Source organism: Equus asinus, chromosome 6, assembly GCF_041296235.1.
Source record: "Equus asinus isolate D_3611 breed Donkey chromosome 6, EquAss-T2T_v2, whole genome shotgun sequence".
In the NCBI taxonomy this organism is placed as follows: Eukaryota; Metazoa; Chordata; class Mammalia; order Perissodactyla; family Equidae; genus Equus; species Equus asinus.
The window spans coordinates 42,930,445-43,175,442 of NC_091795.1; the positions used below are offsets into that span (position 1 = coordinate 42,930,445).

General features: G+C 44.9%; 3 protein-coding genes across 4 annotated transcripts; all 3 read left to right on the forward strand.

The window, feature by feature from the left end:
- Nucleotides 1-3,756: 3,756 nt before the first annotated feature.
- CLEC4F (C-type lectin domain family 4 member F) lies at nucleotides 3,757-15,134 on the forward strand. Its single transcript, XM_014836685.3, has 6 exons — nucleotides 3,757-3,976; nucleotides 4,886-5,002; nucleotides 7,425-8,531; nucleotides 12,967-13,118; nucleotides 13,999-14,117; nucleotides 14,722-15,134. The coding sequence occupies exons 1-6, from the start codon at nucleotides 3,916-3,918 to the stop codon at nucleotides 14,870-14,872; spliced, it is 1,707 nt and encodes a 568-aa protein (XP_014692171.3). The 5' UTR covers nucleotides 3,757-3,915; the 3' UTR covers nucleotides 14,873-15,134.
- A 9,510-nt stretch (nucleotides 15,135-24,644) lies between these two features.
- FIGLA (folliculogenesis specific bHLH transcription factor) lies at nucleotides 24,645-40,702 on the forward strand. Its single transcript, XM_044772642.2, has 5 exons — nucleotides 24,645-24,929; nucleotides 27,814-27,966; nucleotides 29,591-29,744; nucleotides 40,351-40,385; nucleotides 40,635-40,702. Exons 1-4 carry the CDS (start codon nucleotides 24,729-24,731, stop codon nucleotides 40,353-40,355), a joined length of 513 nt encoding a protein of 170 aa, XP_044628577.1. The 5' UTR covers nucleotides 24,645-24,728; the 3' UTR covers nucleotides 40,356-40,385; nucleotides 40,635-40,702.
- Nucleotides 40,703-46,993: 6,291 nt separating this feature from the next.
- On the forward strand, nucleotides 46,994-147,874 carry ADD2 (adducin 2). 2 transcript variants are annotated; one of them, XM_014836686.3, is made up of 16 exons: nucleotides 46,994-47,365; nucleotides 100,581-100,698; nucleotides 106,648-106,864; nucleotides 108,690-108,828; nucleotides 115,922-116,073; nucleotides 116,534-116,614; nucleotides 120,170-120,319; nucleotides 121,745-121,888; nucleotides 123,777-123,875; nucleotides 128,715-128,891; nucleotides 132,898-133,155; nucleotides 133,983-134,102; nucleotides 134,984-135,073; nucleotides 136,991-137,138; nucleotides 138,519-138,644; nucleotides 145,484-147,874. In XM_014836686.3, exons 3-16 carry the CDS (start codon nucleotides 106,682-106,684, stop codon nucleotides 145,789-145,791), a joined length of 2,175 nt encoding a protein of 724 aa, XP_014692172.1. In that variant the 5' UTR covers nucleotides 46,994-47,365; nucleotides 100,581-100,698; nucleotides 106,648-106,681; the 3' UTR covers nucleotides 145,792-147,874. The 2 variants fall into 2 exon arrangements, with proteins under 2 accessions (XP_014692172.1, XP_070368085.1); XM_070511984.1 differs by lacking the exon at nucleotides 46,994-47,365 and adding an exon at nucleotides 96,013-96,151.
- Nucleotides 147,875-244,998: the final 97,124 nt, after the last annotated feature.

A 244,998-nucleotide genomic window follows, 5' to 3' on the forward strand; every position in this document is an offset into this window, starting at 1 on the left:
TCCCCCACTTCTCCAGTCAGCAGCAGAAGCAGTTTGTGCGGTCTTCCTTGCAGAAAGGTGCAAGTGTGTGATCCAGACCCCACTGATCAGATGCACCCAGGAGAAACCTTTGATTTGGTCCTGGTGTTTGTTTGGTGCTTAGACAGGGTTTAGTGTTGCTGGTTCTAGAGGTATCTCACTGTTGTCAGAGCATTCTTCCTGTCAGTGTAGACTCCAAAGCCAGACTTTCTGGTCTTCTGAGATGCTGTAAAATAACAACATCTCTTTTTAAAAAAACAAATTTTTATTTTAGAATAGTTTTAGCTTTACAAAAAAAATTGTGAAGGTAGTAACAAGAGCTCCTGTATACTCCTACCCATTTCCTGTCTTATTGACATCTTACATTAATGTGGTACATCTGTCACAATAAATGGACCAATATCAACACATGATAACTAAGTCTAAAGTCTATTCTTTATTCACATTTCCTTAGCTTTTCCCTTGTGTCCTTTCTCTGTTCTGGGGTTCCATTTAGGATTCCACATTACTTTTAGTCATCACGTTTCCTTAGGCTCCTCTTGGCCGTGACAGTTTCTCAGACTTTCCTTGTTTTTGATGACCTTGACAGTTTTGAGGAGTACTGGTCAGGTATTTTGTAGAGTAGCCTTTAAAATGGGCTTGTCTAATGTTTTTCATCAGACTGGGGTAATGCATTTTTGGAGGAAAACTTCAGAGGTAAAATCCATGCTCATCATGGGTACATACAGTCAACATGACTCATCCCTGTTGATGTTGACCTTGATGTCCAGACTGAGGTAATGTTTGTCCATTTCGTTCACTGTAAAGTGACTCTACCTCTACCTTTCCATATTGTACTCTTTGGGAGGAAGTCCATCTTAGTCTGTTTGGGCCACTATAACAAAATGCGACGGCTTGAGTAGCTATAAACAACAGAAATTTATTTCTCACAGTCTGGAGGCTGGAAGTCCAAGATCAGGGTGCCAGCATGGTGGAGTGAGGGCTCTCTTCCAGGTCACAGACCTCTAGTTGTGTCCTCACATGGCAGAAGAGGCAAGCAAGTTCTCTGGGGCCTCTTTCAAGGGCACTAATCTCATTCACAGGACGCCACCCTCATGACCTAATCCCTTCCCAAAGGCCCCACCTCCTAATACCATCACATTGGGGGTTAGGATTTCAACATAGGAATTTTGAGGGGCACAAACATTCAGACCACAGCAGTCACTGTGTGCAGCCCACACTTAAGGAGTAGGAAGTTAAGCTCTACTTCCTTGAGAATGAAGTATCTACATAAATTATTTGGAGTTTTTCTGCATGGGAGATTTATCTATTTATTTATTTAAACATTTATTTATATGAATATGGCTTTGTGGATTTTATATTTTGGGTTATAATCCAATACTATTTTATGTATTTTCTTGCTCAAATTTTTCCAGCTTTGGCCACTGGGAGCTCTTTCGGTTGACTCTTGTGTCATTGTGAGATACCTGCATTATTTTTTTCAAGCATCTCCTTACTTTCTGATGATACAAGATACTCCAAGCTCATTTTGTTTATTTCCTGCCCCCATCCTAGAATCAGCCATTTCTCCAAAGAGCCCTGGTTTCTTTTTTTTGGAGAATGGTACTAGAAACCAAGATCTGGGTGCTGTGTGTCGTCACTGCTATTGGGGTGTCATTGGTTCTTTTTGGCTAAGAAGGTTAGTTCATGTATGTGTATACATCTAATTGTTTTTTGGAAAGACCATTATGCCTGCTATATGGTGACAGCCCTTGAGAGGGGGCAAGACGAGAGACAGGGAGAGCAGTGAGAAAACTAAATGAGTGAAAGCCAGGTGGGATGGTGGGCTGCACTGAGACCTGTGATGTGAGGGATTGTTGTTGCTGTTGTTGGGTTTGCTGTGGGATGTGAAGTTGGGACACCTTGTGCAGCTGGGTGCAGGAGCTCACGTCATGAAGCTGCCTCCCTCCAGCCCTGTCTCTGGTTTGGCGTTAGTGCCAGGCAGACTCCCCCCATTGGCGGTCTGGGTAACTCCAAGCCCACAACCTCATGGCTCTACTACTTCAGAGGAAAGAACTCCCTTTTCCAAAAGCTCCAACAAAAAACCAGCATTGGGTCACACGCTCTTCTCTCTGAAGCAATAATGGAGGTCAGGGAGATGGGGTATGTTGATCGAGCCACAGCTCATTCTTGGGGCTGGGAATTGAGTATGGGTTCAGCCTCGCCCTTTCCAGACAGACTGAGCGTGAGAGAAGGGTGGTTCTCAAGATAAATCCCAGGGGTGATGCTTGAAGAAGGGGGACTGCCGGCTCTCAGCTGCTCTGGGCCCCTGCTTACAGGCCGTAGGTATCTCCTTACCATCAAAGCTGTTGGATCTAGCCACCTCCTGGCAGACAGCTTACCACCTTGTGTTGTTAGGGGTTGATATGGATGACTGAAAAACTTCTGGGGTGTCTGAAGTGAGGGGTCTGCATCTCTAGCAGCATGGCACTGTATCCTTCAGTAGGGGCGGGAAGAACCACTGTGTGAGAGGTCCCAGCTGACGAGTGGCTCTGGTATTAATGTATAAAATGTCCATTTGATTTTTTTCTAGCCACAGAACATGGAACTCTCTTGGCAAGGATGCAGCAACCTCCTGGTGTTTCTTTCCTGTTGGCAGATGCTGTTCCTGTGGAGAAGTAAGAGCTGGGAGCCTGGGGTGGGGAGGGGCGTGGGGACAGGGAAGTGGGATGAGAGGAGAGGTGCTGCTGATCACGTCTCTGAGGCCACTGATATTGACCCTGATATCAGTTTCCCCATGTTAAACCCAGCATATGTGGGGTTAAAACCAAAACACTCATTCCCTGCTTACTCTCTGGCTTCCTGGTTCCAGAATCCACTATCCTCCATGGAGACAGACACCGTCAAGGACAAGCACCTGGATTATCTCCTCCCCGCAAAGAGATACAGGCTGGTGGGGAAGCTGCTGACCAGCAAGGTCATGGGTTCCCTCCTGTCTGCAAGTAGTCTGAAGGCCAAAGACAGGCTGGTGGGAAAGCTCCGACCAGCAAGGCCATATGCTCCCTCTCCCCTACATAAAACCCCAAACAAAAACCCTTCCTTTTAGCTTTTTGGGGAGTTTGGGATTTCAGCGTTAGCTGCCCTCTCTCCTTGCTCAGTGCTGTGCGAAAATAAAATTCCTACTTTCTTCCACCACACCCAGTGTCAGAGACTGGCTTGCTGTGCAATGGGTGAGCGAACTCACTGCAGGTTCGCTATCACCATGATGCCTGGAGGACTATACCTTTCTCCTGCCCAACCTCTGCCCTTCTAGCTGGGCAAGGGATCCACACAGTTCTGCTTTTGAGGCTCCCTCAACTTCTCAGGCCCTAGGAGAAATCAGCTCCTGAGTGGGCCTGGCCTGAGCCATTCCTGTGTTTGGGGAAATAGAAACCACGGCAGGCCCTTTCTTTTCTGCTGCCACTCTGGGCCTCTCCTGGGCCTCTGGGGATGTACTGTTAGCAGCTCCTCTCCCGCATGGAGGGGAAGGGGCTCCTCGGGTTTCAGGCAGAGCTGTTGACTGCTCCAGAAGTGGATGCCTTCACATTCCTCCAGTATCCTTCCTCTCAGGTCAACTTTCAACACACAAGAGGGAAAAGGCCAATGGATGGTGGAGGGGAGGGTGAGGGGCAGGTGCTGATGGGAAGAAGGAGAAGATGGGCCGGGACAGACTGGCGCCTGGGAGCCCCGAGGGGAGGGGCCCTGCTGGGGTGCTTCTGCAGAGTCAGCAGCGGATGGAGGCTGAGCTTCCAGGGTGGTCAGGACCTACTCGGGAGCATATAAGTCTGGGGTATCTAAACTTCACTTGCCACCACTGCTGGCCCACAGCACGACTCTTTAGGTGTCAGGGAACAGCATTTGAGGTTGAAGAAAGAAGAGATGAATGGTGACAAGGTCTACTTCCACACAGACAACCAGAGTGTCTCCCTGCAGCCTGGAGGTGAGGAAACTGGGGCCTCAGCCCATCCTCATTCAGGGACTGGCCTGCTTGTCCCTCAGCCCTCTGCCATTTTTCCCAGCCCCTCCTCAGCAGGCCAGAGCTCATCACTGTCTCAGCCTCTAGAACAAACAAGCAGGGGCAGAAGGTGGGTCAGGCAAGGACGAGGAGCCTGGGTCACACAGCTGGTCCCCACCTGAAATCTCTTCAGACCCCTTTCTTTGGGGATGACCACCTGGCAAGAGAAAGAGGGTGAACTTTGAACCCAGAGGGAACTGGTTTTGAATCCCATCTCCACAAGCTGGGCTGGCCCCATGAGGCCTCCAGGGCTCCAGGCTGGGGTTTCTCCACCTTTGAGTGGATTTCCCTGTACAGTCTTTATCCCTAGCCACAGCCCCCGCACTCCCAGGACCAGCCCTTCTTAGGACGTGCATGGGGGCTTTCTGACCCCAGTAGAGGCGGCCTCCAGGACTGACCCATATCAGTTTGTGCTGGCAGCAGCAGTCTGAAAGGGCTGTGAGGCATGCTTTGGTCAGGATTCATGAGCAAGACTGGCCCTGGGACTCTGAGGTCAGGGTTTCTGCTCTCTCCTTCCTTCCCTCCCTCCCTTCCTCGCTCCCTCCTTTCTTCTTTCAGTCAAACCACCCTTTTGTTGCCCTCCTGCTCTGTGCCAGGTTCTGTGCTCTGGGCACCTCCTTCCGGTTCTGGGCTGTGATCTTAGCCTTTGTGTTGCTACCACATCCCTGATGAGCTCTGGTGACTGTTTCAAATTGCTTCATTCCCCTTCCCCATGATAAGCATGGCAGGTGTTCTCATCCCCATGAGACGGGCCAGGAGACTGAGCCCGAGCGGCTGATCCGGTCCGGCCTCCACAGCACAGTCTTCTCCTGGACACTGGCTTCTCCCTTGCAGGAGTGGACTCCATGGAAGTGGCTCCCACAACGCCCAGGATGACAAGACTTATTCAGGCCACCCTGGCATGTATAGCTGTGACCATTGTCTTCTCTCTCGTGGTTCTCCTTGTTGTGGGTAAGTTCCTAGGTGACCCGAACCCCCAGACTCTCTCTCCTTCTTCTTGCACAAAGGCCCCAAAGGGACCAGATGCACACCCTCTGCTCCCAGAAGGGTCAGTTCACCTCTGGGCCCAGGCCCAAACCACAGCTTTCCTGGGACCTGACTGAGGCCACTGTCCAAGTAGGAGCCTCTCAAGAGCTGAGGCCTGCAAGGGAAACTCTGAGGGGCCCTTGGTGCCACCTGCCTCCTTCTGGAACTGTAACTGGGCGTGGGGGAGCCTGTTCCCTCAGGCTCAGTGCTGAGGGATTGTGTTGACCCAGGAATTGGGCACCTCAGTGCTACAGAACCCAAGACCTGCACCAGAGGCATATGCCTCCTTCCAAGAGTTTCAAGCTACAGTTCCAGGAGACAGCACCATGGGGCAATTCCCTGTGGAAGCTGACAGTGAGTAGTCACACTGGGGGATGGCGGTGGCAGGAAGCTGGGGCATTCGGATGCCCAGACCTTAGCATGAGCTTTTCCCCAGGCACCTCTAGGCCCCTGAATGGGTTTCACTCTCCTCACAGAAAGGCGTAATCTTTTTTCTTTTTTTAAAAAGACAGTTTTATTGAGGTATAATTGACACATCATAAAGTACGCATATTTAAAGCACAGAATCTGGTAAGTTTTGACCTATGTGTGTTCCTGTGAAACCATCATCACAATCAAGATAACGAATGATGTTCCTCCTCCCCCCGCCAAATCTTACTGCTGCCCTCCCTGCCTCTCCCCTCCTCCCGTCATCCCTAGGCAACCACTGTTCTACCTGCTGTCATTACTGATTACTTGGCTTTTTCTAGAGTTTGCTACAAAAGGGATCTTATAGTATATACTCTTTTTTTGTCCTTTATCAGTCTTGTGATTTGCAAATATTTTCTCTCAGTCTGTGGCTTGCCTCTTCATTCTTTAACAAGATGCAAATTTTGATAAAGTCTAATTTATCAATTTTTTTTTAATTTTATGGATCATACTTTTGGTCTCATATCTGAGAAACATTTGCCTATGCCAAGACCACAAAGATGTTCTCCTGCTTCCTTCTGGAAATTTTATAGTTTTTGGTTTTACATTTAGGTCGATGGTTCATTTTGAGTTAATTTTTGTATAATGGTGAAAGGTATGGATTGAAATTCATTTTTTATTTTGCATATGGATATCCAATGGTTGTAGCATCATTTGTTAAAAGGATTATCCTTTCTCCATGAATTGCCTTTGTATCTTTGCTGAAAATCAATTGTCCACATATGTGTGGGTCTATTTCCGGATTCTTTATTGTGTTCCATTGATCTGTCTATCTTTAAAAGGTGGAATATTTGAGTGGACTTCCCACACCTTCAAAGGCCACTGGGCTCCACCTGGCCTTACCTCAGCACAGTGGCTGAGGCCTGACAAACCTACCAATGCAGAGCAGGAGGCATAGGATAGGAATCCTCCAGAAAGGGTCTCTGCCTATTTGGGTTCTTTTCCCTATTCCTGAGGAAAGGCTGGAATCAGGAGCTTGAGACCATGAATGTCTGAGATTAGGTCCTAACTCATGCCGGGGGCAAAGGGTGCTAACAGGACCAGAGGCCGCTCCAGGTAAGGTTTTAATAATGCAGATTAAAGGTCTACAGAGTTTCCTTGCATGACCCCCTTTCACTCAGGTCTTCCATATCCTCAAACTGTTCTGTAGGGACCCTTGTAACATTGTATGTATGTCCCGTGTAAGATTGGGGGTGCCAGCCCTTTAAAAGACCATTTCAGCTTCAGGGTCCAGCATCGCCTGGAGGGCCTCCACGATAGCCCTGTGGATTGAACAGGATGTTTCCTCCATCTCCACCTGTTTTGTTTTGTTTCTGTTTTTTTTTCCCTATGGAATTTGTTTTCAGAAAATTTCTGTTTGTGGTCTACACGGTTTTTAGGAAGTAACCACGGTGAATCAAGAGGCTTCATGCTCGGTGTTGTACAAATAGAGCACAGGACTAAATGTGGGCTTTATTCATACCGATTTTCCTTTTCATAATGACTCATTTAATGGTGAAATTAAACTTTAACAGCTCTAAACGATATAATCGGGTCCTTTCAAGTTCAGTTACAATGGCAAGATAATCCAAGCCTTACCAGCATGACTTGTGGTGGTAGCTAGTCTTTAGTAGGTAAGTATTCCAATCCTTCTGCCACTCAGCTCATGTGGAATGGCTAAGTAGGCCTTTATTTATTTTGTTTTTGGGCCGCGTTCTCAGGTGGCCCATCCCCAGGGTCTGGGTGGTTGCAGCGAGCAGCAGGCTGCTTGAAGAGCACTCAGGGTTGTGCTGTAGACATTTCCTTTGTAAGTTTCAAGAACACTCTGGTTGGCCCACATCATGAATGCTTCCCTATGTAACGGGCCTCTTTGGCTGCCTTCTCCATTTCCTCCCTCCAGATCCCCACCACTATGGCAGGGTGGCAGAGTTGCAAGAGACTTTCCAGATGTTTAAAGGCCACGTGGAGAATTCCAGCACTTGCAGTGTGGAGGTCCAGATGCTGATGTGCAGAGTGGACAATGTCAGTTCTCAGATCCAGATGCTCGGCGGTCATCTGGAAAATGCAAATGCTGACATCCAGATGGTAAAAGATGTTCTAAAGGAGGCCAGTTCCTTGAGTTTGCAGACCCAGATGTTCAGGAGTTCCTTGGAGGGGGCCAATGCTGAGATCCAGAAGCTAAAAGGAGCTATGGAAAAGGCAAATGCTTTAAACTCCCAGACCCAGAGTTTCTTGAAAAGCAGTTTGGAAAGCACCACTGCTGATCTCTACATGTTAAACAGAGACTTAGAAAACGCCAACACTGAAATTCAGGTGTTGAAGGCAGGGCTGGAAATGGCAAACACCCAGGCCCGCTTGGCAAATAGTAGCTTAAAGAATGCTAATGCTCAGATCCTTATTTTGAGAGGCAGTCTGGAGAGTATCAATGATTTAAGGGCCCAGAATCAGGTTTTAAGAAGTAGTTTGGAAGGAGCCAATGCTGATATCCAGCAGCTAAAGGGAAGTCTGCAAAACGCAAACACTTTAAACTCTCAGACGCAGACCTTTATACAAGGAAGTTTAGACAACACCAGTGCTGAGATCCAGTTATTAAGAGGTCATCTGGAGAAGGCTGGTGATGAGATTCACTTGTTAAAAGGAGGTTTGGAGACTGTCACTGTCCAGACCCGAGAGGCAAATCGTTGCCTGGAGCAGACAGATGCTCAGATCCAAGTATTCAAAACAGAGCTGGAGAAGGCCAATGCCTTAAATTCCCAGATTCAGGTGTTAAATGGTGGCTTGAAAAATGCCAGCAGAGAGATACAGACCCTAAAACAAGGAATGAAGAATGCTGTGGCCTTATATTCAAAGACCCAGACGTTAGAGAACAGTCTGCAGAAAGCCAATGCTGAGATCCAGAGGCTAAAAGACAATTTACCAGGTGCCAGAACGCTGACTAACAAAATCCAGGAGGTGCAGAGTCACCTGAACACCCTCAAAGCAGCCTTTGCTTCGCTGGAGCCACAACGTAAGTGGGAGGGCCGGGGGCGGGGGGAGGGGATGGGCTGGGGAGGGTGCAGTCTCTTGGCGGGTAGAGTCTCCTGTCCCTTTAGCCTCTTTTTTTACTTCAACATGCATCCCCCTGGGAAGGAGCGTGGGTGCTGGAGAGGGGCCAAATCCAGTCAAATGGGCTCCATGTGCCTAGGCAGTAGTGGAGGCAGCTTTAGGCAGCATAGTCCTTGCTCTCAAGTTGCTTGTCATCTGGCCAGAGTGACAAAGCAAACACTTGGGAAACAAACTATGTATTGTGAAGGTGTGTAACAAGGACAGTGTGTGCTCATGGGGCCAGACAGCCTTAATCTGACTTCCTGCTCTCACAAGTGGTGTGCTTTTGATCGAGTTACTCACCTTCTCTGAGTTCCAGTTTTCTCACCTACAGCGTGGGGATGATAATATTTGCTTCACAGTGAGGATCAAATGAGTTAACACATATATAGCATTGAACGAAGTACCCAGCATTCATGCATTCATCTGACAAAATTTTTTTGAGGCCCTGTTATGTGTCAGGGGCATAAAGATGAATAAGATGCGATGCCTACCCTTGAGGCTTAGAGGCTAGTAGAGCAGCCATGCATGGAAGACATGGGAGAGCTGTTGAGAGGTTTTATATTAAGAGCAGGTCTAGGAACTGGGGGTGGGGAGGAGCAAAAATGAGGAAGAGAAAGGATCTTCCGGGGGCCAATGTCCTCTGGTGCAGAAAAGGATCTCCTGAGGAGGAAAGAAATCTCTTGGGGGAGAAAGGATCAAAAGATGCTTTGTTGAGAAGATAGCCCCTGAACTGAGTGCTGAAGGACCAGTAGGTGTTTGCCAAGCAAATAGGCTAAGAGAGGAGCAGGTTCACATGCTTGGAGACGTGAAACCATGAGGTTCAGGAAACTTCAGGCAGTTCTGTCCGACAGACTGCGGCCGAGAGGGCAGCTGATGAGGTGCAAGCTGAGAGGACAGCAGGCAGGGGCCGGAGCGATAGTTTTCAAACTGTTTGGAATATAACCACAGCATGAAATTCATTTTACATCGTGACCCAGGATAATTGTGTGTGTCACATACACAAAGTTTCAAAAAGTAAAACTTATCCCTGCATGAATGCACTCTGATATTTTACAATCTATTTTTTTAAAAGAAAAAACCCTCAACGCAACCCGCTAATGGGTTGATGATTGCCGTTTGAAAAACTCTAGGCTAGAAAGGTAGGCAGAACTGGAGAGACGCAATCTAGATGTGGAAGGTCTCTAAGCTTGGGTTTCATCCTTTAGGAAATGAGGATCTGTTGAAGGGCTTCAAGGGCACTGACTAGGCGGGTCATCCAACTGAGACAGGGAGCAAAGAAGAAGAGCAGCGAGATTGGGACATGCTGAGTCTGAGGTGCTTTGGGGGTATTCAAGTGGACGTCATCTGCAGGCCTCTGGAGAGCAGGGGAGAGGCCCTGGCTGCAGGCATAGATGTGGGAGCCCTGGGTGTGTTGGTTCTGGTTGTGGCAATGGGAGTGTGGTGGCTTGCATGAGATAAAGTGCTTTGCAAGAAGAAGGTTGAGGGTGGAAACAGGAAGTCAACCATTGAGTGGCAAGAAGGGAAAGAGGTGTTTGTACAGGAGACTGGAGGAGGCAGTCTGAGAGGCAGGAGGAGGACTAGGAGATATGTCTGGAACCAGGAGCTGGGGAAACCAAGGAAGAAGACAATTTCAAGGCAGTGGCTAGTTCTGGCAAATGCTTACGAGAGGCCAGGTAAGATAAACTAAGCACCCACTCGCTCTGGGCAACTAGAAAGTTAGTGGAATGAAGTTTCAGTGGAGAGCTGTATGCGGCCTGGAGGCCAGATCACAGTCAGAGGGATATGAATGAGAGATCAGGTGCTCAAGTCATTCAACGACCTTGGCTGAGAAGAGAAGGAGAGATGAGGCTGAGGAGAGGGGGATGGCAAGGTAAAAGGACGATTAAAAAATGTGTATCATTGATATTTCCATTACAAAACCTACATATTCCTTATAGACAATGTGGAAATCTTGAAAAAGAGAAAGATAAGAAAATAATCACTTGTATTTCCATGAATGTTTCCATATTTCCATATGAACCCACTGCTAACATTCTGGCGAACTTCCTTGAGAGGGTTTTTCTAGATTAGGATAGGCTTGATCTGAGAGTGAGAGAAATGAACCAGAGAGGGAGGAGGTTGAAGGAGAAAGAGAGACGGTGGGGGCAGAAAGCCCAGGGTTGGGGGAGACAGAGAGAGAGGAGAGAAGCAAATGCGAAGCCTTGAAGGGTTGGGACGGTACTTGAACCTCTGGGGCTGGGAGGGGAGGAGGTGTGGAAGCAGATGTTCATCAGATTATGAGATGTGAGATCACCAAACTGAGGAAGCTGATATTTAGGAGTGTCTCTAGGTAGAGTAGGAGGTTACGGATGACAGAGGATGCAGGGAGGTGGGGCAGGGCTGGAGCAGCTGCTGAAAGAGATGGGGCTGACAATTAAGGGGCTTGGCAGGCAGGACTGAGGACCCACTCTGCTGCTCTGCTCTGCACCCCACCTGTTGTCAGAAGCCGGGAACTCTTCCCATCTCAATGCGTCTCCTCTGCCCCCCTGCTGCTCTCCCGACTCCCTGCTCTGTCTTGCTCCTGCTTTAGTCCAGACCAGTGTTTCTCCACCTTCGGGGTGCGTCGGAATCAGCCAAGAAGCTTTAAAAATACTGATACCTGGGACCCACCTCCACAACTCTGACTTTTTCTTTTTTTTTTTTCTTTTTTGATGCAGCTTGGGCATCAGAATTTTTTAAAAAGCTCCCTAGGTGATTCTGATGGGCAGTCAGGGCTGAGAACCATTAAACTTTTTCTTAAAGGGCCAAATAGTAGATATTTTGGGCTTCTGACTGAAGAGTCTTTGTTGCAACATCTCTGCTATTGTAGCCGTAAGGCAGCCAAAGACCATATGTAAACTAAAGGACGTGGTTGTCTTCCAATAAAACTTTATTTACAAAGAGGCTGCTGGCAGGCTGTGGTTTGCCAATTCTCAGTTTAGACTACTGGTTCTCAGACCTTGGAGTGCATCAGAATCAACTGGAGTGTTTGTTAAATCACAGATTGTTAAAAAAGCGATTTCGGATTTAGCTGGTCTGGGGTGGGGTCGGAGAATTTGCATTTCTACCAAGTTCTCAGGTGATGCTGATTCTGATGCAGCTCTGGGACCACACTTTGAAAACCCCTGGTTTATACACTCACCATCCATTACTGAGACATTAGAAATTGTGTTCTAATTGGCGTCTCCGTCCCAATTAGGATTGCCTTCTTCTTGTTCAGTCTCCACACTGTCACTGGGTTAACATTTTTACAGTGCAAATCGGAGCATATTACCTTCCTTCTTAAACCCTTCAGCGCTTCCCATTCCTCACAGGGGAAAAAAAACCCCAAACACCTTCACAGGGGATGTACCATTTGGTGCTGGCGACACTGTCCAAGTTCATCTCCCACCTCTATGCGCCGACCATACCAAGTTCTTGAACAGATCGGGCGGGACCACACTGTTTCACGCCTTCATGCTTTTGCATCTACGGTTTCCCCTACCTAGAATGCTCTCCTTGGCACTGACCACCAGGCAAACTGTTCCTTAGTCTTTTAAGACTCGGCTCAAATGACATCTTACCTCGGATGTCCCTCTTGAGCCCCAGCTCCAGCCCAGGTGAAATAACCCATACCCTCTTTCATGCCTCATTTAACATGCAGATGGTTTTCAATCAATGCATCTTCAACACCTTTTTTTTTACATCTGTCTCATTTGCTAGACTGTAAGTTCCTTGAGGGCATAAATCATGTCTTCAGTGAGTCTGTTTTGGCACCATTTCAAACGGCTGTGGTATAGATGATGTTACAGAGCAGAGAATCATGGTGGAGGGGATGAAAGAGCTGAGGGAATCAGGGCTTGTGTGCACAGGATGAGCTATTAGAGTTTGAAATTGTGAGGTCAGGTTGACCAGGTCACAGATATGGCCCTGGGTATGGGCAGCTGAAGTGGATGGAGATGAAGTCAAGGAAACGAGTGATGCTATGGGATGGCTGTAAAATCTCCCAGGGAAATGGCAGGAATTGAGGCACAGAGGACTGGCAGGTGACAGCAATGAGTTGGGAAAGAGAGTAGGGGAGCCAGAGCAGGAGTCTGGAAAGAGTGTTGTCTGGGCAGCAAAACTGTCCAAGGATCCCTGGAGTGATGGAGCCGGGTATCCTGAGCTGCTGCTTCCTGGAATATTAGGTAGTGGGCTGAGGGTGCAACCTCTCAGGCCTTGCCCCTGGAGCACTGGGCGCCAAGCATTGCACGGGCTTGTGACCCTCAGTGGTCAGTCCCTGGAGAAGTCAGGAAAGCCAGTTCTCAGACATCCACAGCCAGCCCCTGGTTCTCTTTCCTCCCCTACCTTTGCTCCAGATCAACTTCTCCAGAAGATTCTGCAAGGCTGGAAGATCTACAGTGGGAGCTTGTATTACTTTTCTGACGTCAAGAAGTCTTGGCAGGAGGCTGAGAATTTCTGTGTGTCCCAGGGAGCCCACCTGGCCTCAGTGACATCGAAGGAGGAGCAGGTCAGAGCTGAGGACTGGGTGGTGCTGATGGGGTTGTTGTGGGATAAGGGATTTTGGTCCTTTGGTCTTCTCCCTCTCAGAGAGGGCATGGCAGAGACCTTCATGTCTCCTCTGTCAGTTAGGGAGCAAATATTTATTGAGTTTCAATGAGCATCTTCCACTGGGGGTAGAAGCACTGACAGCGAATCCCAAGGTCCTCAGTGAATGAGGGAGACACCCAGAGGCCCACAGATGTCAGCAGTGAGCAAGGGCAAAGGGAGGTGGCACCAGGTGACACCCTTAAAGTGTTGGGAGCATACTTTCCTCCCTATCCCCATATTTTCCCCTCAGCTTCCTGTCTAGTTGTCAATCTTGATTTTAATGTCAGCTCATCCAATGGTTGTGGAGGGACCATGAGCAGGAGATCCAGGCTTCTTGGGAAGGACAGACACACTCATAGGAGTTTGGGGACCGCCAATGGCAATATAGTCCCTTGGTAGCCCATCTGCCAAAGGTCCTTCTCAGAATTTATTAGTTATTGACAAAGGACCACAATAGGTTTGGTCCAGTTCAACTTACAGACCTGCCCATCCCTTGTGGTTCTCCTGAGACTGTTCTTGTATGTCTGTCAAAGAACATGGTATTTTGTAAAATACATCTTAGTAAACTGTGACCAGGTCTGTCTTTGTCCCAGTAAAGCCACACTCCTCATCGAGTCAACAGGAGAGAAGCTGGACTTCCCTTGAGGGGACATGGCTGCTGCCCTAGATCCTGGACACACCATGGAAGGCACAGGGAGGGGCCCAGGTCCTGTAGAGGAGACGACCTGGACTCCTCTTCCACACGGCCGGGAGAACCAGCTCCTCACACAGGGTCACACAACGCTGCCTTTTGTCCACAGAAATTTCTGACACAGACCACAAGTGATTCTTACTACTGGATTGGCCTCACTGACAGGGGCACAGAGGGCTCCTGGCGCTGGGTGGATGGGACACGATTCAATGATGCCCGGAGCAAAGAGTGAGTCCCAGGCGCTCTCTCAGGCAGGCCTGGCTAGAGACTCGTATATGTCTCTGTCCTGTGTGTGTATCCCTGTCCAGTAAGAGTTAGTGTTGTATGTGTGACATGTGTGTGACGTATGTATAGTGCACGTGTGTGAGTGTATGTGTGTGTGGTGTGATGTGTGTATGATATGTATGATGTGTGTGATGTGTGTGTTCACATGGACGAAGTTGTGATCCTTGCCTGGACCCCTCCACAGGGAGGCGTCAGAACAGGACAGGTCCTGGGGCTGGCAGGCAGCCTGTGAGTGGGTCTTCCTGTTTTTTGGGTTTTTCTTGCCTATCCTATACCCTATGTAGGCCTGGTCCCGAGGGGCCCTGTCCCTATCAGAAGGTATCTGGACGAGAATTCTGGTATGGAGGATTGCAGCCCCAGCACCCTTCCTGTCCCTCGATCCTCAGTAACCTCAGCAGACCCACCCTCAGGGCAGCCCTGGCCCCAGCTCTGTCCCCATCCTGGGGCCACCAGGGGATTAGGGGCCCCTGTCACTTCAGCTCCTTAAGCCACAGTAGGCAGGAGGGACACCTCCTTCATCTTCAGAATAAAGCCCTCTTGTTTCCAGGTTTTGGGATACGAATCAGCCAGACAACTGGCGGCACAGTAACGGGCAAGTTGAAGACTGTGTCCACACTCAGCAGAAGTGGAATGACATGATCTGTGATGCCCTCTATCCCTGGATCTGTGAGAAGACCATCGCCCAGGGTGTGGCCTGAGGCAGGCCGGAGCTGAGAGGTCACCACCGCTGCCAGCTCTGGACCCTCTCTACCATGATGCCTTCTGAGCCCATCATTGGCCTTTTGTGTTTCCTGCTCTGTCCGTTTACTTAACCCTTCAAACACGTTTACCTCACGTGACCCAGTAGGATTAATGGCTCTTCAAGGCAAGAGCCTTGCTGTGCCTCTCTATCCCCGTCGGCAACCAGCACAGGCCTGTCAGACAGCAGGTCCTCAATAAATACTCGTTGGATGAACGAAAGCTTGTACTTGTGTCTGTGACAGCCAGCACACTCGCTTCCCCCTGGATTAGTCCTCCTTCCTTTACTGTCTTTTCTGTCCTGAAATAAACATGTCTTTGCTTAAAGACTTTACAGCTAGGAATGTTTAGTTAGTTCACTGAAAAACAGCCGAGGTTTGGGCCAGCTCCAGTGGCCTAGTGGTTAAGTTCGGTGCGCTCAGCTTTGGTGACCCAGGTTCGGTTCCTGGGCACAGACCTACACCCCTCGTCTCTCAGTGGCCGTCTCTGGCAGCAGATGTTAGCTCAGGGTGAATCATTCTCAGGAAAAAAACCAAACAGCAGAGGTTTAACACAAACTACAGGGACATCGTACATAGGAGGTACAGACTCCCAGGACATCATAGCCATCCCAGGTGTTCCACACATTTCCTTTGTTGCAGATGGGGCCAAAGCTGGATTTTTCCAAGCCTTTAAACCACTCCCCAGAACTTATTTTTCTCTGTGGCTGGCCTCACCTTATCGTCAGACTGTTAATTCTCAGAGCCACATCTCTGGCTTCGGCCTCTTCTTGTGGCCCCAGTCACCCTTCAAAGTACTCAGCTTTCTGCCAGCTCAATTTAGAATGAGAATTTCTAGAGCAATTCTTTGCCCCACCTTGTAGCGTCCATTGCATGCATGCACAGGGAGCCCTATGCAGATCTCTGGAGCTCTTTCTCTGCATAACTCCCTCTCCTACATACTCCTCCTCAAATTCTATCACACTCCGTCTCCACAAATGCCCTTCTTTCTCTCTCTAGCTTAGTGAGACCGTCATGCCTTGTGTGGGACCCTTCTCCCTCCTGTGGTCTGGAAAGAGCCACCAGGAAGAAATCCGTGGGCTCCTCAAGTCTGCTTCCTTATGCAGGAACTTGGGTCACAGTTTTGCTCTGACTGTTGTCCAATGTCTGATAACAATTGTTTCAAGAGTTTTGCTTATAACAGAAGAGCTGGTCCAGCCAGTTACTCCATTATGACCAGAAATGAAAATCTTATATCTTTGACTTTAATCTGTGTTCATATTTTCCTTTTGGCTTTCCTTTGGCCTTTTCTTTTATGGCTTTTCTTTTTTATCAATCTTGGAAACTCCTCCTCTATCTCTGGGTTGAAATAACATTTTGCTATGTTTCTTCTAGTAATTTTATAGTTTTGTTTTTTAAATTTACATTACTAGGCCATCTGGAATTTATTTTTGAGAATATCATGAGATAGGCATTTACTTTTTCTCAAATATCATTAAATCATAACCTACTCTTTTTCACTCATTTGAAAAGCCAACTTTCTCAAATACTAAATTCACAAGTTATTTCTGGACTCTTGATTGCATTCCAATGAGCTCTCTTTTCCTTTACAGGAACCACATTGTTTTAATTATAGTTTTGTAATATATTTTGTTATCTAGTAGGGCAAGTCCCCCTTTAACTTTTTCAAAAACTTTGAGATCAGTGTTTTTGCACAGGCTTGTTGATTGGTGGATTTTACTGAAGGGCATAATGTTACTATCTGGATTTTTCATTGAAGTATCCCTATTTTTTTTTTTTTGAGGAAGATTAGCCCTGAGCTAACTGCTGTCAATCCTCCTCTTTTTGCTGAGGAAGACTGGCCCTAAGCTAACATCCGTGCTCATCTTCTTCTACTTTATATGTGGGATGTCTACCACAGCACGGCGTGCCAAGTGGTGCCATGTCCACACCCAGGATGGGAACTGGCAAACCCTGGGGCTGCAGAAGCGGAACGTGCGCACTTAACCACTGTGCCACTGGGCCGGCCTCTAAGTATCCTTGTATTTTTAATCTCAGTTAATCCAATGGCTGAGGAGGACTTCTCAGGAATTCTCCAAACTTTTGCGTAGGAAATAAAAGCTCAGCTTCCAGCAGCCTCCAGGCCCTTGAGGGGAAGGGGGGCGAGCGTCTCACTGTTTGGTATAGAGATGGCCCCTGAGGCCCTCTGCTTTCACTTTGGCTGTGCAGACCTCTCTGGTTATAAACCGCCCTTTGGCAGTGTGGACAGCTATGGGGTGTTGCCTGGTTACAGGAGGTGGAAGAGGGGATGGGTGAGTTCTAAATGGTCTTCAGAAAACTTTCAACCAGTTCCCCTGTTTTCAGTCTGCCCTACACCCCTGCCTGGAGAGGTAACGGGTACTTCTGAGTTGCGAGCTCACCCAGGTTGTCCTGATTTTTGTCATTCCTCCTCTACTACCAGCTAGAGTTCCATTTCTCAGTCCTGCTAAGTCAGTTACCACTCATCCACCCACTGCCAGCTTCCAAATTTTGTCAAAACTTCTTGTCTGCTGTTGCTTCTCCACCCATTCTCTTTGTCATTATGGGTTTTTCTTGTTTTCATTCCTTTACTGTCATTATAGTAGATTTTCGGAGGAAACAGACACAAATGCGTGCATTGTATCTCTCTCTTTTAACTGGAAATTCATTATATTCTCCAATAAGATATTATGACATTAAGGAAAGCTATCAACTTTTCATATTTATCATGTATTAACCACTTTATTGAATATATGCATAAGAACTCCAATTAGTTCTTATATATATATTTTTTAGTTAATTGCATTGGGTTTTCTGGTAAACAAAATTATTTGCAAGTAATAATAACTAATAGTTCTTTTCTGGAATTTATAACATTCCTTTTTCTTTTGTTATCGTATTGGTAAGGACTTTAGAAAATGTTGACTAGTAGCAGTGATGGCTGGCATGCTTGACTTGTTCCTGACATCAACGTGACTATTTCTAGTTTTACAGTATATCACTTGTTATCGGTTTGCCGATAATGACCTTTTATAAAGTGAAGGAAATTTCCTTCAATTCTAATTCACTGGAGGTTATTTTCTAAATTAGGAATGGATACTGAATTTTATCAAATGGGTTTTCAGCATCTACCAAAATATTAATAAAAATCTTTATCCTTTTATCTGTTAGCACGATAAATTACATTAATAATTTCCTGATGATCAATTATCTTTGCATTTCTTGAATAGAAACCTATATCGTCATGGTTTTCTTTTAATATGTTGCTGGATTTCATTTCCTGATAGTTTATTCCTTGACATTTTATATCTATAGCAATATACATACATAGAGATGTGTTTATTGTTTTCTTTATATGAATTTCTATTCTTTGTTTTAGAGTTTTCCTAGCTTATACAAAAAAAGTAGGAGCGAGTATTAGATAATATGTCCTGCTTTTTTGGAATTTACTGAGATTTTCTGTGGGGCCTATCATATGCTCACTTTTAATAAATGTTCCATACACATATTATGAGATTTGGCTTGTAACTTTCATTATTCAGATATTCCTATTTCCTCATTTATATTTTATCTACTCAACCCATCAGTTTCTCTAAGAGGATTCTTTAAATTCTCCCATATTTAACATTTATCTATGTTTATCATCTCATCACACTCTTGTGTTTCTAATAGCTTTTGATTTATGTATTTCAGTGATACATTGATGTCTAAGGATTCATAACCATTAAACCTACTTGAAGAATTTTACTTTTTATCAATATTCACTCAATCAAGGAATATTTATTGGGCCTCTACTATGTGTCAAGCGCTCTTCAAGGTGAACCAAACAGATAAAAATCCCAGCCCTCGGGAAGCCAGCATTCGAGGACACGCAGCCACTTCTCACAGCCACAGGAAGGAGTCCTGTTGAGCTCAAAACCTGGGGTGGTGACATTCAGGAGTAGCAAGCAGCTCTTCATCATCATCCAGCCAACCATGGCCTGTGATCTAAAGCTAACGGGACAAGGACAGGGGGAGAGGAAGGACTCTCCTGCTCACACTCCAGGGTCAATTCTCATGCCCGGGCTGTCTTTTCTCTCTGCCAGAGGAGGTTCTGAAAGCCGCAATTTCCCCAAGAGAGAGCCAAAAGGATGAGGAATTAAGTTCTCCTCAGACTGAGTGGAGCCATCGGGGGAGACAGAGGGAAGTCCTCATTGTCCTGGGGGGAAGTGGTCAGCTTGTCACTGCGGAGTGCCTGCCCCATCCTGCCTCTGCTGTGGGACCCCTGTACTCTTGTGACCGTGGACTGCGCTGGTGGCAATAGCAGGCTGTGATAGCCAATTGCCACCACATGGGGAGTGCTGTTAGCACCCTAGTGCCCGCAGTCTTTTCTCCCAGAGCCGTGGTTTCCAGTCTTTCTGGGTCTGAGGACCCGATTGTGGTTTGGGGGAGAGCCAGATTCTAGCACAGGGAGAAGAAGGCATAGACTTTTTGGTTGTCATGAAATGACCTCCCAGGCCTGGTTTTCTAGGGACAGGGGAGAATTTCTTAGTCAGGGGAGTGAACACACTCTGGAGGAAGAGGTCACATACAGCATTTTGAGGATGATGGAAGTCACTAGTTTAGAGGAAAATGTACACATGCCAACAGTCGGCAACTCTGAGTATCCTCTACCAACAAACATCCCAGCTGTCCATGCTCCAGAATTCTTACAACACTTGCTCCCATATACCCAGATTTGGGCCTGGGCCTTGGCCCAATCACCCGTGTATGCCTACATCATGCCTGCTGGAAAGACCCTCTCCCTTTGCATTGCTCTCACTTATAAGGGCGAGTTATAAGTAGCTCTACCTCTATCTGCGGTTAGCATTTCCTGCAGCTCAAAGCTAATCAACCCCAGGACCCCTACCACCGATGAAAGCCCTGGACCCCAGTGAGAGCCACAGAGGAGTGAGGAGGCCAGGGTTGCCCTTGGGACAGGTGAGTTAGGATAGAAGAGGGGCCTGCCACTGGGCCTCAAGAAAGCTTCCTCCTGCAGGACAAGGCCCCATGCAGCAGGGAGTCCAAGCACAGCTGTCCCTCTTTTTCCCCTGCCCTCCTCAAAGCAGCCTGCACCCCGCTTCCTCTTGAACCTCCCCAAAGCCCAGGTTTTGCTGCAATTTTACCGTTCTAGGCTCTGACAAGCCTTTCCCACTGCCTCCTAGAGGTATAGGTCCCAGGACCAGGATTTCAGGTCCTCTTCAAGGGGACCCCAACGGCCCTTTCATGACATGTCCCCTCAACCAACTCTGATCACAGCTTCTGCACTATTGCTCAAAACGTCCCTCTGCCTGAGTCACTTAGGATTTGTCTGTACAATAGCAAGTTTCTGGACATTCTGTCTGGTTCGTAAACCATCATTGCTACGGTAGCCAACACTTACAATATGGTGGGAGTTACATGAAGTGGGAGAGATTGGTGCTTATAGACTCAGGCTCTGTGGCCAGACTATCTGGGTCCAATTTCAGCTTTGCTCCTTTCTAGCTGGGAAAGCTGGTTACTTGACTTTTGTGTCTCAATTCCCTCTTCTGAGTACATCTCTCTTGAGGCTGTTGTGTGGATTAAGAAAGTTAATGCATATGACAAGCTTAGAGTAGCACATGGCCCACGGATCCCACTGTACAAGTGTTAGCTGTTATTGTTATGCCAATGGCCTGATTGACTCCTCGCTACAATTCCAAGGAAGCTTCTATCACAATGTTGGCTTTACAGGTGGCAAGATGAGGCCTAGAGAGTTTGAATGACTTGCCCAAATGTGTCACAGAAGCTCTTCCTCTCTGAGCCATGACTAACTCTTGGAGGCTGCTTAAGTCTCAGCTCCTCTATGAGGCCCCTTCAGCCCACAGGGCTCTAGGTCTGCATCAGCCCCTTCGCGAGGCTGCCAGGCATCTTTCTGCATCTTGTCAGAGCTCGAAGCTGCTGGCTGCCGCTGAAGCACAGCCGCACGAACCAGAAGGACTTGAGCTGAGGCCCCTGTGAGGAAACGACCTCTCACCAGTTTTCTAGGAACAAAGCCTGTGGGTCTATTCCTCTTCTTTATTTTTGGAGGAGAAGCACTTCTGACCCACTGTTAACTCTGCTCTGGTGTGGCCAAGATATTAACCCCAGCTCATGCCCATGGGGGTGGAGGAGGAGGAGCCTGAAAGAAAGCGAAAGTATGGGCTATGGTGAGCAGGGCCTCAAGAGAGGACCATGGCCTGTGTGTCGGGGGACCAGTCAGCCAGAAGCCTGGGGGTGGGCCCACGGACCTTGGGATGGAGGCCACTCAGACCTTGAGGAAAAAGAACTGCAGTGGAGGCAGCAAACCTGAGTTCTAGACTCAGCTCCGCCATTGACCAGCAACGTGACCTTGGCTAGTCACTCAACTTGTCTGACATTGATTTTCTCATCTGTACAATGGGAGTAAAGTGTAATTCTCAGGAATGTGGTGAGATAAAATAATACATACTATGTAATAAAAATAATATGAATTTATGTGAATATGAATAATAATCTGAAATTGCCAAATTGATTTGGATAGGAATTCTGGGCAACGTAGACTTGTCTCTTTATAGTTTTTGATCCCTTTTTAAAATTTCATTCTTTGCCTTCTCTCATTAAAGCTGTTTTTTAGCAGCTCTTTCATGTCTCGACTGAGTTAAGGAGATTAAGGGAGCTGTGTCTGAGCCAGGATCTGGTCGGTGTGATGAGGGGCTGCCGAGGGCCCAGGCAGACGTAGGAGGGGGTGATTCTCTAAGCTGATCCCAGGGTAACGAATGGGCAAAGATTGATGAGGTGAAACTAGCGGGCATGAGATGGAGCGAGGGGCAATTTCTCTGTGTCTTGCTCGGGATGGAAGATTCTGTGGATTTGCTCCCTCAATGCCCATCCTCGCTCCCTTTTTCCAGGGTGTCTGTCTGCATTGCAGAAGCAGGAAGGGCAGAGCCCCATTTTTCAGAACCCCTTGTACCCAGGATTCCGAATGCCAATTAAGATGATTTCATTAGGAACAGTTGTGTAAGATTGTGAGCATGGATGTGAGGCAGTGCTCGCCTTCCTGTCCTTTCGCCTACTTCCTGCAGGCAAGCCAGGGGGTTGGGACTTGGCGTTTCCCTGCAGCAGTGGTCCAGAGCCCTTTCTCTAGCTTTGAGTGGGTGACTGGCAGCTGCAGGAGCAGTGGCTTCCTGCTTCCCAGTCTGCAGCTTTGGTGGTGTATTCTCAAACTCAGAGCTCCTCCAGCTCCTCCAGCCCTCCCAATGAATGTGTAAGTGCCTACATCCTTGAATTAAATCCCTAGAAAAGTTTCTGATCCTGCTCTGAACCTGGGGCTCAATCCCTGCCAGGCACCAGCGATGTCAGAAGCATCTAATGGGACAGCTCCATTTTCAGAAACGACACCCAGGAGCAACGATGGAGGAGCAATGATTTGGAAGGAAGCTAAGACCCTGAGTGACCATGAGGAGCAGAGATGCACCACTGACCTACATCTTTCACACTGTTAGAGGAGAGAGAAATAGACCGTTTTGTTCATTAGGCCATTGCATCATTGGGTGATGGCAAGGTATTGGCACTAAGTCACTATTAGGTGTAACGCCTTAGCTCAAATTAGCTCACATGATTGCCCTCCCTCAGAACAGATGGCTCAGTGTAGGAATTTAACTGACAAGAGGCCAGGAAGTTATAGTTGGAGTTGACGGAGGGGAGTATGAAGGAATAAAGTCTGGAGTTCTCACACTGGGTTCCAATGCACACCAGCTTATCCTCTCAAGGGTTTGGCAATAAAATAGAATAACGCCAATAATGTCCTTGGAAAAATAAAGTTCTCAAGGAAAGTTAAGTAAATGGGTAAACTATCTCCATTTTAAGCTTCGTTCCCATATATTTGGCTCTTGTTGCTTTCTATCTGCCTCCCAGCAGAAAATACCAAACGAACTTGGAGCAAACAAAATTATTTTCCTTCTTAAAAAAAATTTTTTTTAATTCTAGAAGTGACCTATGCTTATTGCGAAAAAATGCAAGCAATATAAAAGATGGGATGCATGGATCATATCTCCCCACTCCCAGGCCCACTGCTCAGGGGAACCCCAGTTAAGCATTTGGTGTGTTCTTTTCTCTTCCCCTTGCCCTTCCCTTGGAAGCAGTGCTGTGGTGGGAGCTGAGCAGGGGATGGGTCTGAGGAGGTGGCTAGGAAATTGGTTATATATGAGAATTGTGCAAATAAGTCAATATACTGAGGATAACCAAAGTCAGGTTTCTGGCTGTTGGAGAAAGGAGTTATAAATAAGGAAAGGGGGAAACTAGAGAGAAACCTGAGGTGTTAGTTTGGAATTGGAGGTATTAGTGTGAACTCACGCTTTTTAAATATATCTATCCATCTCTATACACAGATAGACAGATACAGCTGTATGTGTATGTATGCTTGTGTACATCCCTACTATATTTCCTGTCTGCAAAGGGCTTAGAAGCAATGACATCTCAAAAGGAATGAACAATAAAGCATCCAATTTTGGTTTCTAAATCCCACCTTCCACGAAAAGGAGAATTGACTGATTCCAGGGCTGGGGCTAGGAAAATTCAAGATAAGCCTGGAAGACGTTGTGACTTTAGGCACAAGTAAGAGAGTGCTCAAAGAATGATGGGGTCACGTCCAAAGGGCAGAGGAGCCAGCTTGAAGGGGTTCCCACAGGCCAAATCTGGGAAATTTGAGCATTAAAATAAATAATGATATGAATGAATTACATCTTATTGAATAAAACAGACATTCATGAGCTCATGCTGACATAAATACAAAAGGAATAAGTAAATGGGGAGAAGGGAAAGTTCTTCCCCACAGTAGGCTGTCAACCTTTTGGCCATATTCAGGGAGGTGGTTAATTCAGGCACAAAGCAGCAATGCATGCTAAGGAATATCTGCTTACAAAATGTTTATCAATTAAAAGGAAAAATTAGTCAGTTTATGGTGAAGGAACCTGGACACCACCTTGACCAGGTGATCAAGGTGACGTGATCACTGGTGGGATAGGTCAACATCATTTATCTACTGACGTGATGCAGTTGAAAGGCCCAGCATCTTTTCTATGGGGTCCCTGCCCAGAGGGCATGACCTGGGTCTGGACATGAGGAAAGATTCCACAGATCCAGGTTAGACATCTTTCAGAAATGAAAGGATTCGACCCTTCGAAATTGTCAAGGTCATGAAGGCAGGACAAGACTGAGGAAACGCTTTAGAAAAAAACCAGTTCAAATAGTTCAGAAAAAGAATAAGGAAAGTGGAAATATTCGTGGAGAGAAAGAGGGTGATGGAGCAAATGTGAAAACAACTTGAGAATCTAGGAGAAGGAGATACAGGACCTCTTTGTTACTATTCTTGCAACTTGTTTTGCAACTTTTATTTATTTTGAAATGAATTTTTTAAAAGGTTTTGTGTATTCATCAAATTTTTCTGGTAAATGTGTATGTGCATATGTATATTTGCATGCATGGGTATACATATACCCAAAAGCTCAGGCCTCATTCCAGGCTCATTAAATCAGAATTTAGGGGATTTGTACCCAGGCATGTGGATTTTTTTTTTTTAAAACTCCCCAGGTGATTCCAGTGTGTAGCCAAATTTGAGAGCCAACGCTACAATGCAGCGTGCACGATAATCACCTGTGGAGCTTGTTAACCGCAGATTCCTAGCCGGACCTGCAAGAGCCGGACCCGGTTTGTAACAAGCCGGGCAGGAGGATGGGCGCAGGTGGTCCAGGCCCCCGGCGGCCTCGCACCGCCCCAGGTGCCCCCGACGAAGGGCCCGGCCGCCCGCCGGCCTCCGCGCGCCGCCATGGACGCCTTGCCCGGCCTCCTGGGCGTCCCGCAGGCCGAGGTGCTGGAGGACGTGCTGCGGGAGCAGTTCGGGCCGCTGCCCCAGCTGGCAGCCATCTGCCGGCTCAAGCGGCTGCCCTCGGGCGGCTACTCGTCGACCGAGGACCTCCAGTTGGTGCTGGAGCGGCGGCGCGTGGCCAACGCCAAGGAGCGCGAGCGGGTGAGCTCCACGCCCCGCGCGGGTCCCCGGGCCACCCGGGACTGGGCCGACTTCCTCTCCTCTCCCCGATCCCCGCTGCCCACCCCCGAACACCTGCTCAGGACCAGGGGCACCCACTCACCGCCCACTCGTGGGGCCCCAGGAGACTTCGACCTCCCGCGGGCCGGCTCGTGTCCTAGCTTGGGAGAATGACCGTGGCCTTGTCACTCTTCGCCCTCGTCCAGCTGCTCGTTCGCGGCTGCTGGGGTGGCCGCCCCACCTGCTAAGCCCCCGGACTTGTGCGGGAACCGGGTCTGGGGGGCCGAAGAGGCCCCTGACAAGTTGGAAAACGTCTCCCTTGGGCAGGTGCTTTTTCAAGGCTTAGAGCGCAGGAGGCGCGCTTTGGTCTCACAACCTTGTGCGCTTGGGTGCACGGCCCCCTCAGCTCTTTGCCCTGCTTTCTGCCTCGAAGCACAGATGGGGTGAGGGGACCTAATGGAGGTTACTCTTTTCCTTACTTTAAACAAAGAAACACAGTGCCCCAGGCTGCCCCCAGACTCCCACTCAATCCCCCGTCAAGAGAAAGTGTTACAAAGTCAGGCGCGGGCGGTAAACCACCGACCGGAACGGTCCTCCGGCCATGGGCCGAGCGGCATCTACTGGTAGCTTTTAGTATTTCTAACTAAACTGGGGCCCCAGACTTGTCAGGTCCGGTCGCCTTTCTGCCCTTTGCGGTCTGTGGGGTTGTTTGCAGCAGAGGAGATCCTAGAGAGGGAAGGGTGGGCGGTGGAGGACGGAGGGCGCACGGCGAGGCCTGGGACCTGAGGAAGTTCTGCCGGGGGCTGCTCCCACCCGCTGCGGGCCTGTTAGAGGTGCAGCTCTGGTGAAAGGACCATGTAAGAATAGAAGTCTTAGGGGAAGTCGGGAAAATTGCAAGAGTGGAGCAGCATGGTTTTACCAGGCACTATTTTCAGAAAGACCCAGCTGAAAATAACCCTGTGGTCTGATGTGATGACGTGGCCCTCAAACAAGATTCTGATCCAGTATTTTACGTTTTAAGTGGGCCTTCCCGCCAGAAAGGAATTGCTTTCTATGGGGAACTGGCCCTGGTGTTATCCACTATTTTGAAACTAATGACTTTTATTCTTTATAATGATAAAATTAATACACTTGGAAAATATAGAAATGACTAAATAGAGGATGGAAACTCCCATAACACAAATATAACTAGCATGAACTATCATGTACGTATATATCCTCACAATGTTTTTTCTAGTAATGTATGTGCATATATATAATTTTACAAAACTGTGATTATCTAGTGCATATCTTTGTATATTTTCACTTAACATTATCAAAAGCATTTCCTCATGTTCCTAAGCATTCTTTCAAAGAACAACTTTTGATTGCATAGTCTGACGTATAAATGGACCATAATTTATCCAGTCTCGTATTGTTGGGCATGTATGCTTTTTTTGCAGCTTTTTACTGGTACGTAAATCTATGTGCATATCTGATAATTCTTTAGAATAAAATGCTAGAAGTGGAATTACTGGGATAGGTACAATTTCATGACTTTTGATACAAATTGCCAATTGCTTTCTGGAAAAGTTTACTATTTTTTATCCCCTTTTACAAGATATAGGACTGTTCCTTTTTTCCATCCCCAGTGCTGGGTATGGTTACCAAAACAAAATGTTACCAGCTTGGTACATAAAAAATGGTATCTAGGGGCTGGCCCAGTGGCGCAGTGGTTAAACGTTCAAGTTCTGCTTCAGCGGCCCAGGGTTTGCCAGTTCGGATTCCGGGCGTGGGCATGGCACCACTTGGCAAGCCATGCTGTGGTAGGCGTCCCACATGTAAAGTGGAGGAGGATGGGCACGGGTGTTGGCTCAGGGCCAGCCTTCCTCAGCAAAAAGAGGAGGATTGGCAGCAGTTAGGGCTAATCTTCCTCAAAAAAAGAAAAATCTAATTTCTGTTTTAATTTGTAGTTCTTTGATGAGTAAAGCTGCATATTTTCATGTTTATTGGTCATTGTATTCTGCTGTGAATGGGCTATGTCAGTCGTCCACTTGGATGTGGGTGGGAGCGGGCTCTCGATATGAGTATATTGGCTTTGTGGTGGTGTGGGGGCCAGTTCTTCCAGGGCCTGTGTTCAGCAAGGGGGTGATCATCAGAGTTCCAGGCCTTCAGACCCTAGAGATTCAAAAAATAAAAATAAATAAATGAGGCGGCCCATTCTACGCTTCAAGTCTCACCAACATGCAGACTCTCTGGACTCTAACACTTCGTATCATCAACTCAGCTGGGAAAGAGGTTGAAGAGTTGATGGCACGGTGCTTGACTAGATAGTTCTTAGTACGTTTTATTTATTATCATCAGTACCACTTATTGAGGACTTTCTATGTGCCAGGTCAGGAAGAAGTGTTTTATGTGTAACTATGTCACTTAATCACCCCCAAAAAGCTACAAGGTGGGTATTTTCCACTTTGCAGGTAAACAAACCACAGCTTGGCAATATGAAGTATCCTACACACTCTTGTAAAGCTAAATGGTAGAGCTGGGTTTTAAATCCTGGTGTATTGACTCAGAGCTTTTAGCCCCTACCCCCGCTGCCTCTGCCTTGCACTGCAGTGGGTCTGCCCTTAGAGGAAGAGGAGGAGGTCACGTGGACATGGACACGCCTCCAGCCCATCCGCCCACAGAGCTGAGTTTAAGCCACTCCCCTTTCTCTGCCAAGGAATACACTGTATCGTCAGGGGAGCGGTGACTCTTTGGCATGTGCCTGCTTAGATTTGCACAAGACAGCTGTGGAAATGAACCCTCATGACCCCCTCCTGTGGTTTGGGGGGATATCTGTACCAATTAGCTTCTCTGTGTGTCAATGTCCCTTTTTGTTTTCCAGATAAAAAATCTCAACCGTGGTTTTGCCAAATTGAAGGCACTGGTGCCATTTCTTCCCCAAAGTAGGAAGCCTAGCAAAGTTGATATTCTTAAAGGTGCAATTGAATACATCCAAGTTCTCAATGATGTTTTGGAAGGAGCCAAAGACTGTGAGGTAAAGAGTTAAGAAGTTATATCCACCGTTTATTGAGCCCTTTCTATGTGCCAGGCAATGTTATGTATACATTCCAGTTAGTTTATAACACTCCTCTGAGCTGTTTATGATCCTTGTTTTACAGAGGAGGAAACCAAAATACAGGGAAAGGCCATGCAGTTAGGAAATGTCAGCACTGGGGTTTGAATCCAGGTCTGTGTGAGCTTTGGAGGCTAGTTCCTGACCATCTATATATTTAGCATCTGTCACTGTCCAGGGCACTCAGCTCCTAACTGCCGAATCTTTAATAGGACTGTGGCGGCTGGGGCACGAGAGGAGGCTTCCATAAACCCACTCTGTGGTGGTGGTTTCCCTTTAGCAGGACAGACAGCAGACAGGACACAGAAAGGAAGATGCATTTCTTTCCCCAAGGGGCCTCCCCTGGGAGCGGCCCTGCCTGAGGGACAGCACTGCTGGAGAGCTCAGCAATGGTCTGGTGATACCAATCTCGAGGGGTTTTGAGACCATTCAGAACAACATAAATGAACCTGCTTTGCAAACCGTAAGGCACCATAGTGTCACCACCGCTATCAGGGTCCTCAGCTCAGAAGTATCCATTAGGTAGTGGCAGGTGTGGGCTAATATTATGGGCTTGTTCCACGGAGAGGCAAATCTTCAAGGCCTGAAAATGGATTAGTTATCAGAAGAGGTAAGATAGGAAGAGACAAAGGCCTTAGAAATGAGCACTAAGTGACTCCATTGACAGGAAGGAGGAGCCAACAGAGGGAAGGTGGAGAAGCAAGATGGGGTCCTAAAGTCAGGGAGGGGACAATCTTGAGAATCCGAGGGTGGGAAGTAATGTGAGAAGCTACAGAGAGTCCAGGAAAGGCACCCAGGCCCAGCATCTGAGATGTGGAATAGGAGTGGCCTGGAAGTCAACTCAGAGGGGGCGGAGGGCGTGTTGTTGGTAAAGGTCTGGAGTCCGAGCCGAGGGAGGTGGCAGACTGCAAGTGCATTCAACCTGGAAATCTGAAGCTGGAAAGAAGGGTCAAAATAAAGGGAAGTAGAAAAGCCGTTAGAGCCAGCGAAGGTCTTTTCTAAGTTGCGGTGTGATCGTGTTTAAGGGGCAGAAGAGAAGGACAGATAGTAGAGAGAAGAGAAACTCATTCTAGAAACTTGGGGCAGAAATAGCCAGTATTTTTAGTTTTTTGCCTTGTCCACAAGTTCAACTTAGGTGCCTCCTGGGAGGCTTCATTCCACCATGATGGGAGCGGATTGTCCTGTTGACTAGACTGGACGGGTGGGTTGTGGCATGGGCATGGTGTTTGCACATGTGCTGGTGGCTGTCTTAGTTTTTCCTGGGATATTAATTGTGTAATAGAAGTGCTTTGTTCTGTGCTACATTCATTATAAAACATAGGATCTGTTCCATGCTATAATCTTCCTGTTGCGGTTGCCCATTGCACAACACTTTAAGGTTATAGAAGAACAAAATACAGTCTATTGAGCAGTGATTTTTCTCTCCATAATCACTTAAGCCCTGATCACTTAAGTGAAACTTCATCGGTTAAAACTTTGAAATACGTTGATTTAAAACTTCAAAATCTGACTGTCCTTCTGTTTGACAACTGAATATGATTTCTAGAAACAAGACCCAGATCATCAGAACTATAGCAACAATACTTCTGAACCACAGATATCCTTGGCTAGAGAGCTATCGAGAAACATCACCCAACATGCCGGCTGTGCTGTGGGCTTGAAGAATGAGGAGGAAGGGCCCTGGGCAGACGGTGGCCGTGGTGAGTTGGCATACGCTTGCCGCCAGCGTGTGGTGTCTACTACTGGAGTTACCTCCCCAACCAGGAGTCTGGTAAAGTGCTTCTTCTTAAATCACCATGTAGATGTTAAAAAAACTCAAAGTGCATCCCTTGAGGTGTGTGGTGTTTTCTGTGCTAAAACATGATGGAAACAAGGTCATTTTGCAAAAGCGCCTAGGTGGCGAGGTGGAGTCTGCCAGTTTGGCAGATCTGTTACTAAAATGAACTGGTAAGCAGCTCAAGGGGAAGGCAGCTCCTCCAGAATCACCCAACACAGACTGAAGCTTATTTTTTTATGACCCTAATTAGTACATCAAAAGGTTTTCTGGGTTCTGAGGTCTCCAGAGAAAGAAAGAAGTAGTTTGCCATACATAAAGCTGCATGGTGATACCAAATACAAACACACTCGCTCACATACACACTTTTTTTTTTAATTGGCCTTGTTGGAAGGCAGCATTTTCTACGTGATTACAAAGGAGTTTATTGTGACAGCTCTTAGTCCTTTGCTAAATCAACAAAGCCGCTGGACACAGCAGCCTGCTTCTCCAAGTGTGGAAGATGTGCTTCTTGCCCTGCTGTGTCTCCGTGTTACACAAATGAGACCCCTTGCTCCATCCTACAACACAGTTGCTGCTGAAATGAGAAAGGCTTCTGGAAATCTGGAACCAAGCGTATTGTAACAAGCAAGTGACGTAAGGGGCTGTGTGGGCTGTGAAGTCACAAATGATGGTTGGTGGTAGGAGAATGTTTAGAACAGCAGTTGAGTGCAGGCTCTGGAGACAAAATGCAGAGGTTGAAACCTTGGTTTTACCCTCACTAGCTGTGTGACCGGTGAGCTGCTGAATCTTGCCAATCCTCAGTTTCCCCATCTGTAGAGTAAGAATGATAATTGTACCTGCCTTGTACGTAAGGTAACTGTGAAGTTCAGATGACCATGTCAGCTAAGTGTGTAGTGTGGTACCTGGCGTGTCAATGTTCGCTTGGACATACATTATTAAGTCTGCTTGACTCACTGTGAGCCATCAGTATTGATTGGTGAGCAATCAACAGTGAGCCGTAAGCATCCTAGCTCTGTTTGTAACAAGGGTTCTGGGTTTTCTCACTTTGCTCTCTCCAATGCTCCACTCTGGTTTGAGATCTTACAGGCTTCCTGCAGACTGGCTGGCCTTGGCTCCCATTTCTGATTTGATTACTGCTTTCTAAGGATTCCACTTGTGCACATGTTCAGTCTAGATTTTCAAATTCTGGCCACTTGAGAGATAAATCTTCCCTTGCTGGTTAACCCATAGGAGACACAATTCCTGTTGGTACTACATGAGCTGACAGGGAGTGACAGAACAAGAGTGAAGATATGACCTCAACTGAACCTTGAAGCTAGTTATCTAAGTTAACAATAGTAATTCTTCTACAACTGTAAGTTTCAATATCTTCTAGATATTAAGGCAAGAATCTTACTTGCATTTAGTCCTCACCGATCCTTATCAGGTAGGCATCACCGTGTCATTCTCATGGTGAGCTACCTGGCTATTCCCTCCTGGCAGGCCTGTTGGACCTGGTGGCAGAGCAGGCCTATGCGTGGTAATACCAGCAGCAAGGATGTACGGGAGGTCCTTGTTTTCCAAGGATGATTGATCCCGGGGACAGGTCATTTATAGTAAATTGATTTAAAGTGGCTATTAACGTTTTCTTGTAGGAAATAGAAAAGTTCTGACTGGAAGTTTCTTTTAAAGAGAAAACAAGACACTTAAATTTTAGTCTATTAGCTAACCAAGTTTAAGTTATTAGTCCGAAGAGTGTGCTAATTCTTAGACTGAACAAAAAATTAATCATGTATTTGAGATTTTTATATATGCATGTAACTTCTGTCAAGTGTGACTTCCAAGGCCTGAATATAGAGAGCCATTTTTTGCAGAAGCATTTTAGGATTTCATGTTTTTGTCAAGGGTTTCTCATTCTTTGACATTCAAATTATTCATTTTTAAAATAAAAACATTTATTCTGAAACAATCGATTTATAGAAATGTTGCAAGTACAGTACAAAGAACTTTTTTCTTGAGCCATCCGAGAGTAAGTCACCAACCTGATGCCCATCACCCATTCCTTTACTAAAGTAATTACTTTAGTGTGCATTCCCTACCAATGGGGACATTCTCCACAGTGCAGCCATCAAAATCAGGAAACTAACATTGTGGCAGTACTGTCACGTAATCCTCGGGCTCCGTTCAAGTTTCATCAACAGCCTCAATAATGTCCTTTCCAGCAAAAGGACCAGCTGAGAATCATGAGGTGCATTTAGATGTCATGTCACTTTAGCCTTCCGTTTGGAACAATTCCTTGGTCTTTCCATGATTTTTATGACCTTGACACATTTGAAGATTACAGGCCAATTGTTTTGTAGACTGTGTCTTGATTCAAGCATGTCTATTTCCTCCTGACTAGATTCACATATGCATCTTTGGCAGGAATATCATGGAAGTGATGCGTTTTCTACTCATTGCACCCTGTTAGATGGGGGAGATTTTGATTTGTCCCATTATTAGGGATATTCACTTTGATCACTTGCTTAATGTGGTGACTGCCAGATCTCTCCACTTTAAAGTTAACCTTTTTCTTTTGTAATGTGTATTTTGTGGGGAGGTGCTGTGTGGGGAGGATATCTAGATATCCCGTTACTTATCAAAAATTCCATAAAACTTTTTATTTGGAAATAATTGTAGATTCACAGGGAGTTGCAAAGATAGTACAGAGAAGTTCTGTGTACCCGTAACTTGGCTTCCCCACATGGCTGCATCTTATGGAGCTATAGTACAGTATCAAAACCAGAAAATTGATATTGGTGCTATGTGTGTGTAGGTCCATGTAATTTCATCAAATGTGTAGATTTGTGGAACCACCACTGCAATCAGGATACAGAACTGTTCCATCACCATAAAGTGCTCCCACATGCTACCCTTTTAGAGTAGTACTCACTCACTGCCCCCACTCCTCCACTCTCCCTAACCCCTGGCAACCATTAATCTGATCACTATCTCTCTAATTTATCATTTTGAGAATGTTATATGCTATATGGAATCATGCAGTACGTAATCTTTAGAGACTGGCTTTTTTTGCTTAGCACGATGCCCTTGAAATCATCCCAGTTGTATCAATAGTCAGTAGTCTGTTCTTCCTTTTTTTTTTTCACTTGAGGAAGATTGTGTCTGAACTAACATCTGTGCCAATCTTCCTTTATTTTATGTGGGATGCCGCCACAGTGTGGCTTGATGAGTGGTGCTAGGTCTGTGCCCAGGATCCAAACCTGCGAACCCTGGGCCACCTCGAAGCAGAGTGCGTGAACTTAACCACTATACCACCAGGCCAGCCCCTGTTCTTCTTTTTTATTGCTGAGTATTAGTCCATGGTATGGAAGTGCCACAGTTTAACCGTTCACTTATTGTAGAACATTTTGGTTGTTTCCATATTCATTTCATTTTTATATTATAGACACATGGTTTTATATTTAATTCAGTGGATTATTATATCATCATATAATATCATATAGTATTTCATGATTTGTTATTCAAATTGTCCTCATTGTGGCCAGTGACAGCCCTTTCGAGTCAAGCCTTTCCATTCAACAAGTCACCATCATTCTTTGATCTCTTCCATTCCAGCAGGAGATGTTCCGAGCCGGTGCATCTTGTACACTCCCACTTCCAGCCCTGGAATGAGCCTTTCATCAAGGACAACCCGTGTGTAACTTGCCTCCCACCTCTGTGCCATCTCCTCCCTATGTGGCTCTTCTCCTCACCCCTTTTGGGCTTTAGCACCTGTATTCATTTGCGAGGGCTGCCATAAGGAAATACACAGGCTGAGTGGTTTAAACAGCAGAAATTTATTTCTCACAGTTCTGGAGGCTGGAAGTCTCAGATCGAGGTGTCGGCAAGCTCAGTTTCTTCTGAGGCCTCTCTCCTCGGCTTGCAGGTGGCCCTTCCTGTGTGTGTGCCCCTGGCGTCTGCGTGTGTGTCCAGATCTCCTCCTCTTATAGGACACCAGTCACACTGGATTGGTGCCCGCGCTAACAGCCTCATTTTAACTCAATCACCCCTTTTAAGGCTCTGTCTCCAAATACAGTCACAATTGGAGGTGCGGAGAGCCAGGGCTTCAACATATGAATTCGAGGGGGAACACAACGCAGCCCATAACAACACTCACAACAAGCCGCTCCTCCCCCCCCAAGAACCTCTCCCTCTCTCACATTCCACTCGGGACACTCCCTCCCCCAGGCGGGGATGCCCCCTCACTCTGCTCAGCCTCTGGCTCACTGTGTCAGGTTGCCTGCACACGTGGGTTCCTGCCTCGCTTGGCTTGGGCTTCTCCTCCCTGTGCTGCGCCGGCCCTCTGCCTGGACACCCTCCTTACCCAGTTTGGGCTCTTACAACTCATGCCAGGCCGCCCTTCCACAGCCCTTCTCACTCTGATTCGGCTTTACTGCTCTGCACTGGGTCACCCCTCTGGGTGGCCACTCCTCACATCCGCTTGGTCTCTGACATCCTGTGCCGGGCCACCTCCTTGTGTGGATGCTGACCTCACCCTGCTCAGGCTCCCATAGTTCACTCCAGGCCACCATGGCTCCCCCTACCTCACTGTGACCCAACTAACAGCCTTAGGACTGAATTGTTCAGGAGAGGGAGAGAGAAATCTTTTTTTCTTTGAAGTGACTATCTTTCTGGCTAGTTTTCTCTTTGTTACTAGATATAACTCTGAGATCCTTATTTGCATGTGGCTTGAGCATTTTGGACATCACTTTTACTAACTTTAAAAAAGCATCCATTTTACAATTAGTAACCAGTGTGGATCAAGACAAAGGGCCAAGGAAACAAAGCTGAGGCTGGCCTTTATTTGCCAGATGATCCTCATAAGGCTACAGCCCAGTTTACCTGAGGGGTTGACTACAGAGGGTTTCCGGATCCTGGCCAGGTACCCTAACTGGAGACCTGGTGACAGCTGGTATGGTTCATTGGACGGAAATGCATGTGTACAGAGGGGTTTAGGATTTGGGAGGCAGGCTGCCTCTTGCTTCTGTTTGCAGGAGTGGCCCCCTTCTTCCTACGCTTGGAGTGGATCTGAGGAGTGGCGTCCTGGTGCTGGCAGAGATGGGCATTTTGGGGGGTTTGGGGATGGGGTCAGAACAGGCTGTGCCAGATCAACAACATTCCTGAGAGGCAAAATCCCAAATGAAGTTCATAAGAATCTGCTGATGGCAGGGATGGAGATTAACCTCTCCAGCCAGAGCAGGTTCACTTGGGGACTGAATCAGCAAGTTTGTGTGTGGATGAAGAGAGCCGTGAGCCACGTAAAGCCACAGCATCTGGCCTTGATAGCAATAGGGATTAATGTCAAGGTCCAGGCAAGGCTCCTTTCAAATTGGACTTTCAAGGTGTGAGATTTGCTGTTTTGGGACTGGGCATGGCTGGGTGGCAAGATGTTCACTAGCCCACCCTTGTTTATTCCTTCTATTTGTCACCTGTGGCTATAGCTTGGGCATGTCACATCGTGCAGGGCTCTAATTTGTTCAATGTTGCCTGTGATCCCGTAGAGGCGGTGTCCCAGGACGAAGGCCACCCTTAGTGTTGGAGTGAGATGCCAATTGTCCTGGCGTCAGAGGGGCTCTGGAAAGAGCTACACAGATGAATGTAAGTGTCCGTTATGGGGCCTGGATGTGCCATCATCGTGTGCTTCTGAATTTTGGCCTGGGTTCTAATTTTGGGGAGTTTCTGAGAGAAGGAAGCCTATGTGGATGGTGGATTTCCAGTACCCCCTCTGCAGGTTGTGGTAATCTGTGTGTGAATTGATCACTGGGGACATTTCTTCTAATAGCGTGTTAAGCTCTGAAATGAGATGCTCTGGCTAGTTGGGATGAATCTATTAGCACCCTGGGAAAGCCCTGGAGCATCTATCTTCTGTCTTCCATCTCACATTTCCCCAGATAGTAGCTCTATGTGATAGCAAAAATTCTACCACAATAGTGTGGTGTGGCTCTAAGCTTTTCCCAGGGAAGCACATTTGTCTGCCCAATGTTCACTGGTGGCCTAGGGGGCATATTCTGATGAGTTTAGTCCATGGAGTATTTAAAAAAATTGAACTTCCTTTTTGATGGGATGGGTGCTCTCTGGTTTGTCAGTCCCCACCACCCCTTATTGCATCACCAGTTTAGGCATGTAACTTTGCAGCCCCAGACCAAGGGCACTGGGGCTCAGAGGAAAGGCTCCTCTGGTGGTTGCATTTGGCTCTGGGATGTTATCGTGTCTTCTAAACTCTGGCGGTTTGGGGGTTTATGCTGTGATGATATGGATGCTGGTTGTTCTCTCTGGAACTTTGGAAAGGTGAGATCTGGGGCATGCAGAACAGGATCCATCTAACTTTGGAGTGATGCCACCTCTGATGGTGGATTCCCCAGGCTGCAGCTACTCAGGAAGAGATTCAACAGCACCAGAGGAAGAGTCTTAAGGCCCAATCTGATGAAGATAAGAAGAAAATGTCAGAAGGAAGACAAATTTCTATTTCTTTGTGAAAATAAGAGAGGGAGATTTCTTTTGTTGGAACTCTAATTTTTTTATGGGGACAAAAGATTGAATCAATCATGGAATTGAGTTTATTGTGTGTGAGTGAGTGTGTGTGCCTGTGAAGTTTGGTGTGTTTGACAAGATCCCTACCTGGTATGGACTCCTAACCCTGTCACTGAGCTAAGGATGATTTGAGAAAGCCAGTAATTTCTTTTCCACTTCTCTGACATGTAATGGACCTGGTGGCCAAATTAATTGAAGTAAGACCTCATCTATTCTAGTGGACTTCTTGAGAGAATATTTATGAGTTTTACGAAAGGTCCATCTCATCGGTCCCACAGCTATACAGAGAAGAATGGCAAGAATTGGATGGAAGGGTCTCTGAAGGTGGAGGCAGGACTTCTCTGAGGTGCTGCTCGCCTCCCTTGAGACAGTCAGCTCTTTGGGTTAGAGAAAACCACCAAGTGCTCGGACCACATTAGCTTGTCCCTGAGGGAGGTCAGTGTGTCCTCCCACCCTCCACGCTCTCCCCTTATTCTAATCCCTGGGTTATCCACAACAGATCAGGGATGAAATGGACTCCAAAGACATAGTGTTAAAGGTAGCTCTTCTAGTGGGGGAGGGTAAAGGGATTTTAAATGCAACTTGATTATTTTTAGGAACTCTTCCGGTCCTCTTTGGAGCACTCTCCTCCTTTTTGGAAGACTTTTCCCTCCAGGAATGTGTCCTTCTAGGAACTCTAGTGTGGAAGATGGGCCTGGGGCACCTGCCTCATTGGGGTACTCTGAGGTGAAAGGAATCCAGGAGCAGAGTCCCCATGCATCTTGTGATTTGGACCAGGTCCCCAAGGGAAGAGACAGACCACATAGGGCTTGGTGGCCAAAGCCCTACTCATTATAAGGGACCTTCATTTGCTGGAAGGTCATCTGTATTGCTCTTCCTCTAGACATGAGACAGTGAGGCTGTGGCCACAATGCTGGGTTCTGATCTATGGGTCCTGGCTGGACTTTCACACACTGATGCAGGATTGACAATTATGAGCACAGTTTAGATGGGAAGAAATGTAACTTTGTACACTGTATTCCAGTTGTTCTGAGAACCCAGTAATACCCTTATGACTCAGATGGTGGGAGAATTCTTTATCTTGCCTCCTTAAGGTCTATCTAGTAAATACTGAATCAGCATCCCTATGGGGGCTCTTTGCCTCTTACGCGATCTCCTCACCCAAGAGGATCTCCCCACCCGCCTTCTCCTCTAGGTGCAGTGGGGAGTGGATGCACTACGGGGGCTGGAATGGGAGCACTCATGTATGTTTCCCCACCTTTGACCCCAGGTAGTCCTCTGGCCCTGATCGTGGGCATTGTTGAGCTAACATCTGCTCCTGACCCCCATGGCCCCATTGTGCCTTCTCTTTTCTTTAGGCCAGGCTTGCTGGGCCTTCTCCGTTCAGAACCCAGAGCTCTTCTGGTCTCCCTGGCTTTCCCACTCCCAGGCAGGCTCAGAGGCTGCTCTCAGGCTCATATACCTGATGCTGTCCCTCAGCTATGTGGCCGCTAAATTCCTGTCAGGCTACATCCTAAGAAATGGATACAAGTCCTTGCTTTCCTCAGAGTCCACTTTACCTTTCCTGAGTCTTATTATCATATGTAACTCTTCCCCATCCCTAGGTCGAGGCCCAGGATGGCCCGGTACAGGGGCCCTTCTCAGGGATCAGGCAGCTTCTACACACTAGTTCCGTCCTTTCTGAATAACTACCTCCTGCTGTTTTAACATTCCTCTCTGGTTTGGGTTGTAGGAGGTCGTCTTCTCATCATTTCTTGCCTCCTCCCTGCTCTGTGACTACCTGATGAGCAGCCATCTAAGCTCTGGTCCATCAGAACCTACATGTTCATTACTCTCCCTTTCAACAGAGTCAGCTTCTTTCAAATGAGAGCCTTGCTTTTCCAGACTATTGCTAAGCTGGGAACTGAGCTCTAAAGCTGAGTAAACAAGGAATTCTGGCCCGTATCTATCTAACCCTATCCCCACCACCAAGCCTTGGCTCAGTAGGTGGAGGGAAAAGTAAATTGGATAATGTGTCAAATTATCCAGCTACACAGCCAACAACAGGAGTGTACCCACCTTACTGAAGGAGTTGAGCAGCAAGCTGGGTTTCTATTCCTCAGACCACCCTCTTCTTGGACCTTCAACTCCTTGACTCAGATGAGACCAACAGGCACTTTTTTCATAACTGTGAGAATAAGACAACATTGATCAAATTCAAGTTTTCATATTCTGATACTTAAATATTACATTCCTGGGATTTTCCAGTTAACTCTTAAAAGCAAAGACAGCGATGTATAATACATGAGACTAAATCATTCTTTAACCCTTCAGGTAAACACAGCAATATCTGAATTTGTTTCTTAGCTTTAAAATGTTCTAGACATATAAAAAGTTAAAAAAGTATAAATAAAACTTCTAAAGCTAAATTTGAACTCAAAAAAAGAAAGCTTGATCCGATGTATAGTGGAAAGACTTGATCAAGATCAGAAAAAATAGTGATACTTATTTTGTGCTATTCCTGGCAATTTATACATAGTAACCTATTTAATTTTCACAACCACCCTGTGATGTACAAACAACGATATCCATTTTACATGTCAGGTGTCGAGGCAAATAACCAATAACCATTCTATATATAGGCGAGAGAAGGTGAGTTTTAATTGAGCCAGGCTGAGGACTATAACCTGGGAAGATAGCCTCCACAAAGGAAGACAGTGTTCCAGAGAAGCTTGATTTTCAGTACAGTGTTTTTTTTTTTGAGGACAATTAGCCCTGAGCTAACATCTGCTGTGAATCCTCCTCTTTTTGCAGAGGAAGACTGGCCCTTTGCTAACATCCGTGCCCATCCTCCTCCACTTTATATGTGGGACGCCTAGCACAGCATGGCTTGCCAAGCAGTGCCATGTCTGCACCCAGGATCCAAACCGGTGAACCCCGGGGTGACCAAGTGGAACGTGCGCACTTAACGGCTGAGCCACTGGGCCAGCCCCTCAGTACTGTTTTATCCCTTTTTAGAACAAAGAACACACATCAAACACACCCAGGATGCATATTCATCAAAGTTTCAAAGAGATATTCAGTTGCAGATTAGCAGGTCAACATGACCCTGATGGTGGGAAGGGAACTTATCTCAGCAGTACTGGTCCCAGTGTTGTGGAGGCGAAGCATGCATCCTTGTCTTTAAAGAGTGCATTCTTTTACTTTGCAATAATGTTTAATGCATTCTTCACTTTAATGGTTAAAGCAGATGTGCAATGTATGTTTGATAGGCATAAGTCCGGCTTCTTTAGTTCAGGCCAAATCAGGTTCAAACCAGAATAGCTACCCCCCATATACCTCAATATGTGACAATTTCTTATCACATGAAACTGAGGAACAGAAGTTAAGTAACTTGCCCAATATCCAGAGAGTCAGTGAGGGGGTGGAGTTGAGGGATGTGGGTAATAGTGTTAAACCCTCTAACCGCCTTTCATTCTAACAAAACTCACCCTTGAAATGTAAAGAAGAGCGAACTAGGAAATAGGTAAATGTGTTTTTTTAAGCTAAATTAAAGTATTTGATTGTAGTATTTTATTATCCATGGTGATATATGTCTAGTTTCCAATATCTGAACTGCCTGATCATGATTTGAGTGACTTTATTTTTCAGTCATGGATTTGTTTTTTCTTCAAGTTGAGATTTCAGAAAATTGAGAAGACTCAAATGATCTTACCATCTTAGTAAAACCACTGACGGAAATGTACTAAAATGCTTCCAAAATTTTCTCCTATACCATTGAATTTGCAAATTATACAGTACAAAACATTGTGTGTTCTGTTTTTTCTTATTCTACCATTGGCATGTTTAGAGGTTACTATACGGTCTTTATAACAAGTTTTAATGGGCCATTAAATGGGACAGTGTTCTAATTGTGGGACATTTAAGATGTTGTCAGTTTTTCTCATAAACATGGCAAATAACCTGATATGTTTAGCTCTTTCTGTATTTTATTTTTCTAGGATAAATCCCCAGAAGAGAGACTCCTGAGACACAAGTAGGTACAATCTATGATTTGGTGCATAGTCCCAATTTATAATACCATTAGCTGTGTAAGAGCGCCAATTTCATCATATCCTTGCCAAAATGAGATCTATTAAAATGATAGAATTTTAATAGTAAAAAATGGTGTGTTATTTACACATCTTTGATTACTAATGAAATGAATTTTTTTTACATATTTCTTTTGTGATCGGTCTGTTCTTATTCTTTAGCCATTTACAATGGACTCTTTTCTGTGTTTCAGGCTCCCTCAAGTGTGAAAAGTGAAAAGACCAGCCCAGGGCTACCTTCTTGAGACAAATAAATGCAGTCTTGAAAGTTTTGGAGTCTCTTTTTTAAAAAACTTGGTATTATCTCAATTTTTTTTTTAACAACTACCTTTCAAATGGTCCTGTCTCTCATAAATTTGCTTCCTCCTTAAATTCATGCTTTGAAGAAATAGGCTTCAGGGCCTTCAGCCTTCAGTCTGATTTCTTAACCTCATGAAGTTTCCATCCTCATCTTCTCAGGACCTATACCTAATGTCTTTCATTCCATCTATTTTCATCACTTGAGGAATAAGTGCCTGTTACCCTTCCTGGGGAAATTAACCTGTAATAGGAATACAAACTTAGCCCCAAAGAGTATATGGAGTCGTAAGCATTGGTCAGTGGGAGTGAGAGTTTTCAAGGCTATCTAAATACCCAGCTAAGGCCACGTGGCACCTTTGTGCAAGTTTGACCTTGAGCACAGAGGCAGTCTTCATCTTTACAACAATTGCTCACAAAGACATAGCACTTAATACATGCTGGGTCTTTTCCCCATACTTTACGGATGTTTTGTTCTCATAACAGTCCTATGAGATAGGCATGATTATTCTTGATTTACAGATGGGGAAACTGAGGCACAGAAAGTGTATAGTCTGCTCGGGTTGCCATAACGTAAACTATAGACTGGGTAGCTTAGATGACAGATATTTATTTCTTGCAGTTCTGGAGGCTGGGAAGTCCAAGATCAAGGTCTGAAGGGTTTGGTTTCTGGTGAGGTTGCTTCTCCTGGCTTGCAGACAGCTGCCTTCTCTCTGTGGCCTCACATTGCGGGGAGAGAGTGCTAGAGCATGCATGAGCCAGTGAGAGAGCAAACTCTGGTCTCCATTCCTCTTATGAGGACTCCAATTCTATTGGATTAAGGTCCTACCCTAACGACCTCATTTAACCTTAAGGACCTTCTAGAAGCCCTATCTCCAAATACAGTCACTTTGGGAGTTAGGGCTTCAATATATGAATGGGGGGGGGACGCAAATCAGTCCATAGCATTCTGCCTCTGGCTCCCCAAAATTCATGCCCTTATCACCGCATGCAAAATACATTCACTTCATTCCAACATCCCCCACAGTCTTAACTCATTCCAGCCTCAACCCTAACGTCTGCAGTCCGCAGTCTCATCTAAATATCTCAGTCGTGTACGGGTGAGACTGGAGATATGATTCAGCCTGAGGCGAAATTCCTCTCCAGCTGTGAACCTGTGAAAACAGGCAAGTTATGTGCTTCCAAAATACAGTGGTGAACAGGCCTAGGATAGACATTTCCATTCCAAAAGGGAGAAACTGGAAAGAAGAAAAGGACGATGGGTTCCAAGCAAGTCCCAAACCTAGCAAGGCAATTTCATTATATCTTAAGGCTCCAGAATAATCCTCTTTGGCTCAGCGTCCCACTTCTAGGCCCACTGGGGTGGCAGTGTCACCCCATACAACACTCTGCAGTGGCCCTACCCTCTGAAACTAGGAGGAAACAGACTTGCCGCCTGGGCCTGTGGTCTGAGTGGCAGTCCCGATGATCTCTGAATCACTTTTGGGGTCATTCTTCTTTTTCCTTGAAGAATAGTGCACATTGCAACTGAATAGCTCTATGGTCTCGTAGAATCCAAGAAGTCCAACGGCCTGCCTTCATTCTGTCCTGCGTTCTCTGTCCCCTTTAGTTCAATCTGGCAGTGTCTTTGCTGGTATAATCTCGTCTCTATTCCTGGCCTCTGCTGAGATGCTGATTAAGTCCATGGGTTGCACCCACGATCTCTTTATCAAATGGTTGTTCAGCTACACGCTTACTGCTCTCTTCAGAACAAGCTGTCTCACTGTTTGCAATATCGATAGGCTGAGAATTTTCCAAATCTCCAAGTTCTGGTTCCTTTTTGTTTAACAAGTCTTCTTTAATTGATCTCTCTCCTTTTGCATTTTACTGTAAGTGGTAAGGAGGACCCAAGTTGCACCTTCAACAGTTGGCTTAGAATTCTCCTCTGCTAAATATTCAATTTCGCCACTTGCAAGTTTTACCTTCTGTGAAACACTAGAACACAATTGAGCCAAGCTCTGCCAGTTTATAACAAGGATTGCCTTTCCCCTGGAGTCTTGGGCCTCTCCAACGACTGTGTGTGGTGCCTTGCTGCCCTGCGTGGTTCCTCTCATGTGGCTGGGATTAAAGGCGCAGGTTATCTCATTTTGATCAGTAATAATAAGACTGTAAGCACTTCTACCTGGTCTCCCCTTTTGTCTGCATGACAACGCTGGGTGGTAGCAGATGGCATTAGTTTTCTAGGGCTCCCACGACAGAGTACTGCAGACTGGTGGCTTGAAGAGCAGAAACTTATCTGAGATCAAGAGATGAAGGTGTCAGCGGGGTTGGTTTCTTCTGAGGCTCTCTCCTTCCTGTGTCTTCACCTGGTCTTCCTTCTGTGCTCGTTTGTGTCCACAGTTCCTCCTCTTATAAGGCCCTATTGGATTAGGGCCCACCCACATGACCTAATTTTTTCCTCTTAATTATCTCATGTACTTCATTAAGTATCTCTTGAAGACCCTATGTTCAAATACAGTCACATTCTGAGGTACTGGGGGGTTAGGACTTCAACATGGAAATTTAGGGGGCACATAATTCAACCCATATCAGAGAGTAAGCACTGTTACCCTCACTTTACAGCTGGGAAGTGAGACCCCAGGGTCAGAGTCTTTCCTGAGGCCACACAGTCACGGGGACCAAGGCTAGAGCCCCAGGCCCTGGACTCTCTTTCCACAGCAGGCTTCAGCCATGGGTTTGGCTGAACTTTTACTTGTTGAGAGAGTGATGTCTTCAGGAGATCTAGTCTTAGAATTTATCATTGGTCTTGCTTTGAAAGTGCTGTCTTTCCCCCCTCCTGTCTTAAACTTGATTCCCTTAAAAGTACGCCATGATTTGTAGTTTATTTGGAAGGCGAGCCCAGGAAACACCAATGGGGAGCAGGAAAGTAATATAGGGAAGAAAAGCCAGCCTCTACAAGATGCATGGCTGACAGGTTACTGCTGCGGGCAGCCAGGGCTCAGTCCTGCTGAGGCATTCTGGGAGACTATGTGCAACATGCCTCAGAGGTGTCCCCCCAACACGCCTGGCATGAGGGAGCCAGGCTGTTTATCCACTAACTCCTGATAGTCGTTGGTTGAGAGCTGATCTCCTAGGGTGCCGATTCCTCCAGCTCCTCTGGCATGCCCTGGGGAAAGTGGTTGATAAGATTGCCTGGACCTGGAGAGTGCTAAGGCACCGTATTAGTTATCTATTGCTGTGTATCAAATTACCACAACCTTAACAACCTAAAATAACATGTTTATTATCTCACAGTTTCTGTGGGTCAAGAGTTACACCTGGGCATGGCTTAGCTGGGTCCTCTGCTTCAATGTCTCTCTCAAGGCAGAAATCAAGGTGTCATTCTGGGCTGAGGTCTCAGCCGACGGCCTGGCTGGGGAAGGATCTGCTTCCAGGCTTACGTGGTTCTTAGCAGAATTCTTTTCCTCTAGGACTTTTGGACTGATGGGTTCAGTTTCTACCTGCCTGTTGGCCAAATGTAGCCCTCAGTTCTTTGCCACATAGATCTTCCCAACATGGCTGTTTGCTTAGTCAAAGCATGCAAGCCAAGAAGGCAATCAAGAGAATCAGCTAGCTAGATGAAGAATCTTATGTATCGTAATTCCAGAAGTGACATCCCATCCCCTTTGCTGTATTCTATTGGTTAGGAGCAAGTCATGGGTCCTGCCAGCACCTAAGGGAAGGTGGCTACACAAGGGCATGAGTACCAGGAGGTGGGGACACTGTGGATGTCTGTTACACTGCCATCTGATCTCTTTACAAGTTATTGCTGGCCAAAAACATTTTTGTCAAGAGACTTGGAGATTAGAAATAATTTTACTGCAGATAAGTCAGAAAATCTAATTTTAAACCCTCTGGCCATTGAGGGCTAGCCAAAGGTGATCTTTCTGGGTACAATGTGGAGTCTCCTATGCTTTCCTGTCCCTACTTAAGGGTCAGGCGTCTTGGGCTTTCTGCAGTGGGAACTCTGAATTCCAGTGATCGTCTCATGACAGCCTGTGGAGCTACCTAGTTATAGTTCCTTTTGTTGGATTTCAAAGTGAATTTGGAATTGAGTGAGTGAGAACTTCAACTATATTCCATATAAGCTATAATATGGAAATTAATATAATGAGGTCTTGTTTCCTTTCTGACATTGAACAATTCCTAAAGCCACAGGATGGCGCCACTCTTCCCGGCGTGCCTCATAGTCAGATGTTATATTTAGATGACATCTGGGAGAAGCTGGAGGGACATTTTTTTTTTTTAGAGTCTGTGATGGCTAGAAGAGCAGAATCGGTTTTTTGGGAAAAAGAGAGTATATCAGTCTTATCAACTCTATCAGTCTTGTACTAGTTCTTTTTAAAGTCAATTTTTTGCCCCCTCTGAGAGGCCATGTACAGGCTAGTGGTTAGGGCTCACAAGCTCTGGAGCCATAACGCTTGAGTTTGAATCCTGGCTTGGCCACCCACTAGCTGAGGGACCTTGGGCAAGTGTCATAACCTCTCTGTGCCTCAGTCACTGCATCTGTAAAATGGGATAGTAATAGTATCACCTTCATAGAGTTCTTGTGAGGATTAAATGAATAAAAATACATGTAAAGCCCTCAGAACAGTGGCAGGAGCCAATAAGAATTTTCTATTATTAGTTTGAGAAAACTAAATAATACACCAGGAAGAGAAATTTTTGAGTGATCCTAGAGATGACCAAGTCCCGGGATTTATGAAACGTGCTATTTCTGGACTAAACAAAAATTCTTGATTCCCTTTTGGGGTTCTAGTTCAGAAAAGGGCCCACCATACCTGTGATTTCAGGGCTCTGGAGAAGGCGTTCCTGACTTCCTAGATGTTGACACTGGGCACCAACAGAGCATGGCCACCTGGAGTGTCTCAACCAACACAGCACTTCCTGGTTCTGGCCAGACGGACTTCTGGTCCTGGTGGCTGAGATGCTTGTGGTTCCAGCAGATTTGACAGGAGAATGGGGAGAGGCTTGAGGACTCAGGGATTCTGAAGATGAAATGGGAAGGAATGAGAAGCTCTGAGTGGGGAAGGAGGGTGTCGAGACTGGGGGATGGAGGGGTTGGAGGAGCTAGGGCAGAAGGACAAACTTTCCTCTGGTGTCTGAGATTGAATGCCCGCCAGCTGTTCTGCGGTTGCGGTGGTGGGCATTTTCTTTTTTTCCACACAGGAGTAGCCTGCATCAAGTGGCATTTCTTAAATGTTAGCGTGCAAAGGAATCCCTGGGCATGTGTGTTAAAAATACGGATCCTAGGCCACTTCCAGAGAGTCTGATTTCTGCAGCAGCACTGTGGTGGGTCTGGTGATTTCTATGGGGGCGTCTAAGGCCGGTGGTGCCCTAGAACCTGGAAGGAGCAGAGGGGCCATGATCTGGTTGGGGGTAGTGACCAGGGGCTTCTATGGAAGCTGTACTTGTCCTGCAATCAACATTTTAAGAAACAGAGTGAATGTTGATTTAAAGGAGCTTTGAGGAGCTGGTGGGGATTATGGGGCTGGAAAGTCTCAAGCTACCACTTGATATCCCTACTCTCTGAGGGCCGTGTATTGAGAAACACTGTCAGAAAGTAGAAGTGGGATGTTCTTTAGGTGAACCACAATTTTACAGAGTTAAGATAAGGCCCAGAGAGGTTAAGTGACTTCATCAAAGTCACACAGATAGTTAATGGCAGGTCTGAGACTGTAACTGAGCATTCTGCTTCTCCATTCAGTTCCCCATTCACTAAACACCTGTTCCCGCTGGGGTGGGAGCCTGGGGAGGGGAGACGGTGAGAGCAGGAAGTAGTGAGAATTGGAGGGAGCTGGGCGCAGGGCCCAGAGGGTGTGGCAACAACAAAAATTTTGCCCTATTGAAAATGGAGTCAGAATTAGGATAGGGAAAATTTTGGCTGGAATTCAAATGGTCAAACGATTGCTATTAAAATACTGATAGAGCGAATCTTTTAAAGGCAACATGTCCCTCCCAGACAAAAAATATTCCAAGTGTAGGACTTTTTTTTTTTTTAATCCCAGGGAGGGTGCATCCCCTAATGGAGCTCACGTTTCAGATTTTCTTCCTAGTACCAGAATCCTCATATTGGCTCTTGGCTCTCGGGGGCAGTCGGTGGTGGTGGCGTGGCCGTGGGCCGAGGGCCTGGGCGGCGGGACTGCGGCAGCGCGGGCGGCGGGCAGCGCGGGCGGGGCACTGCAGCAGCGCGGCCCCCGGCGGCCGGCAGCGGCCCGCTCGAGGGGGCGCTGTGGGCACCGCCAAGCGTCCTTTTGTCAGCGCGCACCGCCGAGAGAGCTCTCATTTCCTCCCCGCCTCTTGCGGGAAATGGATTTAATTCTGACGGCAGGGCTGTAAGGCACGAGCGGGAACGAAAGCCTTTTGTCAAGGAGTCGCAGCCTCTGTTGTCTGGGATTATCACCGACGCGGAGAAGCTGCATTGCTGGTGGAATTCCAGGCAGCGCTGACAAGTGCGGTGCTGTTAGGATGGGTAGGAAACATTGCTCTGCAGATTAGCTGGGTGCATTTATTAAGCAGATCCAAAAAAAGAAAAAAACACCACCACAAAACAAAAAAACCCAACAGCCCACAGTGGAAGACCAGAGATGGATAAGATGCCGTGCAGGAGGTAAGCCCGTTTGGGGAATGGGCACTGTGGGCTTGCCTTGGTTTTTATTTTAATGGAATTTGAGACCCCTACATCATCCTTCCACCGTGCGGGAGCTGTTTGGTCCAGATGGGTGAGCATCTGTTAGTGAGTGCGTCTGCGATGCAGCCCTTCCCCGCGGCTGAGGGTTTATGCCTAAAGGTTTCTGTTGATGGAGAAACCCTTGGAGGTTCTTAGGAAAGCGGGGCAGCCGAGCGCTGGCCTCTGCTCGGGGACAGTGGGACCCACTCGCCCGGAGCGCAACGCCTGACAGGTGGGGCTTTCTTCTCGGTCCGGGCGGGCGGGTGGTAAGGCTCGCCTCGCGGGGCCGCGCCTCCCTTCCCTTCGCGCTCGGCCGCCGCCCTCCGGGGAGCCGTGCGGGCGCGTTCGGCGGGGCTGGGCACGTTCCTCGCGGCCTCGCCATGGCCGGGGGCGCCGCGCTCCGCCGCAGCTGCGGGGCGAGCAGGTGAGACGTCGGCTGCCGCCCGCATTTGGAGCAGGGGAGCTGGCACGTGAGCGCGCCCCGGTGGGTTTGGATCTTTATGCAGCTCCACCAATTTGGAGGGAAGAAAGGCCACTGTCCCCGAGGAGGTCTGGCCACTCAGTTCATCTCTTAGCTTCCATCTTCCCTCCTCTCTCTCCTCCGTCTCCCCTCCCCTCCTTCGCTCGGGAGGAGGCCACCCTCTGGCCGGGAGGCGGCGGCCAGCGTCTGCTTGTTTTGAAATCGCCACCACAGCCTACCTGGTGTTGGGGGGCAGGGTGGGAGGGGCAGACTGCTTTAGGATGCGGATCAGGCGCTCGGGGCTAGCCTATTGTCTTGCCTGTTCTCCCCTTCCTTTTCTTCTCTAATCTCCACCCCCTTGCCAAAAAAAAAAAAAAAAAAAAAAACCAACCCAAAACGAATGAGAGAAAGGGAAGGGAAAAAAAGCCCCAGCCCACATGCTATCAAATTCTTTTAAAAATTGTCATTTATCTGACACATGATTATTTTCCATCTGTTTCTTTACACCCCCTCTTGCCCCCTCTTGCAGTTGCCGTCTAAGATTCAACTGACTCAAACGAGCCTTATGGATAATAGAAATCAAATCTCAGTTTCCTAAATGGACGTTTTGTGCTTTCTGACTAACCCCAAAGGAGGCGTTGGTCTGGCATCCTGGCAGGAGCAGATGATCCGAGGGGGGGACTGCACTTCTTCCACATTTAGTGCGTGGGGCTAGGTGGGGTACATGAGATGTTTAATTGGCGCAGTGAGGGGGTCCTCAATAATGGGATTTGAAAATGATGTTTCATTTTAAGGAAAAATAGTGAAAGTTCTGTAAATGAGTAAGACCAGAGAAGATAACTGTGAAGTTTCATTCTTGCAAGTCACTCCTCCCAGTAGCATATGAATAGTATCTGTTAGAGATTTTAAAAAGGGGTTTCGGCCATTTACTATTTTTACTTTATAATGTTCTGCCTTCATTCTAGAAAGTGATCAGATTTCTCAATGCCTAGGAACCAGGATGTCACCCAGACCCCCTTACTCACCTCTGCTCCCCATCCCCCCATCCCCAATAGGGCACAGTAAAAGCAAACTTTTCATTATTACTTTGATGTCAATACATTTTAGAGAACCACTAAAGATAAATGTTTCTTTGATCCACAATCCATAACATTTTTGTAGCAAGCCCTATGTTCTCTCTTGTCCGCCCGATTGCATAGCCCTGTTAGAAATGTACTTGTCACATACAAAACACACCACACTGCCTAAAACAACACACCGGGAGTGGTTTCTAGGCTAGGGTGGGATTTGCTTTAAATATTGGTCTGGTGCTAGAATTAGCAAATCTCAGTTATTCTTAAGGGTTTACAGGTGATCAAATGTGTTTGTTGGCAGAGAGTTTAGTGTCAAGATTTTAAATATATATAAAAAAGACTTTAATAAATGTATGTATCACCTACCTTGTTCCACAAGGGAGCTAAGACAGTTTACGGGGATTCATAAAATATAGCAAGGTAGACTAACTTAGAAGTAAAGGAGAAAGAAAAAAGGAAACTAAGGGTAGAGACTAAAATGGTATTAAGAATGAGGCTATGGGGCTGGCCCGGTTGCACAGTGGTTAAGTGCACACATTCCGCTTCGGCGGCCCGGGGTTCCCCGGTTCGGATCCCGGGTGCAGACATGGCAATTACTTGGCAAGCCACGCTGTGGTAGGTGTCCCACATATAAAGTGGAGGAAGATGGGCACGGATGTTGGCTCAGGGCCAGTCTTCCTCAGCAAAAAAAGGAGGACTGGCAGCAGATGTTAGCTCAGGGCTAATCTTCCTCAAAAAAAAAGAATGAGGCTAGTACACAAATACGAGCATAAGACCCTCTACACCTGCTATGAGGGGGAAACAATCCAGGTCTAAACTTTCTAGCAGCTCATGAGAAAAGGGGAATTGACCAGCCCATGGCTCATATGTTTTATTTATTCGTTGACTCATTCACTCACTCGGTCACTCAACAACCGTTCAATGAGGACCCACTACGCACGAGGCTCTGTGAGAGGCGGTGGGAACAAGGGGTGAAGCAAACAGATGTGGTCTCTGCCCTCACGGCACTTACGGACAAATGCAGGAAACTGGTATTCATCAAGAAAGCTCTCAAATGAATGTCTAATTACAAATGGTGATAAGAGCTGTGCAGGAAAAGCATGAAGCAGGAACAGTCACATGTCCAGAATGTGAAAACACGTAATAAGACTTCTTAAGAGAAGCACAACCAGTCTTGATCTAAGAACAGAAAGGAACTTTCTTCAAATATGACGCAGTGTTTGGAAGGATGTCCTCAATCATGTCCTTGTCAATCACAAGGGTGGATTTCATTCGGCTGTTTCATATGCTGTCCCTCAGCGTGAGCTCATGATGTCACACTGCGGGTCTCTCAGACCCCTGGGCTTCTCGGGATATATGTATTTTGAGGGATCTGTGTCTTCTCTAAGATTATTGGTTTTATTTCAATGATAATCGTTAATAATGAGTAATAAAAATGTGTTCTGGATCATCTTGATGGCAACCCAAAAACCAGCGGTGGGGCCTGTGTTTGCCTCCGTATCCTGCCATGTGAGCAGGGGCAGGCCTGGTGGCTCCCCTCATAGCATGAAGGGTAGGGAGGGGAGTTTAACAGAGGCGTGTGGAGAGAAAGGGCAGTCCACACAGGGCACAGCTTGCCAAACTCGAAAGAACAGCTCCTGGGGTGGCCACTGCTATATTGGCAGCGAATGAAACTCTCATGTCAATTCACCTTCTACAGACTAAGTTACAGCAATTTAGTAGCAGCAGGTGTTGTAGTAAAAATGCAATGAAAAAGTTACTGTTGCTGGTTTCAGCAATAATTGGATTAGATCTCCATTTAAGACTGGTTTCGCAACCCCCCAATAAATACCTTATGTCCAAAACAATGAGACAGGTAGTTTGCTGTAATGGTTAAGTGGAGCCAGACTGTTGAAAGCAGTAATTTTTCTACTTATTAGCTGTGAGACTTTGGACAAGTTACTCAACCTCTCTGTTCTTTAGTTTCTTCTTATGATAATATGTGAATAAACATGTGGTACTGAGTTCATAATGATATTATGAGGATTAGAGGTATTACATGGGAAAGACTTGGAGCATATAGTAAGGTTCAACAAATGTTAGCGATTATTACTATTTTTATTAGTATAAAATGGCCCCTCATTTATGTACGCTTTCCAAGATGGTTTGATAGCTGAATTTTAGATTATGGTAACTTATTATCCTCAAGGAGCAAGTGTGTTTCTGAGGTTATTAACATTGTTTTGCACAACAAGCTTGATGCGTTGTCTGCCTTAGTATTGTTGAAGTCGAAATTCCGATAATGATGCCACAGACTAACTGGACCTGAAGCTACGTCTTTCTATTGCTAAACCCAAAATGATGTTTCAGTTTCAGCCAAGCAATATCTGTTGCAGTGAATTCATTTTATTAATTTGACATTATAAAGCTTGATAGTTGTATTTATTTGCACATTCGTTTTGACATCTAAGTTATATGATAGCTATAAAGTATAGGTGTTTAGAACCAGTCTTTATGAGAGTACATATTTAAGTTAGATTTTAATAAAAGTGACTTAGGTCAATGCCGGGTCCATGAGAAATTTTTTTCCTTCCAAAGGGATTTCTATATAGTTTAGCTATTTTGGACTGTGTACAAGGACACACCCAAGAGTCTTGGCTTGGAATTTTTGATCTCTAGAAGACAGATTGCAGCCAGTATCTGACTCCATATACCTGGACTGCTATAGTTGTAGCCTGAAAGAATTTTAAGGCAGTAATACAAAAAACCGCCTCTGTCCTCAAGAACAACAGCAAAATGCCCCAGACACAAAGAACACCTGCGGAATGGAAAGCTTCCAGCAAAGGTTCATCCTGGCCTGTCTTCCCAGATGAGCTGTGTGTAGAAGGTTTGCCAATGTTGTTGAATGAGGTGAAAAGAAGGTCTATTCTCTCTGGAGGACAATGTTCAATTGTATGGATTAAAGCAAGTTTATGGATTATATTGTCCAAACCTAATTTTAAATTTTCTTTGTACCTAAGTGATCTGTCAAAGATTACAGGAAATATGTTAGTCTCCCACTGTAATCATATTTTTGATAGCTTTCCTTTTGATATATACATATCAGAGACATATACATTTATATGTATACACACACATAAGACATGTCATACATGCACACAGTTATATTTGATGCTGTGTTACTTAGGGCCCTGGTTGTCCAGGACTGATGGGTTTCCTGGGATGGGACTTTTGGTACTAAAACCAGGGCAGTGCCAGGTAAAGGAAGACAGCTCCGTTTTAGTTTTAGAGGACAGGGAGAGGACAAACAATGGGCCCAGATTCTATAAGGATTTTCTAGAAGATATGGTACAGTGGTGCCAACCAACATCAGCCAGCCCCTGATTCAACAAGGGGCCCCCCTGGTAAAAGTCAGGGATGTTCTCCCAGCTGAATCCTAGAATAATCTTTGGGCTCATTGCACCAGGCCCCCATGGCTGTGGTGTGCTCGGGGAAGGGTGGGGTATACGACAAAGGGCTCTAGGAGCTCTGTCAGGACCTTCTACCTTGAGTGACCAGGCCCCCATGTGCTGAGGGAGCCCCCAGTAAACTGGGACTTTAACACAGCCAGCTTCAAATCAGGTCAGTTCTGATCACTCCAACGGTTATGGCTAAAAATAAACATATGTAAGTACATAATAAACAAATGCAACTTGTCCCAGCAGTAAATATTCCTAATGTATTTGATCTGACAGAGGACCTCACCCCACTAACAGCCCAGGCAGGACCTGGTGGTCAGGGAGTTTAGGATGTGATTGCCAGAAAACAAATTTCAGTGCTCCATGTGATATCCGGAATGGTCTTCCCTGGACCCAGCCTTCAGGTGGCTGGAAAGAACTTGCCAAGCCAAGTAGCAAATCCCTCTGGTTTTTATGAGCAGTAGCTCTAAGGGCCATTTGGCACCCTCCACCCCAGCCCCACACACATGTAGACGGTTGATTGGACCAGGCGTGGACCTGTGAGGACTTGGAATCTTAGGGCTTGTGGCCATATTAGGCCCAACAGGGGAGGGGGTCAGGGTGAAGAGACCAAAGAAAGGAGAAAAAAGCAATGAACCAACCAAAAACAGACATGAAGGAAACCATGGGCTATCCCCCTACTCCCATCACCAATTTAGAGAAGAAGCCACTTGGCTTCCTGGAGATGGCCACAGTGATTCCAGTTCTAGTAGCTTCCATGAGGCCCAGGTAGACTTTGGTCCCTATGTTGATGAGGTTGCCCTCCATCCTGCCTGGGCTAGTTTGCTTAGGTTTCTGTTTCTACAGCCACACTGCTCCTAGCTAGAACTCTTGATTATTCCACAGCCTCCCACTTCTCTTCCCTGCATCGAGCTCAGCCTTCCTCCGTCCCTCCACAGAGATCTTCCCAAAGCAAAAATCAAATCTTGTCATTCCTCTACCCTCAGGATAAAGCCCAAAGCCCTACCTATCTCTGCTGGTTGACATCTTCTCCCTTCACTCTCTACCCCCTAGGTGGGCTGAACCACCATCTTCCTGGACGTGCCCCCTGCCACACATCCCCCACAGCTTCCACACCTTTCACAGGCTCTGTCCTCCACTTTAGATGCCCTTCCACCATTTTTTGTCTGGCAAGCTGGACCTTTTCGGAAGCCAACCAAATAGACAAACTTCTAGCAAGCCTAATGAAGATAAAAAAGAAAAAAATTTCACAATACTAGAAATGATGTATGGAACAAAGGGGAGAAGAAGAGATTTGAAATCGTAAGAACACTACGCATTATTGTATCCTAACATATCCTAAAATCTTGATGAAACGGATCATTTTCACAGAAAATATGAACTACTATTTATTCTAGAAATCAAATGTCGTGTTCCTGGATAGGAAAAATGGATGTTGCAAAGACGTCGATTCCTCACATATTCTGCTGCGTGGATGGCAGCCTTCCTGGTAACCAGAAGTGATGCAGATTTGTTCCTATTTTTACATTCCTTTGGTAATTTTCTGTGGAATTTTGAAAGGGGTAGTTAACCGCATATGCTCAATTGCAAATCATTTTATTGATGAGAAAGCCAATACATGTGTATTTGAATGTCATTTATAAATTGTTTTTCTCGAAGAACAAATAGAGTTATCACACTTTGAAATGCATGGAGACTTTATGAAGACAGAATTCATTTCACAACCGACGTGATCTTCCGCCCATCTTATTTTATTGAGTATGAATTTCATCATGCTCGCTTTCTTTACTCTGCATGGAGCCCATATAAGAATCTCTTGGCTTTTACTTTGGTGTAAATCTGTGGTGAAAGACACTGGAAAAGTGAGGGTGGGTTCAGTTTTTTCCTCCTTTATTCGTGTCAGATGGCAGAGCATCCATACTGATCATCTTAGCATTCCCTTATTTAGAATTTATTCTCCTTCCCTCTTAGCACCACATTTCTCTTAGATCCTTCCAACACCCTCATTTGTGTCCTAAATTAGCTACATCTGTTACCATAGTTATGCACTATCCAGCTTAACCCATTCCAAGCTTGTTCCTACCATATTGTGCATGAGACTTCTTTTCTTTTGTTTCATAAAATACACCAGTATTTTTCTTTCTTCTTCTGCCCCCCAATTTTTATTGTTTTTAAGGCAATGCATGTGCATAGTTAATAAATCACATGGGACTGAAGATCTCCTAAGAAAAAGCAACAATCCCTGCCCACCCCCATCCCTTATCCACAGGCAAACCACTTTTAGCCGTGTTTTCCGTTCTGCTGTGGGAACCGCTGTATCTCAAAATAATATGCATATACTGCTGTTTTTGAATTTCATCAACTTCAGTCATTGTCAAGTGATTTTCTGCCATGATAATCAAGGATGTAGCTTATTTACACCATGCTTGCATCTTCTCACCACCTTTCTCCTGGTCATCCCTGCCACTCTAGACAATGCATTTATTAAAACCAGATTTCTTAGTCCATGGACTGTTGATTGGGTCACGTGACTCTCTGCTCTGTAAGATAAGGCTATTACCACCACCTCTCCTTGCCTGCTTCCTCCTTCCCTCTAGCTGTACAATTACTTTTGCATTATCAATGTTGATGAAATATTCATCCTGTTCCATAGCCGTGGTTGGTTTCTGTGATTTGTCTACAAGGTAATTCTAAAAGCTGAAAACTCTCACAGTGTTCATTATCTGACGGGGTTGATGTTGTTCACCACACAATAAGTAACATGCTAGGATTTCATATCCTTCTCAGGGGCTCCAAAGTCTCACCCCTTGGGTCACTAAGTGAAAAATGCTCCCAGGGTGAGGTGCAAATGGACTCTGTTGTCTGGGGGCACTAGTACCATCAGAGCTGCTCTAGTTTGCTCCTGCAAGATGTGTGGTTTCTCTAAGAAGACCCATCGAGGGGTCCAAGTTGATAAATTCAGAAACAGCAGTGTGTGCGTAGTATTTTCAGATACAGAGGTAATTAGAGCTGAGTGTCTGGCTGTGGGCCATTGTACGTGGGGACAGGAGGGGGAGCGGGCAGGGTCCACTGCTTCATATAGAGACCTGCAATTTGTGCCCCTGTGTTCAGTCTCTTTATTTCCTGCCCGCCGTAATACCTGCCATCTCAGAGCCTGGGACATCTCTAGGGCTCTGCCAGACCCATCTTCTGCCTCCTTGGCTCCAGCATTCTCTGACTGAAATCTAGGCTGAGGCATCTTTTGCTTTGAGGGTCATCAGGGTATGCTCTCTAATTTTGTATATTTTCAAATTTTTCCCTAATTAAAAAATGTCTACTGTTTTGTACTGTTTGCTGTTTTATTAAAATCTGAGCCTTTCATCTTAACCATGATGTTAAACATTAAGTCAACTTCAAACCCCAAATGAAAATAGCTAGAGTATATTGTTAAAGGGCAAATCTGTTAAGTTGATTTATAATAACAGGACAAGTATCCACAGATTCTGCAACTGGGACACCCAGGCAGCAATACAGTACTTAATTAAGTTGACAATGTTATAAAGCAGATCTATAGCTTTAATTATGCAAAGGAGCCTTGTTTTTATTGCTGTGAATTGGGTTCATCAGGATTTTATGGCCAGCCAGGTGGATGCAGCCCTAGAAAGAAAAAGTGTGCTGGGAAATGAGGAGCAGGGCCAAGAAAGCGAGGCTTCTATTTGCAGAGCAAGTCCACATGCTGATCTGTGACTATCTTGGTGTCTCTTCTATTTGAGGTTCTCCATTACCTTTTATCTGCTGAAAGATTCTTTCAAATTTAGATTTTGAGAAAGAAGTTCTCCATTCCCGCTTTGTGATTCCCATGGTACATCATTATGCGGTTTAGCGATGTTTTCGCTGCTGCTCTTGGAAGGTGGTGCAGCTGAGGCTCTTGGACCAGACAGCAAGGGTGGGCTCTCCCTTTCAGGATGTCAGTCATTTTGATTCTGCCAATGGGAGGGCCCAGGTGGTTGTGGATTTAGAGTGAGGTCCTTTGTGCCCTGTTCAAGGAGGGGCTGAGATGGATGACTGCCCAGCTCCCAGATGGCAGCTTGAAATGAGCCCAGGAGTACCATGCAACGGACTGCATCATATGCGGGTTCTTTCAAGGCTAGAATGCTGCTGCTGTCGGATCTGAAACCAGTTCTTTAAAAATGATTTATTCAGATGCTGCTTATGTTGTTGGTATTATTTATTATTGTGCTCCCCCAGTATAAAACAAAAGGACGTTAAAAAAAAAACAGGCTTAGTTAACTTTAACTTTATTTTTCTTGTATAAAAACTATGTGGTGGCCACAGCTGGAGCCTGGGTCCTCTGCGTGGAGACTCTGGTGTGGATCTAGAAGGTCACTTTTTAATTTACGTAAAAGTGTTTTTTTAAACTTTTTTTTAAGTCAAGTTTATTGAGATAATATACATACAGTAAAATTCACCTTTCTTAAAAATGTATAGTTCCATGAATTTTGAAAAATCTATACAGTCATGTAATCACCACCGCAATCAAGATAGAAAAAAGTTCCTGCATGCCCCTTTCTAGTGGATCGCTTCCATCCGCCCACAGCCCCTGGCAACCACCCATCTGTTTTTGGTTTTGCCTTTACCAGAATGTCATATAAATGGGTTCATACAGTTTGGCCTTTTGTGTCTGACTTTTTTTTTTTTTTTTTTGCTGAGGAAGATTCACCCTGAGCTAACATCTATTGCCAATCCTCCTCTAATTTTTTATGTGAGCTGCCATCACAGCATGGCCACTGAAAGACGAATGATGTAGGTCCATGCCTGGGAACTGAACCCGGGCTGCCAAAGCAGAGCGTGCTCAACTTGACCACCAGGATGCTGGGGCTGGCCCTGTATCTGACTTTCACTTTGCATAATGTTTTGAGATTCATCCATGTTGTTACAAATATTAGGAGTTCATTTCTTTTGATTCTGGTAATATTCCTTTGGATGGCTTGTACCAGTTTGTTTAGCTATTCACCCATTAATGGCCATTTGGGTTTTTCCAGTTTTTGATGATTATGAATAAAGCCACTATATATATTGGCGTACAGGTTTTTGTGGATGCGAGATTTCAGTTCTCTTGGGTGAATACGGAGGAGTGGGACTGCAGTGTGGTGTGGTAACTGTATGCTGAACTTTATGAGAAACTGCCAAACTGTTTCCAGAATGACAGGACCATTTTGGATTCCCACCGGCAATGTATGAGAGTTCTAGTTGCTCTGTACTTGGTATTGCTAGTTTGTTTGCTTTTTTTGATTGTAGCCATATGATAGGTATGGGGTAGTATCTCATTGTGGTTTTAATTTGCATTTCCCTAATGCAATGACTCCGAGCATCTTTTCCTGTGCTTGGAAGCCACGGTATCTCTTCTTTGGTTGTTTCTTGTCCCTTACAGGTCAGTCGGACCCTAACATTCTAAGGCAAATGGGGGAAGGATGTTTCCTTTGTCTCAAAGGAGGAGCAGAAGCCTGAGGGGGAGCGGGCTGGGGGGATGTGGGGAGAGTTGCCTAAGACGAAGGTGATGGCAGGGGGGTGAAGTCAGGAGCTGGGGTATCTGATCCTTTCCTCCCGCACAGACTGCTTCTGGAGCTCTTCTCTGGAGGATTTCGTGGTTGGTATTATGAGGGGCTGTTCCCTTGGAGAGGGAGGGAGGGAGGAAGGGAAGGAGGAAGACAGCTGTAATATTGATTCCATTTTTTATTTGCTTACTCCAAGTTTAGTTCAGTAAATATCTCTTTAAAAGAGGTAAGTTTGGCCAACATAACCCCTATTATTAATTTCTGGGGGTAGAGGAAGGGAGGGTTACATAAAAGATGTTCAAGAAAATGTGTATTTGAATTTGTTTGACGTAGGGGCTCAAAGAGATATTTGTACACCCGTGTTCCTAGCAGCATTATTCAGGATAGCTAAAACAGGGAAGCAACTCAAGTGGCTATCAATGGATGAAGGGATAAGGAAAATGTGGTATACACATACAATGGAATAATATTCAGCCTTAAAAAGGAAGGAAATTCTGACGTATACTACAACCTGAATGGACCTTGAGGACATACACTAAATGAAATAAGCTAGTCATGGAAAGACAAATACTGTATGATTTCACTTATGTGAGGTACTTAGAGGAGTCAAAATCATAGAGACAGAAAGCAGAATGGTGGTTGCCAGGGGCTCGGGTCGGGGGAATGGATGCTTATTGTTTAATGGGTATAGAGTTTTAGTTTTATAAGATGAGAAGAATTATGGAGATGGATGGTGGTGATGGTTGCATAACATTATGAATGTATTTAATGCCACTGAACTATACACTCAAAAACGGTTAAGATGGTAAATTTTATGTTACATGTATTTTACCACAATAAATTACTGTAATTTACCACAATTACATAATACACAATACGTGTATTTAATGTGATTGAGGTATACTAGCAACGAGTGATTTATCACAGTGGTCGGTAAGTTTGTATGGTTTGACTATGAATATCAGTCAGTCAGTTGACAAGTGTTTACGGAACACCCTTTGTGTGCAGCCACTGTTCCAGGTGCTGAGAGGCTGATGTGAACCAGGTGGTCACACTCTAGTACGGAGAGAAAGATGCTAAACATGTGAACAAACAAATGAATAGTGCCAGGCAATGATACTTGTTATGCAGAAGATAAATTCAGGTACAAGAGAGGGTGATTGGAGAAGCCTCTTTAAGCCAGAGTGGTCAGGGAAGGCCTCTCTGGAGAGGTGACATTGAGCCCACTCAGGTGGGTTAAGTGGGCCTGGGTTGGAGGATGAGGCGGTGGTGGCTGATTGCATGGGTTTCGTTATGCTATTTGAGACAATATCATTGGCTGAGAGGGAGTGAAGAAGGTGTGGGATTTGGGGAGAGACGATAAGGTGGAAAACGATCCCCTTGAAGAGTCTACACCGAGGAAGGGCAGGTTGCCTGGCAATGTTAAGAAATCATTTGAAAGGTGTGGAGGGAGTTTTGAAATTAGTCCAGTCCTCACAGTTGTGTGCAGGGGTCAATTGTTCAGATGCACGCCAGGAGCAAGTTCAAGTGTTTAACCAAAGGTGGGCGTCTTAGAGGTGAGAAGGACGGAGGACAGAGGGACAGAGGAGTTAGAAGTGTTTGTTACCCGGGTGGACCACCAGTTAATTTAGCCATATTGAAGAGGGATGCGAAGATGGAGTTTGGGGGTAGAGAGTGAAAAAGTGAGTAAGAGGTCTTGGAGATGTTGAATTGTTCGAGGGGGGATATCAGAGTAGGTGAGCTGGAAGGGCTGGGTCAAGGAGGAGGATGTGAAATCCAGAAGCTGGAAGTGGTGATCTTATTGGTTACAGCAATATCTATACGACCACAGGAGTGAGTGGCTGAGGCTGAGGTGGAAGGAGAGATGATTGGCATTAGAAGACAAGGAAACGTGAGGTTGGGTGTTGGGCAGATCACTGCGTGGATGTGGATGTTGCTGTCGAAGTCATCAGGAGTGAATAAGGGTAATGATGGAGAGGAAGATGGGCAGCCAGGAGCTGAAGTCATCAGTGAAGGAGGGGAGTGACCCGGAGAGTGGTAGAGGATAGCTGAAGGGAGGGTGACAAGAAGTCTAGTTGGAGGGAGTGAAATCCCATGGCAATGGGGTTTTTGAGGCAGTGGAAAGAGATGGATGTGGCTGTAGGGCACAAGGTGGCTATCTACACTGCGCCCAGGCCCTGAGGATGTGGGATGTGTGCTGTGAGAGAACAGTGTGCTCAGGGGAGAGCCAGGCTTTAGATTTTTGATTTTGAGATCACAGAAATAGGGCTTATGTAGCTGCATTAGCGAATGCTGCAAAGAATTATGTGATTGTTCAATGAGATTGGTTTCCAAGCAGGAAGAAAGGTAACCAACGAGGCATTATTGACTTTGGGCTTGTTCAAAACTCAATTAAAGGCAATTAACAGTATCTGGTGTTGTTTACCAAAGTACTAGTCCCCTGAGGGATCTCCTAGCACTTCTTGGGAATTGTGAGTAGAGAAGAAAGAACTTCCTCTCCTGAGGCATCTTGTGTTTTCATGTCATTAATTCCTGCGTCATCCCCCAGCCATAAATCTAAGAGAGAGGATGAAGCCTTCTGTCCTTTCATATCACCCTCTTGCTGTGGCTCTGCCATGACTCCCTTGTCTAGCCTTGCTCTGCTGATGGTGACCTTTAACATAATAAACTGCTTACGAGAATAATGAGAATTGATGGGGAAGATGCACTTCCTCATAATTTATGGGTCATGCATCAGAACAGGACATTTTTAGAGGAATGAAGCACGTTATGGGAAAACGGGGTTTCTGAAATGCATGGCCAAAAATCTCAGAAAAGCACCCTGCACTACTGGCAATCCTGAGGCGTTTACTTTTCCACTCTCCAAAATGACGAGTTTGCTCTTCCTTTGTTGAAATCTCCTTCCCTCCCCACCCCTACTCACCTTGCTGGGCCCTAAAGCGCAAGAATAGTGATGAGAACCCCATGGCCTGCCCTGGGCCACCCGGTCTTTCTTACGTAGTCTCCTTAAGGGAGCTCTTCCAGGCCTTAGCTTTAGATTCCATTTGTATGCTGAGGATCCAAAGTTTATATCTCCCAGGAGCTATAGCTTAGTGCTTCTCAAACTTTAACGCGCATGCCGATCACGTGGGGTTCTTGTTAAAATGCAGATTCTGACTCCATTGGTCTGGGGTGGAGCCTAAGATTCTGCGTTTCCAACAAGCTCCCAGGTGATGCTGATGCTGCTGGTCTTGATGTTTTGAGTAGTGTTGAGTGGTGAGGCTGCAGACTCGTCTACCCAAATGCCTCCTTGACATTTCCACCTGGATGTCTGACAGGCATCTCAGACCAAACCTGACATGACCCTATTAGAGATCTTGATTTCTTTCCTCTAACCCACTTTTCTCTGCATTACATCATCCTCCTGGTTGCTCATGCCAAAAATCTTGGAAGTGTCCTTGGTTTCTCTCTTTCCTTCAGTTTCCCATCCAATCCATCAGCAAATTTTATTGGATCAGTCCTCTAAAACATATCCCAAATCTTTCCACTTGGCTCCATAATAATAGTAGTAGCTGACGTTTACTGAGTACTTCCTGTCAGGCTGTGTTAATGATGGCTATAGATTGAATGTTTGAATTCCCCCCAAATTCATATCTTGAAACTTAGGCCCCATTGTGATGGTATTTGGAGGGGGGGCCTTTGGGAGGTAATTAGGTCGTGAGAGTGGAGCCCTCAAGAATGAGACTGGTACCTTTACGAAAAAGACCTCAGAGAGCTCTCTTTCGTCTTCCGCCATATGACACAGTGAGACGAGGACCTTCTATGAGCCAGAAAGCAGGCTTTCACCAGACGCTGAATCTGCTGGTGCCTTGATGTTGGATTTCCAGCCTCCAGAACTTTAGGACCTAAATTTCTGTTGTTTATAAGCCACCCAGTCTATGGTATTTTGCTATAGCGGCCTGAGCTAAGATAATGATATACATTTTTATTTATATGTATTTAAAGTCTTATTATCATGACAATCCTGTAAGGCAGATGGTATTATTAATCCCAATTTTTTGAGTAAGAAAAATGGACACATAATAGGCAATAAGTAAATCTTTGTGAATTGAGTAAATGAACGATCTTTATAACTTATAACTTACAGCTAGGTAGCACTACAGAGACTTGCAGTTTATGTTTTTAAAAAATCCAGTTTATTCTTTTGGTTAATTTTTCTCCTTGGTTGTAAATATAATAGTCAGTAGTGCTGTTAATATACTTAGAGAATTAGGGAGACAGTATCTTATTTTAAGGTTTCTGTGTCCTTGCAAAGCACAAATTACTTGCAAATGTCCACAGGCAAATGTCCAAAGGGTATGTGTGTTACGGAATTTGTAGTCTCATTGCCTTCCTCAAACCAGCTTTGACAAGGGCTTTATGCATTTAAAACATTAAAGCTATTTATGTCTGACAATTACAATATTGTGATGCACTTTATGAAGACATTATGTCTTGTGTGTCCTTGCAAAAAGCAGGGATCCTTTTATTTCTCATTACATCACTGCATATTTTGTAACTTGTAGGATATATTGAGAAAGTGACATTCATGCTTCAAGATGTATTCCTTTCCTAAGCTTCCTTTACATTCATCAATTTCAAGGGTTTTGCGCTGTGTGTTGGTCATTATACTCACAAACCGTGATGAGAAGTGTCTGGGGTTCAGGAATAAGCAGGCTCCATGGTCAAGTAGATGGAAGCTAGTTCATATGAAGACAGGCGAGGAATTTGTGTTGGGTTAAGCGACTGCTTTGCTATGCTGTTTATTTTAAAGGAAATCTTTAGTAACCTTATTTATAAAATAAAGACATCTTTAGTAATAAGAATAATTCACTTAGTTTTATAAGCATGAGTTTCTCTTAAGGGTGGCAAAGAGAAACACACATCATTATTGTCCTAGTGATTTCTATCACAGCCTTCTCCTAAGAATCAGTCCTCTCCTTTAGAACTTTCAATATGCCAAGGCAAACATTACACCAACATAACACTGCATTCTTTTCTCTAGTTCAGGTCAAAGGAATATCCTAGAAGTAGGATTCTTATATATAAGTGAATTCTTATACATAAATGAACTCAGAGAAGTGCTAAGCATTAGCAAGGGTCTTCTTGGCTTTACATTTCTGAGTAACATGTGGCAGATGTTGCATATGTGGAACAGTCCCACTGGAATTCCAGCATGTCAAAGCGGAAGGCACCATGGAGATCTTCCAGTCCGACCCCTGAGTTATGGAGCGCAGACAACTGAAGCGGAGAGAAAACAAGGCACTGAAGGCGAGGCTCGTAATTCCTGGCAAATCCGGGGGTCCTGGAAAGCTGCTCTTCAGGCCATTTGTTTCTAAATGTCAACTTCTCCCTTTTTTAATGTCAGAGTTTTCAAGATGCCATTTAGTTTCAAGGAAAAGAGACAGGAGGAATATGAATTCCTTACAAGAATCTAAAAGATGGTGGAAGAGATGGGTGGGGCTGAGGTAGGCTCTCTAGATGGCCAGGCCTCCGTGTTGATCTTTAGTTCTCATCCCTGGACCCAGGAAAAAAATTACAACAATTTAAACTTTGTTACAATATTACAAAGTATATTAGTTTCTTTAGGGCTGCCTTAAAATGTGCTACAAACTGATGGCTTAAAACAACAGAAATTTATTCTCTCATAGTTCTGGAGGCTGGACATCTGAAATCTAGGTGTCAGCAGGGCCCTGCTCCCTCTGAAGGTTCTAGAGAAAAATCCTTCCTTGCCTCTTCCTACCTTGGGCAGTTTCTGGCAATTCTTGGCATTCCTTGTTTGCAGCTGCATCACTCCAATCTCTGCCTCCATTGTCACACGGCCCCCTCCTCTGTGTCTGTGTGTCCTCTGTGCTTCTGTATGTCCAAATCTCCCTCTCCTTATAAGGACCCCCACAACTGGATTCAGGGCCCACCCTAATCCACTGTGACTTCATCTTAACTTGATTATATCTGCAAAGACTCTATTTCTAAATAAGGCCATAGTCACAGGTTCCAGGTGGACATGAATTTTTGAGAGACACTATTCAATCCACTATGCAAAGTTACAATGGTTTTATGTTTTAACTTTTGCTAGGAATTTATACTTGTATGTCCTAGAAAGGCATGTTGTTTCCTTGGTCCAGGAGAGAAAGAGAGAGAAGTGCACGTGGAGCACTGCTTCCCAAGTGTATCCAGTGGACACTATTCCCAAGAAACGTAACATGAAATGGTCAAAAGAATTTGGGAGATACTGTACTCTACCCTCCTCTTGAAGCATCACTGGCTCCTAGGATATCAAAGGTTGGGAGTGGTCCTTTAACGAGGGCCTGTGTCTGTGTAACACTCTACATTGATTAAGCATTGCCTCCAGCTTCATGAAGCAGAAACCCAACCACAGTAGCTTGGTCCAACAAGGGGTTTATTTCCCTCATCTAGAAAGTTCAGAGGTTGCAGTCTGGGGCTGGCACAGTGGCTCGTGACGGCACCAATGTGCCAGGCTCCTTCTGTCTCTCTCTGCCATGCTTAGCAGGTGGTGTTCTTTCTCCTGACAGTTTGCAAACCAGCTACTCCATTTCCAATCTCCCGGCTCCCTTCTAGATAGGAAGAAGGAGGAGGAAGTGGTGATGGAGAAGGGATAGCATTTCTATCAGGAAATTAGACTTTCCCAGAAATTCCCAGCAGATTTCTGCTTACGCATTGTTGACTAGGATGCTATGAAATGATTGCTCCTAGTCTCAGGGAAGACTGAGAAATGCAGTTTTTTTGTTGGATGCATCGTACCCTGCACAGAACTGAAGTTCTGTTAGGAAGGAAGGAGGGATGAATATTGCCTAGGCAGCTGGCAGTGACTGCCACGCACATAATTTCCCATGGCATTAGTGACCGCGAGATCGCCCTTGTTAAAATTTGTCCCCATTGTCCTTCACAAGAGAGTGCTTCCCATAGAATTCCAGGTTTTTAGCATCAGCCTCCAAATTTAATCCTGCCAAACATTTTAGCTCAGTACAACTCTCGAAGTTCAAGGGTGCCCATACTTATATGGCACCAGGATACACTGAGTGCCTTCTAAACGATTTAACGGCTTCTGTGTGTTTGCACTCCTAATTTCGTTTTCTTTAATGTGTTCTAGTGGAATTTGGAACTTCCCTCTTTACAATTCCAAATCCCTTAGATAGACAGCTGCCATATGTAAAGTAATACACTTGGAATGCATTGTGGAAGCATCGCCGTTTCTTCTGGCCAACATTTAAAGCAGAGAAAAGGCAAAGGCTTCTACCTTCTCAGAGGCAACAGATGCTGCCTTGTGGCTTAAGAAACCTCATTATGGCAGAGGTCTTCAATGATCCCCGCTGTGGTCACACATTCTAATCACCAGGGGAGCCAAAGCGCATGCCTCCATTCCCAGGGAGGACCTGTAATGAGGAGCCTCTTGTAGGAGAAGGGGCCAGAAAGGTCTCCTTGTCCTTTTGGTTCTCCCTCTTTTACTTTGTGTGGCCAGGGAGAGCACACAGGCCAAGGGAGAAGAGGCTGGTTAGTGCAGCATAACATAACAGAAGCTGCAATGTCAAAGAGAAAGAGACAGAGACAGACGGCAGATTCCAGAAAAGGTTTCCTTTTTTATCTCTGCTTGAATATGTGACATTTCTAATCTTACCTCTGGAGCAGGGGAGGAGGCGGAAAGGACCCCCATGATAAGGCAATCGGGTCCTCAAACCTGAGAAGAGGAATGTTCTTCGCAAGTGAGGGCCTGGAGGTCTTGGGGGAAAACAGTCGTGGAGAGGATGTCATTCTCCATTCTCTGCTCTGAATACAAGCTCTTTCCCTCATTCTGGGTGGAGGTAACCAATCTGGGATGTCAAAACACCCATCAGCAAAACGTGTCAAGATTTTTTAAAAACCATTAAAATTTTACATCATAATAGATTTCTAAGACAGCACAGGTCACAATGGCCTCATATTCAAAGGGAGCAACTGAAAGGAGCAAATGCTCTTGTACCATTTTGGTAGTTGACCTAGTGTCCAAAAAAATTGAATTTCAAATTGTAACCCCCCCCGAGTCCAAAGGAAATGATTTGTTTATCACTGTGTAATGTTTCAGAAAGGTCAGCCTGAAAATTGTAAGTGGTTCCAAGCAACTGACCCATAAAAAGATACTGTCCCTGGAACGCAAAATGTTTGTAGAAGGTATAAGGAAGAGGGTAATGTAGCAGAAGACAGAATGAGTTTCTCTTGCACTAGTGACTGTGCTGTGGCATGATGGGAAAGCATGTGGCATGATGGGAGAGGATGTGGCATGATGGGAGAGCATGTGGCATGATGGCGGAGCATATGGCATGGTGGGAGAGCTTGTGGCATGATGGGAGAGCTTGTGGCTTGATGGGGGAGCATGTGGCATGATGGGAGAGCTTGTGGCATGATGGGGGAGCACGTGGCATGATGGGAGAGCTTGTAGTATGATGGGAGAGCTTGTGGCGTGATGGGAGAGCATGCGGCATGATGGGAGAGCACAGTTTGTAAACTACCAGGTAAAGAATTGACCCCAGGTATTTTGACACCCAAGCCAGTGATTTACCTTTTTGCCCCAGTCTGGGAGGTGGCAGAGTCAGACTGGCTGAATTAGAATCCCAATTGTTTCCACTTACTAGCAGTGTGACCTTGGACACATTGCTTTTGCTTGGTTTCCTCATCTTGACGGTACCTACTTCATTAGGGTTATTATGAGGATTAAAGGAATGATTGCATGGGGTTATTGCCTGGCCCCATGCCTGTTCCAGAAGTGTTAGCAGCTGCCAGCTCAATTACTATGAGTGCTTTTCATATTGGCATCCCCTTTAAGGCTCCAGAATGAGAAGGAAGCTGTGTAGTATGCTAGGTACTGAAATTGAAGAGAATCATCACACAGACTCACCATGATAAATAATTCCGCTACCCACTGCTGAGGGCCGTAAGGCGTGGAGGAGAGGCCTATTACTTCTGCCCGAGAGATCAGAGAAAACTTCACAAAGAGGTTGACATCTGAGCCGGGCCGTACAAAGCACAGAATACTCCTGCTTGATCTGATTCCTTCTTGGAAGAATCCTTTTAAGCCCAAAAGCTATTTTTTATTTATTGGGTACTGTTTTCTGAGTAATAATCACAGTTGCAGGCTCCCTAACTCATTATTATTTGAGTTCTGTCAAGGAGATATTTATTATTTACAACTTTCCCCTACTATTTACATAACCTGTAGGATTTAAAAATAGATTTGTTTCACAGTGAATTTAGGTTAAAATAGTCCTTGTTTCGGCCATAATCTACATGGTGAGATATTTATGTAATATGGACAGTTAATCTGTCTCTCTAACAATTGGCCACAGGGGCTGGACTCAATTTATCTCCTCTCTGCAGGGTCTTCTATTATCTTTGGATGTGCACCTCACGTATGTCCCTGAGTGTATGCAACTGATTAATCATAAAAATGATGACATTCCTTGGAGTAATTAGACATTATATAAAAAGCATCTGCTGTGCTTTCTCAAGAGGGAGGGGCAGGCAATCCTCCAGTCAGCACAGATAGCTGCTCTCCCTGGGGGGATGTCTTCTGAGGCGACAGTCTGCCTGGGGATGGGGATCTGGCCCCCAGCACATGGCATTTGTCTGTCTTGTGCTGGGATGTTAGAAATGCTGTGCTAACCTCAGAGATGTGGCCTGTGTTCAGGAGGAGAGCAGCCCCCTTTACATCTAAGTACCATTTCCATACTCGTAAGGCCTCCTCCCCACGGCGTAAACTTGCTCCGTCTCTGATTCTGTATTTTGTGGCACTGTCTGGAAAATGGGTGTGGAAATAAACAAAACAAAAGAAAACAAAACAATCCCTAAACCTATAGGAAGGGTAGGGTAGGGGCACTTTAATAGTTCACCTGGAATCTTAGGTTCCGTTCCGTTAACGAATCCAAAGCCTGAAAGAAGAGAACCAGAGGGCACATCCAGGTCACCACCAAGTCCTGTTTGATTTTTCGTCTCCTAAACATGCCTAAACCCATGCACTTATCTCCATCTCCCCCATGCCCTGAATCTAAGTCCTAACACCCCCATCTGGACATCTGCAGTAGCTTCTGACTGGTTTCTCCACATCCGCTTGTGCCCCATCCCCTGCTCTCTTGTTCACACTGGTGCCAATGTGAGCTTTCAATATGCAAATTGGGCCTTGCTATCCTCTTGTTTAAAACCCATTAGTACTTCCGTTATTCTTAGAAAAAAGGCTAAACCTCTCTCTGCTCCGGTCTCACAGCACTTGCTCTCTCGCCCACTCCGCTTCAGCCACACTGGACTTCTTTCTGCTCCTTAAACTCACCAAGTGCTTTCCAGCCTCAGGGCCTTGGAACTAGCTGTTCCCTGTGCCTGAACTGCCGTTTCACAGAGTCTCCCTTGGCTAGTTCCTTCTTGTCATTTATAGCTCAACCTAAGTGTCACCTCTCCAGAGGGCATTCTCTCTCTCTGTATATTGAGAGATATATATGTATTTACATACATAATATACATACATACATATACATCTATATTTGCATACACATATGTAATTTTTTTCTGAACTGTTTGAGAATAAAGTGTAGACGTAACACTGCCCATTTACCCCTAAATACCTCAGTGTGTATTTCCTAAAAACACTCATTCTTTTATATAACCAAATACAGTTATCAAAACCAGGCAGTTGGGGCTGGGCCAGTGGTGCAGCGGTTAAGGGCGCATGTTCTGCTTCAGTGGCCTGGGGTTCGCTGCTTCGGATCCCGGGTGTGGACATGGCACCACTTGGCAAAAGCCATGCTGTGGCAGGCGTCCCACGTATAAAGTAGAGGAAGATGGGCACGGATGTTAGCTCAGGGCCAGCCTTCCTCAGCAAAAAGAGGAGGACTGGAAGCAGATGTTAGCTCAGGGCTAATCTTCCTCAAAAAAAAAAAAAACCCCAAAAACCAGGCAGTTAACACTGGTACAATCCTATTGTCGAATCAACTTTATTCATATTTTGCCAGTTATTCCACTAGTATTCTCTATAGCAAAATAAAACAATTTTTTTTCTGGTCCAGTATTTCATCCAGGATCATGTCTCTTTGGATCCCTTCAGTCTGGAGGAACTGTTCCTCAGTTTTCCTTTATCTTTTGTAACCTTGACATTTTTCAAGGGTCCAGGCTAGTTATTTTGCTGTGCGTTCTTCACTTTGGATTTGCCTGATGTGCTCTCATGATACGGTCAGATCATGCATTCTCAGCAGGAATACCAGAGAGCTGATGCCATGTTCTTCTCCCCGCGTCCTGTCAGGTGGCGCACATGGACTTGACTGGCTAAGGTCGTGACTGTCAGCCTTCTCTACTGTGAAGTTAGTATTAGTCTCTTGTAATCACTAGTATCTTGTGGAAGATACATTCTGAGACTGTGTAAACATTCTGTTTCCCATCCCAGTTTTGCCCAATAGTTTTAGCATCCAGTGATGTTTCTTGTTTGAGAAATAATTATTACCAGGTTGGTTGCCAAATGGTGAATACATCATTCTTTTTTTGTTTGTTTTTTCTTGAGAGTCTGTTTTTCTATTTTTTTATTGTGATAAAATATACATAACGTACCATCTTACCCATTTTTGGATGTACAGTGTGGTGATTGCTCTATTTTAATTCTCTTCATAGCTCTCATCACTCTGGGTTTTAAAAATTATGTTATTAATTATCCATCTAGGATGTAAACCCCATGAAAATAGGATACTTACCTGTCCTGTTCATGGCTATATCTCCTCTGGTGCCTGGAACACTATCTGACACATAGAAGGCTCTCAGTAAATATTTGATTGATGAATGAGTGAGTGAGTAAATGACTGAATGGATGAGTATGACCCAGCACTGTTGGGCTCCCACATGTCACCCTCCCCCCTGCCCCGGATTCTCTAGGCTCCTTGGCTCTGCCCTGGCTACACTAGCCTTCCTTTGATTCCTCATGTTCTGGTCCACCACAGGGCCTTTGTACATGCCAGTACCCCGACCTGGAATACTTTTTCCTTCCTGCTTCATTGCTGACTCTATTCTTCCCTACAATGTCAGGTCAAATGTCACTTCCTCAGGGAAGCTGTCTCTGACTTGCTTTACTAGGAGACCAGCTTCTCCAACTACAGGTATTCCTGGCCCAGTTGTGTCTCCTTCATAGCAGCTATCATGGCTGCTGGGACAATAGTTTCTGATTACTGATCAATGCCTGTTTCCTGCACCAAACTGCAACTTCCATGCTTGCTGGGCTGTTGTGTGGTTTTGCTCTGCCTTCGCCCTTCTACATAGTGTTTGCTGAATGCTTTTTTCCTCAGTTGAATCACTGGCAACATGTAACAACAGTGTTCATTTCCTTCTGCAAGTGTTCAATTTACATAGTGTTGATTGAATGAGCACCTCAGCCAATTTAAATCTTCAGTGTTTTGTAGAAAATTCTTCTTGATGTGATTTTAACACTAAGAAGTGTTGAACAATGCTATTAAAATTTTCTTTAGCTTTGACTTCTGTTAGATATTTACTCAGGATTTTAAAATAGTCAAATGCATTTTGTTTGGAAAGCTAAGCCCAAATGCTTTCATTTTCAGTGCTGAATGATGTGTAAGCAGGTGATATTGTGGACCCTGCATTGCCAAATGAAGCTCTTGGGTTTATTAAAAATATCAACAAGATATACAAGGTAGGGTACTCTTGTTATGTTTCAGAGGTATTTAGCTAAGTTTCTTAACAGAAGAATAAACTCAGAATAATTTCTTGCTTCGTTTGAAATATTTATACCAACACCTTGCCTTGGAGAAGCCAATAAACTTACCAATGAAAAATGAATGTGCTGGATTTCCCTACCCAAAGTATTATAAGTAATTCTGAGAAGGAAGTATTTAAAACATCTTAATTTGCTTGACAAATTAAAACCTTGGTTTGAAGGGCACTGCCACCTTCTTAATAGCTTGTGCTTTTCTTCGCCATGCACAGGGGTGACTTTAAATAAGGTCCAGCCTCAGCTTCTGGGAAGCCTCTACTTCTGGGTTTTTAAAACTGGGTTAATTTAAGAATAAGCCTGACAAATCTTTGAGAATTTTACAAACTTATTTGAGATTTACCCACTTATTGAGAAGAAAAAATATTTTTTTCCTTCTATCACTAAGTGTTTTGAAGCAGGTGTTCTCCCTTACAAATTCCCTGGGTGATTGTAATGTAAAGAGGCAGCAGAAAGAGAAGCGTAAGATGCTGCCTCTGTGAAAGTGAAACGCTGAACATTTCCTGTAGAGCGGAGAGGTGCCTTATGCTCACGTTTGTCTCACGGTGACCCAACTCCTAGAGAAAGAGAGCAAAAATTCGACCAGATTATATTTTGCACATATCCTTTTATGAGTCATACATTATAATGTACATACTCTATACCTGCACTGCACATTATGATGTAGGGCAATACATACAAAACCACACTGTCTTCTTCATGGCCATGGAGATGTTCAAGGATAATTTTGAGTACAGCCAATTTTGGCCTTACTGATGGACTTTGGAACCTAACCCATCATAAGATGTGACTTTGCAGTAACAATTTTGACCTACTTAACGAATTCATGAAATACAGTCTTGACATCTTTGGGGGACTGTGCTATCTGACAGCAGTACCGGTATTTTTGAAGCAGGCGTTTCATTTCACACATGTATAACAAGGTCCATAGTGTAAGATTTAATAACTTTTTTCCAGGGAGCATGTGTTTTTCCCTCTTGGGCAATGTTAAATATGCATTGTCAAACTCAAATATTATATAACTTTTAAAAAAGTAACATTAAGATGTTTGTTTTACAGTGAATGTGGCCAAGAACCTCATTTTTAGGTTCACTAGGTACATGTTCTATGGTGGGGACCCTAGAGCTGTTTTGTCAGATTTCTCTCTACAAAGCATATCAAGGACTTGAGTGGATTGTATTGACCTAAAAGGTGAGCCCATGGACAGATAATAGCGACTGTATTTTCTTGTCTGAGTTTTTGTGGCCTTCCTCTTGTTTCACTCACTGTTGTCCTGTAGCCAGCAAGAGTTGAAGGATCAGTAGGTACCAGCTGAGTCTGACTTGATGTTTCACCTTGAACTTGATGACTTTGGCCACAGGCATCATCATATTTTCTTTTAAAATTGCCTCTCTTCCACCAGCAGTCCATTTCTCTTTTTAAGGGTAATTATTTCACTTCACCTAAAAGAAACAATATGTAGAAATATTGAAAGTTAGATAAGACTCTGAGAACTTAGTTTTGCCATGTCAAGAGCTGGCCCCAGATGTCGCTGAGCTGCCCGTGGTGTTTCATGGAGCCCAGTGCTAGTATTCTCCGGTGATGTACTTGATGGTACATTTTCACGTGAGCGGAATGAACAGGCTTTACTCTCCAAAAAATTACCAGCTCAGAAATAGAACTTTCCTATCTAAGGACGTGTCTTAGGCAGTTCTCAAATCTGCAGAAGGAAAAGAAGTCATAGAAAAGAAGAAATAGCACAAGGTACTGGTAGTCTCAGACATATTTAAATTAGAAATATTAAGGGCATGGCTTTTTATAGTCTTTCAGATTGTTAGAACAGATGGAATCAAATGCTTGTAGAATGCCTGATGCGTTTCTTTAGAACCTCCAGGGTTCTCAGAACACAGTGTGAAAACTTCTAATCGAGACCAACATCCTCATTTTATTGCTGATTAGAGAGATGTCAAAATTGATTAATTGATTTGCCTGTGAGTCCACAGCTGGATGGGGTGTGTGGTGGAGGGGCTGGGATTGTGATCCTGGCTTCCTGACTCCAGGGTGGTTAGGACTGGTCTGAAGTGAGAGAGGAAGGGGGGGAGAGAGAAAGGACAGAAAAGAGAGAGAGATCCAGGAAATGCCAGAGGAGAGCAATAAATAGTGATTGCCAAGTTAGACCTGCGAATGATGGTTACCAGTTAGATTGTTTTAATGGAATTTGTTTTTTTAGAGCATTTTTAGGTTCACAGCAAAATTGAGCAGAAAGTACAGAGTTTTCCCATATACCCCCTGCCCCCACACATGCATAGCCTACCCCATTATCAATATCCCCTACCAGAGTGGTACAATTGACAAACCTACATTGACACATCATTATCACCTAAAGTCCATAGTTTGCATTAGGGCTCACTCTTACCAGCTAGATTTTAAGTAAGGGCTCAAGTCGGAGGAGGTGCTTGACTTAGCCCTGAAAGGAAAAGTAGGGCCTAGATCGTCACCACCCACGAAGGTTTAGCACTTAACTGTTGTACCACATCTTGGGGGCATGTTGTTCTCCCCATGGCCTGTGGCTCCCTCTCACCTCTCCAAGAACTAATGGCACTTTGTAGGCCAATCCTAGTGTGAGGCGACCCTCCTGATCCAAGGCAGTGTGATGCGAGATGAACCGGTCATGGAAATGGAGCTGTTCCTGTCCTCCCCAACAACTGTAAAGCCAGGGTTGCATTGTTCTCTGTGTGGAGAATTAAGCTTGGGCTCATTAAGCATGGGGATTGTTGAAAATATGACTCTCCCTAGAAGTTGCTAGAATAATTGCTGATATCCAAGGCAAACAAGCAGCCATTTCCCAAACGTCTCACATCCTTCCCCAGCGCCATGGGCTGGGCTGGCTTTGCTTGCAGGTGGCCTCTTCCTGCCCTATTTCTTGCTTCCTCCAGCCCTCATAGATTTTTGTTTTCCGTATATGTGCTGATATATTCCCAATCTCATTTCCAATTTTATTTATTTGCTGCTTCTCTCCTTTACTGCGTTGCGTAAATGTGTCTATTTATTTATAACCAGCTCTGGGATTAATTAATCAATTTTCTTCTACTAATTTTATTATTATTATTATTTTTAAAGATTGGCACTTGAGCTAACAACTGTTGCCAACCTTTTTTTTTTTTTCTGCTTTTTTCTCCCCAGATCCCCCCAGGATATAGTTGAATATTTTAGTTGTGGGTCCTTCTAGTTGTGGCATGTGGGACACCACCTCAACGTGGCCTGATAAGCAGTGCCATGTCCGTGCCCAGGATCCAAACCGGCGAAACCCTGGGCCGCCGAAGCAGAGCACGCGAACTTAACCACTCGGCCACGGGGCTGGCCCAAATTTATGTTATTTTAATTAATTTCTTTTCTCTTTCCTTAGATTTATTCTGTTTTTCTAACTTTTCAAGTTGAATGCTTAGATATTTTATCTTCATTCCTGTTAATAAAAGTAGTAAAGGCTATAAGTCTGTTTCTAAATGTGGCTCTGGCTGCAGCCCCTAATTATCAATATGTTGTGCCTTCCTTGTCATTTTCTAAATAACATGCAATTACAAGTTAGATTTCCTTTCTGAACAAACAATATTTAGGGGAGAGTTTTAAGATTTCTAGGTGGCAGGTTTTTGTTTTTAAAATTTATTACTTGGTTTTAATGTTTTGTGGTCATAGAATATGTCTTTGTCAATTTTAAGGATTTACTGAAAGTTCCTTTGTGTCCTAACTTGCAATAAATTTTTATAAACGTTCCGTTAATGTGTAATTCAAATATCTCTAAGACCTCCATTCTGTTTTTAATATGCAACTTACCTTTTCTTTCAATACGAAATCAAAGTGTCACTCAAGCCCCTGTTCTACAAACCGTGGGAAGGCTCACGCCTTCCACAGATTCCCCAAGATTTTTTGGGTGGAAGGGCATGCATTTCTTGGTCCATCATACTCTGTGTTATTGGTGCTTCTGACCCTGACCTTCCTCATGCTGTTAGTCACGCAGGCCAACTACACTGCGGTATCAAGCTGCCTCATGATCTCAGTGGCTGAGCACAGCAGAGATTCTCTCTTGCTCCTGCTGCATGTCTGTTGAGTTTTGGGGGGGACCTGTCCCATGTCTTCCTTACTCAGAGACTTAGGCTGATGGAGTTGCCACCATCTGAAAATTGCTGGTGGCTGCAGCAGGGGGAAGGGTTCTAAACTGCTTCTTTCCAGATGAACTCCTGTTCATATTTCATTGACCACAAAAAGACACATGGCAATGCCAAACTGGAAGAGAGTGGGAAATTATCATTCTTTCCTATACTCGAAAGTAGAGAGGAGGCAGATACTGGTGAACAATAGCGTCCATCATACTTGAGAGCTTGCCTCCCAGAGGAGCTGCCCTCTTTGTTAATACATTTGCCCTCACTAAACACTGTCCTTTCTCCTTTCTTCTCCCAAAGCACCACTAACACAAGGCTCTTCTACATGTCAGACTTTTAATCAAAGGATTAGGCATACAGAAGCTATTTATATGTAGGGCCGGAAACAACTTTTAAATTCAAAGTCAGACATCAATGATTCTCGAAATTTATTGGCCATTCTCCATTACGGAGAATTTCTCCCTGGCTGTTTCTTTCTATAGGCCTCTGTTCTTCGCTGTGTTCTTGTCCCAGGGCCCCTGCCTGTCGTTGCACCTCCCATCCTTCCCCACTCGCTGTTGGTGCACCACTTCTGATTTTCTTGTTACTTCCTCTGCAGGGCAACTTAGCCCTTTGTTTCACCATCTTCTTCCACATCAAGGCTGGGGAGGGTTGGCGAGTAAACGGAAAACACTTCTGACACGAAATGTGTGGGTTTTTTCCCACATTGACCAATTCTCCAACACCAGCTGGATGTCCTATAATTCAATTCAATTCTGACGCTGTCTACCTGAACTTAGTGTCAGATCCTACAAGTTAGGGCTCAGTCCCACAAGACTGCCCCCACTTCAGATACCAACTGCAAGTCTAACCCTCTGCATACTTCTGACTGACTGGCTATGAATCGGTAGTTCCCACAACCCGCTCCTTGGGTTCAATAATTTGCTAGAACAGCTCACAAAACTCAAGGAATCATTTACTTACATCCAGTGGTCTATTATAGAATAACGGACATGATACAGGATACAGATGACCAACCAGGTGAAGAGGTACATAGAGTGAGGTCCAGAAGGGTCTCAAGCGCAGGAGCTTCTGTCCCAGTGGAGTTGGGGGGTACCATCCTCCCAGCACATGGATGCATTCACCAACCTGCAAGCTCTCCAAACCTGATACTTTAGGGATTTTTATGGCGGCTTCCTTGCATAGGCATGATTGATTATTAACTCAATTTCCAGCATCTCCTCCACCTCCTGCAGAGAATCGGGAGGTGGAGCTGAAAATTCCAAGCTTCTAATCGTGGTTTGGTCTTCCTGGTGACCAGCCCCCACCGAGGAGCCATCTAGGAGCCCACCAACAGTCACCTCATTAGAACAAAAGATGTTCCTATAACCAAGGAAATTCCAAGGCATTTAAGAGCTCTGTGTAAGATGCTTCTATCGCCCTTATCACTTAGGAAATTACAAGTCTTTTAGGAGTTCTGTGTTAGGATCTAGAGGTGGAGACTGGGATATATATTTCTTATTATTTCACAGCAAGGGAGACAGGAACTCACTTTTCGCATTTTAAGGAGCCCATCAAAAACCAAACCAAAACAAAACCCCCACTATCTCTCTGAGGATAAATAGTGCTTCTCCTAGAATGAAGAAATGCTTTGCTGGAGTGTTTGTTTTATCTGGCATTTTGTCCTGCTCTAGACACATGCAGTGAAATTGCTTTCTGTAATGTTAATGTATAACGTTAGTGTACATCTTGTCAAAATCTATTAGTTTTCCGAGTTTGTAATGTGCAAATGTGGACAGCGAGGGATACCTTTAAGGCTAATTAATCAACCTATTCAGGTTTTTTATTTCCTCCATCCTTATTTTAGCCTCTTTAATTTGTCATGGACTGAGAAGCATATTAATTTCATCTGTTATTATTGGGATCCTGTTATTTTCTCATCAATTCTCAATAGTTTTTGCTTTATATATTCCGTACAATGCTATGTTATTTGATGCATAACAGTTCAATATATTTTCATTATGGGAATTACTCTTTTCAAAAATAAAAAGAATCTTTGTAGGGGCTGGCCCAGTGACATAGTTGTTAAGTTGGCAGCCCAGGGATCCCAGGTTCAGATCCAGGGTGCAGACCTATACACTGCCCATCAAGCCATGCTGTGGCGGTGTCCCACATATAAAATAGGGGAAGATTGACACAGGTGTTAGCTCAGGGACAATCTTTCTCAAGCAAAAAGAGGAACATTGGCAACAGATGTTAGGTCAGGGCCAATCTTTCTCAGCAAAAAAATTTAAAAAAAGACTTTGTGTCATCTAGAGGATTTTATCTTGAATTTTATTGTCTTTGATATAAATATTACAACCCATAGTTTGTTTACATTTACTTTTTCCTGGTACATATTTGTCCAGCTAGTTATTTTTAATCATATTGTATGACCTCATTATATATATATCTTTTTGTAAGTGGCCACAGGTGGATTTTTGTCTGACTCTCACACCCATCCTGTCACAGCCACTTCTTATTTGTTTCTTCAGATCTCTGCCTGCAACACAGCATTGTAATCCATGTCTGTCCCTGGCCACGTTGCATGACTGACATTGCAATCCTGGTACAGATGTGTGTGAGAGATGCTCACAGGGGTGATATGTGTGTAAAATAGCTCTGACCGCTCAAGGTGCAGCTTCCACATCATAGTGAGAAGTTTGCTAAATTTTCTGGAGGGTACAGACTCTGAGGCAGGAAGGAGACAATGGGGAAGGAATAAGGCCTCACCTTCTGGCTGTGGAGCTTTCTCTCCTCCAAGCGACAAAGACAAGTGCCTGTATCAGTCACTGTTTGTGCCTGTCCTTTCACTGGTCTTGTGATGAGTATGTGTTCATCCATCGTTCTGACTCTATCTAGTCTAATTGTCAGTCTTCATTTCTGGAGTGCTTATGAGTTACGATCTGATTTTGTGTATAAGTTGATATTGGTTTACAGTGAAAAGTTGGGGGAGGGTGAGTTATGGATCACTAACCAGACACCATCCTAAACTGGAATTTCTTATAATATTTGTAATCATTTAAAAAACTCTGGTCATCCCTTATTGGATTTTTGTTTTCATTTATAAATAAGTCTCTCAAGTATTGTTTAATTAAAAAAATAAACAAACTATAGAAACAATTGGAGGCCTTACAGTACACTGGACTTGGGAATCAGATGAACCCAGGTCCAGCATTCAACCCTGCCACTTGTTAGTTGTGTTTTCCTGAGCAATTTAAGCCCTCTGGGCCTTCGTTTTCTTTTCTGTAAATGGGGAGAATAATTCCCACTCGAAAGAGTAGTAGTGAAGATTAGAGTTAATTTGTGGATTTTCGCCAGAATTTGCTCTCTTTGGGCCTCACATGGATGTGAGAAGCTGAATCACAATCAGAAGAATTCTTAGGGAGATAGAATCAGAACAGGGAAATCTGGATGAATTAAATGTTTCAAAACAGTGTCAAGCCTGAAGCATCCCTTTTATATCAGGGTGGGTCTCCCTCTCTCAGGAATTGTGCTTTCATGAGCATTCTGGGTGGACTAATGATTCTGCCTTCCTCCAAGCTGATATTATTTAAGTATCCATTCAGTCTTTCTTTCTTTTTTTAAAAAGCGAGAATAGAGAGAAATGGATTCTCTTCATGTCCAAAATAAAGAAAGCATTAACACGATTTTCTGAACTAGGCAGCTTCTTGAAAGGCATATGAAAGATTCTAGAAGCTATATAATCAGCTAAATAACTTATCTGTACATAGCGCTCTATCATGTCTTATTTGTTTTGGAAATTTCATCTGAATATGGTGACAGATGCCAGGGGACTGTCATGCTTATACCATGAAACCTGGAGGGGTATTTTGCAAAAATACTTAAAAATTGTAGGTCAGCACACTCAGGGAGCTGTCATAAGTTTTCTGTCTACTCAATGGGAACAGAACCAGTTTAAATGTCACCATAATGTGAGGAGTGGTGTACAGAAACTTGAGTTAACTGGTGCTGTTTCTATGAAAATCTGGCTAACTCGCACTGTATTTCTACATAAGCTTGAGTTAACTTGTACTGATGGCATTGTAATGCTGCTTGATGATTAGGGCTCCAGGCGTCTGTCCGACTGGCCCACCCTTTAATCCAGCTCTAATCCACCTGCTGCCCCTGAGACAGTCTTGTTTATGCCTCCGTTTCTGTCCAACTCTCCTTCCTCCTGACATGGTCTTTCTTTAGGTGTTGGGACAAAAGTCCTTACCATCTATCTGACTGTCCTCAGCCTTTCTGCTCCCCTGGCGGTTGAAGAAGACTCTGGTTTTGTGTACACAGCTTCCTCCTTGCCATGTTGTATGCTCCTGAAGCGGGGAAGAGGGTGGCTGCCAATCACGCCTGCTCTTCTGGCTTCTGGGATGGAAAGTGGGGGACCAGAGACAGGCTTGGGAGGAGAGGTGGGCAGGTGGGGTCAAGGAAGGACAAATTGAATGAGGTTATAAATTTGCATAATAAAGCTGAGGCTGTCAAGCACAGAGTGAGAGGAAACGGGGAATAGGGAAGTAGGAACAAGGTGGAGCTGGCTGGGGCAGAGGACGAGTTTCCAGGGGTGGGGAGGGTGGAGCCTGAGGAAAAGGCATGTGGCAGCTGTGTAGGTGAGCGCAACGAATCAGAGAGGAAAAGGGGGATCTAAAAAGCACTGCTGGAGACTCTCTGTTCTTCACAGTGTTTGAGAAATTCAAGCAAAGGACTTGGGATATTTTAAACTTCATGTTGCATGAACCGTGTCCCCAGCACTGTGACATCCCTCCAGGACTGACTCACATGTGTGATGGCCTTTCGTCGTGCCATTACACTGTCAGATTAAAGTCTAGTCCTACTGGCCAAGAAGTCATTTTCTCTTTCAGTTAATCATTATGTAGATCTCTGTCCCAAAGCATTGTGGATACTCTTAGGGTTTAATTCAGAGGTCACTCTTAATTCCCCCATGTCTCTGTTCAAGTGTCTCACTGTAGCTTCCCTGTGCTGACAAGAATCATCACCATCATCATTATTATTATTATTCTTTTTTTTTCCTGAGGAAGATTTGCCCTCACAGAGTTAACATCTGTGGCCAATCTTTCTCTATTTTGTATCTGTGGCCAGTCTTGCTCTATTTTGTATGAGGGACGCTGCCACAGCATGGCTGATGAGCAGTGTGTGGGTATATGCCCGTGATCTGTGCCTGTGATCTGAACCCGTGAACCTGAGCTGCTGAAATGCAGCAAGCAAACCTAACCACTATGCCACCGGGCTGGCCCCTATTATTATTATTAACAACAATAAAGCAATCACAATAATTGGGACAGTCAGGTAAAGCACCACTAGAAGTAAAAATCCAGCTAATACTCTTTGAAGTCTAGAGACAGAAATCTTCAAATTCTTTCTCGTAATCACTTCAAAATTCTGAACACTTTCTGTAGGTGATTTCACAGGGTCTAGAATAAGCATTCCTTCATTTGTGAAAGCTTGGCAGACCCTCGACAGTCCTAGGATGTGCTAGCTGTTCTCTCAGGGTTGTGGAGGACGGAGGGAGGAGGCAGAAATGGATCCCTCAGAGTCTTGGTTTAAAGGACAGATGAAACGTGTATCCAAGTAGGCACAAGGCCAGGCAGAGGGTGCTCACTCTGAAAGAGGTGCTGACACAACGTTGGCTCAGGTTATTCAGAGGATCAAGCACATGGGGTGTTTTGGGGGCAAGATTGTCCTCAGCAGGTGTCACCTCAGGGCCTCTCAAATTTATTCCCCATGCTTGGTTTTCACAGAGAAGATCCCTGAAGATGCCGGTTGTCCTCTCCCCTCTCCTGCCAGCAGCTGGTCCACTCTCTCCTTCCCTTTTTCCTTTCCATCTTGGACTACCCCTTCATGGTGGTAGCAATATCAAGGCTCTCCTCTCCCCTCCTCCGAGACCCGTGTCCTACCCTGAACTCTCCAAATGCCCCCACCCACCCAGGAGCATTGAACCCAGGCCCTTTACCCCAGAAGGCTTCCCTGGGCCCCCCTCCCTGCCTCAGGTAGAGCACCAGGTTTGAACCATCGGATGCCAGCGGGCTGAGTCTCCCGTGTGGAGGACTGTGGGGGTGGATGTTTTGGAGGGAAAAGTGTTGGGCCGGCTTGGTGGTCAACCTTACTTCCCTAAGCCATTCCTGGTAACACGGGTCACTCATTTGGCACTTGTCCCAGGCCCTTGTCAATTGTCCTCTCCCTTTCTGTGTGGATAAACTCATTTTTTTCTATGGATTTGTTGGTGTGGCCTGTGCACCCACCCGCTGGTTGATTTGGGCTGTCGATGGAGCCCCCACTCCACTGACCAATGCTAGCGATTTTGTGAAAGGGTCTTCAGTGTCCCCAGTGGGGAGGAGATGGCAGCCCTGTCAGGAGAAGTGGGCAGAAGGCACCGCTGAGACAAGGCCCAGGTTTTCTAATTCTAGAGCTAAGAACAGACTGGTTTCCTTGACAACAGAGATGCAGTCTGCTCCTCTGCTCCTGGGGATGGGCTTTGTGTGTCTGTGGAAAGCGCTGGGACTTGGGGACAAGAAAGGCGATCCTTTCTTTATCAGGGCAGCAACCCACTTCTGAGCACTTGCCAATTCTGTGTTATTAACAATATTAAAAACTTCCCAGGTGGCACATTGACATCAGTTATGTAATCTGCACATTGGGAATCCAGATATAGAGCCTTCCCTTCCTTGCCACTGCGTTGCCTCTGATCCTTGATGCATCCTACCATACCTGCAACACCTTTTGATAACATGTTTTAAGATGTCAGTCAAATATGTACTCACCCCTAGCGCTCTTGAAGGCTAAAGGAAAAGAATTTCTTCCTTCTTCAGCTAGCAATGATTTGTGTGGCCAGGCTGCTGGGAGGAATTGAAAATTGGCGCTTGACAAGCTGATGTTGGCTCAAACCTGCACTTGTCAGATGGCATCCTGAGAAAAAGCTTTGGGATCCAAACCCTCATTCTTGATGCAAACCAGAAGTTTCACTCAGGCTGAAAGCTGGTCCATTTGCTTTGCCCACCAGGCCTGATTTCAAGGCAGCACGTCTTGGTAGCTGCGTGGTGTTTAATTCATGCACCGCCCCTCCCTTCCCATGCATTATTAAAGACTCCTTAAAAAGCACCCGAGGGATCACAGGGGAGAAGACGTGCCAGCAGTGATTTCGGGTCTCCCACCACATCTGCTGCCAGAAAAACTCATGGAAAAGATTCTGCACAATTGTATAGCCTATGGCAGATCTAATAAAGATGGCCCTTAGACCCTGAGCTTATGAAAGCAGCTAATTTATTCAATCGTGTCTTATTTTTGTGTGTCTATGTCAGTGCAGGGAATTCTTGAATGTGAGGCAATATAGATGGGAAATTGTGAGCGGGACTTAGGTGCCAAGAGTGACTGTGATGAGATGGGAATTAATTAGCAGGGGAAGGCGGATCCAGACAGACGGATGAACAGACGGAGCCAGAACCTGGTTCCTTTTCCATGGGATGTTTCAGCGACTCCTTCCTCTTGTGAAGTTTGCAGCACTGTGGCTCGAATTTAGCGCCTGCATGTCCCTCTCCCCCAGTAACCAGGGGACAGGCTGTGGCATTCTAAAGCTTTCCATAAGTTCCTTTGTTTCCTTCATCTTCCTAAAGGAAAGACACCGACTCCTCCAGACAAACAGCGGGGTCCCGGGCTCGGCTTAGAGGAGGCTTCCTGGGCTGAGTTCTTTGTTTAGAGGCTGCCTCCCTGCCCCTGGTGCCCTTGCCACTCTGACTCTAGATGGCGCAGGATCCTCCTCTCCGTCCCCACCACCCACATCCCTGTGGGCCATCTGACCATGGCTGGGAGCAGGTGAGCCCAGGGGCTGTTTCTCCCCTCAGCCCTTCGCCCCCAGGGACCAAGCTGAGACACCATTGGAGCTGTGCAAAGCACAGACTCTCAGTGAAGGAGCACCTGAGAACTGGAAGGGACCTCAGAGGCTGCCTCGTCCCGCACTTTTTTTCATGGATGGTGAAACAGAAGCCCATAGGGGCTCAGTGACTTGCTCTAGATCACAGAGCGAGTTAGTTGGAGATCCAGGACCATTCCTCTGGTCTCTGGAGTCTGTCCAGTGCTCTTTCCCCACGACACAGCCCTGGGAATGAATGCCTGCTTAGTGCCCTGGGTTCTCGATGGTATGGCGTACGGTTCAAGTGTATCCGGGGATTGGGAAAGCTTTCTGTTTCATACATACATGATCTCGATTGGTCCAGACACACATTGCATTCTAATGTTTCTCATTCGGACAGAAATGTATTGAGGACTTACTGTGCACCTAGCATCGAGCAAGGTGCTTCTGCGTGGATCTGGATTTTTAGATGGGCTTTAGGGAGGAGTGTCACTGGCTACATCCACTGCTGTTTTGGATTGGTTACAAAATGGTTTTGCAAACTGTAAAGATCCATAGGCCTCATACTATATATTTTTGTACTGCTTCATGGTTTGGTTACAAAATGCTAACTTTGTCCTACCTTACTACAGAATCATGGCTAGGTTCTCACCTGCTGCCTGTGCCACTTACTCCTCTGAACCCAATGAGAGGGGAGGGGAAAGTTGAAAATACGGCCATGAACATCACCTTGGGGCATTGGGTCTAATAGAAGATCAGCAGTTTCATTTTGCCTGTGGTGCCCCAAAAATGAAGGATGCAAAATACCCCCAAAGAATTTCCTTCAGTGTCTTCTGGTGCAGAGCCTGCTGCCTGTTGAGCAACAGGTTTGGGTAAGGGAAACTTAAGGTTGGTTGGTGCAGCATCTCCCTCCTGCTGTGGGCGTCAGCAGGGAAGATGTGACATGTGGGCTGGCCATTTGGCAGATGCTGCCTAATGAAGGTAGTGACCCAGGGGAACAGCAGAAAGCCAGCAGAGTTCAGTATACATCTCTGTAGGGGTCTGCAGAGGGATCGTCCTTTTCCCCAGAGCCCGTCCATAACTCCAGCAAGAGGTTGTGCAGCCACGAATGGTCAGTGGGCCCTCAGAAATGATGCTCTTAGAAGGGCCTTGAGGGTCATCTCATTGCACTTTGGTCTGTACCATCTTCTTCATTTAGCCAATTCCCAGCAAGCACCTCCTCTCTTTCAGGCAGTATTCTAGGTGCCAGGGACACAGTGATGAGCAAAATCAGACAAGGCCCTTCCCTCTTAGAACTTCTGGTCTATTTCTTTGTTATTTTTACAATTTTGAGAAAGAAGGGTCTACACAATAAGCTTTTCCCCAATGGCACTCAGTCTTTCCTGTTATTTCTGTCCCCTGCCTCAGCGTCAGCCTTTTGCTCATGTCTCTTCCTCTCTCCTCAAAGAGGAAGCATCTTGAGGCTGTAGAGGGTGTGCATGGTGGGAGCCCGGCCAGGCAGGGGGTCCTAGGCAGAACCTTGGACAAGCAGACCTTCTCTCCTCCCTCCCTCCTTGTTGCCCCATCAACCTCTAAGTACCCCATTCCTCGACTCCCCAGGGTCTCAGGGTCCCAGTTACAAAAAGCAAGGCAGCCTGCATCCTCCCGGTGCATCTCCCTAAGTGTTCCACGTTCTCTTCGGGTTCCCTGACCTATTAGCTCCTGATGTCTGCAAAACTCCAGGAGGAAAGCTGTCTCATTAGGTCACACCGATGTAGGGAAGATTAGCAAATATCTGATCAACTCTCCCAGGAGTGCTGGCCTTTAAAAACAGGAGACCTATTTAGCCAAATAAACCTCTCAATGATCGAACTTCAGGCACAGAGGAGCGGGCTGAGGATGTTTAGGCAGCCCGGTGAGATTTGGAGGCAGGGCGCCCCTAGCCCCCACTCTGCACCTGTGGCTTAGTTTGCCTTGCTGCAGGCTCACACACGTGGGGGTCATTTTGCTCTACTAACTGCTGTTTTCTTACAAGGGCCGTGTGTACACATATGTGTGTGCACGTATGTCTATGTCTTCTTGTTAGGTCACTGTTTAACTTAGACACTTCTGTGTAACTAATCTTGGCCCATCAGCCCTTTTGAAGAACATTAATGTTCGAGGTGCCCAAGAAGGTGCTATGCTCGCATGTCCCCATCATGCAACCCCAGGGGGCTCAGGGGAGTCACACTCATCTTCTCCCACCACTCCATCTGCACAGGGCGCAAGAGACGAGATATTTCACGTATACTATCCCAGGGCTTCAATTTGGGAATGAAATAGAATTCATTTTCTTGATACTATCTTTCACAAGTTACAAATGGTAACAATTGCCCGTGGGATTCTCGAGAAATTATGAAGTGTTAATTAGCAAAAGCACTGTGTATTTAAAATATATGGCATATTTAAATAACTGTTAAATTAAACCTACTTTGCAGAGTTGAGAAACCATCTGGTCCAAAAATTTGAGGAGTTGAATTTTGCTGCATATATTAAGAGAAATATTTAAACGCTTCTGGAAATGGTAATTGTGGGTCACTTTTGTTTCCTTAGATGTGGAAACTGAGGCACAGAAGCAGGTGGTGACCTGGCTATGGTCACAGCCCGGGCCACTCTGATGTGCCTTCATCCCCAAAGTAAAGGTTTAAATTGTTCCTCACATCCAGAGGGTGTGTTTGGAACATGAAAGGGCTGTGGTTTCTATGACTGGGGCTGGTCTATAGAAGTCACGTGTCTCAAACTTGTCGATCCCAATGACTCTCAACTCTTTTGCCTTAAAAGTGAAAAGCGAGCATTCCCTGCCACGTTCTGCAGAGATGAGGAGGACAGAGGCAGGAAACCCAGTCCAGTCCCTAACAACTAAGTGTCACTGTGTCTTTCTTTGGACAAATCACACCCTCTCAGCCTCCGTTTCCTCATAAGTTTAATGAAGGCGGAGGGGAAGATTGGGCTGTGTATCAGTTAGGGTCTAACAAGGGAAATATGAACTTCTTCAAGTATCTCAATAGAGGGAATTTAATGCAGGACATTTACACAGGGCTTGGGGAGGTAGCCCAAAGATTAGCCCCAGTCAAAAGTCTTGAGTCTAGAAGTAGAAGGTGAGAAAGTGGAGTTGTCCCAGCCCAGGGGCCAGAGTCACTCTGCGGAAGCTGGAACATGGTGGGCTTCTCAGGCGGGAGCTGGGGCCATGGAGGAGGAGATGCCACTTGAGGCAGAGAGTGAGGGAGGAAATGCCCTGGCGTCTCTCCCCATCTTGGGTCAGTGCCTCCTATTGTGCCCAAACCAGCAGGAAGCCAACTGACATGGAGCCTGCAGGGGTCAGCAGGGAAAGCTGAGGAATGGTTAGGCAGCCCTGGCCAGGCTGCCTTTGAAGTCCCCTATAATTCACATTCAATGAGGGCTAGAACTTCAGTGGCCTTGTGGGTTTGCCAGTGGGGAAACCAGGCCAATAAGATCAGAGTGGTCTTTAATGAGACTCCCCTACTCCCACCATCAGAAATAAACATTCCCAAGGTGCACCTACTTTTTTCTGCACTGGACTTGCCTCTATAGGGGGAAGAGGAAACAAGTCTTCAGATAAGGTGTTTATGGGTGAGGGGAGGAGGGGAAGGCACAAGACGGGGGAGAGGGTGAGAAACAGGAGATAGGGGAGGGGTCACACCTGTGGGTGGAGAGCTGAACCCAAGGCAGAGGTCGAAGGGCCTCATCCATGACCAGGGATGGTTACTGTCTGTGCAAAAGGATGCTTCCCATCATAAAATAGTTCACAACAGGGCAGTGTCCATAGCAGGCTTTTCTGGAATGTTTAAGGTATTGTCACACAAAGCACTTTTTCATAGAGTGTCTTCAGTCAATACCTGTGAAACTGGATTGGTTGGATATCCGCCAACCTAATGTCTTCTCCTCCAGAAGAAGGGGACGTGGTACTAGTCACACTCTGTCATCAGCTCAGGACAAACTGCTCATGCAGGCATTTCAGCCGCAGTGGAATTTGAGGTGCCCACAGACCCCCTTCTCTGGGCCTCAGGCTCTTTATCTGTAAAGTGAGGGGGCTGGGTGTGCTTTCAGGGACTTCCCAACTCTACCACACTGGGATCTGCTCCAGGCCCTGGCAGACAGGTGCAGAAAATGGCCCCTCAAGCCATGCCAGGAGGAGAGCACTCGAGGAGTAAAAGGGACACTTACGTGGCCACATCCCACGAGTCCAGGCTGAGGTCACAGCTGTGGCCTGAAGGACGGACTTAAGTAACCTGAAGTCCTTCGTAATAACTTGAAGTCTTGCATTTCTTGACTGAAATGAGGAGTATGTAGACCATAGCAATGCTTCCTACAAATCCTCTTTTCTCTGCCACCTGCTGCCCTCACCTCACATTGGTGCTCTTTTCTCAACATAAGGCCTTAAAAAACCACCAACTTCCTTGAAGGTCCCATCTTCTTGGTCCCTCCCTGTCTCCCTTCCCTGTCAATCCTGCACTGTGAAGCCCAGAAGAACCAATAATGTGAGGCAGGCTCTCCTTGGAGTTCTGGGAGGAGAGAGGCCTGTGAGAGGGGAAAAGATAGGAACACTCAGACATTAACCACTTCTGTCCTGACTCATATACAGAGGTGAGTAATAGCAGGAAAAGATGCCAGTTCGGTGATAAATGAGGTACTGGAGCCGAGAAGAGGGAGAGAATTAGGCGTTAGAGAATGGAAAGAACTTGACCAGGAGAAGACGGGAGGTCTGGTCTGAGCCAAGCCACAGAGGCAGGGACATGTGTGGAGCTGGCAGCTGGCATGGGATGGACAGGGTGGTTCTTTCTGCTTGTCTGGGGTGGGTGTTTCATATAGAGGAAGAGTAGGAGATGACGCCTTGGTGCTAGCTTGAGCTTGAAAGCTAAGATGACTTTATCCTATTGTCCAGAAAGAAATGGCCACTCCTCCTTCCCTGAGCCCATGGCAGACACTGGAAATTAGTCCTCACATCCTTTCTGACTGAATGCAGGGGAGGACTCAAGTTCTCCTAAGGCAGAGCCACCAATCCACTGGAGTTGGTACATGATATAAAGCCTGTGACCATCTTGACTACAGAAAACAAGAAGTCATGGATGGCTTTTATGAAGCATTTTAGAGATATAACCATGTGTGCAGAATGGATTGGAGGAGGGGCTCTGGAGAAAAAGATCGGTGGGAAAATGAATGTAGTGAGAATTCAGGCCAAGGGACATCTGTATCTTCTTCTGCCCATTCCTACATTGGACTTAGTGGATCAGCTTATTTTGGTTTTTAAACCTAGGCTCTTTTAGTGGGTAAAGCTACCTCACTCCCACCCTCATCCTGAGGCATATATGCCCGTGGCCTCTCTTCTCTTGTCAACTAACCTGAGCTTCTCAATACCCCCAGTCAAGTAAGAGCCCAGGCTTCACTAAAGGCTCCTTCTGGTTTCCTTTTTGGACCAAATGTTCTTCACTCTATAAAAACATGTGAGCAAAAGTACTGGTATAAATGTCTCCATCAAGTTAACTGAAATTAAGAAATTGGGATTCTGTCTCAAAGTTTCCATTCTCCCAGGAATTGTTTTGGGCCCTTCATAAGCCAGGGATGAGAAAATATTTTTTCTTTCTTTCATCCAAAAGGATGAGACCACTTCTTGGTTGACCCTGTTAGAGAGTGATAAACTGGATTAACTGGAGCAGTCAGAACCCATTAGCCTTGCCCCAGGGAGCTGCTGTTCAGTTCAGAAGCATCGACAGAGCTCAGGAAGATGTACCACCAGAGGTCAATGACTCGCATCTACTCTTTATCCCACAGCTGAAAGCTGGGCTCCTCCACTGTCACAGTGGTCCAGTGTAGTGGCTGATTGGATCTATAACTTCTGTCCCTTTGTTCCAGGGATCTCCTTTGTTGTCATAGTGCTGCTGATGACAATATGCTCTTAAACCCTTGCTACTCAAGGTGTGGTCTGTGACCAGCAGCATTGGCAGCACCAGGGAGCTTTTGAGAAAAGCAGAATATCAGGCCTCACCCCAGACCTGCTGAATTAGAACCTGCAGGTTAGCCAGATCCTCAGGTGATTTGTATGCACATTAAGGTTGGAGAAACCTCGAGATAGTTCTGGAGTCCGGAAGGCAAAATCAAAGCGTCACCAGGGCTGCGCTCCCTCCAAGGCTCTAAGGGAGAGTCCTCGCCTACCTCTTCCAGCTTCTGGTGGCTCCTGGGGTTCCTTGACTTGTGGCTGCACCACTCTAGTCTCTGCATCTGTCTTCACATGGCCATCTCTTCTGTGTCTGTGTCTTATAAGGACACTTGTGATGGGATTTAGGGCCCAGCTGGATAATCTAGGATGAGTTATCTTGAGATTCTTAACTTAATTACATTGGTCAAGATCCATTTTCCAACTAAGGTCACACTCAGGTTCTGGGAGTTAGGACATGGACATATTTTTTGAGGGGCAACTGTTCAAGCCACTATAGAGCCCTTTGGAACATTCCCAGGCAGCTTGCTTCTGAGCTGCTTGCCAATGTTCACCCTCCTCAGCTGCTCCAGCAGCTTGGGATTTTGATCTACCCATACTGTTGAAAACTGCCAAATAATACAGCATTATTGAATGCCTCTTCTATGACAGACACTGTCCTGTGTATTTTACATGGATGAATCCGTTTGATTGCAACAACCCTTTCGGGTTGCTACCATAATTGAGGTGTGGGGTAGTTCAGTAACTCGCCTATGGTCTCACAGCCAGGAGAGCTGAACCTGGGATACATACAGGTAGTCTTCACCAGAACCTGTGCTCTTCACCATATGTAATAATGCTTCTGAAATTATGGTGGGTTGAAAAGGTGGAGGAGAGAGATGGCATCCAGGCCCTTTGTCACACGTCCCAGGGATGCTGGGCACAAAGAAGGGCGAGATGGAGCGCAGGCAGCTGTCCCGCCCCCACCCCACAGCGCATGGAGGTTGGGAGGCGGGGAGACCCCTAGCTATTATTTATTCCACCCCAAATCCTTTTTCATTTAGCGCTGTATAGGTACACTTTTCCATGAGACGGCTTGGCATGGCTGAACGTCTTGTGAGTGTTTATTATCGAAGGTCTTTAGATGGATATTTAGCATGGCTTCATGCACTTTCACTCCATATCATGCCTTGGCTAACACAGTCCATTTGTTTACTCACCACTATGTGAAACCTCATTTAATTTGCTTTAAATGCCCTTGTTTTGAGTGGTGACAAGTGGGATCTCCCCCTGCACTCACCCTCTTTATATCCTTCATGATTTTCTGCCCTGGTTTGCAATCCTTTGCCTCCTGTATTTTTCCCAGACTGACAATCTCACCCCTTTCTCTTGAGTTTTGAGCTTGACTGCTAAGAAGGGCCAGAAGCCCTTCCTAAGGCGCGAGCATGTCAGATGTGCCTATAATAAATGGCTGGGTCAAGGCGGTCAGGGAATTAGCTGGAAAAACCTGCAACCCAGTCCAGGCATTCTCATCAGTGATGCAAGCGGCATTGTTACCAGCACTGGAAGCTCTAGGTTACCTGCTCAGATGGACAAATGGAGCCCACCGTTTAACACTGTGTATCAGTCAAAAATCCACCTGTGTCTGTCGGACAGAAATTCAGCAGCCAACATAACCTGCCTAATTTTATTAAGCTCACCTTCACAACTTCATTGACATTCCCTTGAGAATATTTTATGGGGCAGTCAGCCCAGCTGTATGCTTGCTGGCAAGATGGAATCCAGACTATGATTTTAAAAATTCAGTTGTTACGATGTCAATAGACCACATGAAGAATGATTTAATAGTAGCACCAAACATTTATTGAGCTCTTAGAGCCCATAGTAGTTATTAGGCTTTGTGCAAAGCCTGTGCCTGCATATATTATCTCAAATAATCCTCTGAGGAGGTACTGTTCCTCTCTCCATTGTACAGATGAAGAAACTGAGGTTCAGAGAAATTAAGTAACTTGCCCGAGGTCACACAGACAGAAAGATGCAAAGCTGGGAATTGATCCTGGGCCCTTAATGTTCTTCAGAGCCTGGATTCTTAGCCATGATGCTGTATGGTGGAGCCAGCTCCCTGGACTCTTAATGGAGTGAGATAGCTTTGGACTCCTACTGAATTGTTTACCACCCTCCAACCCCTGAAGTAGTTCTTAATTTTCTCTCTGCTTGCCCCTCTCTCTCTGCTTCCAACATTGGGGAAATGCAGAGCAGATCCGAATGGCAGATCTAGGAACGTTCTTGGAGGGAGGATATAGGGGATGGGAACCAGCACTGGTTGAGCACCTACCGTATGCTAGTCCCTCTGGAGAGCACTTCCAGCCGTGGCGGTTTTCATCGGTTCAGCAAATCAGAAATCCAGGTAGTGGATCCATCTCCATTTTCATTTCATCTTGTTGTCTTTTAAGCTTTGGCCTTCTCATCCCAGTCTGGTCTTGTCTTCTGACATTATCTCCTTTTCACAGAGGAGGAAGATGCCTCCTGAGCAGAACACGGATGTGCACTGAGTGAAACCTGTTTGGGAGCCTGGCACATCCATCTGCCTTGCTGTCGTAGATCTCAGGACACGGTATCTGGCAAAAGCAGGACTGAAGCCAACAAACCTTGTCTGCCAATAAACCCCGAGTCAGTGTGTCACAGGGCTCTCCTAAAGCTCCACGCCCATTTCTCCTGTCTCTTCCCTTGGCTTCCTGACCCAGTGGATGACCTGCTGCCCCCCCCCATGTGAAGGGTAGTCCCAAAGTTGGTGACACTAATTTCTAAGTTGGGTTCCTATACTTCATCATTTCTAAGGAACACATTTTTCCCTTCATGTCAATATCTCTGAAATTGGGATGTGTCCTCCAATTAATGATGACTTACAATTATAATTTGCAGTGGTTTTCCTTTATTAGTAATATTTAAAATAATGATGTGTCTGTCAATGATGTCTTAGATTTGAAGAAATACAGTAATGCCAATGTTGACTTTATTTTTACCCCTCACTATCAAATCAATTCCTGGGCTTGTATCTCTCTGCCATCAAAGGTCTTCCTTGTGCTCGCCTGTATGACTAGCCTCCCATGTCATTTGTTCAAGCAGGAGATGTCTTGGAAGCAAAGCTAACTGAGTCTCCAGTATCTGATAGCCCTCAAATTGTTACCATAATGTTTATGTTTTGTTCCATCCTTCCTAAATTTTATGGATAGTTTTATGGAATCTCATGAAGTTATGAGGTGGAGGGTCAGATTTTAAGATTTGTGGATTCACCTGAGTATTCACTTCTTCGAGTCTGGTGTTAATAGATCGATCACCCTGCCACCTAGAAATGAGTTTGATTGAATTTTATTAAGTTTTCTATAAACGGAGTACCAATTTTATAACCTGGGATGTGGGATGGAGCTGGTTTCCTTGATAATTGTCCTTTTATCTCTCTGATCTTAAGTGGACTGACTATTAAGGTAATTGCTATGGTCAGTTTAGTGCAGAAATTGCCTGGAGGTATTAAAAGTCACCATTCATTGTGTGTGCACCACATTTGATTTCCAGAAAACATGTGGTTTCCTGATCACCTTTTGTTAGAAGCTATTTTTTCTGTAGGTTGTATCTTAGGGGACTTGATTTCACCTTATTTGAGAACAAAGGAAAACAGAAGTGCCTTGAGAAAAGACACTTCAGAGAAAGATAAATGATCCGGAAATCTTAAAAGAAGGACTTACCTCTTATAATAATCTGCTATAGGAGCCAGAAGAAAAATGTCAGAAAACAATCAGGTATCCTTAATATAGTTCAGAAAGAGATGGCTTCTAAGAAAAGAAGAAGGTGGTTGTAGGAGAGAATAGACCAAGGAGAAAAGGTCTGAAGTGAAAATGAAGATAAGGTAAGGAAAGTATGCAAAAAATAAAGTGTTCAATATTAGAATTAAAATCCACATTAATTTTGCTGAGTTAAAATCAGTGAAGTTGGAAAGAACAATGACAAAGTGTCAGAATGCAAGGAAAGTGTCAATGACAAAACTAATGAGGGGAAAAATGAAAAAATTTAGAGAACAGAGATTAAACCTATGGATAATTGGTGATCCTGAAGGAGACACTAGAATAAGTGAAATGGAAGCAATAAGCACAGAGTTAATAAAACTGCCCCAAGCTAAAGAAAAGGTGTGAATATGTTTTCAGGGTAGGGTACCTGCTGTAACAACCTCAGAATCTCCATTCGGATGCTCACTGGGCTGCCTTCAGTGGCAGCCCGACTCCTTTCATTTGGGGCCTGCATCATCCCCAAGGGTCCCAGAGTTTCCACTGGATCTTCTGCATCCAGCAGGGAGGTGAGGAAGGAGAAAGAGTCGGGGGAAGGCATCCTGCTCTTAATTGCCTCGGCTTCAGGTGACAGACATCACTTCTGCTTATATTCCATTGACTTACATTCCATATGGCCCTATCCAGATGGAGGGGCGCTGGGAAACTGGGTGCCCAGGAAGAAGAGGAAGTGGGTTTGGTGAGCACATGACATTGTCTCTGACACATGGATATGCAAACACACAAACGGGTATATAGAGAAGGTGAAATCGTTCTTAATATCTTCATAATAAAATCCAAACCATACAGGATCATTGGGAGGATCATGGAGGAGTGGAAATTCAAACGTGCCTCCTATTTTTTTCCATCTTATTCCTGACACCCTGTGACAGCCTGCACCTCACTTCTCAGGCTCTTGGGATGTCTCCACATGCATGTTCCAGAGGCCAGCAGAGTTCCTCATGTGAGCAGTTACGCCTTCTCACACTTTAACATATTTCCTGCAGTTCCCACCATTCCCTCTTCCTGAGCCTACTCACCCTCCTCCTTCCCTTCCAACTCAGAAAGTCCCAAGTCTCATTGGACTTGTGAATTTTTACAGCTTCCTCAGTCTGGAGAGGGGAGAGATGGTGTCAGATCCCTCTCCAGTCCTAGATGCAAGCTGTTCTTATAATTTTATCTGATGCCCAATTAGTGAGAAAAAAAAAAACAAAAACCAACAAAACCAATTTAAAAAAATCCAGCAAAATAACTTTGACCTTAATGTGCTAAAAGAGCATTTATTTCCACCTCTGTGGCCTAGGATATACTTTATTCTATTAGGCAGAGAAGGACACATCATCAGTAGCTGTTTCCTGGACTTCCTGGCTGGAGGTGGGGAGGGGGGAGAGGGTAGTCCTGCCACATGATTCAGTGGGTTCCATTCGCTTTCCTATTGAAGGACAGATGCTCTCAGATTAGGCCAAAAAGCAGAATCAACTGTTTTATGTTTGAACTTGACCAAGGTGAAACTTTTCAAAACATGGCTTCATTGGTTTTAGGTACAGTCTTGCCTGAAGGCAAAAGGTAGACAAGATGACCCCTTAAAAGTATCTGTGACTGAATTCAAGGACAGCCTGAGGTGTGGAACAGTGAATCAGGGCCCGTGTCAGTTCAATTAGACAGGCTTTTTGATGAGCTTTTATCCACATAGTATGCAAGTTTGGCTGACCTTTTCACTGAAGGGACTGAGTATTTGAAGCCTGAGCCCAGTCATCCTGATAGGTTAGCTTTGTCTCTGCATCACCAGGCCTTCCTGAATCCCCCTTTCTTTCCCCTTCGTTGGAGGCATGAAGTCCACATGGTTTTGTGGGTGGTGGCAGAGGTATATGACAAGCAAGTTAAAGCTCAGCGCTGGAGCCTCGAGGTTGGGACTTGCCTGGAACCCCGTGGTTCATGAACTCTATCAGAGCACTGTCCCCCCCGAGTAGTATAATGATCTCTCTATGAGCCACCTCCTGCTCCTGCTCCATTGTGGGCCTTTTGAGAGCAGGGATTGTGAATTACATCCTTTGGTGTCCCCATGCCAGAAACAGGAACTTGAATTGTCCTTTAAGTTGCCGGCTGAATCCTTGGGGCTTCTTCCAGGAATATGGAGCCTTGGCCTTGGGCTTTGGCCATTTGCCGACCTCCTTCTCCACCTTCCCACCAGGCCGCTTACACCTGCTCACCTTCATTTGGAGGAGGGGAGGAAAGCATGGTGAAGTGAAAAGAGAGGACAGGCTCTGGACCCAGATGGGTTCAAACCCATGCCCTGCTCTTCAACAGCTCTGTGGCCCTGATCAAGTGACCCCGTTTCCTAGAACCTCAATTTTCTCACCTGAAAACCAGGATGAGGGGCCCTTCACTGCAGCGCCAACGAGAAGGGCCCAGTACAGCACCAGTAGCTATTTGGATTCAACAGCCCAAATTTTGTTGATTGAGTAATGTCTTCCTTCAAGGTCTAACTCAGGTCTAACTAAGGTCTAACTCAGGACATAAATGTGGACCCAAGGTTTCTGGTCTCCTGTTCCAAAAACATTGAACACATTCATTCATTTTCAGTTTCTTGTAGTGTGTTGAACTTAGTTGATTAACATTTGCCGTCATTCACCACATAATGATGTTTTCATCCAGGGTGGACCTCATATACGACGGTGGTCCCATAAGATTATACTACATAGCCTAGGTGGGTGGTATGCTATACCATCTTGGATTGTGTAAGTCCATTCTTTGATGTTCACACGATGATGAACTTGCCTAACAAAACACTTCTCAGAATGTACCCCTGTCGTGAAATGATGCATGACTGTATACACAGGAAACTGAAAGTAAATGTCAGATGTGGTCTGAAATGAATGTGTTCAATGCTTGTTGGAAATATATATATATGTCTATATATGCCTATATAACTATATAGTTTTATTTGTATTTGTATTTTTCACCTTATCATGACCGTAGGCCTCTAGCAGACAGGGACTAAATCGTATTTCTTTTGGGAATCTTCCCTCTCATGCCCAATTCCAGTTCTTGCTCACTCTGGGCACCAATAGATACTCAACCAATGTGTGCTTGTCCAGTGAGAGGAGATGGAACTGATTCTCAGTGGTGAGAAAGAATGCTGGGTCCATTCATTCCACAGCAGTGCAATTCCTGGATAATAGAAGAATGGAAAAAAATGCCTACCAACGGTTAGGTTTGGGGCCCCTTGCTACAAGAGTGTTAAAATTCACTGGCCTTCGCTAGGACGGTATGCCTCAGAGAAGCTCAGACACCAGCACTTCTCAGGCCTGCTGCAGTTGGGGGTTAAAGGATTCTTCCAGCCAAGGGGGTTTCCAGAGAAAGACAGAGGGAGACTTTACCATCCCTCTCCTTCCTTCCTCTCCCTTTCTTCTTTTAAACTATTTTCGTCCTAAATGGGCACAGCAGTGACTACCTAATGTAGAACTTGGGAAATTCAGAAGCGTGTGAAAAAGATGATGATAAGCTTCACCCATAATCCCACCATGCAGAGGCATGACCTTTCTCTATCTGAACAAACCAGGCAGGGTGTGGTCTAGTCCCTTACTCAACGGTCTCCATTTACTCTGCAAAGTAACAGCAGCAAGGCCACTACGACGTCTCCTCCCTCCCTTTGGGAGGTCTTATTCTGCGATGGGTGAGTTTGAGTTCTGACTTCAAGTCGGAAGCTTGGAGCAAATGCTGTGCTGTGGGGCTGGGGGTCTGGGGCATTCAGAGACTGGCACAACCATGGGGGTGGCTGTGCCCATGGCAGTAGGGGGAGTAGCTGGGAAATGACAACTTGCAGCGTCTTTCCACTTTGGGCTCCGGGTGCTCACACTGTCTGTTCCTGCCTGGAGACCTCCCACTGAAGTGGAAGGAGACAGTCCCCCGCCTCGCCTCAGTGCACACGGAGCTTAAATAGATTTTAACAAAAAGTCAGACAACTTGGGCACCTGTTACTCCCCTTCTAGGCCTTCTGGCCTTTTATAGCTACAAGGAACAACCCATAGAAATGCGACTTCATACTCCAGTGATTACATGTACCTGGACAGGGAAGAAAATGACCTGTGACAAGGAGCGTCTTTCATGATTTGCAGTCCCCAGCTGCTCTCCTGGGAGGGTGAATCCCAAGCAGAGTCTTTGCTGAGCAGGGGTCAAGAGTGTGAGGAGGCAAACTGGAGACGCCGCCGAGAGCAAGCTCTAGGGCTCCCCTGAGCAAAGAGTGGAGGGCTCTGGGTGGGGGTGGGGGAGCAGCTGCTGGAGGGAAGAGGTGAGAGAAACACATAAAGGGACAGGGCTGAACAAGGGGCCAAGGGGGCTGTGGCTTGTGGTGTGTTGTGTACATTATCTTCTCCTCTGTCTCCCCATAATCAATGTTACAGGTGGAGTTGGATTTGTTAGTTTGAGAGTTGCAATCAATTGCTGGAATTCTGCTTCAAAATAGGCAAGAAGAATGGCTGCCGGGGGTGGGGGGGTGGGGGGGGGTGGGGGCGGTGCCCAGGCATTTGGGTTATATAACAAAAGCACATTTTGTTTTAGAGGAGGCGATTTAGGCACTAGGAAACCTGCCATGCAGCCTCCATGAATGCTTGGCGTCTGACCCTGAAACGGGCTGCTCAGGGTTCTGTCTCCCCACACTGCACCCTGAGCTCCCCTAGGGCCTTACTCACATCTGGGACCCCTTGGCCTGGACGGTGCTGCTTTGTGGAACAGGCCTAACTTCCTGGGTTTTAGCCCAACTAACATTTCTTCAGCATCTACCCGGCACCAGGCCCTATGGCAACACAGGGAATAGAGAAATGCCGGACACAGGCCCTGCCTGCTGGAGCTCGTGGTAACAGATTGTTGTTGTCAGATTGTAGGTGAATGAAAGGTAAGTGAAGGTGATGCGAGAGCCAAAGGGACAGTGGTGTAGGGGGAAGGCTTCCAGGAGGAGAGGACAACCTGAGCTAAAGGGAGAAGGCTCCAGGCAGAGACCCGCATTGACAAAGGCGTGAGGAGGGAACCAGCCTGGTGACTTCCAGGTCCTGGAACAGCCCCCGGAGTAGCAATGATTAAGTAGGGAGGGCGAGGGCGGGGACTGAGAGGCCCATGAGGCTTTGCATGCCAGCTAAGAGCTGGGACCTCATTCTATAGGGTGATGATCCTCAAGAGGAAGGAGGCGGGTGGAGAGAGACAAGCATGGTCCCTCAGGTGGGGATGGGCGGGTTTGAATTCCCAACATGGAGCATGCATTCAGTTTGAAAAAGCAAATTCAGATTTAAAATTTTATATTTGATAACTATAAAAAGAATATCTGTCACTTTTGTAGTACAATCTAAATCTGACTAAATTTTGACTAGAGGAGCAGGAATTAGAAAAAACGTGAGGGGACAGTGCCCCAGGTGACAGGAGCCAGGATTGGGTTTTTAGCAGGGCGGTGATGGGCATGGGCCAGATTTGCATTTTTAGAACAGCAACTCTGGCTACCGACCGGAAGGTGGGTATGGGAGAGCAAGAACTGCATAGAGACCTCGAAAGGGCTGGAGGGTTGGCAGCATGATTCAGGGTGCGATGCTCTGGATGGGGAGATATTTAGGACATAAAACCAGAGAACTTGGTGACACAGTGGGTGCACACGGTGAGAAGAGGGAGTGAAGCTGCCTTCCGGGCCCCTTGGTGGGGTGGCTGGCTGGGTGGGGGGCAGGCAGGAGCAGCTGCCAAGGGAGGGAAGCTCTGGTGCAGGGTTGGCTGAAGCGATGGTCTGTTGGAACAGGTCTATTTTAAGGTGGCTGTGGGACATCAAGGTGGGTAAAGGCCCCTGAACGCCTGTCACTTGTCCGGGTTCACAGTCTAGTGGGCATCCTACTAGGGCTGGAATCCGTGTCCTAACTCTTCCCGCCTCACAGCCCAGCTTGACTACACAGTGAGACAAGGAGCAGGTGGCCCCAAGGTGCCATGCCTCCCGAGAGGTGCTGGGGGCCCTGGGGGTTGATGCTGCTGTTCTCACTATCTGGGGTGCTTCTTGCCTCTCAGCTCTGCCTGAGGGGCGTGGGTGGCCAGGACCTGGGGTGAGCTAGGTTCTTGAAGCAGGTGCTGGGGAAACCGAAGGCTGAATGGTGGTGATGCTGGTCTTGATACTGCAGCAGGCGCAGGCTCAGAGGGTTGTCAGGCCAGGGTCCCCCAAGGCCCACCCAGGGGGCAGGACCCTCCTGAGTGGCCCTTGCATCAAGCCTCTTTCCCATTAAGTCTTGCTGATCTGGTGCTTGCTCTGGCCCTGCTCAACCTGACTCTGCAGTCAGAGATTTGACAGTTTTGCTACCATAAGAGAATGTTTTACAAATAACGCGTTTGCCTACAATACCTCTCAGGGCTATTTTCATTTGAATCAGGGGATAACACCATAACCCAAGGAATGCAGCTCTAATAGTGGAATTTCAACACCGATGGAGATTGGGATGGGAATTATCTTGTTCAGTGTATACCTGTCTGGGGGACAGATGTCTGTCATCTTAGATGAATGGTACATGTCACTTCTAGAGGCAAAGGATTAATTCTCTCAGTGGACAGAAGAAATAGCTCAGACTCTGAAAATCCAAATCTTGGTAGGTTGTGGCCATGGGACAACCTCACACCTTCGTGGCAGGGGCTGCTGGGGAAGGGGAGGAAGCTGGTACTTCAGGTAAGACAACTTACCTGGCTGCAGAATTGGTCCTTGTGGTTCAGTGACCACCTATCAAAAGAATAGCATCCAGAGGTGTGTCAGCAAACCCCACCCTGGCACCAGCCCACCCTGGAAGGGAGGCATTGGAACAGAAGGGAGCCCGTGTTGGTAGGCATTGGCCAGAAGCAGCATCAAGTGGTAGCTGTGACTCTGTTCTAGTTAAAAAATAAGACCAGTGGAAGGAGGGCCCCAGCTGGCAGCTGGACATGCAGAACACAGAGAATAGCTTTTGGAAGCAACTGCCAGCTCCCTAACTAGAGGTGCGAGCATCAGGGCCTGGCTCAGGGGCCAGCTCGGCACTGAAATGCTGAGCCCTGGGTGCCCTGGCTAGGCCTCCCTGAGAGGGAAGCTGTGCCTCAGGGGGCATGCAGCTTCCTAGACTCCCTCAGGCACACCATACCTACCAAGACGGATTCTCCTTGCCCCGCACTGGTGACACAAGGCTTCCCAGATGCTCCCCTGTGGGATGTGGACACATTGGGTCAGGGATGGAGCTGAGCTGGCCAGTGAAGCAGGGCCGGTAGGGCCTGGACCCAGAGCTGTGGTGGGGGTGGGGTGGGGTCGGGGATGCTGCCAGCCCTGGATGAGACAAGCATCCTGTGTGTGAACAACAAAGCACCCACGTGAAAATGGGAAACTGTCGCTTGTCTTTTTCTCTTTTTTTGTAATATTGTGATGATTAACGTTTTGAAGACTTTGATTCTTAGGATTTTTGGAGTAGTAACTCAACCTTGTTTGTAAGATATCAACAACTTTACATTTCTCCTTCAGTAGTACTTTATGACCTGTTACCCAGTTTTAGCTGGGGGCCTTTCTTCCCCTTGAACTCTGGGAGAAATTGTCTTGAATCCACTAATTCATGGCCTGTGCAACTCCAAACCCCTCCTGCTTTCCTGGGCTGTGACATTCTTCAGGCTTCTTCTGCCTTTTGGGCTGCATCCAAAAATCACTTAGACCAGCATCTGTGAGTTTAGTGGCTGTTAGTGATTATTCTTGGGGGGGAGGTCAGGAAGAGGTCATATTCCTCCCGGCCCAGCAGCCTATGACCCCTCTGGGCTCCTGTAGGAGTCCCACATTCCACTCCCTCCACGTGGCAGAGCAGCCTCCCTCCTTGGAGGCCTCACAGCCAACACTCAGCAAAGGGACTTTCCAATTCCTCTCTTTGGAAGGAATTTTGATCCTAATTGTAAAGATAAGAGAGCTTTCTTTACCTTTTTATAGACATAATTTGCTTTTAAAATAAAAATTTATTTCAAGTTCATTTTGAAGAATTTCCCAGCAGTCCTTAAAATAAATCAGCACCCAATGGTGCTGCAAAAACAGGGTGAGGAGTCACCATGGTACAGACAAGACTCTGATATTTGTTGTTTGTGTTTTCCAGTTTCCACCTGGATGTGTGAAATCCTGTGGATGTGGTCGGCGTCCCTGAGAGCAGAGCGGGGTGCACAGGCCGAGTGCTGAGAAGAGGCAGCCTGGGAAGAGGCTGGTCCAGCCTCCCGGTAATCAGTCGATAGTTTTGGGTGGTGATGGGGGGTGAGGCACCCTTTTTGGTTGGGTCCATCTCAGCAGGATGAGCTTCCACACACTTGGGTCATCACCGTGAACTCCCCTAATCCTCCTGATGCCAGAGCCAACATGGAATCTAAAGGACCTTCAGGCTCCAGCTCTCCTTAGAGTCCAACTCTCCAGCAGCGGCAGAAGCCCCTCACAGCCTCCTGTAGTCCCCTGACTCCAAGGAGAGCTCACCACCTGACAAGGCAGCCTGTCCCGTCTTCCCGTTACTGGGCAGCTCTGGCTGGTAGAAAGTTCTCTTTCACACCCTCAGCTAAAGTCTGCCTACCTAGTTCTGGCCCTTGAGGCTCTAAGGAATCAGCCCCATCCCTCTTCCATGTGGCTGCCCCACAGATATCTGGGGACAAGTGGAGTGGAGGAGGGCAGGATCTGGAGCTGGGGACAGTCCTGCTTGAAGCACTGACCCCACTGTTATCTGTGTGATCTTGGGCAAGTTCGTCAACCTCTCTGTGATTCAGTTTCTTCGTCTGTAAAACTGGGACAGTAATGTCTGTCTCATGGACCGGTCCTGGGAATGAAAAGATATCATGAATAGAAGTTGCCTGGTACTGTTGCATCACCAATTCTCTGACACCGACTGGGTGTCCTCAATTCTGACACTGTCCCGAGTTAAAGGGCACACAAGTTAACTACCACAAGTCAAGGGGCAAGGTCGCCGACCAAACTTCCCTGACTTCAGATGCCGACTACAAGTGGGGTCCCCAGGTCACCCACACTTCTGACTCACTTGGCTATAAATTTGGGGGTTCCCACGCCCTTTAGTTTCTGTAATTCACTAGAACAACTCACGGAACACCCTGAAGGCACTGTAACTGTGATTACAGTTTTATTGTAAAGGATCCAATCAGGAACAGACAAATGGAAGCAATACATAGGGCGGGGGGTATGGGAGAGGGTGGGGGGATTGGCGCAGAGCTTCTACACCCCTCCTTGTGGACCAGGCCCTGGCACCATCCCAGCACAGCAGTGTGCTCACCAACCAGGAAGCTGCCCCAAGACTCGGTATCCAGAGATTTTTAACGGGCGTCCTTGTTGGGGAGCCTGGCTTTATTTCTAGGCATAATTGTTTAAATCATCTGCCATTTGACTGAACTCAATCTCCAGCCCTTCCCCCTCCCGTCCTCCGGGGTTGGGGGTGGGGCTGAAGTTCCAACCCTCTGATCATGTGCTTGGTCTTTCTTGGTGGCCAGTCCCTCATTTGAAATATCTGAGAGCCACCATAAGTACCTTATTAGCGTAAACTCAGGTTTGGTGAAAGGGGCTCATTATGAATAACAAAAGACACTCCTAATGTCTTTTGGACATTTTGGGAATCCCAAGGGTTTCAAAGTTCTGTGCCAGGAACCGGGGACAAAGGCCAGATACATTCTTTATGGTGTCACACCTTGCCCATGAATGCTGGCCTCTCTGATCTTCAGCATCCTGCTTACCCTCTTTTCTGTGATCTCCAGGTTGACATGTTCTCACTTTCTGGTCAGAGAAGTAGGTATTCTCATCAGTCTTTTTCTGGATGTTCTTCCTTTTGTTAACGTTGCTCAAGATTGAATTAGGTTTTTGGACTAAAACATATAATTACAGTTATTTAGCGAGCACCTGTTTACGACTGAATCGTAAGCCTCTCATTACTCTAGTTCCTAATGCCACGGTGATTCTAGCCCCTAATGACACACAATAAGAGCAAATCCGTAACAGCACCTGCTAGGCACCCGGGCTGTTTTACATACGTCACATACATTGACTCATCTAATCCTCACAACCACCCAAGCCCTAGTTTTATATATGGGGAAACTGAGGCAGAGAGAGGTTAGGTAACTTGCCCAATATCTCACAGCTAATAAGTGGCACGGCTGAGATTCTGAACTCATCGTTGTGTTCCAGAGTCCATGCTTTTAACCACGAAGCCACGCTGCACAACTTTGATCACCTGTGTAACATTCTGGGAAGGGAAGGAAGGACCACAAACAGATGCCTCTGGTTCACAGAGCCAAAGGGTTTGCCCAGGCCGCTGTTGTCATGGTGAGGGAGTCAGGGCTTCCATTTCCTACCCACCCCACTGGAGCACCTCGGGAGCAGCCCTCTGGGCTGGGCTCTAAGAAGTGCAGGCAGGCCTGGGGGTGTGGTGGTCCGGCCTCCTGTCCATCAGGCCCAGAACTTCTTTCCCCTGCTTCAGGGAGGGGAGAGCTAGGTCAGAGCCTTCACATACCTGTTCCTGGGAAATGCAGCCCCTCTGAGGGGGAGAGAGGCAAGCTTTTCCTGCCTGAAAGGAAAGGATTTAGGCCAGGAAGGCTCAGGACCAGGCTGCACCGGCTCACATGATCCTAGTCCCAGGGAAGCTGAGAGCTCAGGTGGTTTTGGCACTGGTTGGACCGGAGTCATAATGAATGCGGGGAGCTCCTCCCCATGCTCACATCCAGTGTGCAATCACTGGGGGCATTGCTTGCTGCTGTTTTAAAAATAACATCAAAGATACGGGGCTGTGAAAGTGCCAAAGAGAATTAAAAGGGGCGGAGTGGAGTGCGGCAGTGCCCCTGGAAGAATTTTGGTCTGTAGCACCGTCTGCCCCAGAGAATCTGGACGGCGACCACGTGTCTGCACGGCTCCAGTACATCCCCATTGTGTTTGACTTGCTACCCTTGTTTCTGCCCAGCTCCAGTTCCGAGGCTGTCTGGGAGCGTGATGGAGGTGAAAGATTCTTAACCCACAAGGCAACTGTCAGTAGGTCTTGTGTGTTCTTTGCAGATGGTTCGCTTTTGGCATTTGGCTTAAGAGAGACTCCCGAGGGAGAGGGGATGCAAGAAGAAGGCCTCTTGCTCCAGGAAACCTAGATCCTCAATCCTTCTGCCTTTTCTACATGAATCTGTCTCCCTCCTTATAGTGTCAGAGCTGGAAGGGGCCCCAGAGGTCATCTGTTCACTCCCTCATTTAGAGATGGACAAAGTGAGACCCAAGGAGGGAAATTACTTGCCCAAGTCCATGCAGCTAGAGAATGATGAATTGGGGCAACATCACAGGCTCTGACTTCTAGTCCAGAGCTAATTCCACCAGAGACATCCCTGATGGACACAATCACTCTTTCTCCATTTAGATGAAGAATCTGGCTTAAGGGGCCAGTCTAGTGGCGCAGTGGTGAAGTGCGCACATGCCGCTTCGGCGGCACAGGGTTCGCCGGTTCGGATCCCAGGTGCAGACATGGCACCGCTTGGCAAGCCATGCCATGGCAGGCGTCCCACGTATAAAGTGGGGGAAGATGGGCACGGATGTTAGCTCAGGGCCAGTCTTCCTCAGCAAAAAGGGGAGGATTGGCAGCAGATGTTAGCTCAGGGCTAATCTTCCTAAAAAAAAAAAAATGAGAATCTGGCTTAAATGTCACTAAGTACAAACTCAACAATTCCAGCAACCTGCCAAATCCGTTTCAAAATCTTTCTTTAGAGAATTTTTTTTTGGCTGCCACTCCCAGAAGGCTCCCTCCTCCATATCCCATCCCTTGCAGCCAAATATCTCATCTACACGGCTGACAGGCCTGCTGCTGGTTGGGGAGATCTGCTGAGGGCATTCATATGGAGATGACTAATTAGTGAGAGAATAAAGATCAAAGGTCATGGTTTGGAAACCTTGCCAAAGCTGGTTGTGATGGCATTTGGAGCACTCTTGCTGTCCCAGGTCAAGTGTAAGGGGGCAGGTGGTGGTTGGAGTAGGAGGAGGGGTCCTGGACAGCCATGGGCAGTGGCACCTGGCACTAATGATAGAACATGAGGCTTTGTGCCATTTTTGGCAGGCTTGCTAGAAATGGCCGACACCTGGATTGGACGCCTTCCATCCCATGTTACAACCATTGACATCTACTCAGTGGTATTTCAGCCCTAGCTGTCCATTAGAACTATCCGGGGAGCTTTTAAAAATCCTGATGTCCAGGTCACACCCCAGACTAACAACATCAAAATCTCTGATTTCCTTGTTTTTTAAAGCTCCCCACATAATTCCAACGTGCACCCAAGGTTGAAAACCTGGCTCTAGGCCAAGGGTTCAGGCCGTCAGCCAACCCTTGAGGGACCCTGTCCATGTGCCTTCCCTGGAACTTGCTGTTTGCCCTGCCCCAAAGGAGAAGAATGCAAAAAGAAAGAAAAATCACCTGAGTGTTCTGGGCTGATGGGCGGACTCCCACTTCTCTTACCTAGTGCATGCTCCCCGCCCACCCCACTCAGAGGAACTGTAAGGTGGAGGGCAGAGTCCTGAGAGAAGGTGGAAGAGCAGCTCACCGACAAGGAGAATATGCTTTCCTGGCTGTCAGCAAAGCCACCCTCGTAATGGGCTGTTGGCTGGAACGAAGGGGAAGGCTTGGGCTGACAGGATCGGCCGAGGGGAAGAGCAGATCAGGACCCAGGAGGCCAGGAGCGCTCTGAGAGAACAAGAGAGCACCCCACCTCCTGGTGCAGGTGGAGGGGCAGGTCAAGGATGAGAGCCAGGTGTCCTGACCCCATGGAACCCTCTCTTGTTGGTATCTCACTACTCTGTCTAAAAGCTAATTATTGTTCAATCGAGGCACTTGGCTTCTTTTGCTGGGAAGGGGATCAGCCAAGAGGGAGAAGTCTAAAGCTCGTAAGGCTGCCTGGATGTCGAAGGGGCATTACCCAGATGTGACGGCCTAGCAGTGCTGACACACAAAGGGAGACTGGTGTGGCCCAAGTCCCACAGCTGGTTGGCGGAGGCTGGAACTGCAGCCCACTTCAGAAGGGCTCCAATATACCAATAGAAGACCTTCCTTCTTTCATCATTCAGGCATTAAAAAAGTATGCTTGAATAGAAAAACTAGGGCTTTTCCCCAGCTCAGCTCTCCAAAGGCTGCCCCAGTCCTCACTCCAGGGACCAGGTCTAGATATGTGGGACTCTGGGCATCCTGGCAATGTGGTGCCCTTCAAACAGTGTTTATGCTTTTACTACCTCTCAGTATTCATTTTAGTGGGGTTTGGGAGAAACTAATTTTCCCTTAGTAAAAATTTCATACCTCTTTTAAGATTGGAGTAAGAATCTAATTCTGCATTGAGACACGTTTTACAGAAACATATTCACCAACAATTCTTTTCCAGAGGCCAGAGCAAAGTCCGAGTTGTGTGGAAAAGCACTGTGTAAAATGTTTCCCGCGTTTTAGTAGTTCCTGTTGTCTTTTCAGTTTTCTTTTATGAATTTCCTACCACTCTTCTTCTTCTTCTTTTTTTTTTTTTGGTGAGGAAGAGTGGCTCTGAGCTAACATCTGTTGCCAATCTTCCTCTTTTTGCTTGAGGAAGAGTGGCCCATAGCTAACATCTGTGCCCATCTTCCTCTATTTTGTATTTGGGACACCACCACAGCATGGCTTGATGAGTGCTGTAGGTCCGGGCCTAGGATCCCAACCATCCAACCCCGGGCCTCCGAATGGGAAGGGGTCGAACTTAAAACCACTAGGCCCCCGGCGGGCCCCCACATTTTTTAGGAGGCTTATTAGGGAGTTTACATTTAAGATGAAATACTAATTCCTGATAGTTTTACACTATGTAGATATGTCAGAAATGCTCGCAAAGGTCTGCAGGTCATGCTTGCACGGGAGGAACTGTCCAATTCCACTGGAGTGTGGCAGTTTAGGGCTGGCCGGTTAGTCAGGGAAGGGTGGTGGACCCCTGAGCCCGTGCCATATTTTCACTTAGTCGCATGATGCACTAGCGCCCCCTATAGATCAGCAGGTGCCGGCGCCCTGCCCTCCATCCTGCGGCTCCGCTTACACCCTCCTGGGATGAGCCGCATCCCTCTGTGAATCCAGCGGAATCCAGCCTCTCTGCTTTAGGAAACGTGTACCCCGACGGGCATCACCAACCTGTTCGCTCCCCCTCCTCCTTTCTCTGTAGGATTCCAGGCGTGGATTGCAAACCCACCAGGAAAATGAGTGAAGAGACTGTCCCCGAGGCTGCCTCCCCGCCGCCCCCGCAGGGGCAGCAGTACTTCGACCGCTTCTCTGAGGACGACCCTGAGTACATGCGCCTTCGTAACCGCGCAGCGGACTTGCGGCAGGACTTCAACCTGATGGAGCAGAAGAAGCGCGTCACCATGATCCTGCAGAGCCCCGTGAGTGGGGTCTGATCCTGGCGGGCGGGAGAGGCAGAAGGAGGCGCGGAGGGGAGGGGAGGGGAGGGGAGGGGGCGGCGCTGATTCATCCGGGTGAATCTGAAAGATAAATAAGTCCTCTGCCGCTTGCTCAGGGTCGTAGCTATTTTAAGCCCGCTGAGCAAGATGCGTCTGGCAACGTGGGTGTTTGATTCTCTCCCTGGTCACCGGTGGATGGCAAAACCTGGTTTATGTGAGGCGGTCGGGCTCGGTGGTGGGAGGAGGTGGGCCTGAGAGACAGGAGCCTCACCTCCAGTTTCCTGTGCTCCTTCCGAGCCTCAGTTTCCAGTCTTCCCTCTTCACCAAAAGTTGCAACAAGGAATAACTTGCTGTAAAACGGAGGCCAGCAGGGGGCGCCACGTGGAAGGTTTGAAGCTCCCCTTTCTGAACAGGGCAAGAACTCACCGTCAGGGCAAATAAGGCTTTGATATGTATGAGGTAGGGGTGAAAGCCTGGACGCCCCGGGAGGTGGGAGAGTGGAGGGTGCAGGGGTCACTGGGACAGGGGTCAGGGTCAGGAGGGGAAGACAGAATCACCCCACCAAGGCTCCAGACTTGAGGTCAGTTGGGGCCTGCCTGGTGTGGACGCAGAGCTTATCCTTGAGGCCCCCGTACGCTGAGAAGGACAGAGTGTGGCCTATGGACCAGTGAAGCAGGAGAGTGATACAGGCCCTTGCTAGGGCCAGGGGATGCGGGGAGAGGAAGAGCAGTGCGGAAGGAGGCAAGAGGGAGTCTGAGGGCAGTAGAGCTGGGGGGTCCTGGGAAACAGTGCATGATTCTAAGGGTTGGGAAGCCCAGGAGGGAGCTGGCGTCTCCAGGTGCTTGTCAGGATGGGCTTTGCCTCAGCTGCCATGGCTTTAGGGAGCCAGGGCATGTACATGGGCTGTGTGTGAGCCTGGCTGAGAGCACACAGTGAATGACCAAGCCTCCTAGAGGAGCACTGAGGGGATGGGCCTGAGGTCTTGGTGGTGGGGAGCCTGGAGGAATATGGCAGGAGCTAAAATCATCGAGATGATGGAAGACCCCGAGTGTGACTAGGAGGGATGGCAGGAGTGGTAAGAGAAGTGGCAGTGTTAGTGCTAACCCAAGTTTCAGGGCCTGAATGGGTGGGACTCTATTCTTAGGCAGGAGATGGGGACAAGAAGAGATCATACTTCTGTCCTTTTATAGATTTGCCAACACCTAAGTGGCTCCTGTTTCCTCCTGAGTGTTCCTTGCTGCCACCTGGTGGGTAGGCGTGCCTGATTTATGGCCTGATGGTCTGAAAAACCAAGCTTAGAGTAGTAGGATGTCAGAAGTGGAAATGACCAGAGAGGTCATCAGATCTTTCTGTATATGAGAAAACTGAGGCCCAAAAGAGCCATAGGCGTGGCTAATGGACAGGGAGGGTGGCACACTCTTGCATTCAGTTCTGCTGTTTACAATGACTCCTAATTGCGAAAGTGAAGCCCTGCCATGTCTGATGGGGAGGAGGGGTCTTGGCCATCACTTAGACACAGGAAGGACCTGGAATCTGGATTACTGCCTTTAGGGCAAAGGGAACAGGATCCATTCCCAGTATTTCCTTGTTTCTCCCCACGCAGCAGTTTGATGTGGCTCCTGGGCTCCCAGTGGAATGACCAGTGCCCTCTGGGACCCAAGGATCCCAAGTGTGGCCCTGGTCTAGCTGACCCAGGGGCTAGGGGTGGACACTTGGAAGAGCTCATCAGTCGGCTGCTGAGGTTAAGGGGCCCTGGGTCTCTTGCATGAGATGCACTGGGGGGACCAGCGCCTCGGGCCTGCTTCAGTCTTTCAGGGAGGAGCTGGAAGGCCTCATCCAGGAGCAGATGAAGAAAGGGAACAATTCCTCCAACATCTGGGCCCTGCGGCAGATCGCGGACTTCATGGCCAGCACCTCCCACGCAGTCTTCCCAACATCTTCCATGAGTATGTGGGGAGCTGGGGAGCTGCCAGGAGCAGAGGTGGGGGAAGAGGGGTGGGGAAGAATGGAGGGAGCAGTGAGAAGCAGCTTGGTTGCCAGGCTACGGAGTGAGTGGTGCAGTTGCATTAGCAGACCTGGGGGAGTTGAGCAGCAGCCAGAGGTACCTGGCTCTGCTTCTGTGCGGCTGCAATTTAAAGACCCACGGGAGAATTCTCTCTGATGCCCAGAAATAGGAGGGGTGGTGATGCTGCTGACTTAAGGGAGAACCTGTTTCTGGTTCTGCTGGGGGAAGGGGCAGGGTAACACAGTGTCACTGCTCTGAGAGGCGGGGCAGCCTATAAATGACCTCCCCACTCCCACCCCTCATCAGTGGATTGGCGTAGAGGGAAGAGTTTTGCAGCTCGAGGTCCCTCACCTGGCCTCTGCTTGAAAGCCCAGGAGTAGAGGGTGAGGATTCTGCTCGCTGTTACTCTAGCTATGAGTACAGAACCTAAGAAAAATCCTGGCGTCCCAGTAGCATCTGGCCCTGACTCAGGCTGCTCTTTCCTCAATCCCCAGAGCCACTCGCTTGGAGATGGAGTGGGGGGATGGGAGGAGGCCTTTGAAGCCAGTGTCTCCCTGCCCCACCAGACCGGCCATCCTGGCTTCATAGATGAGGGCCAAGAGCAGCCAGGGCGAGGCAGGAACCCATGCTCCTGGGCCCCGAGGCTTTGCCCACAGCCTTTAGGAAACAAACATCGAAAAATAATTCCCCTCAACAAGGTAAACACAGGATTATAGTTGGAAATTAGGAAATAAAAATCACTATACTGTATTCTTACAACCAAGAAATGACTATTATCAATATTTTGCAGTGTATCCTTTCAGCCTTTTTCTCTTACCAAACAGATTGTGCACACAAAAGTGGAATCACATGATACGTACGAATTTAATAGCCTTAACATATCTTGATTAATTTTTCACATAATAAAATAGAGTTCTATAATATAATTTTGGGGGGATGTATGGCTATTCTATGGCATGGCTGAATACGCCAAAGTTTCTTTAATCAATTTCCCATTTTTGGACTTTTAGGTTGTTTCCAACTTTTTGTTCTTGGGAATGACGATGCAGTAACCCTCCTTGTAAATCAATCTGTGATTGTGTCCATGACTGTTTTCTTAAGATAAATTACGAGAAGTAGACTCGCTGGATTGAAGTAGATGCATGTTTTAAAGACTTTAATGCATATGCCAAATTCCCCTGGACAAAGATGGAACCAGATTACATTTCCACCAGCGATGCAATGGAGTGCCTGTTTCCTCCACCCTGATCTGTAGTGTGTATTACCATTCCTTTCATCCTCCTGATTTGATAGGTGCTAAGTAGTACTTTATTTGTGTTTTCACAGGCATTTATGTGATTACTAATGAGGTTGGATATATTTTCACACACATATCGGCATGATTTTTTTTTTTTGTAGTAAATTGCCTGTCACATCCTTTGCCAATTCTCCTACTTGTGTGTTCTTTTCTTACAGATTTTCAAATGTTTATAAAGTAAGGCTATTTCCCTACTATCTGTCAAATATATTGCAGTTTTTTTCCAGTGTCGCCTTTGCCTTTTAATTTTGTCCAGGATGTTTTCGTGTTGTAGAATTCTTTAATTTCCGTGTAATTGAATCCATTGTTATTTTTCCTTGTGTGTTCTGCTTTTGATTGCATGCTTAGAAACACCATCCCGTGTTTTATCATCGGATAAAATACCCTTAGTTATTCATCTGCCAATTTTTCTCAACTATCTGTACTGTTTCTCACTATTTGTATTGTTCTTTAAAATAAGTTCAGAAGTATTTTGTCAAGTCTCCCCATCTACCTCCAAAAATTCCTTTTAGGATTTTGATTGGAATGACATTAAATGAATAGATTAATGTGGTGCAGAATTTACAAATTTACAATTTTATATTAGAATGTTAGGTCCACCTAGAAAGGGTATTTGTATGTTTTGTTCCCTGCTATATCCTAGAATAGTGTCCTGGACTTAGAAAAGTGTCTGGCACATAGTAGGTGCTTAAAAAAGTTTTGCATGAATGAATTTTAAATCTTTTTAGAATTGATGTGTGTCTTCTGTTTAAGTCTTCTTTAATGTCCATCAGAAAAGTGAGTATTTTCATATAGTCCCTACCAATTTCTTAGGTTTATCCTTGAAATTTTATATAACCTGTTATTTTAAATGATTCTTCATTCAACTTTCTGATTGTAGCTGCCGAAAATTGGTGAATATATATATTTATTTAAACTAGCCCCGTATTGAACTCTTAACTTCTAATATCCTCTCAGTTAATTGTTTTGGAGTTTTATATATGAAAATCACATAACCTGCAAATAATGGTCATTTAGCATCCTTTATTCCAATATTTACCCTTTGGTTTATTTTTCCAGTTTTCTCATTGCATCTGTTAAAACTCTTAGTACAATGTTTAATAATAGATAAGAGAGTAATTATCCTTGTCTTGTTTCTGACTTTAATGGAAAAATTTTTTTCTGAGGAAGATTAACTCTGAGCTAACATCCGCTGCCAATCCTCCTCTTTTCTTTCTTTCTTTTGTTTTGCTGAGGAAGATTGGTCCTGAGCTAACATCCGTGTCCATCTTCCTCTATTTTATATGTGGGATGCCCACCACAGCATGGCTTGATAAGTGGTACATAGGTCCACGCATGGGATCTGAACCAGCAAACCCTGGGCCATCTAAGTGCAGTGTGCAAACCTAACCACTGTGCCACTGGGCCAGCCCCTAATGGAATTTTTTTACCACAAGAGATAGTTATTCTTTATCATGTTGAGGACATATCTTTTTATTCTACTTCAGTATGGGTTTTCCTCAGAAATGGATGTTGAATTTTATAAAATGTACTTTGGGCACTTACTGATTTTCTTTCCTTGAACTATTGATATGATGAATTATATTAATAGATTTCTGAATATTGAACTCTTTTTTTCATTCCTGAAATAAATCATTCCTAGTTTTGATGCATTCTCTTAAAAATACTCGTCTGGATTTGATTTGCCAGACTTTTATTAAGGAGTTTTGCATCCATATTTGCACATGAGGTTGGTCAGCAGTTCACTATTGGGGAAGCCCTTGGTACTGAGGCTTCAATTTCATAAGATGAATCAGGGTGCTTCCCACCCTTTCTTTGCCCTGATGGAGTTTAAATAAGATAGAAAGTCTCTGTTCCTTGAAGATTTATTATTCACTTGTAAAGCCATCCAATCTAGAACGTTCTTGATAACTATATTTTTTTTCTCAGTTTCATCTAGGGTTCTTTAAAAAATTATTTTGCTGTTTCTTAGTATATTTTGGTCATATATTTTATATAAAAAATCCATTTCATGGAGCTTTTGAAAATTATTAGAGTGATTTACAATATTGCTTTTATCATGTAAGTTTCTGCTGTGGGTGAGGTGACATCCCGTTCTCATTCCTGGTGCTGTGTATTCCCACTTTCTCTTCATTGGCCAGTCCAGGGGTTGGTTTATTCACAGATCTTCTCACATAAGCCAATTCTTGGATTTACACATTGGTTCCACTAATTTTCTTGTTTCCCAATTCATTGATTTTGTTTTTATATGCATTATTTTCCATAACTTTTCTTTGGTTTATTTTGTCCTTTATATTTTTCCTAGAATAGAATAAAATGGATTTGGTTTATTTTCATATTTAATTCAATAGTAAAGTCATTTAAGGCTATGGATTTCTTTCTCTGAGTATAAATTTGGTTTTACCCCATGAATTTTGACACAATACTTCATTTTTTTTTCCCCTTAAAGATTGGCCCTGAGCTAACAGCTGTTGCCAATTTCTTTCTTCTTCTTCTCCCCGAAGCCCCTCAGTACATAGTTGTATATGCTAATTGTAGGTCCTTCTGGTTCTGCTATGTGGGATGCCGCCTCAGCATGGCTTGATGAGTGGTGCTAGGTCCGTGGCCAGGATCTGAACCGGTGAAATCCTGGGCTGCCAAAGCAGAGGGTGCAAACTTAACCAGTTGGTCACGGGGCCGGCCCCTGTAATATTTCTTTTATTGTTAATTTCTAGAGAGTTTGTAGTTGCTGTTTTGATTTATTTTTATTCTAAGAGCTGTTTGAGAATGTGCTTTCTCATTTCCAAGCGGTTGAGTTTATATTCTCTCAAAGATTTGTTGATAATATCTAGTTTTATTGCATAATGTTTAGCAAATGTGGCCTATTTAATGTCTGTGTTGGGGGTTTATTGAGATTTTCTTTGTGGCTTAATAATATTTTTAAGTGATATCTGGGTATAGACTCTATCTCTAGGGCATAGTATTTACTCTATATCTTCATTTATTGTTTTTGATTTTGTAAAAAATGAGAGTTGTGTTGTCTCCCACTGTATTTGACTTCTTTTCCTTCTTTCTGTATTTCTAATTGCTTTTGCTTTGTGCGTCTTGATGAAATGTTATTCCAAGCATGAGTCTTCTTTATAACTATAGCTTCCTTATGGGTTATACCTTTAATCCACATAAAATGACCTACAAAATGGCCCTTTTTGTCCAGAAGAATGTGATTTTTCCTGACTTCTACTTTGATAACATTATGGCCTCTGTTTGTTTTTCTTTTTGTGTTGGCCTGCCATACTTTTGATGATCCTTTTATTTTTACCTGTTTGTGTCACTTTATTTTAGAGTTTGTCTTTTGTAATTCTCCTATAGCATTGTCTTTTGACATCTGTTGCTGTAACAGAGAAATCTGAGACAGCCTATTTTTTGTTCCTTTGTAGGTAACCAAATTTTTTTTAGATGCTTGTAGATTTCCCCCCTTATCGTTGTGTTTCAGAAATGCTGTCAGGAAGCACATTGTTGTAGGTTTTTTCTTTTTATGGAGTTTTCCCCCCTGGAATGTAGTAGGTCTTTACAGTTTATATACACAGGTCTTTTTTTCAGTTCAGAAATTGTTTGTCCTGTTATAGCAACACTGATGTCTATATGCTGGCTCTCTGGTCTTTGTCTCCCACACCTATCATAGTCTTTCTCATCATTTTCGTGTCTCCGGCCTTATACTCTTCCTTTTGAGAGAGAAACAGGGCTGACCAGCATTCCCACTGCCTCACCAATCAGCCTTTGTTAGGAAGACATTTGGATGCCTGAAAATCCAATCCGTGCGCGTCCAGGGTGTCTGAGTCAGGGAGTGTGGAGAGGGGAAACGCAAGTGTCGTAAGTTCAAACCCAGATAGGTGGTTCTTTGTCCAATTCCATTTACCTTCAGTTTTTTTTCCTCAGTAATGTGTCCTTCAGTCTTAGCTTTCAGGAGGTTTGGTGAGTTTTCATCTTTTTCTGCATTTTCTTAAGTACTTTGAATAAACGGCTCAGTTAGATCTGAGTCATAAACCTGGTGCTCAGCCGTCCTAACTTTTGTGAGGCTGGTCGGAGTAAGCATTCTTTCTGTTAAGACCCTGAGAGAAGGGGATTGGGATTCCTGTGGTGCCCTCCAGTCTCTTCTCCCACCTCGGGCCTGTGGGTGGGTAATCCCCTCAGCGAAGCTCCGCAGGGTGGGAGGGAGGACTCTTTGATACAGGACACAGCAGACGTGACGGAGTGAATGTCTTCAAACCTATTCTGGCCATCAATAGGACTCCAAAGTTATTTGTAAGAGAAGGATTCAAAGAACTCTGGGTCTGAAGACCCTCTCAGCAGCAGCCCCTCCCCTCCCCCACTTTGCCCAGGGGCCTTCTGCTTTGATGTGCCTCCCTTCTTGCTTCCAGGGGTGAAGTAAAGAGGTAATTTCTTGTCTGGGCATGGCCTGGAGAGGAGGAAGGATCCCAGACTGGTCACTTTGCATTAGAAATCCTTGCCTTTGGAATTTCCTCGTTGCTCTTGCCAGTTCAGCCAGGCCTTTGAACCACTCTGTCCCTGTCAACCACATTTACTGGACGCGTGCCCTGGAGGTGTACCACGTCTGAGGGGCACAGACCCTTTCAGCGTGTATTCCTGATGTGGGGTGTTTGAGGCTTGCTCTGCTTGCTTTTTGTGGGCCCAACAGCACCCATACACCCTCTCATTCGCAGACAATCTCATCATTTCGACTAATGGCAAAGCTGATACAGGACATACCTCACATTGTGTAGCAATGAGATTTATAGAGATGGTGGAAGCTTCCAAAGACATTTTAATCCATTAAAGTTTTTAGGGGGATGCTGGGAGAGGCAGCATCAGGAGCCTCCCAGCCAGACATCGTTTTAAGCTGAAACCCTTCCTATTGATTCTTTTATTGGTTCCTAGACACTAACTAATCGGAGCACTGGGGCTCAGACACCCTCTTCTGCCTTCCTGAAGCGTGCAGGCAGCAGTCATCATGGTTAATGGGACAATTCCTGGACCCTTTGGGTGCCCTGAGGAAAAGACTGTCAAGCTCTCTAGGCCCATTTCCAAATCTCTTTTGGGGGCATATCCCCCCTAAAATTCCCAGAAAGAATCATAGATAACCAAGGGACTGCATATCCAGAGGGGAACAGATGAGGCCCCCCTGAGGCCTCGATCCCTTCAGCCAACCACAGCCACGGTGACTTCTGGAAGTTTGTGACTTGTCAGAAAAAATTGAGGAATGTACTTCCTGGCTTATTGGCTTTCTATTTGCCCTGTTTCCCAATCAGAGAATAAGTTGTGTTACAAGGCATAGTTAAAAGAAGATGATGATAGCAGGCCTAATGATCAGAAACTTCTTCATTAAAACCAGCTGATGAAGTGTACCCATATTTCCACTCAGCAAATTATTCTTGATTTTACTCAATGTCCGTCTTTAGGATTTATGGTAAACTTGGCGTTCTGAGAACCTGCTTTCGGTGGCCTTGAGTCTTGCCACAATTTTTGGCCAAAAGTATGCTGTTCTTACCCGAATATGCACAGGACTTTTTGGGCACAGCTATGTGTTCTATGGGTTTTCTTCCCCTGGGTAAGGGTCAAAGAATGTTGAATTCCCGGCTGGCAGAAGTCTCTTGTGCAGTTGCAGTGCCAATGAGAATTTGGAGAGGACTAGGACAAGGAAGGTGGCAGATGGGAGCCCCTGACCCTGACAGCTGCCTTGTCCCTGCCCTGTCCCCCGCAGACTTCTCCATGATGACGCCCATCAATGACCTCCACACAGCCGACTCCTTGAACCTGGCCAAGGGGGAGCGGCTCATGCGGTGCAAGATCAGCAGCGTCTACCGACTCCTGGACCTCTATGGCTGGGCCCAGCTGAGCGACACCTACGTCACGGTGAGGACAGCATCTTGGAGTGGGGTGGAGTACTGTGTTTGTGGACCCCACAAAATTCAAAGGGAGAACTCCTGACCCTTGGCATGGCCGTGGTACTGCTGGTGGCCTTTGGCCAAAATGCAGGGAATGAGCCCTTCCAAGGTTTCCAACCACCATGGTCACCTGAAATAGATAACCTGCTCAGTGGACATTTCTCTGGATGAAGAGCTGGGTACTCTTGGATCCTACTTCCAGGGCTACCCTTGACCACTGGGAGATTCCTCTTATAGCTCCATTTCCCAGCTCCAAACAAAGGCTGAGTCTTCTTCATCTCTCATGGGTTGGGCAGTGGGGTGGAGATAAGTGTTTTTAGGAGGAAGATTTGGGTGTAGTGGATTCAGAGGAAGAGGGGACTCAAGCAGAGTCTCCTTGGAAATGACCCCTCTCCCTCCTTGCCACTGAGAACGTGTCTTTCCTCCAGCTGAGAGTCAGCAAGGAGCAGGACCACTTCCTGATTAGCCCTAAGGGAGTTTCTTGCAGTGAAGTCACAGCATCCAGTCTGGTGAGTATAGTCCAGCATCTCATTGCCCATTCCTTATTGAAATGACAGCACCTCCTCTGCTCCTACAGTGATAGGTCATCTCCAGATTAGTCACTGCCGTCCTGTACCTTGTGGAGCTTGTGATCTGGTGGGGCAGAGAACACACAATGACACAAAAACAAACTGAGTGCCCAGAGCATGACGTGGCCAAGAGACCAAACACAATATGCAGGCAGCAAGCGCAGTAGGAGGGAGCGGAGAGGGAGGGGCCTGGAGTCCTGAGCCTGGGATTGGACCACAAAGGCTGGGAGTGGGAGGCCTTCCCGGTTCGGGGAATACATTAGAATGAAAGCCAATGCTTCATCTCAAAGCAATGCAAGACTCGTCTAGTGCCCGTGTTATCTGGGGGTCTGGGACCACTTTCAGTTCTCCTCCTCCTTTTAGCTGTGGTAGGAAGAAACTTTCAGAAGCTGCTTTTGATCAGGAAAGATTTCTGTGTGGGAGGAGGAAAGCAGTAGAGGGGACTGTCTTAGGAGCAGTTTAGGTGTGTGGGCTGCGGCTGCGGTGCCATGCGCCTGGGAGAGGAGGACACCACCTCGGGGCCTCTGCCAGCCTTGAGACATGCTCACATGTTGAGTCCAGGGACTCAGTTAAAAGAGCAGGCTGACAGAGTCACAGAGTATCTGGGCGTGGCAGGACTTTGAGGACTGCCAAGGCCACTTTACAGGCAGGAGAGAACACTGGTCCCAGGGAGGGTAAATGACTCACACGGGGCCACCCAAGGAGGTCATGGCCAAGGCAGACTGGGACCACAGACACAGGGACGGCATAGGCTCTGTCTTTAAGGCATTCATGGTCGGGTGAGGGAGAGAGGCGAGGTAATCAGTGATTGAGCTCAGAGTGAAGAGTGTTCTGATAGAGACAAAGGAAGCTTGAGGAGCCTAGAGAAGGGGCAGTCAGGGTATTGAAGGAAGTGGAGGGGGCAAAGGAGGAGCTTCTAGGTGGAAACGGTGGTGAAGGAGTGAGTCCTCAGGAGCGCACAGGATAAGCAGACTTAGACCAGGGCAGCAGGGAGAGGCTGGGCAGAGGCGACTGTGTCCTCAGCAGGAACACGGCACATGCCAAGCCCAGCTGCAGGCCAGATCCCAGTGCACTGGGGAGGACAGGTGAGTGGCCGAGTCTGGCTCCTGTATTCAGTCTCTGGATGAGAGGCTGGGAGGGGGACAGGGACCAGAGGATAAATGGCACTGAAGGCCTTGTTAGAGCCCTTTGGCTTCATTCTGCTGGACACGCAGAGCCTCAAGCATTGCAAGGCAGATGAGTGATGCAATGAGGTTTCCGTCGTAGAAACTGTACTCTGACAGCAGTGTGGGGCAGACTGACTTTGGGCCGACTGGTTGGGGCTAAGACAGTAAGCCGGGAAGGAAGTTCTGGGCAGCAGGCTTAGTGGGCCTGGTGATCCGTTGGTCTGGGAGTGTGGGACTGAGTTTGAGGAGCTGGTGGGACATTCTAGAGAGAAGTCAGTTGGCATTTGGTTATCCTAGGTTTGGAAGAGATCTAGCCTAGAGCTACAGGTTTGGGAGTCATGGGATGTTCGTGGGGTGGGTGTAGAGATAGGGTTGTTGTGTTTGGTTGTGCAGCTTGTACACTGCAGAGGGAGCCCGGCTGGTGACGGAGAGAGGAGAGGGTAAAATCAGACCTGTGCTCTGCTCACTAAACGTGTCCTGGCCCGGGGCTTGTGTTTTGCATTTGCACAATGGCAGTGTCCACACACCAAGCCCCGTGCCCCTGGGGCTGTCCTCAAGAGGGGGTAGCTGTCTCCTCACATGTATAAAGGCACTGGATGGGATAGTGGCTGCCCTGTTAGGCTGTGATCGATTGAGTGACAACAGATCACACATCCGAGGCCGAGATAAGGAATCTTTGAGATCCGAGAGACCATCCCAGAGACAGAAGTCTGAGTAGGCCACACATCTGAGGAGGTGGGGGAGCTGGCTGAAGAGAAACCAGGGGTCAGCGTTGGACATTCTCAGGTTTAAGACCCGAGGCAGGAGAGTTGCAGCCACTTCTAGGGATCAGCCACCGTGAAGTCATGTTCATTCTGTAAAATTCACTTAAAACAGATTTTTGTAAGAGGGGATTTGTCGAACATCTTACTGAAGCTTCTGCCTAAGCAAATGATACCAGTAGCATGTCCCTTCCCCACAGCAGTCTGTCTCCTTCCTTTGGTATCATCTTGTCTGCCTGGGCTTTCCGGGGTGGAGGAGGGGGTGGTCTGTGGAGCTGCCCCTTGTGCTGCATTCAGGATGTCGTGGTGCTGCAGTTTGAAGGGCCAAAGCTATTCTGATTTTTAGGAACTAAAATCCAGCTTGTTCATGCCCAGGAACACGTGTAGTCAATAAGTTGGCTAACTGCCAGCTGCAGGGAGATGGCCCTGGGCAACCAGAGGGCTATTGAGTAAGAGGGTGTTAGGAGGGGCTTGTTTTGGGATTGGAGGAGGGTCCTAGGATGGAGGTGTCACCTTGGATGGTGCGCTGTCAGATGGAAGTTCTATGAGGCAGGCGGGGAATGGAGCAAGGGGCTGAAGCTGCCGTTGGTGAAGCAGCACCCGTGTCTCCTGTTAGCCAGGAGAGGGGGTGCTGGGCATTTTGGGGCTTGCACAGTGTTGCTTTGTCTGTGCTTAGACATGATTAAGGAGTGGTTTATTTGTCTTGCTGTGTCACAGTCAAAAGTGACCTTCTCTGGTGATGACGTTCTGTGAGATTGCTTATGTTGAGCAGGGGACACCATGGCCTAACTGTATGCCAGGCCAGCCACAGCCGCCAGCAACTATGTGCATACGCACACGCGTGCACACGCTCACCCACGAGTGGGTAATTTTTAGCCATGACACCTGCTAGCCACCTGGAGTCAAAAGCAGATTATAGGAGCAGTGACTACTTTCCACTTGTCCTTTAGGACCTAGCCTCTGGATGATTGGTACGTGTGTTCATTATACTATCCTCTTTACCTTTGTATATGATGAAAGAGAATTTTCAAAATAAAGAGTAAAAACAAAAGAAAAAGGCTCTGTTTAGGTGTTATCTCCCCTAGGAGGGCTTCTCTGATCCCCGTTTTATGGGATTGAAGACTCTTCCTATCCCATTCTAGAGAATTCTGTGAATGACTCTCTTCTAGCACCTTGCTACTCAGAGTGTGTTCTGTGGACCAGCAGCATAGGTATCACTTGGGAACTTGTTAGAAGTGCAGACTCCTAGGCCCCACCCCTGACCTGCTGAGTCAGAATCTGCCTTTTGACAGGCTCTCCAGGTGATTCTTAGGCAGAGTAAAGTTTGAGAAACTGCTCTAGCATTTTTCATGCTGAATTATAATTGCCTGTGTCCCCCGTTAGACTGGGCACTGACTGAGGGCAGGAACCAGCTCTTTTCCCCCCACCACCAAGCACAGACATAGCTCATGGTGTGGTGGAGTGAGTGAACGTGGGTGGGTAGGTGTGCGCTGGTCCACCCGCGGGGAGAGGAGTGAGGGCCTCTGCCTGCCTTGCGGCCATAAGTCTCTTCTTCTTCCCTGGCCCAGATCAAGGTGAACATCCTAGGAGAGGTGGTGGAGAAGGGCAGCAGCTGCTTCCCGGTGGACACCACGGGCTTCTGTCTGCACTCGGCCATCTACGCAGCCAGACCTGATGTGCGCTGCATTATCCACCTGCACACGCCAGCCACAGCAGCGGTGAGTGCCAGCTCCTCAGCCAGCGTTTCGCTCCCTGAGGCCGGCAGCAGGCCCATGGTACCGTTTCTCTGAGATTCTCCCCGAGGAAAGACATAAGATCCCAAAGCTGGTAGCAATCTCATCATTTACAATAGTTCTGGAAAAATTTCCTGAACTCAGGCCGAGGTGAGGAGAAGGAATGCCTAACGTGGGCACTCTCATCCTCTCCATTTTTCTAGCTACGGAAGTCTTGGTTTGGAGAGATAAGGTAAAGATGCGTAATGTCTACCCCGCTGCGTCCTCCGCCCTGCCACATACATGACTGCCACCGCTTAGTCAGGTGACGGTGCCTCCTGAGTTTCTACTCAGGTCAGTCCTGTTGGGCCCAGGGCTGGCACCCGCTCCCCACAGCCAGGCTCTGGTAAGGAGAGATCTTGATAGAAGATAAGATGGTGGGAACCTGGACTTGCTCACTTATCATAGCCCAGGGTGAGCTGAGAGGTGGTGACAAGAGCAAGGAAAACTGGGAGACAGTAGGAGGAAGACTCTCCAGGAGCAGGTTGTCCCCCAAGCGTCTCTGGTAATTTTTCCGTGTGCCCCTGAGACGCTGCAACATCACTTGGAAAGACAGCAGACAGCCAGTTCTGGGTGTTTTCTCAACCTTCACCCCATCTTACTGACCCCCAGGCCACACACCCACTGGGGCAAAGCAGACTTGTCACTGGCCTGTGGCTCTCTCAGTGAAGCACGCCGGTTACCAGCGCTCAGACCTTCCAGAATTTGGACCAAGACCGAATGATGTATTCATGTCGAGTGTCCATCTCCGCAGAGCCCAGACTTAGGTGTGGGGCAAAATGAGTGAAGGAGGGCAAGAAGCTCTCCTCAACCTCTCCACGCTCCTTGCTTTTAATAAAAGGCAGGGCACGGGGTATGGTGCTTACAGCAGGTTTTAACCCTGTTCCCTGGCACTTGTAGTGCCCCGTTCCTGGTAAAATGGGGCTTCTCGATGGGTTCCCTGTCAGTGAGGAGTTGTGGCTGTTTCTGCACTGACCTCAAGGCTAAGGGTCTCCACCAGCCCAGTCCAGGAGACCCTGGGCTCTGCTGCACTCCAGCCTGGTGCCCATTGCACCAGCCCTGCCTCTTCCCAAGTTGGGAGCGGGCAGCAGCACTCGCTCTCTCGAGCACATTCTTTGCAGCAGCTTTCGAAGGTGATATACTGACATGGCTGCTGTGAAAACTGTGATGGAAAGACAGTGGAAGAGCAGAAAGGAAGCAAGACCCCAACCAGGTGGAGAGAGTCAAAGGGGAGAGCCTTTCTCATGTGCTGTTCCCTCCCCACACCAGTCCCCAGAGCAGAACTTAACTGTGCCACTCGGAGGAAAGGGCAAATGTGACAGAGGGGCTGCAGCAGCTGCAGGTGCTAACCATTCTGTCATCTCACTAAAGGTGTCAGCCATGAAGTGGGGCCTCCTGCCTGTCTCCCACAACGCCCTGCTGGTGGGGGACATGGCCTATTATGACTTCAATGGCGAAATGGAGCAGGAAGCGGATCGGATCAACCTGCAGAAGTGCCTTGGACCCACCTGCAAGGTTTGGCTCAGCTGTTCTGGGAAGATGCTTCGGGGTGGGACTGCCAACATCATGAGTGACACAGGTTCACTGGACTATGTTTAGAGGTTGCACATAAATAAATGAAGTAAAATTCTCTCTGCCACACTACCCTGAGATTTTGGTGCACACTCCAAATATATTCACATATATTTACAAAACTAGGATCATAAAATATATTCTCCTTTTTTCCCTTAGCAATATACAGTAAAGACCTTTGTATGTTATTAACTATTTTCTACGTTGCTATTTTAAGTTATGCCTCATTGTATGAATGGCTGTGCCACCATTTACCTGAACATTCCACTATAGTTAGACATTGGAAGGTTCCCCCCCCTCCGACATTTTCTCTTGATGTAAACAACACTGTGATGAAAATCCTTTCATGTAAATCTTTGTGTATGCTCGAGATGATTTCCTTAGGATAAATATCTAGGGGTGCACATTTTAAAACTCTTACTTCATATTGCCAAGTTGCCCTTTCCTCCCCCACAACATCTAGTATATGAGAATGCTGTTTCCCTGAGATCTCTCCAAGCTTGAGTGTTATCACTTTTTTTTGCTAACCTGAAAGAAAAAAAATGCAGTCTCATCATCGTTTGGTTGAAGCCTAAAGTCTGTTTTATAACAGCATGTAATCAGGGGTGGTGAGCTTAGTGTGGACAGTTTCCGAGCCAAGGCTGGGTTGATGGATGCTCGCTCCTGTCCTCGAAAGGCAGTCACCGCCTGAGTCATTTCCCATCTGAGAGTCCGTGTCTCCCCATCTCTGACACAGAGGAGCAGTCCCTGCCACTGTCTCCTGACATTCTCTAAAGCCTCGTTAGCAGTGCCTGGAGAGGGATGCCATGCTCACATCTATGAAATGCTACAAGTGTTTGAGAGATGAGGCATTTGTTACCTGCAAAATCATTTGTGGGCCAGGGTCTCTTTCCACTTCTCTGGCACTTGAGAGGAAAAAACTCCAGCTGTTTTCAGCAAGAGAAGATGTGATGATTAGGCCACCAGGCCTCAGCCCAGGTATGCAAGGACACATCTGACACATGGATCTGTGTCCCAGCTCCCAGGTGAGCATCTTCTGGTTTCAGAGAGTTCTTGAGGATAAAACCAACCAAGAGGAGTTTCTGGCACCTGGGCCTTGGAGAGTTAGGCTCTTGGTATAAATTCATTTCTGTTTCTTTCCCTCCTTTCTACGTGCACCTGGCTGAGTCAGAAACATAGCACCAACAGGGAGAACAGCTGGGTTCCAGTTCTGATTCTGCCCCTAATTAGCTGGGAGACTTTCAATTCCTTTAGGCTTCTATTTTCTTTTCTGTAAAACCAGTGAGTTTGATTAGAAGGTCACGACAGCCTCTTTCATAGAACTGTAGGATCTCTGAACTGCCAGAGCCTCACTGAGTTCGTGCAGAAGAAACCTGGGGTCCAGAGAGGTGACGTGACTCCCTTGCTTCTGCAGAGCCATCCCTCAGAGAACCCCCCTCTTTGGTTTTGACTCCCAAGGTGACTAAGTCACGGGGCAAGAGGTTGCTTGTGAGGCTGGACTCTCATATGGGACATCAAGTAATTTCATTCACTTTAACACAAACACTGGTTTTCCAGATTTCTAAGCTCTCCAAGGCCTGAAAATCCAGGCATTGCCCAAAGAAACTCACCAAGCTATTTAGTCTGATTTTAAAAAGCATCTTCTCTTCCTTAGGGTTAAAGACACATGTAGGGTAGCCTTGGGGTGTTTGTGTAGGGGAGTGAGCAAGGAGTTTGGGGGGAGGACTCCGGGATTGGATATGGAAATTGATCTGAATAAAATGAAAAATCTCTCCCTCTTAGTTCAATTTTAAAAGGCTGACAGTTTAATTGGCCATTTGCTCCTCTACAGATCCTGGTGCTAAGAAACCATGGAGTGGTTGCTCTAGGGGACACCGTGGAGGAGGCGTTTTATAAGATCTTCCACCTGCAGGCCGCATGTGAGATACAGGTGAGCAAGGTCCTCTGGGGAGTGGCTCTGACAGGGGCCTGTGGGCAAAGGCCATGGCTCCATTGGCTGTGATTTAGGGAGTCCTGTGAGCCTAGCCGTCTAAAAGCCTTGTCCTATTTCTCTGCTTTGGCGCCACCTTATCATTCTAAAGTTTCACACTTAGAATCCGTTTTGTGGCTTTAAAAAATATATCACCTTTGTCTAACAACCAACACCTAACTCTTGGGGGTCAGTGCCCAGGACGGGGAGCTGCCTGGGTTCATCAATTGGACAGCAGGAGAACCCATAATAGGGCATATGAAAGTTCTTACCGTGCTCATGTATTGCCTGAGGTATGCCTGTTACATCTGGCTGTGTCCAGGAGACACCACACAGGTAGGTCTTCTTGTCTCTTTCTCTTTGGAGGGGGTGGTTTGCAAAGACTGTGAACATGGTCAAGTCCAGCAAGAGGAGTGAAAAGCAGGCCAAGGTGGAGTGTCAGCATGGCAGGCTTGAACACCAGGGAAACGCCAAGGTGATGTCCAGGGTGCCCACCATGATGTTCTCCTAACTAAGGGATAGGGTGGTGGGGGGGAAGTGTCAGTGGTCATGGGACCCCTAGAGGAGCTGGTGGAGAAACTATAGGAAAACACAAAACCTATAGCTTTACCAGATAACAACGTGGTGTTGGATATGCCAGGCACATGCTTCTTTTGCTCCTTTCAGCGTGACAGGCGGTCAGAGGTGAGTAGGGGTCCCCAGCTCTGGGCTGTGTGCCCTCGGCTCTGGGACTTGCTCTCCGCGAGCCTCCGTTTCCTCAACTGCAGACGTGGGCCCTGCAGAGTACTTGCGAGGGCAGGGCCTTTCAGACAAGGAGAGGTGTTGCTGATGGTATTTTTAGGACTCAATTGACAGAAGGGGAGGCTAGCGGTTCCAGGATGAGTCAGCTCTTAGAGGGGCCCCTTTGGGTCCCGTCTGCCCTCTCCTGGCTGGTCTGGGCAGAGCAGCACCCCCAGCACGAAGGCCTGCCTTCCTCTTGGGCAAAGAATAGGATGATTCCAGAAGCATCGCTAGTGGAGGCTCTACAAGTGGGACCTTTCTCAATGGTTTTTAAGGAATATGTTGAGAGGACAGTTGCTAAGACAGTGGTGAAGAGGTGTTAGAGGAAGTGGTGTGAGACTCCCCCCACCAAAAAAAATCAGCAGCGGTCAGAAGAGGAGAACGCAGAGAAGGTAGAAGAGGACCAAAGTGGTGCCTTTCTGATGTGGTGGCCTCCTTGCCCCCAACCGGTGGTGCTGGCCCTGAGCACTGACCCCTGACTGATGTTAGATCCTGGCAGAGCTGCTCATATGCCCACTTTCCTTTCCCGACGCCTGAGTTCTTAAGAGTTCCACATCTTGCTTCTGAAGAAGAGGCCTCCGTGAAAAAATAGCTCTTATCTCTTTGCAAAGACAGCACAGCCCTAGGAATGAATGGAGAGAGATGCCCATGTCTGCCCCACACAGTGAGGTACAGCTCTCCCAAGCTCCAGACCCTCAGAGACGGCCGCTGTGCGATGTAACCAAAGGCGGGATGGTTGTCTAGCCACTGAGGAGACGAAAGGGCAGAGCTGCCAGCCACTGGCCCTGATGGCCCTCCAGCTGCTTCTCTTGGCCCTGCTTGCTGTCACTTTCTCTTCGGTGAGGGCTCTTCTGATGTGACCCTGTTAAATTGCATCAGGCAGTGGAGGCAGATAACCCCCAGGAAAGCTCCAGTGGCATTTTTTCAGCTGGTGGAGCAGGGAGGGTTCTAGAGGGAGAAATGAAGCTGGAAGCTGTGGAAGAAAAATAGGCAGGATTAGAGCAGAGGTGTGGGAGGTTTAAGGCATGGAAGACCCCAGGTTCCTGCAGTCTGAAGAAGCTGTTGGGACTGCAGCCCTGGCTGGGTCATTTCTGGTCGAATGGCCAGCACCGAAGTTCGTTTCCATCACAGGCCTAGTTTTCTCCCTCGATGACCTTGGCAAACGAGCAAACGTGGCTGTGGTCTTTCTAGTGTTTCAAGGCTAAGAGCCTATTCTCTTCTCCTGGGGACAGTGTTCTCTTTGCTCCCCATCAGTTTGGGGTTCCAGGAAACTGGGTCATCCCCAGCTGACAAGGCAGCTCCCTGCTCTCCTTAGCAGAGAGGAAGAAGCTCAGGCAGCTCTTCTCCATCTGGTACCCATCGCCCTGGAAACCGATGGGGGACGAGGGCGGTGGGAAGGGGCAGCTCTGGCAAGGGTGAGGGCAGTTCTCTCCTTCACCATGAAAGACCAGTCCCTTGGGGATATTGCTTCTCAGCCTTCCATGGTAAAACCTCAGAATTAATTTATTGTCAACATGTACATGGCACTCCCTGTGCACCAGGTGCTATTCTAAGTGCTCTACAAATATTACCTTAAATAATCCTCATGAGGTAGATACTACTATTTTCATTTTACAGCTGAGAAAACTGAGGCACAGAGAGGGTAAATAGCTGCCCAAAGTCACACAGTGAGTAAGTGGCAGAGCCAGGATTCAAACCCAGGCAGTCTGGTGTCCGAGTCCATGTCGTTAACACTACATTGCCCTGCTTCTCAGGGCAATAAGGGTCATTGGGAAAGGTCAGCTGACAGGCTAGGACCTTTCCTCAGGGAGCTGGCACTTTGAATCGGGGATTCAGGGTCCCGGGGCCAGTTGGAGGTCCAGGATGAGCTCGGCAATTGATCTGCCATCTGGGATTCGCTACCTTTGCAAATATGTTCCCACACTGTCAGCCTCGGTGCTGGGTGTGAGGGGCTTCAGAATTAGGAAACATGGCAGCAGAGAGCAGAACTGGGACCAGAGAACGGACGTAATAAAAAGGTAGATTTCAACTCAGGGTAATCTACATCAGCTCGCTGTAACCCTTCTAACACCTGGACAGCAGTACAAAGGCTGCCTCCCCGAGCACGGGGCTGACCACCTTCTAGGGATGTTAGACAAGGACTCTTACTTCTGGTGGGAAGATGGATAAATGACCTCTAAGGTCCCTGTCTTTGCCAGGGCATGGAGTCATCCTTTTAAGATAAAAATGGAGCCGTTGATTGGATACATGTTTCAGATGAAGAGGGCGTGGAAAATGAGTGTTTTTGCTTCCTTCTCCTCACAGGGTGATGGTGGTCACCGTGGGAAGGTGGCTTGGCTACCCTCCAGGAAGTCTCATAGGGGCCATTTGTTGCACGGTGAATTTAACACACCCTAGGATGTGTCCTGGACCCTCAGGGGTTCATAGACTTGTGTTTGTCAGCAAGCTAAATTGCATCCTTTCATTTTCAGTAAAAAAAAAACTGTCACAAAAACTGGAACACTGAAAGTTTATATAATTGGAGCAATTCCCCACAATAAGCAGGCTTACAGGGATATCAGATATTAATCAGAATGCTGGCATATTGATGTGTAGCACAAAACCCCTGGCTCACGACCTAGAATGCATGGAAACCACCATCCCTCTCTGTAGCTGGACTTGCCCAGGAAGCCAAATGATAACCAACTGCATCTGAGTGACAGATATGGGGAGTAAATAGAATGCACATTAGATGACCATGCAGTTAGAAAATAGGGAGATCAGTTAGATTAAGGAATGTTTTTCAGGATCATTCTAAAATTGCCTGCTGTGTACACACACCTCTTGCTGTAATACTCAAAGTTTGTTGTCTGCAACCTGTATCGTCCCCTCCCCGTGGAGCCTTGACAGTGGGACAAGCACTCTAAGTCATTGGTGACAGCTGCCCAACCCCTACATAGTGCCCACTGTGCGCCCTCAGATGTCCTCTGTCTCCTCTCTGCGTTCCTCGACTCACTGACCCCGTCATGGACGATGCCTTCTTCCTTTAGAGCTGCCACACTCATATTTCATTGGTCTGGAAGCCAGGCTACTTCTTTCAAGTGACTTTTTTTTTAAATGGAAGATATTTCAAACAGAAAAATTCAGAGAATAATATAATATACACCTGCCACCCACACTCAGATTTAACAAATAGTAACAAGCTTTTTGCTTCAGATCTTTTCCTCTTAAAGAAATAAAATATTACAGGCAAACATTGAAGGCCCCTCTGGAGCCCTTTGCTATCTCATCCTCCCACCCTTCCCAGAAATATTCACGGTTCGAAGTTGGTCTGTATCCCAGGTAACCTTCCAGTCCTCTATACTGTTTTATTCTTAGTATTTAACATTTGCTTTTTCCTCCTTCTGTATGGTCTCTAAGAACTGACATTAAGAAAGAAACTACTGGGGCCGGCCCTGTGGCTGAGTGGCTAAGTTCACGCTCTCCGCTTCGGCGATTCACAAATACGGCTCAGTTTCCCAGACATTTCTGTTTCTAATCTTCTCTGATCCCCACTCTCTGTTACACACACGAGCATAGATCAGTGCACAGGTACGTGTGTGTACACACACACAGGGTTTCTCCAGTTCGGATCCTGGACGCGGACATGGCACTGCTCATCAGGCCACGCTCAGGCGACGTCCCACATAGCACAACCAGAGGCAGTCACAGCTAGGATATACAACTGTGTACTGGGGGGCTTTGGGGAGGAGAAGAAGAAAAAAGGAAAATTGGCAACAGTTGGTAGTTCAGGTGCCAATCTTTAAAAGAAAACAAAAAGAAAGAAACTACTACTGTCTCTTTCCCTGGATGCCCAACAAGTTTGGTGTGGCTTTTCCTCTGGGAGAAAAAGCCAAATACGGCTCAATTTTCCAGACACTCTGTTTCTAATCTTCTTTGATCCCCACTCTCTATTACACACACGAGCATAGGTCAGTGCACAGGTATGTGAGTGTACACACCCACACACACAAGCTGAGGCCTTTCTACTCTTTGCTGCAGGTGTCTGCTCTGTCCAGCGCCGGGGGAGTGGAGAATCTCATCCTCCTGGAGCAGGAGAAGCACCGACCCCATGAGGTGGGCTCTGTGCAATGGGCGGGGAGCACCTTCGGACCCATGCAGAAGAGCCGGCTCGGGGAGCATGAGTTTGAGGCCCTCATGAGGATGCTGGACAACCTGGTGAGTCTCCTGCCATTGCCCTTCCAGACCAAACCATTGAGGCTTAGCCCCCGGCGCCAGTCAGTACGAGGCGTTAAGTGGGCATGAGAACTGCCAACATCACAGTTAAGTTGTTAAAGCCTCGTTGATTGGCAACTTGACTTAGAATTTGTGGTCATTCTAATAGCAGTTGAGTTTTCTTAGGCAGTAGCCTTTGTCACCGCCTTTGAAGGGCTGCGGATGTCATCACTCATGCAGGGTGCTCTTTGGAGAAGGGGTAAGAAGATGTTGGCAGAAGAAGTGTAGTCCAGTAAAAATCAGAACCACAGAGCCTTTCTTATATTGTGGCTCAGTTCACTCCTCTTTAGTAGTTAGTTCTGCCTTTCTTTCTAATCTCATGACTTTAATGCAGAAAACACATAATACCACTAATTTCCTTATTCCTGGGGAGCAGGAATAAGGAATAAGGAATATCCTACTATAATCATCCAATGAATCAATCATGTAAGGAGTTAACTGGTATGTGTCTAGGAATGGGCTGGTCCTTTAAAGGAAACAAAAGAATTTTAAGACATTCTTCCTTTTTCTAGGGGTTAACAATTTGGTTGATGTGAGACGTAAATAGGAGACAATTCAAGAAAAAGAGGAAAACATGTGCAATGAGGAGCTAATTGGGAAGAGACTCTAACTTAGATTGCTCAGAGAAGTGAAAGATGAAACCTATCTGTAACATTTCTGTATCTGATTCATCTTCCCCCGCCTTCCTGCTACAACCTTGGACCCTCTTTACTGTGTCTAGTTCTCTGAAATAATCAATCGTTTTCTCCTTGCCTCCAGTTCTTCAAGATCATCTCCACTTTATTACTAGGCTGACCATGAGGGTCACTTCATAATGATGAGAGGTGCCATCCACAATGGAAATACAACTTCCATTAATGTTTGTGTGCTGAGTAATCTATGTGTAAATAAAGCACCAGGACCTGATGGTTTCTTGTGGGAATTCTTTCAAATCTTTAAGAAACCAGCAATTCTTAGGCTGTTTAAACTGTTTCAGAGCAGAATGAAAGGACAGAAAACCATAACAATTATGACACAATCAAACCAATCTTACTTTGAGTTGATAAGAAAAATGCTGCATGAAAACTGTAAAGAGGTCACTTTCCCAAAATTAGTCGATAAATTCAATGTGATTCTCTCAAAAGCGGGGGAAGGCCTAAGGACTTAGCAAAATATTCTTCCAGGTGAAATGCAGAATGGCTGGGAAAATCCTGTAACAAGAGAATTAATTAAGGATACTTATCCCACGGCTTGGGGAAGCGTGATAAAGCCCTAGTGACTGAAGGGAGGAGCATTAGTGCAGAGTGGACAGGCAAGTCAATGTGACAGCTCAGAAAAGTCGGAAATAGATCCCAAATATATGAGATTTTAACCCAGGACAAGCAGGCAGCTTATAAAGCAGTGGGAAAAAGATAAACGATAGCCATTTGGGAAATAAAAGTAAGGTGGATTGCTACCTCACTCCTTTCAACAAGATTCCTAATCTATCAAAAATTTAAACATAAAAAGTAAACTCATCCAGGCATTAAAACACATAGATTAATATTTTTGATGCTCTTGTGTTGCAAAGACCTTGTCAAGCATGGCAGGAAAGTGTGAAATCATGAGGACAAATATTGACAGATATGATTACATTTAAATTCAAAATGAGCATTTTTGTAAACCATCCCCCCCACCACCGCAAACAAAGCAAAAAGACAAACGAGGGGGGAAATGTGTGCAGCATCTATGACAGTCAAAAGATTAATATCCTTCATGTAAAAAGAGATATTACAAATCAACGTGCCAAAGAGAAACATCACGACAGAAAATGAACCAAGAACACAAACAAGTTACAAAGGAAGAGATTCAAGTGGCCATTAAATGTAATTAAAAATATCCGATTTTACTGGTAATCCAAAATAGAGCAATGTCTTCCCCAACACAAGAGCATCAAAAATATTAATTAAAATTAGAGGATTATACTTTTAACTCATCTGATTGCCGAAGATTTTTTTAAAACCTTAACAATATTCAGTGTGGGGGAAGGGAGATGAGAATTGGAAACTGAAGCGTAATTGGTGGGAGTGTAAGTTGGCTCAACATATTGGGAAGATGAATATAGTAAATATATAAAAACTTATAAAAATGTGTACCATTTGACCCAGTAATTTTCATTCTAGGAATTTACGTCAAGGAGAAAAATCCCTTAATTGCCCAAAGAAAAATGTGTAAAGATATTCATTTCAGGATTGTTTATAATATTTTGAAAATGACCAAGTGTCGATCAGTTTAGGTTATATAAACTAAAATATGTCCATTCATTGACATATTATGCAGAAGTTTAAAGGTTGCTGTGTGTTTATGGGTTTAATATTGTGAAAAAAATCTCTAACCACTTTAATAAAGCACTTATAAAGCTGCTTATGTAGCATTATTTACATTATTTACAAGACATGAAAGCAACCTAAGTGTCCATTGATGAATGATGAGTGAATGGATAAAGAAAATGTGGTATCTATATACAGTAGCATATTACTCAGCCACAAAAAGAAGGAAATCTTGCCATTCGCACCAACGTGAGTGGACCTTGAGGGCATTACACTAAGTGAAATAAATCAGACAGAGCAAGACAAATACCATATGATGTCACTTACACGTGGAATCTAAAAACACAAAACAAAGAAAAAAATCTCCCAAACCTAAACTCAGATACAGAGAACAGATTGGTGTTTGGCAAGGGGGTGGGGGGTGAGAGAAATGGGTGAAGGGGGTCAAAAGGTACAAACTTCCAGTTATAAAATAAATGTCGGGGGATGTAACGTGCAACATAGTGACTATAGTTAATAATACTGTGTTGTATACTTGAAAGCTGCTAAGAGAAATCTTAAAAGTGCTTATCGCAAGAAAAAAAATTTTGTAACTATGTGTGGTGATGGATGTTAACTAGATTCATTGTGTAATCATTTTGCAATCTACACAAATATCAAATCATTTTATTGTACACCTGAAATTGATATAAAGGTATACATCAATTATATCTCAGTTTTTTAAAAATGCTGTTTATGTAGTATGGTTCCATTTATTTACTGTTTTATATAATATATAAATATAATATATAATTACATATTACATATAATTATATGTTATATATATATTTACATACATATATGTATGCTTAGAGAGATTACTGAAAAGATTTTTAGTGTTTGTCTCTGGGGATGAGATTTTTGCATAAAACCCACTTTTTTCCTTATGTATTCTATATTGCTTAATTTTTCTATATGGGTCAGTACTTTCTTTATAGTCAAAAAAATATCTTAATGCCACTCTAATTTAAAACACGCAGAAGACAAGCAGCGCCGACAATTGCTCTGACAGCCGACGAGATTCCTGAGTGTTGATTCCCACTGAGCAGCAGTCAGTTCTGCCTTTGTGGGACATGGTCTTGCTAAGGAGACAGGGATGTCCTCGAGTCAGATTTCGGGGATCCAAGAGGGAAATAGTGAAGAAGCTTCCGCGTTGAAGAAGGGGGTGCTAACTGTTAGAGTCAGCTGGGAAGCTTTTAAAACTCCTGTAGCCCAGGCTGCACCACCGTCCACTGAAGTGGGCAACTCTGAACTCTGAGGTGGGCCCAGGCGTCAGCATTGTTAAAGCTCCCAGGTGATTCCAGTGTGCAGCCAGGGTTGAGAACCACTGGACCAGACGGGAAGTTGGAACCCTGTTTGGGAAGGAGCTCTGTCTGGTCCACAAGGTTCTAGGGTTGTCTTAGCCCTGATCCGAGGGCTTGTTGGGGTGGAGGAAGGTGGGGGTTGGGGGACCAAGACAGGGAACATTTTGAAATAGGCTAGAAGGGCGGCAAGGCCCGGGTTATGTTACGGAGATTTAGGTTTAAACTGAATCCTACAGATGGAAGGGGCAACCTGCGTGTGTGGCTGTGCATGCAGGTGCATGTTTTTCCCACAAGAAGTTCTATTTTTGTTCTTTTTAGGGTTACAGAACAGGCTACACGTACCGCTACCCCTTTGTTCAAGAGAAAACCAAACACAAAAGTGAGGTGGAGATTCCAGCCACGGTGACCGCCTTCGTGTTTGAGGAGGACGGTGCCCCGGTGCCCGCCCTGCGGCAGCACGCCCAGAAGCAGCAAAAGGAGAAGACCCGCTGGCTCAACACACCCAACACCTACCTGCGGGTCAACGTGGCTGACGAGGTCCAGAGGAGCATGGGCACCCCCCGGCCCAAGACCACAGTAAGGAGGGCAGAGGGGAGGGAGGGTGCCCGGCTATATTCATGGGTTAAGCACTTCACAAGGGGAACAGAACAAACCTCCCCTGGGCCTGCATTCATGCAGTTTCCCCTTAGGGCTTCCTATTGGGTGTCTGGGATCAGCTGCTTATGCCCATGGAGCTTCTGATCACCTGTTTCTTGCACCTCTGTGCTGAGTTTTGGGGTCCAGAGGGTGGCTGGACCAGGTCACTCCCACCAGCATGAAAGGCAGGAGCAATTGATTTCTGCTTCTTGCTCCCACATCCAGAGGGGCCTTCTGGGAAGTTCAGGGGATGGGCATCCTACATTGGAACTGCATGTCTGATGCAAACCCAGGAGGCGGATGGGATATTCATTTCTGTTAAGTTGTCCTCTCCACCTGTCTCTCTCTCACACACAAACCCTGACTCTTATTTTTTCATTAACATTAAAGTAGCTGGCAGCCAAATAGACTAGCTCTTCTTAAAACAAAATAATGAAGCCCTGAAAATTCACATCAACGAGCCATCTAATACTGAAGCTCAAGTGGCTGCGTGTCTGTCAAAGCTGGTTACCAAGGTTCTGACCTCTACTCTGAAGTGCTCTTTATGGGTCTCGACCTGGGGCCTTCTCTGGCAGCTGGGTCACTTGTTGCCCTTCTCCGTTCTGGGAGACAGGCATCAAAGAGGCCTCAGAGGAAAGAACAGATGTGGAGAGGCTTGCTGACCTTCCATGTAGGCTGGTCAGCTCAGATCTCATGGGGTGGACCACTGGGGAGGACACATGGGCCTTATTCTTTTGCCTTGCCCGCCTGGCCTTGTGTGTGTTCAGTGGATGAAGGCTGATGAAGTGGAGAAATCCAGCAGCGGCATGCCCATCCGGATCGAAAACCCAAACCAATTTGTGCCTCTCTATACCGACCCCCAGGAAGTGCTGGACATGCGGAACAAGGTAAGGGGGTAGTTAATTCTCTCTCTGTCTCTCCTCCCTCAAGGGCCGGGGGGTGGGGTCTCCAGGATACACTTGACTTACCAACATCCCAGATGCCTCTTATCGGAAAGAAACTACCATTAATTGGCCATATTCCGGTTACTATACTTCCCGCTGTACTTCTGTAGTCCTGTATAACCCTCCTACCTAGAGAGGTGCTGCCTTAGACAAGACTTGACCACAAGCAGAGTTTTTACAAATTTTATGCTATTTTTTTGGCCTATTTTCAAGATTTCAAAATTGTTTGCATTTATTTCTCTCTTTTTGCTTTACAGTTTACTCCCTGTGTTTATAATGTTACTTTAAAAGCTTAGGTTGTAGCCAACCACCTCCAATAGGTCAGAGATGCTCACAGAGCAGCGTTTCAGTGTGTGATCCAAGGACCCTCTGAAGTGCTTGTTCAACATGCAGATTCCTGGGGTTACCGTCCATCCCTCCCCCCAAGAGATTCAGATTCAATAGGTGTGGGGTGGCCCCAGGAATCTGTATTTTAAACAAATTCCTCAGGGGCTTTTTAGGAATATTAAAATTTGAGAATCTCCCTTAAGGATCTACTATGCCTCGTTTCACTCTTCACCTCTTTTAATTACCTTCTCAGAATTAATGAGAATCTGATGTTTTACATAAACTCCTCATTTACTCTGAAACAGACATGGAGACTGTCTCAGAGTGGATGTACCGTGTTAGGAGTAGAGGAGACAAGCTCCCCCACCATGGAGGACCTTTTTATACCCAGGTCACAGACCACACTGGACACCAGTATGCCCTGGGCATGCCACCTCCCAAACTCCATACTTTGACACTGAACAGCTAGCTCACTCTTCCACTCCCTTTCCATGCAGATTCGAGAACAAAATCGACAAGATGTGAAGTCAGCAGGGCCTCAGTCCCAGCTCCTGGCGAGCGTTATTGCTGAGAAGAGCCGAAGTCCGGTACAGCAGGAGCTGCCCCTGTCTGGAGGGGAAACATGTTTGCCTTCTGGGTCTTCAGTGCCCGGGACTGGGCAGCAGGACCCCTGAGTCCTCATGCCCACCTTCCCCTGTGATCTTGGGTGCTGGTGCTTTTGCTGCAAAACGGATGCTGTGAGGACCGGGCACAGTGTCTAATCATCCGCTCTGGGCGCTGGGCCGGGGAGCTGCAGCCCAGCCTGCCCAGGGGAGTGATGCCGACTTGCGTGCTTTTCCCCATGAAACTCCACTCTACCCCCTATTAGTATCCTGCAAAGTGGGGATCACAGGAGTATGGCGGGCAGCTCCCAGCTGCTCCAGGCCTGCCCGTCCTGAGCATTTCTGGCCTCTGTGCATGGATATGGCATCATCAGGCCATAGCTTTGGGAAGATGCTCGTGTGCTCTCAGAGAGGAGGCATGTATATAAGGACTAGTGCTCCTACAGGATGGGAAGGGGCGGTTAGTTGCCCATGTAAACCCGAATAGAGTTAGAAAGTATGAAGTCGCTGTTTCCATGCTTTAGATAGAACAGTTTGTCTAGTGCTTAGCAAAAGGGGTGAAGATCAGAATTCTGGCTTATGTTGGAAATCATTGCTGCTCATTGCGAAGTAGCAATGGGCATGGCATCTTCCTTAGCAGTAAGAAGGGGAGAAATACAGGAACCATTCCTGTCTTCAGAGCAAATTGAGGTGATGTAATGATTTCAGATCAGGCTGTAGCCCACAAGGTCGGTGCACATTGGCAGGGAAAATGTGAAGGTTATGTCATCACACCTACCTCCACCCCACCTCAACTTAGCCAAGATGAGGAACACCAAATGTGCCACAGGGTCAAGGGTAGAAATACCCCATGATACTGGAAGAGGTGAGAGTTCAATACAATGAGCAAAATTGTTAAAAACTCTTATCATTTATACCAATTTATATCATTTGGAGTCCTTTTTCTTGGGATCCTGGCCTTGGACTCTCTTTTGAACCCCATGATTCCTTAAGGTAGACCCAGTGCTGCCCCTCTTTTGGAAGGAGCCCATGGGCCCATCGTCAGAAGACCTGACGGGCCAGGGAAAGATGGCCTGGAGTGCATGGTGCGGGCCTGGGGTTCACTTTCTTTGGTTCCTCCTCAGCTTCAGAGCGCTGCATTCTCAAAGGACTGTGGAGTCTGAATTTTAGTCCCTGTCTTGAGCCAGGGGGGTCAGAGGATTCCTGAGGCTTACACAAGGCCCAGCTTGTGAGCTCCCCAGAGCCAGGAGCTCCACAGAGGTGGTAAAATACAGTGATTTTGCCAGAGTCCCCACAGGGACCTGCAGTACAGGCGGGTTGAAGAACTGAGGTTCAGGACCTTGGCTCCCTTGTAATCTATGACTGTGTGCAAAACAGGACTAACAGTCTGGACTGAGAACATGAAGCCACTGTGTGTCTTGCATATGACTTACTGCTGTGTGCTGTGGCTTGTGCTGCTGTTGGGGGATGGGGAGGGGCATGGTGGGGATGGCTGGCATGGAGCTGGTTGAGCCAATGCTTTGCTTGCTGGGTTTTGGCTGACTGACTTTGGGCCGCTGACGGTATTTGCATAGTGATGGCTTGCAAATGTCCACAGGACGGATTGCAATAAAGGTGTGTCTTCCTTCTGCTTGGGAGCATCCTTTCATTTTATTTCTGGGGCAGAGGGTGGACCCCCTGCATTCATCCAGGCAGTTGCAAAGAATCTGGGTCTGGGGGTGAGGTAGTCACGGGGAGGAATGAACAACCCCTACCTGAGGCCTTGAGCTGTTTCCAAGGAGGGGCATGCCATGCTGTCCCTAGCAAGACCACTGGCAGCCACATGAGTCTGAAAGGAAGCTCGGGCCTGGGCCCCAACCACGGCGTTCAGGGAGCGACACACACTCTGTGGTTAACTTTCAGTCTACAGAGAGCCAACTGATGTCCAAGGGTGACGGGGATACCAAAGATGAGTCAGAGGAGACGGTGCCCAACCCCTTCAGCCAACTCACTGACCAGGAGCTGGAGGAGTACAGGAAAGAGGTGGAGAGGAAGAAACTAGAACTGGACGGTAAATAACCCAGGGGCACCAGTGCTTCAGGATCTCCAGGGTGGAGGGGAGGGCTCAGGGGCACCCAGAGAGGCTCAAAGCACCCAGCAACACTCACTCCTGGTCAGCAGCCCTGGGACCCATGTCTTCCCACCTGGCAGGGCCCTCCATCTACCCTCGGCTTGCTTTCGTTTTCAGTCTTCACTTGCTTCTCTCTCTCTCTTCTCTGTCATACCCGCAATTTGACCTTCCTGCCACACCACTAATAATATTCTTATCAGCATCATGCTATTAATCACAATAATGCCCCTTATTGCTCAGTGCCCAACAGTTACATGGTGCCGTCATGACCTCATCTAACCCTCTCACCTGGGTATAAAGGAGTTAATCCTTGTAGATTGCTTAGAATATTGTCTGTAAATATGGCTTAGGTCAGCAAACACCAGAAAAATGTTAGCTATAATAAAATAATAACTAAAATATAATAATATTATAATTAATCATCTGTCGGATCTGGTATAAACTTCATAGCCTGGCAATCAAAACTCTTCACCAGCTGACTCCTTTATGTCTTTTTCTTACTCCTTCTTTATTTTAGAATCTTCTTTCAAGGCCCTCTCTGTGTTGACTCCCAAATATTCATCCTCACAATGGCTTATATGCCCTTGTTCATGCTGGGTCCCTTTTGAGCATGGTTTCCCTTCCCTGCTAGCCTGATCCAAAGTTATCCACACTTCAGGTTCTGTCTCAAACGCCCCTCCAGCTAGGAAGCCCTCTCTGTCCCTCCCCACCTGCTCCATTGAGCTGTCCCTTCTTTTTGCTTCAAGAGCAGCTGAGCTCTGAGACACAGAATTCAGTGCTTGGTTTTGTCCACAGGCTAGGCTGTCATTCCCTCAGGGCAGGGTCTTCTCCCATGACCCCCTCCCCTCCCAGAGCCAGCCATCCTCCTAGGCACACAGCAGGCATTAGGAGAACCCTTACTGGCTTGCTTGGCGTTCTCATGTGCCAATCGAAAAAGTAGATGGAAAAATATGGTGCTTTTTATCCCTAGGGATTGTTCGACTGAACATGTGAATTAGAGAAATTAAATAACAAATGAGCTACATGCAAACAGATCACGGGCAGGAATTCTCCTGCAGTCTTGCCGTCCACATCAGAGGTGACATATTCCATCCGTGGATGTGTTTTGATGGAGGAAACAGAACCTGACTCTGACTCTTCCCTTTTGCCTCCCCTACGATGTAGCAGAAATTAAAAACAGGTTAGTGGAGGCAGCTAATTCCAGCCAGGAGAAATGAAGACCAAGTAGAAGAAAGCAGTTTTCTTTAATGCCCGCTCTCTCTGAGCCCCATCTCTCTTCTGCTTGGCCTCTATCCTGAGGTGGTTTTTCTGTATTTTCAGGAGAGAAGGGAACAGCCACGGAGGAGCCTGGCTCCCCTGTCAAGTCTGCACCTGCCTCTCCAGCACAGAGTCCGGCGAAGTCAGAGACGAAGAGCCCCGTGGTCTCTCCCTCCAAGTCTTTAGACGGTGAGTTGAGCTGAGCAGCCTGGAGGGAGGGAGGCGCATCCACAGGCTGAGAAAGAGGTCTGCGTGGAAGGTGGGCAGGTGTGCACACTACAGGGACCCTGCTTTCAACAGGTGTTGCCCCCCTACCTGAAAAGCTTTCCCTCTGCTATTTCTGAAATAGGTGTCACCAAATTTAAGCTTGCTTCGTTCACAAGCTGTCACAATACACCTTACAGCTTAAGCCTGGTCTAAGCAATGATGATTAAGTTAATGATTCACCCACAGCTTTCACACTTATGATTCAGACTAGGTTGGCTGATGGACCTTTCTAGATGCCCCAGCCCAGTGCTCAGACTTGCATGTGCATGGGGATCACCTAGGGATCTTGTGAAAGTGAAGATTCTGATGCAGTAGATCTGGGGTGGGACCTGAGACTGCATTTCCAGCAAGCTCCCAGTTGAGGCTGCTGATGTCATTCTCAACCTTGACTGCACATTGGAATCACCAGGGAGCTTTAAAAATCCTGATGCCTGTCTGGGTCCCACCCTCAGCAGTTCTGAGTTCAATGGTGGGGCGTGGGAGTGGGGAGAAGTGCAGGCTGGAGTTTTAAGATCTTTGCAGATGAATCTGCCATGTAGTCAGGTTGAGAACCACATCATTAGAAAGATGCTAGTTTAGAAAATTGAGGTCTAGGACCAAATGAACTGCCAACTAACAGTAACTCAACTGCTAGTTTTAGAAAATCAGACCATCTCAGTGCCTGAGTTTCCTTGTCTGTCAAATGGGGCTACTAATATTTTCCCCTTTTAAGGTTCTTATACGTATAAGGGAAGTTGTACATAAAAACATACTTTGAAAGAGTAAAAGCATGGTTTAAACGTAAGATCTGATTAGGCTTATGATTAATATGATTATGATTATATATATGGTAGATAGAAATACTATTATAGTCCATACAACCTAGATCATAAAAGTGTCTTTAATGAGCTCCTGGATTCTCTCCAGGACATGAGCCTTCCTGCCCTGGGTCCCCCGGAGCCCTCACTAGGGAGGGCTGTACCGCCATGCGGAGAGCGACAGCTTAGTAGCGTGTTAGAATCTTCTCCCTCCTGAGTAGAATGGCCACACATGTGGATGCTGCCGGACTCCCCCAAACCCTGACCTCCCTCCATAGGTGAATTGCTGCCTGAGTGCAGGCCCAGTAATGCCAGAGGAAACCCATCTGCTTGAGGCCAGAGCCCCAAGTGGATGTCCCCTGTCAGTACGTGTTCATTGTGTCTCATCGTGGTATTGTCAACCTGTCTCCACAATGTCTTCCTTTCTCTTCCCATTTGTGCCTTCATCCAAGGAGTTTCCTCCGATTCTGAATACTTGTCTCTGTAGTAAGTATAGACAGGCTGTTTACTAACTCACACCAACACTTGCAATGGGGGAGGGAGGACTTTTTCAAAGGAAATATATTTCTCCCCAATTTTTTCTTTTGCAACTCACAACCCTGCCTTTGGGAGGTTTCCTGGCTATAAAATTCATGACCAATTCCCATGTGCTCTGGATGGACTAGGCTTCCCTGTAGAATATACGCATAGGACACACTCATGCACAAACACACACCCATGCTCACTCGGGGCATGCCACCCAGAAGCAACAAGTCCCCACAGTGAATGGGCAGTGGGGCCAGCTCCTGGGCATTGCCTGTGGTGGAGTGCTTATGGCCCTCAGGAGCACACTACATCCCTGTGCCTAGTGCACGGGCTCCTCTGAGGAGCCCACGACCTCTTCTAGGCCTGTGGGCCAGAGCCTGAATGGCTTTGGGAACCAACTGCCTTATAGGGATGCAGAGAGCACCCAGTCTGACTGGTCTTCAGCATCCCTCAGCACATGAAGCTGCAGGCGGGAGAAGAGTGGGACAAGGGGTGACAATTCCATTTCAGCTCCCAAGAGCCCCTTGGAGTGACCTCTGCAGCTCAGCGGGACAGAGGGCAGGAGGAGGGGTGTATGATGGCTGGGGTAACTGCTTACCCACCACCTGACATCGTTCCCACTGCAGCAGGATTCCTGCTTCTCTGTGGTCCAGATCTGTGCTCCTGTGGAGGGGCACACCATGGTTGAGTTGTTAGAAGAGTGAAGGTCTTCCCTGAAGACTCTTCCTGTAACGCAGACAGAGCTGGGGAGCATGGGCCTCCTTGGAGCAGATCCCGCGTGATGAGGCACAAGTTGTGCCTTGGGTGCCTGGGGTGACCAGTGTGAAATGGAGCTGGGTGGCCTTGGCCAGGTTGTCCCATGGCTTACCCAGCTTCTCTGGGCATTCAGGGCTGAGCCTCTGAGCAGAATCTGCATTTTCACATTGCGATTTCGCTCACCCATTGGATCAGAGATGGCTTCTTTCATTGTTTGTCATCCTGCTCTCAAGTCCTCTTGTGCTGAGTCACTTCCTTGTCACTCCTCATCTGTCTCCCTGGCTCCTACCCCATCAACCTCTCTAAAGGAGAGTCTTTCAAATCCTCTTCCTTGACATTTGGCCATCCCTGTCATTGCCTTCTCTTTAATTAGCTCCTGACTGTCTCTGCCCTTGCTGACTCCATCCCCCAGTGACCCTGCAGGAGCACTGGCTATGCCTGCAAAGAAATAGCCCTGCACTCAACATCAGACGATCAGCTTTGTCACTTACTAATGTAGCCATCTCAAATAAGTCACTTAAAACACCGCAGAATTGGGGAATAACATGAATCCTTGCCCTTCCTAACTCACAGCATTATTATCAGGATAAAATGAGCTAATGAATATAAAAGGAACTTCTAATGTGCTTACATAAATTAGTTGTCATCATGTGCTGTGTTCTCGGGATTGTGAGAGAGAATGCTCTGCTCGCTGTTTTAAGCCACTAAGTTTTGGGGTGGTTTGTTATACAGCAATAGATAATGATTAAATCATGGTGCATAATAAGACCTGGTTTTATGGAAATTAGCTCTTCTGTGGGTTGACTGGGCTCAGGTGGATGGTTCTTCTGCTCTACCGATGTCAGCTGTGGCTGCAGTGATCTTGGAGCTTGGCTAAACTGGAACTCCAAGATGGCACATTCACATGTCAGGTGCCTTGTCAGGGGCAGCTGGAAGGCAGGGCTCAGCTGAGACACTGGAATGTCTGGGTCTTCTCTCTCTTTGTCTTTCTGTCTTGTCTCTCTCTCTCCATGTGTTCGTAGGGCTTCTCCATGTGTGTTTCCATCAGGGAAGTCAGAGTTTATACATGGCGGCTCAGGGCTCCCCAAACTATAAAAGGAGAAGCTGCTAGGTCTTCTTAAGTCTTCCCCCTGATGCTGGCTCAGTGGCGATTCCTCTACATTCTGTTGGTTACTGTGAGCCACAGGACCAGCCCAGATTCAGTATGTTTGGGGAGACCACACCCAAGTATGGGCTGTTAAAAAGAAAAGATAAATGACACATGCAAGTGTGAAATGAATGTATTGGCACTAGGTTTAGAGGAAGGCAAGATCATTGTCAAATGTCAAAGGAGGCTTGAGCCAGACCTTGGGGAGATACATACTCAGACTAGCGGATAGGAGTAGAGTAGGCTGTCCAGGGATGGTGGCCAGGAAGCTGGGGGAGTGGTCGTTTCTGGAGGGGGACATTGGAGGACTGAGAGGCAAGTGGTTGGAGGCTGAGGGGTAGTGAGAAATCAAGTCTGAGAGGTACAGTGTCCAAACAAACTCTGCACCTCCCTACAGAAGCACCTCCTTCCTCCTCCAGCCTCTGCAAACCTTTCAGCCCTTTGTCTCCCAACCCACAGAGGTCTGGATGTGGACCTTGGCTGCCAAGTCCATTGTTGCTCCAAATCACCAACCCTCCTAATTCCCTCTCTCCCAGCTTCCTGGCCACCATCCTTGGACAGAGGCCCCCATTTTCTAGGCTTGCCCCACTCCACCCACCCCCACACCTCTTCCTTACTCCCAGAGCTCCAAGTGCCCCACCTGGGAGAGAAAGCCAGTGGTTCTTCTTAGAGGATGCTAAGAAGGTGAGTTCCCATCTGCCCCGAGCTCCTGGGGCCCTTCCCAGCCTGGTCTTCAAATAGCTGATGACCAGTTGAGAGCTCTGTGTGGTTCCAACCTTAACTCTCCTGGGTTATTCACAGAGGAGGGATCTGGAGCCCTCAGAACTGCTCCTTGATATTCTCCAGGAGACTAATAATTGTTTATTTCTGGAGCCCTGCCCCACCAGCCCTTCTCTTGGCCAATAGAACCCTCTAGTGTTCTCTGTCCCCTAGAGCTAAGGGAGTGGTGACCTCGATTTGGAACCTGGCTCCTCCAAGACCTATTGTATCTTCACTTGCTGCTACTCCCCCAAACAATTCCTAGTAGGGGAGCTCTCTCAGTCCATAGTGTGGGTATACCCCATGTGGCCCCATCTTCTGGATGTGAGAAGAACCGTAAGTGCCGCTCTCCTAAACCAAGACATGGACCTAGGGCTGAGGCTGTAGGTGAGGCTGACAGCAGGGCGGGTGTGGGTGAAGCACATGGATGAAGGGTGCTGTTGGAGTAAGGATACTCGTCACCCCCAGGGCAGGAGATGGCACCTGGACAGAGGTGGGAGCCCCTCTTATCCACACTGGTGTTCATGGAGCTAGAAAGCAAGTACCAAAATCTTCCTAGAGGGTCAGCCTAGAGAAAGAAACACATCCTAGTGGGCCATCCAGATGAGGGGTCTGCAGTGAGGGACTGAGGTGGCAGAACCATGGGGTGTACCCATGGGAGCCCTGGAGACTGAGAGTGAGGATGGGAGAATAGGTACAAAGATAAAGGCCAGGACTGGGGACTGCTATTTGTTTACATGGCTGGGTCCAGTTCAGCTCTGAAGGCTCAGGCTGGGACAAAGAAGAAAGAAGTTGGAGGTGTGGTGTTAGCTCGTAGACTCGTTGGCTCGTAGGCTTGTTGGCTTAGACTAACACCAGTCACACGTTCTTTTGTTTGCTATGCCTTCAGCCATTCGTGGAGTCCACAGACATTTTTTGAGTACCTCCTATGAGCTAATTACGTAGATAATGAGGCATAGTCTTGCCCTAATTTATTCAGTTTTGAGAAGGAGATGGGCATAAAATAGAAGCCTGGTTGTTTTACGGTTGCTCTGATGGCAGTTTATCTAGTGGGGATGGGAAGGAAGGAGTGACAGATTCCACCTGGAAGCAGGGATGGGACCACGGAAGACTAAGGGAGAGGTAACACTTGAGCTGATTTATTGTATGACGTGAAGCTGGGGGACACAGACAGGAGAGAGAAGGGCCTTCCACACGCACAGAGGGAAAAGGCTGTGATGACAGGGAGGGGTCCAGGGACCAGAGGGTCATGCAGCCAAATAGCAGGGGAAGTGAGGAGAATGGACAGAGAGAAGGTTGTGTCTAGACTGGCTTGCTGCAGTACTGCCAGATGGCAGCCATGGGAATGCACGGTGGGAGGGGTCTGAGGGCTGTAGGAGTCAAGGGCGCTGGAGAACCTGGTAGTTGGATGATGACAGGATGTGGGCCAGACCACAGGAATGGGAGCCAGTGGCCAAGGTCTGTGGTACTAAGAGAGAGACAGCCCTCAGTGGTCATCTGGGCGAGGACTTTGACTTGCCCAGCCAATTTCAGAAGTTACGAAATACCTCGTTACCCAGAGTTTACCCAGAGAGTTAAACTAGCCCATTCTAGCTGACCCCAAATTTACCCCACTCTGTCCCATCCTCCATGTAAGCATACGTGTCCAGTCTTGACCCTGTCAAGAAGCCTAGCCTTTTCCTGAACCTTATTCTTCACCCACTCCTTCTGTATCATCAGTCTTGCTTTCCCCATTACTCACATTCCTGCGGAGCAGAGCATGTGGGGCTCCTCCATCTCACACTCGCACACCTCACACTCACACACACTCCTCTGGGTTTCACGTAGTGAAAAGAACACTGAGCTGGATGTCAGGAGACTGAGGTCTGCCCACTCTTTTGCTGTTTCCTCAGTTTTCGTGTCTGTAAAATGGGGAGGAGGTGAGCTGGATGATCTTTACGTTCCTTTGGGCTTTCTGAAGTCTGTGGTTGTACCATTTTCCCTCCTTCCAGCATTTCAAAGCTAGAGTCGAAGCACAGTGGGGTGAGAGTGAGAACGGGGAAAAAGGGTCACAGAAGGGTTTGATTTCTGGGGTCTGAACAGTTCTGGCCTTGAACATGGTGGCAATCTGAAAGGTGGAATAAAGACCTGAGGGGCCCAGTGGCTGCTAGAATGGGCCAACCAGGCATCTTCTCCTTTTGGTGAATCCTCGTATCTTGGAAACGCAGCATCTGTGTCCCTCTGGGAGTTCCATCCTCCCTCTGCCTTCCCCCTCTCTGCTGATGGGGAAGATAGTCTCCATATTTCCAAAATTTCCTCATTGGGGTAAGAAATGAAATGGGTATGAAAAAACATCATTTCCGTATTTTTATTAATGAAACTGAACCAGTTACAATTCTTAGATGCCTCCACTGAGTTGTACATGATACCGCTCTCCCCCTTCCTGCAGCCTCTGTCCTCATCTGTATCTGTCCCTCTGTTCTGGGCCTAGAAAAGCTCTGAACTGGGCCCTAGCTGAGCCCCTGCCATGTTTGGACATCATTACCTATTTACGTTTGTAGACAAGAGCCCAGAGTTGCTGACCTGCCAAGGGCTCCTCCCCAAGGCAGGCCTTGTGGAAGGGGGTGTAGAGTTTGGATGAGGACCCTGCCTACCCCTGCCTCCTACAGTGTCAGCCTGCCCCTCCCATCGCTCTACATTTACTTTATAGAATTGCCTAGAAATGGCTCTGGTAACCCCAGTTGGAAGCTCTCACCTGAATAAAATCTTATGGGTCGTGTCTTTTGATCTTTTTCTAGAAGGTGCTGAGAAGACAGACACAAGCAAAGCCACCACAGAACCTGAAACAACGCAGCCAGAAGAGGTGGTGGTGAACGGGAGGGAGGATGAGCAGACCGCAGAGGAAATTCTCAGCAAAGGCTTGAGCCAGATGACCACCACTGCCGACACGGATGTCGATACCTCTAAGGACAAAACCGAATCGGTCACCAGTGGCCCCATGTCCCCAGAGGGCTCACCTTCCAAGTCTCCCTCAAAGAAGAAAAAGAAATTCCGAACCCCATCCTTCCTGAAAAAGAGCAAAAAGAAGGAGAAAGTGGAGTCCTGATTCGTAGCACCCTTGGGCTCCCATCTGCATCCTCTCTCTCCTCCCCTCCCTTCTCCCATCTGTGTCCCTGGAAGCACAGGGCCAAGGAGGGATAGAATAGGACCCTGGATCACACTCTGAGGGGGAACTTAGAGATCGCCCGACCAACTCCTCATTTTACAGTTGCCCCAAAGACATCAGGTGACTTTCCCAAGGCCACACAGCTCGTTAGTGGCAGAGCCTGCACTAGAATTCAGGTCTCCTGGCTCCCAGTCCAGTGCTCTTTCCACTACACAACACTGCCTAGCTGTGGGCTGCCTTTGTGAGGATGCTGCCTGCTGATCTGAGCCGGTGGCAAGGAGGCCAGAGTGGGCCACAGGCTCTCACAGGCTCAGACTAAATCAGACAGGTCAAGGCTCCCCCTCAGCAAGGTCCTTTTCCTCACGGGAACCCAATCTCCTGCTGATGGAGCTGTCACTACGTTTAGAAATCTCTCTTCTCCTTTGCATAAGGTCCCTGTCCTGCTGCTCACAGTAACCAGACAAATTGACCCATCCCCTCCAACAGAAGTTAATCTTTGTTCCCAAGGGGTGATGGCTTAACTTGCACTTCCCCAACACTACCCCTGAGCTTTCTTCATGGAACCTCCTGAATGATGGCTGGAAGACTTGTAAGAGTTGGCAGACAGAAGGGCAAGCTGAGTCAGCCATAGAATTAGGGATAGTTTAATTAATGTAAGAAGCCAGGAACTTGACCCACTGGAATTGTGCATCTCAGATGCTTCAAAACCAAACTTAGCTTAGAAAAAGTTGTTTCGTGCTCAGGGCAGAAACTTGGGGAAATTTAGATCCTCTGTTAGCTTTGGGTTGTCCAAGGAGGATCAGAACAGCACAGAATATGCTCTGCCTTTCTAGCTTTGCATGATGAGCGGAGCAGTGCGGCTCTCCCTGGCTCACTCCTGTCCAGCAGTCAAGTGTTCCCTGACCTCCCTCACACCTGGAACCACTGGCTCACAGACTGGAACTGGCATCTTACCCTTGGCACCTTGACCTTGGCTCCTTTGGGTTCTGATTCAGTCACCATGGGTCCAGCAGAGGAGAATGAGATGAGCCCTTCAGGATTAATCCTCAGGATCAGCTATCAGAGAAATGCTTGGGTGTCCCTGGCCCTGTTCCTGTCCATCCTGGGTCCTGATATTAGCCACAGCTATTGTTTTAAATGCCAACACTGTCTTTGCAGATTCTTCCATGGGGCATTGATTAATGAGCATTGTTGGCTCCTAAAAACCCGACAATCCATTCACTTTAAAGCACAGTGTCTTCAAAGAATATTTTCCCTTCTTGTCCTAATTATTGTAAAAGTATTTTTGAAAGTTCTAGTCGTAGTTTTCCATTTTTGAGCACTTACTATATATACATATATATAGACACTGTGAAGGCTTTACAAGCACTATATCCTTTGACCCTCTCAACAATCCTGTGATGTGGGTAAGATTATTCCCAATTTCTGGGTACGCAGACTGAGCCCCCAAAAGATAATTGACTTGTTCCAGGTGACTTGGCTAGAAAGATCCAGAGTCTGGATTTGAACCCAGGTCAGTCCAAGTCTGGAGCCTTTGCTCTTAACAGCCAGGATGATCAGAAAACTTTAATTGTCAAGGGTGATTGACAAGGACCCATGTCTGTGACTGGCCTCCGCTATGTAATGTTAGCACTTGAAATGAAGGTAGGAAACTACCTGTGTTCTGCCCCAATCAGTGCACATTAAGTTCCTGGTTATCATGGACTGTGGCGAGGCCAGTGTGGACCTCTGACAAAAGAGAGGCAAGAGCCTTTTGGTTGGGACGGGAAATATGATCCATAGTTGGGCTATTTCTTGAGAAGGAAGGAAACTGACATATAACTAAGGAAAACCCCATACTGTGTGTCTATGATGCAGATTCCTAACCACTACCCCAGGCCCCCTCTGTCTGTTCTGCTTTCTGATAGACAACCCAACGGTTAGGGGCACTGATGCCCCAGAAAAGTCTGTGATATTGGAAATGCCTTTAAAAGCCAATCCTTTGATGCCTTCTTTTAAAAAATAGATTTCACATTCATTCATTCATCCCTTCACAATATTTGTAAAGCACTCACTAAGCGTCAGACATTGTGCTGACTTTAAAAGAAAACAGTTCTTGTGACTAGAATAATCAGCGGCAAGCAGCGTTAAGGGAAGGGTGGAGTGGACACAACCACTGATGCAGCTTTTTGTGTTTGAGTGGTCGCGTTTAGGGATCATGTTGATTGACTCTGCATCAACAAATTCCCTGTATTCCCTTTACAACAGTGAGGGCTTGTTTAGGTAAAAATGCCTGAGCCTTGCTGGAGCATTGTCCTTGGAATTTATGCCACGAATCTGCGTCCTATTTACCCGTTTGTTCATTCTTCGTGCATGCAAAAAACACGCATGAGCGTGGGTCATGGGCCAGGCTGGAGGGCAAGACATTCTAATATAGGAGGCATGTAGACGAGTTAGAAAATGGGCAAGTGTGCAGAGGCGGCATAGGGAAGCAATGATTTACTGTCTGTCAGGCCAGAGAAACCTTCCTGAAAGGAGTGATGGTTGAGTTAGGTATTTAAAACAAAGAGGAATTTTCCAGGAGAACAAAAGGGTTGGCAGGACATTTGTGAGGAGGGAAGAGCATGTGCAAAGGTGTGGAAGCGTGAGACTCCATGACACGTCCTCTTAGTAATTCAGTACCACCAGAGCATCAAGTGTAAGGCAGGGCGGGTCTACTTCACTGGTGGGCAGGGCTGGATCATAAAGAAACTTGTAGAAGGTGTGAAGGAGCTAGACTGTATCATGTTCAGGATTTGGAGCCACTGAGGGCTTGTGATCAGGGTAGAGTCATGATCAGAAAAACGTCTTCATTGGCACAGTGGAGAACGGCCTGGAGAGGAGCGGGCAGAAGGCATGGGAGGTCTCCACGTTTCTGAAACGTCACTACTAAAACGTGCTTGGTGGCCTTCCTTCCACTACATTTTCCTTTAGAGCAAATAGCTTCCAGCACGGAATTCATCTCCACAAAATTCTTTGGATAAGGCATCTTAAGAGAGATTTTCAACAATGACAGGGAACTGTTCGAAGAGTTAACGCTTAGTGCAGGTTCCAGTTCTGTTTAGTCTTGGGGTAGAATTGCTGAGAGAATTGTTGAGTCGTTCTGCCAGTTTCTTTCCTTGTTCGTGTAGGACGTGGGCTGCTTAGCTCCCGGCTTGGAGGCCTGGAGGCCATGCACTGAAGGCTGTTGAAGCAGAAGAGCAGTCCAAACAAAATCCTAGGCTTTTAGAGTGAGAGGAGGGGCGTTTTCTTTGGCTCTGGATAAAAGTTGGCTGAAAACTTAGGCCAATATCTGTCTGGAGAAAAAAATATATATGGAGAGCTCAGAATTGGTAGGCAATAGGTTCGTGTCTAGGAAAGCCACTGTGTTTGGATATGCCGCAGAAAAGGGATGAGAACATTTGAACCAATGTGCTGTGCTGTGGCGGCTGAGCTGGGAAGTGGGAAGGTTTTGAGGCTGTTCCCATGGGAAGAATCTGTGCACCCGTGGCTGGCACCCAGCTCTGGTGTGGGAGCACCATCCACACATGTGACCTTTCCTCACACTTTGCAAAAAGCACTGCCAAGAGACAACCCCCTAGTCCAGATCTGGGCTCCATAAGCGCATCCTAGCCTGCAGGTGACCCAGCAGGTGACCCAGATAACTGTCCTACGACAACCAGGTTATTTATGATGATAATAACTTCCCTCAACACTCCTGTAGCTAAAATTGGGTTCTCCCTCTGCAGACAGATAAGTGATTTTTAAAGGACTTGGGGGGATCTGGATGAGGAACCTGGTCCACTAAGAACCCCACTGGGAAGCCTTATACCTCTGATTTATGTACACTGAGCTTTGAATCCTGTTCCCTGTCTAGTACTGTGTCACCCACTCATGAATGTGGCGAGACAGAGAAGAGAAATGCTATAAAGCCACTCTGCTAGTTGCTGTGGATTTGAAAGGACCATTGGCCCAAGAGCCCAATTCACTTCTGAAAGTCTAAATGGCTAAAAAGAAGTTTGCATTTTTTCCATGCAGTTGTGCATAGGGCTAGATAGACACGCAGCTTACCATTGGCGTGTATGCCGTCTTTTGCAAAAGTGTGAAGTTTATGTTCTAGTCCCAGGCCAAGAGTATTCAGTTTTTGACTATTGAACAAATGAAAGGACATATAGCGCTTACTCATGTTACTCCTCTGGATCAGGAGAAACCCTTGAGTCGGTGGGCACAGTAGCAGTTGACTCTGAGCACAGAGGAAACAGGTGTTACATCTTCTCACCACCGGAGCCCAGGCAAGCTCTCTAAGACAATACAATTCAGAGTCTGAGAAGAAATGAGGGAAGGGAGAAATACATGCCCTCCACTCCCATGGAAAGGACAGGGCATCCCAGAATTCAAAACCTGATAGGACATCATATCGCCACTGTCGCACATCTATTCCAAAAAGGAGAAGTCAGATACCTGAAGTGACTGATGAAATGTGCTTATTGGTTATTTCTCTGTGCATAGTTCTACTTGTGCCACTATATGAAAAAGCATACACAGGAGAGTGATTACTTCCAAACGCCCTAACTAATCTGTCCTCTCGGATGGGGCATACTTTTTGCCAGAAATAAGAGAGCGCACATAGAGCCCTGCCACCAACGCACACCCAGCCCCCTTGAGCCTCTCACAGTGCGAAGCCACACTCCCCCAGGAATCAACGTGGCTATTTCAGATGGGGTGTCCTTTAGTGGAGAAAGCTCCTTTCATTGTTTTTATAGGCTGGCTTCTCTTTTTAGGAACAATTAGAAAGAATCTCCAGGTGAGGGTTTTCTTAAGAATACGGAAGTAATGGTTTGTTTGCATTGGTTTGTACTTAAATGGCATTAGGTTTTGCCAAATTGATGTTTGGTGCCATTTGCCTTCAGGATGTCCCCAAAAGTTGAGTCATTGCTTTGAGAAATTGGTGCCTGCAGATGGAGGAGAAATGGTTCTGTTACTGACACAGGGGAGGGACTCAGGTGTAGCTGGATCCAGAGCCTCAGTGTGGGAAAGTACCTGTAGCTTTCCCAGTGTAATTGGGTCCTTGGCTCCTTGTCTTGCCCAGTGTTTCTCAAGCAGCAGGATGAGGTCAGCTGTGATGTGGCAAATCCCTTATCTCTCAGTTGTGTAAAGAAAATGTGAGGGTTTAGGCGGTGGTGTGAGAATAACAGTGGAAAAACCCTAAACTCTTCTCCCCTCCAGCAAATTATTCTGTATAACTTTTAGAGACTCAAAGGCCAGATCTTCCCTTTTAAAGAGAATCGGAAAGAGGATAACAGTTGGACCAAGGACAGAGGGGCCATATTTAAATACAACAAAGCCCTTATAAATGGGAATATATTTCGGGGACCCCCACCCCCACGTTTCCACCTCACGCCTGTTGGACCTGCTTTGTGGGTGATTGTTGCTCTCTGTGGTCTGCTTGTCGCTCTCCATGGTCTGCACCACCTTTAAATTCCTGCAATCTGTGCTACAACTGCTGAGTCCAGTGTTCATCCTCTCCCGGGAAGAGGAGAGGTGGGCAGAAGAAATAATCCAGAGCCTGGGCTCGCTGGGCTGGGGGTGTGGGGATCTAGGTAGAAAGTGTGGTGTTCTCTAAAGCTGTGGATGGTCTCAGTGAAATGTCTGTGTCTGACAATCGTCTTCCTTTGTACATACACTGTCTGTGTTTAGCTTTTCCTAGTATCGTGAAGTTTCAAATAGGGGTTCCATGTAAATACTCTTTCTGCTACTGACATGCCAGCCTCCTGGATCATGCATCAACCCCACACGGTTTTGCCTTTCTCTATGCTAACACTTTTGAGCCACTGACGTGCAGATTGATGATTAGTTTCTTGGGCTTTTATTTTGCAATTTTATATATATATATACACATATATAATATATATATATTTATGAGTTGGTTTTGTATAGTTTTCTGTTTGAATCTCTGAGCACCAAAGCTGCCCTTTGATTTTCGAGAGAACTTTCCAAAGCCACTTCCTGGGCCCTCCCGCTGCTTTGGTGTTTGTGGTGCCGGGCGGTACCTCTGCCCGTGGATTTCTGTATGTACGTGCTGTGATCTCACCTGCAGATATTACCCTAGTAAATCTACCGTGCTTGGCCTCCCGGTGTGTGACCCATCTCTGTTGGCCACCCAGGTCTCCCAGCTCCCAGGGGAGCAGACGCCAGAAAGGCAGTCCACATATGGAAACATCTGACCACATAAGAAACTTGTCTTTGAAACCATTCCTCACATGTGGAAAGCTGAACATATGAATAATTGAGTTCTGATTGGGGTGGGAGGTAATAAAAGGCTATAGTCCTCCAAGAAGAAAAACCCCACGTGGACTTGCAAACATCTCTGTGGAGGAAGATGCATTTAGATGGGTTGGGATCGGGGGTGGGGGGAGTTGCAAAAACGAACATGTGGATGGTCCCTTCAGGGAAGCAGCAGGGGCAGATTTTTCAGGCTGGAATGGAAAGGGGTGTCAGGCCAGAGTCAGAGCTGGGGAGAGCTAAGATGTCGCCCCAGAGTATGGAAGGGGACTGGAGACACTAGGGGAGAGGAAGAAGAGGAAAGAGCCCGTTTTGCCCCCTCCCAGGTCCCCTTCACTCAGATAAGGAGCCCGGGATTTGTTGAACATCCGTGCACGTAGGTCAGGCATCTAAGTGTCTTACATATCACATCTGGCTTTATCTCCATAAAATTCAGAAGGCGGTCCTGTTTGTTATTACCCACTTTACAGATGAGAAAAACAGGCTCTGAAACAAGGAGATGCTCATGGGCCGCAGGTTAATATGTGGTGATGCCGAAATGCACACCCAGGTCTTCTGGGTAACCAAGCCTTGCTCTTTCCACCACTTCCCACTGCTTCAATGTCCTAAGCAAAGCTCCACGAAGCAGTTTCGATCATCGCTGTTAGACCCACTGCTTCCTGGTGGAACGGTTCCTCCAGTGCTGCCTCCTACATCCAGCTACCCTGAGCCCCCATGGGCTCCTGTGGACCTACCCACAAGGAGCCCAGGCCCTCCCCTGCCCCAAAGCCATCAGTTTCTCCTCTCCTGAAGTTACCAAGGAAACCGCTTGTAAGCAACGGGACTTCTCAGCTCTGTGATCTCCCAGCCATGTGCACTGATCAGGCCAGGGACCACAGTCAGTGTGCGGACACCACTTTATAAAGCTTGCTGCAGTTGAAGGTGGTGGCACAAACTCACTAGTTGAACTCTTGCTCCTCATCCTCCTAAATTTCCACTGCGAAGAATAAGGGGATACAAACATGGGAGCAGAGTGCCCTCTACCTGTGAGAACACTGAGTTTCTTCGCAGTGTATAGCGCAGGAGAGAAGAGTCTAGGGCCAACCAACCTGCAGTTCGCTGCAAGTGAGAGGGAGTCTGCCTGGAGAGGGAGGGGAGGGGCCGGCAGTGGGAGCCAGCTAGCTGACAGCAGTAAGGAAGGGCAGTGGAAGCCAGCTAGCTGACAGCAGTAAGGAAGGGCTGGGGATACTGGGGAATTGTGGCAGGGGCCAACCCTGGCTTCGAGAGCAGTGAGCAAAGTGCCAGGGTTCACAATGCCAGAACACTGTTTGCAAAGTCTAGGTAATGAGGGGGATGCCTCAGCACCAGGATCCTGGCAAGGGTCAGAGAAGGGTGTCATGACCCCAGCTAATGCCAACTGCCTAATAAATATGAAAAAGGAAACTTTCAGCCAAGTTATTGTGGATTCCACTGCTGCCACACAGCTAGATCTCTAATCTGGCAAAACATAACCAGAAGGAATAGAAATCTTTCCTTTTCTCCTCCTTGGGTCTCTGAACAGGGAGGCCCACCTCTCTGATGGGAACCATTTTTAATTTGGTTGGAGATATTACTGTGTCAAGAATAAGCATGGAGAAAAATAAGGTGGTCAGAATTTAGTAGTTCAAAAGCAGGGGACCCATCTGAGAAATTAGAAGACATGCTCCTCAATGAAGCTGAGTTATGGCAAGAAGCAGGAGGAAGGTTAAGAAAATTTCTATTAATATTCCATTTATCAGAGAAGACTCAGAGAAGACCAGCCGGTCATGAAAAGGAAGTACTTTAAATCAAGAAAACATTTGTTAGTGATGAAAACCTATGCCATATTTTAAAATTGAAGCATAGGGGGTCGACGGCAGGTTGAATACTGTTGATCACGAATGAGGACATAAAGATATGTTTGCACATGTAAGGATCCCAAGTTCACCACTTGAAAAAAATCAGCCAATCATGTCTCCAGTTGACTGGGAAATCAATATAAGTAAATAACTCAAGAATGGGAAAGACATAGGATTAAAAAATGGTAGTGAGCAATCAAATCACATAAATTTATAGCTAAGTCTAATCTTTCATTGTTAATAAACTTTAAGCAATCGTTAAAAAAGCAGTTATTGGAATATATATACACATACACCTTGGGGCAGCAGAGAAGTAAAATAAACTAGTTTTATCATTATTGATGAAAGGGAGCTCATAGATTATTTTGGTTTTTAAATTGTTAGAGGAATACTGGTTCAATTACATATAAAGTTGTGAACTTAGTGATAATTTATGAGTTTATAGATAATTTTCATTAAAAGGCAATACAACTTCCAAATCATTAAAGAGAAAGATAACAGTGAAAAATGAATCAATAGGAATGCAGCCAAGATGGAAAAAAAGAGACCATATTTACCACCCTCCCTAAAATAACCAAAAACATGGATAAAATACATAAAACAATTATTTTTAAGATCCTTGAAAGTGATCATCCACCATGACACAGGAAAGCTGCTTTGTCTGCCACCTACTAAGACAGCTGTATGTCCTACTGCCAGTCCCAAATATGTCCAGTAGGAGGCGACATTTCCTTTCTCTGCTCCCGCTTTGCAGAATCAGTCCCAAGCAGTACTGGGTCCATTTTTTTGGCAGGGAGCCCCTAGCAGTGTTGTCATGGACCTTGATCTCTTTTTGTCACCAGCAGTGAGCTTTCTTATTCATCCAAGACCCAAGAACCTATCTGATTTCTGAGCAGCCCTTAACACTTGTCTAATATCCAGGACGGCTTCTGGAGTCCCCTTCTTTTGGGCAGTCTGCCCAATGGCCCCAGCTCATTGAGATCTGTTCCCCCAGCCGAGAGGCCGTGCACGATAGCGAGTAGGGTTCCAGAGCTCTGGAGCCACACTGCGTGGACTGAATCCCAGCCCTGGGCTCATGAGCTCTGTGCCCTTGGGTAAGTCACTTAACATCTTTAAGCTACGGTTTCCTAATGTGCAAAATGAAGAACTAATCAATAGGGAAAAAAATTAGAATCTGGGGTGACTAATTTTTGATGATTTAAGATATTTAATTTTGAATTGTACTGTGAGAGACACCATAAAATATCCACTTCTTCAGACCTGTAAAGGTCAGCTTCTACTATTCTTAAAACTAATGCATGCACATACACGCAAACACATGCACAGACACCCCCACATACCCCACATAACACACACAGTCATACTCACACACCCTTGGCATCATTCCAAATAAACTTAAAATTGATGATCTCAATTTCCATTTTGTCTGTTCAAGATATCCTGACTTCAGAGCAAGCCACAGGAGTCCCTCCTCTCTAGAGTGGGTCTTTGCTTGTACAATTTCAACAAGCAACAAGGGTTGCCCCAAACCGACATAACTGTTTTGCATCTTTGTGGGTATAGGGCCAGGGTATAATTGGAGGCTCACACACGAGATGCCTAAACACTGAAAAGTTTTAAATCAAGCTAAACAGTTTAAGCTAAATATGTTCTATCCTCCTATCTTTACAAATATACATTCATAATGAAGTGGAAGGCCAGGTTCAAATTTAGAGTTTTCAGACTCATTGGAGTTCCACAGAGGAAGACGGCAGAGCTGATGCCCAACCTCTAACCACTAGTCTGAGGCTTGTTACTCCTCTTTCCAATGCTGGGTCCTTCACCTGCCACAAGTGGCCTTGTGTGCACACCGGTGGACACCCAGACTTCATGTCCAGGTTCTGTCCATACCTCCCAAGCAAATAGCTGCCCTTTGGCCACTGTGAGTCCTTGGGAATGTGGACTCTGGGAAGAACCTGTGCAGACACTAGAAGTGGGCTCAGGTCTATTTGGGCTGGACATTCTGTGGTCCTGGATAGCAAGGCATGGTAAAGCACCAGGTGGGTGTGTCCCCTTGGCCCTGCTGACTCCACCCCCATGGAGGGTGTGGCCAGAGAGAGTGTCAGCTGACCTGTGCAATGCGGGATGAGGCCAGAGGTCCCTCTTGTTGGGGACTAAGAGCAGTGTGCTGCCCGAAGTCCTAAGCAGGGTGGGTAGCAACGGCTCCCTCTGTGAAGGTCCTGAGAAGGCTGCACGACACCCTCATTCCTGTTCGTCAACACACGAAAGCTCCCCGTGGGCTTGGGTGGGAAGTGTTTTGTTGTAACAAGGGCAAACAAACACTTGACAAGATCTGGGCTGAGACGGTTGGTTGACTTGCCAGGTTAACGAGGGCTGAGAGAAACAGAGCCGCCCTTGGCCTCCTTGCCCGGGATCTGCACCCGTGGGTTTCTGTCAGCGCTTCTGAAATGCCATGGGTCGTGGACCCACTCACGGCGCTAAACTCGCAGTGAGCATCTCAGTTCTCCCCACTCACTCCTGGCTGCTGAAGCACCACAAATGTCGGCAGGAAACTGCGCTGGCCTGAGGTTAGTTCACCGTCCGTCTGGCTCTCCCTGTTGTGGGGGCCAGAAAACTGACTTTATCAGATCCCCCAGGGGTGATCTGGCTCAGAATTATAGCTTGTTTTCCACGGATGCATTCGTGGGTGGTTACTTCCTGGTGACATGGAGGGAGGCACCCTCATCTTATCCTTTAGCCATCTCTCAAACACTGAGGCTCCTTCTGGGAGAATACGGTAGGCCTCTCATCCCAGCCCCCGCATCACAGTGCTTGTTAGTGCCACTACTGGCAGCAGCAGTCGTTGACTTGGCTTCTAGCTCTGGGCCTGTAGCCTTATTGTATTGTCTATAAATGTCACCCATGAACCACGGCCAACCTTGGGGTACAGATGTGATCACATCTCTTATTTTCTTCCCATTGAGTGTTCAGTCTACATATGACCATGCTGACAGAAAGGCCATCAATCTCCTCTTGAGGCCTCCCCCAGCCTCCTCTAGAATTGTCCTAGACCCTGGGGGGATTGGGCCTGAAGCCTGGCATTCAAACACTGGGAAGACAACTGGAGAGACATGAATCTACTTCTGCCATTGTGACTTTCGCTGAGGCTCACTGTGGCTGCGAAAATGGACTCCACATGGTTGGATGGATGCTTGACTACAGTGGTGCTCCACCACTGGCCCAACCCCCGCAGAGATCAAGGGCTTCCCGAGGCAGCCCCTTGTTCCCCGAAGTTTTATCCCAAGCTGGGGAAGCTGGGTCGAGTGGGGCATCCAGCCTCAACCCACACCGGCCCCTAGGGCCTTTGTTGAGCCTGGGACACCAGCCACACTCCCCTTAGGGAGCATTTGTCCTTTCTAGTCAGCAGACCTGGCTCACAAGCTCTTCAGTCCACACTAACGCGTTTTCCTCACTTCAAAACTCAGGGAGAAGTAACAAGGTCTCGGCTTCTTCACTTTCCAAGTGCTCCTGGATGTTGATGCAAATGGCCTCTGGCTCTCCTCCTAGTTCTGCAGGTCAAGGGGCGCACCTTCTGCTAGGTTGCTGTGTCTGTGTTGTATTCTTTATTTTTTTTTCAAGATTGGCCCTGAGCTAACATCTGTTGCCAATCTTTTTTTTTTTTTCCTTCTTCTCCCCAAAGCCCGCCCAGTACATAGTTGTGTATTCTAGTTGTTGGTCCTTGTGGTTGTGGCATGTGGGACGCCACCTCAGCATGGCCTGATGAGCGGTGCCATGTCCATGCCCAGGATCCGAACTGACAAAACCCTGGGCCACTGAAGAGCAGTGCGTGAACTTAAGCACTGGGCCACGGGGCTGACGGCTGTGTTATATTCTTTTCCCAAGGCAAGGGGTGCATGCTGACCCACATGGTATGGCTAGAAGGATGATCAAAAAGTGAGTTTGCCCCAAATTACAAAACTCTGTCCCCCTGTGACTCACCTTCTGCACTTCTAGTCATTGAAGAATATGGCAGAATTACGCTATGCTCTTATTCATCTGGGTCTGGCTGCTGTGTGTGGACAGACTGGAGTGGGGAAGAGTGATGGGGTGACAGGAAGGTGGCTGGTGCTGGAGTCTCGGTGAGAGGTGATGGTGCCCCAGGGTGGACAGAGTGGGATGTTCAGGAGCCTGAGAGGCAGCCACTGTGACAGGTCGGGTGAGGAGCTGTAGCGTCAGGACTTTCTTCAGTTGCTGGTGACCAGAACCTAATGGAAACTAGCTGAAGCAAAAAGGGGCTTTACTGGATGCCTCTGGAGGTGCTCAACAAACCACAGGAAACAATGCAGGCACGGAGGCAGGGGCCTCGGGGGCAGGAGCCAGTGCTTGAAGCCCCAGGACTCTCAACTTTGCCTGGACACATCATTTTCTTTGCTGCAGATGGGTTTTCTCCAGGACCCTCCACCTCATACCCCTTCAGCTCTCATAACCTGGGAGGCTGGGGAGTATCCTCCATCAGATCCAGTTAGAAAAATCCTGGGGAAGGGCTCTGATTGTCCTGACAGAGGCCCCATGCCGATCCCAGGGCCACTTACTGGAGCTAGCGGGTGGCTCTGATTGACCCCGCGGGATCATTTGCCAATCCCTCAGGGCTCCCTCAGTAGGGAGCACTGAGATAGGCTAGAGAAGATTGGGAGTTTAGTTTCGACATGCTGTGTTTGAAGGGCCCTTGACATCCAAGTAGAGTGGTCAGACGTGTGACCCTAGAGCTCCAAGGAGAGGTCTGGCTGGAGATACCACCAAAGACCAAGGACCCTGCTTAGGGTACGGATGAGCCCAAGGAAATGGATGGAGGAAGAGGATTAAAAAAGAGCCTTGGGTGGGGTTTTGAGGAGCTCCAAGCCACAACAGAGAAGGATGATCTGGTCAAGGAGGCTGAGAAGGAGCGGCCAGAGCCATAGGAAGGAAACGATAGAGCGCGGCACCACGGAGACCAGGGAGAGAGCATGCCAGGAAAAACGAAGGCACCAACAGTGGCAGAGGCCGCTGCCAGGCAGGTAAGCAGAGGCTCAAACTGCCCACTGAATTTGGTGGCACAGAGGCCGTTGGTGACCTTGACAAGACCTGCCTCAGAGGGACTATGGGGCAGAAGCCAGAATGGGATGGAGTGAGGAGGAAGGTTCAAGATAACGGAATGAAGCTGGGGAGGGTGGACCCCACTGTGAAGAACATCGACTATGAAGGGGGAGAAAGAAGAACGGCGGCAGCTGGAGTCGTATGAGGGCTACGGCACATGGCTGTTTCTATTTAATTTGATTATCATTATATATAATAATATATATATTTTATTAAAGGTTATATATCATATGAAATAATATGGTATGTTATTATTTATTATATAATATATAATAATAGTATATATACTAGTATATTATGCCATATTTTATTTATTAGTATGTAGTGTATACACGTTTGTATGTATTCATATACTTAATATATAATGCATAGCACATAACATAAAGATTATGATTAAAATATTTTATAACAAGATTGTATAACAATTATAAGGTAATATTATTAATTGTATGTCTTAGTTCATGACACATTCTCATCTTAGGTGCATGTCAGGGATATTTTTATTAAAATTAATGTTATAAGAAACCGTTGTGGACCTATGACCCAATATAAGAACTAGACTATTGACGATAACTCACCCCCACTCCCCTCTCCTGCCCTCGGCCTCCCCCCACTGGAAGCAACCACCATCCTGAATCCCGCTTTATCAGTCCCTTCTGGTGTTTTCACACATGGAACATTTAAGAGCAGTTGAAACAAATGAACTGCAGGTACACACAACGATGTGGATGAATCTTAGCAATGTATAGTAAGTGGAAAAAGGAAGCCCCGGAAGATAGCCTATAGCATGCTATCTTTTTAATTGAGTTACGTATCTGTAGAATAAATGTGTTAAGTTAAGAACAACCACAAATGGAGCCCAGGTGGGGAGGACAGATGGAGCGGGAGGCATCGCTGCGAAAAGGTGAGTAAGTTCCTTTGTGGTGACCTGCCATTCCCTTGGAAGCTGGAGGCAAGGCCATCTGTTGGGAGTCAAGGAAGAGACAGAGGGAAGGTTGGAGGTGTGTGGAGAGCAGAGAACGTCTGACACGATTGAGTGGGAAGTAGGAAGACGTGCTCACTGGGGAAATCCCGTAGCACTGCCTGGCAGGGGCGGCATCTCGCGTGTGACCGGTGGGCATTGATTTGTAGTCCTATAAATCTGTCCTGGGGCGCCCTTGCTGCCACCTCTCAGCTGCTGTCTGCAGGCCCAGAACAGATGGAGGTGGATGAACTGTGGTGGGAGTTGGCCTGGCTGGGAATTGAAAAGGTGAAGCAGCAAGGTAGTTTTGTTTGTTGTCAAGAAAGCACGGACATGAATGACTGTGGCCTCAAGCTGGAACACAGGGAGAGTGAAGGCCAAAGGGTCTGGTAAGGGAGGAAAGCGGAGGGGTCACTGGCTGAGGACCCAGGGAGGGTGAAGGAAGGCCAGGTGGAGGTTGATGGCCAAGCAGCTGGATGGCTAGAGGCAGGCACTTGAAGGACAGAGGCTGGACCTGGGGTCATGACAAGCCCAAGTACGACCTTGGGGTAGGGTGGCTCAGGCCAATGGATGAGGAGTTCCTAAAATGACAGCACTGGATTTTGGAGAAAGAAGTGACATTAAATTCCTGACAGTAAGAACCGAGCAGTGTGGACCCTGTGGTCCAAGCGCTCTTGACGGAGGGGGACATGAGGTCCGGCACTGACTCCAGCAGCGAAGGCAGGAAGGCTGGCACCGCTGGGAAAGAATTCAGGTTTTCTGTGTTTTCACAAGAGAGAAGGGCAATGGTTTGAAGTTGGAAAGGGCGTACCAGGAGAACACCAACCCAGGCTCCTGACCCTGATGAACGTGGGGCATGAGGGGGCAAAGTGTCAACTCCAGAGATGGCTGCCTGGGAAGTAGGGACCTCAGATGAGGTGCAGGGAGCACTCAGAGAAGGGGAGGAGAGGAGGAGCTTTCTGGCTGTAGACGGAAAGAGAAGCCCTAGGACACAGGAGCACAGAGCCGCAGTGATGAGCCTAGTGGGGCTCATGGTGATATCCACAGGGCTGGCTGGACCTTCGTCCTAAGGGCTGAAGTAGGGGGACCACTGGCAGCATGAGCAGGACTCTGCTCTCAGCAGCCGAGGGTAGAGGTCTCTAGCTCTCAAGGACTCTGCAGCCACCATTGCTCCAAGAGAGGCTCTGGCTCCTCCGCCACCCAGGGTGCTGTCCCATGAGACTTTCCCCTCCCCACGCCCAACTCTTGGTGAAGGAGGCTGGACCTCTGGGCTGTTTCCCCATGGGGCAATGCAAGCTCCTCAGAACGTTCCCTCTAGCCCAGGGCCTAGCAAAATGCCTGGCCCATGCACAGGAGGGGCTCAGAGATTTCTCAAACTAACCCAGAGCAGTAGCGAATGGGAGGTGGAAGAGGTCAGCAGACCTGCATTCACATACCAGCATCTCCCCTTATCAGCCCTCCCTCATTGTACAGACGAGGAAACTGAGGCACAGAGGTGAAGCAGCTTGCCCAAGGCCACATTGCTGCTCAGTGATGGAGATCAAGAAGGCACCAAAAGTAAAGACTCCAGAAAATGCACTCTCTAGAGAAATGCACGTATACACAAAACCCTTCCTATACGCTCCCAGGTAGAGAGCACACCTGTATTTCAGTGTGCAGTGCTGCCGAATGCTGGCCTGTCTTGGGCTTGTCAGATGATGAGACTGGCAGGTAAGGGGCTGGGAGGGGGCGCTGGAGCCTGTCTGCTTGGTTTCAGTCTCAGCTTGGCCACTTGCAGCTATGTGATTATTTAATGTCCTTGCCTGGAAAACGGAGATGAGAGTGGTACCCACCTCCTTGAGTTGTTGTGGACATTAGACAAGTCGATCTGCTCAAAGTTCTAGAACACAGCAGGACACGTAGTGAGTACGCTCTAAGTGTTCACCGTTGTTGCTATTATCACCCAGTGAACTCCTAAGTGAGGGACAACAGCATCAACAACTTTTTAAAGAAGAATTTAAAAATCCCACAGAGAAGGTCTGACTTCATCTATTCAAGTTTGCAATTAACCGTTACAGCAATCGCAAAATGACTTACTTTTGAGGAAATCTTGCTTCATGGCTTACATTCTCACTAACTACATGGAATATTCAACAGGCAGCCATTTCTTTTGCAGAAAGTTGGCCCAAAAAGGTTAAAAATAACACTCTCGGTCCCCAGTGAGTAGGTCACCCAGGTTTGGGGAAGTGGCCACCCCTCCCGGGCTCGGTGCTCTGCCCCTCAGCCTCCAGGGGGCGCTCTCCCACACATGGATCCAGTCCGTTCTTTCACATCCTTGTTTCAGAACCTCCAAGGACTGACTGCCCGTTCCTCGTGGGACACACCACTTGTTTCACACGACTTACCGGGATATCTTTTGGATCTGGCCCTAAGTGCACCGCCAGCCTCACCTGCTGGACTCCCAGGCACCATGCTGCATCCCAGACATCCTGGGTTCCTATGCCCACCTCGCCTACTCTTCACCTTGTCCTCCAATACTCTAGGCAAGTGTGGGCTCCTATGGCTGCCAGGTGAAGCAGGGGGCTCCCCATCCTCCACCCAGCTTAACTGCAGCATCCAGCACGGTGCCCAAAGAAACTGTGTGGAGAGAGGAAGAATCTAGAACAACAGATGCTCAGAGGCACTGCCTTCCCCAGGGCAGGGGGGCATGACACTCCCTGGAGAGCTTTCTCCTGGCTGGTTACTCATGGTCACTCAGGGGAGACTCAGGGCCTTGGCGCTGTGGAGTCCTGATGTCACTAATTTAAAGTGCACCATCACTAATTACAACATCAACCACCTTTTCAATAGCAAAAGGAGAAAAGACGCTTTGCAGCTCACCCCCAATTATTTTCCACCATCAAATATTGTTTCTTAAGCCCTGGGAAGGGGTAGAAAGCAACACATGGAGTAATATTTTTCAGTTATCTTCTTCTCACGTTGACAATTGCTTTCCAAGAACTGATTAAGGCCTTCCTAGACTGAATGATTCAGAAGCTGTGAGGGGGTTTTCAAAGGAGCAAAATAACAGTTTAATCTAGGACATTCTATGCTGTTCCTCCCACATCATCAAGCCACTGGAACTCTGACTAAATCTTGCACCAGTACCAGCAGCATGGAAGTTGGACCCAGAGATACAACAGCCCGCAGCCTGGGGTGGAAGGCAGGGTGGCCGCGCAGGCTGGAACTCTGGTCCCGAGACTCCCTCTTACTTCTGTGTAACGTGGCACTTTCCCAAGCACTTCCGCATCCTGTCTTGTTAGATTTTCTTATCAGCCTCTCAGCCCTGTCTTGGCAGTCAGCTGAGCTGCATTCACATACCGACGTCTCCACTTACTGGCAAAGTCAATCATTCTCTCCAGGCCTTGAATTTCTCATCTGCAAAATGGGCTCCATGGTAGTACGGGCCTTCTGAGGCCCCATGTGGGCCTCCTGAGATAGGGTATGTGTGGCTCTCGCACAATTTCTGACATCAGTAAGTGTTTCACAAAGGTTTCTAATTATTATTATTATTATTTCTCCCATGTTTAATGTAGTGAAACCAAGACTTGGGTCAAGGAATTTGTGTAAGAACCACTACATTGACAGGGCTGAGGCTGGAACCCCATCTGCCAGCTCCAGTCCAGTGCTCTTTCCCAGTGGGCTGAGATGTCCTGCCATGGTGACAACCACATGGCTCCTCTTCCATCCAAATATAGGAAGGCTTAATTAATGCTTTCGAGAGTCTCCAGATGCTCAGATGAAAGGCAGCTCAGGCATATCATTATCCAGCATTTTTGTCTTATCGCTGCCTTTGAAGTTTGTTTTGGTGGAAGAACATGGTGGCTTCCCTAGGTCTGGTCCATGTGGACAACCCCCTGGACCCTGTGCTTGCCATCGCTCTTCCAGCCCCTGGGCCTCCCTTCCAGACCCTCCTCCATCTAGGAGATGGAGCTCCTGACATGAAAGCCCACTGTCCTCATGAGCTCTGAGCAGTGTTAGTGGTGGGCTAAGTGGAAGCCCTCCCATTCCCCCAAATCACCTTCTTCACACAAAAGGCTTCGTCCTCCTGAGTCCCTCTCAATGCTTTCCTCTCTAATGTGCAAAGCCTCCTGGGAGGGGTGACACGGGTTAACACAAAGGTGTGGGCTATTGCTTTTAGAAGGACTGCAGCGACTTATGACAACTAAGGGGAGAAGGGGAGCCGGGAGGGGAAGTGGAGGCCTCAAGACAAACTTCTCCTCCCTCACAATTACGGGGAAGGCTGAATCATTAGAGAGATGAATCAGATTTATTCTCGTGGCTTTTAAAATAAACACCACAGGGCCAGCATGACCTGACAGCCTGTTCATATCCACAGAGGCCTGTGGTCTCAATTTAGAAAAGAAAAGACAGCACATTCCAGCCCAAAAGATTGTGTCATCCTAAAAGCAGGAGACCCTCAGTCCTTGCTTTTCCATAGCAAGAAAGAGACCTGTGACCGTGGCCTCCTGTTTCCACACCATTGTGGGCTTGGTTGGGTCATAGTGGCAACAGGAGAAAAACAGGCCATTGGATGCAGGCAAGAGAGACACAGGCCCCAGATGACAGGGCAAAGATGAATGTTATGGGAATATGTCATTGCCACCTGCTTCTTTCAACCTCCCAGCCACAGCCAGGAGCCCCAAGATGTGGGGGATGCTGAGATGTGGGAAGCAGAAGAGAAGAGCTGTCCTCTCGGCTGTGGGTGAGCGTTTCCATCCCCGAGTGCCAGCCTTCCTGTCCGAGCTCCTGAGTACACGGTGGAAACTCATCGAGTGTGACGGAGAGGTTCCGGGAAGGACACTTCCTCAAATGCCTGCCTCACTGCCTTTCACTGAGTTTGAAATTCTGTCTCTCATTTATCACTTGTCCCACTTATTTAGCTCTCAAAACAATCTTTGATTTTTTTTTAAAAGATTGACCCTGAGCTAACTTCTGTTGCCAATCTTTTTTTTTTCCTTCTTCTTCTCCCCAAACCCCCCAGTACGCAGTTGTATATTCTAGTTGTAGGTCCCTCTGGTTGTGGCATGTGAGATGCCACCTGCCTCAGCGTGGCTTGATGAGCGGTGCCATGTCCGCGCCCAGGATTCGAACTGGCAAAACCCTGGGCCAGCAAAGCAGAGCGCGCAAACTTAACCACTCGGCCACGGGGCTGACCCCAGAATCTTTGATTTTTAAGAGCCTCTTTTAAACTGCAAACTCACCTTTAAGCAGTAGTATTAAAGTATTCTTATCGGCAAGTTGGAAGAGCTGTCTTTACGGGGTGAGGGCTGGGTTAGAGCCAGGCTATCCAGCCTGGACAGAGGGGCCACCATGTGACCCAGTGGTAAACCGGCCAGGCCAGGATTAGAAAATCTGTTTTCCATGCTGTATGGGTTGAACTGTGTGCTCCCTCCAGGTATGTTCAAGTCCTAACCCCTGCTGCCTCAGAATATGATCTTATTTGGAAATAGGGTCATTGCAGAGGTAGTTAGTAAAGATAAAGTCACATTGGAGTAGGGTGGCCTTTTAATCCAACATAATTGGAGTCCTTATAAAAAGATGTGAAGATAAAAGGGGAGAATGCCACGTGAGGACACAAAGACACCCAGACTCAGAGAGAAGACAGCTATGTGAAGGTGGAGGCAGAGACTGGAGTTAGGCTGTCACTAGCTAAGGAACTCCTAGGGCCACCAGAAGCTGCAAGAGGTAAGGAAGGATCTTCCCCTAGAGCCTTTGGAGAGAGCATGGCCATGCCCACACCTTAATTTTGTACTTCTGGCCTCCAGAACAAGTTTCTGCTGTTTAATGCCATCTCGTTTGTGGTACTTTGTTAGAGCAGCCCTGGGAGCCTCACACACACACCTACTTCGTATCTAACTCACCAAGCCATCTGAACAAATGTCCACTCCTATCAGGGATTCTGCAAAATGAAGTGGCTGGTCTAGATAAACTAGGATCCCTCCAGCTCTAACAACCGTAGGAGTACCGTTCTGAGGTTAGGAAGGCAACTCATTCGTTCAACTAATTATCTTCGAGTATATTCTGCGCCAGGCTCGGGATGGTGAGCAGGACACTACTCTTAGGGAGGGTATGTCTTTGTCTCTCAACAGGAAAATGAGCCTCCTAGAAAGAAGTGGACACGGGCTGAAGCCAGGAGGAGGCTGGGCCCCTCAAAGTCCCCCAGAGCAGGACCCAAGGAGCTGGGAGGCCATCAACGGACTGAGCGCTGCACTTCCGTCCAGGAAATGCACAGCAGGGGGAAACTAAAGATTTCCCAAGAGGTCAAAAGGAAATTAGCCATGATAAATTAAGATGGTTGATGTTTAGGAACATATTTAACTTGTGCTTAAGTGTTTTCTGCAAACGCTTATAGCTATAATTTTCTTGCCTTTGATCACTTTCTTAATTCTCCCAGACATTTCATATAGGGCATTGTTCTTCGAAATAGCAGCACAATTTAAGAAACATACACCTATAGAAAAATAAGAGGTGATTTTTGGAGTGTGTGGGGAAGCTGGAACTGTTATTTTCTAAGCCTTACCATTGGGCTAGGGCAGCCAGAAAAAGGTACCACAGCATACAGAGGCAGCCGCGAGACTTACAGCAAAGGTACTAGGAGAAATTAATCAGGTTTTGGAATTAATTTTTGTTTTAAGAGTTCATATAGATTCAAATGTCAAATTGAACCAAAATATTTATAACAAAATATGATTCGCTATTCTACCTCTCCACACGTTCCCCTCCCCAGAGGATACCACTGTCACCTGCTGTTTTCCTGGATTTTCTCATCTCCATGTTTCTAAATAACAACGTACGCTGTTATCTTTTACTTGATCGGTTTTAGATGCTGTCTACTGACTTCCTATTATGGTGGATGAGGATCTAGTTCTCTCACGCCCCCATCTCCATGCCCCCGCTTCCTGCCCCCCCTCCTCCCCACGAGGTTAGGTTACAGTTCTTAGGTCAATATTCCCTGTTGACACAGGATGCCTAGACAAATATCATTCACAGCCGAGCATTGTAGTACACCACGATTATCTTTGCTTTCTTAATTTTTGTTTTACCCATAGTAAACAGTTTCCTTGCTTTTTTATTTACTTAATTTTTTTGGTACCTTATTGCTAATTAACCCCACAACTTCCAAAAGTCTCTCGGAACATTTTTCTGCGAGGCCAACAACATCGAGCAATCTCATTGTTACGCTTTGTTGTTGTTGTTGCTGTTTGTTACTCCATCCCTCATGAAGACCTGCTTTCTCTTATCTGGGCTGGTTGCTCTCTAGACCTGCTGCATACCTGTCTTCCTGGGACTGACTTCTCTTTGCTGTCATCCTTCAAATTATTTTTGCCTTTGTCTTTGGGTTGGATTGTCTGTTTCTTTGTTGTCTTCATCTTTTTAACTCAATACTTTGTTTGAATGGAATATGTGCTCCAATAGTCTCATCGTGTTAAAAAGATGGTCCAGCAGTGGAGGGCGCAGTGATGGTCATCCTCATCACGCCTGCCCTTTGAGTGACACTGCTTCAATCTGGACAGTTGCCCTATAGACCTGGTTTATAGCTGTCATTCTGGGCTCTCCCTTCACCATATTCCTAGTGATTCCTTTCATTTCTTTTCTGGGTTGAAATTAATTTTCTTTATCTCATGTCCTTCTCTCTCTTGCTTTACTTCCAATAGCTTCCTGAGAAAGGGTACATGGGAGGCAGAGTTTTTGAGACCTTGCAGTCCAAAGATGTCTTTACTGCATCTGTCCTTACACTGCCTTGATTTTTGACTGATCATGGAATTCTAGGTTGGAAATAATTTTTCTAGGTTGGAAACATTTTTTCATAATTCGGGGGGCATTGCTCCACTGCCTTCTTGTTTCCAGTGTTGCTATTAAGAAGCCCAAAGCCATTTGAATTCCTTTTTATGTGATCTCGTTTTTCTCTCTGGAAGCTTGTAGGATCTTCTGTTTGTCCTTGGAGTTCTGAAACTTCACAATGATGCATCGTCACATGGATTTATTTTTAACCAATTTTCTGGGATCTCACTGGGCCCTTTGAATCCAGAAAGTCCTGTTCTTCAGTTCTGGGAAATTTTCTTGAACTATTGTTGATTATCTATTCTCCTCAGCCTTCTCTGTTCTTTTTTGAAATTGTTTTTTGGTCAGATTTTGGATCTGCTGTACTACCCTGTAATGGTCTTCTATTGTATCTCCTAATTTTCATTTCTTTGTCTTTTTGCTCCTTTTTCCGGGAAATTATTTCACATTTAGCCTTCTACTGAGTTTCTCATTTCTGACATCATATTTTAATTTTCAAGAGCTTTTTTTAAATTATTATTATTCAAAAAAATTTTTAATAACACATTGTTCTTGCTTCATTGATGCAATCTCTCCTGTTTTCCAGGAGTATTAATGACAGCTTTTCAAAAAAAGTTTTCTTCTAACCTGCATTCATTCTGTTTCCTTTAGACTGCTTTTAACTATTTCTTTGTTTGGGCCTCTTTTTTTTTATGCTTTTTGGTGAGGAAGATTGGCCCTGAGCTAACATCTGTTGCCAATCTTCCTCTTTTTTTTTTCTCCCCAAAGCCCTGGTACATAGTTGTATATCCTAGTTGTAGGTCATTCTAGCTCTTCTATGTGGGACGCCACCACAGCATGGCTTGATGAGTGGTGTGTAGGTGCACACCCAGGATCCAAACTGGTGAACACGGGGTGCCAAAGCAGGGTGTGTGAACTTGACCACTTGGCCAGGGAGCTGGCCCCTGTCTGGGCTTCTTTGTTCCACATTAGAGAGCTTTCTCAATGTCTGACCAGCCTTGGCTCTTGCTCTCGCTGAGATTGGGGTCTAAAATGCTGACTAGAAGTTCTGAGTGTGCAAAGGTCTTGACAAATTAGAACTGCAGCCTAGGAGTGATATGAAGAGCTGTGTGTCGGGTGCGAACCTCCAACTCAGGTCCTTTATTCGTAGGCTGGTCAGATTGCCCAAGGAAGACTCTTTTCTCCCAACTGAAGGGAAATGTTCTAGATGCTCACATTTTGGGAGATGAATGGGGCCGGTGGTCTGGGGTCTCAGCATTCCGTTGTATGCGTCTAGTTAATATCCCTGTTTTCTGTGCAGTACTCAAGTCTTTGTTTTCCCTCTTTACAGAAAAACCTCCAGTCTTGTGCCAGGGCGGGAAAAGGACAGTCACTAGGAGCGCAGAGTAAAGAAGGAAGCTAATCCCATCTCAACAGCTCTCACCCTCTGTTTCTTATTTGAGCCTGCTTTTTACCCCCTTTTCTGGAGGTGCCCAGTGCTGCTCACTTCTGAGCCCTTTGAGGATTCTATGGAATAAATCAAGCTGGTTTTTCACTTTCTCAATGGATGACTTAAGAGTCAGCTTTACCAGGTCTGCTAATTCAGGTACCACTCACTCTTCTGATTTCCAGCTTCGAAAACTTGGTAGCTGTTGTCTCTTCTTATTCTCCCTGTCATTGTGAGTTTATGTTTTTGTTTTGTGTTAATTTTTTTTTGAGGAAGATTAGCCCTGAGCTAACATCCGCTGCCAATCCTCCTCTTTTTGCTGAGGAAGACTGGCCCTGAGCTAATGTCCATGCCTGTCTTCCTCTACTTTATATGTGGGGTGCCTGCCACAGCGTGGCTTGACAAGCGGTACATAAATCTGTACCCTGGATTCAAACAGGTGAACCCTGGGCCACTGAAGTGGAGCATGCGAACTTAACCACTGCACTACCAGGCCGGCCCTGTGTTAATTTTTTTTCAGTGAGGAGAAACATTAGATGTATATTGTATTCAATCAGGCATTTTAACCCAGAAGCTCTCAAAGCTAATTTTCTGAACTCAACGATAGCCAACATTTATTGATTATTTATCATAGTCCAAGCAGTCATCTAACTACTTTGCATATATTAACTCAATTAATCTTCATAGCAACCCTAAGAGATAAGTACTGTTATTATCAAATGGGGAAACTGAGGCACAGAGGGGTTATGTAAAGACTCCCAATAGGAAGCTGGGATTCCAAACCAGAATCATGCTACACATCTGTGCATTGCCTTGCCTAAGGAATGTTACTATTCTCCTCTCTTACTGTAAGACCCAGCTACCAAAAGACAAAGAGGGATCTGGATGGGATTCCCTTCAATAGCTCTTTTCTAGTTAAATCATATCTTCGTTCACTCTGCCTGTTGTGTATCAGGCACTGTGCACAATTCCCATTTAATCCTCACAGCACTCTTATGTAGTAAGTATTAATGGGCACATTATACAGATGAGAACACTGGGACACAGAGATGTTAAGTAACTTGCTGAAGTCTCTTGTAGTAACTGGAAGAGCCAAGATTCAAATTCAAGTCCATATGGCTTCAAAGTCAAGGAGGGCTCTGGGGTGTGCTCAGAACTTTGGAAGGTGTCTGTCAAAAATGAGAGACCTGAGCATAGGCCATCACTCCCTTTCCACGTGTCCAAATATTTAACAAAGTAACCATTCACGCTTCATTATTTTGGTTGTCTTCTTCAGGGACTCCAATTGTGTGCATGTTGGATCTCTTTTATCTGCATCTCATATTTCCAGTTTTCTCTCTAATCCTTTTTAACACTAATATTTTATTTAATATTGCTTGATTTTCTCATTTCAATCTTTTATGTCTCTCCTATTTGTTTTCCACAGTGCTTCTTTTCCTTCATTTCAATCATGGTTTCATCTATTTATGTCATTTCTTTCTTGAGTTCTGCCAGTTCACTTTTCATCTCCTCTTATTGTTTCATCCTTTTTTCCCCCAAGCTCTTGTATCTCTTCTTTGTCCTCTTACTTTCTGGAGATGATTGCCTTATTGCATGTTTTAAAACTTCATGGAGAAATATTTGGGTCAAAATTTTCATCAGCTCCATGATAACATTTTCTGATCCTCCATCTATTTGTTTTCCTGTTTCCTTCTTGCTCTTTTCTTCTAGCATTTTTGTATATATTCTATACTGCTTTGTTTTAAATTACTCCTCATGGAAGGAGGTGAATTTTTCCTGGACTAGCTATCTGAATGAGATTCGTGTGTTGGTGGGGTCAGGGCCATATCCCAGACTCACTGGAAGTTGTGTACATCTGCTTATGTAGCTTTTCTCTCTCTCCAGCTAATAAAGAAAGGTAACTGTGCAATACTTTTTATTTGTTTGTTTTGATGTAAAGGCTGCTTTTTCCCTCGCTGCCAAAGAGACAGACCACTTTCTATAATTATGGTTGCCAATGTGACTTCTTGTTCTATCTTCTTTGCATATTGGAACAAAACTAGATTTGGGGAAGCTTCTCCTGACAGCTAGAGTACTCCTTAAACAAATTTAGAACAAAGAGATTTTGGTTCTGCCTGTCAAGGGGACTCTCATCTTTAAGAAGAGTGCTTTTGCTGGCTTTTCCAAGAGCTGTGGTCATGGCACCTTCCCTCTGCAGCATCTTTTCTCTGTACAAACATCCCCTCAAATTCTTTTTTTTTTTTAAAGATTGGCACATGAGCTAACAACTGTTCTCAATCTTCTTTTTTTCTTCTTGCTTTTTCTCCCCAAACCCCCCAGTATATAGTTGTATATTTTAGTTGTGTGTCCTTCTAGTTGTGGCATGTTGGACACTGCCTCAACATGGCCTAATGAGCGATGCCATGTCCGCGCCCAGGATCTGAACCAGTGAAACCCAGGGCTGCCGAAGCAGAGCGTGCAAACTTAATCACTCTGCCATGGGGCCAGCCCCCCCACCCCCCCCCCCCCCCCCGCCCCAGACAAATTCTGTTTATGACAGGCCTTTCACTCATCATATGGACTGGTGTTTTAGCTGTCTCTAAGTTTCACTTAAAATGGAATTTTGTTTCTCATTCTCCTTGTTGCTTTTGAATAAATTCCAGGGAGAGAGATGGGGGAAAGTTAATTTTGAACAACCGTCTTCAAACCAGTCATCCACTCTAATTCCTTTTTTTAGGCCTGTTGCACAACTTCATGTTTACTGAACTCTGTTACGTCTGCCGTGTATGTCTCATGACTTGCTCATTCTGATTTTTTCTTTTCCTTTTTACCCTTGTTGTTGCTGGTTTTTCCTCAATAATTGTGCACAGGAGGTAAACTTTCTATTAGTCTGAGTCCACAGAGGAGTAGATTCCAAAATGGGATTGAGTGTATTTGCATGAGGAAAAATAGGGACGGCGCTGAGTAAGGCCTGGAGAACTGTCAGACCATGGTGCAGGTTGGTCCCTGAGTGACGGAGAAAGGGAGAGGAGGTTGGATGGAAGTATTCTAGACTGCCGTTTAGTCAAAGGAAAGGTTTGGCAGAGACACTGGAGAGTCCCCTGTCTCCCAGAAACAGGTCTGCCTTAGTATCTCTGCTACATTCGTTCATTGGCTGATAAATGTGTCAATGGATTTGAGGCACAAGAGTGGGGCACACATCAATTATACTACCCGTAATCAGAGATCCACAAGGTGCATTCTCATGGCAGCCACACTTTCTTTGCTTTGCATTTCTGAAAACATTGTATTTCAGCCTGACATTTGATGGATAGTTTAGCAGTCTCAGAATTCTATATGCAAAATCATCTTCCCTTAGAACTTTGAAGGAATTGGATCCACTGTTATCTAGAATCCAGTTGTTGATGAGAAGTCTGATGTCAGTCTGACTTCTGGTTTTTAAAGAATGTTTCGTCTGTCTGTCTGTCTCTCTGTGTCTCCCTCTCTCTCTTCCTCTTCCTCTCTCTGCCTCCCACCCCTCTCTCTCCTTCTCCCTTCTCCTTCCCATCCCCCTTCTCCTCTCCCTCTCTCTGCTTTAAGATAGACCGTATCCTCAGTATGTAGAAATTTGTCACAGGTGTTTGTGGCTGTCAATACTATGCGTACTTTTAAAATCTGAAAAATATGTTTCTTTTAAACCCTGGGAAAGTTTCTTATATTATTTGTTTGATCCACTGTCTCTGTTTTTTCTCTGAAACTTCTATGGGTCAGGTAATTGCCTTTCTGGATTGATACCTTCAGGCTTTTGATCTTTCCTTTCAGGTTTCCAGCTCTTTGCCTTATGCTTTGGGAAACTTCTTTGACTTTATCTTCCAACAATTTTATTAATTTTTTTCTAATCAATTTTCTGATTGTTCTTTTTTAATAGCATCCTGCCCTTGTTTTATACATGTGCATATAACATCTCGAAAACTCTGAGGATATTAATTAGAGGGTTGTTTGGTTTTACGTTTTCTTCTTTTCACCGAGTTACCTGTTTCTTTTGGAGTGATTTGTTCTGTTGGCATATCTTCGTCATTTCGTGCTCAGGTGTTTATCTTCTATCTGATGATTGTCAGTTCCTACTTAATGGTGGGGAATGGTGTTGATTTTCCTCCAGAGCTGCTATGGATTTCCTTGCTTGTGTAGGGGTGTGACTATTTTTCTCCTGAGGTCTCTCCTAGGGGTGGGTGTGCTGGCAGGAAGCTCTGCAGCGTTGGCAGGGCTCCGAGGCAGGCCCACTGCTCTTGGATTAGCATATCCTTAGCCAGACTTATGCTGGGGCTCCCCAAATGCACCAGTGGAGGGCTTTACTCACCAGTGCCGAGACCCAGTCTTGGAGTCCTATTTGGCCCCTAAAAGTAAGTTCAATATCTTTAGAGAAGAGGCCTATAGTTTTTGGCCTAAAGGAAAATTCTGAGCTTCCTACAATCTATCTCTTGGCAATAGAGCTGAAAAGGAGAAGTGAGAGGGGCCCACTTTGAATTAACCCTTTCATTTGGGGACCCTCCTTCCCGCTGCTGCCCTCCATCATACCTGCCAACTGTGTCCATTTCCTGGAGCCTCTCCGGGGTTTCTGAGGCCATTGGCTTTACCCTTTGCTGCTGTTTCCTCCTGCATATTCTGAGATGCTTTGTTTCATCATGTTTATTCATCAAGTATGTTACATTCTCTTTTCACCTACAAGGAATTTGTGAAACCTCTCCCCTACTAATGATCTCTTTCCCACTTTCTTCTATAATATGAGTTTTTTCCTTTACTATCGTTTTACTGGGGTCTCAGGTAGTACGGAAAAGAATTGTAGCTCAGTCTGCCAGTTTGAACTTTAAAATCCCCGTGCCGCTTTACCTGTTCTACAGTAAGAGAAGAATTAGAATGCTTCCTAATTCACTTTATGAATGATGTTCGAGCTCTCCAAAGGACACTGCTTCTCAAGTGAAGGTGGTTTTCCCTTGCCATCTTGCACCATTGAGTCTGGCAGGGCAGTAGGTGGCCCCCTTGCTCCTCATTGCTGGTATTAGACTGGCCTTTCTTTCCCATTAGTAACATGTCATCAGACTGTAGCACCCACCCGGGAAATCATCTACCACCAGGTAGTAGTTTTCCTCTGTTCCTTGAAGACTTTAGCTCCTGGCTCACCATCGCTCTAACACTACACCTTTAATAATTCATGTCTTAATAGCCACACAGATGTTATTTCCAATATCCAGCATCTCAGTTCTTTGACCTTGTCTCTTTCAATGATCATGTTCTCCAGCATACCTCATTACTCACTTGACCTTGTCGTTATCAATAACATCAGTTTCAAGCATCCACTCTTTGACCACAATCTAAATATCCAGTTTACTTCTTCTAACACTCAAACTCCAATCATTCTTATCTGATATTCCAGCCCACTGATCCTAGCACGCTTGCCTGCTCCTCGTGTTCTTATTTTGTGTCTTATCTAGCATAAATGCCATGATCCAATTCTATAATCCCTTCCTTCAAACTCCTTTACTCTCTCTTTCTTCATACTACTTACCTGGAAAAATCCCGAACCTGCGTAAATCCGCTTCTCTGCCTGCTTCACCTAAACCGACACAAATGACTTAGGCTGGGTGTAAACATGAAACCATGCCGACAGCTTGCACTTTATAACTTTGATTTTTTTCACATCTGTTGAAGTTAGTTTTATAGCCCAGAATATGGTATATCTCGATGAACAACATTCTGTCCCTCAAAAAGAATGTGTATTTTGCTGTTGTGGGTGGAGTGTCCTGTCGATGTCAGTTAGGTCAAGTTGGTTGGTTGTGTTGATCAGGTCTTCCAGACTGTTATTGATTTTCTGTTTATTTTTTTCTGTTGATCACTGAGAGCAAGTGTTGGAGTCTCCAACTGTAACTGTGGATTTGTCCATTTCTCCTTTGAATTCTATCAGTTTTCTTGTCATTTATTTTGAAATTCTGTTGTCAGGTGCGTGCACATTAAGGGTTGTTATGTCTTCATGGTGAATTGACCCTTTGTCATTATGTAATGTCTCTCTTTATTATCCCTAGTGATGTTCTTTACTCTGAAGTCTTTGGTATTAAAATAGCCACTTCGGCTTTCTTTTGATTGGTATTTGCATGGTGTATCTTTTTCCATCCTTTTACTTTTATCCCATCTATGTGTTTATATTAAAAGTGGGTTTCTTCAAACAAACACAGATATAGAGAATAGATAGGTGGTTATTGGAGGGGAAGGGAATAGAGGAGGGTGAAAGGGGTAAAAGGCACATGTGTATGGTGATGGGTGGAAACCAGACTCCTACTGATGAACATGATGCAGTTAATACAGAAGTTGAAATATAATGATGCACATCTGAAATCTGTATAATGTTATAAAGCAGTGCTACTCAAGAAAAGAAAAGTGAGTTTCTTGTAGACAGCATATGGTTGAGTCTTTCTTTACACAATCTGACAGTATCTGCCATTTAATAGGGGTGATTAGTCTACATACGTCTAATCTGGTTATTGGCACGGCTAGGTTTAACTCTACCAACTTGCCAGTTGTTTTCCATTTGTCCCATCTGTTCTCCATTCCTTTTTTCCTTCTTTTTCTGTCTGCTTTGGGATTGAGTATTTTTTATGATTTAATTTTATCTCCACTATTGGTTTATTAGTTATACCTCTTTTTAAAAATAGCTAATAATTGCCCTAGAGTTTATACTGCATGTCTTTATTTACTGCAGTCAGCCTCTAAATAATATTACCCCACGTCACAAATGGTGTGAGAACCTTACAGCAGCATACTTCCAGTTTCTTTCTCTGATCCTTTGTGCTATTTTTGTCTTACACTTTGCTCTTACATATTTTGTAAACCCCATAATACATTTTTTATTGTATTTGCTTTAGACTGCAGGCCAGCAAACTGTGACTCTTAGGTCAGTCACACATTTTTGTAAATAAAGTTTTATTGGAACACAGCCACACCCATTTGTTTACATGCTCTCTATGGCTACTTTCCTGCTACAGCTATGGAGTTGAGTACAATCACGCGACACATAATGATGTTTTTTGGTCAATGACGGACTCTATATACGACAGTAGTCCCATAAGATTAGTCCCATATAGCCTAGGTGTGTAGTAGGCTGTACCATCTAGGTTTGTGTAAGTGCAGTCTGTGATGTTCACACAACGACGAAATCGCCTAACGATGCATTTCTCAGAACGTCTCCCCATTGTTAAGTCACGCATGACTGAAGCATCAGAGACCACACAGCCTACAAGCCTAAAATATTTACTATCTGTCCCTTTAACAAAATGTTGGCTGGCCCTTGCTTTAGAAAATTATCTTCTAGAGCAATTAAAAATAGTTAATTTTGCTTTATTTTGAGTATTTCTGGAGCTCTTCATTTCTTTTTGTGGATCTGAGTTTCTGTCTGGTATTATATTTCTTCTGCCTGAAGAACTTCCTCTAACATTTCTACAGGTCTGTTGGCATTGAATTCTCTCAGCTGTTGTTTTTCTGAAAAAGTTTTTATTTTGCCCTCATTTTTGAAAGATATTTTCACTGAGGGTAGAATTCTGGATCAATAGCTTTTTCTTTCAGTATTTTAAAGGTGTTGCTTCACTGTCTTCTGCTTGTGCTGTTTCTGATGAGATTCTACTGAACTTCTTCCCTTTGTTCCTTTGAGTGTAATGTGACTTTCTATGGCCCCCCCAACCCCCCATCTTCACCAACCCACCGGCTGCCTTCAAGATTCTCGCTTGAACACTGGTTTTCTGCAATTAGCCTATGATGTGTCCAGGGGATTTTGTTGTGATTTGTTTGGTTGGTGTTTATCCCTCTTGGTTCTCTGAGTTTTTTGGATCTATGGTTTGATGAATTTCGTTATTTTTATGGGATTCTTGACCACTATCTCTTAAAATATTTCTTCCGCCCTGTTCTCTCACTCTTCTTCTCTTGTCCAGAAGACGGATCTGAGGACCCATCCCCACACAGCCATCAGTTACCTTCTGTGTGCCTGCACTGTGGAGGAAGCCTTTCTCCCGGCTCCTGCCTGCCTGTCATCCTCCTCAGGAGCATCCAGGGGAAGGCTTGTGAGTGAGGGAGCACAGACTGCCCTGTGTCTGGAGCACCCAACTGTTTTGGAGCGATGCACTAGCCCACACGGGGCCGTCAGCAGTTGGTTAAAACCTAAGCTTATTTCTCGTTCCCCACTTGCACCTGCTGGCCCTCTCTCCCATGCTCTACTCCAGGTGACACCGTGAGTGAGTTCCATCTCTCCTCACAAGGCCTTAACTCTTTGGAATTCTGGTAGTTAGCTGCCTTGTGATCTCAGCTCTCTGATGGGTTTGAGAAAAACTGATTGCGTAGCAGGTTAAGATGGGGTAATATTTATAGCTTTCTTCATCCCAAGCGGAAGTGGCATCTCCACTGGTTACACTTTGAATTCATGACTCCATACTCTTTCCTGCTGCTGGGCAATCCCACTCCATCTCTCTGGTGTAATCATTCTCTCATTCTCCTGGATGACTGCTTCAGTTTTCCCTCTCTCCTCCTGCAAACTCACTCTCAGCTGATGAATTTGCTTCCCATTTCACTGTAAAAGCAAAAGCAACCTTCCACCAACTCTCACTATGACACCTACCCATCTACCTGTGTCTACCCTCTGCCTTCCCTCCTGTTAGAGGATGAACAGCCAATGATCCTAGCAGAGAACCACACCCTTATTTGTCCATCAGACAATTCCCATAGTCTCTCATCTACTCAAAGATGTCTCTCCAGCATTTCTCTTCTCCCTCTCTGGTCATCAACTTTCCCTCTCTGCCTCAAACAGCAAACTCTGCTCCCTTCTAAACTTGTCTAGGTATACAATATAACAGAACCCTATATTTATGTATTTTACTTTCCCATCATGGTTATGTCGGACTTTATTGCCATTTATAAAAATGGAGGCGGGCCTAATAAGCTTCCTTTGAACTTTTCTAATTCTTTCAAATTCTATTCCTGTAGACTCCTTCAACTTGGCGTGCAAATCGCTGAAAATACTCGTGCTGCCAGCAGAGGGCGCCCTCATTGTGCCCATGCTCCGTCCAGGAAGTGCATAGTGGAGTCCAAAGGAGATTTGGTCTGGGAAACATTTGCCCGGGGTTTCTGGTTATCATATTTCCCCAACAGGCACCTGTTTGACTGGCATTTCCTGGCTCACACCCATCTTAGCATATTTCTTTGTTGGTTGATTGGCTTGAAGGAAGGTTTCAGTAATTCATTACTTCACATCATCAGGTAAGTTCAGATTTCCTTAGCTTGGAAACCAACCTAAGCAGAGCGATGAAAATAAACATAATCTTGAGTAACTCTACATGGATATTGCTGTTATACTAATAGGGTGTTAATTAGTAAAGAGCGCTTAGCTTTTTTACTGCCAACCTAAACAAGCTGGCTTTGTTTTTGGCTGTGGGCCCTACAACTGCATCTCAAAGTGATTTGCAAACGTTAATTAAATACTTCAGTGTGCATCCAAGTGGTAGGGATCATCAAGCCGTTTCCGAGATGTGGAAAACAGGTGCCCTAAGCCAATCTATGACCCATTGAAGGTTAGCACCAAGCCCGGGCTGGATTTAGAATTCTGCGAATGGTTCCAACTTTCTGCACCCATTTCCCCAGACCCCTCAAGCAAGTCCTGTGCTTTCAGCAGACAGGAACACCTCTTCCTTTGCCTGCAACTACAGCATCAGAATATTCCAGGATTGGGCTGATATCTTGTGCTCTGCCCGCTTGTCCCTACTGATACACTATTACCTGTCAGCTCCCCACCCTCTAATTTCCGTTTCAGAAAATGTGATCTTCAAGAGAGTGGTTCACTGCATTTGATGCAAAGACTTAGCCTGCACATTTCACAGTGACTACTGCGCTGTAAGCACGTTCCCCATAGTCATCTACTGTCCTCTCTGAAAAATGGGGCTTTGTCTTCTATCATGGTGGCACCCAGGCTCTGGACCACAGGACTTGGGGGGCTCGAACATGGGAGATGCTCATGCTCTGTAAGGAGTAAAGGGCCCCTTCCCAGAGTCTTCTTTTCTCAGAGAACAAAGAGCACAGGGGGGCCCAAAGAAAGGAGCCCCCCATGTATTCTATGATGGTGTGCCCAAGGCAAACTGTTTATTCTCTGCCCTGCCTGGGGGGAAGTGGCTCACAGGCAGACTGGGCAGTTTCACAGAAAAGGGGGTGGAACGAGCTCCCACGCCCAGAGGCCACCCCGGCTGTCAGGAGTGAGCCCTGCAGAGTATCAGGCTCAGCACTTCCGTTCTGTCTACCCCGGACACGTGCTGTAGGTACAAACCTGGAGGCTGCAACCCGCCCTGGGCTTTAAGACCTGGCTTCCAGGTGTGATGTCAGGCTGATCTGTCCAGCTGTGACAGGCTAATCCCTCCACTCTGCTGAGTTAGGAGAATAATCCCCAAAGAGGTTTCATACCGGATGAGTAGCACCAACCCAGGACTGGGCTAGCCATGTATAGCTCACATCTGGCTCCTCCCCCAAGGAAAATGCTCTGGATGAGGATCCCTCCACCTTTAGTTAACTAAGCGAGGGGGAGTTTCAGGAGGATCCTGACCCCCAGCTGGATCCTCAGCAAGGGCTGCCTGGCTGGGATAAGAGAGATCACCTGCAGGGAGCGCCGGGAGCCTGCTATTAGCTTCCCTCTCCTGCTTTCATTGCTTTCCTTCCTTTCCTCAGCAGAGCGGAACCCCATAAGCAATTAACCCTTCACAAGCTGAGTCACCGGACTTTGGATAATACAGGATTAGACCATTTAGCTGAAGCAGCTCAAGTCTGTAAATATGCATGGGTTTCTGGAGCCTTTGGCAATGCCTTATATGGATTTCCTGAATCATCAGCAGAACACAGAGGTAGGTAAGAGATTTTTGGGGTCTTCCCATCCTCTAGACGCCTGAGCCTCGCTAGAAACATGAGGTAGTTGGCACACACTGTCAGTGTCGATGCGGACAAGGGCTGGACTGGAGTTTGCAGTATGAATGATTGACTGGCACTCATTCGTGGTGGTCATTGGATCCCAGTTCAATGGCCAGACACTTTCCTCCTGCACAAATTAGGAACAAGTTTTGGTGACATTGAGCCGCTTTATTGGCCCTGATAACTATTTCTGGAGCCAAGAGTTCTGTCAGTGTTGTACAGAGGGTTGGAATGTGTTCCATTCATTCTGCTAATGTGTGTTGGGCAAAAAGGAGGAAGAAGAGAAGAGAAAGAGAAGTAGGAAAGGAACAGAAGCTCCTAGAATTTGGTTAAATCAGAATGTTGAAATCCTGAGGTTGCCAGTCTCTTGAAGGCAAGAGATGGAGATAGCGACAGATCTCGGGGCAGTCCTAGGATGTGCCAGACAGTATGGAGAGTGTGTACTAATTGACAGTCAAAGCTGCTGTATAGTACAATGTACAATACAGGTCACCACTAAACGTTGGATTAAAAAATATTTTCAAATACATGTTGTCAAGAAAGTCAGGAAAGTTTCCAGAGGCCTCCAAAAAACAGGAGTGAGAATACAGAGAGGTGAGAAATAAAGTCAGTGGTGGCTCTAGGGGTTTATGACAATTCCCCATGACCTGGAACTTCATTTCTATGGCCACACATAGGACTGGATGTTCCCAGGCCAGAACATCTTTTTGGAGACCCAAATAAAGAAATGACTTCCAGTGGCTACCCCATCAGCTACGAGAAGAACCAGAGGAAAGTTTGATCCCACAGGAAAGATGACAGCAAGAACACGTGTCTGTCAGCCTTGGCTGTAGGTAAAGGGAAAAGAAAAAAAAACAAGGTCTCTCTCCTCTAGGAATTTATAAATAAAAGCTAGCCTGCATATAGTTTGGGGACTGAAATTATACTATCCAAGTGGTTCAAAGATCTTCAAGCCTCTCTAATTAATGATATGCAGAAGTATTTAGGGGAAAGTATACTGATGCCTGCAACTTACTTCATAAGGCATCCAAAAAATAGATGGATCAATGGCTGGCTAGAGAGATGTGTAGATGCGCAGACATGCATAGACATAGATGCATAGTTGCATAGACATGCATAAAGCAAATATAAGAAAATGTTAATAGTAGAACCTAGTTGGTGGGTGTGTGACATCTTTATGATTTGTGGTTTTCTCATCCATGAATATGCTTTAATTCCCCATTTCTTTAGGCCTTCTTTAATGTCTTTCTATAAAGCTTAATAATCTTCTCCATCGATATCTTACGTATCTCTTGCTGGATTTATTCCTAAGGACTTAATATTTTTAAGTGTTATTATAAATGTACCATGAGGATTTTTCAAGATATCAAGTTTTCCACATTATCAGAAATTCATATTTGAGGTTTTGAAGTTTTTTTCATAGATTTGGCTGCAAACATGTTTTGTCTATATTTGAATTATGTCACTTTTAAGATCTATTTTCTAATGAATTATCCCTTTTATAATTGTAACTGGTGTGTCCCAGACCTTCTCAGCCTGTGAGATGACATTTCTGTTGATGCTCAAAATGAAAATGGTCCTCCCCCCGTGATGCTTCACACAGGAAGCCCAGTGTTTGTTTGGTGTCTCCCTCCCTCAAGGACTTCCGAGGCTCAAGCAGGGGTGATTATATGTTCCACAGATCTCTCCTGCATGCTGTGCCTCACTCCAGTCAGCTGATCCACAAGCATTCTTAGACAGGCCGCTGCTCACTGACTGGTAATTTCCCCAAGACCGTTCCCACTCTCACCTGAACCACCTCTTCCCAGTGTGAGCATATAGCCACCCCTTAATTCCTGGGAGTAGTGGCTAAGCCAGGAACTAAAGGTTCAGAGATTGTAGGGGGTGATGTAGGGGGAGACAACATAGTGAGTAGTGGGCAACTGCCCCCAACTGTGGCCCCTGCCCAGAATCGTGTGCCCGGCCTCTGTGTGGCAGGGGCAGCTTCTCTCCACCATAGTCCTACCCTTTAGCCTTCAAGTCCAAACCAACTCTCACAAGAACTAGAGAGAGGCACAGGTTTTTGAATCTCTTCCCTCTGAGGTCTGCCTCCCTATTCCAATTTCCCATCCCAAGGTAAAACTCTTCCCAAGATGATTGACAGTGGGAAATTCCACTCCCTTTAGGAAGAAACCCCATCTCATACCAAAGGATGCAGCCTTGTGCAGTGGTCCCTAACAAGACAATCAAATCAGAACATAATGATCCAACGTGAGTGTATTGGGTTATTCCGTCTGAAATAATTCTGCATCAATAAGATGGATATTGTGGGAGATACTGAAGACTGGCTCATTCGACTCACTTACAAACCCCTCCTCTCGCAGTCTGTCCCACTTCATATACCTTGCCCCCGGAGGAGTGACTCTGGGCACAAGCACATCTGAAGGAAAGAGAGTAAGAGCCCGAGGAGAAGCTTGTTCTGCCAGAGTCCAGAGCGTGGGTTGTAGCAATGTTGGCTGCACTTGGACCATCTGCAAGGGGAGGGCACTGAGTGCCGCGGCTGGTGGGCTGATCTCATCAGATATACATAGTGTCCATCACTGCACTGGTGGCCACAGTGCCCAGGCCCAGGGCAGCCCACCAGGGCCACTGCTCAGCCATGGCCCAAAGGGGAGGGCCACAGAACCAGCCCTCAGAGAGAGCATCCCAACTCCCCTCTGGTCAGGGTGGGACTTCTCAGGGTCAGGCTGCATACACAGGTGGGGCGGGCGAATCGAGACAGGACACCTAATGGTAGCTTTCAGAGGTGATGTCAGAACCGAAAGCCTGACATAGCCCAAGAGATGCTGCATTTTCCAGAGGATGAGAAGGGGTGTTCATCATAACTGTCCCAGTGCCCAGCATCAGCTGATAACCCCAGAGCCCGGCACAATGCTTTCTAGGTATTATCGCCATTACTCTCCACAGTCCTGTGAGGAAGGCACTGAATTACTCCTGGGATCAAAATGAGAAGGGCAGCAGGTGGCAGCCAGGCCTTGGCCCAGCTCTAACGCTGAAGCCTTTGCTGTTGATCCCTGTCCTGTTCACTTCACTTGTTCAGACAAAAAAAAAAATGCAAAACGAAAAAATGCTATTTTTTAGTTATCATATTTGGTAAAAATGTTTTAAATAACAGTGACTGTGAAAGGGGCAGCCTCACATAATCATGAGCCCAGGCCCTCTGGAAATCCTTGCATCCCACGCTTTGAGTCAGCAATTCTGTTTCTGTGATAAAAACATTCAGAGCCTCTGGAATTTATTGTAGGGAAACAACTGAAATGTAGGCAAAGGATAACTACTTTATATAACAGCTTTTCAGTTAATCCTCTTGGATATTCTAGCCACAAATAGGAATATGATTTTTCTCTCCTCCTTTCCAATATCCATGCCTCGTGTCTGGTTCATGTTTACGGCATTGTTTCACAACTTCCAGCTCCAAGTTCAATGATTATCATTGTTATCTGCAATCTTGCCCACTTCTCCACCAACCTGTCTACCGACTCCCCACCTAATTCCTCCAGAAGCGAGAAGTTGCTGATTTGATTGGTCAAAACCAAGGAAACTGGCTGGGCCTTGTGTATTAGCGAGCAGGGTCGCTGTCTCTTGAAGGGCAGGTGGCCATGCTCTGTCTCTTTCACTTCATGCATCTTAGGCGGCACTGTGCTCTGCCCTCACTGAGGACTGACCTGAGCATGCTGCTCACGGCTTTGACTTCCTTTGCATGGAACCCACTAGAAGGGGACAAGATCCCAAGTCTGAGACTCAGCCTTAGGCAGCACCTGAGCTGCATGCTCCAACCAAGCTTTGACTAGAAAGGTCTGCGCTGGAGGTCCTTAGGCTCTGAGCCAGCCATCAAATGACCCTTGAGTGTCCTGCTTTGCTCCTTGTTTGGACAGCTGTCAGGAGCCTCACAGTGGGAGAAGTGATTGGAGAGATGGGATTCAGGCTTCCCTAGGATCCTCTAGACAAGTACTATCAATTTCCGCTAACACCACCCTACTCTGCTCATTTAGGTTTGGCCGGCAGGCTTTCACTGTCATGTCACGCGGCAGGATCAGAGCTGAGTCAGGGCCCCTTCTGGCTACAGCCATCCCTTCTCAGCTTTCTTCTTCTATGGCCACCATGTGGCAAGGAGCCTCCTACCCTCTCTCCATGGCCTCTTTTCATTGTCTTCTCTCACAGTCAGTCCTGGAGGTATCACCAAGGTATGGGCTCACAGCCTTAGGGTGGCGCCTGGCACTGGGGACAAACCAGATCTTTTTGTGTGTGTGAGGAAGATGGGCCATGAGCTAACATCTGTGCCAACTTTCCTCTATTTTATGTGGGATGTTGCCACAGCGTGGCTTGATGAGCGGTGCTAGGTCCACACCAGGGATCAGAACCTGCGAACCCTGGGCCGGGAAGTGGAGCAGGCAAAGTTAACCACTACACCACCAGCCAGCCCCAGGGCAAACTGGTTCTTTTTGCCCCTCCACCCTCCCTCCCTCCTTCCTCTATTCTATCGCGTGCAGGCAGGAATACACTAGCTTTCCCTCCCTCGCTTCATAGAGGAGGAGACAGCTCCAGATTAAGTCACAGAAAATCAACCAAACAACCAGTCACCCCAACTGTCCGATGGTTTGCAGGAGCTGAGGGTGGTGATGCCCCTCCGCCCACATGCCAGGCAGAGAGAGCGGGGAGAGGGGTCTGGGCGGAGTTCGTGCCAAACGAGTCCTGCTTATTCCATTCCCTAGCTGTCCCTAGGGGTGTAGCCACAGGGGTGCCCTGGGCAGTGTCCTGGGAGCATCTTCCAGGGTTTAGAGGTGGTTGTGGATGTCCATTCTGAACGTCTCCCTCACCCAATCCCACCTCAAAGGAAGCAGAGGACAGAAAGCAAGGAGAAAAACTGAAACTCAGGGGAGAAATCCTTAAAGGCTGTTTAGACAATTTGAAACAGCATGAATCATTATAAACTTGTCATTGATAGAAAAGGGTGTTGGGGAATCATAATGGCCCTGGTGCACGCAGGGTGGGGTGGACCGCGGCCCCTTGTCCCCTGCCCACCCAACAGGAAACGGCTTCAAAGAAGCCAAGGCAACACTTAAGACTTCCAAAAATGTGGGTAATTGATTACCAGGCAAATTAATGTTTTGGTAAATTTGGTCTGCTTTGGAAATCAGCTAAAGTTTGTAAAAATCTTAACAGAGAAATGCCTGATTTTAGCAGGAATGTCGTGTAAGATTTTCTGTTGATTATTGCAGTGGCTGTTGGTTTTATATTTCTATTATTTTTTAACCATATTAAACAAGTACTCTTCTATATCTAGATTTTAAAGCACTTCAATCAGTATTTTGATTTTGAATAGTATTTATAGTTAAAGTTTAATTTCTCCAAATCTATTAAAGAAAATTACTCTGGCATAACCTTAGGGTTTTTTCCCCCTACTATTAGAACTTCGCAAGTGAGTCTTTTGGGAGAAGATTAGGTGTTTTGCAATTCACACACTACTTGCTTGCTGGGTAAATGACACGATCCAAGAGAAAATGCTTCTATTTCTGTTGTCTTTTGTATATTTGTTAGGGACAGGACATCCTAATAAAGACAACAACAATTCTGGATTTTTTGACTCAAATTTAAATCTTAATTAGCTCTAATTTTGCAAGAGCACATTTTTAACTTATTAATTTCTGATTACCTAGGAAAATCAGATAATACTCTTCATATCTGAAAGCTGTCTAATTAGTAGGTTATCGTTCTGACAAGTAACTAATTGAAATTCACCATGAAGGAAAATTAAAATTAATGGCAGTTTTTCCTGCCAGCAGATTTTAGCACAGAGTTCACAAATCCATTTTAATTGCTCATAGAAACAAAAGAAAAACCAAAATTGCCCAGTAGTTCTAGAAGGAAGAGTTTAACAATATTTGTTTGTCCCTTTTTCCTTTTTTCTTCTAATGTTCCCTATCTAGAAAACACTTTGGAATTCCTTTGTTCTCTATGATAGATTATATCTGTCTTCCCCAGCATACGTTTGTGTGCATCATCCTGTGTTGTGTTCTTGGATATTATAACGGCTGCACCCCCTGCTCTTTCCTGTCATCCATTCCTAAATGCCACAAAATGCCTGCTGCTAGGAGGACCTCCCCTCCTTCCATGACAGCCCGACAGAAACCCCTGAGAATGCTGGAGTCTTCAAACCAGAATTAGATATTCTAGAGTAGCATTATGTGGGAGCAAAATAAGTGGGCACTCACCATGGAGCCACGAGGCCTGATAATCCACTGTGGCGTTTTATTTCTTTGGGATAAGTTTTGTTCTCTTCTCTCGGTCTTTTTAAGATGCATAGGCTTATGTGTACAATATATTATGCTTTAAGGTTAGTTTGACACCCAGAGCCCAGCCTGGCATTATATGAATCTCATTGTTCCCTCTATGTTCTATTCTCTAATGTTGGCAAGGACTCCAGGAACCCCTGTCCTCTCCAGACTTTATGATCGGGAAGTTCCTATCAATCTTGCCTGAAAGTCAGGCTGTCAGTACATACCTTAGCCCTACATGCCCAGCTACCCTTTCCTTGAGCAGCCACCATTCACCAGCAGACTCTCTCTTCCCTTTCTGTGTGCTCAGTTCTATTTACACTTGCCAATGGAATTCATAATCACAATTAGTCTTGATAGTTGGAAAAGAATTTGTGATATTGGAGTTGGAAACAAAGGATCTTAGCCAAGAAGATAAACTAGCACTTAGAAACTACCTAACATATCTCATATCACAGACTATAAAACCTTTGACCAACTCACCTTATTTAATTTAACCTTTAAAACAAGCGTGCAAGGTGTTCAGTTTTTACAGAAGCATAAAATAACATTCTAAACCTGCCCAGGGTCACTTGGATGATCGGGAACAAGAGTCTGGGCTCTGAAGCACATGCTCTTTCTCTCACCAAGCTGGGAAAGGTTAGGCAGGTGGAAACAAAGCAAAAGTACTCAAGACAGAATAGAATCAAGCTGACTTCCTTGGAGTAAAAATTTTAAAAAACGGACATTTATAATGATGTGAATTATTGCAAGTAATAACAATAATTGTGAACAATAATGGAAAAGTCGTGATGTTCCGGGCACTGTGCTGAGTATGGAATTATTCTCTCATTACTGTGAGGCGGGTGCTGCTGTTTTTACAGATGACACTGAGGACTGGCAAGGTTAGAGGCCTCACTCAGGGTCTCTAATCTGGGTCTGTCTTCCAACCTGCAGAGTCTGGCTCTCCCCACCACCCTGCTGCTGGTGTGTAGCTGTATCAGAGACATTGCCTGGGAAGACCACGTGGGACCAGCTGTGTCTGAAACTCTGCTGATTCTCAGGTGGGATTATGTGGGGAGCAAAAGTGTCAGGCCTGGGATTTAAAGGACTATTCACATCATGAGAGCTCTCTAGTTTTTCAAAGCTGCGTCTTTCTTCCAATCCCACGTCACCACTAAGCCCTCTTTCATGTCAAAGAATTAGGGTGAGAGTTTCTGAAAAACAAGATTTATTAAACCCAGGTGTATTTTCAGCTAAAAAACAAACAGGATTTCCATTTTGGGTAAGGGCAAAGTGATGTAATTCAGACCAACCCTCCCACTGAGAATGATGCAAAAAGTTGGGTAAGGCTTTAAATCCATGAGTTCACTAACGATACTTAAACAAAACAAAACAAAGCTTCATTGTTCACTTTTGGAGTATGCTGGGACTCAACTCATTACTCTCAAAACTAGTAAATAGAAGGAAACAATCAATCATTTCTCCTTCCTTTCCTTTACAAAGTAACCAAACAGTTGATACCAAGAAGTTTCTCTTTATAGAAATATTCCAGCTAATAAGAGAAGGCATGATAGAATTAGAATACCACCATTGTGTGAACCCAATGAATTAATGGGTCTGGCTAATAATTATGAATGACTGATAACATCACAAAAAGAGAGACAACCAGACATTATGTGTCTCCTGATGGAAAGGCATACTACCACCTATGCCATAAAAATTGAATACATGCAAAAGTAAAAAGAATATTATAATGTTCTCTAGTATGTACTCATCCACATGGACTTATCATCCAGCTTCAATTGTTATCAGTTCATGGCCAATCTTATTTCATCTTCAGGGCCAACCACTTCCTCCCCCACCAACTGGATTATTGCATTTAAATTTTTATATATATTGCTATATTGCTGTCCATGGAGGTTCTAGAAATTTCCACTCCCATCAGTGATGTGTGAAAATATCTGTTTCTCTTATACTCTTGATGGTATGTGATTAAATATTTTCATCCTTGCCAATATGATAGGTTAAAAATGATATTTCATTACAGTTTTAAACTACATTTCTTGTATCATAATTGAGATTGAATGTCTTTTCATGTGTTTGAGGATACTTTGTGTTTACTGTGAAATGTCTGGACAAAATATATTTTAAAAATAAACAAATCTGAGTGACATCAGTGGACTTGATAGACAAAAACTTTAAATCAGCAATTTAAATATGCTCAAAGAGCTAAAGGAAACCATGTACAAAGAATTAAAGAAAACCATGAGAATGGTATCTCACCAAATAGAGAACATCAATAAGTAGACAGAAAAAATAGAAATATTGGAATTGAAAACTACAATAAGTAAAATGAAAATTTCATTGGGGGAATTCAACAACACATTTGACCAGGTAGAAGAAAGAATTAGCAAACTTGAAGACAGGTCAATTGAGGTTATCCAGTCTGAGGAACAGAAAGAAAAAAGAATGAAGAAAAATGAACCAAGCCTTAGAGACCTGTGGGATAACATCAAGTATACCAACATCTGCGTAATGGGAGTCCCAGAATGAGAGGAGAGAAAGGGAAGGACAAAATATTTGAAGGAATAATGGCTGAAAACTTCCAAAATTTAATAAAAAAAAATTAATCTACATATTTGAGAAGCTTTATGAACTCCAAGTATAATAAATTCAAAGAGATCCACGTCTAGGCTCATCATAATTGAACTGTCAAAAGCCAAACACAAAAAAATTTGAGGGTAAATCTCATGTTGTGTTCTTACCACAATGAAAAATTTAAAATATGATTAATTTAGAATTTCAAAAAAATTTTAAATGGAGAAATTAAAGTATTCCAAGATAAACAAGACCTGTGAGTTTGTCACTAGCATAGCTTCTCTACAAGAAATACTAAAGGGAGTTCTTCAGGTTGAAATGAAGGACACTAGATAGTAACTCAAATCAACATGAAGAAATAAATATCACCAGTAAAACTAACTACATAAGTAAGTGTAAAAGATGGTAAAAGTGTATTTTTTGTTTGTAACTCTTTTTTTCTTATCTTACTTAAAAGACAATTGCATAAAGCAACACTTCTAAATCTATATTGGTAGACACAAAATGTATAAAGATGTAATTTGTAACAATAATAGTACAAAGGAGATGGAGAAATAGAGCTATATAAGAGCAAAGATTTTGTATGCTATTGAAATTAAATGGGTAGTAATCTGAGCTAGATTGTTATAAATTAAGATGTTAATTGTAGTTCCCAAGCAACCACTAAGAAAATAACACAAAAATACATAGTAAAAAAAATGACAAGGAAATTTAAATTGTATGATAGAAAATATCTGACACAAAAGCAGTCAGTAACAGAGGAATAGAGCAACAAAAACAACATATGATACATTAAAAAATGGTAAAATGATAGACATAAACTCTTCCTTATTGGTAGTTACATTAAATGCAAATAGATTAAACTCTCCAGTTAAAAAGACAGAGATCTAAATATTTGCTGTCTAAAAGATACGCATTTTAGATTCAAAGACACAAATAGCTTGAAAGTACAGGATGAAAAAAGGTATATCATGCAAACAGCAAACAAAAGAGAGCTGCAGTAGCTATACTAATATCAGACATTAGTATATTAGTATAGCTAGTTTAAGACAAAACCTGTTACTAGAGAAAAAGAAGGACATTTTATAGTGATAAGTGGGACAATCCATCAAGAAGAAATAACATACACACATATGAAACTAATGACAGAGTCTCAAAATACACGAAGCAAAAATCGGCAGAACTTAAGGGAGAAATAGACATTTCAGTAATAATACTTGGAGATTCAGTACCCCATTTTCAATAATGGTGTGACATTTGGTCTTTGTCCCCAGTTCTTGGCACAAAGCTAGTAAAACCCTTGGAATTTCCTGAGTGATAGGAGTGTCTTTTTTTATTCATAAGAAGCCTCATTTGAGAACACCCAAGTTTATGTTAATGAGGTAACTTAGGGTGGGATCCCTATATAGCCTCAGGATGGGGCTGGTTACCAGAAAAACCAAGTGATTATATGGTTGGAACTTTCAACCCCACTCACCACCTCAGGGAAGGGGGTGGGAGCTGGAGACTAAGATTCTCTAAGAATTCTTGAAGAAGACTTGATGAGTTTCCGAGCTGGTGAATGCATCCACATGCCAGAAGAGTGTCACAACCCAGTTCCATGGAGAATGAAGCTCCTGTACTTGAGACCCTTCCAGACTTTGCCCTACGTACTTCTTCATCTGGCTGTTCATCTATCTGTATCCTTTATAATAAACTGATAAATGTAAGTAAATGTTTCTTTGAGTTCTACGAAGAACTGCTCTAGCAAATTAATTGAACTTGAGGAGGGGTCGTGAGAACCTCTCATTTATAGCCTATCAGAAGCACAGGTAATAACGTGGACTTGTGCTTGGCATCGGAAGTGGGAGCAGTCTTATGGGACTGAGCCCTCAACCTGTGGAATCTGACACTATCTCCAGACATATTGAGTTAAATTTGCGGGACATCCAATCAGTAGGCACCAAGAACTGGAGAATTGCTTGGTGGTGTTGGAAAACATTCCAGAAACAGATAGAACAACTAGACAGGAGATCATCAAGGAAATAGAAAACTTGAAGAATACTATTAACTAAGTACACCTAACAGACATCTATAGAATGTACCACCTAACAACAGCAGAATACACGTTATTCTCAAATACCATGGAACACTCTCTAGGATGGACCATATGTCAGGCCATAAAACAAGGTTCAATAAATTTAAAAGGACTGGAATCATACAAGGTGTGTTCTCTGACCCCAGTGGAACTAAATTAGAAATCAATAAGAGAAAGAAACTTGGAAAATTCATAATAAGCAGAAATTAAATAATGACCAATGGGTCAAGGGAGAAATCACAAGAGAAATTAGAATATTTTGAGATGAATGAAAATACAATATACCAAAACTTATAGGATGTTGTGAAAGCTCAGAAAGATGTTGAGATGTTGTGCTCAGAAAGATAGTTATAGCTGCAAATGCCTACACTAAAAAAGAGGAAAGACCTCGAATTGAAAACCTAACCTTGTAATTTAAGACACTAGAAAAAGGTCAAACCAAATCCAAAGCAAGCAAAAGGAAGGAAATAATAAAAATTAGAATGGAAATAAACAAAATAGAAAATAGAAGAATAATACAGAAAATGAATTAAATCAAAATTTGGTTCTTTGAAAAGATCAACAAAATTGACAAACCTTTAGCTAGACTGACCAAGTTAAAAGAGCGACAATTCAAACTACTAAAATCAAGAAAGAAAGAGGGGACATTATTACTGACCTTCCAGAAAAAAAAAGGATTATAAGAGAATATTATAAACAACTGTATGTCAACAAACTAGAAAACCTAGATGAACTGAACAAATTCCTACGAAGACACAAACTACCAAAAATTACTCAAGAATAAATAGAAAATCTGAATAGACCTATAACAAAAGAGAGATTGAACCAGCAGTCAAAAAACTTCCTGCAAAGAAAATCCCAGGGCCAGAGGGCTTCACTGGGGAATTCTACCAAATGTTTAAAGAAGAATTAACACCAATCCATCACAATCTCTTCCAAAAAAATAGAATAAGAGAGAATACCTTCTAACTCATTCTATGAGGTCAGTACTATCCTGATACCAAAATCAGAGAAAGACATTCCAAGAAAAGAAAACTACAGACCAATATTCGTTATGAATATAGATGCAAAAATCTTCAACCAAACACTAGCAAACCAAATTCAGAAGCATATAAAAAGGATTTATTCCAGGAATGAAAGGTTGGTTCAACATACAAAAATCAATCAATGTAACACACCAGATGAATAGACTAAAGGGGGAAAAAACCCAAATGACCACCTCAATAGATGCAGACAAAGCATTTGACAAAATCCAACACCCTTCACAATAAAAACATTCAATAAACTAGGGGTGAAAGGGAACTTCCTCAACCTAATAAAGAGCATCTATAAAAATTCGCAGCTAACAATATATTTAAGGGGGAAAAACTGAAAGCTTTCCCACTAAGATCAAGAAAAGACAATGATGTCTGCTGTCACTATTTCTACTCAACACTTGTACTAGAAGCTCTAGCAGGGGCAATTAGATGAAAAAATAAATAAAATGCATCTGGATTGGAAAGGAGGAAGTAAAACTATCTCTATTTGAAGATGACATGATTGTGACTTTGAAAAGGAGGTACTAGAATGGTCCTTGGCCATCTTCTAGCCTCATTGGCTTCTGCTGAGGGGCAGCTTGTCCATGGGTCTTGACATCTTCTTGGTCCCCAGTTGCATCTGCTGCTGAAGTCAAGCTACTGATTGTCCGATTCACACTAACTTTATCTTCCTTGTCCCAAACACAAGGCCTCGTTGGGTCTGCTGGCCCTCTTGCCCACCTCCCTGCACCACAGTGGGGGCACATGCCTCTGTGAAACTGTCCTCAGGCCCACCCACCAAGATGCCTCACTCAGCCATGAACACATCACTTCCCAGGTGCCATCTTGGAGGTAAGTCTTTCAACTTCCCAGGCTATACCTGGGGGCGCGAGGCCCCAGTTTTCCCAGAGAGAGAGAGACCTATCAAGGCAGGATATGGAAAGAAGTTTCCTGAAGACCTGGGGATATGGAGCAGTGATTTACAATGGGTCAATATTCTAAGAGATTATTCCTATTATTGGAAAGTGTTGGGAAGGACATCATCCATGGTGGAAAGAATCAGGAAGAATCAGAGCGGTGTGGAAGGGAGACATATGAAAACTTTCATTGGCAGAGAGGACTGGACTATGGCAGGGAGGAAACTGGCAGAGGAGCATCAAGGCTGTGGATAGGCCCATGTAGTAGAGGCTTGACGAGGTACGGGGGCCGTGGCCTCAGCCAGCAGCATGAAATCTTTGCTCAGGGTTACAAACAGATCGCAGGGACGGTCACTCTGGTGCCCCAAATAGATACACCTGGAGACCATGTGCCAAGGGAACCAGCACCCAGCCCCTGGGACTGGGGAAGGAGGTGCACTTGCTTCAGAGACTCCCTTTCTGAAAGAATAAGCAACACTTCTGAAGAAAAACTTCCAACGTGTCACCCACTCATGGTTATTAATAGAAACTGGTTTTAGACCTCCCTCCTTCAACTGAAGCAGGAAGGGGAGTCCACTTCCAGAGCCAGCAGGGGCATTCCTGCGTGCCAGGGGGTTGTGAAGCTCAATTACAATCAGTTCTACTCAGCACAGACGTCTCCAGTACTCCCGAATTCTCAGTGCTGTGCCATCACCGTAGATTCAGCCAGGATGTCTCATAATTGTGAACCCTTCCATAAAAATCACTGACTAAATGTGCAAATCAGTGGATTTAGCCATTATTTCTTTTATTCAACATGTTTATAAGTTAGAAAAAGGCCTTGGTCAGACCTGACTGACTTTTGTGTCCCAACTTTTGACTCCGAAAAGACCGACACTTCCCTTCCCTGCTCTATAAAGGATGCAGTGACTGAGGCCTAGTCTCCCAGCTCTCTCCCGAGTCGGGGCCGGAACAAGCGTAAAAATGGGTGCTACAGGCAGTGAGCACCGTAAGTTCAAAGACAATGAGCTGCACTGGGTCCAAAACCTATAAAAGTGAAAAATGTCCCTCCTACCCCCCTAAGCCATTGGGCAAATACACACTTGCCCTCTAAGGTCGTTCGGTCTTGAGCTGCAAATTTTTATGATGTCTAAATAGGCACTCTGAGCAGAAAGAAACACAAAGCACATTATTTTATGGATTTCTTTGGATATAATGGGAAGAGTATTAATAGGCTTCCGTGCCACGCAGCCTACATCCGAATCCCAGCCCCACTCCTGGTAATCTTAACCCGCTCAACTCCCCACTTTCCTCTTCTGTAAAAGGGGGATGCTCAGATTCTCAGGCATTGCAAAGATTAAGGAAGGTCCATTCAAGAATGTTTGCACAGCGAGTGTCAAATAAATGCCTGTTCTTGTTCCTTCTTTGTGGAAGGAATTGATGACACAAACCAATTTAGGACCAATAGAGGACTCTTTGCACTGCCTGGGGACAGATGGACCACCCTGGGCTCCTCTCACTCCTGGTTTGATTTGGATGACCAGTCTCAAGACTTCATCTAAATAGAATTTACTTGCACAATGGAGCCTTCAGCTTGAAAAGAGACAATTTGTTTTCCTCACCCTCTGCCGTCTCAGCCTTTCTCGGCAATCTCCTGAATAATGCATGAACTCCTCAGAAGGCTTATCTTCATTGTTCTTCTAGCCTCAGCCATACTCCGGCAGAAAGCAGGTCATACATCTTCTCTCCATAGAAACTATCGTGTCCTGGAACACAGCCTGCCTTCTCCGGGTCTGGGCCTTTCGCCTCCCAGGCTGACGTCAGTCCTGCCCTCCCTGGGGCTCTGCACACGCTGAATAGGGGTTCTGCAGTGAGTCCCCACTATGGGGCTTTCAATGGGTCTCGTGTGGGGAGCAAGGCAGCGGATGCGTCCATGGCACCAGCCATCTCTGATGATGTGGCCCAAGAACGCTTGGGTCACCAAGCCAAGTGCTGAGTTGGCGGGAATTCCTACAATCACAGAGTCTGGGCCTCCACGTGGCATAAAGAGGAGCATTGTCTTGGGAGCATAAGACATGATGAGATGAACTAAGCTGGTGGCAGGACTGCTTATTATTACCTGACCTCGGTTGATTCTGTGCCCAAGCAGTGAAATATAGGCAATTCACGGAATTCTTTTCTTTCTTTGTTTCACGATAATTACACAACACAAGCTAAACAAGCCTGACACCAGTGCTATTTGCAAATGGATGTCTTACAGACCAAATTTCACAGTAACATTTTTTCTGTGTTGAAAGAACATCACTAAAATGTCTTATTCACTTCTTTCTTTTGCCAATTGTTTATATCTGTCCTGGCCCGCATGTCATGAATCAAAATATAGCTGAGACTAACCTGTGAGTTCAGTTGGAAAACCACTTTAGTCCTAGGAGTGTGGCTACCACTGCCGGTTTCACATGTCCAACCCGAGCTGATTCCTCAGACCCAAGTGATGACTGTTTACCTCACCCATGGTCAGTACCTTCTCTCTTTCCAAGTCCTCAGCACTGTCTCCAAGCTCCCTATTCAGTCAACCCCCTTCCTATTATGCCAGCAAAGGATCTACCACCCACGTTATCAAGATAATTGGGGTGGGTACCTGTAAACTACTTCCTTTTCCTCTTTCCCACCTACAAACTTATTCACATATCTCCCTCCTCCCCCCCACCCCAACCCCCCTACCCTACACATACACATCTTTGCCTCCATCTCTTCAGACTCAGAGGACCAGGTGTCTGGTCTTGGGCTCAAAGCCAACCCTTCCCTGACGGCAAGCAGAAGGAAAGAAAGAAACTTGAAAAAATTAATGAAACAAAGAGCTGCTTCTTTGAAAAGATCAATAACATTGACAAACTTCTAGCAAGACTGACAAAGAAAAAAGAGAGAGGACATAAATTACTGACATCAGGAGTGAAACAGGGATATCACCAGAGACCCTGCAGACAGCAAAAAATAAGGGAATACTACAAACAATTCTGCACACACAAATTCGACATGTTAGATGAAATGGACTACTCCTCGAAAAGCACAAACTACCACAACTTACCAATACAAAATAAATTTGAGCAGTCCTGTAACTATTAAGGAAATTGAATCTGTAATTTTTAAACTCCCAAGAAAGAAATCTCTAGGCCCAGATGATTTCACTGGAGAATTCTTACCAAACATTTAATAAGATTTAACACTGGTTCTGCACAATGTCTTCCAGAAAACAGAAGAGGAGGAAACATTTCCCAGTTCATTTTATGAAGCTAGTATTACGCTGATACCAAAATCAAAGATAATATACAAAAAGAAAAGTACAGACCAAGAGCCCTCATGAATAGAGATACAAAAATCCTTAACAAAATTAAATTAACAAATAGAATTCAGCAATCCATGCAAGGAATTATACACCATGACCAAGTGGAGGTTATTCCAGGAATGTAAGCAGGACTGGATTAATATTTGAAATCAGTCAATATAATCCACCACATTAACAGGCTGAAGAAGAAAAATCACATGATCATATCAATTGATGCAGGAAACAATTTTGACAAAATTCAACACCCATTTTTGATAAAAATTCTCAGAAAAAATGAAATAGAGGAGAACACTCTCAACTTGGCAAAGAGTATCTACAAAAAACCTACAGCTAACGTTATACTTAATGTGGAAAGATGGCATACTTTCCCCCTAAGCTTGGGAACGGGGCAAGAATGTCTTCTCTACTCAGGTTTAACAAGTTCTTGAAGTTTTAGCAGGTGGAATAGGGCAAAAACAAGTAAATAAAATAAAATCATACAGATTGAAAGGGAGAAAATAAAACTGTCCCTGTCTGCAGATGACGTGATTGTCTACATGGAAAATCCAAAGGAATATTTAGAAAAACCCTCCTAGAACTAATAAATGAATTCAGTAATGTCTCATATAAACATATAAAAATTACATTTCTATATACTAGCAATGAACACATGGATGTTGAAATTAAAAATACTATACCATTTATAACCACTAAAAAGAAAAGAAATACTTAGATGTAAATCGAACAAGACATGTATGGGACTTCTATGCTGAATACAACACAACACTGATGAAAGAAATCAAAGAACACCTAAATAATAGGAGAGATGTAAAGTATTTATAGATTGGAAAATGCAACACAGTGAAGATGTCAATTCTCCCCAAATTGGTATACAGGTTTAATAGGATTCCTATCAAAATCTCAGCAGGATTTTTAAAGAGATAGACAAGATTATTCTAAAATTTATATGGACAGGCAAAGGAACTAGAATAGCTCAAACAATTACGGAAAAGAAGAATAAAGTGGAGGAATCAGCCTACCCAATTTCAAGACTTATCTAGCTGCAGTAATCAAGACAGTATTGGTATGATGAAGGGACAGACACATAGATCAGTAGAATGGAACAGAGAACACAGAAATAGACCCTCACGAACTTGCTCAGCTCATTTTTGACAAAAGTGCAAAAGCAATTCAATGGAGGAAAGATAGCCTTTTCAACAAATGATGCTGGAACAATTGGAGATAATCAACAAAGAAAAAAAATGACCCTTTACCTAAGTCTCACATCTTTATACAAAAACTAACCCAAAACTGGGTCACGGACTTGTATGTAAAATGTAAAACTATAAAACTTTTAGGAAAAAAACACACAGGACAAAAATCTTTGAGATCTAGACCCAGGCAAAGAGTTCTTAGACTTGGCCCCAAAAGCACAATCCATAAAAGGAAAAATTGATAAATTTGACTTCATCAAAATAAAAACTGTTTGCTCTATGAAAGATCCTGTTAAGTGGATGAAAAGACAAAGGTCGGGGAAAATATATTCAAACTACATATCTGACAAAGAACTAGAAGCTAGAATATATCAAGAACTCTCAAAACTCAACAGTAAAATAGAAAACAAGCTAATTAGAAAATTAGACAAAAGACGTGGAGAAACATTTCATTGAAGAGGATGTACAGATGGTAAATAAGCACATGAAAAGTTGTTCAACATTGTTAGCCATCAGGGAAATGCAAATTAAAGCCACCGTGAGATATCGCTACACACCTATCAGAATGGCTAAAATAAAACATAGTGACACCATAAATGCAGGAGGGATGCAGAGAAACCGGACACACTGCTGACGGGAATGGAAAATGGTACAGCTGCTCTGGAAAAACATTTGGCAGTTTCTTTAAAAATTAAACGTGCAACTACCATACGATCCAGCAATTTCACTCCTGGGTATTTGTCCCAGAGAAATGATGACTTATGTTCACACAAAATCTTGTACATGAATATTTATAGCAGCTTTATTTGTAATAGCCAAGAACTGGAAACAACTCAGATATCCTTCAAGGGGTGAATGGTTAAACTGTGGCACATCCTTACCACAGAATACTACTGCTAGGATCTGAATGTTTGTGTCCCCCAAATTCATATATTGAAATCCTAACCCCCAAAGGTGATGGTATTAGTAGGTGGTGCCTTTGGGAGTTGCTTTCCGTCACAGAAGTGGAGCCCTTATGAATGATATTAGTTCCTTACAAAAGAGTCTCCAGAGGGCTCCCCAGCCGCTTCCACCATGGGAGGACACAGGGACAAGGCACTGGCTATGAACCAGGAAGTGGGCCCTCATAAGAACAAGACCGTGCTGGCGCCTTGACCTTGGACTGCCAGTCTCCAGAGCTGTGAGAAATGAATTTCTATTGTTTATGAGCTATGCAGTCTGTGGTATTCTGTTATAGCAGCCTGAATGGATGAAGATAACTACTCAACAATAAAAAGGAATTATTAATACAGCTAAGTGCACCAACCCGGATGAATCTCCAGAGAACTGTGCTAATTCATAAAAAACAATCCCAAAAAGTTACATACTGTACGATTCCACTTATATAACAGTCTTGAAATAATGACACAATTATAGAAATAGAGAACAGATTAATGGGTGCCACTGCTAAAGAGGAGACTGGAGAGGTGTGGCTATGAAAGGGGAACATGGAGGATCCTTGGTGATGCAAATGTTCTGTCTGTATCCATGACAATATCACGGTTGTGAAACTGTTCTATAGTTTGGCAAGATGTTACCATTGGAAAAACTGAGTAAAGGAACAGGGGATCTTTCTGCATTATTTCTTACAACTGCAGATAAATCTACATTTATCTCAAAAGAAAAAGTTTAATTAAAAAACAAGTACAGAAAAAACAACTCATCCCTCTGCCCCTTCGAGGGCACCTCAGGGAAGATGGTTTTGTTTTGTTGAAGAGAGAAGTAGATGTGATGAAACGCTAAGGGAAAATAATTACACAGAGTAGAGAGAAAAAGCAGCAGAGAGAAAGAAAGATAGAAAGGGATGGAGAGGGAGAGAAAAGGAGGAAAAACTGGAGAGATTTAGATTTAGAGCACTTACCATCAGAAATTGATGAGAAATCAGAATTTGGGCATAAGAAAAATTGTTTAGAGGATCTTAGGATATTTTTGTATGACATGCTATGTAACCCTGTCTTCGGAGTCTAGAAGAAAACTTCAGTTATGACCTGCATTACTTATCAATCTGTTTTTTTTTTAAGGTGGGATTTATGTTTATTTGGGTGTGACACCATGGCAACGGTCTACAAAGCAGCCTGGAACATTCAGGTCCTATTTAGTGGTTTGTCTGGATTTTGGACCTTTAGATAAATTACCTCCTTAGAACTGTGACAAGAATGAGCTTTCACAATGACCATCCAATTGCTCGTGGTGCAAGGGAACAGAGGTCGGCCCAACAGGAACTGTACAATCCCTAGAAAGTCTCCTTCAAAAAGAGGGAAATGAGGGCTATTCTGAAATCAGAATAAGAACCATGGGGGCATGGAACTTCAGGGCCCAGATGTGTGAAATGGAGAACCACACTTATGTCAGCTAGGCTGAGTCTGAGAAAGTCTGTCAGGAGATGCAGGCTGGGAATTAGTATTAGCTCTGTATTGTATACAAATGCACAAGTTCTGCAGATACTAGGACCTTTCATGGATGAGGAGGTCAAGGACAGGCATGACGGGACATGTTCAGAACCCCCATCAGGCCGCTGGAGAGTAGAAGGTCATGGAGGGGCCAGCAATCAAACAGACCACCTGCTATACCACATAGGTCCAGTGTGTGGTTAGACACCCTCCAAACTCTGCAGGGGGCGCGGACCCAGAGGCTGGAAGTAGAGGAGGTTGAGAGGGTATGTGAGGCCCAGGCTGAATAATTACCTGTGGATGCAAAGCCACAGAGACCAGCTCTCTGGCAGAAGGCCCGCCAGCCCTAGCAGAGCGGAGAAGTGCTGGAATTCAGAGTTCTCTGCTGCATGTCAAGGGAAAGGGGGGTTGGGAACAGGGTGTGTGGTCAGGACCGAAGGACTTCTGTAGCAGTTCATTCAAGGGCACAGCGGAGTGCTGTTTGGAAAGGCAGGAAAGGCAGATAACTGAGGACTAATGAATGGTCAAGTTCATGAGCAAACTTAGATTTCCCCAGGAAGCCTGATTTCTTGCTGTTGGGGAATCTAATTCAGAAGGTGGAGGAGAAAGCAGCTCCCCTCAGGGAACCTGACAGAGCTAATCGTGGGTTGAGGAGTTAACCGTGGGGCTGGGGCCGGAAGCGGGATGCGGACCTCGGCCTCAGCGATGATGCACGTGTGACTCAGCCTGCTGAGGTCAGATCCTGACAAGACAGGTTTGGTGGGTGGTGATGAACCACTGCAGTGGTAGATTGCTTTACATAAGAAAACACAAGAAGGAACAAGATTTAGGGGGTGGTGGAAGAGGATGGGGAGCTTGAGCAGCTGCTGGGAGGAGAAAGAGATTCTCAGGAGACTCTGGGAAGTACCGCAGGGTCACATGTTGTGTAATGAACTCCCTCCTCCGTGTCCTCAATTAGCCACCAGCAAATGCAACCAAACTAGTTTATTGAGAAGCTCGCTGGAGTATGGACATGAAGCATCTCTACTTTTTTAAATAACTGCTCTCCAACTGTGTGCTCCGTCACACTCCCCCTTCCCACTGGGTAGCAGCTCCCCTATCCACAGCTCATCAAGACTCCAGAACTTTTTTTACACCTGTAGTTTTTGAAACAGTCTCAATCCAGTGCTGAACACTCCAGGGCAGGCTAAAGTTGTGGCCCCAGAAGCTAGGAGTTGGGGATGGACTGGGGATGGGCCCACCTCCCCAGTCACTCCCGCTCTTGCCATTCTGAACCCAAACTCTGAGAGGAGACAGGGAAGAGGTCCCCCTTGGGGTCCCTCTGTGGGGACTCTTCTAGGTAACACTGACGGGCCCCTGGTGGCCTCTGAGGGTCAGACACCCAAATGCTGTCCTGTCTTGGGCCAGTAAGGCCTCCTCCACGCAAGTTCTCTGACTCAGGTTGTTCGCCTCTCAGAAGATGCCGCTCGGGTCCCCTCACCTACACGATGGCTCAAGCCTAGCCACCTCCTCTGGTGTCTACTGAACTGTGGGAAACCCTCATATTTTTGCTGAGCCAAACAGCGGGGGTGCAGCTGTCCGGCAGGCACCCTTCTAGAAGCTCTGCCGTCTCTTTGCCACCACTTTCTTCAGAGTCCAGCAGGGTTAGAAGCTCTGTGGGTCCAAAGACTCAGCAAATCTCAGAGAGAGAGTCACCAGGCCCCACCTTGGTGGAGGAGGCTCCATGTTCTCCTGGGCCACCCTCCTTGAGTGTGAGGTGCTCCAGTCACCCCTCCAGCCTCAGCTGCCCTGGCCCCACCTTGCATTTCATTCAACAGCAAAGTGCTTCTATTTTCTGTGCACTGGAAATTTCCACATTTACAGGTCCTTGTGTCTTTCTTCCCCCTGGACACCTGGAAAACACTTCTCTTTTGAAATCATGTCTGTCTTTAGTCCTCTCCCACTCAGACTGGGCTAAGCATCCCTGTTCTCTGCTCAACCCCACCTTGTGAACACACATGTTTCTAGCATGTGTCTCATGATATTAAAACAACACCTTTAAGTATTTAGCTTTCCACATCAGTCTGTACATCCCTTGAGGACAGAAACCGGCTTTTTGATTCCCATATGTCCCGCATATAACAGCTTCTGATTCATAGAAGACAGTCAGTAAGTGCTTGTTGATCAGACTACAGAGAAGAAAGAAGGGAAACCTCTCATCTTTCACAAGGAGGGGTGTGTGCCACAGACACTTCAGTTTGGGGAATGCCAGCCTCTGACGCCGTCCTAGGTTCAAGAGTGGGAGATGAGGCCAGTCTTTCTCGACTGAAGTTATAAAAGCCACATACTGTCCTACAGCCCAGGTGGGTGGCCCAAGTTGAGCTAACAGGAAGCCCTGCCCAGGATTTAACCCGGAGGATGGGAAGTCAAGACGGGCAGGCCTGTGTCCTGGGGCTGTGATGGCAGCAGCAGGATGCTAAACAGGCTGGTCCTGGGTGTGACCTCGGCCGAGGTTCCTGGCCTCTTGCCCACTTCCCCAGCCTCGCCCTCTAGGCCCCTCACCAATTCTATAATCTACCAAATATGCTTCCACTGAAATCCTAAAAGTTAGCAGAGGGCTATTCTCATTTGCCAACAAGGGCCCTGACTAGTGCACTTGTCAATAAATGCTAATTTCTGCTTGATCTTGAAAAAGATGTACATAAACATACGTGTATCAAAAGGTAAATATATATTTAAGCTAAATATATGTGTAATCTATATATTCCTTTATATATATTTAATTTAAAGATAATCAGTAGTAGAATAAAATGGGATGTAAAACTTACTAATTACTAAACAAAAAAAGAGCAAATGAAAGTTGATCAATATACCAAAAGATAGGAAAAGAAGAAGAGTAGAAACGTACGTTAGCATAAGAATAAAGAAGTTAGATCAATATTGTCAGTTATCATAATAAATAGGATGGGGCTACACTGCCCATTTAAAACAGAAGGGCTCTCAGAACTCCAAAGGATAAACCCAGCACCCTTTCTGCACGGTAGACTCTTGGACTGGCTCTCCTGACTTCCATTCCATCCTCCTATCGGAGAGGTCATAAAACTAAAAATCACTTTTTTCAAAGGCCTTCAAAGGGAGGGTGCTGGGCGTAAATTAGGTTGGGCCAATAAGATGCCTTTGAGGAAGCCTCACTACTTTGTAGGTGTAGGTGAGGCGGAGGCCACTTTCCTAGTGCCAGTTGACAGGAAACAAGTCTGAGCAGACAGGAGCATGGCAGTGGCTAGACCTGTGTTTCAGTGTCTGGTCACTAGCTTGGAAGGGTGAGAGGTGGTCGTGCTGGAAGCAGCATCAATAGCTTCCTGACCCCAGTGCAGTAACTTGGAATCAATAATCCAGCAGAGGCCCCCAACCTCCACTCCTCCAGACTCCCATAATGCTTCAGTAAGCACCTATTCCCTGTGTGAAGTCCCTTCCCGCTTGAATCATGTAGGGTGGTTTCTACTTTCTCCACAGAAATCTGAGTAATGTATATTGTTTACAAAAGGAAGGCCTAAAATAGAGTGACCCATAAAGCTCTCCTTTAAAATGATGACAAAGATATAGTATATTAATGAAAACAAAACAAAGCAAAAACTAAAGTAGGGATGGCATTATTAATATCAAATGAAGAATTCAAGAGAAAAACATTATATAGGATATTATCTCAATATAAGATGCAAATCACAAAGATCTAAGGCTCCTGAATGTTTATGTTCTGCATAAAATAGCATCTAAATATTAAAAATAAAAATCTTAGAAATCAAGAAGATATGATTGATACGGCTGTAAGCTTAATGGGAACCTTTACCATTTCTTTGTTCTCTTTGATGAATCAAGTAGATACACAAATAAAGGAATTAGATAATATAATCAATAAGCTGTTCAACATTTATATTCCACAAATACCTAATTCATATCGCTTTAAAATAGCCATCAGACATTTATAAATGAAGATAATATTTTAGGTCATAAAAAAAAATTTCAATAAATTTTTAAGTGTAAACTCTCTTTGACCATAATCCAGCAAAACAAAGAATCAGTAAGAAAAATATTAAATAATGGGATCCAAATGCCAGGAAATTAAGCAATATTTTTCTAAATAACTCTTGAGTAAGAAAGGAAATAAAACATGTAATTAAATAGTGTTTTGAAAATAACAATAATAACAATACCAAGTTTCAAAACCTCTGGCATGTGACAGAGCTATACTCAGAAAAAAGATCATATTCCAAAACACCATTATTTTTAAAAAAGAATAATGAAAATAAATGAAGTATTCATCTCAAGAAGGAAAGGTTTTTCTGTTGTTTGTTTTTTGTTTGTCTGTTTATTGTGTAATTAGAGAGGGTGGCTTCATCTCTTTATTCACCTGACCCTATCCAATAGGCTTCATTGTCTACATATTCTTTCTTTTTTTTCAGCTTTTTTGAGGTATAATTGACAAATAAGAATTGTCCATGTTTAAGGTATACAACTTGATGTTCAGAGATATGTATGCATTGTGAAATGATCACCACAATCAAGCTACATAACATATCCATCACCTCATATAGTTACCATTTTCTTTTTCTTTGTGTGTGTGTGTGTTGTGGGAACACAAGTTCTACCCTCTTAGTGCATTTCAAGTATACAATACAGTATTGTTAACTACAGTCACCATGCCGGACACTAGCTCTTCAGAACGTATTCAACTTGCATAACTGAAACGTTGTACCATTTGACCAACACCTCCCTATTTCCTCCTCCCCCGACCCCCATTCTGCTCTCTGCTTCTATGAGTTTGACTATTTTAGACTAAGAAGGAAAGTTTTTTATCATATAAAATAAACGTAAAGCTTTTAAAAGGTACTAGTATAATGAAAGCAGAAATTAATTCATTGAAAAACAGAAAAATATCATTAATAAAGTCCAATCTGGTTTCTGTTTCTCAAAAACAAAAACCAAAAATAAATTAGACAACACTCTAGACGTCTAGTAAAAAAAAAGGAGAAAAAACTATGCTAGTCTATTTGAGGATCGTGATGAAATTAGACGATTTTCAAAGGAACATGTAAGTTACCAAAATGGACTCAACAGGAGGTAGAAAACCTGATTACACTACTAATCTTTAAAGAAATTTTAAAAGTTGTAGAAGAAAACTTCCAGGCACAGTGTTTGGATGGTCTGTTGGACACCTCTTGGGCACCATTCGGAATCTTCTGGGCCTCATCTCTTCCCTCAGTGTGGGATCCCAGTGGGGCCCTGCCTGCTCACCTGGATAAGAAGTAGTTAATGTGCTTTGGAGCAACTGTCCACCAAGGGTAGGGGGAGCCAGTGGGTAAATGTTTCCCCGTTTCTCTTCCCAGGAACAAGGCCCTGAGCTGCACGTCTAGTTTCTCAGCTTGTCCGTTGGGATGGAGCACCCTGTAGCAGTTAGTCAACCTGGTAACACATCCTTGTTTTGACTCTCCCTCTTTCCCTGTTTCATATCCCTATCCTTCCCTCACTCCTATCCCAACCGCTAGATCTGCACTCCCAAATGAACAATCAGGTGTGAGCCTTGGTCTCAGGCTCTGCTTTTCTTTTTTTCTAGCTGGCTCAGACTTTATTTTCAGTCTGAAAATCTTAGTTTTACATTGAAGTATTTAATTCATTTATGTTTAGTGCAATTACTAATATATTTGGGTTTATATCAACATAATATTTGTCCTTTTTGTTCTTCAAGAATTTATTTTTTTTAGAGCAGTTTTAGGTTTCTATCAAAATTGAGAGGAAGGTACAGAGATTTCCCACATACCCCTGCCTCCACACATGCACAGCCTCCCCTATTATCAGCATCACTCGCCACAGTGATATATTCATTACAACTGATGAATCTACATTGACACATCAGAATCACCCAAAGCCGGTAGTCTACCTTAGGGTTCACACTTGGTGTCATACATTCTATGGGTTTGGACAAATGTGTGATGACACAGATCCATCATTAAACTATCATAGAGAGTATTTTCATTCCCCTAAAAATCTTTTGTTTTCTGCCTATTCATCCCTCCCCCCCACCTTCCACCTCTGACAATTGCTGATCTTTTTACTGTCTCCATAGTGTTACCTTTTCCAGAATGTCATATAGCATGTAGCCTTTTCCTTTTGGCTTCTTTTGCTTAGTAATATGCACTTAAGTTTCCTCTATGTCTTTTCAAGGTTTGATAGCTCATTTCTTTTTGGCACTGAATAATAGTTCATTGGATGTATCACAGCTTATCCATTCACCTACCAAACAGCTTCTTGATTGCTTCCAAGTTTTAACAATTGTGAATAAAGCTGTTATAAACATCTGTGTGCAGGGTTTTGTGTGGACGTAAGTTTTTAACTCCTTTGGTTAAATACCAAGTGGTGTGGTTGCTGGATCATATGGTAAGATTATGTTTAGCTTTGTTAGAAACTGTCAAACTGTCATCCAAAGTGGCTGTACCTTTTTGCATTCCCACCAACAATATATGAGAATTCCTGTTGCTCCACATCCTTGTCAGCATTTGGTGTTGTCAGTGGTCCAGATTTTGGCCATTCTAATAGATGTGTAGTGGTGTCCCATTGTTTTAATTTGCATTTCCCTGATAATATATGATGTGGAACATCTTTTCACATACTTATTTGACATCTGTGTATCTTCTTTGGTAGCATGTCTGTAAAGGTGTTTGGCCCATTTTTTAATGGAGTTGTTTGTTTTCTTATTGTTGAGTGTTAAGAGTTCTTTGTGTATTTTGGATAACAATCCCTTATCAGATATGTCTTTTGCAAATATTTTCTCCCAGTCTGTGACTTTTCCTCATATAGATTATGTACATATTTTGTTAGATTTATACCTAAGTATTTTATTTTTGGGGTGCTAAGGTAAGTGGCACTGTGTTTTAAATTTTGAATTCCACATATTCATTGCTTGTATATAGGAAAGTGATTGACTTTGGTATATTAACCTTATATCCTGCAGCCTTGGTATAATTGCTTATTTAGTTCCAGGAGGGTTTTTTTGGTCACTTCTTTTGGATCTTCTACATAGATGATCATGTCATCTGCAAACAAAGACAATTTTATTTCCTCTTTTCCAATCTGTATACCTTCTATTTTCTTTTCTTTTGCTATTGCATTAGCAAGGACTTCCAGATGATGTTGAAAATGATCAATGAGAGGGTTCATTCTTGTCATCTATCTGATCTTAGTAGGAAAGCTTTGAGTTTCACACCATTAACTATGACATTAGCTGTAGGTTTTTTTGTAGATATGCTTTATCAAGTTGAAAACATTCCCCTCTATTCTTAGTTTACTGAGTTTTTATCATGAATGGATGTTAGATCTTGTCAAATGCTTTTTCTGCATCTATTGATATGATCATATGATTTTTTTTAGTATGTTGATGTGATGGATTACATTAATTGATCTTTTTTTGTTCTGTGAGGAAGATTGGTGCTGAACTAACATCTGCCACCAATTTTCCTCTTTTTCCTTGAGGAAGATTGCCGCTGAGTTAACGTCTGTTCCAATCTTCCTCCATTTTACGTGGGACACCACCACAGCATGGCTTGATGAGTGGTGCTGTGTCCATGTCTGGGATCTGAATCTGTGAACCCTGGGCCACTGAAGCAGAGCATGCAAACTTAACCACTATGCCACCAGGCCACCCCTACATTAGTTGACCTTGGAATGTTGAACCATACTTGCATACCTGGAATAAATCCCACTTGGTAATGGTGTATGTTTCTTGTATACATTGTTGGAATCAATTTGCTGATATTTTGTTGAGGATTTTTACATCTATGTTCATGAGAGATATTGCTCTATAGTTTTCTTTTCTTGTAACATCTTTTTCTGGTTCTAATATTCAGGTAATGCTGGCCTCATAGAATGAGTTAGGAAGTATTCCCTCTGCTTCTAACCTCTCAAAGACATTGTGGAGAATTGGTGTAATTTCCTCCTTAAATACTTGGTAGAATTAACCATTGAACCCATCTGGGCCTCATCCTTTCTGTCTTGGGAGGTTATTAATTATTGATTCAATTTCTTTAGTAGATATAGGCCTATTCAGATTGTCTATTTCTTCTTGTGTGAATTTTGACAGGTTGTATCTTTCAAGGAATTGGTCTGTTTCACTTAAGGTATCAAACATGTGGGCATAGAGTTGTTTACAGTATTCCTTTATTATCCTTTTAAATCATGGGATCTGTAGTGATGTACTCTCTTTCATTTATGATATTAGTATTTTTTATCCTCTTAAATTATTTTTCTTAGTTAGCCAGGCTAGGGGCTTATTGATTTTACTGATCTTTCAAAAAAACAGTTTTTGGTTTTATTGATTTTCTCTATTGATTTCATGCTTTCAATTTCACTGATTTCTTCTCTAGTTCTGTTTATTTTCTTCTGCCTACTTTGGGTTTAATTTGTTCTGCTTTTTCTAGTTTCCTAAAGTAGAAACTTAGATTATGGATTTTGGATCTTTCCTCTTTTCTAATATGCACATTTAATGATATAAATGTCCTTCTAAGCACTGCTTTCACTGTATCCTAAAAATTTTGATAAGCTGTGTTTTCATTTTCATTTAGTTCAAAATATTTTTAAATTTTTTCTTGAGATTTCTTTTTTGACCCATGTGTTATTTAGAAGCATGTTGTGTAATCTCCACGTATTTTGGGATTTCCAGTTATCTTTCTGTCATTATTTCTAGTTGAATTCCATTGTGGTCTGAAAGCAGACATTATGTGATTTCTATTCTTTTAAATTTGTTGAGGTGTGTTAAGGCCCACAATGTGGTCTATCTTGGTGAATGTTCCCTGTGACCCTGAGGAGAATGTGTATTCTGCTATTGTTGGATGAAGTCATCTATAGAGGTCAATTATATTTGGTTGATTAATAGTGTTGTTGAGTTCAACTATGTCCTTACTGATTTTCTACCTGCTGGAACTGGTCATTTCTGATAGAGGGGTGTTGAAGTCTCCAACTATGATAATGGATTCATCTATTTCTCCTTGTACTTATAGGCTCTGCTTTTAGGGGAACCCAAGCTAAGATAGTTGGCACTGGGAGCAGTCCTAGAAAGTGGACCTTCAGGGTGAGTCTTTATAGATGGGTTTGCCACAGGCCATATGGCCATCAGGTCCTGATAGCTGGTGGTAAGTGGAGTGGTGATAACTCCTAACATGCATTGACATCACTATTACTAAGACTCTCACCTGTGGTTGACTGGGATGAGGCACAGGTGCCAGGTGATGTGTTGTGTTAGAAAGAGGGGTGGTACCTGAACTATTGGAGGCAATTGTAATTATAAGGATTTTGAAGTTGTCTAGCTTTTGTTACCTGCATTATAAGTCTTGAAAACAGAAAATGATGAAATCAGGACAGCCAACTCTCAACACACAAAGCATGCTGTGTCAGCTGGATTGCTTCTCTAGAAGTGTTTAGTGAGACTCCTCATTTCTAGCATCTATAGGGCATACCATGTCCAAAAGCAGGCCCAGAATCTAAATGTAAAGGTAGAAAAATAGAAAAGGAGACAACAGGTATCCAAAATAGGTGTCATATGTTAAATTCAGGGCCCTGATACAAAAAGAGTGAATCTGTGAGACATGGGATGGGAACATTTAGATGTATGACTCTAATAATTTTGAACCTCTAAATTCACCTGAATTGCCTGCACTAGGAGAAAGCCTGACTCCTCTTATCAGGGAGAGCAGTCTGCTCTTGCCTGACAGCCCTGCAAAGTCTTCACCTGAGACAGGTGCCTTGCAGTATAGACCCTTGTCACTCATAGTTATCTATGGGCCAACAACCATGATCGTGTCTCAGACCAACTTAGAGACAGAAATATGGTTCTTGCTCCAGTAGGAACTGCAGGACCTGAACGCTATAGTTACTGGCAGGAACCAGGGAGCACATCTGGGAGTGGACCTTGAAGATTTCAGACCTGGGGATGCACACTGTAAGGGTGGATAGGGAGAACACATTGATGAGGGCTGCTCACCAGTGACTTGGGATGTAATGTTCTGAAAGCACAGATCCAAACAATTTACTGGAGAGTTATTTCAAGGCTTAAAGAAAAAAATAATTAAGGAAAATATTTACAAAAACTTCTCCAGAGAATACAAAATTGTAAAAGGCTTTCTGATTTATAAAATAAAACTCAATTTATCAAATAAAATTAACATAGCCCTAAAGGCAAAAATGACAATAAAAATTAGAGAGAAATTTGTTTTATCAACACAAGGGGGAAATTCCTAAATAAAATATTAGCAAGTCTTTTTGAAGAATATATTTTTTAAATATACCACCCAATGTCCAGATAAAGCTTTATTCCAGACTCCAGGGGGACAATCAGAAAGACAATATGTTCACAGGGAATATCTTTCTCTATGTTGTGGAATTTTACCAAACTCCATTTTCAGACTCATCTGCTATCTTTTGGAATAAATTATTTTTCTGCTTTCTATGGAAGAATACTTGAACTAATAAGAGAGTGCTTATTTGTGATGTTCTAAAACATATATTAAAAAATCAAGGGTTTCACTATATATCAGCAATAACTAGTTCAAAATATCTAATGGAAAAAAGATTCCCAACTGCCATAGTAACAGAAATTATAAATTATCTAAGAATACACTTCATATGAAATAAGCAGCAGTTTGTCCAACTAGACAATACACTGTATAACTAAACAGGGTGTGTTACAATAAATAACATTAGTTGAGATAGTCTGGGAGCAAGAAAAGCTAAGACTTAGAGATTGATGAAAAAAATTAGAAAGTCCAGAACCAGAACAAAATATACATAACATTTTAATACCTGATAACAGTGACCCTTCAAATCAGTTAAATAAAGATTAAAATTTTCAATAATTGGTCAAATGGCATGCCATTTGGAAAAAAATGAAGTTCCTACTTCACACAATAAATAGACATCATCACTAGATAGATTAAAGATGTGAATGTAAAAAGCAAAATTATAAAAATCTTTAAGGAAAATAAAGAAATAGTTATACATACATTTTTTGGGGGTGGGGAAGTACTTTCTAAGAATGATAACAAAGACAGAAATCATAAAAGAACTAGATCATTAAATTTTGACAATACAAAAAAATGTGTATATCAAAAAATTCTTAAATAAAATCAACAGGCAAACAACAACTTGGGGGGCGGGAAATATTTGCAACTTGTAGAGGAAGCAAAGAGCTGATATCATAATATATGTAATGCTACTATAAATCAATAGGAAAAAGACAAATGGCCCAACAGAAAATGAACAAATAGGAGTGTGCAATTCACAGAGGAAGAAATACAAACAAATGATGCTGAAAAAAAGGTAAAGGTCAATAATGATCAGGAAAATGCAAATTCAAAAATATGAGATGGCATTACATACCTACCAATTTGACAAATATTTAGTAATGATAATAATACCGAGAATAAAGAATACATGGGGAAGTGAGTACCCTCATACCTGGCTGGTTTGAGTATAATAGGCACAAACTGTTTGAAGGACAATTTGGAAACAAATATAAAAAACCTGAATTATGTTTAAATATTTTTGAACCAGAAATTCTATGTGCAGGGTTCATGTCCAGGGTATCTATTAAAAATATGCACTTTGACCTCAAAAAAAGGCTTTGACTTAAAACACTTCCTTGCCAATAGCAAAAACAATTTGAAGCAATCTAATCTACAACAATAGGGAATGGATTAAGTATTAATATACTTTATATATTAATACATAAATATACTTTGTATAATACAATCCTATTCAACCATTAAAAATAATGTTTTAGAAGCATCCTCAGTGACTTGGAAAGACTACAATATATTGTTACATTAAAAATTGGTTTACTAAACAACATGTACCACATTTTTATTTTTGTAAACCAGTGTTTAACAAGATACACGTCAATAGTGGTTATCACTGGCTTGTGGGATTCTCATTTAATTTATATGATCTTTCATTGCTTTCTGCCTTTTCTAAATTTCTTACAGGCAACATAGCACTTTTATAATTTTTTTAAAACCCATAAATGGTAAACCAAACATAAAAACACTACTCTAAGGTCACACCGCAGAAGTGGCTAAAGTTCTTTGTGTTGAGCTTGTGAGGTGCCCAACAGCAGTGGCAATAGGAAATAGAAAATGAAGTTATCATTTCTGCATTAATTACTATTATTACGGAGGCACAGTTGCAGGCTGTCGTTTGCCGAGTTCCTGTTGTTACCTAAGTCTGAGTCTTCAGCGAGTCCTTGTGCTCCTCCGGCCTCCTCATCAGCAAATCTCTGAGCAGCACACAAACATCCCCTTCCGGGTGGATTAGGAATGTGGCAAAGACCGTCCCGGCTTCTGGATGAACAAACTGAGCCTCAGAGGGAAAAGGGGATTTCCCCATCCCCAAAGTTACAGTCCCTGCACGTCAGAGCTGGAAGTCATCTCAGGAGGCATCTATCTCCCAGCGCACTGAGGTCCCTGGCAGAGCACTGTGCTTGAACCCAGGGCCAGGGAGTGCACTCCTCCCAAAAAGCATTCTTTTCTCTTGTTGGGCCTTTGTGACAGTCAGAAGGCCCCTTGTAATATCAACGCAGAATCTGCATCCCTGGAATGGCCACTCACTGGGCTTGGTCAGAGAGGATGGAGCTTCTCCAGTTGTTCTGATGTGGCCCTGGGCTCCGCTGGGGTCGCCAGTAGTCGTCCATCCCACAAGAGAAACGGAAGCAACAACTCTGCATCTATAATACCTCTCCACGATCTACCTTTCTTCTTTCTTTTTTCATTTAACAGCTTTATTGCGATAAAATTCACATACTGTAAGCGTACAACTCAATGATTTTTAGTAAATTTACAAAGCTGTGCAACCATTACCACAATCTAATTTTAGAACACTCTCATCACCTCAAAAAGAAATCATGCCCATTTGCGTCACTCTCCCCCTCTCTCCCCTTCCTTCCCTAGGTTTCTGTTTCCTACGGGGCCTCAGCTAGGGTGTCTCTTGATCATCTTTGAGGTTAGCATTGCCTCCATACCTTTTTTTTTTAACTGTTTACAACATTGTTCCCTGTTCATTCAGGCCCAGTTCTAAAGAATCCAGGCTAACCCAGGTTTAGAAACTGTACAGGGCTGAAGAGCAAGGAGATAACACGCCCTGGCTTTGCCTGGGGGGGGCTACTGTGCTAGGTCAATCTCCACCCACACATTTTGCAAGCATCTTTTGAATAAGGTGGGCAACATGCTCCTGAATGAGCATTTAGTATGATTTAGTTCAGTTTACCAGGGATCATCAAAGCCTAGGAGAGGATGGGACCCATGATCCACCCCTGAACACTGCAGATAAGTAAGTTTTTTAGAAAATAGAAGATTTTACTTCTTGCTCACCTCACTGTGGTCAGCAATGATGAAGCAAGAACAATGTCAGCCCCACATCGCACTGATTTGTAAGAAGTGCTGGGTGTCTTAGGCAGAAATCCTTCATGCAGTAATTGGAGGCCAACAAAAGCCTTCCCAAGTCCTTGTCCAGGGCATTTGGGGATGCAATGGAGGCAGGCAGAATTTTGTAAAGATGCAACAATTTTCCTGGGTCCTGAAATAGAGATGTGTGTCTTGGCCAATGCTTTCTTCTCCCCCACAGTCTTTCAGGGAGTGAGGCTTCTGTCCTGTTGCTGAATGCATACAGTGAACCAAGGAGGCGCGGAAGGAATGACTCCATCCTGAGGAGTTATTTTCATGTTAACTCTCTAACGAGGAAGAGAAGACTTGGACTGTGAAAATGCCTCTGTAGCATACTATACTGGCCATATGCTTGTAATTAATTCTGTCATGTCGTGCCCCCCCTCCCCCGCAACTTTCATGTTAATATCATCAAGCTAATCCCTTAATCAACTACCCACTTCAACCCACTCCCCCAAGTGTCTTTTGGTTACAGTTTTTAATCCTCATTCCACAAATAAGCCTGCAGCCATTATGTTTAAACTAAACCAAGACGTTTAAGGTCTCTTACCCTCCTAATTTGTTGAAAGATTTTACCAAAACTACCATTACCCAACCTATTTCTCAGAAAATGCTTCACCCTCCTTAAGTCTGAAATTGCTATTTCCGGGGGTGTTGTGGAGGTGAGTGGTGAGGAAACCCTCCGAAAGCAGAAATAAAGCCCAGGAAAAGGTTTGAACTTCCTCTGGGGTTTACATCAGAATCTAAAGTTTCACCAGCCTCAAACCACCGTCTCTTCCTGTCTCTCTCTCTCTCATCTTGGCTGTTGGATGACATTTTTTTTTTTTTTTTACAAAAATAAAATAAAAGAAAGAGCCTTCTCAAAGACTTGAAAAGTAGGAAATGGTAGATCCAAAACCCTCAGAAAAACGTATAGCAGCAGCCTGAAGCTGACGTCTAAACCAAGTGTAAACCCTCGGACTCGGCACCCCTTCCCTTCCTCCACCGGCCCCTGCTCAGGTACACCCCTCGGAGCTTTCCCGCTTTCCCAAAGAGATGAGAAAACCACTTCACACTCCTAACGTGAAACCACAGATTCTGATTTTTAAAAACCTCAGAAAAGTAGAAATAAAGACAATTCTACAATGTCCTGCTGTAGCTGCTTCATCGTGAACACTTATAAGAACGAAGATGGGGACTCTTTTTGGTTCCACTGTAAGGAGCCTGGAAATTGCCACTCCATCCTAACAACAAGTAAAGAGCTGAACAGACTGAAAAATCAGCAACTCTTCTCAGATCCATAGGAGAAGGGAGGGCGCAGGGCAAACGACTGCCCCCAAGATTGGAGAGACAGACAGGTGATACAGGGGGTCTCAGCTTCCTGGAGCAGAGACTCACAAGTGAAAACCACCAGGGGAACTGGTGCCAGGATAGGAAAACCCGAACCATACTGGATGAATTGCTGGAGGCTCAGTGTGGACAACTCTGAGAGTTAAAAGCTCCAGGGGATCCAGTCACAATTTTGGAGATTTACCTCCAGGAGTAAATATTGGAGAAAAATCCCCTCATGCTTCCAGCAGGGGGAGGGTAAAAGGAACCACTTTGAACTTAATAAGGCCCATTCTCAGGAGAAACTAGTTAACCAGAGCCTAATCTGGTGGGTATTATCAGAGCCTAACTAACCTAGGGAGAGGGAAATACTCAACTCCAGTCCACTGTAGCCATCCTTTCCCACGTAAAGGGAGGGAAAATTTTTTTTAAATACTTGTAAAGTTCATAGTCCAGAGGCATAGGCTCACTAAAAGATTGAGACCTAATCATAGGATGTAGAATTCCTCTTCTCCCCCCATACCTCACCACTACATTATTAAATGCCTTTTTATAGCAGTTCCTTTTACCCGGTATGTCATGCCTGCCTATCCAGAAAAAATTACAAGGCACACCAAAAGGCAAAAAACACAATTTGAAGAAGCAGAGCAAGCTCAGAACCAGACATGGCAGGCATGTTGGAATTATCAGACCAAGAATTTAAAACAACTGTGATTAACATGCTAAGGGCTGTAATGGATAGAGTAGAAAGCATGCAAGAACACGAACAGATAGGGAATGTAAGCGGAAGGATGGAAATCCTAAGAACTGAAAGAAATGCTACAAATCAAAAACACTATAACAGAAATGAAGGATGCCTTTGGTGGAGTTACTAGGAGACCAGACACAGCTGAGAAAAGAATCTCTGCGCTTGAGGATATCTCAATAGAAGCTTCCGAAACTGAAAAGCAAAGAGAACAAAGACTGAAAAAACAGAACAGAATATCCAAGGACTGTGGGACAACTACAAAAGGTGTAACAGATATAATGGGAATGCCAGAGGGAGAAGAAAGAGAGAAAGAAAGAGAGGAAATATTTGAAAGAATAGTGACTGAGAATTTCTCTCAAATTAACATCAGGCACCAGATGGCAGATCCAGGAAGTTCAGAGAACACCAAGTAGGATAAATGCCAAAAAAAATTATACCTAGGTGTATTATTTTCAAATTATAGAAAAGCAAAGGTAAAGAAAAACCTCCTGACAGAGGCCAGAGGAAAAAAAACACCATCCCTACAGAGGAACAAAGAATTACATCCAACTTCTCAGAAACCATGCAAGCAAGAAGAGAGTGGAGTGAAATATTCAGTGTTGAGAGGAAAACGCCACCAACCTAAATTTCTGCGTTCTGCAAAATTATCTTTCAAAAGTGAAGGAGAAGTAAACACTTCCTCAGACAAACAAAAATTGGGAGAATTTGTTGCCAGGAGATCTGCCTTGCCATAAATGTTAAAGGAAGTTCTTTAGAAAGAAGGAAAATAGTATAGATCAGAAACTCAGATCTACATAAAGAAAGGAAGAGCGTCAAAGAAGGACTAAGTGAAGATAAGGATGGAGCACAAAAGGAGCTTGAGAAAGATGAGCAGGTCAGGCTGGCACCTATAATTTGCAAAAGACACATCGAGTGTGGGTCTGCATTCTAAGAGGAGTCAACTGATGGGAAACCAATTAATTGCAGAGTTCAACATTTGGAAAATGTGAATGATGAGGTGGAGGGGTGGAGAAGGAGAAAGGAAGAGAGAGAGGAAGGGTGGCCCTCTGCTTGATGAAAGCTGTTAGAAAAGCCCCTTAGGCGCCCTGTGTAACACCTTATTATAATTCATAGACTTGCCTCGTTCTGTACGTGACACCATAGCCCACTTAAAAAAATCAAAGCACAGGGCTGGCTCCATGGAGTAGTGGTTGAGTTCGCATGCTCCACTCCGGCAGCCTGGGTTCATGGGTTCAGATCCTGGGCATAGAGCTACACCACTCATCAGCCATGCTGTGGCAGCATCCCACATACAAAATAGAGGAAGACTGGCACAGATGTTAGCTTAGGGCAAATCTTCCTCAGGAAAAAACAAATCAAAGCACCTATGAAATTCCAGGGTTTCCAATGTCAGACTTATGGCTACTCTTTCCAAAAACATATCTAAAGATGCACATAAACTCAGGAAGTTTTTAAGAAGCTCTAGGTTTGTATTCTGATTTGGCGTTTTCAGATTCTCCTCTTTACCGAGAACTCTACACCCAGCATTGCTGAATCAGCTTTGATCACAGGAAGGGGAAATTATGAGTTTTATGCTTCCCGTTGGACTACTACACTTGGGTGATGTTTGGAAATAAAACTATCCTGCAGATTTTAAACATTTGCTTAAAGTTTGGGAGAAAACATGTTTTTATTATTCTATAGGTCGGTTAAGTGGGGGAATATATATTTTTACAAACATATTTAGAGTGAGCATATATATATGTTTACAAATGTGTACTTTCTTTTGTTGGCACAGTGCAGAAGTGGATAGCCGAAGAACTGCTTTCAAGCTACACAGTAGGATAAAGGTCAACTTTTTTTTTTTTATTGAGTTATTGATAGGTTACAATCTTGTGAAATTTCAGTTGTACATTAATGTTTGTCAGTCATGTTGTAGGTGCACCACTTCACCCTTTGTGCCCACCCCGCACCCCACCTTTCCCCTGGTATCCACTAAACTGTTCTTAGTCCATAATTTTAAATTCCTCATATGAGTGGAGTCATACACAGATTGTCCTTCTCTCGCTGGCTTATTTCACTTAACTTAATTCTCTCAAGGTCCATCCATGTTATTGCAAATGGAATGATTTTGTTCTGTTTTGCAGCTGAGTAGTATATATGTACCACATCTTCTTTATCCATTCGTCTGTTGCTGGACACTTAGGTTGCTTCCACGTCTTGGCTATTGTAAACAGTGCTGCAATAAACATTGGGGTGCACAGGACTTTTGGGATTGCTGACTTCAGGCTCTTTGGATAAATATCCAGTAGTGGGATGGCTGGATCGTATGGTAGTTCTATTTTTAATTTTTTGAGGAATCTCCATACTGTTTTCCATAGTGGCTGCAGCAGTTTGCATTCCCACCAGCAGTGTATGAGGGTTCCTTTTTCTCCGCAACCTCTCCAACATTTGTTGCTATTAGTTTTAGATATTTTTGTCATTCTAACGGGTATAAGGTGATATCTTAGTGTAGTTTTGATTTGCATTTCCCTGATGATCAGCGATGATGAGCATCTTTTCATGTGCCTATTGGCCATCAGTATATCTTCTTTGGAGAAATGTCTGTTCATGTCTCCAGCCCATTTTTTGATTGGGTTGTTTGATGTTTTGTTGTTGAGTTGCGAGAGTTCTTTATATATTATGGATATTAATCCTTTGTCAGATATATGACTTGCAAATATTTTTTCCCAGTTAGTGGGTTGTTTTTTTGTTTCAATCCTGTTTTCATTTGCCTTGAAGAAGCTCTTTAATCTGATGAAGTCCCATTTGTTTATTCTTTCTATTGTTTCCCTTCTCTGAGAAGGCATGGTGTCCGAAAAGATCCTTTTAATACCGATGTCAAAGAGTGTACTGCCTACGTTTTCTTCCAGAAGCCTTATGGTTTCAGGTCTCACCTTTAGGTCTTTGATCCATTTTGAGTTTATTTTGGTGAATGGTGAAAAAGAATGGTCAATTTTCATTCTTTTACATGTGGCTTTCCAGTTTTCCCAGCACCATTTGTTGAAAAGACTTTCTTTTCTCCATTGTATGCCCTCAGCTCCTTTGTCAAAGATAAGCTGTCCATAGATGTGTGGTTTTATTTCTGGGCTTTCAATTCTGTTCCATTGATCTGTGCACCTGCTTTTGTACCAGTACCATGCTGTTTTGATTACTGTAGCTTTGTAGTATGTTTTGAAGTCAGGGATTGTGATGCCTCCCGTTTTGTTCTTTTTTCTCAGGATTGCTTTAGAAATTCGGGGTCTTTTGTTGCCCCATATGAATTTTAGGATTCTTTGTTCTAATTCTGCAAAGAATGTCATTGGGATTCTGATTGGGATGGCGTTGAATCTGTAGATTGCTTTAGGTAGAACGGACATTTTAACTATGTTTATTCTTCCAATCCATGTACATGGAATGTCTTTCCATCTCCGTATGTCGTCATCCAATTCTCTCAGAAAGGCCTTGTAATTTTCATTATATAGGTCCTTCACTTCCTTGGTTAAATTTACCCCAAGGTATTTTATTCTTTTTGTTGCGATTGTGAATGGTATTGTATTCTTGAGTTCTTTTTCTATTGGTTCATTACTGGAGTATAGAAATGCTACTGATTTATGCAAATTGATTTTATACCCTGCAACTTTGCTGTAGTTGTTGATTACTTCTAACAGTTTTCCAATGGATTCTTTGGGGTTTTCTATATATAAGATCATGTCGTCTGCAAACAGCGAGAGTTTCACTTCTTCCCTCCCTATTTGGACTCCTTTTATTCCTTTTTCTTGCCTGATTGCTCTGGCCAGGACCTCCAGTACTATGTTAAATAAGAGTGGTGATAGAGGGCATCCTTGTCTCGTTCCTGTTTTCAGGGGGATGGCGTTCAGTTTTTACCCATTGAGTATGATGTTGGCTATGGGTTTGTCGTATATGGCAGATAAAGGTCAACTTTATGCAGTCGAATTAAGTGGCTTTAAGCAGCAGAATGGGAGTTGTTGGAAGAGACTTGATTATGGGACTCACCGGACTGGGGGGTTCCCCAGGCCCCATCGATGTCCTATCAGGGCATTTCTAAGCACCAACTCCCAAACTGAAAAGTGACTTCTGAATCTAAAGTGTCAACCACTTTTTTTCCTCTCTCTTAGCACCAGGTAGTCAGATTGACAGTTCAACGCAGAACTACCCTCAGTTAGAGATTCTAATACTCCATCCTTTCTGCTGTGGTGATCAAAGATGGATTTAGTTACTGTTGTTCAATTGCCCCTTTTCATGCTATCAGCAAGCGATCAACAGCATCCTAGAGAGCTTATAAAGAGTGCTACATTTATCTATTAATTCGTTTGTGGCATCACCTAAATTATGGTGTCAGGGTGCCCCACATTGGTGTATCTGTTTTAGCAAACCCCAGGGCGACAGTATCTACAACCCCAGCAAGACTGTGGAGCCGATATGCAACAGTGCAGCACGGTGTGGACTCTGTGTGATGGTAGAGGCTAGATTATTGTTACAACCATCCTAACTGAACAAAGACAGCCAATTCCAAATGAGCTTGTAGGGTTTGTGGTAGCTTGCTATCAGCTGTTTGGGAAACACCTAAACTAGGGTGACAGCAAGGGTGTGATTGATTTGCTTAAAAGAGCTTTTTATTTCCCCCAGAATGCAAAAGTTGATAAGGTTAAACAGTGTTGTGCAGATATATCTTGTCATGAGGCCATACAGAGAAGGAGATGACCACGATATCTTGGTTGGGTTACACAAACCCCACAAATGGAGCAATATTGGAGGAGATTAGAAGGAAGACTTCTTCCTCTACTCCAGTTAGCTCTGCATGGAGAGGAGGTTGACAAATTAGCTTTTCTAAAACATCAGCACACACCTAAAGACTGCTACTACCAGAAATGAAATAAAATGTTCAAAAGAGAGTAATCAGGATTTATTCAGAGACCACTTAGAACAGGACAGAACAAACTAAAGCTCTTACAGAACAGACAAATTCAATTCATGATCTACTAGAAATAAAACCAATAGACTACGCATATCAAGAATTTTGGTTGAAAGTGACAGGATATAAAGAAAAAATGAGAACAGCCAATGAATATATTTTAAAAATGATCAACTTCACTAGTACACAAAGAAATGCAAATTAAAAGTTGACAAAGGTGAAAACATTGTTTGCAGAGTGCTGGTAGGAATATGGAAAGTGATTATTCATAAGTTTCAGGTGGCAGCACAACCATCATGGCTGCCAAATTGTCATTTGGGTCACCCTTAATTACAAGCTACAGTTGTGTTCAGGGAACCCTAGTATTGCGCTTCATACCCAAACCAGGCTTTAGAAGCCAGAGATAGCAGGGCTGAGACTGGAGACACCCACAGGCATATCCATCACAACCACCACAGACTACTGAAGGGTCTGTGACCTTGACCTTGATCCTCATGGTTTTTCTAATAGGGAAAACGTCTGAGAAAGGCACAGAAATAATTTTAGAGTTGATGCATAATATTAAAATTTTTTAGTTTGTTTTTCTGATGAGTCTGGTGCTATAACATAGACCTATAGCATCTGTGGGTGACTTCCCAGAATACATTGGTTTTGAGGATATTTTTTATCTTCAGCCGCATCACTTGGACTTAACTCACTGCTGTCCCGTTAGTTAAAAACTGGCTATTCATGTGTTTCTAGATCACATGTCAATGTGCTACAGAGCAATAGAGCAATTTCTGTGGATGTTGAGGTTAACACAATTGTGGTCTGAAGCATGGGTGGAACCCCAGATGGATGCGATCTGTTATTTACAGCTGTGCGATGGAAACTAAACCACCTAATCCTAAAACCTTTCATTATGGAGGTGATCATTTGTCTTTTCCTGCTTGTTTTCAGTATGAGTAGGACAAAATCCCAGCTAAAGAAGCAGATCCTCTTGTTTCATGGTTCAAAATTCATACCTCCAGCCTAGACTGGTATATTCAGCTGTCTACTTGACATCTTTGCTTAGATATCTACTCTTAAATGTAGCTTGTCCAAAACTGACTTTCCCCCAAAAGCCTGTTCTAGTTCCTGAGCTACTAGAACAACGCCTGGCACATAATTATCCTTGTCTTCCCCATGTCAGTAAATGGCATTTCAAACCTCCCAGTTGCTCAGGCCAAAATTCGCTTTCTCTCACACATCCATCAGCTAATCCTGCCATCCCTATCATCAGTATTTTTCCAGGGGCCAGCCCCATGGTCAGGTAGTTAAGCTTTCACGCTCCACTTCAGCCACCCGGGGTTTCACAGGTTCAGGTCCTGGGCACGGACATGGCACCACTCATCAAGCCATGCTGAGGCAGCGTCCCACATAGCAAAACTAGAAGGACCTACAACTAGATATACAACTATGTACTGGGGGGCTTTGAGGAGAAGAAGAAAAAAAGAGGAAGATTGGCAACAGATGTTAGCTCAGGGCCAATCTTTAAAAAATATATATCTATTTTTCCAAAATTTATCCTCTTCTTATCAACTCCACAGTACCACCCTGTTGCAAGTATCCGTCTTCTTCCACCTGCATTATTGCAAAAGCCTCTGCCTGATCTCCCTGTGTCTCCTTAGGCTCCCTACATTCTGTTTTCTTTTTTTTAAGTATGCTTTTTTTTTTTTGGTGAGGAAGATTGACCACTTGGCCACAGGCTGGGCCCTACATTTTGTTTTCAACACCACAACCAGAGTGATCCTTTTCAAGTATAAATCGGGTCATGTCACTCCTCTGCCTAAAACCTCCAATGGCTCCCATCAACTCACTCAGATAAAAGGCAAAGTCCCAGCGCACCCTCCACCACCAATTCCATCTCTACTCCTCCCGCTGCTTCCCTTTGCTCTCCTGCTGGTCCCCAGAGAGGGCGGGCGTGCTCTTGCCTCAGGGCCTTTGCCCTCACTTTCCCTTAGCGGGGACCACTCTTCCCCACATATCTGCATGCCCTACTCCCTCACCTCCTTTAGATCTTTGCTCAAATGTCATCTCCTAGTGAACTCTTCCCTGACCACCATTTTAAAAATAGTTACTCACCTGCTCCATTCCCTCTCCCCTCTCTGGTTTTATTTTCCTCCATTGTACTTATCACTGGCATCTATTACGTATTTTATTTGTTTATCATCTATTTCCCCACTGGAACATAATATTCATGAGGGTAAGAATCTTTGTTTTTGTTGTTGTTCGCTGCTGTGTACTGAGCAACTAGAACAGTGCCTGGTACGTAATAAGTGCCTGACGTTGACAAATGAAGGAATGAGTGAATGAATGAACTTTGATATTTTTTGATAGTAGTACATCAAACTGAGTGTTATGGCTCTCTTTGAGTGCTGTTAGCACGTTTTCCAATAATCAGAGAGGACAGGACATTGTGCGAGGGGAGTCAACAAGCGGCTGAAAGTTTTTATTCTTTCATCTCATAAACATCAAGGTGTCCCCAATGAGAAGGCTTTCTGAGTGCATATGGAAGTGACTACAGTCATTCCACGTCAGGGCATAAACTCAACATGGCTGCGTATAATTGTGGATCACCAACAAATTGAAAGGAATATAACCCAATGTTCCGCTATTACTTCCACTGCAGAAATGTTTATTCTGTGTGATAATACACTAAAGTCTGCCAGCTGCCACAAAGACCCAACGGTTAAATACATCTCTTCTGAGAGTCATATTTAGACATGGTTTGTGCTATGAAACCTATTCTAAACATTTTTCAAAATACGTTCATTCTTCAGGTTTCTGCAGTCTGCTAAAGAATCAGACGCTGTAGATGAGCACGTTTATGGCTTTGAATATTGTGGCAAAGCTTATATGTAGGTTGCTCTCTCAGAGCCCATCTCCAGCCCCTTCTCTCTGGCCTTCTTCAGCTCTGGGGGCTGTAACATGAATTCCAGATTCTCTAGCTGCTCATGCTGCCAGGGGTGCCCAAGGAACACAGTCTGGCTGGTGAGACATAGGAAGAAGTCCACTGGTTTCATCCATCCTCCTCTCCTCCCCCATTTTCCTGCTTGGACTGAAAAGGATGCCTGGAGGTAGAGCAGGCATTTTAGCAACCATGAAATCAAAGAAAAAATGTGAAGCACAGTGAGCTAGAAATGCAGAAGGGACCTAGAACACGAATGGCATTGTGGGGCGGCTACAGCAGCCTGGCCTGCCCACCTCCTGCTGCTTGTTATGTGAGAACATGAATATCTGCTTTGATTAAATGACTGTTGAGAGGGTTTTCTATTACTAACCACCCCAAAGCATTTCTAAGCTTTACAAATATATGTATGGGACAGGGGAGCTCCTCCTACATTTAGGGTGACCAGTTCATCTGGGTGAGCTCCTCCTACATTTAGGGCGACCAGCTCATCTGGGTGTGCTTGGACCACCTTGGTTTTTAGCACTAAAAGTCCTGCATCCCTGGAACCTTCTGTCCCAGGCAAATTGGGACCATTGGTCACCCTATTTTTGTGCAGCACATACATTCAAGGAAGAATATGGGGGGTATTCAAGGGTGTAGGCTGTCTTTAACATGTATGTATTCATTCAATAGTTCACTTGTGCTAGGTTGAAAATTTGCCTTTATTACTCATAAGTCAAAGTGTCATGATAGACGCTGTTGTGGGAGACAACTATGACTTAGGAAAATAACCTTGACATCATATCACAATGCAGAGGATTGACGCACACACATCTAAGGCTTAAACATCTGCTGCATTTGACCCTTTAAGACTGTTCCCAATAAAGTTGGTTATGGGGTTTCCTGGAAACAAGAGCCATTTTCTACATTCAAAGAGAACAGTCAAGGAGGGGCCAGACCAGTGGTGCAGCGGTTAAGTTCCCACGTTCCGCTTCCATGGCCTAGGGTTCGCCGGCTCGGATCTGGGTGTGGACCTACACACTGCTTGGCAAGCCATGCTGCGGTAGGCGTCCCACGTATAAAGGAGAGGAAGATGGGTACGGATGTGAGCTCAGGGCCAGTCTGCCCTATCAGAAAGAGGAAGATTGGCAGCAGATATTAGCTCAGGGCTAATCTTCCTCAAACAAAAAGTAATAAAATAAAATAAAAATTAAAAATTAAAAACAAAAAGAACAGTCAAGGATCTGAATTATGTGAAACTGATGCTGGTTTAAAGTATTATAGCTCCGTGCAGATTATGAAGACTGTGAGAGAAGGAATCAAGGTAATGGGCTTGATCCTCAGAGAAAGCTGTGTTATTAGCATAACGTCCTGAAAATATTGGTAGTTATGTATCTAGTATATTTCATACTTAGAACAAGCTGGGCTTTTTTTAAATCCTCTCTCCTGTATATAATGAAATTATTTTTAGTAATAATCATGAAATGAAACATGATATTAATAATGACAGAAGAAACAGTGAAAATTTTCTTTTATTGAACATTTTATGTATGATCACTTCAGTAAAAAAAATTTAAGATAGAATATCATTGGAGATGTTGGGTACCTTTTCATGTATCTGTTGACTATTTGCATGTCTTCTTTGGAAAATGTCTCTCCTCTGCCCAATTTTTAATCAGGTTATTTGATTTTTTGATATTGAGTTGTATGAGTTCCTTATATATTTTTATATTAACCCATTATCAGATATATGATTTGCAAATATTTTCTCCCATTCCACAGATTGCCTTTTCATTTTGTTGATGGTCTCCTTTGCTAACCAGAAGTTTTTTAGTTTAATTTAGTCCCACTTGTTTATTTTTGCTTTTGTTGACTTTGCTTTTGATGTCAAATCCAAAAAATCATTGCGAAAATCAATGTCAAGGAGCTCACCTGCTATATTTTCTTCTAGGAGTTTTACAGTTTCAGGTCTGACACGCAAGTATTCAATTCATTTTGAGTCGATTTTCTGTGTATGGTGTAAGACAGAGGTCCAGTTTTATTCCTTTGCATGTGGCTGTCCAGTTTGCCCAACACTATTTATTGAAGAGACTCTTGTTTTCCCATTGTATATCCTTGGCTCCTTTGTTGAAAACCAATTGACCATACATGCATGTGTTTATTTCTGGGCTCGCTATTCTGTTCCATTGACCTACGTGTTTGTTTTTATTCCAATACCCTACTGTTTTGATTCCTATAGCTTTGTAATATAGTTTGAAATCAGGACATATGATGCCTCCAGTTTGTCCTTCTTTCTGAAGATTACTTTGCTAATCAAGGTCTTTGGTGGTTCCATATAAATTATAGGATTGTTTTTCTATTTCCACGAAAAATGCCTTTGGAATTTTTATAAGAATTGCATTGAATCTGTAGATTGCTTTGGGTAGTATGGACATTTTAATGATATTAATTCTTCCAATCCATGAGCACAGAATATCTTCCCATTTATTTGTGTCTTCTTCAATTTGTTTCATCAAAGTTTTATAGTTTTCAGTGTGTAGATATTTCACCTCCTTGATTAAATTTATTCTTAAGCATTTTATTCTTTTTTATGCTATTGTAAATTTTTTAAATTTCTCTTTCTGATAGTTTGTTGTTATAGTGTATAGAAACACAGGTGATTTTTATACATTTATTTTGTATCCTGCAACTTTACTGAATAGGTTCATTAGTTCTAGTTTTTTGCGGGGAGTCTTTAGGATTCTCTACATATAATATCAAGTAATCTACAAATAGAGACAGTTTTATGTCTTCCTTTCCAATTTGGATGCCTTTTATTCTTTTTCTTGCCTAATTGCTCTGGCTAGGACTTCCAATACTATGTTGAATAAAAGTGGTGGGAGCAGGCATCCTTGTCTTTTTCCTGATCTTAGAGGAAAAGCTTTGAGCTTTTCACCATTGAGTCTGATGTTAGCTGTGGGCTTGTCAATATGGCCTTTATTATGTTGAGGTATGTTACCCTCATACCCACTTTGTTGAGAGTTTTTATCATGAATAGATGTTGAATTTTGTGAAATAATTTTTCTAAATCTGCTGAGAGGATCATATGATTTTTATTCTCTATTTTGTTAATGTGGTTGATTGATTTATGAATGTTGAACCATCCTTGCATCCTTGGAATAAATGTCACTTGTTCATGGTATATGATCCTTCTAACGTATTGTTGAGTCAGTTTGCTAATAGTTTGTGGAGGATTTTTGCATCTATGTTCATCGAGGATGTTAGCCTGTCATTTTTCTTTTCTTGTAGGGTCCTTGTTTGGCTTTAGTATCAGGGTAATGCTGGCCTCATAAAATGACTTTGGAAGTGTTGCCTCCTCTTCAATTTTTTGGAAGAGTTTGAGAAGGATTAGTATTAATTCTGCTGTATATGTTTGGTAGAATTCACCATTTGTTTGGCTTCCAGTGAAACCATCTGGTCCTGGATTTTTCTTTGTTGGGAGGTTTTTGATTACTGATTCAGTCTCCTTACTAGTAATTGATCTGTTCAGATTTTCTATTGCTTCATGATTCAGTCTTGGTAGGTTGTATGTTTCTAGGAATTTATCCATTTCTTCTAGATTTTCCAACTTGTTGGCATATAATTGCTCATAATAGTCTGTATGATCTTTTGTATTTTTTGTGGTAGCGACTGCAATGTCTTCTCTTTCATTTCTAATTTTATTTATTTGAGTCCTCTTTTTTCTTAGTAAGCCTCACTAAAGGTTTGTCTATTTCATTTATATTTTTCAAAAAACCAGTCCTTCATTTCATTCATCTTTCCTATTTAGTCTTTTTTAGTCTCTATTTCATTCATTTCTACTCTTATCTCTGTTATTTCCTTCCTTCTACTAATTTTTGGCTTAGTTTGTTCTTTTTTTAGTTCCTTGAGGCATAAAGTTAGGTAGTTTATTTGTGATCTTTCTCTTTTCTTAATGTAGGCATTTATCACTATGAACTTCCCTCTTAGAACTGATTTTGCTGCGTCTCATAAGTTTTGGTAAGTTGTATTTCCATTTTCATTTGTCTCAAAATACTTTTTGATTTCACTTTTGATTTCTTCTTTGACCCATTGGTTTTTCAGTAGCACATTGTTTAATCTCCTTATGTTTGTGAATTTTCCAGTTTTCTTCTTGTAATTGATTTCTAGTTTCATACCATTGTGGTCGGAAAAGATTTCAATCTTTTTAAATGTATTAAGATTTGTTTTGTGCCCTAACGTATAATCTATCCTGGAGAATGTTCCATGTGCACTTGAGAAGAATGTGCAGTCTGCTGCTGTTATATAGAATGTTCTGTAAATGTCTGTTAAGACCATCTGGTCTAATGTGGTCCAAATGTGGCACCACAGCCAGATGATCAAGGATGCTTTCCCTGCATGGCAGTCACAAATGCTGGGGCATCAGTTGTGTGTACAAGCTCCTTCCAGAAAGCTATTGGCAATTTGGAGTGAGCTTCATGGAGAGTGCAGAGATGGTATCCACAGGCTTTCCTGTTCTCAGGGAGGTTCACAGTCAGCATAGATGTGTGCTAAATCAGAAGCCTGACCCTCAGGCAGCAGCCTTTAAAGTATGCAAATAGGCTTCTTTCAGAGAAAGACTGGGAGATGGGCATTTCTGTCTGCCCCCTCTGTGCTGTGCCCTGGTGAAATAGCCACAGTGAATCCTCATGAGCCCGTTAAGAACTGTTTCTTTATTTGCTATAGTCTTGTGGGTCTCATGGATGCAAGCCCCACTGGCTTTTAGAGATAGGTGTTTTAGGGGCCTGTCCTTCAGGTGGAAGTCTTGAAAGTTGTGGTACTAGATGCTGGATCCAAAGGGAGAAGCTGGGAATTATGAGCTCCCTCCTAAGTATATGTCACTGTGCCAAGGGTGAGGTTTATGGTGAGAGTGTGTCTCAGCCTTTCCTATTCATTTAGATGTGAGTATTTTCTCACTTGCCCAACGTGTGGGAGTCACTCAGCTAGTTTCTAGATTTCTTTCAGAGGTAATTGATCCATGTGTAGCTATAGATTGGGTGTGTCCATGGGAAGAGGTAAGTTCAGGAGCCTCCTATGTTGCTATCTTGGACTGGAATCCCCAGGAAAAAGCTCCTTGATATGTGTCTTGGCAACGGGTTTTTGTAAAAGACACCAAAAGAACAGGCAACTAAAGCAAAAATAAACATGTAGGACCACATGAAACTAAAAAGCCTCTGTGTAGCAAAAGAAACCACCAACAAAATGAAAAGGCAAGCTACAGAATGGGAGAAAATACTTGCAACCATATATTGATAATGTTACTGAGTAAGGGCTTGCTGCTCGACATGCATAGAAGCCATTACCATGGCACTGGCTTTAGAGAAAAGAAAAAAGCTTTATTCTGGGCTCAGCCAGCAAGGAGACAGGAGGCAAGGTTTTCAAATCTATTTCTCCTATCCAGGGTTTGGGGTAAAATTTAAGGGATTGGGGGGGCAGGCTGGTATGCAGAAGTGCTGGCAGGACAGATTTTGATTGGCAGGATTTTAAAAAAGACCATTTATGGTAAGGTATGAAAAGGGGCCTTACCACCAGATCTTCCTGGACAGTGGATCCCTTACTCATGAAAAGTTTCCAGCTTTCGAGTTCTGGTTGTGTCCCAGTCCTTTGGTTCCATAGTGGGGAAGCTTTTGTGTTACTTCAGGTCAAAATTTTCCCCTCTATGCATGCTTCAGCTACATGACTTGCAGTTTTGGCTAGCTGCCCCTACAAGATCACTTTGACATTCTGTTATTGATATAAGGCCAGCCTGAACTGGTCCCTTGGTTACAATAAGGGGTTAATATCCAAAATATACAATGAACTCCTAAACTCAACAGTAAAAAATAATAATAATACCAATATAACCAGATTTTAAAAATGGACAAAAGAGGGCCAGCCCCGCGGCCGAATGCTTAAAATTCTGCACATTCTACTTTGGCTGCCTGGGTTCACAGGTTCAGAGCTCAGGTGCAGACCTACTCCACTCATCAGCCATCCTGTGGTAGCATCCCACATACAAAGTAGAGGAAGATTGGCACAGTTAGCTCAGGGCTAATCTTCCTCAAGCAAAAAAAAAAGGAGGGGGCAAAAGATCTGAACAGGCATTTCTCCAAAGAAGATGTACAAATGGCCAACAGATTTATAAAAAGGTTCTCAACATCACTAATCATCATAGAAATGCAAATCAAGACCATAATCAGATATCACCTCACTCCTGCTAGGATGGCTTTTATTAAAAAAAAAAAAAAAGTGTTGATGAAGATATGGAGAAAAGAGAATGCTTGTACACTGAAAGTAGAAGTGTAAATTGGTATAGCCACTATGGAAAACAGTATGGAGATCCCTCAAAAAATTAAAAATAGAACTACCATATGATCCAGCAATGTCACCTCTGAGTATTTATCCACAGTAATTGAAATCAGGATCTCAAAGAGATACCTGCATTCCTATGTTCATTGCAGCATTATTCATAATGGCCAAGATATGGCAATAACCTAAATGTCTATTGACAGATAGATAGGAAAGAAAATGTGGTTTACACACACTGCTATAGATCGAATGTTTGCATTCCCCCCCAAATTATATGTTGAAATTCAACCCCCAACTTGATGGTATTAGAAGGTAGAGCCTTTTGGGATGTGATTTCCTTATGAAACAGGACTAAGAAAACTCCCTTTACCCTTCCACCATGTGGGGACACAGTGAAAATACACCAACTGTGAACCAGGAAGGGGATCCTAACCAGACACTGGATCTGCCAGCACATTGATTGTGGACTTGCCAGCCTCCACAAAGTGAGAAATAAATCTCTGTTGTTTATAAGCTACCCAGTCTCTGACATTTTCTTATAGCAGCCTGATACGTACAATGAAATATTTTTCGGCCTTAAAAAAGAAGAAATTCCTGCCATTTGGGACAACATGGATGGACCTTGAGGACAGTAAGCTAAGTGAAATAAGCCAAATACAGAAAGACAAATACTGTATGATCTCACCTATATGTGGAATAGTCAAACTCAAAGAAGCAGAGAATAGAATGGTAGTTTCCAGGGGCTGGGAGAGGAGGGAATGGGGAGGTGATGGTCAAAGGGTACAAAGCTTCAGTTATGCAAGATAAATAAGTTCTGGAGATTTACTATACAGTATTGTGCCTATAACTAACAATACTGTATTGCATATTTAAAACTTGCTAAGAGAGTAGATCTTATGTTAAGTGTTCTTACCACATGCACACACATACACAAAATAATAATGATGTGGGAGGAAACTTTGGGAGGTGATGGATATGTCTATGGCCTTGATGGTATGGTGTTCTCACAAGTGTATACTTACTTCCAAACTCAAGTTGTATACATTAAATATGTACAGCTTTTACATGTCAATCACACCTCAATAAAATTGTTTTTAAAAAAATACTGTTGTGACTTAAAACAACAACAATCATTTTATTATCTCCCTTGGTTCCTGAGGGTCAGGAATGCAAGAAGGACTTGGCTCTATGCTTCTGGAGTCTCATACAGTTGTAGTTGGATGATGGCTGGAGCTGGAATATCAGGGAACAAGAGCAGCTGGGAGCTGGCCAGACATTCATTCAGTTTTCTCTTCGTGTAGCCTTAGGCCTCTCTAGGTGATCTCTCCACATAGGCTAGTTTGGGCTTCCTCACAGTATGGCATCTCAGTGCAATTGGACTGCTTACATGGCAACTGGAGTCTAAAAGAGTGAGTATTCCAGTAATCCAGGTTGAAGCTGCATTGCCATTTATGACCTGCCTAGGAAGTCATGCAGCATACAAGCCCCTCTAGATTCAAAGAAAGGAAAATTAGACCTCATGTATTGATGGGTCAGTGGCAGTCACATTGTAGAAGAGCATGTGGGATTTGGATGGAGATTGCAATCCAATGTGGTGAGACTTGATAGCTAAACAATATTATGTGTTTTGATCCATGAACATGGTATATTTCTCCATTTAGTTTGGTCTTCACAATTTTTTTTTGTCTTCAATATTTTTTAGTTTTCAATGGAGAGATCTTGAACATCTTCTGTTATATTTATTTCAAAGTATTTGATGATTTTGATGCTGTTGTACCTAGTATTTTTACTTCATTTTAATTATTTACTGCTAGTACATAGAAATTAACTGATTTTTATACTGACCTTGTATTCTGCACCCTGGCTAAAGTCACTTATTAATTCTAATTGTTTGTATATTCTTTTGAATTTTATACATATGCAATCACGTTTTCTACAAATAATCAAAATTTTACTTCTTCTTCCAAGTTTTATACTCCACCCAACCCTCCTACCAAGGCTTCAAGTACTACATTGAATAGAAATGGTGACAGTGGACATCCTTGCCTTGCTCTCAATCTCAGAGGAAAATCACTTATTATTTCACCATTAATTACAATATAACCATACATTTTCTGAGATAGTCTTTAACTGGATTAAAGAAGTTCCCTTCTATTCCTAGTTTGCTGAGAGTTTTATCACAAATCTATGTTCAATTTTATCAAATTATTTTTCTTCATCTATTGAAGTTTATTTTTTCTCTATTCTGCTAATACATGAATTGCATCGAGTTTTGCAATGTTCAACCGCACTTGAAATACATCCCATGTTAGTCATGATGTATCATCTTTTAAAAGATATTTTCTATGTTCTATTTGCTGAAATTTTATTTAGAAGTTTTTACCTATTTTTATGAGAGATATTAACCTATAACTGGCATAATTATTAATAGTGCCCCCTTTCACTCTAAATAGGATAAATTAAATGATCACCCTAATAAACACTACATCTTCTTACATTTTATTGAAGTTATAACCTTCCTGAATTTTTCTTTGGTTCTACAATAGATTGTTTCAAAGAGTCTTCAGAATTATATTCCCTTTTCCTTGTTCTGTATGATTTTTAACATATGCCCAGTTTTGAGATGTGAACAGTAGGATTTTTTTTAGCATCTCCAAATAAGATGAAGTCTTTCTAGACTGGATGCTGGTCATCAGTGAGCGTGTGTTGCCCTTGGCCACACTGTCAGTTCCCTCTGTAATGAGCATTTCCTTTTCAGACCTGGAGCATGAGTTGATGTGCATGGTGTGCAGAACAATTCTGTTTCTGGCAGGTGTGCACCTAACATGGCCCCATTCCACTGAGGTAGCACATTTTCCCACCTAATTCTCTATTCTGATCCATGGAGTCACCTGCAAAGCTGCAATTGATAGTGTGTACTGCTATTAGGGATCTTCCTGTCCCCACCTCTGTCTGTAGTGCTTAACTTGTAAATATTGCATCTCCCAGGATACAGTACAAAATTGCTGGTTCTCCTTCCTCCCACCCCAACCCCAAATACCATACACACTTCCTGACCAGTTATTTCCTGGGAGGTGCTACCTCCAAATATGTGTAGCATCCTCAAAAAGCAACACTTTCTTGGCATATGGGGATCCACCTCCTCTTCTACTTGGTACAGACCTTGAATCTCTGTATGAACTGGCTTCCAATTGACCTCTACTACATGAGACATAAGCTGGATAGATTTGTACCAATCCAATGTGTCCCACTTTATCATTAATGAAAATGCCTCCTACAATCAGGTTAAGACATTGATGGGGTTGAAGTTTCTAGTGTTCTTTTGAATTCCTGTCTTTTTCTTTGTTCTCATGAATATCATCGGAAAGCTGGGAGAGGCTGCCTCATACACATTTAAAGCCAGAAGTCACTTCTTTATGGCTGCCTATTTTTATGTGTGTGTTTAGATATATCACTAGGGAGAGAGGCAAGGTGCCAGAAGTCTCTGAAATAGGACTGTTTTTTTTGAAGAAGAAGAAGATTAGCCCTGAGCTAACATCTGCCACCAATCCTCCTCTTTTTGCTGAGGAAGACTGGCCCTGAGCTAACATATTGCCCATCTTCCTCTATTTTATATGTGGGAAGCCTGCAACAGCATGGCTTGACAAGCAGCTTGCATAGGTCTGCACCTGGGATCCAATCCAGCGAACCCTGTGCTGTCGAAGTGGAACATGCAAACTTAATCACTGTGACACCAGGCTGGCCTCAGGACTGTTTGTTTTTAGTAGGTCATGAATGGCATAAAGAAATAGAGTCCTTGGGACTGGCCCAGTTGTGTAGTGGTTAAGTTTGGCACACTCCGCTTTGATGGCCCATGTTCACAGGTTCGGATCCCGGGTGCAGACCTACACCACTCAGCAGCCATGCTGTGGCAGCAACCCACATACAAAATAGAGGAAGATTGGCACAGATGTTAGTTCAGGCCTAATCTTCCTCAGTAAAAAAAAAAAAGGGAGGAAGATTGGCAACAGATTTTAACTCAGAGCTAATCTTCCTCAGCAAAACAAAAAATACAAAAGAAACAGCATGCAAACCTCAGAGAATTCTATTATCTTGTCACTTTAATGAGCTATTTACTCAGGACCTGATTTTCTCTGTCCACATCAGAGGTCACTGCATTAATTTCAGCACAAAGAGATTCCCTACCCTTTCTCTCCTCTCCCGGTCTCTTCTTGACAAGTGACGTTTTAACAGTTGGGCCACTGTCTTTCCATCAGTTGAAACCTCCCAGAACGCAGACCTCCACTCGATGTCCTCTGCAAAGTGAAAACTCTAGTCTTGGCTGCTTGTTTCTCAAATCTCCTTCCTGGGTTTACTCTTTCAAAAACATTTGATCAGGCAGTTAAAGCTGGAAAAATACAAGAGAAAGGGGTGGTCTGGTAGGACCCACCAGAGGCAGAGGGTGAGCCCGTGATTAAGGTACCTAATCCATAGGGGCTGAGGGCTACTCCTGGTAAAGGGCCTTTATTCTTACCTTTTAAAGAAAACCTGTTTTCAAAAATTGTGATTTCAGACTTGCAAAGCTGACAGAAATTTCTCAAGAACATGTTGGCTAGTGGTAGTCTTATGACTTTGTTTTGGTAAAAGTTTCTGACAAGAGGGTTTGGGATTACTGGAAAATTTAAGGAGTTTTTCCAAGATTAATTCACTCATTCGTTGAATGAATATTGAGAATCAACTACATTTTAGACGGTGCTGGGTTTACAAATTCTAACGGAGGAAGGCAGACATAAAACCAACAATTTTGGAAGTCCTTATGTAGCTATAATTGTGGTGTGGGTATAATAGTTATGAATTTAGATGAAAGAAAAGACCCTCTACTTTTCCTAGGTCTAATTAAATATTGCTTGAGAAGCCACTTGCCCAGGTTGATGAAGTTCACCCTCGTGATCCCGGCTATCCTTGAGCCCACGTCATCCAGGAGAGTAGGGTAGGCCCCATCCCTCAGGCTGGATGGCTCCCGCTTGGCTGACCCTTACTCTGGCCCACCTTGCCCTGCAGGAGCAGCTGTTCTTCTGGAGGCTCCATTCTCTATATCCAAGCTTGATCATGAGACCCCCCACTGAAGGGCCTGAGGTTGTAGTGCCTGGACCCCACAGGCACCTTAGCAGTTGTCTACCAGAGGCCTTACCACTCCAGAGAAGATGCAGTCACATGGTGGGGCTCACAGAATCAGCAACCTTCCCCTCCAGCCCTGATCTCTCATGGTTCTGATGTCCACCTTGGCTCCCACTCTCACCCAGGAGGTCCCTGGCCTCCACATCCTTCTGGGGATCCTTCCACTTACCCCAGAATACTTGTCAGCCCAGGAGAACCTAGTGAGGAGTAGGGCGGAGTGGAAGGAGCTCCATATCTGTACTTTGGGGTCAGACAAAACACCCTGATTTGGGGACAAAGGAAATGCTACAAGAGGCCTTGAGAAGTCTACATGGTACTGTCCCAGTCCCTGGGTGGCCCTGGTCATGTCTGAGGAATCAGAAGAGGCTGCCTGGAGGAAGTGATGTTTAGGCTGATCTGTGAAGGGGAGTCAGGAGTTAACCAGGAAAGTCTCAGACTTGGTGGCATGGAAGGTTTTGTGTGTGTGTGTGTGTGTGTGTGTGTGTGTGTGTGTGTTTTCTGAGAATATAGTAAGAGTCGGAAGTTTATTACTAGAATTAGAAGGATGACATTTTAGTTGCGAGTATAGCTTGGTGAATAGGGCTACGTCAACTAAATCTCATGTTTAGATATTTCTTACCTTCTTGGGACTTTTGGAGACATTCCTAAGGGAACAGGTGTTGGTTCTACTTCCCAGCTGAATTCTGTAAGAGCCAGGGAATTTGGAGATGTCGCCCAAATTTTAGGTTGTTTAGAATGATCGACAGAGGTAAATCATTAAACATGTTCCAGACTCGTCTTTGTTCTGACTTTGATTTCTTTCAAATCATTCACCACCACCACCACACATGCGAGAACACGTTTGGTGTCGGATTCCTGCACAGGTGGAGCCCCTCCCAAAAGGAGGGCATGCTCCTCATTCCTCATCCTCTTAGTCACTAGGTTCTCTATTTAGCTCCTTTGTAGCTTCTTTTGGCTGTAATGTTTTCAAACAGTTTTAAAAAATTGTTCCTCTCTCTCTCTTTTTTTTTTTTTTTACAAGTTTTTTAAAATAAGAAATGGGCGAAGCCAGCTTTCCTTTCAGAATCAAAATGCAGAACAGATGGAAAAAATTACAGTATTTAACCTTCCCAAGTTTGAGCCCCCACAAATAATGCAACCAAATTTTACATTTTCAACACCCCTTCTACATACACTCCATTTTCTCTAACTTGGTTCCAAGTTTTATCTTCATTCCCAATCATGCTAATTCCATTGTTAGTTAAAAAAAAAAAAAAACCTTCTTGGTTATCGTCAGAAACTATTATTTCTCTTACCCATCCTCTACCCAGCAAACTGCAGAGAGGGTGACGTGGCCTGTGAGCAGTGCAGAGTCTGATGCAACTCACAAAGGCTACTCAATCCTTACATAAATCTAGTTGCTAACATTTCTATTATATTGTGACAAGGACTCCCGACTGTTATTTTCTGTGAGAGATGGGGAGATTCTTTTCTTTTTCGTGCAGGTAGTACATAAAACAGCAGTCTCATCGGCTGAGCTGGCAGGGAGAATCCAAAGAGGCCAAAAGACCTCTGAGATCTGAATAATTAATATCACAATAGGCCAGGTCTTTAATTCCTCTTTGCAGAGGGTCCTGGTGGTGTTAATGACCAAAGAGAAGCAATGACTTTTGGCAGGTGTAATGGGAGGAACATGTTCCCGAGTCCACTCTGGGCCAGGCCCCAGATTGGGAGTTCAGAAGGCCAGAGTTCAGATTCTTGCTCTGACGCTTTCTAGCTGTGTGACCCTAGACAAATCACTTAGTCTCTGTCCATCTCAGTCGATACATCTGTAAAATGGGGATACACGTTGGTAGCTTCACCACATACGGTTGATGTGAGGATCAAACCAGATAATTATTCAGAAGCTCTTTGTAAGTGGTACCATGGAAAGGAAATGTTTATCTTATTCAGTGTGATCCAACAGCAACACCGGAGAACCTGTCCCATGGAGGAGGTCCCATCCAGGGGAATTCCAAGGTCTCGCTCAACTGGAGAAGCAGGTCGCCTGGCAGATTCCTGTCTGGCATCAGGAGGCCTGTGAGAGCGGGCAGGCTAGACCTCTAGTGATCCTGAAGTCAAGGACGGGGCAAGAGACACCGTAGGAGGCGCCTTTGCTCTTAGATCTGGGGTGTGGTTTCAGGACGTAGGTAAAGGCTGGGTCATGGGCAGGAACCGGATTATGCTGAGCTGTTCACTGCTATATTTGTAAACCCGCACCATCTAGTTTATACGAATGCTCACAAGAAAATATTTTAAAACCGGAGGTCCAGTTATCCAAGATTTTTTGTTTTTTATTCAGAAATAAAGTGACAGGATAAAGTATCTTTCAGAACAGGACAGAAGTCAAAGGATTTTTGTTGTTGCTAGTTGAGAATGACATAACATACTGAAAGGAAAAAAATTAAGTGACTCACATCCGAACAAAGGCCAACTAAATTTAGATTTTTTTATTTAAAAAAGATACAATGGCAACATACTCTCTTAAAACTAAGGACAAAATATAAAACCTTATTCACTAAAATTAAGTAAAAAAGGGGCTGGCCCGGTGGTGCAGCAGTTACGTTTGCGTGCTCCATTTGGGCAGCCTGGGGTTTGCCGGTTCAAATCCCAGACGTGGACCTATGAACCCCTTGGCAAGCTATGCTGTGGCAGGCATCCCACATATAAAGTAGAGGAAGATGAGCACAGATGTCAGCTCAGGGCCAGTCTTCCTCAGCAAATAGAGCAGGATTGGCAGTGGATGTTAGCTCAGGGCTAATCTTCCTCAAAAAAAAAAAGATTAAACAAAAAAATCATTTGAAGGCTTAGTTTTTCATATTGCTGGTAGACAGAGAGAGAAAGTTAGAGATGGGCAGAGAGTAAGGAAAAGAGGGAGGAAAAGTGGCCAGGAATGTAAGGCAAGGTGAGAGGCTCTGTGAGGCGGCAATGAGGGCAGGCTAAAAGAGGGAAAGAGGAGCAACAGAAAGTTCTAAAGTCAGCGTGCAGCCAGAGGAACCGCTCTTGTCACTCAAAGCACGGACCTCCAAATAAGTTCTTACTGACTTTGGCTTCTGATTATTTCTCAGAGCAGTCCCATCTGCTCTAAAAATAACTCATCTACTTGTTTTAGGAATAAATGCTTGTTTCCACTGGAACTCTGAAATGTTTGTGATGAGTGACGGAATGGCTTAAGTTTTAGGAATTTTCTTTGTGTCATCTTACTTCTATCTTAAAATCTGTTCACTTACTTTTTTCCTATGTTCCTGCTGCTGGCCAACAAAAACTCAGTGGATAAAAAGAAGTGGGAATGTGCTGCCCCTTGGACGCCTATTCCACCGCTTGGTGTCAGATCCTCAGAGATTCAACTCTGAATAGCATTCCTGAAAGAGCTGACTGACGAATCCTTAGGATCTGGGATATGACAAGCAAATGTCACTTCAGACGTTTGCCTCCACTGATGTTAGTAACGGGTTAGATCTCACAGGGCAGAGGATGGAAACATGGATATAAGTTAGTGGTCTCGCCTCCCCCCTTGCATACCGTTCATAGGCACACCGCACCCTTGTTGGGGACATCTCTTATCACAGGTGGCTATTCTCAGTCTCACACTGCAAGAAGAGGACCTCAGACTCTCAGGGCAGGGTCAGGTGGGGAGTGCAAAGCCCTTCCCAAGGTTTCTATGTGCACCCACCTGGATAGTTACTGATATTACGGTAGTTACTCAAGAACAAGCCGGCATGGGACGGAAGACCCCTGCCCCTACAAGCTGTACTTTGCCAGTCCTACACATGCACCAGTTCACCCCCATCTGCCCGAGTTAGGCAAACGCTGCAACTGCCTATTCCATACAAGGTGACATAGTTGCAAGTCACAGCAGTGACAGCCACCATGCATGGAGTGGGTTCCATGTGTCAGGCTCTGATTGTACCCTTAACACACACGGCCTCGTTTAATCTTCATTAACGACTCTATGTGCTGAGTGTGGCAATCATCTCCATTTTCCAGGTAAGAAAACTGACAATCAGGAAGGTTCAGAAAGTTGTCCTTGGGTTATTAGTGCCAGAGCTAGGATTTGAACTATGAAAGTCTATACAATTGCCACCATGCCACCATGGCCTTCAAGAGCCCACTCCTTACACTGACAATCCCCGATTTACGGAGGTTCAATTTACAACTTTTCTACTTTACAGTGATGCGAAAGCAATACACATTCAGTGGAAAACGTACTTCAAATTCTGAATTTTGATCTTTTCCCGGGCCAGCACTAGATCTCTCTCGTGATGCTGGGCAGCGGCAGCCGCGGCAGCTCCCAGGCAGCCGCGCGATCACGCGGGTGGACAACCCGCACACTCACCCCCACGCTGCACCCATGCATCTGTTCTTCACTTTCAGTACCGGCCTCAATAGATTAATGAGATATCCAACACTTTATTATAAAATAGGCTCTGTGTTAGATGGTTTTGCCCAACCGCAGGCTAATGTAAGTGTTCTGAGCACGTTCAAGGTAGGCGAGGCTAAGCGATGGTTTTTAGCAGGTTAGGTGTAATTAGGTGCATTTGCAACTCATGATATTTTCAATCCACGAAGGGTTTATTGAGATGTAATCCCATCGTAAATCGAGGAAGAGCTGTAGTCTCAGGCACAGCTTTTCAACGTAGAACCACCTTGACTTGTATGATGTAAAGACTCCTTTGTGTAATAACACGTTTATCCCTCTGTAGGTCTAATTTCCTAAGAGACAGGGGTTTGAATGAGCATCTGAAAGGAAAAGAGTATTCCACTGTGTGGGAGGTTGGATGGAAGGGAGGGAGGGGGAGGCGGGGCCGTGAATATGTGGGTGCTTCCCGCCTCTGAGCTTATTGCAAAAGGTCAGAGGTCACTTGTTCTAGCTGACCAAGGTACTGGGAATGCCCCATTTCCTGGGAAATGAATGGACAATTCAGGGGCCTAGTCAGTGAGCGCTACTTCTTAGCCTTTAAGCCATAAATCTAAAAAAAATAATAAACAAAGGAAGCTCTTTTAATTCCCCTCAGCAATCTAGTCTGATTGAATTTTATTCAGGGAAGATGCCAAAAAATCTCCACTCACTACAATTTGTTTTTTTGTAAGAAACTGAAAAGAGGGAAAACTCAAATGTTTTTGCTGTCCCTCATTTGAACGTTTCTAATCCAAAGTAAACAGGGGACCTCTGTCCTTTGTGTTGGACGGTGGCAGACACAGGGCCCTTGTTTGAGAAGCGCAGTATCGGCCCATCGCGGCCGCGGCGCACACTAAGGCCCCTGTGTCCGGGCAAATGAGATGGGCCCCGATTCCTGCCACGCTGGTGCAGCCGTGAAAACAGTTGATGTTGGAGTGTCGTCTCTCCCCCAACAAAAAAGGAGAAACCTTCTCCTCTCTCATTCTTGGCAACTCTGAACCCCACCTAACTGCCTTTCTTTCTGAAAGAAATCAGTTTGTTTCTTATTACAACAGTGAAATAAATTCATTGTGGAATATTTAAATCAGGAGAAGTAGAGAGAACAGACAAAGAATCACTCAATTTAACCACCCAGACATAAGTGTCAAACATTCTGGTACATCGTTAGCCTTGTTCTGTTTCTCTACGCATGTATATTAACGTATTTCTGGGGGGACGGACGACATTTGGGTCATGGTGTACATTTCTTAGGGATGTATTATAAATAATCACCAAAAATAGTCAGTTGGATTAAAGAATTAAATGTAAAAGGTGGTGGAATCAATATAGATTAATATTTATTTCAGCTGTTAACCTGGGGTCCAGGCATAAGCTTCAGAGAGTCTATGAATGCACAATTTGGCAATAAATATAGATATAGACGTAGCTATATGGGGGGGCATGGAAGGCTGTTCATAGTTTTCATCAGATTCTCCAAGGTACATGTGACCCCAAAAACCAATGATTTATATTAACTTGGCTCAGGGAAAAATACCTAATGTAGGAAACCGCCTACCACACAGCTGGTAGGAATGTTAATTGGTTAAACTTTTCTGTAGGGAAGTTTGGGTACACTCGTGTGTGTGATTTAAAATACCCATAAGAACATATGATGGAGTTAAAATAATGCAGAACAATGTAAACTGAGGGGAAGAGAGAAACAAACAAATTATTAAGACAGAATGTAAATCCTGGGTTGCGGGCGGGACCAAGAATATAACAGACTTGTGGTATGATAAACGTATTATTTCAAATTAGTGAGGAAAGAATGGATGAAGGTAATACGTATCAAAAACCTTGAGATTCTTCACCACCAAATCACATTGTACAGAGAATGTTACAGAACAGTGGTTAGATGAGCATCCTTGTTTGGCTCCTGCCTCTAATGGGAACGCTTCTAATGTTCTCATACAAGGAATTTCATCCCTGCTGACTTGACATGGGTATTCCTTATGTCAATGCAGTAGCCTATTTCTAGTTAACTAAGAGCTTTTCCAACTATAAAGATAACTACGATTTATCCTTGATTTTAAAACATAAAAAAATTGTCACTATGTGTGGGATGGAGGTTACCTACACTTATTGTGGCGATCATTCTGAAATAGATACAAATTTCTAATCGTTTGCTGTGTGCCTAAAATATCCATCAATTATATCTCAATTGTTTAAAAGTAGTTGTTTATGTTAATAAAATATCACCTGAATTATCAGAACTCTACTTGGTCATAGTATATTGTTTTTAATAACATTTTGGATTTGATTTGCTAGCATTTTATTTACCTTTTTGCATCGTGCTCTTCAGGCAGATTGGTTTTTAGTTTGTTTTTTTTCTCTTTTTTGTTTTTGCCACTTTTCTTAGTTTGGGATATCAGGGTTCCTTTCATTTGAAAAACTGAATTGGGACACTTGCCATCCTCTTTTATATTCTGGAAGATTTTAAACAGCAAGGAAATTGGCTTCTTTGAGGGCTAAAAGATGTGTGCTTTCTAACTCTGTGGAACAGGCATCTTTCATGGAGCAATTATTTAACAATTTCTCCATTTCTTTATTAGTTTTTTCAAGTTACTACTTCTTCTTGAGTCAATGTGGCAATTACATTTTCCTAGAAAATTCATTCATTTTAATGAGTTTTTCAAATTCATTGAGTCATAGCTTCTGTTTTCTTATAATTAAAAAATCCTTTTGGCATATCTTCTCACCCACTTCTCCTTCCCAACATTGTAAATTTTTTATTTTCTCTTCACTCTTCATGATTACCCTTGCTGTGCCTTTATTATTCTTTTCAAAGATTCTCTTGCATTTATTCCCTGATTATTGCCTTTGCTAATTCATTAATTTTTGCTTTAATCGTGACCCCACATTTCTGCTTTCCTTAGATTCCTTTTTCCTTTTTTATTTCCATTTTGATTAAATTGTTACTTCATTTAGTTTTATTATTTCTTAACAACAAAAGAAAATTTGTGGCTACAAATTTTTCTTTGCACAGCTTTGGCAGAATCCCAAACATTTTGATTTTGTTCTCATCACTATTTTGTAGCATAATTTTCATTTTCTCTTGGATTCAAGAGTAATTTAGCAAAAAAACTTTTTATGTCTAAGTGATTGCATGTTTAAATTGTCCTTTTGTTGTTTAGTTCTAACCTAATTTATTATAGTTAACAACCAAAGCTTAAAAAGTTTTTTATTCTTGGAATTTACTAAGGTTTCATTTGAAAGACAGCATATGATCTAAGGATATTCGAAAGGAACGTATTTATATTTGTAGAATAGAAAATCTTGATTTGCATATATTAAATTAATTATATTAAATAAATCATTCAAATTCATCATACCTTTACTTAATGTTCATCCTTTTGAGGTGCCACAGACACTCAGGTTTCACAAAGTGTATCCATTATCTATTGCTGCATAACAAACCACCCCAAAATTTAGTGCGTTAAAACAAAGACATTATTTCTCACAATTCTGCGAGTTGGCTGGGTTCACTCTTACAGCCAAATTCAGCTGGTGGCTGGGATCAGGGCTGGCTTCAGCAGTGGTGAGCTATCTCTGCTCCATGAACCCTCTCATCTTCTACTAGACTAGATCGGGCTTCTGCCTATGGTGTTGGAAACATTCTAAGAGCGTAAGCCCTAATGCACAAAGTTTTTTAAGTCTCTGCTTGTATCACCCTTTTTGCTGAAGTCCCATTGAACTAAGCAAGACACACAGCCAAACCCAGACTCAATGTGGGAGGGGACTACCCAAGGGCATGAGGTCAGGAAGTCTTCGTTGGGGGCCATTAATATGACAATCTACTACACAAAGGGATTATAATTTGTCCTCATAGCTCTCATTATATTTGTAGAAGTTTTAACCAAAATAATCCTGTTTATAAATTAATTTTTTGCAACAAATTTTAGTTTTCTCGTAATTACATTACCTCCCCAGATTTCTTTTGGTTTGCATTTACAGGGCAATTGTTTTTGCTTCTTATGTCACTGTTACGTGCATTTCTTAAAAGCTTCTAGTTGGATTTTGTATTTTAAAAGGGGAGTCAAAACTATTCATGTTTAATGGGAACACAGAAGCATTTGTTCGTACTTCTACCATCTGATCATATATACACTTTCTGGCTTTCACATTTCTTGGACTTTTCCTCATTCTTCTTGCTAACTCAATCTCTCTCTCTCTCCCCCCTCCCTTTTTTCCTCTAAAAGTTTGGATGTTATATGTTCTATTTTTATTCTTTTAATAGTTATCTTTAAATTTTTAAAATTAATTTATGTGTCTATCAAAGAAAAGAATTTTACAGTAGGTATGAATGCTCTTCAATGAAAGATGACAAAATAAGCACATTTTTGCTTTCCCTTCTCCTATGCCATCCTGTCCTCTCAGTTTCTACAACAATGATCTGGTCTTTAGATTTAGATTATTATGATAATTTAATCCCAATTCCTAATCCATTTATATGTGTTTTCTTTCAAGAATTATCTTCAATAGTTTTATTAAGGTTCCAACCATACCTTCAGCTTCACATATCAGACTACCTAAAAGTGGCTCAGACATTAAGGACATTTAATTACACCATATGGAAAGGAGGGTAAAGGGAGGCATATCCAGGGTTGGTTCAGCAGCTCTTAAAGTTCTATGCGGGCATCTCTCAGATTCTCTTGGCCTTCTCCTCATGGTCACAAGATGGATACCACACTCCAGATATTTCATCCTTAGACAATCATCTTAAAGGCAGGAAGAAAGGTCAGGCTACCTCACTGCCTGTCTTTATCAAGAAACAAATTCCTCCCCAAGCCTAACAGGAGACTTTCTTTAACATTTCATTGGCCAGAACTTAGTCACACGCTCAGTCCTAAGCCAATCATCAACAACGGGCAAGGAATTTTCTTGCTTCATCCTTCGGGTCAGGGCATGTTGTCAATCACACAAAATTGGGATTCTCTTAGTAGGAAGGAAAGAAAAATGTTCATCCTATTGGCATCCAACAATGATGCCACAATATATTAAAAATCAGGAGTTAGGCTCAACATTAAGTTTTACTGCTTGTATCATTCACTGCCATTTCTTTTACATTATTGAGTTTATTTGCTTGGCTTGAATATTTTCTGTGGAGTCTTTTTTTCAATTGGGGTGGTACATGAATGGTTTACTTTTTTACAGCTGCTTGTCCAAAATATCAGAATTTTGTGTAAGGAACAGAATCTTGCATCAAAATCACTTTCCCTCAAAATTCCACACATATTGCTTTGTTGTCTTTGGCATTTATGTGGCAAACATCAAGATGATATTTTTTCCTTCAGAGGTAACCTGATTCTTCTGCTTGAGTGGCTTCACGAAGCAGCGAACACTTTTCCTGTCCATTGTTGAACCCCTCATGCCTAACCCAGTGCCTAGAACACAGGCTCGTCATAGATGTGTGGAATGAATGGATGAAAGAAAACAACGAAGAGCCAGTTGTCGGTGGAGGATCCCAAAGGAGCAGTTCCGCCTTCATGTTGAAGACTTTCTTTGCCCTGCATGTTGTAACCACATAAAGCTAGCTGGGAGCCACGTGGCTGCCCTCATTGTTGCTCCTTGGCAATGTTCTCTCTGTGCCAGGCATCAAACATGAGCCCCTCAGTGGGATCCCTGCCCTG

Bases quoted from the DNA above. Each gene is read 5' to 3' on its own strand.
- FIGLA (XM_044772642.2), top strand. From the start codon at position 24,729: ATGGACGCCTTGCCCGGCCTCCTGGGCGTCCCGCAGGCCGAGGTGCTG. The intron at 24,930-27,813 runs GTGAGCTCCACG...TTTGTTTTCCAG, and splicing joins ACGCCAAGGAGCGCGAGCGG to ATAAAAAATCTCAACCGTGG. The intron at 27,967-29,590 runs GTAAAGAGTTAA...TATGATTTCTAG, and splicing joins AAGGAGCCAAAGACTGTGAG to AAACAAGACCCAGATCATCA.
- ADD2 (XM_014836686.3), top strand. From the start codon at position 106,682: ATGAGTGAAGAGACTGTCCCCGAGGCTGCCTCCCCGCCGCCCCCGCAG. The intron at 121,889-123,776 runs GTTTGGCTCAGC...GCTCCTCTACAG, and splicing joins GCCTTGGACCCACCTGCAAG to ATCCTGGTGCTAAGAAACCA. The intron at 123,876-128,714 runs GTGAGCAAGGTC...TCTTTGCTGCAG, and splicing joins AGGCCGCATGTGAGATACAG to GTGTCTGCTCTGTCCAGCGC.
- CLEC4F (XM_014836685.3), top strand. From the start codon at position 3,916: ATGAATGGTGACAAGGTCTACTTCCACACAGACAACCAGAGTGTCTCC. The intron at 3,977-4,885 runs GTGAGGAAACTG...TCTCCCTTGCAG, and splicing joins TGTCTCCCTGCAGCCTGGAG to GAGTGGACTCCATGGAAGTG. The intron at 13,119-13,998 runs GTCAGAGCTGAG...TTTTGTCCACAG, and splicing joins TGACATCGAAGGAGGAGCAG to AAATTTCTGACACAGACCAC.